This window comes from Haliotis rufescens, unplaced genomic scaffold (assembly GCF_023055435.1).
Source record: "Haliotis rufescens isolate VD_foot unplaced genomic scaffold, xgHalRufe1.0.p SCAF_9, whole genome shotgun sequence".
NCBI classification, from domain to species: Eukaryota; Metazoa; Mollusca; class Gastropoda; order Lepetellida; family Haliotidae; genus Haliotis; species Haliotis rufescens.
Window position 1 is genome coordinate 17971367 of NW_025964383.1, and position 265123 is coordinate 18236489.

Consider the following 265123-nt stretch of genomic DNA (forward strand, 5'->3'; position numbering starts at 1 on the left):
GGTTGTGTGGGAAGTAACAATGTGCGACCTGCCCGGTTGTGTGGGAGGTGACAATGTGCGACCTGCCTAGTTGTTTCTGAGGTTACAATGTGCGACCTGCCTGGTTTTTTTTTCCAATCATTTTTATTCCAATTTCAGTGGTTACATACACAGTGATATATATATATATATATATATTGTAGTTGTATTGTAGTTTTTCTTTAGCAATAGAGTCAAAGTGATTGGAAATAATCAATAATAACACACAGTCAGCAATCTATGTAAGATTCAAGGCATCATGCAAACCAAAATACGATTTCCACTTTTTGTTATAAGTACAAAGCTTATTATTAGTTTTTGCTGATAGATTTTCTAAATAAAAATGTGTCTCTTAGCTAACATAATAATATGATTATTTGCAGATTTTGCACTTTTTTCACCAAAACATACATTAAATCTTGTAAAAAGTATATGACAAGTTCCAACAGAATTAAAAAAAGACTCCAAGTTCTGCCAGAATTCAAACATATATTCACAGTCATAAAATACATGCATCAAGTTTTCTTTCTCTATCTTGCAAAATTCACATAAATCATCATCGACAAGTTTCATTTTATACAGTTCTTTTTTTGTATATATCATTCTATGCAGGAATCTGAATTGAAAAGCTATCAACTTTACATCTCTAATGTCTTTTCTAAAAAAGACAAAAGTTTTAGCCCATTCTAAGCATTCACCAAATTCAACCTCCCATTTCTTGCATATTTTGGGTTGTGAGTCAGAAAAAATAAGTTTATCATAAAAAAGTCTTGAACCTTTTTTACAAATCAATAAGTCCTGATAGCATGGAAGAATATACATATCAAAACATAAATCTACATCAAATTGTTTTTTAATTGCTATTTTCAATGTTTGAGGAATAATTGAAATAAGTTGAACATAATGCAAAAAGTCCCTTTAATATTGTACCTTGTTTTTAGGATTTCAAATGGAGTAAATCTATTTCCCTGACATATGTGTTTTAGGGACCAAATACCCTTATTATACCAATCTTTTAAGAACAAAATTGGGGAGTTTAAGTACTGGTTTAACCATAATGTATGATTCATAATGTTTTCAATAAGAGAAAGGTCTAATTCATATTTTCTAAAATATTCACACCAAGCTTTAATAACATCATTCCAATAAGGGTTAGAAGCTTTTGTGTAGATAAAAGCATTTGAACCTAATCTTAGTAAATCTTTTACTGGAATGTCATATTGCTGACATTTCTGATGTTTAATACATTTACTTAAAAAGAGATTTTTAGAGATTTCACAAAAGTTTTAATATCAGGCATTCTTAGTCCTCTATTTTTATATTCTCTCTTAATATTTTCTCTTTTTATTTTATCTGTTTTTCCGTTCCAAAGAAAATCAAAAAATATTTTATCTAATTTTTTAATAATAGCATCAGGAGTGAGTGAGTGAGTATGGTTTTACGCCGCTTTTAGCAATATTCCAGCAATATCACGGCGGGGGACACCAGAAATGGGCTTCACACATTGTACCCATGTCGGGAATCGAACCTGGGTCTTCGGCGTGACGAGCCAACGCTTTAACCACTAGGCTACCCGACCGCCCCAATAGCATCAGGAGGATTTGGGAGTGCAGAGAATATGTGAACTAGCTGTGGTAAAGAAAGTGTTTTAATAACTGTAATTCTCCCAATTAATGTTAAATGCCTTTTTCTCCAGTTTGCTAAAAGTTTAGTGATATTTTCTAATCTTTTACGAGTATTGATTACCCATAAATCCTTTAATTCCGGGTTAAGAATAATAATAAGTCCCCATTGTGCCACTCCAAGTTGGGCTGATCACATATTTTTTATCTGCTCCCAGCGAGGGCGCCTATCCATATAGCCTTTGTTTTATCCATATTTATTTTTAGCCCTGACATTTGGTAGAAATCATTAAGTGTTTTAATTGCAACATTAAGACATTCCGGAGTACCATCTAAGAATAATTCAGTGTCGTCTGCATATTGACCAAGTTTATGTTTTTTTCCATGCATCTCTATACCTCTAATGTTTGTATTCTCTCTAATAAGTATGCTTAGAATTTCGGCTACTAGAATAAAAAGATATGGGGAAATGGGATCACCTTGTCTACATCCTCTTTCATTTTCAAAGAAAGAAGAAAGATGGCCATTTTGTATGACACAGGAAGAACTATTGTTTATAAGCATATTTACCAAATAAACAATTAAGGATCCAAAACCAAATTTTTTAAGAACGTCTATTATGAATGATTTGCAAATTGTGTCAAAGGCTTTCTCAAAATCTATAAGAAGAAGAAGAAGACCTGTTTTATTTTGTTCTTTTAGATGGAATATGATATCATATAATAATCTTGTATTTTCTGCAATGCATCTTCCTGGTATAAAGCCAGTTTGGTTTTCATCAATTAGAGAAGGGAGAGTTTTCTTTATTCTATTTGCAATACATGCACTCATTATTTTGTATAATACATTAAGGAGAGTTATAGGTCGCCAGTTTTTTAGTAAAGTTCATCCTTTATACCTTTGGGAGGGGCGGTCGGGTAGCCTAGTGGTTAAAGCGTTCGCTCGTCACGCCGAAGACCCGGATTCGATTCCCGACATGGGTACAATGTGTGAAGCCCATTTCTGGTGTCCCCCGCCTAGATATTGCTGTAATATTTCTAAAAGCGGCGTAAAACCATACTCACTCACTCACTCACTTACCTTTGGGAATACAGGTGATGATACCTCTGTTAACGGTTATTGTTAATTTCTTATTCACTAATGTATCTGAAGATCCAAGGGCCTAATTCCTTCCCAAAAAAACCAAAAACAATTCTATGCTGAAACCATCACGACCTGGACTCATGTTATTTTTCATATCCATGACAACTCTATTAATTTCCTCTTGAGTGATTTTTTGTTCCATACTATCTCTTAAATTCAAGTTTAGGAGTTTTGATATCTTTTAAAAAACTATTTAAGTTATCGTTTTCGAAATTTGGATTAGTATATAATTTTTGATAGAAGTGTTTTTGTTGCTCTAGTATCTGGTTTTCCATCTGTAATCGTATTACCTGAATCATCTACTAGTTTATGTATCAATTTATCTGTAAAATTTCTTTTCTCTAAATGGCAAAAAAACCTGGTTGGTTTCTCTCCATCATCATACCATCTTAGTCTGCTTCTAATTTCTTGAGCTCTTACTTCTTCCTCTTTTATTTGTTCTAAGCTTGGAAATTTGGGCGAATTTATTTCGTTAACATGTTGAAAATCATTTCTTCTTTGATCTTCTACCTCATTTATATCTTTTTCAAGTAACTGTATTTTATTCTTTTTTTTCTCTTCAAATAAGATGATATTGAAATTGAATTTCCTCTAACTTTCATCAAGAAGGTTTCGAATACAATTGTTGCTGGGTATTTTAATTTCAAAAGCTCTACAGGAACATTATCCTGGTCATTACAGGCATATTCAAGTTTAACTTCAAGTGTTGCGACCTGCCTGGTTGTTTCTGAGGTTACATTTGTCCGACCTACCCGGTTGTTTCTAGGTGACAATGTGCGACCTGCCTGGTTGTGTGGGAGGTGACAATGTGCGACCTGCCTGGTTGTGTGGGAGGTGACAATGTGCGACCTGCCTGGTTGTGTGGGAGGTGACAATGTGCGGCCTGCCTGGTTGTGTGGGAGGTGACAATGTGCGGCCTGCCTGGTTGTGTGGGAGGTGACAATGTGCGGCCTGCCTGGTTGTGTGGGAGGTGACAATGTGCGGCCTGCCTGGTTGTGTGGGAGGTTACATTGTGCGACCTGCCTGGTTGTGTGGGAGGTGAGAATGTGCGACCTGCCTGGTTGTTTCTAAGGTTACAATGTGCGACCTGCCTGGTTGTGTGGGAGGTGAGAATGTGCGACCTGCCCGGTTGTTTCTGAGGTTACAATTTGCGACCTGCCTAGTTGTTTCTGAGGTTACATTGTGCGACCTGCCTGGTTGTGTGGGAGGTGACAATGTGCGACCTGCCTGGTTGTGTGGGAGGTGACAATGTGCGACCTGCCTGGTTGTTTCTGAGGTTACAATGGGCGACCTGCCTGGTTGTGTGGGAGGTGACAATGTGCGACCTGCCTGGTTGTTTCTAAGGTTACAATGTGCGACCTGCCTGGTTGTGTGGGAGGTGAGAATGTGCGACCTGCCCGGTTGTTTCTGAGGTTACAATTTGCGACCTGCCTAGTTGTTTCTGAGGTTACATTGTGCGACCTGCCTGGTTGTGTGGGAGGTGACAATGTGCGACCTGCCTGGTTCTGTGGGTGGTGACAATGTGCGACCTGCCTGGTTGTTTCTGAGGTTACAATTTCCGACCTGCCTGGTTGTTTCTGAGGTGACATTGTGCGACCTGCCTGGTTGTGTGGGAGGTGACAATGTGCGACCTGCCTGGTTGTGTGGGTGGTGACAATGTGCGACCTGCCTGGTTGTTTCTGAGGTGACAATGTGCGACCTGCCTGGTTGTTTCTGAGGTTACATTGTGCGACCTGCCTGGTTGTGTGGGAGGTGACAATGTGCGACCTGCCTGGTTGTGTGGGAGGTGACAATGTGCGACCTGCCTGGTTGTGTGGGAGGTGACAATGTGCGACCTGCCCGGTTGTTTCTGAGGTTACAAAGTGCGACCTGCCTGGTTGTGTGGGAGGTTACATTGTGCGACCTGCCTGGTTGTGTGGGAGGTGACAATGTGCGACCTGCCTGGTTGTGTGGGAGGTGAGAATGTGCGACCTGCCCGGTTGTTTCTGAGGTTACAATGTGCGACCTGCCTGGTTGTTTCTGAGGTTACATTGTGCGACCTGCCTGGTTGTGTGGGAGGTGAGAATATGCGACCTGCCCTGTTGTTTCTGAGGTAACAATGTGCGACCTGCCTGGTTGTTTCTGAGGTTACATTGTGCGACCTGCCTGGTTGTGTGGGTGGTGACAATGTGCGACCTGCCTGTTTGTTTCTGAGGTTACATTGTGCGACCTGCCTGGTTGTTTCTGAGGTTACATTGTGCGACCTGCCTGGTTGTGTGGGAGGTGACAATGTGCGACCTGCCTGGTTGTGTGGGAGGTGACAATGTGCGACCTGCCTGGTTGTGTGGGAGGTGACAATGTGCGACCTGCCCGGTTGTTTCTGAGGTTACATTGTGCGACCTGCCTGGTTGTGTGGGAGGTGACAATGTGCGACCTGCCCGGTTGTGTGGGAGGTGACAATGTGCGACCTGCCTGGTTGTGTGGAAGGTGACAATGTGCGACCTGCCTGGTTGTGTGGAAGGTGACAATTTGCGACCTGCCCGGTTGTTTCTGAGGTTACAAAGTGCGACCTGCCTGGTTGTGTTGGAGGTTACATTGTGCGACCTGCCTGGTTGTGTGGGAGGTGACAATGTGCGACCTGCCTGGTTGTGTGGGAGGTGACAATGTGCGACCAACCTGGTTGTGTGGGAGGTGACAATGTGCGACCTGCCTGGTTGTTTCTGAGATGACAATGTGCGACCTGCCTGGTTGTTTCTGAGGTGACAATGTGCGACCTGCCTGGTTGTTTCTGAGGTTACATTGTGCGACCTGCCTGGTTGTGTGGGAGGTGACAATGTGCGACCTGCCTGGTTGTGTGGGAGGTTACATTGTGCGGCCTGCCTGGTTGTGTGGGAGGTGACAATGTGCGACCTGCCTGGTTGTGTGGGAGGTGAGAATGTGCGACCTTCCCGGTTGTTTCTGAGGTAACAATGTGCGACCTGCCTGGTTGTGTGGGAGGTGACAATGTGCGACCTGCCTGGTTGTTTCTGAGGTTACAATGTGCGACCTGCCTGGTTGTGTGGGAGGTGACAATGTGCGACCTGCCTGGTTGTTTCTAAGGTTACAATGTGCGACCTGCCTGGTTGTGTGGGAGGTGAGAATGTGCGACCTGCCCGGTTGTTTCTGAGGTTACAATTTGCGACCTGCCCGGATGTTTCTGAGGTTACATTGTGCGACCTGCCTGGTTGTGTGGGAGGTGACAATGTGCGACCTGCCTGGTTGTGTGGGAGGTGACAATGTGCGACCTGCCTGGTTGTTTCTGAGGTTACAATGTGCGACCTGCCTGGTTGTGTGGGAGGTGACAATGTGCGACCTGCCTGGTTGTTTCTAAGGTTACAATGTGCGACCTGCCTGGTTGTGTGGGAGGTGAGAATGTGCGACCTGCCCGGTTGTTTCTGAGGTTACAATTTGCGACCTGCCTAGTTGTTTCTGAGGTTACATTGTGCGACCTGCCTGGTTGTGTGGGAGGTGACAATGTGCGACCTGCCTGGTTGTGTGGGAGGTGACAATGTGCGACCTGCCTGGTTGTTTCTGAGGTTACAATTTGCGACCTGCCTGGTTGTTTCTGAGGTTACATTGTGCGACCTGCCTGGTTGTGTGGGAGGTGACAATGTGCGACCTGCCTGGTTGTTTCTGAGGTTACATTGTGCGACCTGCCTGGTTGTGTGGGAGGTGACAATGTGCGACCTGCCTGGTTGTGTGGGAGGTGACAATGTGCGACCTGCCTGGTTGTTTCTGAGGTTACATTGTGCGACCTGCCTGGTTGTTTCTGAGGTTACATTGTGCGACCTGCCTGGTTGTGTGGGAGGTGACAATGTGCGACCTGCCTGGTTGTTTCTGAGGTTACAATGTGCGACCTGCCTGGTTGTTTCTGAGGTTACAATGTGCGACCTGCCTGGTTGTGTGGGTGGTGACAATGTGCGACCCGCCTGGTTGTGTTGGAGGATACAATGTTCGGCCTGCCTGGTTTGGGATTGGGTGGTCAGGCTTTCTGACTTGGTTTGATGCATACCATCGTATCCAAATTGCGTTAATCGATGCTCATGGTATCAATCACTGGATTGTCTGGGCCAGATTCGATTATTTACAGACTGCTGTGATAAAGCTGGAATATTGCTGAGTGCGGCGTTAAATATCAAACAAACAAACAAAACATAAGGAAACGTTGGTAAGAATAGCCCACCACATGCTGAACAGCGGTCGATGTTCCCAATAAAGGATCCTCCCGCTTTTTTTATCTTGAACTGTCAACGACCTTGATTAGCCGTCACCTGGAGCTCTATTTTGTAACAGGAACATGCACGTCATACTTATGAATGTTGGCATATGACACTAGCATTTCGATACTAAATGATCGGGTATGGTTTTACGAAAATATCTTATTACTGTCAAATTATGTGTCATCGTGATTTTTTTGTCATGCTAGCATAGCCTAACTAGATTATTTACAGTTTGTGCCACAAACAGCATCAAATGTAGTACATGACAGGAAGTTTTATTACATACAAATATTTACATACAAACATTTGGCATAATGTTGGGGCTGCCTCTGTTGCCTTGTGACACCCTGGGTCGTGGTGACCCTGGTAAGATGACTGATAACTTGTGTAGCTGTGGGAGGGATATGCCGGTCCTGGGGTCCTGATAAATGACTATGGAATGCATGCCAATACATAGTACAAGCGAATCCAAAAAAGAAAACCACATATATGATACACATGATACATGAAGCAATGAAATACAGGAGGAGCTAAGGGGTGGCTGGAGGGTAACACGGTTGAGTGGCATGCAACAATGGAGAAAGTAACCGCGTGCGGGGCTGATGGGTTGATAAAGGAATATAACTGTGACGTCATGTCCGGCTTACTGGGCATGCACAGCCTGTTTGGAAGTTCATTGTGGGAAGTAATTACTGTAACATGATCCAGACGGAATGAAACAAATTTAGATGACAGAGGTTTTTAGAAATCGTGTTGTTGTTGCACAAACTAAACTATTAAATTACCATTTTGTGCAACAAACAACATCAAATGTAGTACATGACAGGAAGTTTTATTACATACAAATATTTACATACAAACATTTGGCATAATGTTGGGGCTGCCTCGGTTGCCTTGTGAGACCCTGGGGTCGAGGTGACCCGGGTTGACACCCTGGGGTTGTGACGACCCGAGTAAGATGACTGAATGTCCTGGGTTCTTAGGGACCCGGACTTGGGTATCTGTGGGAGGGATATGCAGGTCCTGGGGTCCGAAGACCCGGACGATCCCTAGAGATAAGCTGGTCCTGGTCGTGCTGACCGGACGGTGCCGAAATAGCGTATTGTTCTTTGGGGACCACAAGCCTTCAATGCTCTGAGTATGGAGTGGCTTATGACGCCCAAACGAGGTTAGTAACCGAGAGCCCCCACAGAATTAAGAATATAAGTGAAATAGATAACATGAATATCGTACTTAGTTATTAGCGACACATAGCCTTGTGGGCTTGCACTAAGGTGGCTTCGGACGTTCTGATATCTGGCATAACAGTCCGAAGTCCACCTGCCCATAGTCTGAATGAGGTGATCCTCGATGTGAACAGTGGCTGCCGTAATGGCTGCTCCAATCCAGAAGGAGTGCCCCGAGTAGTCTGCGGAGTTATAGCCAGCTAGTGTAATGACCCTATCTAACCAAGACAAGAACACAGTCCTGGATATTGGTAGATAGTCCCGACTGACAAACTGTGAATCCTGGTTTGCAGCCCTGCACTGCGTTCTTATGGGAAACAGTTTGGACAAGGCCTAGTAGGGACATGTCATGGATGATGGTGTCAGAAGCGAATAAAGCAATGCGAACCCCTTGCCGGAAGGGATCAATCTTTGACACTTTTAGGGTTATAGCACATGTTCTTTTAAGATGTCCAAAATTAATGTCACTCATAGTTATGTTCCTATTGGGATCAAAGTTGGCCGAACATGTGAATTCTCCGCATCGCAGGAATCCGAAGCTCCTTAGTAGGGGTTAAATCCTATTCAGGGCACCGGTTGAGACATCGTCAAACAGTGTCCTAATGCCCGCTTGCAGATAAGTGAATCGGATTCCCGCCAGATAAGTCTTCACGGTGTCATGTGAGAGTTTTAGGGAGCCGAAGCAATGGGCAAGAAAGTACTGATCGTAGGCTTCATTAACTGGTGGCAGGACACTGCTAACACCCAGTGTGTTGAACAAACTGAACTTTAACATGAACTTGAGGTAGCACTGGAAACCTGTAGAATAGGCTGTTCTTGTTTGTCGACTGATCGCAGGTGACCACAGGGTGTCCAGGTGACGATTCAGGTCCACATCACTTGTGAGCTGGGTGGGCAAGGCGTTGGATGGAGTTCTGCGTGTGGCGCCAGGGCTCGGAATTTCCTGAACTGCAAACGGGAAAGTGCATCTGCAATGTTATTTTGCACACCTGGAATATGTTCGGCGAACACGATTAAGTTATTTATAGCTGCTGGCCATGAACGGGTCCGCATCCGAGCCACAATGTTCATACATTTTGATCTTCCCTTTTTGATAAAACACACAGCAGCTATATTGTCACAATGAAACAGTACTCTCTTCTGTGTCCAATGTCGTCCCCAGAGAATGGCCGACAACACAATAGGATAAACGGTTCCAAGAAAGCAATTGATTGTGCCAAATCTGGAATGTTTGTCACGTCCTGAGGCCACGTCTGGGCAAACCATGCCCCCTCAAAAAGTCCCCCGTGCCCTACACTTCCGGCTGCATCCGTATACAGATTGAAATTCCGAGCTGACGTGAAATGGTCGTCATGGAAAATCGAGATGCGATTCCACTGGTTCAGAAATTTCTTCCACATGTGCATCTATCCGACATTGCCTGGATAGTCTGATATGGTGGTGCAACTTGGCAACAGTTGCCGACAGTAGAATCAGATAAGATAGGAAGGATCTGCCTGGTACTACCACTCGACAAGCGTAGTTTAAATGTTCTAACAAAGACAGCAACTCTCTTTTCGCGCACTTAGTCCGGGTAGAGTATCGAATATCTTTGGACTAGATCTGCACCCGAAAGCCAATCTAGTGTAGATGTAGTAACTATCATCCCATGAGAAACCAAAGAAAGGCCAGAAGCTGGGGTGCAGCGGAATCTGTTTGAACGCGTCAGTAATGTCCACCTTACACATCTGTGCACCATGTCCCAGCTGCTCAATAACTGCGCATTGTCTATGGTCACATAAGAGAGTGAAGCAGTTTCCTTACTAATGAGATCATTGATACTAGTGGTATGTTCTGAGTCATGTGGGGCTGACGGATCAAGGATTAACCTCTTCTTTCTCGAGTACTTCCCGTGGCAATTCCTAAGGGGTTAATTCTGTACACAGGGTATGGTGCCTGCTGGAATGGTCCTATAACATACCTTTTTGCGACTTCTGCCAGCAATGCCTTTGTCGCTACTATTGGGTCCAATGAAACACTACGATTGTTTTTACATTCTGTTGTGGACGGTGGAACATCCGACTTTAAGGCGTTGAAGCCATGTTGCAATCCGAGATATGTTGCAAATAGAGAATGGGGATGGGAAGCAAGTTCTGCCTGTATAGTCTGAACATTGATGGGAGTGAGTGGGACTGTTAAAGTGCCTACATCCTCTTCTCCGGTTATATCCGGGAAAGTTAGTCAAGCTTGGTTATCCCGTCTAGACTTAGGAGGCTTCGCACAATTTACCTGCCCGTGATTTGGGGCATGGCAATTGAGACACACATGAAGGTACGCACAGTTCACTCTCACACAGCCCTGATGATTGAAATTATTACAGACCTCACGTCCGTTTGACTTAACTCGAGGTCGTCTCCTGGTGTCGTTTCTGTCTGTCGCCCCCTGCCTGTCGGAGATGACACTTCGGTCCGAGAACAGGTTAGGCCAAACTTTATCAGTACGTCACTCGGGACACAAGTCTGTACCATGGGGGATGTTGTGGCATATGGTACACGATCTGGAACGTTGACCCGAAGAACACAACCCGTACAAATGTGTGTCCCTCATATCCCATCGAATGCTGCATCCTTGTTCCGCATAAGACGCCACTCTGGCAGCAAATAACTTATGAAAGTCATAGTGCGTGGAGCCCCCATATAATGTACCTAGTTCAATGACAGTTTGCTCGTGTACGTCCAATTGTTTACGTCTTGCATTATTTGTGTCGTAGAAAATATCCTTATAAATGCCAAAGGCCTGGATGAATTCTGCTAGAGTCAGTGTACGATTAAACCTAACATCCTCTTTCAATTGGTAGACATTGCCACCATATTCTGCCATTCTTGCGTCTAAAGTGTCTTGGTTAGATAACAATAGCAAAGCAAGGGTGCAATACTTGCCGTCTTTGATCTTCTTCTTGAGCGCAGAGTGAATGTGGGGCAGAGAATCCGACGGCACTTATTTGCTGTGGTGATCCAGTAAGCCCGTAATCGGTTGGCACTGTGTGATGATAGTTCACAAATCCCAAAAAACTCCAGTCAGCCCTGGACGGAGTTGATCAATGGTGCAATAAATGTGGATTCAACCTTTCAAGTAAAACAAATACAGGGGGAATGATGCTATTATACCCTGTCTCTCCCAAAAAGGAAAACCAATCAAATTTTAAAATCCTGGGGGTGATTCCAGATTAACACCTCACTTGGAGTAAACATTTAGAAGATGTAGAAAACAGATGTCATAAAGGCCAGAACGAATTGCGATCAATTTCACGCACATTTTGGTGTACCTCGGGGGACACTCAGCTGGACCTCTACAAATCACTTATCAGATCAAAATGACTATGCCTGTGACGCCTTTCACTCAGCATCAAATACTGTCTTGAGCAGCCTCAGTGCAATTTCGATACGATGACATGCATCAACCAAGTCAGCAAGCCTGACCACCTGATCCCGTTTGTCGCCTCTTTGGTCTATCTGTGTTAGTTGAGTCTAACCATGCAAATCTGTTAGGCAATTGACCTCTGTTCTCTCGATCTTCTCAATAAATGTCTCCTCTATGTTCTTTTCATCAACAATATTTTCCAACTCAAGAGAGCCATACTTCGTCACAAGCGTCTTTACAATCACAACAAGAGACACAAAACACACGAAGGCCAAAACGGCCTCGATGAAAGTGATGTAGATGTACCATTTGAAGGATACTGTCTGGAAGAGGTAACCTAGCAACAAAGGGTTCAGAATTCCTTGCAAATTCTGTGCCACCCAGATTACTGACGTCACCATACCAGACACCTTCATCACGTCATTTTTAATATACACAATTGCAGTTGGGAATATAGCTGACATTCCTATTGCTGCAAGGACCATGCAGATCCATATCCCTGGGTCGGATTTATAAATTATGCTCAGCCACAGACCAGCTAAAGACAACACGCTGAGACCATTAGAAATAAACAAAAGCTGACGAGGGTTAAGGATTCGATAAAGTAGCACACACAGCAAGCGAGAGGCGGTATAACCCGCCCAATAGACTGATGTTAAATTGGCAGTCTTTTCTTTGCTCCATCCAAGGTCATTTACAAAATATGCCATCATGTAGTCAACGATGACACTGATGGAAGAAGAGGTGAAGAAATTCAAGCCTCCAACAGTTCCAAGGATAAGCACACGCAACCATCTGGGAATCACCCGGGGATTTTGGTGATTCTCATTTCTTGTTTTACGTTTTGTGTTTGGAGGACTGAAAAAGCATTCTGCAGTTATCATGATCCCCGACAGAAGACAGAGTGCACCTGCTATCATGTATGCGTACTGGATATTACTTTCGGAAGGGAGACAAATCTCCGGAATAAGGACGGTTGTTTCATTCGAGCTGTCAGCTGCATGTCCCTCGCTGTAGTTATAAGACTGTCGTACGTTATGTATGTCACAGAAGGTCGCGTTGTATGTTTTTTTCTCAGCTAGGAACGGTTCCACCATGAGTGGTGCTATGATGGTACCGACAGCAAAGACAAAGTGTAGAATCTGTATAAACATCTTGCCTTCCACACTTGACGTGCTCATCATGTCAAAGTTTCCACCTGAAAAACACCATACCAACTATTGATATTTTATTTATCTTTTTTTTGGAATATACATATATATTCTTCTAAATATATAAGCATTCCGTGTTTTGCTTACTTTAAATTAATGTTATTGCTAAAACAGATAATACAAATAATACTGTAAATGAAATCGTAATTATTTATGAAATTGAAAATCGAATAGTTGCCATTTAACTCATTGTTAATTTGATTACATCGGTTTCTCGTTGTAATAACGAGACGTAGCCACAGTGTCCTGTTATTTGAGACCATAGTTGCTATGTTTATGGATGATTTCTATTTCAACAAATGAACATTGATTTACCTGCATCAAAAGCCGTTGTTAATATCCCATTAACAAAAAATATAGAAATGGTCAAGAAGTAGGTCTTGCTCCATGGTATAGCGCTGGTGCTGACAGCGTTCATTAGAACAGAACTGGCTAGAATGGCTTGCCTGTGCTTGGCCACTTTCTCAATGAGGACACCCATGATGACTGATCCCACGAGTCCCCCTGTCGCAAGGGATGTATAGAAGATTGATGCTTCCTCTACATTGCTACCAGTGATCTGGGCCAGGTCCAAGAACGCTGGGCCGTGCTGGCCACGGCAGACACCCTGTAAACAATATTTGGTGAATTATAAGGTGAATTGGTAAATTTATAATGAGTGAGTGAATGAAAATATTTTTACAATAAAATCCTTTGAGGTTTGGAGAATCCACATGGTATAGATTCCTCCTATATGAAGAATATAATGAAAGTCCTTCCTCGATGGTATTTAGGATTGTTGTAAAAAACAGGGATTTTTGATTTGGTGGTACATTTGCTGGACAAGGCAATATATCTTTCTATTTGTACGGATTTTTTTAGCTTTGGAATCAAGTATGTAAGAGCAATGGACATGTTTTCAGGTTTTAGAGTCGAAAGTTGATGGATGGTTTAATAGTTAATATACTGGAATTATATGTGGTATTATTTAATATGTCACTTATATCAGGTCCTTTGATCAGACAATAAATAAAGTGATGCTAACATATAACTGTTATGTTATTTGAGGCCTTGTCTGTGCGAAGAAAAGTTTCACGTAGGGCAGGCAGACAATGGATGACAGCTGGCAGGGACAGAATGGGTTTATTCCAATTGTGTTTCCTCTTTTTCTGTTCGTGCATTCAAGCAATGACAACGTTAACATCACGCAATGTCACCACTCTTAAAGACCACGCACTGACTTATACCTATTCCTAGAGACCTGCAACATGTTCCGCTTTTCTTTGGCCATTTTTTTGGCATATGCTTCAAAAGCATCCATAATGACTTGAAATAGTGTGGGACATTTAGGAAAACGGATTTTTCTCTGACAACGTTACTTAAATTTAAAGCATTAAATCCCAGTTTGCAAATTTGAAAGTCAGGAACATGCGGTCTTTGTCTGATTTAGTGGCTGATTAGATGCCCATCGTTCGATATAACCAGGGTAAAATATGCAATGCATCTGATTACAACTCCGCTTATGATTGTTTTTCAATATCTGAGTGTAATAATTCACCAAAAGCGTTCAACCATAGTGGAGGTTTTAAAGTAAATTGAAACAAATGGACACAGACGAAACTTACCAGGACCAGAAACGCAAAGTACAGTATCAAGGTGTGGATGAACTTCCGTCGGAACTCGGGATCCTGTAGTTGCTGCCGGAAGTGAACTGTTCCCGGCGTTGATCTGACAGATTCCATGGCAAACTGAGGCAATATGACCAAAGATAAGTTGTATGTAATCAGGAACATCCCAATTGTTCATCTGACGTGGAGAGAGGGAGTTAGGAGATAAGCATTCATGCGTTTTCATTGTAGATATAAGTTTCCACATTTACCAGACATTACCATTGTGATTCAGGCTCACCTTTTTGCATGTAGCTTCACTATTTTATATTGATTCGAAAACACATGCTCACCCTTCATATATGTAACTACATGTATGCCTTTGTAACTGACTAGTAGCAATTCGGATTACCGCCAACCCGTTACGGCCTGGATTACTGAGTTTCATATCTAGGCTCCTGCTAATTGACGGTGGGGTGGACTGACTGTTGATGACATGGATGGGTAGCTATCGGCTCCCCGGTAGTGTTGGTGGTGTCATTGGAAAAGTGATTTTTTTAATTGTTTTATTGGCTGTCCAAATATGGTAAAATGAACACCATTGTGTTGCGCATGCGCGTGTGGTAATCCCCACAGAGAGGCCCCTGACACCCAGTCTAGACACCTTTAAACGGTTGTATTTCCCTAACCACCCCTTATAGGTATGTCCACCCCTATAATTTTGTATTTGTTAGATATGCCAGAACTTTCCAACGAGCCATCATGCGTCAAATTCGGTGAAATATTTAGACAAGTGTGTTTGTTCACCTCACCACCAAACTACTCGTAACAATATAGCTTACATAATGCCGATGTGACGTTAAATATTAACTCACTCACTCACTACCAAACTGAATTTTATAGCTCCATCAGAAATGTTGTTGCTGTCATTGGAAAAGTGCTAATTTTCGATTTTAACGTCAATACATAGAAATCCTTTGCAGAAACCAAATCACTTGAAATTTTGCATTACCATCAGAGGCTGAACATTCCCTGTAAAAAAATGTTGAAATGAACACCTTTGTGCTGCGCATGCGCGTATGGTAATCGTCCCAAAGAGCCACTGGTACCCCGTTCAGGCACTTTTCAATGGTGGTTGTATTTCCCTAACCACCAACTATTAGCATGTCGGATTTTGTATCAGAAGTCTTAGAATGTCGCGAAATTTCCAACCAGCCATCATATATCAAAATCGTGTACCTGAAGATAAACGTACAGTGTTTGAAAATTAGATTAATGTTAGAGACTATCAATTCGGCCCAACATTAATCTAATTTTCGATTATTGTACATTATCTCCATCATCTCATGACAGATTTATAATCGAACTACTTCGTCCTGCGGACGACAGTGCGTAATCCGGCATGGCACAAGAGGCGAATTGAACTCGTCTGTGAAAGCGGTGGTAGGTGTCTTTCTTTGTGTAACGTAAAAAAGATATTCGTCAAAAGAAAACAAACAACTATTTGTTCAAGGCAACAATGTTTTACGTTGTAAATAAGTAACAGCTTGGTTACATAAACCCTCCAAACACGACAGAAACCATCTGACTGTTTGGTTTGCCGCTGTACTGTACGTACCCCCTACCAACACTACATGGAATGGCCTGACCTACTTATTTCCTCAACAATTTAAAATTTGGAAAGAGGCGGATGTGCCACTTTTCATACTTTGTGCGAGATTGAAATTTGAATTGATAGTGGAAAATACTTGACTGACTGTCGAATTTGAACCCTTCAGAATAGAATAATAGTTATTTTTCTGATCTGCCGAAGAGTCAATGTTTTAACTCATCAAGGACTGTTGATTTTTGTGACCAGGAGTTGGACGACTTCATGTGCCTCTACCCCGGCAGGCGACAAAGGAGTGTCGGCGGTGACCCTAACGCAAATGCGACTGACTTGGGATTTGGAAATTGTTTTCATCATTTGGGACAGGGGATTGAGGCCAAGTGGTTTTAAAGAGTACAAACATGGATCCCCAGCAGTGACAGTTTTGCCGGGAAGCTGGTTGAAAACAGGATTCTTGTGGTTAACATTGTCATGTTTTTTTTATAGTAAATGCAACCGGGCACGAGGGAATATGAGTGGCCTAAATTCGGGGTTTTGCCTGACCCTTATCTTGCATGGCCCCTGGATGATTTTTGGTGGGGTTTGGTAGCTCTATCCCAACATCGTCTGATTCGATGACAAATGATTTGTATAAGTGCACAGTGAGGCGGTCATAAAATCATAGGTTTTTTTCAATCCAAATTGATTTTGGCTTATTTTATTGATTGTTGAATCAAATTCGAGTATTTCATGACAACATCTGCGTTAACAGGATTCCATATGCATTGTTTAGCATCGTACTGACAAGAACCACTCAGAAAAACAAAAAATGCCACGCCTGTTCGAAAATGAGCGTCTGCGAGCCATTGGTATGCTTGAAGCAGGACCGAGTCAATGGGTTGTTGCAAGACAATTTAACGTCCACAGAAACACCATTTGGTGTTTATGGCAACGTTGGCAACAGACGAATGCAGTCAGAGACCATTCTCAGAGTGGCAAGGCACACGTAACCAATAATTAACAAGACAACTGGATTCGAACAACACACCTACGAAATCGATTCCAGCCAGCAACAGTGACTACGCTGTCGGCCTGTTGTTCGACCGTTTTTGCGTCGTCATGGCTCAGCCATTACCTTTCAACATGGTCATATTGCTCTACTTGTTCAGGATTCTCCTTAACAAAACAACGTAAATGTCATCCCCTGGCCCGCTCGCTCCCCTGATCTCTCACCAATCGAGCACATGCGAGATGAGATGGATCGGCACCTTCGACGTCAACAACGTGTTCCACAGACACTCCAGGAACTTCGAAACATGCTCCAGCAGATATGGACAGATATCCAACAGGATCTTGTGCGACGCCTGGTCCATTCAATGAGACAAAGATGTGTTGCTTGCATCGCATCACACACGCTATTGATTTGTAAATTGACATTTTGGCATGTTGATTTTTTTATTTTTATGAAATCACGCATTTTCTGAAGTCAGTATGACAAATTAACCATTTGATCACTTACAGGAGTCTTTTATCTATTGCAAACCGAAATTGTTTCAGATTTGGTAAAAAACATAAATTTGCATCAAATCTTATTCAGTGCCACAGGAGATTGTGTTGTTCAGTATACAGAATGTAATGACACTGTACAATGACGACCGCTGGACTTTGCTGAGCGGTGTTGGAAATAAAGCCAGGGAGCGGAAAGGTCACTTGACCTCGACACAAGCAAAATACACTCCGGTGACACTAGTCAGTTTTGATCTGTTCTCCACTTATGCATTAAACAATATTTGAAAAAGATTAATGGTCCAAGATAATTCTTGAGAGAAATTGAATATTTTAGGAAACATGTGGGAATCTGTTGGTGCCAGATCTGGCGAGTATGGAGGGTGAGGGAGCTCTTCAAACCCACATTGTCGCACAGCAGCCTTTGCAAGTCGGGAGGTGTGAGAAGAGGCATGGCCATGAAGTAGTACAACTCCAGCAGTCAGCATTCCTCACCACTTTTCTTTGATAGAATCTCTCAGGCGAAGAAGCAAATCAGCATAGTAAGGACCAGTAATCGTCTTTTGATTTTCTAAGTAATCAACAAGGATCACACTCTTTGGATCCCAGAATACAGTGGCCATAACTTCCTTCACTGATCTTGAAGACTTGAATTTCTTTGGTGCCGGAGAAGTGGAATGGTGCCAGTCAATGGATTGATGGCTTGACTCGGGATCACAGAGATAGATCCATGTTTCATCACCCATTACCAATCTCTTTTTGAATTGGACGAAATCCTAATATGAAATCCTAATGTATAAGTTCCGAATTTTCTCTGGCAATGTCAGTTCTTTTTTCCTTCAGGTCCGAATTTAGAAACTGTGGCACCCAACGAGAAGATATCTTATTCATCTGTAAATGTTCATGAATAGTAGTTTTAATGGATCCATGGCTTAGACCTGGTAATACGTCTATCTGACAGTATAAGTTTGATTGAATCTTCATTGATGGAAGTTGAGGGACGTGCCTGACCTAGGGTCATCATCAAGGCTTGTTCTCCTAGCTTTTGTTCTTTTTACCCTATTATCCTGACACGTTAACATATCAGCAGCCTGCAAGCAGTCGTGTGATATATATTAAAGGCCGTGATAGTGACATTGTGCAATATGTGTATGGTTTTTATTGTTACGCTTTTGCCATTAATATTCATTGAATGTATTGTTAGTTTAAAACTGTAAGCGTTTTACTTGAAGCATCATTAACCATAAGTTATGACAAATGGTGTATACACTCTTCAAAAAAAGAAACGCACAGGTAGTATGTAGTTCATTGAACCTGACTACACAAAAAATCCGATATAAATTGGATATATGTTATTGGAAAATGTTGGTGGCCTGATATTCGACAAACGGTGCGTGAAAACGCAGCCATTGTCGATTTGCAATATCTTAAACAGCATTGTTTTCACACTTGTTCAAAAATGTCATGGAGGAAAACCGTTTAGCAAAATGCACGTGCAAGTTATGACATTCGTATCTCGTGGTAGTGGCTATAAAAAGGCAAGCATAAGCCAATAATTTGTCATTCAGTTGTCAACATTTTTCAAGTGTGAAAATGCCGAGACTCAGCGCTGCCGATCTGAACATCGCCATAGAACGTATCCAAAGAGGGGAATCGCAGTCTTCTGTTGTTCGCCATTTCAACGTCCACCATAGCACCATTTGCCGCCTTTGTGACTGATACACACAGTTCAATTCCACTGCAGACCGTCCGAGAACCAGCCGACATCGCTACATTTTACTGTTCAGCCTACGTCATCCCAATACCACAGCTACGGTGACGGCAGGACGCATGCCTGGTTTGAGGAGGATATCGGACCAGACTGTCAGGAACCATCTTCGCGAGGTTGGAATCTGACCCAGTGATCATCCCTGTTTTGCAACAGATCCATCGACAGGGATGCTTACGTTGGTGCCATACCTTAGGACCTTGGAATTTGAGAAATTGTGGCTGCAGATCAATCACCCCCATATGAACTGTAAAGCATATCAATATTTTCTCTATTAGACGCTGCTGCACACCGAGTCAAGAACTCTCGCGAAATTAATACACGGCCTAGCGTCTAATTGAGGAAATACGGTAGTTTGATATCAGATGTTTTTGGCACTCTAGGCTGCATCCCTGACTGCTAACGTTGATGACATTACAAGATTTAACGAAGGCATATATTTTCCATACAAATTAAAAGTTTATGAAACTGTTAGGGACATTCTATGGCGACCAGAATCACTGATGTCAAAGCACACTTATCAAACTTATAAACTTATCAAACTTGATGAGATTAATTTCAGAAGACGCACGATTAAGTAAATTATACACGAACCACTGTTTTGGGCCACAACTGTCACAATGATTTTCTTTCACACGCTTGCGTTCAATCCGTGAAAACTTCAAATTTAACAGGTCAAATCATGCAGATTCCTCATGTCAAAATAGCCGGCTTCTCTGCAGCCTAAAAAGCGGCTGTTCAGTCATTCTCCAGTTCCACGGTAATCACACCGTACCAGCAGGCTCATTGCCAGTGAATCTACCACATCATAGATCGGGGTTGTCATCTTGCTTCGTTACCTGTCTGCTGAGGCAAGGAAAATGTAAACATAGGCAGCCATAATGACAGTTTTGAAGTGTGATTTATCGTGATGTAGGTCAAGTTCTGCCACATCCAAGTTCAGGGTGGAGAGTCGTTTATTTTTATTTTTTTATTATTTACTTGGTGTAATTGCTAACTAACTAAACAAACTTACACATGCAAAATATATAGTAGAATGTTAATTAATAAAGTTTGTTGTAGAAATATATTCGTTTAGCATTTTAAAATCTATTTCTACGACCTGTCACCCATACAATGGAAATGGCATGTTCGATTTCCAAGAAATGACCTCCAAGAAATGGTTTCCAAGAAATGACTGGGCCAAGCCAAACAGTGCACAGGAGGTTGGTAGAAATTAAACATCTGTCGTTGGACTAGGTTTGGAGGGTTATTTGTCAACTTCTTTTTGAAAAACTATGTGTTTTGAACACTTATTTTGAGCTACTCAAGACTTTGGTATTTTTAATGTTGAACTTTAGTAGTATTTGTTACACATATAATTACCTGTGACCACTTGTCGGAATGTTCTAAGATTGCGGACTTTTGTACCCTGTGTTGTTACACGTTTCAAGAGAGCACCGATTTCAAAGCGTTTTTGCTGTCATGGTAGAATGGAGATAAACATAGTGAGGTGAGGTGAGGTGAAATTGGGTTTAACGTCGCGTCCAAAATTATTGCACTTATATAGCGACGTGCATGCACGTGTAAGTGTGTGTGTGGCTGCTTGTACTAGTCCGGACTGATGCCGATTTATAGTGCTAGCTCACTGAGATACCATGCCGCAGTTTAACATGAATACCCCACTCAGACACAGTATACTGACTCCGAGCCGACCAGTCCTTGTTTTAGCCCCTTAATGCCAAGCGCCAGACAGGGTAACAACAAGTACAATCTTTTAACGTCTTTTTGTATGACACGGCCCGGGATCGAACCCTGGACCTTCCGCTCTCCGGGCGGACGCTCTACCACAAGACCACGGAGGCGGTCGATAAACATAGTGTGTTTGAAAATTTGATGTAGTCCCACTACAGAGCACTCGGTTCCAAATTAAAATAAGAGGTTTCTGCTCTACAGTCGGACTACATCAAATTTCAAAACACAGTAGGTTTACCTCCTAATGAGGGTGTTGTTTTAGCTGCTCTCATTTTATTGGTGTAATACAGTAACTGCTCAGCTGAGCCACTTGTGTGTTTGCTCTGTTATTAATCAGTGATCTTTATCAGCCCAGATCTTTTATTGTGATCTGTTCGTACAATTAGCTATTATTAATAAACCTGTGAGCACAGCTCGTGACATTAGTTATTAGTTGTACCAGGGCTAACCTGCTAGATTCACTGCTCACCTTGACAACGTCTAATTACTGGTTTTCATACTGCCAGTAGACTAAGATGAGTCGTTTCGGGCTCCCTGCCTACTGGAGAGGATGTCAGATCTCTTGCCTGATAGCCTTCCGCGTTCAGGAGCATGACCTAGCGCTCAGTCTTTGCTGACTGGCGGTAGGCCGGCCGACAGTATTGACGTGGATCGGTTCCTGTTGATCGAGTGTACACAATAAAGCAGCGTGTCGCTGGAAATCGCGTGAACGCACAAGCTATACAGCTGCTTGGTCGTTTAGTATTCAGGCACCATGGTAGAACCGGCTTTATCGTATTGTGTCTGTTGTACATTGAATTATACTGTGGTTAAAAGTCATTCTGGTTTAGTAGTCGGCTTCGAGTGGCATCAATATTCAAATACTCCCGTTGATGTTCATATTTACTTCTTGTTTTTGTAACTGAACGAAAATAGTACAATATGTCATCTCCCGATGGAATGTGCGGTCAAGATGTATAGGTGAGATCTGAGGTTAATAGGCAAGTTGCTAATGAAACGAAGAAGAGGCAATTCAAACCCTTTCTACGAGAGGACACTGAAGTCTGTTTACTGATGATAGCAATCACTATTTTGACTATCGTTAATGCAGTTATTTTTTCCAATTGGAAAAGAAACAATTCACAGGAAATGGATAGTGAAGTATTTTTTGACGACCATCTTATTGAACCAACCTTCAGTCTACAGTCTATCAACGCTTCTTCACAGTGCCCGAACACACAGTTTGTCTTATCCTATTTTACACGAGCTGTCGTTTGTTGTAGCGAAAATCGCACCGTAGTTGACGTGAGGCAGTTTCTGAATGAGAAACCAACAATGAAAGGTATAACGCTTACTCAGGGCAAATGGAAGAAAATGGTTACGCCTGAAACCTTTCATCGTGCACAAATCAGGTCAATGAATGAACGGACAATGAATATATTGTCACTCCCTGAATGACCTCAGTGAAGAATGTAAATTTTATATTTAGTTTTTGGCTATCAACAATCGACTAAAAGACGATGAAAAGAAGAAAAAAGAAAGTTTAGAAAAGAGGGTAGAGTTGAATGCCCGTTTGAACATTGTCCCAGTTGTATGTTGTAGGAAAGCCATGACGCATGTTGAAGATGATATTTGGCGAAACCTACAAACACAGGTATGGTTGGTTCTATCAAACTTTTGATCATAAACAAGTCCTGGCTTAGAGCCACCCAGTCTTATACCTGAATTACTGTTCAAACGGACGTCATAAAAACACACCCAGTCACTTTTTGTACTAGTATATATAAGTTCAAATGTCTTACCTTTACAAATAAACCTGAGTAGCTCCGTCTTTCACCTGTGCGATCGTTCTGTGGCGATTGTCGAATGTTGAATTTAGGTCACTTACACGTCGGCAATACACTGTCGCTTCACGACTTCTGAATGCACCCACAAATCATTGCAGGATCTATTTGTGTATATATGGGTTTGTTCGTTGCCTGTTGCTTATCGCCGCACTCAACAATATTGTGCGGGAAGTGAAATGTGTGACCTGCCTTTTTGTGTGGGAAGTGACAATGTGCGACCTGCCTGGTTGTGGTGGAGGTTCCAATGTGCGACCTGCTTGTTGTGTGGGAGAATACAATGTTCAGCCTGCCTGGTTGTGTGGGTGGTGATAGTGTACGACCTGCCTGGTTGTGTGGGTGGTGACAGTGTGCGACCTGCCTGGTTGTGTGGGTGGTGACAGTGTGCGAACTGCCTGGTTGTGTGGGTGGTGACAATGTGCGACCTGCCTGGTTGTGTGGGTGGTGACAATGTACGATCTGCTTGTTGTGTGGGAGGATACAATGTTCGGCCTGCCTGGTTTGGGATTGGATGGTCAGGCTCCCTGACTTGGTTGATGCATACCATCGTATCCCAATTGCGTTGATCGATGCACATGGTATCAATCACTGGATTGTCTTGGCCAGATTCGATTATTTACAGACTGCTGTCATATAGCTGGAATATTGCTGAGTGCGGCGTTAAATATCAAACAGACAAACAAAAGTTGGTAAGAATAGCCCACCACATGCTGAACAGCGGTCGATGTTCCCAATAAAGGATCCTCCCGCTTTTTTATCTTGAACTGTCAACGACCTCAAATAGTCGTCACCTGGAGCTCTATTTTGTAACAGTTACATGCAAGTCTTACTTATGAATGTTGGCGTATGACACTAGCATTTCGATACTAAATGATCGTGTATTGTTTTACGAAAATATCTTATTACTGTCAATTTATGTGTCATCGTGATTTTTTTATCATGCTAGCATAGCCTAACTAGATTATTTACAGTTTGAGGCGCAAATGAATATTCACTCACTAACTGTGTATAAAGTAGAAGTAGGAGTGAGTGAGTATGGTTTTATGCCGCTTTTAGCAATATTCAAGCCATATCACGGCGGAGGACACCAGAAATGGGCTTCCAATATTGTACCCATGTTGGGAATCGAACCTGGGTCTTCGGCGTGACGAGCGAACGATTAGGCTACCCGACCGCCCCTAGTAGAAGTAGGAAGTTGCATACAAACATTGTAGGTCATATTTGTGAATGTTGGTATAAAAGTTGACACTAGCAGTTGAATATTAAATGAATGGGTATGTTTTTACGACACTTTCAGCAGTATCACAGCTGCTGGCACAGATTATGGGAGCTAACTTGGGTATCTGGAAGCTGAGACAAGAGTAAAATATTTTGTAATATTGATGAAATGACATCCAGAGTGTCTAAATCAATATTGTCTCGGAAACGAACAATATTTATCATAAAACATACACGTAACTATGGTTGTCAATCATTATCATATGACAAGAACGACTTAAAAGATTTATCGCAGCATGGCTCACCCTACGCAATTGCATGCCCCTCATGGAGGCCGCGGGTAGGAAGAAGAGTCAAGTACAAACGTATTGAACTCAATTTCAATGCGTAATTTCTCAAATTTATTGACACCAACATAAAAGTACCAATAGAAATGAAGACAGGCGGCTCCTTTTTGTCACAGGATATTGTTCACAGATGGAATTTGTTAGTGAATTCAAAAGTGCAGCATCACTTAAACTCATTAATCTTGCGATGTCTGATCATTAAAAAGAAAATGTTATTTCATTTGCTAAATCTTAAGACATATTTAAATTAAAATATAGTATATGCTCCCGGGTTCTTGTATCAATTGATCGAAGTGAAATGCTATTGTTCTTGGTTCACATTGAACAGGTGTCAACTGATCCGTTTCTGACCATCTCATAAATACCCTTCGTTTAGTTTGCTTCAATGTCTCTGCTCTAATCAAAGGACACTGTGTTTGTAGAAACGAGTGCACTAAAACACATTCATGCTAACACATCTAAGTGTATTTACATTTTTATGATGGTAGGAAACATCTCTATGAGCACAAGTGTTAGCCAGCTGTACTGTCGGTATTTAACTACAATATACATTGTCTGCAGACAATTGATTCGAGGGAATATATCGTTGTAACGACGGGACATTTAGATATATTGATCAGATATGATATTATTTCTCACATTATTTATCAGTTGTGTAATGTGTTGCTTGCCGTGTCTCGTGTATAAGAAACTGTTATCTTACAAATAACTCCATTATATTGGCACAGCCGCTCACTGCCGTGGCTCGTAAAGGCTATTCGTGTTTTCCCCATGTTACACATGAAACACACCTTGACCAAGCGCCCCAGGCTATTTTATTCCCTAGCTGTCCAGGAGAGATTGTTCTCTCCAAGGGCCACGGGCAGCAAAATATATACTTCTTTCAGGATCTTGTGTCTTCTAATACAGGAGACTAAACACTAAACTCACCGAAAGAGCCAAATTCACACTTATACCCAATATAAAAAAAAGACAGAAAAAGACTTATGCCCGGTAACAAGGGAGGAGGACTTATCACCCTTGTTTACGACAACTGTACCTCCAAAAATATCAAAACAAATGTAGGAAACCTTGAAACACAAGTAATCTCCTTCAAACTGACAAATGGCAATGAGTTACGCAAAGCTAACGTATACCACATGGTTACCTATGAAACAAACACGCAAGAGCTAACGAGACTAGCTCAAATACTAGACAGAAATAGGATAATCCTTGGTGACCTTAATGCTCACAGTCTTTTATGGGAAGACAGGGGCAATTCTTGAAAATACGACAAAATCATAGAGAAATGGGTTGATAATGACAATCTCATAACTCTAAAAACGGCAGTCACACACGTTATGACCATGTACGCAACACATTGACCTCACAACTGCAACCAGCAATCTCGCCTCACATTGCCAAAGGCAAGCACATAATGACACTTGGGGAAGCGACCACCTTCCTATGTTCACCTACATAGGCAGCCCACCAGAATAAGAGGAACAACCCAATCCTCAACCCACAGTGGACTGTGCAAAGGCTGATTGTCCCAAAGTCAGGAAGGAATATACACCATTCAAATCCTCAGAAATGGCCTCTGGTAATCCTGATCTTTTTTTGTCAAAATTTCATTTCAGCAATTATTGTTGCAGTTGAAAAATCGATTCCAAATAAAGCCCACAAAACCGTCAAAACTCCGTTAACATGGTGGAACAGGAAAATAGCAAACGCTAGAATAGTGAGAAAGAAAGCCCTTAATAGGTCAAAAAGGGATAAATCATCATTCGCCCAAGTTCGAGAAGCCAGGATAAAAGTAAGATATCTCATAGACGATTCTAAGAAAGAGTCATAGCAGACCTGCAAATCTCTAATTGAAAAATCAAATGCTCAAACAATGTGGAGCAAAATCCACAAAATCACAGATAAGCGTAAACCTACCAAAAATCCCAAGTTAGCCAACGCCTATACAGTCAAAGAAAAGGCCAACATTCTAGCTGAGCACTTCTCATCTGTCAGCAGCAACAAAAATTGCAGCAAAGAATTCACACAGGAAAAAATGCCTTTGCCTAAGATATCACAAAGCAAGCATCTGGTATACAATATACCATTTACTGTGACAGAGTTTGATGATGCTGCACAACATAGAAATGGCACTCCACCTGGTCTTGACACAACCAGTTACGAGATATTGAAGAACTCTGATCAAACCAAAAGCGCTCACTAACTGAGTTGTACAACACGTATTTTTGTACCTCACACAACTAACACAAAATGGAGAAGAAGGGAACATGGCAAACTTCATAGACAGCTTCCTGCAAGACAGGTCGTTGTCAGTTAAAACAGGGAACAATCAATCTGATCCTCTGTCACTGACAATGGCACACCACAAGGCAGCATTATAAGTCCAACCCTGTTTAAAATCATGACCAGCGACCTAGTTAATCATGTCAACTCTCCTACCCTAACTTCTAAATTTGCTGATGACAAGTGAAACAAATGCAGGGGGAATGATGCTATGATACCCTGTCTCTCCAAAAAAGGAAAAACCGATCAAATTTAAAAATCCTCAAGGGTGATTCCAGATTAACACCTCACTTGGAGTACACATATAGCAGATGTAGAAAACAGATGTCATTAAGACCAGAACGAATTGCCGTCAATTTCACGCACATCTTGGGGTACCTCGAGGGACGCTCAGCTGGACCTCTACAAATCACTTATCAGATCAAAAGACTATGGTTGTGAGGCCTTTCACTCAGCATCTGATACTGTCTTGAGCCGCCTCAGTGCAATTTGGATACGATGACATGCATCAACCAAGTCAGCAAGCCTGACCACCTGATCCCGTTTGTCGCCTCTTTAGTCTATCTGTGTTAGTTGAGTCTAACCATGCAAACCTGTTAGGCCATTGATCTCTGTTCTCTCGATCTTCTCAATAAATGTCTCCTCTATGTTCTTTTCATCAACAATATTTTCCAACTCAAGAGAGCCATACTTCGTCACAAGCGTTTTTATGATCAGAACAAGAGACACAAAACACACGAAGGCCAAAACTGCCTCGATGAAAGTGATGTAGATGTACCATTTGAAGGATACTGTCTGGAAGAGGTAACCTAGCAACAAAGGGTTCAGAATTCCTTGCAAATTCACTGCCACCCAGATGACAGACGTCACCATACCAGACACCTTCATCACGTCATTTTCAATATACACAATTGCAGTTGGGAATATAGCTGACATTCCTATTGCTGCAAGGACCATGCAGATCCATATCCCTGGGTCGGATTTATAAATTATGCTGAGCCACAGACCTGCTAAAGACAACACGCTGAGACCATTAGAAATAAACAAAAGCTGAAGAGGGTTAAGGATTCGATCAAGTAGCACACACAGCAAGCGAGAGGCGGCATAACCCGCCCAATAGACTGATGTTAAATTGGCAGTCTTTTCCTTGCTCCATCCAAGGTCATTTACAAAATATGCCATTATGTAGCCAACGATGACACTGATGGAAGAAGAGCTGAAGAAATACATGCCTCCAACAGTTCCAAGGATAAGCACACGCAACCATCTGGGAATCACACGGGGATTTCGATGATTCTCAATTCTTGTTTTACGTTTTGTGTTTGGAGGACTGAAAAAGCATTCTGCAGTTATCATGATCCCCGACAGAAGACAGAGTGCACCTGCTATCATGTATGCGTACTGGATACTACTTTCGGAAGGGAGACAACTCTCCGGAATAAGGACGGTTGTTTCATTCGAGTTGTCAGCTGAATGTCCGTCGCTGTAGTTATAAGACTGTCGTACGTTATGTATGTCACAGAAGGTCGCGTTGTATGTTTTTTTCTCAGCTAGGAAGGGTTCCACCGTGAGTGGTGCTATGATGGTACCGACAGCAAAGACAAAGTGTAGAATCTGTATAAACATCTTGCCTCCCACACTTGACGTGCTCATCATGTCAAAGTTTCCACCTGAAAAACACCATACCAACAGTTGATATTTTATTTATCTTTATTTGGAATATACATATATATTCTTCTAAATATATAAGCATCCCGTGTTATACTGACTATAAATTAATGTTTTTGCCAAAACAGATAATACAAATGATACTGCAAAGGAAATCGTAATTATTTATGAAATTGAAAATCAAGTAGTTGTCTATTCAACCTATTGTTAATTTGATTACATCGGTTTCTCGTTGTAATAAAGAGACATGGCCATAGTGTCCTGTTGTTTGAGACCATAGTTGCTATGTTTATGGCCGATTTCTATTTCAACAAATGAACATTGATTTACCTGCATCAAAAGCCGTTGTTAACATCCCATTAACAAAAAATATAGAAATGGTCAAGAAGTAGTTCTTGCTCCATGGTATAGCACTGGTGCTGACAACGTTCAGTAGAACAGAACTGGCCAGAATGGCTTGCCTGTGCTTGGCTACTTTCTCAATGAGGACACCCATGAAGACTGATCCCACGAGTCCTCCTGCCGCGAGGGACGTGTAGAAGATTGATGCTTCCTCTACATTGCTCCCAGTGATCTGGGCCAGGTCCAAGAACGCTGGGCCGTGCTGGCCACGGCAGACACCCTGTAAACAATATTTGGTGAATTATAAGGTGAATTGGTAAATTTATAATGAGTGAGTGAATAAAAATATTTTTACAATACAATCCTTTGAGGTTTTGAGAATCCACATGGTATAGATTCCTCCTATATGAAGAATATAATGAAAGCCCTTCCTTGATGGTATTTAGGATTGTTGTAAAAAACAGGGATTTGGGATTTGGTGGTACATTTGCTGGACAAGGCAATATCTCTTTCTATTTATACGCATTTTTTTTAGCTTTGGAATCAAGTACATAAGAGCAATGGACATGTTTTCAGGTTTTAGAGTCGAAAGTTGATGGATGGTTTTGACAGATTTCTTCCTCAGTTAATATACTGGAATTATATGTGGTATTATTTAATATGTCACTTATATAAGGTCCTTTGATCAGACAATCAATAAAGTGATGCTAACATATAACTGTTATGTTATTTGAGGCCTTGTCTGTGCGAAGAAAAGTTTCACGTAGGGCAGGCAGACAATGATGACAGCTGGCAGGGACAGAATGGGTTTATTCCAATTGTGTTTCCTCTTTTTCTGTTCGTGCATTCCAGCAATGACAACATCACGCAATGTCTCCACTCTGAAAGACCACGTACTGACTTATACCCATTCCTAAAGACCTGCAACATGTTCCGCTTTTCTTTGGCCATTCTTTTGGCATATGCTTCAATAGCATCCATAATGACTTGAAATAGTGTGGGACATTTAGGAAAACTGATTTTTCTCTGATAACGTTACTTAAATTTAAAGCATTAAATCCCAGTTTGCAAATTTGAAAGTCAGGAACATGCGGTCTTTGTCTGATTTAGTGGCTGATTAGATGCCCGTCTTTCGATATAACCAGGGTAAAATATGCCATGCATCTGATAACAACTCTGCTTATGATTGTTTTTCAATATTTGAGTGTAATAATTCACCAAAAGCGTTCAACCATAGTGGAGGTTTAAAGTAAATTGAAACAAATGGACACAGATGAAACTTACCAGGACCAGAAACGCAAAGTAAAGTATCAAGGTGTGGATGAACTTCCGTCGGAACTCGGGATCCTGTAGTTGCTGCCGGAAGTGAACTGTTTCTGGCGTTGATCTGACAGATTCAGGCCCCATGGCAAACTGAAGCAATATGACCAAAGATAAGTTGTATGTAATCAGGAACATCCGAATTGTTCATCTGACGCGGAGAGAGGGAGTTAGGAGATAAGCATTCTGCGTTTTCATTGTAGATATTAGTTTCCTCATTTACCAGACGTTACCATTGGGATTAAGGCTCACCTTTTTGCCTGGATCTTCACTATTTTATATTGATTCGTAAACACATGCTCACCCTACATATATGTAACTACATGTATGCCTATGTAACTGACTAGTAGCAATTCGGATTACCACCTACCGTTACGGCCTGGATTACTGAGTTTTATATCTAGGCTCCTGCTAATTGACGGTGGGGTGGACTGACTGTTGATGACATGGATGGGTAGCTATCGGCTCCCCGGTAGTGTTGGTGGTGTCATTGGAAAAGGATTTTTTTTTAAAAATTCGTGAATACATAGGCCTGGTGAAACTTTTGTAAGAACCAAATGGCTTGAAGTTTTGTATTATAATTGATGGGGGAATATTGCCTGTCCAAATATGGTGAAATGAACACCATTGTGTTGCACATGTGCGTGTGGTAATCCCCACAGAGAGGCCCCTGACACCCAGTTTAGACACTTTTAAACGGTTGTATTTCCCTAAGCACCCCTTATAATTTTGTTTTTGTTAGATATGCCAGAAGTTTCCAACGAGCCATCATGCGTCAAAATCGGTGAATATTTAGTGAAGTGTGTTTCTTCACCGCACTACAGGGGCGGTCGGTTAGCCTAGTGGTTAAAGCGTTCGCTCGTCACGCCTGAGACCCGGGTTCGATTACCGACGTGCGTACAATGTGTGAAGCCCATTTCTGGTGTTCCCCGCCGTGATATTGCTGGAATATTGCTAAAAGCGGTGTAAAACCATACTCAGTCAGTCAGTCACCTCACTACCAAACTACTCGTCACAATATGGCTTAAATAATGCCGATGTGACGTTTAATATTAACTCACTCACTCACTAACAAACTGAATTTTATAGCTCTATCAGAAATTTTGTTGCTGTCATTGGAAAAGTGCTAATTTTCGATTTTAACGTAAATGCATTGGTCATTTGAAACCCTTTGCAGTAACCAAATCGCTTGAAATTTTGCATTACCATCAGAGGCGGAACTTTAACTGTACAAATATGTTGAAATGAAGGCCCTTGCGCTGCGCATGCGCGTATGGTAATCCTCTCAAAGAGCCTATGATACCCGTTCAGGCACCTCTGAATGGTGGTTGTATTTCCCTAACCACCCACTATAACCATGACGGACTTTGTATCAGAAGTCTTAGAATTTCGAGAAATTTCCAATGAGCCATCATATATCAAAATCGGGTAATTGAAGATAAACGTTCTGTGTTTGAAAATTAGATTAATTTTAGAGACTATCAATTCGGCCTAACATTAATCTAATTTTCAAACATTGTACGTTTATCTCCATTATACCATGACCTGCGGACGACAGTGCGTAATCCGGCATGGCACAAGACGCGAATTGAACTCGTCTGTGTAAGGGGTGGCAGGCGTCTTTCTGTGTGTTTTTCTAACATTGTAACGTAAAAAAGATTTTCGTCAAAAGAAAACAAACAACTATTTGTTCAAGGAAACAGTGTTTTACGTTGTAAATAAGTAACAGCTTGGTCACATAAACCCTCCAAACACGACAGAAACCATCTTACTGTTTGGTTTGCCGCTGTACTGTACGTACCCCCTGCCAACACTACATGGAATGGCCTGACCTACTTATTTCCTCAACAATTTAACATTTGGAAAGAGGCGGACGTGCCACTTTTCACATTTTGTGCAAGATTGAAATTTGAATTGATAGTGGAAAATACTTGACTGACTGTCGAATCTGAACCCTTCAGAATAGAATAATAGTTATTTTTCTGATCTGCCGAAGAGTCAATGTTGTAACTCATCAAGGACTGTTGATTTTGTGACCAGGAGTTTGACGACTTCGTGTGCCTCTACCACGGCAGGCGACAAAGGAATGTCGGCGGTGACCCTAACGCAAATGCGACTAACTTGGGATCTTTTGAAAATGTTTTCATCATTTGGGACAGAGGCTGGAGGCCAAGTGGTTTTAAAGAGTACAAACATGGATCCCCAGCAGTGACAGTTTTGCCGGGAAGCTGGTAGAAAGCAGGATTCTTGTGGTTTACTGTTGTCATGTTTTTTTGACATGTAGATGCAACCAGGCACGAGGGAATATGAGTGGCCTAAATTCGGGGTTTTGCCTGACCCTTTTCTTGCAAGGCTCCTGGATGATTTTTGGTGGGTTTTGGTCGCTCTATCCCAAGATCGTCTGATTCGATGTCAAATGATTTGAATAAGTGCACAGTGAAGCGGTCATCAAATCAGACGTTTTTTTCAATCCAAATTGATTTTGGCTATTTTTATTGATTGTTGAATCAAATTCGAGTATTCCACGTAGTCATTGTACAATTTGTATTCAAGTGTGTTGTTTCAAATCGTCACCAAACCGAATCTGATAGCTCCATCAGTGCTAATTTTCGATTTTAACGTTAATACATAGGCCATTTGAAACCCTTTGCAGAAACCAAATCGCTTGAAATTTTGTATTTCCAACTAAGAGGGAACATTAGCTGTTAAAAAATACTGAAATATACACTCTTGTGTTGCGCATGCGCGTGTGCTAATCCTCCCATGCCCCGGTATCAGCTGACGTCAGAGTCTCTGCCTGATAGCGTGCCCTTTAACGACTAGCAGACTTGTTTACTGCGTCTTTGAAAAGGACCATTTGATTGCGCCCATTGTTTCGTAAGTGTCGCTGGATCGTATGCTGGTGTTGTTGTGGGTGAGTTATTGTCTGTCAGGTATCGTTGGGTGTAGGGGTACATGTTTGACAGCGTCTCGAACGTGTTCCGAGCTGGACTAACTTACTATCCCCGAAACAAGCTATGTGTAGGGTTGAATAAAAACAGTTCTAAAAACGAGCCGTCGAGTGTGGTAGACAGACATATTTATTCGATATAAGGCTGTAAAGAAGTTGGCAGCAGAGTTAACGCATGGCAGAGAAAGCCTTGAATACGACCCCATCTTGTGACGTCATGCAGCACCAGAAATGCTCCAGTGGACTCACAATGTGGTGATGACCGACCGGCGAATGACTGACAGTTGGCAAATGTGTAAATTCCGTTATCGCAGAAACATTTGTAGAAGTTTCTTACATTTGATCAAACATGCACCAGGGGAACATGTCTCGTGATAATCTAGCTCTGTTTGAGTGAGTGAGTGAGTGAGTGAGTGAGTGAGTGAGTATGGTTTTACGCCGCTTTTAGCACTATTCCAGCAATATCACGGCGGGGGACACCAGAAATGGGCTTCACACATTGTGCCCATGTCGGGAATCGAACCCGGGTCTTCGGCGTGACGAGCGAACGCTTTAACCACTAGGCTACCCGACCGCCCCAGCTCTGTTTGAAGCAGGGCCAGAAAGGTTCTTGCAAAGATTTGTGACTATGGATGAAACCTTGGTTTGCCACTTGCAAACAACAATCAAAACTGTGGAAGCATATGACATCGCCACCACCAAAGAGGGTGAAATGGGGTTTCATGTTGCACTTATAAAGAGACCTGCATGCACGTGTGTGTGTCTGTGTGTGTGTGTGTGTGTGTGTGTGTGTGTGTGTGTGTGTGTGTGTGTGTGTGGCTGCTTGTACTAGTGCGGACTGATGCCGATTTATAGTGCCAGCCCTCTGAGATACTATGCCGCAGGTTTAACATGAATAGTTCACACAGACACAGTAAACTGAGCCGAACATTCCTTGTTTCAGCCCCTTAATGCCGAGCGCCAGGTAGGGTAACAACAAGTACCATCTTTTACCGTCTTTTGGTATGATGCGGCCGGGGATTGAACCCCGGACCTTCGGCTCTCCGGGCAGACGCTCTGCTACTAGACCACAGAGGCGGTCGCCACCACCAAAAAAGGCACAGACTGTCCCATCAGCTCGGAAGCTTATGGCCTGAGGGATGGCTAAGGATATCATCATGGTGGACTATCTTCCAAAAGGCCAGGCAAAGAACAGAGCATATTAATTTGAGGCAATTACGGGAGGTAGTTAGACTATGAGACATGGGAAGCCATAGTAAGGCGTGCTCTTCCATCAGGACAATTCGCCAGTGCACAAAGCAGTTATTGCTATAGCAACTCCTTCAGCACCTACCTTATTCTCCTGATGTAGATCAGGGGTAACTTTGGATGGATATTTCATAAGAAGCTACGCCTTGACACATATGATGATGAAACGTTTATTACCGTATGCACAAGCACCATTGTCACGAATGCTTTGACCGGATTTGCAGAAATTTCTAAGCTTGAATTCAGATAAAAATACTTGACCATATCCTGTTTTAAATGCATTTTGCTTGATGTAGGGCCAATAAATACCTGTTATATTTAATATTTCACTGAAGCATTTATTCCTGACATAAATGTCATGCCCCAATGACATTAGATATGAAAATACATAACCGGAAGTTGGACTATTTTCGCCGGTGCAGGTGTTTACAAACAACACGGATTCCGGTGATGTTGGAGACAGTGTTTTAAAAGATCAAATGGATAGTGCTACAGTGATATCAGAGTTACCAAATGGATATTACAGGCTACAGGTTGATGGTACCGAATTTGGTTGATATTTTCCATATATTAAAAAAAACACTATGTATGTTTTCACCTTGTGAAATATTGGGTTTCATATTGCTGTTAAACACATTCCGCTATCTTTGCCTCCAATGTTCACATGACCTCGTTAACCTTTTAGCACTGTGCAAGTGTCACGAGTTTAATCACTTCCCCGACCTTCTTTAAACAAGAGCATATGGGAGAGAGTCCATTAAGATCATACCGGCAGATCATGCGAAATATCAATAGGTTAACAGTTTGTACATGTCTACTCCTTCTCGTCTCTCTACCATGGGTTATTGGAAAATACTATGACCAATGTGAAAAGCATATTACACAAATACACATGCACTCGCACACCTGTTCAGACACGCGTTACGGTTGAGTATTATGCTGACATATGAGAACAAAAAGCTTCATCTCTAGTCATATATCATACATACAATTTGATCACTTTACAATACAAAATTCGAACATTTAACAATGCTTAGATAAGTCGATAAAGGTATGTAACCTAACAAGTCACCAATAAGAACAATTTGCAAGATAAAGAGACACCTGTATGTACTGAAGGGACGTTTGTGTTTCTCGGCTAGATGTGAGTCATACTTCTTTGAAACAACCATATTTAATTTTGTAACATTTACTGCACATTTCAAATATAACATGTAAGCACGTTATGGGTTTTGCTGGGTTGTTTAAGTACTGCACACTAAAGCAAAAGAAGCATGTAATATGACGTGATGTGTTCGTTGTGAATTCCGTTGCACGCCCGATTTATAGTCTCCTTCATCGCTTGACATGAATTTGGCCTTTGTTGAAAATTCATCATGAAATCCACTATTAATACCAGATGTCACAGAAAGTTAGTCACACGTGTGGATAGTTCCAGGGAAAGTTACACGCTTCATGTCATCGTCTAATTGTGTAATTGTTATTCCACAACAATTAGAACGATCTTTTTTATTTATGCCAGAACATGTAATGATGCAGACATGATTATTAATGGATCAGATAACATGTTGGCTGAAACATACACTGGAATATCGTATATCGAAGTGCGAATATTATTTCTTGTGTGGCACTACTCTTGACTTACATATGCATTTGTGTTGACGTATTCCTTTTGCTACTTCAGAGGTAGACAGAAATGTATCGATTAATACATCTTTACTTCGCGCCACTACACGCGTTCGCTTTTGTTTATTCCAATTTTTGTTTGAACCGACCCTTCCGGTTTTTCTGTCGATGTTATGGTTGCAGAATAAACTGAATTGAGTTGAGACTGCAGTGTTGACTCATCCTTGGCATGGTGGCAGTGGCTTTGAATTCACGTTGGAATGTCATTCCAACACACAGGAGTGACTTTTCAACCGCACACCTTCAAATTATCTCAATCAGTGAGCACTTGATACATCACACGAACTGTCAGTTCGTTATATTACATGCGAGTGAAGGAACCCGCATTGCGTTAGCATCATGGCCCAGCAACGTGCACCAAAGCAGTGGCAGTTAACGAAACGAGAGACTATCAATTCCTTTGAGAATTGGCACCAGAATTTGATATACACTTTATCCATTGATGAATACTTTGCCCCATTTCTCAGTAACGAATTTACTTGGGAGAAAAAGACAGCTACCAATCTTAGGTCGTAGGTCTTACGAATGACGGTGAAAATGTCCTTGCCGCTCGTAGAAAAACAGAGATCCAGAAAAATGTTCAACTAGACTTGATGCGAGGCCAGATTCCTAATTTCTGTCCTGTTATTTCAAGAAATTCTATAATAAAAAACTGAACATCAGGATATTTGGCAGAAAAAAGGCAACATTAAGGTTTCCAGTCTACTGGTTCCCATTTCTTGGACATTGCTGATATTATGCTACAAACGGATGAGCCTCCTGAGGACCTGTATCAGAGAATCATGGCATTTTTCGAGGATAACCTCCTGACAACTACCTGTGGCATCAGACACCATGGTCAAGAAATAACTGTTGATGAAGATCTCACACTTACCATGGAAAACATGACAGTGACTTTGTGGTTGCAGTAAGTCCATCCAGGCCTCCCTTCCCTTGTGAAACAGAAATCTGGAGCTGAACTCTGCAGCCAGACATTGGTTTCCCTTTTTTACGCAGAGGAAACCAAGACTTTACGAGCGTACACCACATGTGGCCAAAATACCCAATCTCGTGGAGGAAAGCCTGCATCCTCGAGTAAGACGCGGCAATGAATCCTCTGTAGGACGGCAGGGCGTCCTTCTTATAACACACAAGCTCTGAAATATTGTCGGTTCCTTCCAGAATCTGACAGAGATGTATCGTATAGCAGGTGAGGAAGAGACTCACGATGAAACAAACTTGCTCATTGACCACCATAGTATCAAGCATGTCAATGTAGAGCCTTCACCCTGTACCTGAATGCATTCTTTGGAAGTCATCCTGTTCGTCTTACTTTGAATACTGGCGCTACCACGAATATGGTTCGGGCCTCCTTTGCATCCGCCATCAACCTCCCGATCACTAAGGCATCTCAACGAGCCCGTCAGGCCGATGGTGTCACCCCATTAGAAGTTGTACTCTCGGTCGTGGGGACTTAGAGTTCCAACTGGACGCCCTTGTGAAACAGATGGATGTAGATGTTCTTGCAGGAAATCCATTCCTCAAGCTTTACGATATAGCAGCTAGACCAGCCAAAAACCAAATCGTCATTGGAGGATCCAAGGTCGTCTTCTATGGCCAGCAATCGGACACAAGTGCTTCTTGCGATGTACTCATGCCTTTGTACTGAGAGCCCCATCCAGAAAGACAATCATACTCTCTGGGGAGTATATTGATGTGAATATTCCACACGATACACTTCTAGGTTTGTCAGCACCATACCCATGCTCATGGGTTTCACCGAAGTGGTAAACGTCTGAGACCTGCATCACTTCGGGCTTTCCTCCCACATTAAGCTGACACGCCGTGATATAACTGGAATAATGTTAAAAGCGGTGTTAAACCCAACTCACTCACTCACTCACTCACACGATACCCCATCTGACTTACATTGGGCTCTGGAACCTAGACTGGACAGTCCTAGCAACGTGGGTGTTCCCATCTCAAAAACATGGCCCCCTTGTCAGGATGTGATGTCTATTGGTCACGTGATTAAAATTACAAACACAACTGACAATGAAATCACACTTAAGAATCATTAGAACTTTTGTCAAGTGAGACCAATTACAAGTCCAACTCCCACGAGGATTCACATCCTGTGATGAACGAGCCAAAACCCTCCACCAACTGCAGGTACCACCAAGCCTTTTTCCAAGTGTGTATCAATAGACCCAGATTCCATCCTTCCTGATGACATGTGTCAAAGGTTTACCTCCCTCCATGAAGAGTTTTATGATGTCTTCAACCCTTCAATCTCCAAGTGCGAGTATGGAGCGAGCGGAGATATAAAGGCTGCGGTTAACATGGGACCGACACTTCCACCTCAACGGAAAGGCTGTTTACCACAGTATAATAATAAAATGATGGACATGTTACAAGCATTGTTTGATGAACTTGAGACACAAGGGGTATTCGCCAAACCGGAACAGGTCAACGTCACAATTGAATACCTAAACATGTCCTTTCTCGTTAAGAAACCTGGAGGCAGAAGTCGGTTGATCACATCGTTAGGAGAGTTTGGCCAATACTGTAAACCCCAACCTACACTGATGCCACATGTGGATAAAGTCATTCAGGAGATTGGGAAATGGAGGTTTATTGTCAAACCAGACTTGCTCAAGTCTTCCTACCAGATAGCCCTATCTCACAGTTTGATGAAGTATTGTGGTATTGTGAATCCCAACAAGGGCCTACCTGTCTATACCCGCTGTGCTAAGGGTATGCCAGGATCAGAGGCGTACCTGGAAGAGCTAATGTGTCGAGTTTGGGGGCATTTTGTCCAGATGGTAGAGTGATCTTTTGGAAGAAACCCTCTCCAATTTGCGCATGGTCTTGTCTGCCTTGAAACACAACAACCTCCACCTGAGTGCAACCAAGACCGTTGTAAGCCCGAAATCTACCAATGTTCTTGGATGGATTTTGTCTGATGGAATCTTAAAGGCGAGTGCTCACAAGATATCTACCCTTGTTGTTCAACCACCTCCTACAGTACGGGGGTTGCACAGCTTCATCGGGGCATACAAGGCTCTGAGAAATGTTCTGCCCGGATATGCATCCTTGATGAAACCCCTTGACAATGCTGTGGCTGGTAAACAATCCTCTGACAAACTAGTGTGGACTGATGATCTCAGGAAATCCTTTGAAAGTGCCCTGTCTGGGCTGGCCTCCTGCCAAACTATTACCATACCTCGTCCATCTTACCACCTGTGTATTGTTACTGATGCCTGTATCAAATCACAAAGAATTGCAGCAACTTTGTAAGTCAGCAGCGATGGCAGCACTAGACTTGCAGGCTTCTTCAGTGCGAAGTTGAAGAAACACCAGTTACAGTGGCTACCATGCGAAGTGGAGGCACTTGCAATCGCTTCCTCGGTCAGACTTTTTTCACCCTTTTAAAAGCCTCTCAAAAGAAAACTCAGGTTTTGACAGACAGTCGTCCCTGTGTTCAGGCGCACAACAAACTATTGCGAGGTGCCTTCTCTACTAGTTCGAGAGAGACTACATTTCTCTCTATCCTAAGCAGATATCAGATCTCACTGATTGTTACCCTGTGAGACCCACATGGTGGGCTATATAGCTTAATTATCGTAATATGTTATCTCACTTTGCACTGGTCAAAGTGTTGTTTCATTTCTGGGCAAACATGGCATGGCGTCAGGCAACAAGCAAACACTTACGTTTTTATGCAAATTGTGCGAGTGGCGGGTGCTGCTTGTCATTTCATTGATGCAGCGCCTGTCGTAGTCGCTGGTTTTCAGTGGTCCTTTTGTATGGTTTTCACCGCTCTTTTGCCTTTTGCGCTGTGTGGAGTCTGCTTCGCATGATGATCGAGACTTGTTGTTCTCTTGCGTTGATGTACTGTATATCCATCACCTAGCAATGGTTGTTCTGATCACAGCTGGTGACTTGTTCATCTCTGTGGTTAGCTCTGTTTGCAAACTAGCGCTTGTTTCGCAGATAGGTTTCAATAATATTTTTTCTTGCTTGTTTCAACAATACTGTCATCCGCACCAGACGTTCATCTTTATTGACACTGAGTTGCCATCTCCTTGCCTTCTTCCTCACAAATCAATGGGCTTGAATCCCATTGTCCATTGAATGGACGGTTGGCTCAACATATCTAGTGATTGTGGACCCAACAGAGATACATGTAACCTCCATGGTAACCTGTAAAGCCTCAGATAGATCTATCCTTGACTAAACTGAAGAAATCAGACACTAATCGACTGAATAATCAGAAAGAATATTAACAATTAACAAACACTTTCAATACTTACAAGTCTATATTTACCTATGGATCTAAAAATGGCGACACAGTTGCTAGGGCCAATATCATTGGATCCAGAAGCATATCATCAAGATTACCAAATGACAGTTCAATGTTTACAGCAGAATCATTGGCAATATTAACAGTTCTCAAATATATAAATACTCAGTCAAAACATAAACAGTTCATCACATTTTCTGATTCCCTTTCCTGTCTTCAGGCAATTAAGAATATTTCATATGAGCATCCACTTTTACGATTACATAACATCTTGCTACTGGCCAGTATGACATCGTCTTTTATTGGTTACCCAGTCATGTTGGACTCATTGGTAACGCAATGGCCGATGCTGCTGCTAAAGCAGCACTCAACAAATCTGTGACTCCACCTCTAATTCCGTACAGTGATTATAAATCTGTAATTAGATTTTACATCAGAAGTCTGATACAAAAGAAGTGGGACACCCAAGAAGGTATTAACAAATAACATGTAATAAAACCAACTATCGCTTACACGTGCACCTACTTAGTTATTAGTCCAGATTTGAAGAGGTCATTATACGACGATGTCGTGTTGGCTATTCAAGATATAAACATGAATATTTATTGAAAGGTGAGGATCATCCATTTTGTTACCTTTGTGATGAAAGTATCACCATCAAGCATGTCCTGCTTGACTGTGTTGATTTTTTACATCACAAGGAATAACTATTTCAAATCATCATCTATTAAAGATGTTTTAAATAATATTAATTCTCGTTAATCATTGCATTTTAAAGGAAACAGAGTTGTTTGACCATTTTTGATTGATATGTTTTGTAAAATATAAGTGTTTTTAATTGGTAGATTAAATTAGCAACTGAGATTTTTAGCGGCTGTATCCTCCAAAGGGGTTAAAGTAATTATAAAATAACATGTAAAATTATACTGTGTTGTTTCCTGATAATTTATTCTTTTAAATGTTCTCAACTAGTTTTACATCGAATCTGTGATATTCTAGTTATTGCACTGTCCATCGATGACAGGTTTTTATTTAGTCTAAAATATATGTATTATTAATGTATAATTTTGTCTCATCACGACATGGCTGAAATATTGCCGATGTGACGTTAAGTTTTAGTTCACTCACTACACTGCACTGGTGACCTGTTCGAACTGTGTCAACTTGCATAATCGTGTTTCGCTTAGTCAGAAGTTCATGAGGTCATACGTGACATGATGGCATGGGTATCAGTAAATGTGAAAATATAGCAATGTGAACCTAATATTTCACACAGTGGAAACATTTATGATCCTCTTAGTTTAGTACCGGTAGTAGAAAGCATAAAGCTATTCAAACACACTTTCATTTCCGAAATGATACATTACATTCTAAGGCAAGTAATCCTTTGAAAATTTCCTCTTCTAAGAAAATGTCCATATTTCCAACCCATTTAGTGTAGACAGACAATTTCGGACTTACGACAATCAAACAAAATGCATAAACTGAAGTATCAACTTTGGAACTCATGCTTGGAATTTTTTGCCAATCATAGCATTGGTGGCAATGGTGTTTATGCTATTGGACATAAGGGATGATCATATATTTCAATACTTTCACTGATATGTTTTATGTACATTTGTGTCCCATAAGCCACATGGACACGAGGCTGGACTTGCCATTTTTAAACGTTACTATCGTGCTTTTAACCACTGTAAATGCAATGTGTGACACATTTATATATATATAATCATTTTCTTCTTCTTCTTGCACTGAATAATGAATACATAATGGAGCCGATGTTGAATACATAATGGAGCGATAATGAATACAAAATGGAGCCGATAATGCATACATCCCAGTCAATCCTCTCCACTCCGCTCTGTGCTCCTCTCCACTCCACACTACTCACCACTCCTCATTCTCCAAGCTGCTCGGCTAATTTCCTGTCCGCTACGCTCTGCTAATGTCCACTCCTTTCCACTCCACACTCCTATCCATGTCGCTACGCTAATCTCAGCGCCTCTTTGCTCCGCGCTCCAATCCATGTTGCTACGCTAATCTCCGCGCTTCTTTTATCCGCACTCCTCTCCAAGTCGCTCCTTTAATCTATGCGCCTCTCTGCTCCAAACTCCGCTCCAAGTCACTCCATTAATCTCCGCGCCTCTCCACTGAGCACTCCTATCCATGTCGCTACACTAATCTCTGTTCCGCGCTCCTCTCCAGGTGGCTCCGGTAATTTCTACTCCTCTCCTATACAAGTCACTCCGCTAATCTCCATTCCTCTCCGCTATGCACTCCTCTCCGCTCTGCACTCCTTACCGCTCCGCACTCCTCTCCGCTCTGCTCTCCTTGTGGGTTCCGCGCTCCTCGTTGGTTCTAATAACACATGTAGCCTTAGTATGATCTTCAGTTTGTCAGAACCATTCCCGTTATAGTGGTCTTAAATCCAAGACCTGCTTTCTCTTTGGAGTCCCTTTAATTATTATGTACACATGCTGGGATATGGCTGAAACGCGACTTTATAAGGTTTTAAATCTTCACTCTCTCAAATGTTGACATCATATAATTATATTCAGGGATGATTAAAGAGGGAATTAAACACTCTTCGGGTCTGCTTGCCCATGTAGCACTCTCTACCTTCTTGCATTATATTCTATTTGTATAAATTGAGTCTAAACATTCAATCGTGTTTCGCCATTGCTTCCCACGTTATTCTCAATAAATGTCTCCTCTGTGTCCTTCTCATCAACTGTATGTTCCAACTCAATAGAGCCATACTTCGTCACAAGCGTCTTTACAATCACAACAAGGGACGCAAAACACACGAAGGCCAAAACGGCCTCGATTAAAGCGAGGTAGATGTACCATTTGTAGGAGACCATCTGAAAGAGGTAACCGAGCAACAAAGGGTTCAGAATTCCTTGCGAGTTCCCAGCTATCCAGATGACTGTCGTCACTACCCCTGATACCTTCATCACGTCATTTTCAATATATACAATTCCAGTTGGGAATATACCTGACAATCCTATTGCTGCAAGGGCCATGCAGATCCATATCCCTGGGTCGGATTTATAAAAAATACTGAGCCGGAGACCAGCTAAAGACAATACGCTTAGACTATTAGAAATATACAAAAGCTGACGAGGGTTGAAGATTCGATCCAAAAGCACACATAGCAAACGAGAGGCGGCAAAACCCGCCCAAAAGAGCGATGTCAAATTTGCAGTCTTTTCCTTGCTCCATCCAAGGTCCTTTACAAAATACGCCATCATGTAGCCAACGATGACACTGGTGGAAGAAGTGTTGAAGAAATAAAGGCCTCCCACACTCCCAAGGACAAGCACACGCAACCATCTGGGAAGCACCCGAGGATTTCGATGATTCTCATTTCTTGTTTTCCGTTTCGAGTTTGGAGGACTGAAAAAGCATTCTGCAGTAATCATGATTCCTGACAGAAAACTGATCGCTCCTGCTATCATGTATGCATACTGAATACGACTTTCGGAAGGGTGGCAACTCTCCGGAATAGGGAATCTTGTTTCATTCAAGTTGTCAACTGCATGTCCCTCGCTGTAGTTATAAGACTGTGGTACGTTATTTATGTCACAGAGGGTCGCGTTGTGGTCTTTTTTCTCAGCAAGGAACGGTTCCACGGTGAGTGGTGCTAGGATCGTACCGACGGCAAAAAGTAAGTGTAGAATCTGCATAAACATCTTGCCTCCTACACCCCACGTGCTCATCATGTCAAAGTTTCCACCTGAAATCATCAAACCTACATTTAGCATTTTACATAAACATATTTGGAATATATTATTATATTCTACTGAATATATATGCAACCAAATACATCAATATAAGTTAAGGCTATCGCTATCGCCTATTCAGATAACAAATACAAATAACAACCTGAGTAAATTAGTGAGTGAGTCAGTATGGTTTTACGCCGCTTTAAGCAATATTCCAGCAATATCACGGCGGGGGGACACCAGAATAACAACCTGAATGATATCCTGATAATTTATATATTGAACCGCAAAAGAAACGTCACCATGGATGGATATATGAGAAACCTTATATGTCCAAACACTGAAAACATACTTTGAGACATATTAAAAAGATGAAACTTGGCAAAACTGATCATCAAGGTTTAAATTAAAGTGTCAAATGTTCTTAAAGGGAAACACAACACTAGTCTCTGAGAAAATGGCATTGCAAGTCAGTATCTCGTGTGTCCGCCATGTGCATTGATGACTTCCGTGCAGCGTCGATACATGGAATGGATGAGGCGGTTGATGAAGGACATAGGCACTTGAGCCAACACTCTGAGGAACGCCTGACGCAGTTCAGTTGCAGTTGTCGGCCTTGGTCGGACGTCATTCAACCGTCTTTGAATCTCGTCCCACAGGTGCTCAATGGGATTGAAATCGGGACTGAGGGCAGACCACTGCATGGTTCTGATGCCATTCTGCTGGAGGAAGTCTCTTGCCGCTCTCGCAATGTAGGCACGGGCGTTATCATGCTGAAACTCGTGGTTGCGGCGACGTGCCAGATGAAGTAGGGCATGTGGTCTCAAGACTTGATCAACGTACCGAGCTGCTGTAACACCATTGCCTCTCCCTGGACCAATGTTCTGGAAGACCACAGGGCCGACCCTCTGTGCAAGACCAATTCCACCCCACACCATGATGCCCGGACCACCCCACGAGTCTCTCTCAACAACACAAGTATCCGAATAACGTTCCCCACTGCGTCGCCAGACTCTCTCTCTCTCTCTCTCTCTCTGCCATCTGCTGTTGAGATACAGTAACGGCTCTCGTCTGAGAAGAGGACTCGTCTCCACTGCTGGTGGCGCCAATGCTGGTGCTGTTTTGCCCACTGATGACGTGGTGTCAGAATGGGTCCTCGGTGTGGTCTGTGACATTGGAGGTGTCTGCTCGTCAATCGTCAACGCACTGTGTCCGCACTGATGTGTCGCTGGTGTGTCCCCATGATCTGTCGAGCAGTTTCCGCAGCAGTAACCAAGCGATCTTGACGATGGTGTCGCACAATCTGACGATCCTGACGTCGGGTTGTGACCCTTGGTCTTCCACTGCGTGGTCAGTCACCTGCAGGGTTGGTGGTCTAGCCGTTGCTGGTCCTGACGTGGACTTAAAATGCATTGGTTACTTGCCGGGCGGTTTGTTCAGCTTGCAATCGTCCAAGGGCTTGGTGTCGCTGATGTCTTGTCAATCTTGGAATGTGGTAGTAATTCAATAACGAATGTATGTTATCCGACTTGGATGGATTTTTATAGGGCAAGAAATGGGGGAACGCATGTGCATTTAAATTTGCACGGAACTCACGTGCATCGGGTTACCATGGCCGTTGCCGTGATGTGTTTTGGTAATCGGTTTTATGGTGATCTGCTTTGGGTTTTTTTATCATCAAATTTCATTTTTTAGAAACTTTGACAAAAATTACCCAGATATTTAAATGACAACTTTTCATGCAATGTTACTTCGGGTGACATTTCTTTTGCGGTTGAGTATACAATATGTTATCAGATAGTGGTCAAATCAACTTATTGTTACTTTGATCGAATCAATTTCTGGTTGTAATGACGAGAAATGTTCATCGTTGTTCGTTAGTGAGACCATTGCGATATATTGTCATAAAATATACTAACAGGAAAAAGTAACTTTGCTTCATATAAGGCTCAATATAAATCAATCCATTCTGCAATTAAATAATGCATCCTCCAATACATATTCATAAAGACATCTCCACGACTTTATAGTCGTGATTCTCATTTTGCACATGCAAGTTCATGCACGGCGCATAAATTGGATGTTTGCATGTTTGTTGGGAGCATGACACTCATGCACGTGTTTTAATGTGAACAGCACACAATAACTGTGAAGATATCATGAGGTAAGAAAAACACCATTGTTTAACCGTAATTAACTGTTACGCAATTCCACGACTAGCTGAAAATTAGCGTGTATGCGTCGTGGATATGCTGAAATGCCAAAAGTTGCCAGACATTTTAATGTCCATCGAAACACGGGGCGGTCGGGTAGCCTAGTGGTTAAAGCGTTCGCTCGTCACGCCGAAGACCCGGGTTCGATTCCCGACATGGGTACAATGTGTGAAGCCCATTTCTGGTGTCCCCCGCCGTGAAATTGCTGGAATATTGCTTAAAGCGGCGTAAAACCATACTCACTCACTCACTCACTCACTCCATCGAAACACAACATCATCTCTTTGGGGACGTTATTAACAGCAAGGGCATCACTCATGACTTGCCACGGGTCGGTCGTCCACATGTGACATCAGGACAACAAAACAACCATATTCGGTTGGTGCATCTACCGAATCGACACCAAATTGCCACATTAACGGTTAGGGCGATTCCTGGGTTCAGATCAATGAGCGCCAGAACCGCACGCAACCGGTTGAGGGAACACAACATCCAACCCCAAGTCACTGTTTAGCTTGGTGTAGACAACATTTGAGGTTCAGAAGACAAGACTGGGCTAGTACACTTCATCTTGACAGCACTGACGATCGTGCAAGGGTTTACATGCATCCAAGAGAATGTTTTAGCGACGGTTGCGTTACTCAACGTGGTCTGTTTAGGGGTGGAAGTGTAATGGTATGGGGTGTCATCATTGACAACACAACTCGTCAATTTGAATGCTCACCAATGCAAAAGCAATAGAGGTCACACCCGATACTGACATTGTTAATTGAATTGATTACCACGGCTCTTTTAGTGTGTGGTAATCTGTCTGCTGTTACCGTGTATGGGGTTTGTCTATGAATTTGTTGATTAAAAACATTGATCAGACGAATAACCAAATATTAGACATTGTTCTTGTTTTCAATAACAACATTTACACCACTTTATATGGAGCACAGTTACTTTCTTCCGCAAGTATATATGTTTATTGCTGCTATGTATTTCCAACAAATGAGTAGAGTTTACCTGAATCAAAAGCTGCTGTTAATGTCCCATTGAGAAAAAATAGACAAATGGTCAAGATGTAGTTGTTGCTCCATGGTATGACGCTGTAACTGACAGAGCTCAGTAGGACAAAAAGAGCCACCAGGCCTTGCCTGTGCTTGGCCACTTTCTCAATGAGGACTCCCATGATGACTGATCCCACGAGTCCCCCTGCCGCGAGGGACGTGTAGAAGACGGATGCTTCCTTTACATTGCTCCCAGTGATCTGGGCCAGGTCCAAGAACGCTGGGCCATGCTGGGCACGGCATACACCCTGTAATAATATATGTGTAAATTCACAGTGTAGCGTAAATGTATAGTGAATTAGCGAATTTAAGCCGACTTCAATATTATCAAGGGTAATTTGTAACGATATTCGAGTTGTGTATGCAAGAAACTTCATCTGATTACATCTTTCCTTATGAGTGTTTCTGTAAAATATCTGACGTATATTGAAATTCGTGGACATAAACAAGACTTACTAGGGCTGTGAATGCAAAGTAAAGTATCAAGGTGTGGATAAACTTCCGGCGGAACTCGGGATCCTGTAGTTGCTGCCGGAAGTGAACTGTTCCCGGCGTTGATCTGACAGATTCAGGCCCCATGGCAAACTGAATGGATGTAAACAAACATATTTGATATATACTGAGTCAAATTAAAAACTTCACATTTTAAAAAGTAATCCCATATATGATATACAAAGGACAATGTATCAGAGAAGGTAATTTTTAATCATTAATGTCCAAAGAAGGATTTTAAATAACGGTGGTAACCATAATTTGTTCCAAGCACCTACGGTATTCGGTAATAACATCAACAGTTTAAATCATAAGTCCCAAGCACGAGAATCTGATGGCACACAATTTCAGTACCATGTGCGTTGACAACTGCCACACAACGCAGGAGATAAGCTACAAGACTTTTGTTTCCTAGTTTACCTGGTTTACGTCGACCTGGTATCATCACCATTTGATAGTGATTCAAAAACACATGCTCATGATATAGATGGAATCGTATTACGTACTCGCAGAGATTTCGTTTGATTTTCAAAGGAGTTTTTCATTGTTTTTGAGCAGAAAAATATTTTAAATTTGCTAAGTTGCGGAGGGTATGCCTGTTGTTGTCCATCAGCAATCGTTAGGTGTAGGACATTTCTCAACAAGAATCATCGCCCCAAAAGACAATTGGCCTCACACTGACATGTCCTACATGGACTTTTACCTACACTGAATATATAAATAATTTATTTTACAGTTTTATTTACAATTTGACAAGTTATGACAATATGAATATCACAATTCATCATCATCATCATCATCATCATCATCATCTGACAGCGAATCGGTCCCTGTTAACGTATTCCAGGCTAGACAAACATAATATTTACTAACACCAAAACAAATACATATTCGTGTTTTATTTAGCAGGTTATTCAACACATTGAACAGACGTGTGATTTGATGATAACAGTCTCTGTCACAGTCCACGGTTTTCTGCAAGTTTACACAGAACACTAGCATCTAAATATAGCAACCTCCTCAAAACTGCTTATATCACACGGGACTACATTCCTGAGAACTAATCACTGTCCAAATACAATGCAATGAGCTTTTACCGATCGCGAGTCTTTACTGAAGCAATGTAATACAGTTGCAATAAATACACTGCCATATAACTCTAACATAGACATGAATTGTTTTAATCAACCATAAACCATACATATGTTGCACAATGTCACTATCAAGACCTTTCATATATCTCACGACTGCATGCAGGCTGTTTATATGTTAACGTGTCAGGGTAATAGCATAAAAAGAACACACATTTAAATGTGAAAGTGAGATGCATCCATGTGTAGCGTAGGTTAGTTAGAGAGGATGAAACAAACTCAACACGCAGTGCAGTACGACACATAGCATTTTCCTAAAACATGATGGTTACAGCTGGCTTCATCTAGCTTCTGATGTCATGTAGATTAATTTATACAATTATCAAGTTACAACGTAGGGCTGGTAAAAAAGTTCAAAGCCTGTTCTTTTAACTATGGGCCATAACAAAGTGAACTAGTCAATGCAGTACATTGTTTGAGTAGTTCGTTGCAAATGTATTCGGTCTGTTGAGGCCGTTTGTGACAGACAGTTTAACGTGATAGGGGTCCAAATGGGCACAGAAATGGAAAAGAACGAGTACTGAGCAGTCATCAAGCTTTCGACTTTAGAGAAAAGTACTCCTCATGACCGCATGTCACAAGTGTATGGGGATAAGTGCCCTAGCTATTCCACTGTTAGACGTGTGGCAGTTATGTTTACAGCTGGGAGAACAAGCCTTGATGATGACCCTAGGTCAGGGACGTCCCTCAACATCCATCAATGAAGATTCAATCAAGGACATAGAAACATTTATACTGTCAGATAGACGTATTACCATTGCTGAACTTGTGGAGAGACAGGTCTAAGCTATGGATCCATTGAAACTATTCATGAACATTTTCAGATGAAAAAGATATCTTCTCGTTGGGTGACACAGTTTCTAAATTGACCTTAAGGAAAAAAGAACTGACCGGAGAATATGTTGAGCTCATAGATGAGGATTTCGTTCAATTAAAAAAAGAGATTAGTAACGGGTGATGAAACATGGGTCTATCACTGTGATCCCGAGTCAAAACGTCAATCAAGGGAAGGGCACCATTCCACTTCTCCGGCACCAAAGAAATTCAAGTCATCAAGATCAGTGAAGGAAGTTATGGCTACTGTATACTGGGATGCAAAGGTTGTGATCCTTGTTGATTACTTAGAAAATCAAAAGATGATTACCGGTGCTTACTATGCTGATTTGGATCTTCACCTGAGAGATTCTATCAAAGAAAAGCGTCGAGGAATACTGACTGCTGGATTTATACTACTTCATGGCAATGCCTGTTCTAACACCTCTCGACTTTCAACGGCTGCTGTGCGACACTTTGGTTTGAAAGTGCTTCCTCTACCCCCAACCTCGCCAGACCTGGCACCAAGAGATTTCCACATGTTTCCTAAAATATTATTTTTCTTTCAAGAATTGTTTTGGACAATTATTTTTTTCCGACACCACTCGGCAAAGTCCGACAGTCGTCATTGTACAGTGTCATTACATTCTGTGTTTGGTAATTAGTGGACAACTATTTCATTTTCTTGGGATCTAATGGCACTCTCATACCTTGTATTGACTGGATGTATGTTATCGCCTACATGTCGCTACCTTATACTTGGTAAAAATGTTTTTTGTGACTATGATTTTCAAACATTAGGGAATTTATTGTACACTCAGACATACTCATGCACAAAAGTTAAGCGCCACAATATTTATAGTCTCTTGATTTCACGGAATCAGAAATACGAAATATGATGATGTATGACTGAATTAGGCTTCCATAGTTTCATGAACCCAAATTTGTCCAGATACCACAAGGAAAGCGTGCTTTACGTGTTGCTGCAGTTCCCCTACCCTATAAATAGTGAATTCAAGTTTCAGACACGTGGTTGCATTTTGCTCCTGTGTGAGATTCCCCTTCCAATAGAGGTTGAAAATCAGCCATGGTGAGGAGAAAGTTAACGAACGCTGAAAGATAGCAAGTGATAGGCATGAAAAATGCTGGCATGTCATGCAGGGCCATTGCAAGACAAATGGGTTGTCATCACAGTGTTATCACTCGTTTAATTGTCAAACATGGTCAAACCAATGATGTCAATGACAGGCATAGGTCTGGTTGGCCAAGAAAGACCTCTAACAGAGAGAATAGACGTCTTTTCAGGAGAGTCAGACGAAATCCATTTGCCACTTCCAACAGATTTAGGACTGCAGTGGATTACCCATCAGAGACCCTCGACGATGACCGTAAGGCGTCACCTCAGAGCGGCTGGTTATAACGCCAGAAGACCAGTAAAACGTCTTCAACTGACTGAGAGGCACATGCGGAATCGTCCGATATGGTGTCGTTCCCGTAGTCGATGGAACTTGGCCAACTGGAGAAGGATCCATTGGTCTGACGAGTGTCGAATTCTGCTACGAACTGTTGATGGTCGAATACGTGTTTGGAGGCAACGTAACACTCGTTTTGCACCAAGGAACATCCAGAAGACCTTAGCATGTGGTTGGGGGTCATTCATGATATGGGGCTGTGTCTCCTTCGGCTGCAAACGTCCGCTGGCGACAATTCGTGGAAACCTGAATGGCCAACAATACCAAGATGCCGTTCTTCGTCCAGTGGTAGTCCCTCATTTTGACAACCATCCTCTTCAGACAAGACCTGTTTACATGGACGACAATGCTAGACCACACAGATCTCGGGCAGTTTTGGCTTATTTGCGTCAAGAAGCTATTGCCACTCTTCCTTGGCCGGCCTGAAGTCCGGATCTTAATTCCGATTGAGCATCTCTGAGACATTATTGGCCGGAAAATCAGACATCGTGATCCCCCAGTTCAAAATCTCGCTGGAATTGAAGCCGCCCTTCATGAAGAATGGATCCTTTTGTCTCAGAGAAGCATTCAACGACTTGTAATGAGTATGAGGCGTAGGGTTGAAGCTGTGGTCAATGTCCGTGGATCATACACACGTTACTGACGTTTCTGTCTTGCAATAGACTCTGCACTCCCTAGGGTGTCTATGTGACACCTGATATGGTCTGCTGATATCATGACAGTTACATGACAAAAAAGGTTTTTCAATGTTTTCTAATCCTTCAATTTCTTGTCTTCGGTAAAATTCGAATTCTGCTCATATTCTTTTGGAACACAAGAAAAACTTGCTTCGGGACAACTTTTGCATCACATGAGGTTTACATATACGGCTCATAACAATCGTACATCTCGTTATAATAGTCATCATTAAGTGCCAAAAGTAACAGCTCACAAATATGGTGGGTGGCGCTTAACTTTTGTGTATGTGTATAGCTTATGTTCAGCGCTTTATTTTGATACTAACATCTTCAGTTTGGATATAACAGTTTGATTGCGCCTCAGACTATTGTATTCCGCGGTGGTCTCTGAGGTCCGCTCTCAGTATGTTTATATTTCTGTCTGGAGCTTGCGTCTTTATCCCCTCCCCAACACAGGTCGTCGTTGTGCTATGGTGTAGTCTCGTTCGAAACTCAGGTTTCGATAGTAAGTGGTTTCGGGACACTCTTTGATCTTCTACTGACTTACTCTGGTTGCATTGACCTAAACTAAGTAGCTAGGGTGTGTAAAGTCCGTTTTCCTAGTAATCCATGGATAAACAACCTTCCCGTGATTGTCTAGCTATTTTGGAATTTTAGTAATTCCTTGGTCAGTCAAAGTGACTGAATCTTACTTACTTACTTAAATTAGAGATTTAATGTGCATTTTCCGACTGTAAGCGTATGTTCCACACTGGCCCGCCAGACCATCTAGTGTAGTTCTGAAATGGGAAAGTGGGGGGGGGGGGGGGGTTAGGTTGCTTATATTATTATTTTGAAATTTCTGAGATTTGGAATAGGTGCCAAGGTGGGGAGGGGATGTGTGGTGTGTGATTGCTGGCTTATGTAGTAATGTTTTTTAGGTTTACTGTGTGGTTTTAGATACGATTGATTAGACCTGTTTTGATTAGGTATCAGCCCAGGGCTTTGAAGTTTTGTGAGTTATTTTGGGGTTTAGGATTGATTCTAGAGTGAGTCCCTTGTTTAAGTTTAGAGTGGTTTGTAGTGTTGATCTGTGTGTCTGGTAGTGTGTGCAGTATATGAGAGCGTGTTCTGGGGTTTCTTGGTGGGTTCAGTGTGGGCATTTTCCTGTTGGGTGACATTTAGCTAATTTTAGTTGATTGTTTAGTTTGATATGGCCTGTCTGTAGCTTAGTTATGATTTTGTCGATTTTTTGGATGGGTGTAACACTTTTGGCTTGGTTAGGGGCTTTTTTAGAATTTTCCTAATTTGACAATTTGAGTTTTGGAAGTTGATTTCCCATTTTTTGGAGATTTTTTGTTTAGTGATACTTTTGAATTCTGACATAGAGATTGGAAGATTTAGGCTTATGTCAGGTAGTTTTAGAGATAATGTGGCTGCTTTCTCTGTGTTTTCATTGCCGAAGATTTCTAAATGAGCGGGTATCAAAAGAAATTCTATGTTTTTTCCTGCTTCAGTTAGGTCGTTTGAGCTTTTTTGAGATTTTTGTGATGGGATGTTTGTTTGTTTGTTGGTTGGTTTGTTGGTTGTGTAGGGCTGAGGCCATGCCCATAAGTTCGGCCGTAAATATGGATTGGTTGTTTGGGAGTCGGTTTGATTGGGTTTGTCTAGTTGGTTGTGCGATGTGGACTCCGAAAACAGTGTGTTTAGAGATCGGGTCTGAAGATCCGTCTGTGTATATGTGGCACCAATTTGGCCATATCTCGTGTATGTATGCCATTGTGGTGGTTTTGGCTATGTTGGGGTCTGTTTGTTTGTTTAGTGTGTCTGCTGGTGATGTGTCTATTTTAGGTATTTGTAGTTTAGGGGTGAAGATATTGGATGGTTTTGTATTTTGTATGTGATTGTTTAGCTTGTGTTCCTTTAAGTAGTTTGTTATTCTTTGTGAGATTGGGGCGAGTAGAGGATTTTTTCCGGCTAACGCTTGGTTTTGGGGGCTAATGTTGTTTTTTAAGATGTTTTGGATTAGAGGGTTTGATTGGGACGCGGCCCAGAAGTTTAGGGTTAGTTGCTCCCTACGTAATTCTAGTGGGATTTCTCCCGTTAAAGCCTGGAGTGAGGTGCTGGAAGTACCATGTTGAGTTCGGGTGATTAGTTTAAGGGCCTGATACTGGATGGAGTTTAGTTTTTTATTTATTTAGAGAGTTATTTAAGGTGTTGTATATGCCGCTGCCGTCTAATTTTGATCTAATCAGCGATATGTATAGTGATGGTAGGGTGTTTTTTTAGGCTCCCCAGTTGGAGCCCGTGAGACATCCAAGCGTATTTAGATCCTGGCTGCATCTGGTTACGAGGTCTTTAATATGAGCATCCCAGGTGAGATGTTCATCGAAGATTAGTCCTAAGAATTTGGTTTGTTTCTGGAATTTGATTTGGTTGTTATTTAGTTGGAGCTTTGGGGAGGCGGGTTGCATATTTTTGTTTTTAGATACTATTCCTGTTGTTTTTTCTGAGTTTAGGGAGAAGCCCCATTCGTCGGCCCATTGTTGGATTTTATTTAGTGAGTTTTGTGGTAAGTTTTCGGCCATTTTTATGCTTTTAGTGCGGATCCAGAGGGCTCCATCATCCGCGAATTTTTAGGTGTTTACTTTGGGGGATAGTCCCTCGAATAGATCGTTAATCATAATATTGAAGAGTGTGGGGCTTAGGATGCTGCCCTGGGGAGTGCCATTTTCAAGGGGACATTGGTCCGATAGCGTTTGGTCTATACCCACGGTAATTTTACGGTTTGTTAGGCAATCTTGGATGTAGTTTATTATTTGCCTTTTAAGTCCTATTTTTCGTAGTTTTTGTATTAGCCCATTATGCCAGACAATATCGAATGCTTTGGAGAAGTCTATAAAGATGCCTGTTGTGTATTGTTTATTGAGTTGGCCTGTTTTAATGTCCTGCTCTAATCGGGCGAGGTTATCTATGGTTGACCGGCCCGGAGTGAAACCACTTTGGTCTGGGTTAATTATGTTTTTGTTTTTTTTTATGTTAAGTAGTGTTGTAGTCTGTTTTTAGCCATATATTCCATTGCCTTGCATCAGTTGGAAGTTGGGGAAATGAGTTTGCTTGATCTGCTGGTTTATTTGGTTTACGGATTGGGATGATTAGAGCTTGTTTCCAAGGTGAAGGGAATTGACCGTTTAGATAGATGAGGTTATACAGTTTTAATAGAGCATGGAGTAGTTTAGGGGGGAGTTGTTTGATTAATTCGTATGAGGTTATGTCCAAGCCTGGGGCTGTGCCCTTTTCATATTTTGGATGACAAAGAGTAGTTCCTACATTGTGTAAAGGAGATTTATTTCTAAATTATCATTTTTGGGTTCTTTGGTGAATTTGGTTTCTGTTTTTAGTGGTTCTTGGAATTTTAGGTTGAAGTTGCTGTTGCTACTGACGGCCGAGTGGTTGGCTAGGTTGTTTGCTATTTGGGAGAAGTTTGTTGAGTTGTTTATGTTAGGAGGTTTTTTAATGGCGTTATAGGCCCCTAATGGCATGGATTTTGCGCCAGACCGTTCTGGCATCTGTGTGGTGATTGATTTCTTCGCAAAAAAAATTCCAATTTCTTGTTTTAGCTGATTTGACTAGGCTTTGAACTTAGTGGTTAAATTCGTGTGCTATCTTTAGATGTTTGGAGTCACGTTTGACTTTATTAAATGCGGATTTGCGTTTTCGTCTGGTTTGTTCTATTTCTTCGTTCCACCATGGGACCGAAGGTTTGCCTATTTTGGTTGTTTTGAATGGGATGGAGTTTTTGGCTGCGTTAATTATATAGTCTGTTAGGTTTTGGCAGTAGGTTTCGGGGTCGTTATTTTCTAGAACAGCAAGGTTAGCCTGGTTGCAGATTTCCTGAAATTTGCCCCAGTTGGCTTTGTTATAATGAAATACACAATACACGTATTTTCAGCATTGCCCGCCATAATACGATGTGCCAGTGAAGTGACACTTTTGACACAATCTCGTGCAATTTATGTTTGTCTTACAGACAAGATTAGTCCAGTTACAGGTAAGATAAGCATAAAGCAAGTTCAACAAGTTTGAGTCGTCACTGCTGATTGTGTTGATTCGCAGCTGATTGCGTACAGCCAATTGTCAGTGACACTTGACACTGAGTGGGATTTCCAGTTCGCTACACGTCACTAGTTAGTGGTATTTGGTCTTGTCGGGGATCAGATATCAGTTCGCTGTATATGTTAGTTCGCTGTAGATAGTTGCCATTTCACATTTCATATGATAATATACAGGAGATAAATCGGGGATTTTGTAATAGATGCTGTATCTATTTGTTCGCTCTATCCGTTTTCGTTATTTACGTGTTCTACTCTAGTTTCTTATTCAAACGTACTCGTCTATTTAAGTCTAAGTGATTAATGTTGGGGATAAGTCCTCTGTGTTTATTTCCCGTTATTTAACCCAGCCACGGTTGTTCACTCATTAGAATGTTGTTTAAACTACTCGCCACTTGTGTATTTGTTCTGATTTAATTAATCAGTTATCTTTGTCTCCCTTTTCTCATAGCATTCCAGGTTCAGACAAATGACCTAGCGCTCAATCTTTGCTGACTTGCGGTGGATCGGGCTGACAGTATTGACATGGATCGGTTCCTGTCAACCGAGTGTTGGCTAACATGTTACAGATTGCTGGACTGCATGCGTATTTACCATCAGTATTTGTTAGCGATCGGGTGCATGTAATTGTCGGTGGTCGAACTGACAATGTTGACGTAGATAGGCTGCTTAGTGGTAGAAAATCTATGAAATGATAACATTGAAAGGAATCACTGCAATTGTATTGCATCAACAAGGAAACGCATGTTGACAACAATGTTACCGTGAAATGTTAGGTACCCTCAACCAGGGTTGATGGAATGTCGCGCACGGTGAACAAATGCAGGCACTTTCATATAGGGTTGAATCACCGCTTATATTGATTAGGCGATATTTAAAAGCAGGTTATTCAGTCATTAGACACTGGTTCGTGGTTGGGAGAGAGTGAGTTTGATTTTACGCCGCATTTAGCAATATTCCAGCAATGTCACGGCGGGGGACACCAGGAATGGGCTTCACACATTGTACCCAGGTCGGGAATCGAACCCAGATCCTTGGCATGATGAGCCAACGCTTTAACCACTAGGCTACCCGACCGCCCCTTCGCGGTTGGGAGAAGAAGCAATATTATCGGCCCCATCTTTTGGTTATTTATTTTTCCTGACACAGTGTGCTTGTACACAATTTTATCAGAAAGCAGCGTGAAAGACCCTGGAAGTCGCCATTGTGACCAACTCGTGTTATTCCGGGACAAGCCGAATAGCGACTCGTGCCCCTCTCGTGGTCATGTTTGCGACCGGGTTCCGTCTTAGTGCAACCGGACATACCTAAAACTATTGTCAACTCGTTGCGTAATCGTTCACACATTTTCCCAATATATTATATATATTTCAGATGCAATTTAAAGCACATCGGGACGTGCGGAATTATACAGTATGATTGAACACATTTAACTGTGTCTTTGGTATATTTTAGATGCAAGATATATGTAAAATCAAAAATTATTTCTGAGGGATTCTTTGACGAAGAACTTGAAATCATACGCGCATTCTGATTGGTTTGTCGTATTTTCGCATATAACATTCATCGATAGGGGGACGAGTCTTCTTGCAGGTTACGGAAAGGGGCGAGTGGTGACGAATGTGAAAGTCGCGTGAACGTACACGCTATACAGCTGCTTGGTCGTTTAGTATTCAGTCACCATGGTAGAAACGGCTTTATCGTCTCGTTTTGAAGCGAACAAATGGCAGAGTCTGTTGTACATTGAAATATACTATGTTTAAATATTAACACCGGTCAGTCTTTCCAGTTTGGTTCTCGGCTTAGGGTGGAAGCAATATTCAAATTCTCCCGTTGATGTTCATGTTTATTTCCATTGTGTTTTTGTCATCTCCCGATGGAATGTGAGGTCAGGATTTATTGGTGATATCTGAGGTTAATCGTCGAGTTGCTAATGAACGCAAAGAGGCAATTGTATCAAATCTTTTCATCGGGAGGACGCTGTAGTCGGTTTACTGATGATGATAGCAATCACTATTTTGACTATCGTTAATGCAGTTACTATTTCCAATTTGAGAAATAAAACTTCACAGGAAATAGGTATATAGTGAAGTATTTTTGACGACCATCCTATTGCACCAACCCTCAGTCTACAGTCTATCAACGCTTCTTCACAGTGCTCGAACACACAGTTGGGATTAAGTTCATTGTTCCGAAAGGAAATCGCTAAAATGCATGAGTTATAACCTTATGACAACTGTATGAGAAATTTCAAGAAATTACAAGATTTTTTGGGGGGATAAACGCCAACTGCACAAACAAGAATCTCTTGCATCGCTATTCAATCAACACCACGATCGAAGTTTCTGTAATGAAATAGGACAATTGGGCATGGGAAATGTGAGAAACAACTATACCCCTATTGAAGTCATTGATTACGATGGAAATGTGAAAAGAGATATTTAAGAAGTACTGTCATAAAGGAAGAAAATCATAAGAAGCTATATGATCCAGGAGAAAGTGATATATATATATATAAATATATATATATAAATATATATATATATATATATATATATATATATATATATATTTATATATATATATTAGACTCCACACACTTACAACATATTAAAAGGAACGGAAACAGAAAACTTTAACGTAACATCCCAGCAGAATCACTGAAGAATGAAAACTGTATATTGCTACAGAAATTGTTAAATGTTTGTTTTCAACGTGAAAATCCAACAGGATGCTGGAAACAAGGCTTAGTCAACCAAATAACTAAAGCTGGAAGCACAGCTATGCGGAAACCATCAACGTTAAGGGGCATTACCTTAGTATCTGTGTCATGCAAGATTTTCGGTGAAATTCTGAACCAAATACTAACCGAATGACTAGAGAATAACGGACTGTCAGTGGATGAGCAGAATTGTTTCAGAAAAGGACGCTGCTGCCTGGTACATAGTTATACACTTAACTCTATTGTGAAATGTAGGAAAATCGAAAGGCAAAGTACCCTTTCCTGCTTTATAGAGCTAAGAAAGCTTTTGATAATGTGAATAATGACTGACTATGGTTTAAACTGAGAAGGCCCGGATCTTCTGGCAACATATATTCAATGATCAAGGTTCTGAATGAGGACGTACGCCCAGTGTTCAATTTAAGTCAACAACAACATGGCCTCGCCTTTCAATAGCGGTGTAAGACTGGGATGCCCTATCTCGCCAACTTTGTTCTCCTTATGCATTAACGATCCAGCAGATGACATTAACTCTGTGGTATGTTGATAATATGCCCTTTCATTGCTATTGTTCGCAGGTGATAATGTTCTCCAAGCCAAAAAGGAACAATCATTACAATGTTGGATACTGTATACTGATGGAGATTACAAGATACAAGTGGAAAAATAAAATGCATTTTAGAAAACATTGTTCAGCAGATACATTTAGGTATAAGTACCTTGACTTTTGGACCGGCTTCGTGGTCTAGTGGTAGAGCGTCTGCCACGAGAGCGGAAGGTCGGGGGTTCGATCCCCGGACGCGTTATACCAAAAGACGTTTCAAGATGGTACTTGTTGTTACCCTGCCTGGCGCTCGGCATTCAGGGGCTAAAACAAGGACTCGTCGGTTCGGAGTCAGTATACTGTGTCTGAGTCGCGCATTCGTTTTAAACTGAGGCATTGTATCTCAGTAGGCTGGCACTATAAAATCGGCGTTATTGCGGACTAGTACAAGCAGCCACACACACGTCGCTACATAAGTGCAATAGCCTTGAACGCGACGCTAAACCTGACCTTACCTGAACTCACCTCACCTCACCTCAACCTCACCTCACCTTGGTTTTAGGATAAATGAAAACTTCGACACAAACGAAATCGCGAAAGCAGTCAGCAAAGCCTTGTCAAACGTTCAGGAGACGTGAATTGAAGGAGGGGAATGGCTCATGAAAATTTCTCAAAACTTTATGAAGTATGTGTGCAACTATTATGCTCTGTGTCGCAGATGTCGGGGGTCTGAGGGAATACAATGCATCAATGCCACAAAAACAGAGCCTGTTGATTCTTCTTTCTAGGAGTATATCGACTTCAGATTGCGCTCTGAGAGGTGAAATGGGTTGGAAGAGTTGCTTGATAAAACAACGGGTTGAAATATTAAGATTTTACTCAAATCTGTTAATACAGAATAGAAGTCTCCTTGACATTGTTTTAGAATGGCCCAAGCGCAGATGGAAATTCTTGGATTTTAAAAGTTATATATATCCCTTGCTTCCAAACGTGATTTGAAAGTGGATTTTATGAACGCTTCATACTCAAAACATATTTCTCATATCAAAGAAAGGTGTTCTGTGAGAGACAGCCAGGTGTGGTTTCAAGAACTGTGGAATGATAGGAATTGAACACATGGCAATAAACCCAGAACGTACAGAACCCAGGCAAGACAGAATGGCAGAGAAGTATTTTCAGTGTACTACATTGTGTATGTCCAGACATAAGAGAAAGATACTTGCAAAATGTCGCTGCATCTCATAACCATTAGGAATGGAAAAAGGTCGTAATGCAAGGCAGTTCACGCCTTTAGATGCTCGACTTGGCTACACTTGTAAGGCGAAACTCACTGCTTAACATATTGTTCAACATATGACTGTATTAGATATCAACTGTTTAGATATCGGTGTGTACCGATTAACTTTACAGACCTCATCGCAACAGACAAACTCAAGTTTATTTTCTGTGTGATATTTAAAATACTCTCGCAGACACTTTATTAAACACAAAATTACCTAATTCAATAGCAAGATGTTAGTGCGAAATTATTTATATGTTCACAACAAGTTATATGCTGGTATTTGAACGCTGTATATCATGTATATATGTAGGCATTATATATATATATATATATATATATATATATATATATAATATATATATATATATATATCACTAGGTATGTTGTGGGTAGGAGTGTTGGGGGAACAGAAGGGTGTTTATGTGAGGGTATTTGAATATTTAAGGTGTTGTAGTGTGTGTGTGTGTGTGTGTGTGTGTGTGTGTGTGTGTGTGTGTGTGTGTGTGTGTGTGTGTGTGTGTGTGTGTGTGTGTGTGTGTGTGCGTGCGCGCGTGCGTGTGCGTGTGTGTGTATGGGTTGGTGTATGGGTGGGTGGGATGGAGGGTTTGGGGTGATGGGGTGGTGGTAGTATGAGAGCGGGGGGGGGGGGGGGGGGGGTTAAATGTTTGGTACGTATTAATGAATACAAGTGTATGGACGTGTCACTTGGGTAGGTAGGGGTGGGGTGAGGTATGGGTAAATATTAAATATGTCGGTGTAATGGTAACGGGGGGTAAGATGAACGGTGGGGAGTTGTGGGAGTGGATGTGTGTCACTTAGTAAATATACAATATGTCAATATTAATGTTGGAAACGGTGATTTATTTTACCTTTTATTATGCGTAAATCCTTGATTTGTTCACCATGTCTTATGTACAAGTATTTAGGTATTTATCACTGTCTGTACGAAGGGCGAGAAAAAAACTAATATTTTTTTATATATCTATCTCTTCTCTTTCCAATGCCTGGGACGCTCGAGACCACAATTGCTCATGCTTCTATCTTAAAAGTACAAGGAATACAAAATCCTCAAACGATTCATTGCATTTAAACAGTTTGAAAACAGTATACTCAATATGGTTAATACCCACTGATAATACCTAACGCCACAATTGGGAATATTCCACTTGAAATGATACTTATAATGCCTTTTTAATTTGAATGACCAAATCAACTGCATTAAAGTTGAATATTATATTTCAATAATAACCGATTGAGGAGATGGAATGATCAGTTGTGTTGTACAAGCTTGTGATGTTGTGGGCGGTATATATTCTGGTTATATACTGGTAAAATACTGACATGGCGCGGCATGACTACTTCATGACACTTTGATCATTTCATTTTTGTGCTTCCATTGATCCGGGGGTTGATTTTACTGTACACCTGGAGAAACGTTAAACACCCATGAGATAATGAGTTACAACGTCCACATTAGTTAAAAATGATAGATTATAGATATGATTTTATATAATCTCTGGCTCAATTAATACTGACCGATTTGTTTGACCTTCAACCTTGACATGTCTTGATTGAGATAGTATCCAAACATTCACTGAAATGTGACAAAGTTACCGACTAAAAACTGACACCAGGCCAAGTGTGGACTGCTCATGGGCTATTTGACCTTTTAGATAGTTTCTGATTGGCTCTGATTTCCTTACTTTACCTTCCATTTATAAAGGATTTTTAAACAATAGATCCTAATTCAAACACTTTTAATATTTGTTGAGGATAACATCCACGAACCCAAACGTGAGTGTTGGGCAGTTGTTGCAGTTGATTCTGAAGCCGGAATTCACTGGCTATTCTGAAATGTATTTTGCGTAAGTAAAACAGACGGAAATATAGATCATTATGCAAAATCGTAGTAAAAAAAAATTATATATCAACCAAAACATGGTTCAAGTCGGAGAGGTCACTCGAATCTGTTGATTCTCGTGATTTCTCCTGACGGTTATGTTTAAGAGGTAGAACGTGATAATGAAAGCGAGAATCACTCAAACTATAAAAAGAAATATGATATCATAAACTTATACTCGTCATTGTCATCATCATATGAAGCACTTAAAGTACAACTCCGAATTTATTTCTGTTTTTATTTCAGTGCTGATTGTTTGAGGATTTGAACTGATCTCAATATGTTGTTAAGATACGGAAAACGCCAAATGACAATAAACGCCCAACATGCTCCAAAACATTAAAAAAAATAAAGAATAATTAAGTAATCGCCTTTATCTAAAAAATCAATGTGTGAATAAACTACAACCTCTTTAGACAATATCACTGTCTGAGTACCGATACGCCCGATTATAATATAGTTTACGTGAAAGAAAATATCTTATAGATATAATTAACCGAGTCCAAACTGCACATCAAACAATATCACCAGCAGTGATTCAGCAAATGATGAGGACCGCCTCCGTGGTCTAGTGGTAGAGCGTCCGCCCGGAGAGCGGAAGGTCCGGGGTTCGATCCCCGACCGCGTCATACCAAAAGACGTTACTAGATGGTACTTGTTGTTACCCTGTCTGGCGCTCGGCATTAAGGGTCTAAAACAAGGACTGGTCGGCTCGGAGTCAGTATACTGTGTCTGAGTGGGGTATTCATGTTAAAACTGCGGCATGGTATCTCAGTGAGCTAGCACTATAAATCGGCATCAGTCCGGACTAGTACAAGCAGCCACACAAACACACACACGTACATGCACGTCGCTATATAAGTGCAATAATCTTGGACGCGACGTTAAACCCCATTTCACCTCACCTCACCTCAAATGATGAATACATAACAAAGATGCTCCGTACAACTCAAGATTTAGTGCAATAGTCACTGCCTGTCAACGTCCTGAGACAAGGTAGACTAACATCTAGTCTCTGAAATGAACATATCGTACAGAAAAAAACAGTTGTCCAGTTATCTTAATAAAAATATAATAAAAGGGAGCCCAGTGACTCTCTTCCTTTTCAGATACTGCAGTAATCTAGACTTGCCAAATATCATAGACTTGCATGGGCTGTATTCGATATATATTTGTATCAGGGTCTGTAAGACAGACCAAACACAAGGATCAAGGTTCTGTTTTGTAGTTTTCTCCTTGACCGTGAAACAGAAGGTGAGAGGTTCTGGGCGCGATATCATAATTGGTTCACACTCCAACTTTCTTCAATGGTAACGTCAATTAACGCCGTAGACGTCTCTTACTGACGGTAACACATCCTTTGATTACTACATGCTGTTGATGACGTCAGAGACGCAAAGTGCTGCAAACAGTCTCAGTCACACACTGCGTCGGTACATTGTTGCCATGGTAACCCTTTGGTTCCCGACAAAGAACAGAATACGCAGAACTAGTAATTAGCCTGACCATCATGTCCGCCAGAGTTGTCATGTACAATCATGGCTCAACAAATCATATGGTTGCACCTGTACAATTTTGGAATAGTCTCACAATCCATGAGGGGGCACGGGTGGCCCAGTCGTCTAAGGCGCTGCGATTCGCTGTGCAGAGTTGCGTCCCTTGGGCACGCCAGAAACCTATGATTGTGGGTTCGAATCCCGGTTCGCCCCAATTATGTTTCTAGGTTTGTCAGCACCATACCGTGCTGGTGGGTTTCACCGAAGTGGTAAACGTCTGAGACCTGCATCACTTTGGGCTTTCCTCCCACATTAAGCTGACACGCCGTGATATAACTGTAATAATGTTAAAAGCGGCGTTAAACCCAACTCACTCACTCACAATCCATGATTGCAAAAAAAGCTTGTAAGATTTATTCGCCCCTATATATGCCTTTGTAAGTCACTGTTAGTCAGTCGGTCGGACAATAGTTAAGCCGTTAAGGCCTTGCTAACTGCCTTTCTAACGGTCGTTTTAGCTTGCTTTCATAGCTAGGTTACTGTTGATTGACCGGCGTGTCAGGTACAAAGGCAGTTTCCACCCTTGCCGAACTAGGCTGGTATTATGGAGTTACTTTTTGGCTGGACTAACGAGTTTATGCATAGTCCAATCAAAATCTCGCAACGAAATCGAAATCCGGTTCGTAAACTGTCGTGCAGATTACGGTCGATTGAAGGATTTTCAAAGCATGTGCACCGCCAAATCGTTGTCAACAGATATTTTCCAAACCTTTTCATGTTTTTAATCAAGGTGCTCGCGTGATTTGATGCACTTCGCGATGTAAGACCCGTTTTATCACAATATAGATCTTGATTAACGATCAGATCGTCTTGACTGGGCGCCGCCATTTTGTCTTCAGTGCAAATGATGGCATCGGATTGGTCCATAGGAGAGGCTCAGAAGGGACATAACTCATTCAAACCACTGGTGTTGCTACGATCGAGCCCATTAATTCCAGCCAAGTTCGGCAAGGGTGGAAACTGGACTTTTGAAGTCAGTTAACTCTCTTGCCTCGGGAGGATGCAGGCACGTTTTAGTGAATTTTGTAAACGTGTCAATTTTAAAACTGTTCTACGTCACAGCGCCAAATATAATTTCAGAACTGAAACTGACTTGCTTGGTTCCCCATCGATTCAACAGCAAGGGAACAGACAGGGCGACAGGCAGAGGTACCCAAGTCGACACTCAAACTGCTCAACTTCAGCCATCAACAGCCACATCCTATCAAACACACCGAAAGTCTTCATGTCTCAGAAATAAATATGTCAAGCATGTATGGTGTTGCCAGGTAATGTCCGTGGGTAGGGGTACTCATTACTGTGAAACAAGGACAATTGCTGATATTGTTTGCGTCCTTTACATATATTCAGATCAATTTACTAATAATGATTAAAATTGCAGTTAATTAACATGGGATGTTTTACAGCTGTGGATAGTTGAACACATATTACGTAGCGAATCATGACGTGAATTTCACACACACACACACTCTCTTTCTCTCTCTCTTTCACACACATACACACTCTCTCTGTCATACACACACTCTCTCTCTGTCACACACACATACTCTCTCTGTCACACACACATACACACACACTCTCTGTCACACACACATACTCTCTCTGTGTCACACACACACACTCTCTGTCACACACACATACTCTCTCTGTGTGTCACACACACACATACTCTCTCTGTGTCACACACACACACACACACTCTCTCTGTGTCACACACACATACTCTCTCTGTGTCACACACACATACAAACACACTCTCTGTCACATACACACACTTTCTCTCTGTCACAGGCACACATACTCTCTCTCTCTGTCACACACACATACTCTCTCTCTGTCACACACACATACTCTCTGTGTGTCACACACACATACTCTCTCTGTGTCACACACACATACTTTCTCTGTGTCACACACACATACTCTCTCTCTCTGTCACACACACATACTCTCTCTCTGTCACACACACATACACACTCTCTGTCACACACACATACACACACACTCTCTGTCACACACACATACTATCTCTCTGTCACACACACATACTCTCTCTGTGTCACACACTCATACTCTCTCTCTGTCACACACACATACTCTCTCTCTGTGTCACACACACATACTCTCTCTCTGTCACACAAACACACTCTCTCTCTGTCACACACACATACTCTCTCTCTGTCACACACACATACACACACACTCTCTGTCACACACATACTCTCTCTCTCTGTCACACACACATACTCTCTGTGTGTCAACACACAAACTATCTCTCTGTCACACACACATACACACACACTGTCTGTCACACACACATACTCTCTCTGTCACACACACATACTCTCTCTGTGTCACACACACATACTCTCTCTCTGTCACACACACATACACACTCTCTGTCACACACACATACTCTCTCTCTGTCACACATACACACTCTCTGTCACACACACATACACACACACTCTCTGTCACACACACATACACACACACTCTCTGTCACACACACATACTCTCTCTCTGTCACACACACATACTCTCTTTCTGTCACACACACATACTCTCTCTCTGTCACACACACATACACTCTCTCTGTCTGTCACACACACATACACACACACTGTCTGTCACACACACATACTCTCTCTGTCACACACACATACTCTCTCTCTGTCACACACACATACACTCTCTCTGTCTGTCACACACATACACACACACTCTCTGTCACACACACATACTCTCTATCTGTCACACACACATATCTCTTCTTATCAATATTAGCATCGACTGGTTGTCTAAGGTCAAGAATAAAATCAACAGCTTGAGATTCGCTTGTAAGTCTTATCATATATTCGATTTACTTATATGTGTTTTGTGGAATGTTACAGCACGAACATCATGAGACGATTAAGTGTAATCCTTCAGGATGGACGGAAACACTCTCGTGGACAAAAACACACACATACACACTCCCGTAAAATGGTACAAAAGAACCCTTGTAAATTAATGGCACAAAAGCTCCTTTGAATATTAAACCAACTTTCAGCAGATAAGTTCGAGTAAACATGGAATACTGTAAGGGACATTCTCGCGATCTCGCCTTCTCGCGATCTCGACCTTTGGAAACGAGCTAAATATGCCCAAAACACGAGAATGCGAGATCGCGAGAATATCCCTTACAGTATTCCATAAGTAACAGGTACTAACTCGTTGAACTTCTAAATATATTATTAGAGTATACTTACTTCCCACAAATTACTACAACATGCCCTAGTATTTCAGTCAGTTACCTGTATATCGCGTTGTGTCCGCACCTGTCCTTACTGGATACAGAATATTGACTTGCAAGAACTTTCGCTTCCATTTATAGCTCAGGAACTCAAGTTTATTGCACCACCCTATCTTTGACTGACGCAACTGCGATTAGACTCATTGCACCTGCTGACCCTGTAAGCATCTGGCCTGATTATGTGACACGTTGACATTCCACTCCACCTCACCCACTTACTCACTCTCTCCCACACCCGCGAATACCTGGGTTAGAATAGATCATCAGCAACCCATGCTTGTCGTAAGAGGCGACTATGCTTATCGTAAGAGGCGACTAACGGGATCGGGTTGATGCATGTCTTCGTATCGCAATTGAGTAAATCGATGCTCATGATATCAATCATAAGACTGCCTGGCCCAGACTCGATTATTTACAGACCGCCGTCATTATAACTGGAATATTGCTGAGTGCGGCGTGAAACACCAAACAAACAAAATAACACGCACGCACGCACGCACGCACGCACGCACGCACGCACGCACGCACGCACGCACCCACCCACCCATCCACGCACTCACTCACTCAGTTCAAGGGGACAACTTGTTCTTATCAACACAGTCACTGGAATGCCTTAGTCATGTTTTTCAAGTAGGTCACTGCCCTCACTGTGTGTATGTATGTTCAACACATTCAACTTCTACGTGCGGTTACAGATCTTTGAAAACCATTTAGAACAATTTCCAATTCCCTAAATTGCCAGTGAAAGAGTTGGGTTGAACGCCCCTTCGCACATTGTTTCAGTTTCACCCCAGTATGTAGTAGGGAAACCCAAAGTGACGCAGGTCCAAAACGATATTTGGCGAAACCCATGAACACATGTATAGTTCTGTCAAACGATTGATCATGATCAAATCTTGGCTTAGTGCTACCCAGTCTTATAACTGAATTGCTGTTCAAATGGACTTCATAAAAACACACCCAGTCACTTTCTGTACTGGTACATATAAGTTCAAACGTCCTACCTTTACAAATAAACCTGGGGAGCTCTGTCTTTCTGTGGCGATTGTCGAATGTTGAGATAAGGTCATCTTATCAGGGGTTAGATAAGTATGGCTTAACGATTTGAAACTATATATGTTTGACCATGGTGTAGTTAGAGATTTACACGTTGACAATACACGTCGACTTAACAACTTCAACAGTGAATAAACACACTGTTGCTTCACGACTTCGTAATACAAATGAATGCACAAAAAATCATTGCAGGATCTATTTGTGTATATATGTGTTTGTTGCTTGTTTTTTAACACCGCACTCAGCAATATTCCTGCTATATAACGGCGGTCTATAGATAAAGGAGGCTGGACCAGACAATCCAGTGATTGGTTTATATACTCAAATAACAAAGTTAGGCAATACACCTGTAAGGTCAACTATTTTCTTTTTCTATTGAACATAACATAATTGATATCTGAACGAGACGGTCACCTTCCAGTGCCTCACAGGCAGCTCGGGTTGTATATTCCCCAAGGAGCTGAGAATGAAAATTAACTGCATACTGATCCATTAAACGGGGTAATATTGAAGCGCGTTGTGCATGTTGTAGGGCAGTAGTAGTAGTGATAGTTGTAATTGTAGATGTAGTATCATTATTATCATCCTCCGCCGCGAAGTGGCAAGGGGATATAGGAAGAGGTGCTGTCCTTTCGTCCATCCATCTTTTCGTCCGCCACGTTTCGTTTCAGGAGCAGAACTAAACCAAATGTAATATATCTTAACCAAACTTGGAACATAGATAGGTCTAGTGCTGAACTGGTGCCTTTTGATAGTTCGGGATTTTCAGAAACGACTTTGTCTTAGACCGCACATGTCATATTGGCGGGGGATATGGGTATTTCATGCTTGTAAGTAGCAGTAGTAGTAGTAGTAGTAGTAGTTGTAGTAGTGGTAGTAGTAGTAGTAGTTGTAGTAGTAGTAGTAGTTGTAGTAGTAGTAGTAGTAGTAGTAGTAGTAGTTGTAGTAGTAGTAGTAGTAGTAGTAGTTGTAGTAGTTGTAGTAGTAGTAGTAGTAGTAGTTGTAGTAGTAGTAGTAGTAGTAGTAGTAGTAGTAGTAGTAGTAGTAGTAGTAGTAGTAGTAGTAGTTGTAGTAGTAGTAGTAGTAGTAGTAGTTGTTGTAGTAGTAGTAGTAGTAGTAGTAGTAGTTGTAGTAGTAGTAGTAGTAGTAGTAGTAGTAGTAGTAGTAGTAGTAGTAGTAGTAGTAGTTGTAGTAGTAGTAGTAGTAACATTTAACGTTGCCTATATATTTAGAAGAATATAATATTTTTTTCAAATAAAGTATCAAATGTAGGTATGATGTGTTTTCAGGTGGAAACTTTGACATGATGAGCACGTGGGATGTGGGCGGCAAGATGTTTATACAGATTCTACACTAAGTCTTTGTCTTTGCTGTCGGTACCATCATAGAACCACTCACGGTGGAACCGTTCAGGGCTGACAAAAAAACATACAACGCGACCTTGTGACATACATAACGTTCCGCAGTCTTATAACTAGAGCAACGGACCACAGACCCTTGTGTCGTTGTTTAAATATTTCTAGATCAAATAATATCACGAGTGTCAGAAAAGCACTATCCTGTTCAACCTTTACACAAGTATCACTTGTTGAAGATCAGTATATTCTGTAGGACTTTTGAGCTTTGTTTTTGCATGATTTCCACCATATAAACATAGATGGCAACTTTAGCGTTCTTCGGATATTTTTTTCACGCTTGCTCTACCTAACATTACAGAAGAGACTAGGCAGATCATGAAGTGAGTGAGTATTGTTTTACGCCGCTTTTAGCAATATTCCAGCAATATCACGGCGGGGGACACCAGAAATGGGCTTCACACATTGTACCCATGTCGGGAATCGAACTCGGGTCTTCGGCGTGACGAGCGAACGCTTTAACTACAAGGCTACCCGACAGCCATCTGCTACAGTAGCGGCGAGGTATGATTCTAGGTATTCACAATGCATCCATCATACGTAGGAATTTAGGGGACATATAAATGTATGTGTTAATGTTGGTCATTCAAGCGGCAAGGTCTTTGATAACTCGTGGATATAGGGCTGCATAACAGCATACTATAACTGGGTGAGCAGGCTGTGACAAAACTGCAACTGGACATTCAACATGTTTGATGTTTTCAAACTTAAACCCATGCTTCATTTCACCGAGGAATCTTATGAAATTAGTGTATCCCAACTTGCACAAGTTCGGGTTATCAAAACACGCTTACCCAAGCGCATTTCTGGTGTTTCCCCGCCTTGAGAGAGAGAGAGAGAGAGAGAGAGAGAGAGAGAGAGAGAGAGAGAGAGAGAGAGAGAGAGAGAGAGAGAGAGAGAGAGAGAGAGAGAGAGAGAGAGAGAGAGAGAGAGAAAGACAGAGAGAGAAAGACAGAGAGAGACAGAGAGAGAGTGAAAGACAGAGAGAGACACAGAGTGAGTGGGAGATTTATGTGTCACGGGTTATTATAATTTATAAATTAAATAAATTAAGCTCAGCCATATATAAGGCTTATGAGACACAAGAAAACAGTAAACACACAAAAGTTCCTGTGACATTGAATAAGATTTGATGCAAAGTTATATTTTTTAACAAATCTGAAACCATTTCGGTTTGCAACAGATAATCCAACATGTGCTTGATTTGTGAGAGATCAGGGGAGCGAGCCGGCCAGGGGATGACATTCACGTTGTTTTGTTGAAAAGAATCATGACCAAGTCGAGCAATATGAGGCCGGGCGTTGTCATGTTGAAAGGTAATGCCTGGGCCATGACGACGCAAAAACGGAAGAACACCAGGGCCGATGGTCTCGTCGCGGTAGCGCTGTCCATTGAGATTTCCCTCTACCACTATCAAACTGGTCCTCTGTCTTGCTGTAATCCCACCCCATACCATAACGCTGCCGCCTCCGAACCGATTATTGGTTACGCGTGGACTGCCACTCCGAGGATGGTCTCTGACTGCATTCGTCTGTTGCCAAAGTTGCCATAAAAACAAAATGGTGTTTCTGTGGACGTTAAATTGTCTTGCAACATCCCGTTGACTCGAACCTGCTTCAAGCATAGAAATGGCTCGCAGACGCTCATTTTCGGACAGGCGTGGCATTTTGTAATGTTGAATAATTGCGTAATTTTGTTGTTTTTCTGAGTGGTTGTTGTCAGCACGATGCTAAACAATGCATATGGAATCCCGTTAACGCACATGTTTTTATATCCATTCTTGGGTAGTGACATGCATGGGGCTTGCAAACTTTTGCATGGAATGCACGCTTTTCTGTAGCAGTTGCGTTTTTGTGACTTGATTCCATACATGTACTACAATATTGAAAACCAAACTTTACTTGTTTGAAAAATACACTTAAATATTAGTGTCACAGGAACTTTTGTTGTTGAGTATATATTCTATCTGGAAGAGGGGTTGGTGGTTTGTTAAAACGTCCATTTTCAATGGCAAGAGGTAAAGCTCCACATCTGAACAAAGCTAAAATTGGTGGTTCCTATATTTTGCATATAGAATATACGACTCCACAACATTTTGCGTCCTAAATTGCCAGTACGTTCTGAAGCTTAATGTCATTTACATTATTTCGGCCATTACACAATTTTCGGCTCCATCTTTTCTTATCACCTTTAATGAGAATATCTTTCTTGTTTGGGGCGAGGTTAAAATGTCATTAAGGTTATTATTTCAGGCAATCTTTACAATTCTATTTCTCCACGATTTAAAATTTCTTTTTGACATATTTAATATTTTCTTATTCAAATTGTAACGGGTATCAGTATCATCACGAAGCTTTATACAGCATCTAAAATCGTGTATATGTTGTTTAACTACTGGCGTTAGGAGTCTGTAATATTCATTCTATGTCAGGGCGACCTGACGATTATCGAGTCTGGGTCAGTCAAATCAGTCACAGATTGATATTATTGGCATCGTCACACGATTTCGGGGTAGACTGACACACAAGAGTCCATGTCAACGTGCCATTTCCGCCTGATCCTCTGAACCGATTGCCTTATCTCACAGCAAGCCACAGTTGGGGATCTTTTCTAACCTTGGTACCCACGGAGTAGCAAAACACGTGATATGACAGTTATGTTTTAGATGTCTAGACAAATAATTATCTTTGCATCGATTAACGATTGACTGATATAAATAATTTCCTGTGTATCTTATTTCAACATAATACACGTAGCGCGGACATGGTGTCCGTTGCACCAAACGTTATATAGTTAGTTGTGTCGCCCTTCATAACGTAGTGAATTAATAACACATACATTGGGCATAGTTTCCAGTTATATACGTGTATTAAAATGGTCTCTCCAGACTTGAGTAGAGTCTTATTCTAAATGCATCATTATACAGTTAATGAATCGTGTAATTCTATTTATCTTAAAAATAAATAAGTGAATTGATTGCAAAAGTTTAGATAGTTTTTTGTGTGAGTTTCTTTTTCATTTCCCCATGGTTCCGTATTTAAATCTTATCTTTACCATAAACGAGTATTTCACTATTGGAAACATTATATACACTATGCAAAAATGTAGGGGATATTTTGTTTTGAGGTGAAACTGGAGGAAAATACACCAATGTCTGGCAAAGAACATTCCCGAAGAAATCAAGCTCCCAAACACAACTTTGTGACAGTCATGACAGCACTTGAAAGGGGTGGTATGTCAGGTTTATCACTCAGACTCGGTTGCGAGCACATATTTTCTTTAAGGTGAGGTGAGGTGAAATGGGGTTTAACGTCGCGTCCAAGATTATTGCACTTATATAGCGACGTGCATGCACGTGTGTGTGTGTGTGTGGCTGCTTGTACTAGTCCGGACTGATGCCGATTTATAGTGCTAGCTCACTGAGATACCATGCCGCAGTTTAACATGAATACCCCACTCAGACACAGTATACTGACTCCGAGCCGACCAGTCCTTGTTTTAGCCCTTTAATTCCGAGCGCCAGACAGGGTAACAACAAGTACAATCTTTGAACGTCTTTTGGTATGACGCGGTCAAGGATCGAACCCCGAACCTTCCGCTCTCCGGGCGGACGCTCTACCATTAGACCACTGAGGCGGTCATTTTCATTAAGGAATAAACAGCATTGATCTGGCGACGTTGGCAACGTGCTGGATGTTTACATGCCAAAGGCATGTTGCAGGTGGGCACACGTCAGAATATTCTTGCCCTAACGCTGCATGCTTCTGAATCTGTCATCAGCAGCATTGTGGACCCGATACCAACAAACACATAACGTCGATGATCGAAGGCGCTCTGGACGCCTAATGGCAACATCACCAGCCAAGGACATATTCGTCAAAACGTTGGCATTAAGGAATCGGTTGCATACTGGCACGATGCGAAGGGACCGGTTGCAACAGGCAGCTGGTGTAGGAGTACATGCTCACACGGTGCGAAGGGACCGGTTGCAACAGGCAGCTGGTGTAAGAGTACATGCTCACACGGTGCGAAGGGACCGGTTGCAACAGGCAGCTGGTGTAGGAGTACATGCTCACACGGTGCGAAGGGACCGGTTGCAACAAGCAGCTGGTGTAAGAGTACATACTCGCACGGTGCGAAGGGACCAGTTGCAACAGGCAGCTGGTGTAAGAGAACATGCTCACACGGTGCGAAGGGACCGGTTGCAACAGGCAGCTGGTGTAAGAGTACATGCTCGCACGGTGCGAAGGGACCGGTTGCAACAGGCAGCTGGTGTAAGAGTACATGCTCGCACGGTGCGAAGGGACCGGTTGCAACAGGCAGCTGGTGTAAGAGAACATGCTTACACCCGTGCGAAGGGACCGGTTGCAACAAGCAGCTGGTGTAAGAGTACATGCTCGCACGGTGCGAAGGGACCGGTTGCAACAGGCAGCTGGTGTAAGAGAACATGCTTACACCCGTGCGAAGGGACCGGTTGCAACAAGCAGCTGGTGTAAGAGTACATGCTCGCACGGTGCGAAGGGACCGGTTGCAACAGGCAGCTGGTGTAAGAGAACATGCTTACACCCGTGCGAAGGGACCGGTTGCAACAGGCAGCTGGTGTAAGAGAACATGCTCACACGGTGCGAAGGGACCGGTTGCAAAAGGCAGCTGGTGTAAGAGTACATGCTCGCACGGTGCGAAGGGACCGGTTGCAACAGGCAGCTGGTGTAAGAGAACATGCTCACACGGTGCGAAGGGACCGGTTGCAACAGGCAGCTGGTGTAGGAGTACATGCTCACACAGTGCGAAGTCGTCGACACAGATACTTGCGTGCATGACGTCCATGTGTCATTACACAACTTACTGCACGTCATATGAAGCAGAGGCGTCAGTGGTGTTCGGAACGTCAGCACTGGGATAATCGACGTCGGGATGATGTCATGTTTTCCAGGGGCGGTCTGGTAGCCTAGTGGTTAAAGCGTTCGCTCTTCACGCCGAAGACCCGGGTTCGATTCCCGACATGGGTACAATGTGTGAAGCCCATTTCTGGTGTCCCCGCCGTGATATTGCTGGAATATTGCTAAAAGCGGCGTAAAATCATACTCAGTCAGTCAGTCAGTCATGTTTTCTGACGAATCGAAGTTCACTCTCGACTTCCATGGCTGTAGTCATCAAGTTTGGAGACGTCCTAATGAACGTTATATTGAAGTCTACGTCGTACAGCATGGTCGTTTTGGGGGGTGAGTCCAAAACTGTATGGGGTGTTATACAATGGCTGGCCGACCTGGGCTCCACATTGTCCATGGCAGAGTCACAGATCAATACAATCGGGCAACGATTTGCAAAACGTGTTATAATTACTTGGGAACGTTTAATCTTTTAAGATGATAATTCACGTGTACATCATGACAGAATTGTGACCCAATTCCTCCAACAGCAACACATCAACGTCATGCCATGACCAACACTCTGTCCCCAACTGAACACGTCTGGAACGTCATTGGCACACGTGTACGTCAACGTCAAATTCCACCTACCATTCTCAATGAACTCGGTGTTGTTCTCACTGGAACCACGTGAGTCATTCTCCTGTTGGAGGAGTAACCATATACTCGGAACCATTGTGTTCCTCAAAATATGAACATCCATAAAATCTCTCTCTGTATGTGTATCACTTCTAAATACCATTCAAAGACTTAACATGAGTCAAGCTAAAATTGGTCGTCTCATCAGAAGCATGATTCGAAGAATTCGTAAATGTCTGGGCCACTGAGGTACCTTTACCCGATATTGGAGACGTTTGCTGAACAATGTAAATTTCGAATTTGATCCCAGACCTGTTTAGCAATCTCACCATCTCATCGTCTACTCCCCAGAGGATTATGATCATATAATTTCCAATTTCCAGTACCACATCGATCAGAAGATATATATTGATGATTTCCACAGTCCCCTACTTTTTTGGCATGGTATATTTGGATATTATAAAGGATAATGTGCAACTACAAGAATAACTACAAGAATAAGATACATTCGTATACTCAATACATTTCACTCAGTGAATCTTTGTTTGCTCTCCAATATACTAATTAAACATTCCGTATGTTCTAGTTCGGTATATACTGTGTAAGATGTTTAACCCGAATAACCCTTGCATGTTGGTGTATGTTAGGCACTTGTCTGACAGAAAGAAGTACGGTGTTAGATATATATAAAATGCAATATTTCAATTATGTATATTTCTATGTCAAACCAATAAGTATCTTGCATAAAGACATATATCATATGAAATCATAAGTCTTCAATTATGAAATTTAGATATTTTTCTTAAGTACGAGACGTGATTTAAGAGAAGCAACACAATCCTCTCATCTACAACATGGGTGGTCGGGTAGCCTAGTGGTTAAAGCGTTCGCTCGTCACGGCGATGACCCGGTGTCGATTCCCGATACGGTACAATGTGTGAACCCGTTTCTGGTGTCCCCCTGCCGTGATGTTGCCGGAACATTGCCAAAAGCGACGTAAAACGATACTCACTCACTCATTTACAACATGTAGGACATCCCTAATTCAGATATCAGTTAATAGTAAAATCAATAAAATTTGTATAAGCTGTCTGTCTGATACTGGACATAGCGATGTAGTAGTATGCAATACCAGTGAATTCGGGACCTGGAGCGCATTACAATTGTGCATGTTTCAATTCAAACTGCAGCATAACAGGCTGAGTTTGCACTTTAGACTTAAGTAGGTAATATATGGACTTGATATGAACACATTTATACACGGTTTATTGTTTTATGTATGTGACATTCAGGTAGACGCATCAACATTTCACAAGTGAGATTGTTTAACTGCACAAGATGTATGTGCGATGTCGAAAGGGTCTCTTATGATCTGATGAGACACGTCCAAAGGGCTTTAATAATAAACATTTGTGTGTATGTGTGTGTGTGCGTGTGCGTGTGCGTGTGTGCGTGTGTGTGTGTGTGTGTGTGTGTGTGTGTGTGTGTGTGTGTGTGTGTGTGTGTGTGTGTGCGTGCGTGCGTGCGTGCGTGCGTGCGTGTTTGTGTGTGTGTATATTTTTATATATAATACCTGTATTGTGGTGCATAAAAAATGTCAAGGGATGGTTTAGGGCGTTTGAAGGTCCACGTTATACTTCATCTTGTTACAGGGGCGGTCGGGTAGCCTAGTGGTTAAAGCGTTCGCTCGTCACGCCGAAGACCCGGGTTCGATACCCCACGTGGGTACAATGTGTGAAGCCCATTTCTAGTGTCCACGCGGTGTTATGGCACGAATATATTTTAAAAGCGGCGTAAAACCATACTCACTCACTCATCCTGATGCAAGAGTCTCCCGCATTCATCTTTTTCTATTTAGTATGCCAATAACTTCAGTCATGTTAACGTGAAAGTTTTGATCGATATTTCAGCGAACACTCTCACGAGAGTCAGTATTTTTTAACATGCTCGTCATTCATATCCATTGGATAATATCGCATCATAAACATTACGATGGAGGTCATAAATCTGAAAAAGTTATCTGTCATCCCTGTTTCGTCAAAGAGATAGATTACTGCACACTACTATTTAAGTGCCTTTACTACCCTACCCATGAAGATCCGGGGTAGAAAACATCTTCAGATCCATGGCCATGCTTGTCGTAAGAGACGACTAACGGCAACGGGTGGTCAGGCTTGCTAACTTGATTGATGCATGTCATCGTTTCCCAATTGTGTGGATCGATGCTCATGATAGCAATCACTGGATTGTCTGGTCCAGACTCGATTATTTACAGACCGCCGTCATATAGCTGTAATATTGGTGAGTGCGGCGATAAACAACAAACAAACAAACAAAACTTTACTACCCATGGCTGGATACTGTTATAATATATACTTTGTATGAGAGTAAAATGCTTTACCTAAATAGCGGGATGAACATAACTGTAACGAATGTGCATTTTGACAGCAGTGATAACAATGTAGTAGATGTTTTAACCAATGTGGACCTCTTGTGGAACAAAAATTAGGGCAGCGTCAGAAAAGAAACGACAAGTGCTTTGCTAATCACTTTTATGTCTGTACACGCATAGAAATTATTACAATCCTGAATGTTGAAGCCAAAAGGAAAAATGAGGGTTGCATTTAGCAAAACAAAGTGAAGGGGTGATAAATATGTTTACACCATAATTACAAAACTATCTTCGTCACCTTTCAAAATCTTTCCCAAATTTCCCATCATATCCAAACATTTCCAAAATTTCCAAACATGTCCATGCCTGAAGACATAATTTTTCCAAACTTTGAAATGTGTTTTTTCAAAGAGTGGAAAGTTTGGAAAGTTCATAAAAGAGCTACTAGTATTTTTTCAGGGATATTTCCAGGTTTGTCAGCACCATGTCTGCGCTCGTATGGACCTGCGTCACTCCCGGTGTTCTTCCTAGAGAAGCTGACACGTCGTGATGTATCTCAAGTAATATCAAAGGCTGTTATATCCAACTCGCTCCCTGAGGAATTACTTTCGGTACAGACGCCAAGCATGTGTCCATCATTATGTGACAGAAGACGGGAGGTCAGGGGATCTATATTTGGGTACAAGTATCGAAACATGTGAGTGACGCTGAAAGCATTAAATATCAAACATGAGATAGGTTAATGATCCCTTGAGCATTCGCAGACATCCATAGGACCGACGTCACCAGTCAAAATATGTCTGTGTCATACTTGTCCATGGAGGTGATTGATGTGGGGAATATTACATAGAATCCCATGTGGGACCATGTGAGAAGCACACTGGTCCAAACAGGTCAGTGCACAGGTGAACGGCAGACCACCTTGTCATGGTAGAGTTGACCAGCCACTCAACTTCGCCGTAATATAACTGATATTTCCAACAATGTGACCAGCCACTCAACCACGCCGTAATATAACTGATGTGTCCAACAATGTGACCAGCCACTAAACAACGCCGTAATATAACTGATGTGTCCAACAATGTGACCAGCCACTCAACCACGCCGTAATATAACTGATATGACCAACTACGTGACCAGCCACTCAACACTCAACCACGCCGTAATATAACTGATATGTCCAACTATCTGACCATCCACGCAACACTCAACCATGCCGTAATATAACTGATATGTCCAACTATTTGACCAGCCACTCAACCACGCCGTAATATAACTGATGTGTCCCACAATGTGACCAGCCACTCAACACTCAACAACGCCGTAATATAACTGATGTGTCCAACAATGTGACCAGCCACTCAACAACGCCGTAATATAACTGATATGTACTAAATGTGACCAGCCACGCAACCACTCCGTCATATAACTGATATGTCCAACAATGTGACCAGCCACTCAAACACGCCGTATTATAACTGATATGTCCAACAATGTGAACAGCCACTCAACCACGCCGTAATATAACTGATGTGTCCAACAATGTGACAAACACTCAACAATGCCGTAATATAACTGAAATCTCCAACAATGTGACCAGCCACTCAACTTCGCCGTAATATAACTGATGTGTCCAACTATGTGACCAGCCACTCAACTTCGCCGTAATATAACTGATGTGACCAACTATGTGACAAGCCACTCAACTTCGCCGTAATATAACTGATGTGTCCAATTATTTGACCAGCCACTCAACCACGCCGTAATATAACTGATGTGTCCCACTATATGTCCAGCCACTCAACTTCGCCGTAATATAACTGATGTGTCCAACTATGTGACCAGCCACTCAAATTCGCCGTAATATAACTGATATGACCAACTACGTGACCAGCCACTCAACACTCAACCACGCCGTAATATAACTGATATGTCCAACTATCTGACCATCCACGCAACACTCAACCATGCCGTAATATAACTGATATGTCCAACTATGTGACCAGCCACTCAACTTCGCCGTAATATAACTGATGTGACCAAGTATGTGACCAGCCACTCAACTTCGCCGTAATATAACTGATGTGTCCAACTATTTGACCAGCCACTCAACTTCGCCGTAATATAACTGATGTGTCCAACTATATGACCAGCCACTCAACTTCGCCGTAATATAACTGATATGACCAACTACGTGACCAGCCACTCAACACTCAACCACGCCGTAATATAACTGATATGTCCAACTATCTGACCATCCACGCAACACTCAACCATGCCGTAATATAACTGATATGTCCAACAATGTGACCAGCCACTCAACAACGCCGTAATATAACTGATATGTCCAACAATGTGACCAGCCACTCAACAACGCCGTAATATAACTGATATGTCCAACAATGTGACCAGCCACTCAACCACGCCGTAATATAACTGATATGTCCAACAATGTGACCAGCCACTCAACAACGCCGTAATATAACTGATGTGTCCAACAATGTGACCAGCCACTCACTGTGACAACGCCGTAATATAACCGATATGTCCAACAATGTGACCAGCCACTGAACAACGCCGTAATATAACTGATATGTCCAACAATGTGACCAGCCACTCAACAACGCCGTAATATAACTGATATGTCCAACAATGTGACCAGTCACTCAACAACGCCGTAATAACCGATATGTCCAACTATGTAACCAGCCACTCAACAACGCCGTAATATAACCGATATGTCCAACAATGTGACCAGTCACTCAACAACGCCTTAATAACTGATATGTCCAACAATGTAACCAGCCACTCAACAACGCCATAATATAACTTATTTGTCCAACTATGTAACCAGCCACTCAACAACGCCGTAATATAACTGATATGTCCAACAATGCTTACAGGTAAGACACCGTTATAATCCGTTCACGAAGACATATGACCCGCATGTAACGAAACAATTCCATAGCATATATTCTATTGTGTTCACCTGTATGTGCCTGACAACCTTTCCAAAACAACCTGATGTTACAGTTGAAGTTATGTGATGTTGATGTTATGTGTTATAACCGATACACACGCTGGCAAATGCACGTGGGATGCGACCGGTTCATACAATCGACATAGTTTAATAAACTTTAAAAATGGGTTGATATGCAGCTTCTTAGGGAATGCATCGTCACCGCCCTGGCTTTCAGACTGTTAAGTTGGAAGTGGGACACGGATATGCTATCTGGAAAAACGTGGCCAGTTCCGGTTTAACTGGAGCAGGACGTATGGATTTCTGGTTGAGCATGGCCTTGACATTGTATTGACGCCATGTTGGGAAATTATTGTTGTGAGGTCTCTCAGATAAAACTGCGATATGACGAACTCTGATTGGTCGACTGGAGGTGGTAAGGAACACTATTCTTAACCTTTCTTCGTGTGAATCAGGTAGCTCATATGTAATGTACCTATGCATCACGTTATGCTAACCCCTGTCCATGTGCGTGACTGTGCATGTCTCATTTGAACAAAGTTGTAATATCTAAGAAAAACATTTAGTATGCATTTCCCACATTGTCCTGGCAGCAAACCCGGGTACTCTCCAATTGTCAGTTATCATCATCATCATCATCATCATCATCATCATCATCATCATCATCATCATCATCATCATCATCATCAGCAGCATTATTATTATTATCATTATTATTTACAGATTAGAATAAAAAATGCAGCAAAGAGGGTTATTATTATTATTATTATTGTCATCATCACCATCATCATTATTATTATTATCATTATTATTTACAGATTAGAATAAAAAATGCAGCAAAGAGGGTTATTATTATTATTATTATTATTATTATTATTATTATTATTAATAAGCATTTCACAAAGCATCTGTCGCCAAAGAGCAACAGTAAAGCTGACAGATCTTTGGAGATTGTAGACAGCTGTACATTAAGTGTGAGATATAGGGGACACGTCGCTGCAAACACTGACAGAGTAATATTGCTCATGTGTCCCCAGTTGACAAATGGCTGGAATATTGCTGAGTGTGGCGTTAAACCACGAACAAACAAACAAACAAACAAACAAATAATACAAGTATTTGCCTTTTTTCCCACATTAAGCTGATGTAACAGCAATAAAATGCGGAATTTAAACCCAACTCACCCGCTCACTCACTCACTCTTAGTGTTTCAGGTGGAAACACGGACTTAATGAGCACCTGGGGTATTGAAGGCAAGACATTTATGCAATTTTTCTATTTTGCCTTTGCAATTGGAACTATTATATCTCCTCTGACTGTGGAACCCTTCTTGTCGGAGAAAGGAGCCTTAAATACCACATGCCAACATCCCACACTCTCAGACACGATACCACGGTCAAATAGCTCCCATCTGTACGTGCAGTTTTCAAACACATCCCATCAAACCATCAGTTCAAGTGACTGTTCACAACCAAAGACCCGTGTCCACTATGCCTATTTAATTGCTGGAATACTTTCCCTGATTTCTGGAATCCTTATTTTCTTGGAATCATGTTTTAATCGCGGAACGACGTCCCGTGGTGCCAAGGCCAAAGAGGATCACCGTAACCCCCGCGTCCTTCCCAGATGGCTGAACGGTCTGGTTCTTGCACTCTTAGCTTTCATCATCTTCTTCCACTGTGCATCTGGTATGGTCATCATCGGCTACCTGATGGTGTTCTGTGTCTCTGAGCGAGGCTGGAGCAAGGACAGCACTGCGCAGCTTGCTTCCGTGTTCTGGGCGAGTGTAGCTGTAGCCAGGTTGCTGGGCGTTGTCATCATCCGATTCCTGGCTCCGACAAACCTCCTCTTCATCTGTAACGCTGTGGTGACAGTGACCTTGGCAGCATTGTGGCTCAGTGTGGCCATGGAAAGTGATGCTGGTTTCACTGCCTGTGTCATTGTTGCAGCTGTTGGATTTGGGATGATCTTACCAACCGGTATCACGTTTGTGGAGAATGACATTATGAAGGTGGCGGGTGTCGTGACATCTGTTATCATGATGCTGAACAGATGCTGAACCCCCTGTTGCTGGGCTACCTGATGCAGGAGGTGTCCATGAGGTGGTATGTGTACTTGTCGTTTATTGATCAAATCATCTGCTTCTCGGCCTTCCTCGCGCTGGTGGTCGTGGTGAAGGTTCTGGTGTCCAGACATGACATGGACCAGGAAACACGGGTGGAAGGTGAGGGATTGCGGGGGAAGGATTCAGATAAGACTGGCGAAGGCATAACAGAGAACGTATAGCACCTTGTAAAAAAACAGAGTGGCCCTCCCCAGTCGCTTTACACACACATCAGAAGTGATTGTGACCCGTGAAAGTCCGGGGTAGAATAGGTCTTCAGCAACCCATGCTTGCCGTAAAGGTGACTATGCTTGTCGTAAGAGGCGACTAACGGGATCGGATGGTCAGGCTCGCTGACTTGGTTGATGCATGTCACGTTGTCCCAATTGTGTGTATCGATGCTCATGATGACAATCACTGGATTGTCTGGTCCAGACTATTTACAGACCGACATCATACAGCTGCAATACTGCTGAGTGCGGCGTTAAACAACAAACAAACCAAACCAAAAGAGATTGTCTTCATTCAATGCATTTTGAGGATAATCCAAACTTTCGAATTCGTTGTGGAAAGGACGGTGCTGATAAGTCTGATGAAGAAACAACGTTCCAGATGACTTGTGAAATACGCCTACAACCGTGATGTGGCGACTGATGATGGTTAGAATCGCAAGCTCTCTTCAGGGATATCTGTACTGATCCTAACGCCTACGAAGGTAGTATGCGCTGCAAGTGAGTTTGCGGAGAAGTCAAGTTTATTTATTTGGGGAAACAGTCCACATTTTCAAATCTTTCTTTAACTGCTCACATCTTTTTAAAATTATTTTGAAGCATTCCCGAAATAAGATCAGTTTATTATTGATGTGATTAAGGTCCATGACATCTCAGTGAAAGGCTCCATAATTTAGACACGAAGTAACACGACTGTGTGACAGGGCGCAGACTTGCAGTGAACGGCAACTATATCCCAGTGCAGCTCATGTACCTGACCCCTTGCCTGCGCATTTTTATCAACGAAGGGACGACTTACTTTGTAATAATACGCTGCGTGATTTTATACAACTTGTGACTGGAATATCATGATCCGGATTAACGGGATCCGGAATATCATGATCCGGATTAATGGGATCCGGAATATCATGATCCGGTTTAATGGGATCCGGAATATCATGATCCGGATTAATGGGATCCGGAATATCATGATCCGGATTAATGGGATCCGGAATATCATGATCCGGTTTAATGGGATCCGGAATATCATGATCCGGATTAATGGGATCCGGAATATCATGACCAGTATTAACGGGATCCGGAATATCATGATCCGGATTAATGGGATCCGGAATATCATGATCCGGACTAATGGGATCAGGGATAACAGGATCCGCACTAACGGATCCGATATAATAGAATCCGGACGAACGGGATGCGGTATAACAGGATCCTTACGAACGGGATCCGGTATAACAGAGCGCACACTAACGGAATCCGGAATAACAGGATCCGCACTAACGGGTTCCGGAATAACTTACATAAACATAAACAAGTCAATTGTTTTCATTCTACTTTGGTCCCCATGAGAGGGTATCGTAAGACCATGTCATTCAAAGTATATTATTCCTACCATAGGTTTAATCGAAGGATAGGTTTTCTTATAAATTTCGGATAAATTTGTCAATAATCGCCAACAGCTGAAGGGATGATGTAAATCCTGCTGGGGTCCACGCAGGTAGCAAAGGTACTGTAAGTCCCCATGGTCCCTAGTGTGGTGATCTACCTTTAGTTGCTGGCGATCTATAACCAGTTTTTATCATGTTTTGTTATGAATAGTGATATATTTTTATAGTTATATACATGTTTTATTTTTAAATAAGATTTTTCATCAGTCTAGCTACAGTAGACTACGGTTATAACGAACTCGAGGTGATAACCGTAGTTCGTTATAAGCATACATATAGATTATATACAACAAATGCTCAGGACTAAAATAAGTTCATTATATCCGTCAGTTCGTTATAAGCGTGTTCGTTATAAACGAAGTTTACTGTATTTTGTCCTTTTTTGATAGCTTTTTATATAAACATAGTCTCAATGTATAACATGTTATAGTCACGATATGGTTGAAATACTGCCAATATGCATTAAATTTTCACTCACTCACTCACGCTTTCTGCTTTGTTACGTGGTCTCAGATAATGACGACAGCCCTATTATTTGAAGATTGTTTCAAGCGTTCATAAAATCACAACAGTACTCTGACAAACAACCCATCAGCAATTTAAACATGATTTGAATAACTTCTGTGTGAGTAGTTTAAGATAATCTACCGGTATCAAAATTCAAATACACACACTCCACACAGGAACTACACACGAAGCACTTGAAGGGCGTCCCAACGGGGCGCATCTGCCGGTACGCGTTTTACATTTTACATACATAATATCGATCTTTTCGACATTTACAGACTATTAACATTGATTTCTAAAAGAATGAAACACACAAAGAAGAAAAAGAAAATACATGGCACACAATTGTTGAATTATTTACGAAATAAACGACGTGTGGGAGTTGTTTATTGCATAATAAAACACTGCTGGGAGAATAAACCACGAGGGAGTTTTATAGTACGATAAACAAGGACAACAAATCGTATATTTCTTATTATGATATATCAACATTATATACATCATCTTTAAAGATACTGATAAAATGTACTAGCTTTAAACATATTTACCCTAACTGTAATAACGATGACTCCCTAATTAGAATCCGACCTCGGAAATGTTGGGCAAGTCCATTTTACGAACAGTTGGGTTTGATAATTCCCGCATATTTTCACAATCCTCACGTCGATTATCTGCACCTTTCCTCCAAATACCGATTGTCATATCTCTCCCACTTTTGGATGCGATCGTGTGGCCACTGCGCTTATCTGCGTACCCCAGCTACTTCAATGGGGACAAAATTACTAGGCACTTCCCTCTCAAAAATAACGTCGTCCAATATAAGACGTCATCAAGTTGCGAGCGCATATTCGAAACTTTTCAGAAATGACAGAATCTACAGAACAGTGTTTTATCGTGAAAAAAACCCAACGCTTCGTTCTTCTTTGTTCGTTGCTATTTATTGCGTAGCTATCTTATATACAAACAGAAAACACGCTTACAATTAATACTCGTCTCCCGGGCACGCCAGAAACCCATGATTGTTGGTTTCTATCGCGGTCCGCTCTGATAATATTTCTAGGCGTGCCAGTACCATACCTCTTGGTTTCATCAAAGCCGTAAACGTCTGAGACCTGCATCACTTCGAGCTTTCCTACCACATTAAGCTGACACGCCGTGGAATACTGTTCAAAGCGGCGTAAAATTCAACTCACTCATTCCTTACAATGAGGTGAGGTGAAATGGGGTTTAACGTCGCGTCCAAGATTATTCCACTTATATAGCGAGATGCATGTACGGGTGTGTGTGTGGCTGCTTGTACTAGTCCGGACTGATGCCGATTTATAGTGCTAGCCAACTGAGATACCATGGCGCAATTTAACATGAATACCCAACTCAGACACAGTATACTGACTCCGAGCCGACCAGTCCTTGTTTTGGCCCCTTAATTCCGAGCGCCAGACAGGGTAACAACAAGTACCATCTTTTAACGTCTTTTGGTATGACGCGGCCTGGGATCGAACCCAGGACCTTCCGCTCTCCGGGCGGACGCTCTACCACTAGACCACGGAGGTGGTCCTCCTTACAATGAACACAACATGAACATTTAATTTTCACTTTTCTTGAATGACAAACAAAATGTACATGTAACACGTTACCCATATACTACTGAAGAGAAGTTAACTATAGTCAGATTAACTATAGCATATGAAAAAGTCGTGGTTCCTTCACTTCTTTTGAATAGTATATTCAATTCAATTCTTTGTTTCGGGGCGCACAGGTGGCCCAGTCGTCTAAGGCGTCGCGTTTCGCTGTCCAGAGTTGCGTCCCTTGGGCACGCCAGAAACCTATGATTGTGGGTTCGAATCCCGGTTCGCCTAGATAAGGTTTCTAGGTTTGTCAGCACCGTGGGTTTCGCCGAAGTGGTAAACGTCTGAGACCTGCATCACTTCGGGCTTTCCTCCCACATTAAGCTGACTCGCCGCGATATAACTGGAATACTGTTAAACCCAACTCACTCACTCACTTTATTTCGGTATGTGAGTTCAGATCTCATATACAAGAATGGTATAGTATAACAGCAATGCGATATCATGCTTGTTTTGTTTATTTGTTGTTTAACGCCACTATTCCAACTACACAACGGCGGTCTGTATATAACGAGGCAAAACACTGACTGACATCATGAGAGGCATCTTTCTACGGATTTGGGAAACGATGACATGCATCAACCAAGTCAACGAGCCTGACCTCCCGCATGGATTGCTGAAGACCAATTCAAACCCGGATCTTCAAAGGCGATCAGGTTGGTACATGTATGTGTAGGATATGGTCCGAAAAGTCACGATTATTTTTGCACGTGGGGTCAGTTCGAGGCCGTCAGGCCGAGAACTTGCCCCACGTGCAAAAATAATCGTGACTTTGAGGACTATATCCAACTTAAAACAAAGACTCATTCAAAATACATGTTAAACTAATGTCCACCCAATATGCACGTGCATATATAATGGAGGGTCGTTCTTGTTTATGCTGAATCGATTGAAACTGCGCGCATGAACGCGCTAAAGTTCGAGCAAAACTATTGGAGGTCTCGTCTAATATGAGCGCGGAAAAGCACGTGCGATTTCTCATTTAGCTTTCAGTCTTTGTACGTGATGAAATTCATTACACGAGCTCGAACCAGGCAGCAATTAACTCAGATTTTGAAAGACTCATTAATGCTCATATTGAAATACTTGACGTGGCTGTACCAGATTTTGATGTGGGTAAAAGTGATATCTTGGAATCAGATGAGTTGTCTGGAAATGATACAGATTTGGTGGAACTCTCTCAACACGTAGAAGCAAGTATTCCCCAGGCCATACAAATTCCCGTTACAACTCATAACATTGATGACGCAGATAGTATTTGGAATTCCTAACCTTTTAGCAAGCCTGTGTCAGAGCAAGATCTTCAAAGTCTAAATTGTAATTCGGCTTTTTCTCAGAACACAGAAAACAAGAGTAGCTAGGCCGTCGACGTCTTCCAAGCGCGGGTCAAGGAAAGACAATCCCATGGGTTACGTGATGACGTCGTGTTAAACCCCGACAGTATTGCTCTTTCGCATCGTGAAACAGATATTAATAAAAAATCTCATGCGTTTCTTGGTGGAAGTACGAAACCTAAAGGGCGAAAAATATCGGGGAAATACGTTATATGAACTGATCGCGATCGCCTCATCGCAATACTATCGCCGAAGATATCCAGATTAACGTTAACGAGTCTCCTTATTTCAAGGGGATGAGAAACGTCTTGGATGCTCGCATGAAGTCATTAGCTAAGCAGGGTATTGGCATTTAGAAAAGACAGGCAAATGTTGTTTCTGTCAGAAATCATGGTAGTTTTATAGTGTTAACACAAATACAGGACGGTTCCTGTATTTGGGGTTTAGTGCCCTTTTGGGATCTGCCGCCTCTGGTTCTGCTATCTCAACTTCGAAAACGTTGACATCCACTGCCTCTACATCGGCTGAGGCAATGTTGACAGCTACAGCGGTGACCTGTGAAGATCCGGGGTAGTATAGGTCTTCAGCAACCCATGCTTGCTGTAAAAGGCGACTATGCTTGTCGTAAGAGGCGGCTAACGGGATCGAGTTGTCAGGATATCAATCACTGGATCGTCTGGTCCAGACTCGATTATTTTCAGACCGCCGTCATATAGCTGGAATATTGCTGAGTGCGGCGTAAAACAACAAACCAACCAACCAACCTACAGCGGTTCTGGATGAAACGTCAACTCTCGCAGTAACTGAAACAACTACAGCCGAGAGTGCAGCAAAAAAATCCATGAAACTCGTATTACCAGATGGGGCAACTTTGTCGTTGTCTTTCTGAAATAAATTTAATTTCTAATGTGTCTCCGTTTCATTTACCTCAGAGGACAGACATCATGGTAGTTTTATAGTGTTAACACAAATACAGGACGGTTCGTGTATTTGGGATTTAGCGCCTTTATTACAAACAGAATTTCAGTTATATCACGGCAGCATGTTCATTGCAGAAGAAAAGCCTGCCAAACTATTGTGGTTATGTGTTGCAGTGAAACGTGCGAACGTCGACTGGCATATGCAAACCAATGGTGAGCGTAGTTCCTTAACTAATTGGGAGGGTGCGTTTCTACGTTTTGTCTATCAAAGTTCACAAACACGGTTCGACTGACATGATCGGGTAATGGAGTTTAAACTATTGGAGGGTGCACATTAATTGATAACTATTGGAGGGTGAACATTAGTTGTTAACTATTGGAGGGTTTATCTGCAATACACCGACTACTGGAGGATTACAGCATGAATGCGCACGACCCAATTCACACGAACATTCATGTGACTTTGTTTTAAAGGATATTAATAATCATTTTAGATCACTTTCACTATAGAAAACGCGTGTTCTATGACATTATGTATTCAAATACCCTGTTAATGCAGGCGCGTGTTGCCTCTCATTTAGGCCTCTGTGGACAAATAATTGTAGTTGTTAAATTATAGGCTTCTATTGTGATGACATGCTATTAAAAAAAGACTTTGAAAAACATTATACTTTACATATGCGAGTAGGCGTATTCCGTGAACGGAAATAGATAATCACCAGGAGTATCTCAGGGGTGTCAGGATGTGCTCAGGACGCTATGGCGTCGAGAATGTTCTCACGGCATATCTATCAAATATTCATCATTTTCTCATTCTATCACGACCGGCTCGTTAAAATATCCACTTCGAAAAGAACGGACATCTCAATCCATGTGGTAACACGATCTTAGTCATGTATTAGTGATGTTAGTATTGCATAATAACTTTTTAAATTTAACACAATCCAATTTGTATTCCGTGGTAAAATTATAGCTTCTGCTGCTGGGAATCCGGGTTAGCGAAAGTCCCAAGTAACGTCATGCTTCCCATAATGTGTATCGGGTGTCAGGTTCTGGGGTTGATATTCTGGCTTATGTTGTTCATGATGTCAACCAGTGGTGTACCTGGTCCGGGGTAGAATAGGTCTTCAGCAATCCATGCTTGTCGTAAGAGGCGACTAGACCAGTGAAGATCCGGGGTAGAATAGGTCTTCAGCAACCCATGCTTGACGTAAAAGGCGACTTTCCCTGTCGTAAGAGGCGACTAACGAGATCGGGTGGTCAGACTCGCTGACTCGGTAGATGCTTGTCATCATGTCCCAATTGCGTGGATTGATGCTCATGATATCAATCACTGGATTGTCGATTATTTACAGACGGCCGTCATATAGCTGGAATTCTGTTGAGTGCGGCGTTAAACAGACGAACAATAACATGTAACAGCTTCGAGTAGGTTGCACGTTGCCGTGGACTAGAAGGATGGGCGATGGAGTATTCCAGTGGATGAGGCTTGCGTTCGTCACTCATTAGATCGGGTTCCATTCCCAACATGGGTAATGTGTGAAGCCCATTTCGTTGTGTCCCCCGCATTGATATTGCTGGGCTATTACCGAAAGCGGTGTAAAACCCAACTCACTCACTTACTCCAATATATAAGCATGCACCTTATAACGTGTGCCACACTGAAGGTCACGCAACATGGCCACTATCAGAACAGAACTGAAGCACGCGAAGATTTATGTCAGCCATCAAAATCAAGAGTAAAGACTTTGTCGTAACTTGACTTGGATGATCAATCAGTGTGTGCCCTGTGAAGGTTACAGCGCCTGACATGACAGGATCTCCTCAGTGTCGACTCTGATAAATCACCAAGATACCGGCAGCAACGTACACAGGACTTTTGTCTCCAGGCCAACGCAGCACCTGGATAAACGTTAAATTGCCCTTGTTTCGAATCGTCAATTAGTTTTCAGACGATAAGGTTTGTTTTCCTTTACTAAATGGCATACTCTGAATATGTAAAGACTTGTTTTGTGACAGTTCCATAACAACAGGTGTTTCGACTCACGCTTGTGTTGTTTCCTCTGCTTCTTCATGTTACTGGGAACCTATTATACCAAGGCATAGGGTACTAGGAACATGTTATACCAAGACATGGGGTACAAGGAACATGGCATACCAAGACATGGGGTACTAGGAACATGTTATACCAAGGCATAGGGTACTAGGAACCTGGCATACCAAGACATGGGGTACTAGGAACCTGTCATACCAAGACATGGGGTACTAGGAACCTGTTATACCAAGACATGGGGTACTAGGAACCTGTTATACCAAGACATGGGGTACTAGGAACCTGTTATATCAAGACATGGGGTACTAGGAACCTGTTATATCAAGACATGGGATACTAGGAACCTGTTATACCAAGACATTGGGTAAAAGGAGCCTGTTATACCAAGACATGGGGTACTAGGAACCTGTCATACCAAGACATGGGGTACTAGGAACCTATTATACCAAGACATGGGGTACTAGGAACCTATTATACCAAGACATGGGGTACTAGGAACCTATTATACCAAGACATGGGGTACTAGGAACCTGTTATACCAAGACATGGGGTACAAGGAACATGTTATACCAACACATAGGGTACAGGGAACCTGTTATACCAAGACATTGGGTACAAGGAACCTGTTACACCAAGCACGGGGTACAAGGAACATGTTATACCAAGACATGGGGTACTAGGAACATGTTATACCAAGACATGGGGTACTAGGAACCTATTATACCAAGACATGGGGTACTAGGAACCTGTTATACCAAGACTTGGGGTACTAGGAACCTGTTTTACCAAGACATGGGGTACTAGGAACTTGTCATAACAAGACATGGGGTACTAGGAACATGTTAGACCAAGACATTGGGTACAAGGAACATGTTATACCAAGACATGGGGTACTAGGAACCTTTTATACCAAGACATGGGCTACAAGGAACATGTTATACCAAGACATGAGGTACTAGGAACATGTTATACCAAGACATGGGGTACAAGGAACATGTTATACCAAGACATTGGGTACAAGGAACATGTTATACCAAGACATGGGGTACTAGGAACCTGCCATACCAAGACATGGGGTACAAGGAACATGTTATACCAAGACATGGGGTACTAGGAACCTGTCATACCAAGACATTGGATAAAAGGAACCTGGCATACCAAGACATGGGGTACAGGGAGCCTGTCATACCAAGACGTGGGGTACAAGGAACCTGTTATACCAAGACATGGGGTAAAGGGAGCCTGTTATACCAAGACATCGGGTACAGGGAACCTTTTATACCAAGACATGGGGTACAAGGAACATGTTAGACCAAGACATTGGGTACTAGGAACCTGTTATACCAAGACATTGGGTACAAGGAACCTGTTATACCAAGACACGGGGTACTAGGAACCTGTTATACCAAGACATTTGGTACAAGGAACATGTTATACCAAGACATGGGGTACAGGGAGCCTGTTATACCAAGACATGGGGTAAAGGGAGCCTGTTATACCAAGACATGGGGTACAGGGAGCCTGTTATACCAAGACATGGGGTACAGGGAATCTTTTATACCAAGACATGGGGTACTAGGAACCTGTTATACAAAGACATGGGGTACAGGGAGCCTGTTATACAAAGACATGGGGTACAGGGAACCTGTTATACAAAGACATGGGGTACAGGGAGCCTGTTATACCAAGACATGGGGTACTAGGAACCTGTCATACCAAGACATGAGGTACTAGGAACCTGTTATACCAAGACATGGGGTACTAGGAACCTGTTATACCAAGACATGGGGTACTTGGAACCTATTATACCAAGACATGGGGTACTAGGAACCTATTATACCAAGACATGGGGTACTAGGAACCTATTATACCAAGACATGGGGTACTAGGAACCTATTATACCAAGACATGGGGTACAAGGAACATGTTATACCAAGACATGGGGTAAAAGGAGCCTGTTATACCAAGACATGGGGTACTAGGAACCTGTCATACCAAGACATGGGGTACTAGGAACCTATTATACCAAGACATGGGGTACTAGGAACCTATTATACCAAGACATGGGGTACAAGGAACCTATTTTACCAAGACATGGGGTACTAGGAACATGTTATACCAAGACATGGGGTACAAGGAACATGTTATACCAAGACATGGGGTACAGGGAACCTGTTATACCAAGACATTGGGTACAAGGAACCTGTTATACCAAGCACGGGGTACAAGGAACATGTTATACCAAGACATGGGCTACAAGGAACCTGTTATACCAAGACATTGGGTACTAGGAACCTGTTATACCAAGACATGGGCTACAAAGAACATGTTATACCAAGACATGGGGTACTAGGAACATGTTATACCAAGACATGGAGTACAAGGAACATGTTATACCAAGACATGGGCTACAAAGAACATGTCATACCAAGACATGGGGTACAAGGAACATGTTATACCAAGACATTGGGTACAAGGAACATGTTATACCAAGACATGGGGTACTAGGAACCTGCCATACCAAGACATGGGGTACAAGGAACATGTTATACCAAGACATGGGGTCCTAGGAACCTGTCATACCAAGACATTGGATAAAAGGAACATGTTATACCAAGACATGGGGTACTAGGAACATGTTATACCAAGACATGGGGTACTTGGAACCTGTTATACCAAGACGTGGAGTACTAGGAACCTGTTATACCAAGACATGGGGTACTAGGAACAAGTTATACCAGGACATGGGGTACAAGGAAAATAATATACCAAGACATGGGGTACTAGGAACATGTTATACCAAGACATGGGGTACTAGGAACCTGTCATACCAAGACATGGGCTACAAGGAACATGTTATACCAAGACATGGGGTACTAGGAACATGTTATACCAAGACATGGAGTACAGGGAACATGTTATACCCAGACATGGGGTACTAGGAACATGTTATACCCAGACATGGGGTACTAGGAACATGTTATACCAAGACATGGGGTACTAGGAACCTGTCATACGAAGACATGGGTTACTAGGAACCTGTAGACAGGGTCCTTCTCCATCGCCATGCACAATCTTAACAAGTAAAGTGTCGAACCTGAGTATTTTACGAGATGAAAAACACCAAACCAAGTTGGCTACCCCCACGTGAGAGAAATGGCAGTAGTGGTATTGTTTAATGACGACATTCGCAAAATCGATCACAAACTACGACGTCAATCATATGACGTCAACCATCGCCTCAGTTCCCAGTTCGTCTGATGACAATAAATTCACACGTAAGAAAGGTATTGGTGGCAATTTCATTATAACACACATAGTTTGAATGAGTGAGTGATTGAGTGAGTATAGTTTTACGCCGCCTTTAGCAGTATTCCGGCAATACCACGGCGGTAATGGTCTTCACACATTTTACACATTTTGGGAATCGAACCCTGGTTTTCGGCGTGACGAGCGAACGCTTTAACCACTAGGCTACCCCACCGCCCCACAGGTTGACTTTGGCAGTCTCGTTTAACGCTGCATTTAGAAAATACACCATCAATTTCATGGGACGGATCATGGTCCGCACTATACCCATTATGGGAATCGAACTCGGGTCACTGGCGTAACGAACAAACTCTTTAAAGACTAGGTTACCCCACCTCCACTCATAGTGAGTGAGTTTCATTTTACGGCGCTTTTAACAAAAAATTCAGCAATATCACGGCGGGGGACACAAGAAATGGGCTTCACACATTGTAACCATGTCGGGATTCGAACCCAGGTCTTCGGTGTGACGAGCGAACGCTTTAACCACTAGGCTACCCGACCGCCCCTCCACTCATAGACGAAAAGGACACCATGCGTTTCAGCTGTAATCATTCCGTCATTCAATCATTCTGTCTCTCAATCATTCTGTCTCTCAATCATTCGTCTCTGACGGTTTTGTTGTCCAAGACTGCTGAATACTGAAAAGTGTTACGAATTTAGTGAGTGAGTATGGTTTTACGCCACTTTTAGCAATATTCCATCAATATCACGGCGGGGGACACCAGAAATGGGCTTCACACATTGTACCCACGTCGGGATTCGAACCCAGGTCTTCGGCGTGACGAGCGAACGGTTTAACCACTGGGCTACCCGACCGCCCATGTTACGTTGTTAAGAGAAGATATGTGCATCGAAGGTCTCAAAACAACTCGAATCTCAAATGATCAAATTATTTCATTTTTTCTCGTTGTTGTGTTCTATATACTCCCCAATACTGAATACGAGGACAAAGATGAATCATGATTGCATTTATTAGGAAGGCTTTCAGAATCAGTAATAATAGGGCATCAAATGTTACAAGACGAGAAAATGTGGCCGTGCTGGTTTGAATACCCCTCCTCCCTCCCCCCCCCCCCCCCCCCTCCCTCCCGACCACATTAAGAAACTACGGAAATAGTTCAGATACATTAGTAGTCCTTATCCCTTCATCGTAAATTATTATATTAACTGAGGCAACGTCTTTGTAAGACTAATCATGAGCTGTCTGACGGAACCGGTAATTCCAACAGTACCGACATACTCCAACTAAATGTACCACTTGTATTTCTAAACATTGATAGAGATATTCTGAATGTCATGATCAAGACGGGAATATTTCTGACTGGTTGTTTCGAGATGTTGCGGCTAATGCATGTTAAGCTTTATTTCACGTAAATATTGATGCATGCTAAGCTTAATTTCAAGTAAATATTGATGCATGCTAAGCTTTATTTCACGTAAATATTGATGCATGCTTAGCTTTATTTCAAGTAAATATTGATGCATGCTAAGCTTTATTTCAAGTAAATATTGATGCATGTTAAGCTTTATTTCACGTAAATATTGATGCATGCTAAGCTTTATTTCAAGTAAATATTGATGCATGTTAAGCTTTATCTCAAGTAAATATTGATGCATGCTAAGCTTTCTTTCAAGTAAATATTGATGCATGTTAAGCTTTATTTCACGTACATATTGATGCATGTTAAGTTTTCTTTCAAGTAAATATTGATGCATGTTAAGTTTTCTTTCAAGAAATAATTATGCATGTTAAGTTTTATTTCATGTAAATATTTACAGACGTAGTCATGGGAGCTTCCATGGTTGTTTTAGAAGATTTCCGCTTTATCTCAAGTAAATATTGATGCATGCTAAGCTTTATTTCAAGTAAATATTGATGCATGTTAAGCTTTATCTCAAGTAAATATTGATGCATGCTAAGCTTTATTTCAAGTAAATATTGATGCATGTTAAGCTTTATTTCACGTAAATATTGATGCATGTTAAGCTTTATCTCAAGTAAATACTGATGCATGCTAAGCTTTATCTCAAGTAAATATTGATGCATGCTAAGTTTTCTTTCAAGTAAATATTGATGCATGTTAAGTTTTCTTTCAAGAAATAATTATGCATGTTAAGTTTTATTTCATGTGAATATTTACAGACGTAGTCATGGGAGCTTTCATGGTTGTTTTAGAAGATTTCCGCAAAAGGTATTGCAATGTTTAAACACCGGGTGTTTGTGGTCATTACATAATAAGACTGTGGTGAATTAGAAGAAGGTAATTTACGTTACATACAGGTTTAATCTATCGCCCAAAAAGACGATACAACGGGTCCTGAGTGTATTTAGCTGTGGAGGACTGAACAATACCACTCAATTCCTGATAGGGATACTGCGCAAGAAAACGCCCTAGCGAAAGTCCGGAGACAACAACGTGTATATGTTTACTTTTTGTTTATTATAAAAATAAGCCCAAATCGCATCCGATTCGTACATCTCCAAACAACCAGTCAGAATTATCTCCACAGCTCGAGATAAGCTGCGTATTTGCGTAAAATACGCATTGAATACACTGAAATACGCAGACAAATCAAATCCTAGCGTATCAAATATGAAGCAAAAACTATATATACGCTTTTCAAAAAAAATTAATGCATATATTACAACTATTAGACAAAACGATTGCGTACATTACAATTTAGATAAAATAATTGTGTGTATCAGCCGAACGCCAAATTCACATACCGACAGTAACATTCGGAAAAGCTTCTGCGACAAACATTCTGATAGGTGCTACATTGAAAAGAATATCGTGCCAAGTCAATGTACATGCTGCACCTTAATTAATTGCTGATTGGTAATTAAAACAATATCACCTTTCTGACAATGCTAGGTTTTGTAAACAAAAAATGGCTTCCCGGAGAGGGAGCTGAAGCAGACACAGACGGGTATACCACTATTCACTTAGTTTTAAGTGATTTACAGGGATGGTTACGAAACAGGTTTTAAATCAAATGCCCAAATGTCAAGAAACAGGTGGGGGAAAAATTGAATACCCTCTTAAATGTGTGGGTATTTGGGGATTAAATACCCAAAATATCCAAAAGGTTATCTATAGCTCTGACTCGAATCTGGAAACACTGATAACCCCTGTAGTAATGTAGTATATCTGGAACTCGGTCATGTTAGGTGGTATGTGAAGTGGTCCTTTCCTGGCATCTAGTCACTCCAGGCCATCGCTTCCAGGAACTCTGTCGACATGATGTCACCAGCGTATGCTTGCCTCATGTGGCTCAGGTAGACACATCGTGGTACACAGAGCCACATCGTGGTACACAGAGCCACATCGTGGTACACAGAGCCACATCGTGGTACATAGAGCCACATCGTGGTACATAGAGCCACACCGTGGTACATAGAGCCACATCGTGGTACATAGAGCCACATCGTGGTACATAGAGCCATATCGTGGTACATAGAGCCACATCGTGGTACATAGAGCCATATCGTGGTACATAGAGCCACATCGTGGTACATAGAGCCACATCGTGGTACATAGAGCCACACCGTGGTACATAGAGCCACATCGTGGTACATAGAGCCACACCGTGGTACATAGAGCCACATCGTGGTACATAGAGCCACACCGTGGTACATAGAGCCACATCGTGGTACATAGAGCCACACCGTGGTACATAGAGCCACATCGTGATACATAGAGCCACACCGTGGTACATAGAGCCACATCGTGGTACATAGAGCCACACCGTGGTACATAGAGCCACATCGTGGTACATAGAGCCACACCGTGGTACATAGAGCCACATCGTGGTACATAGAGCCACACCGTGGTACATAGAGCCACATCGTGGCACACAGAGCCACATCGTGGTACACAGAGCCACATCGTGGTACATAGAGCCACATCGTGGTACATAGAGCCACACCGTGGTACATAGAGCCACATCGTGGTACATAGAGCCACACCGTGGTACATAGAGCCACATCGGGGTACATAGAGCCACACCGTGGTACATAGAGCCACATCGTGGTACATAGAGCCACATCGTGGTACATAGAGCCACACCGTGGTACATAGAGCCACACCGTGGTACATAGAGCCACATCGTGGTACACAGAGCCACATCGTGGTACATAGAGCCACATCGTGGTACATAGAATGTCTAAGTGTCTATATGCGGCTAGTCGTGACCAAGAGGACACGGGTATTAATGATTTCACCGCGTGATCTCGATGAGGCTTTGTTATGGTAATGTAATTATCCTTGATTTGAATACTCTGAGCATACTCAGCGGTAACTGAATAGAAAATCCGTAGTGAATCTGTTCACGATCACTAACCACGAAACCCGTGAACATCCGGATTAGAATAGGTCTTCAGCAACCCATGCTTGTCGTTAGAGGCGACTAACGGTATCGGGTGGTCAGGCTCGCTGACTTGGTTGATGCATGTCATCGTCTCCCAAATGCGTAGATCGATGCTCATGATGTCAAACACTGGATTGTCTGGTCCAGACTTGATTATTTACATACCACCGTCGTATAGCAAAAATATTGCTGAGTACGGCGTTAAACAACAAACAAACAAACAAACAAACAACAAACAAATCATTAAGCATGTTCATGCGAACAAGCACCCTCCTGGGTGAACGGTTGGTTGGTTGGTTTGTTGTTTTACGCCGCACTCAGCAATATTCCAGCTATATGACGGCGGTCTGTAAATAATCGAGTCTTGACCAGACAATCCAGTGATTAATGTCATAAGCATCGATCCACGCCATTGGGATCGATGACATGCATCAACCAAGTCAGCGAGCCTGACCACCCGATCCCGTTAGTCGCCTTTTACAACAAGCATAGTCACCTTTTACGGCTAGCATGGGTTGCTGAAGACCTATTCTACCCCGGAATCTTCACGGGTCCCTGGGTGAACGGGTATGTGTTTGTCCTCCATCATTTACACGTGTGTGCGTACATTAGTTCTGTCTTCTTTGTTTCACAGTGAAACACCTTTAGTGCGGACCTTCTTAATCCGGACATTCTGACATATGGACATTGCTTACTGCACATGATTCGTTAATCCGGACATTTGTTAAAGTGGAGAGAGTTCACCGGGTACTTACACTGAAACAGTGTATCGTTTTTGTAGGTCAAGAGAGAAATTTTAGGCAAAGAATTCCATGTGAAAGTTCATATCTCCTCCTATATTAGCGGGGTCGTCGGGTAGCCTTGTTGTTAAAGCGTTCATTCGTCACGCCGAATTCACGGGTTCGATTCCCGACATGGGTACAAAGCTTTAAGCCTATTTCTGGTGTCCCCCGCCGTGATTTTGCGGGAATATTGCTAAAAGCGGCGTAAAACCATACCCACTCACTCACTCCTATATTAGCGCAAGGGTCTTGTAACGAAAGGTCACAGCCAACAACGCCCATCACGTAAGCGGATGAAATCATCATGTGCGTACTTCATCATTTTGTACTTCATCATTATGTCCAGTACAGAAAGCTACCAGGGATAAGGACAACATGGTCGACTTCCCTGCATTTGGGAAAGCAGGGATAAAGCTGGAATGGACGATTTTGCCAAGGGAAGAAAACTTTTTAAGAATTCAATCAGTGTGTCTCAAAGATACCATCTCACTGGGTGTGGAATACAAGGAATGACAGATAGGTTTTGAGCCTCGCATCAACTGTCGGGCAAATGATACACCCAAGTTTGATGATCGCCGAAATGAAACAAACAAGAAATGGTTAATCGTTGGTGATGTATTTGATACCGGAAACACAGTGGTGTTTTGGCCCTTTCGGCGACTGATTTCAGTCTGGTAACGTGTGTGTACGTTTGTAATTGTTTAGTCAAATTCAATTTTCTAGTTTATACTGTCTTTTGCCCGGAACTGTTATTTTGTTTAAGCAAACAAAGGTAATGCACTGTGTCACCCTGCCTTATCCCATCAGTGGGACCGCCTCCGTGGTCTAGTGGTAGAGCGTCCGCCCGGAGAGCGGAAGGTCCGGGGTTCGATCCCCGGCCGCGTCATACCAAAAGAGGTTAAAAATTGGTACTTGTTGTTACCCTGTCTGGCGCTCGGCATTAAGGGGCTAAAACAAGGACTGGTCGACTCGGTGTCAGTACACTGTGTCTGAGTGGGATATTCATGTTAAACTGCGGCTCTCAGTGAGCTAGCACTATAAATCGGCATCAGTCCGAACTAGTACAAGCAGCCACACACACACGTACATGCACGTCGCTATACAAGTGCAATAATCTTGGACGCGTTAAACCCCATTTCACCTCACCCATCAGTGGAGAAGGAATTACGCTGGTCAGGAACGTTTAGAAAATGGACAAACCTGATGAACGTGATCAAGAACTTGCAGACTGGCTAAACATTCTTGTGGGCAATCTTGTGGAAACCTTGCTTTGTTGACAACCCTGAGTAAACCTCTTTATACGTGCAATTATCAGGAAACTCCGCTTTACGTACAACATTGTGGCCCACACAGTATTGCCATAGCTACACGGAAGTCAAACATACAATGTATTGTGTCCCCATGGTGTACCTGCATGTGCCCACAAACATCGAGTTCCAAAAATTAAAGAATATTGTTATCAGGTTGCATGTGAGACAACACGATATAGTTTAATACTTCTGCAGATAATCAATTATTATAATCAGTATTATCTTGGTTCGTCTTTATGATCAGGGTTTGTCAGCACCATCCCCGTGGGTTTCATCCTCACCCGCATCACTTCGGGCTTTCCTCCAACATTGAGCTCACGCTACATAACATTTGTATTCAATGTCTGTCCTCCCGTCCGCCTGTCTGTCTGTCTGTCTGTCTGTTATCAAGTATATCGACACTCTCACCGGGGGCACGGGTGGCCCACTCGTCTAAGGCGCCGCGATTCGCTGTGCAGATTTGCGTCCCTTGGGCACGCCAGAAACCTATGATTGTGGGTTCGCCCCAATTATGTTTCTAGGTTTGTCAGCACCATACCCGTGCTCGTTGGTTTCACCGAAGTGGTAAACGTCTGAGACCTGCATCACTTCGGGCTTTCCTCCCACAATAAGCTGACACGCGATATAACTGGAATACTGTTAAAAGCGGTGTTAACCCAACTCACTCACTCACTCACTCACTCACTCACTCATACGATACCCCACCTGACTTACATTGGGCTCTGGAACATAGACTGGACAGTCCTAGCAACGTGGGTGCAACGAATACTGTAAAAAGAGGCGTTAAACCCAACTCACTCACTCACTCACTCATGACACTCTCACCAGCAATGACCATGATGTGTTCGTAATGGAAAACGTAACTATCACATTATACGTGCATTAGCGATACACGCCGGGATCAATTCCAACGTGAACACCCATTACAAAATGTTATCATCTTCATTTGGAACACAACCAAACCAAGTTATATAGTGATGCATTCATTATATATAAATGTCAGCCTCGGGGAAACGGTAAATAACACTGAAATATCCACATATATTAGCATCACGAATCATGTATAAACGTATCCAAAGATCGAATCTATCTACTCTGCCCACACGCTAAGTCTGATGTAATAACTCCATCACGACCAAACAGCATATAAAAATGACTAAAAGGGTTTTAAAATATTCATAAAACGGGTAGATGCGTTATCGGGGTATCTTCTCTAGTAACCTTGCCTTCCACCCGGCACGAAACTGCGCAAGTCATCATAAAATCTCGAGCTTCCGCGTGTCTCCATAGCAACAGAATCAATACAGCACGCGACGGTATAGCTTGGCATCACGGCGTTGGCTTGTGGGGCTGACATCATGTGTAGATCGATAGTCGGTGCTGGATTTAAGCTGCGAGCTGGGTTGCCCGCCATTGCCTACTGCCTGCCTTCCTGCCAGCACGGCAGCTTTACCGTCAGGGACTTAACACATTGGGATACCTTGCTACCTGGTAGGTTTTGACCATTTCTAATATATCCCTCTGTAGGGTGCATGGCTTCCTTTAGCATCATGTTTGGCAGTCGAGATGTATGTCTCTGTTGTCAAGTTGACATTCAGCAGACACATCTTGTTGATGAGGCCCGATGGGGTCCGAGGAAGCACTGCAGGATTATTCCGTCATGTGCTCGGGTGGCCATCATATATTTGTCAGATTGGTGTGTTCAAATTGACATGGCATTGACATTTGTTCTAAAATGCGTGTATTAAATATAATTGTTGCATATTTATGAATGTTATAAGACTTGATACATGATGCCTTGCAATGTGTATTTACTAAGGTGTTTTATATGTGATTCGTGTCTGTTAAAAGTTCTGATAGTCTGAGAAACAAATGACTGTTTGAACGTTCACTTTTTATGTGGTGGATTTTATTTCATGGAACTGAAAATAGGATGTATCTCGTCCGAATGTACATGTTCGATACAGGCGTAGACACGAGTTCGACTAAAGAGGAATCAAGCAAGGTTATATTAAAGAGGGATTCCGGCAGAACATGAAGTTTATCGTCTTCAGTGATATGCCGACTGAGCTCGACTGAAAGGGTTTTTATTGTGAATTGTGTAACCTGCCCATTCTAACAGTATACAATGCTGTATCTGATGATAAAATAGTCTAAATCCAATAACTCGTACAAAATGATGGAAGAGTCCTTATGTAAGAGATCGCTACTATGGTCTAACATCGACCCAAGGCTTGTTTCGGACTTTGGTTAACACGATTGTCCAAAAGTCACCTACGATGTTACATTACACACACACACACACACACACACACACACACACGCACACACACACACACGCACACGCACACACACACACATATATAGAGAGAGAGAAAGAGAGAGAGAGAGAGAGAGAGAGAGAAATCATTTTATGCCAACTGAACACGTTTAATTTCAATGTGTCTATTTCTGCCTAGTATTGACACTGAACTAGCAGATCGTGTATTGTGTCTTCAACACGGGTTAATGTGGCGTCTGTGCATTCAGTCATCATGATTAAACGAATCAAAGATGTATTTCCAATCCTGAAAGGAACTATCCAACTCGAATGTAAGCGATTAGCGGAATTAGCTGCTAATCCGGAGCAAGGTGCTACCAGTAATACCGCTATTCTCATCTTGGTGTTGCTATGTGCCACTACCGCCGTCTTGCGTCCTTGTCTTTCGTTAACCTCGAACCCCGTTAATCCGGACACTGAATGTCCAGATTAACGAGTGTCCTGACTGACAAAGTTTCACTGTATATGTAGTAGCTGTTACCGATTGCACACTGACGGCAATTCATATATCGTATTACTTCCTTATTATCCCACGTTGTGTTTAATTATACAAACGATATTAGTCAGTTGAAGGTCTCGATTAATTACCAACTACGGTCATGTTTCAGAGAATTTTCATATATAGAATTTTCAAAAGAAAACATTGTGTGACACAAAACCTTTCACTATACATCTATTAAAATTTAATATGTACAAACATTTTACACTTGGTTCGCGTATTTTAGAAGTTGGCTGAAATAGGGTTTAACGTCGCGTTTAAGATCATTGCACTGTGGCTGCTTGTACTAGTCCAGACTGATGCCTGTTTGTTTGTGCTAGTACTAAGCAGTACCAAGATACTGCAGTTTAACATGGATACCCTACTCAGACCAGGTCCGAGCCGACCAGTCCTTCATTTATCCGGGAGTAAGAATGTTAGTCATACTTGCCCTTGCTCAAGTAACATTTTTCAATGACATAAGTATTCAACACTTTAATGCCAAGCGCCAGACAGGGTAACAACAAGTGCCATCTTTTAACGTGTTTTCGCTCACTGGGATGACGCTCCATCCATTAGTGACCGTCGCATATTAAAGAGTTAATATATGTACCGTTATGGTCTCGATGAATTTGCAATATGTTCTAATGCAGATACTCCGCTTGTCTCGAACTTTGGATAACTCGGTAGATTTCCGATGGCAACAGCCTCTTCTTATAACGGACAACCAATTGCCTCATCATACCTGGTAACTCGTACAGTGTATTATATAATTACCACGCCAGCACGAGTATTGTGATGTTTGGAAAAGCACTCAGATACTTTTTTCAAACGACAAATTCATCTTTTTTGCCTTCTATTACAAACACGTTTAGGCACTGAAAAGGCTGTGTACGTGGCCATGGAGTATGTCATATGTTTGATTTTTAATTAAAAATATCCTAAGTTAGCGATACTATATCCAAAACATGAATTGTGCTGGCGTTTAGTCAGAATTCAAAGACTACTTCTACGTCGTTAAATTAAAGAAAATCGCATAATACACATTGCTGATAGGTATGTATCTTATTAATCTTAGCTTTGAAAATTTATAACTTTACTAAATTTCAAACATTACAGGGGTCGTGTGGTGTCAAATACATTTCTTACCCCAGTCTTCATTGAACCAATTTATGTTTACACGAAATTACCCAGCCACGAATGACTTTTTAGAAACTGTTGCAGGAATGAGTGATGGTCAAACAGACATAATCAAATTTAACAACAGTTCTTTCAATTTTCAATTACATAAAAAACAAACTTGGTATACTTTCCTTTGTACCCCAGTTTAGATACAGATGTTGCAGTGGTACAATGATAGCTTCGTAAGTACCTGTACTACAGTAAACTACGGTTATAACGAACTCAAAGGGACCACTAATTTTAGTTCGTTATAACCGTAGTTCGTTATAAGCATATATACAGAATAATACAGCAGTTAGTCGGGACAAAAAAGTAAGTTCGTTATATCCGTCAGTTCGTTATAAGCGTGTTCGTTATAAACGTAGCTTACTGTACCATAAAACGTAGGTTTCAGCTGATTACTTGGGACGTAGGCATATTTAATTAATTAATGGTACAAAAATAGGCTACAAAATGCAAAAATGCGCTTACTGCTGAAAACCATATACAGTGTATCACCGTTGTATGGACAATTTGCACAACTTGTTTCAAGTCATGCTATTTTATCTGAATCTTGGAGAACAGGCATATATTTTGCTTATTTTTTTAAATGTGTAACTTATAATGTGTAACTTATTATAATTATTATCATTATCATCATCATCATCATCATCACCACCAGCATCATCATCATCATCATCATCATCATCATTATCACCATCATTATTATTATTATTATTATTGAAAATGCCTGAGGGTCGTCATCCAAAACAATGTTTTTTACTGATGAAAAAGTTAGACGCGGCAGAAAGCCATAACTGGTCATTATTTAAAGCATTCATTTGTTATGTTTAGATTGTTTTGGGGATGTCAGGTTTAATCAAGACGGAGGTAATGTTAAACACTTTATTTTCATTTTTTGAGTCTAGTGGGTTGTAATAATCAACACGTGTTTGGAAAGGTTAGGAATTCACCACATTTCGTGCATCATATACATATTAAGTGACTTTTAGATATTAACTATTAATGGCTAACATTCATATAAAAGATATCAGAAGATATACAGTTAACTACGGTTGTAACGACCTCAAAGGGACCACCAAGTTTAGATCGTAATAACCGCAGTTCGTTATAAGCATATATTCAGCAAGTGGCCGGGAATAAAAAATAAGTTGGCTATATCGGTCAGTTCGTAATGCGCGTGTTCGTTGTAAACGTAGTTTACTGTAAAGTCTATAAGCTCTACCATTGCGATGTAATAAATGTAAGCAGAGATTTTGTACGACCAAATGATGTATGTAAAAACAAATACATCGAGGATGAACATTTTATTTTTAAATGTAAAGGATATATTCATAACGTGTTATTGTATCTGCCCATCTTTGGAAATGGCTCAAATATTGTTAAATATTCAAAGCTATTAAACTGTAAACTCAATTTGTAAATCACGATTAAACAAATGTGTAAGCCTCGGCTATGGGCATTCATTATCATCACTTGTCACTGCTTAATAATGTAAGCTATTTATTTTGAATGTGCACTACTCTCATGTATAAATGATTATGATATACTTTATTGTGCGCCGTCCGATTGCCTAAGCACCGAAATAAACAGGATTTGATAGACAATTTAGCAAAACTATTTAGCACTGTTGTTTGCAGCAATAAATGCTATCTAACAATATCTCCCTTTATCTGTAACTAGAAATGCTATCTCGCCATATCGTCCTTTGTAACTAGTAATGCTATCGAGCTATATTGTCCTTTGCAGCTAGAAATGCTATCTCGTCATATCGTCCTTGGTAACTAGTAATGCTCTCTAGCCATACTGTCCTTTGTAACTAGAAATACTATCTAGCCATATTGTCATTTGTAACTAGAAATGCTATCTAGTCATATTGTCCTTTGTAACTAGAAATACGATCTAGCCATATCATCCTTTGTAACTAGAAATGCTATCTAGCCATATTGTCCTTTGTAACTAGAAATGCTATCTAGCCATATCGTCCTTTGTAACTAGAATGCTATCTAGCCATACTGCCCTTTGTAACTAGAAATGCTTTCTAGCCATATTGTCCTTTGTAACTAGAAATGCTATCTCGTCATATCGTCCTTGGTAACTAGTAATGCTCTCTAGCCATACTGTCCTTTGTAACTAGAAATACTATCTAGCCATATTGTCATTTGTAACTAGAAATGCTATCTAGTCATATTGTCCTTTGTAACTAGAAATACGATCTAGCCATATCATCCTTTGTAACTAGAAATGCTATCTAGCCATATTGTCCTTTGTAACTAGAAATGCTATCTAGCCATATCGTCCTTTGTAACTAGAATGTTATCTAGCCATATCGTCCTTTGTAACTAGAAATGCTGTCTAGCCATATCGTCCTTTGTAACTAGAAATGCTATCCAGCCATATCGTCCTTTGTAACAAGAAATGCCATCTTAATATAGACAAGCAGAATGTCGACACTGACTGGACGTTGGGGTAGTGTAATCGATAGTCGTCTTATTCGCGTGATATAAATCGGTCCAGATTCAATTTTTGTGTGGTATGGTTTGCTAAATGAACACGATCCCATTAACCAATTCGCCAACTCCAGTAAACGCGGAATTAATCGACAACGGAAATGACAGTCATCTACTCTCAATTCCAGAAGCCTCACATAGCACTGAAAAGCCTGTATATCAATAAATGTAAATTGACTTCAAGACATTCGTTTGTAATTACTGTCGTGGTAGTGACGAGTTCCGAAGTTACGTCACCTTAAACTTCCAATTAAACACACGTCTGAATTCTACAGTTACATACCCTTTTACAATCGCAAGTGCATTTTGAAACTTTCACGTGAAATAATGGGATTTGTAAGAATCAATGGTCAATTAAAATACTTGAATCCATTAACCTAATTCTATTCAGTTATACGTGTACAGGAACATGTATATGTAGTGACACAGGCGATGGCAACCAGTTCGTCGTACCATGTCTCCTGTCGTGTGTTATTTCCCCAGTTAAGGTCGGACTTTATCGAATATCAATAGACATCCATGCATATCTGTTGTCCAGAGCCCCCCGGAGGAGACGCACTTCATATAATTTGCCCCTCGCCTCCAGCGCCAGACATCGACTACGCTTCCATGAAAGAAAAGCATTAACTCGAAGCAGAGACAATAAGACACGATGCAAAGACATTTATATGAAGCAAAGGCTTTATCAAGTGATAAATCAGTTGTAATAATCCGCACATGAAACCCAAACGCCCGGAAACACTGTGTTTATGATCCAATATCAATAGTTTATCATTGTGGACAATGTTGGCCTATTGGAGGACACCATTGTGCTCCCGGTCAGCGACGCTAACCGTCCATGCTTCGTAATGGATGATTGTTTTTGTGGCACACGTCCAAAAGTAATATGGCAAAACATATATTTATGTTTTGATGTAATTAAATCTGTAACTAAACTTAGTAATGGTTGTCTGATTTGTACAAAAAATAACATAATTGCATCTGCGAAACACGAGAAAAAGTAATTTGGTAAAAACATTATTATGTTTTGATGTATATAAATGCCTAACTGTACTTAGTAATGGCTGTTTGATCTGAAAACATGACATAAACAGTCTGGTAAACATACATTGTTCCTTGGTATATTTTTATGTCTAACTATTTTTAACATCGAGGCAAGGTCACCTGTTTAACGTTTTGTACCGCCATAACTGAATCTTGCAGAAAGCTGAATCTAAATTTGAACTCAAATTAACCCAACACCGTTTGAAGTTTGAGGTTTCGGAGCGATGAATCAACGTACCTACGTGAGTGAGTGAGTGAGTTGGGTTTAACGCCGCTTTTAACAGTATTCCAGTTATATCACGTCGTGTCAGCTTAATGTGGGAGGAAAGCCCGAAGTGATGCAGGTCTCAGACGTTTACCACTTCGGTGAAACCCACGAGCACGGGTATGGTGCTGACAAACATAGAAACATAATCGGGGCGAACCGGGATTCGAACCCACAATCATAGGTTTCTGGCGTGCCCAAGGGACGCAACTCTGCACAGCGAATCGCCGCGCCTTAGACGACTGGGTCTCCCGTGCCCCAACGTACGTACGTGTTTCAAGAGGCAAGATGTTATTGAATTTATGCATTTGGCGCATCGAAGGTCAAGAAAAGGTCAACCAGCTGAGCTATATAGGACGTTCACAAAAGGGACTGTTAGATACATGTGCGCCATCTAGAGACATGATAATGTATTCAATTATGCACTTTTACAAGTAGTTCGTGTGTGATGCTCTGTGGTAGGTCCATATGTAAATTGTGCAGCTAACAGAATAGTGACAGATTGCAAAACACGAATAATTAAACTGATTAGAAAGAGTAGTCATTTAACTCATCCTCATCACTTATCAATTGTTATTAACCACATTTATGTTTGTTTGTTTGTTGTTTAACGCCACACTCCAGCAGTATGAGGGTGGTCTGTAATCGAGTCTGGGCCAGACAATCCAGTGACTGACATGCATCACCCAAGTTAGCGATACCGTTAGTTGCCTCTTACGACAAGCATTGGCTGCTGAAGACAGATTGTAACAGATACCTACCGGTTAAGCATGTATCTACATTAAACATGCAATGGAAACTTTCGGAGGGCTTGGGTGAATTTTGTAAATCTTGTTTCTGTCTAGAGAAGCCTTCACACACGTGGGTTGTTCATGCGAGAGTTTCATATCAATACTTGAATACTCGTTGTCTTGGTGTTGTGGCCATAGCTGTCATGCTGGTATTGTTATGTAAGTTACGAAAGTGTATCACTGTTATAACTACTATCATGTATTAATCTGAAAGAAAACAATAATCACGGTTACCATGGTTACATAAGCCTTACGATTGAAGCTGATATCGGGATGTGGCATGGTCCAATGAGTGATTACCTTCCGCCACGACGCCAAACATGAGGTTCGGTTGCTGGATTTCAGAAAGCGTGCGAATTAATTTCTTGCTGAGATAAAGCTGGAAACGGCGCAAAACTATTTTCGTTCGTTTGTTGTTTAACGCCGAATTCAGCAATATTTCCAGCTGTATGACGGCGGTATGTAAATAATCGAGTCTGGACCAGACAATCCAGTGATTGACATCATGACCATCGATCCACGCAATTGGGATACGATGACATGCATCCACTAAATTATTTCCCGCCCCGATGTTCCTCCGGGATTCCTGCGCACTGGTAAAACAATTACATTTCGATCGTCACCAATCTGTCTCGGACCTTTCTGACAGGCTGCGATCATTATTTACCCCGCTCTTGTACTCCACACAGCGTTAATCCGCCGCCCACTGCAGGCCAGTTTAGAAATATGTTTGTCAATGTGAGCGAGGACGTCATTATAGAGTTCACCGTTCCTTCCCCCCAGCAATTATCGTGACCCCGAGGAAAGCTGCTCCGTAGAGCAGTAAGAGCCCTTAGCATCCCCTAAGTCCCCCAAAGTCTCCTCCTTCTGTTGGAAATAAGTTAATTTACCTGTTTTTATACAAGCCCGTCTGTTCCAGCTTCCTGGTGTACGTCAGCGAGCTCACGACATGGCCGGGGGGCACGTGAGTCAACCAAGGCTAAAAAACATGCATGTTATTCGCTCTCAAGGATGAAACTAATTTAACATCGACGGATGTATAGACAGATACAAAATTAGCTCTTGGTTTGATGAAATTTACATTTTATCACTGCATTAGCTAAATTGTCCCACGCGTATCATTCCATCGTACCATATACAGTAAACTACGGTTAAAATGAACTCGAAGGGACTACTTATTTTAGTTCGTTATAACCGTAGTTCGTTATAAGCACATATACAGCTTAACTACAGCAAATAGTCGGGACCAAAAAGTAAGTTCGTTATATCCGTCAGTTCCTTATAAGCGTGTTCATTTTAACCGTAGTCTACTGTACCTGATGCAGTGGTTAAATATAAATTTCATCCAACCGAGCCGTCATTCGACATCTGTTTATCGAAGTTTCTTTATGTCGATTTAACCATCACACAAACTTAAGCGCCATAAAGAAAAAGCATATTATTTTATATCACTGTCTCGTGACACCAGGCGATAAGAGTGAAGATATCAATTCTTGCTGTGCATTGGTCAATATTATTCCGTTAAAATACGCGCATCTATTCTACATTCTGGCTCACAATTCACTGCAAACTGAAAGAACTATTTTACTGTGGGTTCGCGTCACAGGAATGTAGTCCAGTAACCTGTATCAGAGAACACAGACAACGTACGTTTAAACCGAGTTATCTCTGACGCGACATTGCCCTAACTGCGCTATGTACCTGCGCCCCATTCCACAAAGCGATCTTAGCGCTACGACTGGCGTAATCCTGTGTTAAAGTATGGGAGTTACGATCATCTTAGCGCTAAGATCGCTTTGTGGAACGGGGCCCTGGAACTTACATAACTGTACAGTGAACTACGTTTATAACGAACAGGCTTATAACGAACTGACGGATATAACGAACTGTTCGTTTGGTCCCGGCCATTTGCGGTATACTTTATCCTATAACGATGTACTTTTAAAATGTCCGTGTATCCCAGCAACAGTTACAACACGGTAGTTTCTGTATCTGAGAGAGTGAGTGAGTGAGTTGGGTTTATAATTAACACCTCCTTAAACAGTATATCTGTTATATCACGGCGTGTCAGCTTAATGTGGGATGAAAGCCCGAAGTAATGCAGGTCTGAGACGTTTGCTTTGTTCGTTTGTTAGTTTGTTGTTTAACGCCGCACTATTCCAGATATATGACGGCGGTATGTAAATAATAGATTCTGGACCATACAATCCAGTGGTTGATATCATGAGCATCGATCTACGCTATAGGGATACGATGGTATGCATCAACCAAGTCAGCGAGCCTGACCACCCGACCCCGTTAGTCGCCCTTTACGGCAAACACAGTCGCCTTTTACGGCAAGCATGGGTTGCTGAAGACTTATTCTACCCCGGATCTTCACGGGACCGCAGATATTTGCATCATTGGGCAAACTAGGACGGGCATTGTTCTGACAGGTCGGCGAATCTGGGATTCAAAATAAATGTCCAGCTAGGGTCCTCCATTGAGGCTAGATGGTACGACATGGCTCAGACATTATAGACAACACCAGCAGTTGGCCCATCCAACATTACCCTGATCAGCGACATCTGCAGCAGACAGAGCAATTGCCTGTCTCTGTGGTGTCGAGGAAATCGGTTACTTGATCGGCACTCTCTTCTTGTCGTACACTGCCTTCTTCATTGATTTTCAAGCATTGATTTATGGTGCCTTTGTCATGACTTACAGACTACTTGTTTGAATGCAATTGGTACAGTATGACATATACAATATGTATGACTAGATTGAGTGATAGAGTGAGTGAGTGAGTGAATAAATTAGAGAAGTGTGTGTGTGTGAAAGTGATCTAGTGAGCGAATGAGTGGGTGACTGAGTTTTGGTTTAGCGCCGCTTTGAACAGTATTATAAGATATATCAAGACGATTCAGCTAAGCGTGATACCCCAAAAAGAGATACAGATCTTAACCGTTAACATTTCGAGCACAGACCAAGGATCATAGTCAGGGCGACATTGACAGTCGAGTCCACAATCATCGGAGCCTGGCTACCCAAAGGGACGCAACTCTGCGTAACGATTTTCGGTACTTCACGCTACTTGACCTCCGAAACTCCCAACTAGCAGACTGATTTAAAAAAGGGTGGTGATCATTTTCAAAAACAGCTGTGCGGTCTCTACATTGGCAAAAGTTCCGAACATATTGATATTATTTACAACAATTATAATTTTAGCGTTGAGAAAATAATTCATCTCTTATACAGAGTTTAACCTTCACCGACAGCGCACGCTTCATTCATGCACAGTTCGTATTCATTGTGTAAATTGCCATGCAATGTACACCGGGTCAAGAACGTGCCCGTGCATTGATACACGTTGAGGATGTCTGATTCAGTGAAATAAACACCGGACCTTGATTGACATGTCTGTGATATGTTTGTCTACGCCACTTCAGCAAATGTCATAGATCGATACTCCGCGGTCTGCGTAATTAACAATCAACCGAACACGTCAGCGTAATAAATACATGTTTCCTTGCAACCAAGCAATTGATTGCAATATACTACTCAAAAGAAGTAACGAACACCCGATTCTTCAATATTGCTGTAGTTAATCTGTCATGCCATGACACTAACAGATATATTAATCATAGCAGTGTGAAAGAATCGAGCGTTCTTTAATGTCTTCTCGTGGCGTGACTGATTAACTATGGTAATATGAAAGAATCAGATGTTCTTTAACTTCTTTTGAGTGGTATACAAAAATCGTGTATTTCGTTTTTTATTCCTTTGATTTGTATGATTGATTTTAGTTGATTCTTTTGTTAATCATTGATCTAAAATCTCATTATGTGTTTTGACGTCGAAAACAGGATAAGCATAACGAGTATTGTTGCTTGTGGGTTTAAACGAAGTCACCAACGCTTCTGTCCATTTGCCTTCTTAATAATCCACTGGAATTTGGGTTCAAATAACATTAGACCATGGGTGATGGGATTTTAATTTCGCAGTAGACTCTTTTAAGATTTTAAGAACTAGTGAGTGAGTTGAGTTTAACGCCGCTTTTAAAAGTATTCCAGTTTTATGTGGGAGGAAATGTAGGTCTCAGACGTTTACCACTTCGGTGAAACCCACGAGCACGGACAAACCTAGAAACATAATCGGGGCGAATCGGGATTCGAACCCACAATCATAGGTGCCCAAGGGACGCAACTCTGCACAGCGAATCGCGACGCCTTAGACGACTGGGTCACCCGTGCCCCCGATTCCAGTACGAATTTCGGAGACAAATGTTGTTCCCGTCAATCAAATAAGCACACTGCTACAACAAATACAACTTTTAAAAAAATGTAAAGCTTTTTATGTGACACAATCAGCAAAGAGAGAAATTTTGGTTATTTCAATTCATTATTTAAATTCATTTTAAAACAATACAGTAAGGAATGCCTCCAGTCAAAGTGTTTCCAACTGGGTTTATCTGTCCTTGGTGCACAGGTTTGTTTGTTTGTTTGTTTATTTTTTAGGCCGATATTCAAGCTATATGACAGTGGTCTGTTAATAATCGCGTCTGGACCAGATAATCCAGTGACTGACATCATGAGTATCGATCTGCGCAGTTGGGATACGATGACTTGCATCAACCACGTCACCGGGCATGACCACCATCAATTCTAACCCGGACGTGCACGGGTATACCTGCATAGCTACTTAATTATTGGGGTGGTCTGGGTAGCCTAGTGGTTAAAGCGGTTGCTCGTCACGCCGAAACCAGGGTTCGATTCCCGACATGGGTACAATGTGTGAAGCCCATTTCTGGTGTCCACCGCCGTGATATTACTGGAATATTGCTAAAAGCGGCGTAAAATCAAACTCACTCACTTACTTAACTACCTATTGTGTTAATGTCCTATCTCATGGTTTCCACTGACACAAACTTTATTATCGACATTTCTCTACCCGAGGTAAACACAATGAATAATGACAAGAAAGCCCGCAGTAAACAAGCCCCACTCTGCACACGATAATGTGCGAGTAGTGCACTAGCTCCCGAAAGCAATGTTAGTCCACCCTCATGGGTTTCACTGAAACCATTACCACTATTGCCAGATGTAAACCACGTGCATGTGGTCCTGTGCACTGCACACAGGTCACAAGTTAATCAACGATGGTTGCGGAGAGAAGGTGGATGGGTGACCGTGTTCGACATCTTGAATCCAGAGGGTGGTGCCTCCATAGGCAAGAGATATCGAAATATGCCTATGTTTACTTAGTTGTAAATTGTTACCCGGTAGGATGAGATGGTAATACATTGTATGTGACTGACCGTAAACTTTCTAGAGCTTTATACGGCGCTTTATGGTTTGTATACTCCCCAGGGAGCTGACGATAAAATTTGATGCACGTTGTTCCAAAGTCCGGGTTAATAGCATTGTTGTTGTACCATGAGCGTTCACTTGGTGAAAAGAATCTGACGAATTATTATTATTATTATTATTATTTACAGATTAAAATAAAAAATGCAGCAAAGAAGGTTTAGGTAATCCTGGTACAGTCAGACTGGTTAGGCTATCATCAGCTCAGGGTCCTTGCCCCCTCTACACGCAGCCCAGACAGCGAACGGGACTTCTCCCAGGAAGCGCTGCCTTGTCAAACCCGCACAGAACCTTTCGGAGAATGTGAAGACTCCCCAACACTGCAGCCATCTGCATAACCCAGATTGTCAGAAGGGTTGTATTCCTGGTAGCAAACCCGGGTACTCTCCCAATGTCATTCAATAGATTGGGAGGTACCAAACCTAAGGCACCAAGAACAATTAGGAGTTGGACAACTTGGTATTTGGGATGCAAGCGTGACATTTCGAAAGCGAGGTCTGCATATTTGCCATGTTTTTCCTCAAGCTTGTCAATCGCATTAGTGTCAAGAGGGACAGAAAATTCAATAATATAAATGATTTGGATTTATCAAAAAGGACAAGATCAGGTTTGTTGCCTGGATAGGTCTGAGGCTGTAAACGGGCCTATTCCAAAGGATGTTATTTTTACCATTTTCCATGACGCCCTCTACATATTCCGGGTCGTACATGGATGGACCTCTGTGTCAAAACCACAAGCTTGGCGAATAGAATGATCGAGTTAAACCATCATGTCGCTTCCAATACTTAAGATTATTCGTCTACTTCGTCCTTTTTAATGTTGTAATTGTTATTATTGTTATTCTTAACCGCGTAGATGCTCTGTAAACAGTTATTGGCCACATGGGACTACCAATTTTTATCTTCAAGGCACCTGGGATTTTCTTTACAGACGAACTATAATTGTCTTCAATCTATCCACACAAGCAATTTCTTTAGCCAGCCAGGCTAGCCAGACAATTAAATACAATACATTTGTCACGGCACATTATTGTATTTCAAGGTAATAAAACAAAATATATGTTTATCTTTTTCCTTTGCTTCCTTGTGTGTTAGCAATATTAGAATATTCAAACACAGAACACGGACACCTTATCACTGGTATATTTTATTCATCCGAGCAAAGGTTGGCTTAGCGGGTTGAAATTGATTAAATCAACATTGGATCAGATCGTTTTTGTCGTTACGCACTTAATTCGATGTAAAAAATGCGGTCGTATTTCCGAAATTGCACCGAATGACGATAAACAGAAGGACGTCTTCGTGCCAGACCGCAACATAAGGCTTTATTAATCCATCAAACGCCGTTCCGTCGTGTTTCCTGACCTTCGGCTCACTTGAAATATACATGTGTCCGATCAGCTGATTGCTATCGACATGCAATATACATCGAGGTGAGCATGGCATGGTGCCATTCAGAGTGGAGCGTCTTGAAAAGTTAAGAGGCTGGCTTAGACACTACAAGACAATAAAGGGCGAATTGCTTCATCAGGGAGGCTGACAGGTGAACCCATCTCGTGGTCAAGTACTAGAGTACCCTTTGAATCAGATCGGCGCGAGGATTGTGTATGGCCTCGAATCTTGCTGATGTCACGTGGGCTGACAGGCCTCGACTGACCACCAACTAAGCGATCTTGAATAAAGACTAGGGCCCCGTTTCACAAAGTGATCGTTGCGCTACGACTGTCGTAAGTCTACGTTAAAGTATTGGAGTTACGTAATCCTGTAGGGGTAAGATAGCTTTGAGGAACTGACCCCTGAATTCTAGAGATGGGCAGATGTATGGTATTACATTGATACTTTCGCTTTCGCTCGTCAGATACCATAACTATTCACACGTTTTCTATATTTAAAGTATGGAAGTTACGATCGTCTAAGCGCTAAGATCGCTTTGTTGAACGGGGCCCTGGAATCTGAGGCTACAGTTGGCAGTATAGACAGCAACTGTTCTAAGGAGTAACCCTTATTGACTGCACATATAATAATGTTTACTAGTTTGCTTTTCTTTGCTTTTGGCAATATATGGCAGATTTTCTTGATCGCGCAATGGCTAAAGTATCTTATGGTGATTCTTGTGATTTATAAAGATTATTTTTTGATTATGTCACTTTTGACATTTATTGTATCTATGAGCTAGTTTGTTAACATGTACGTCGGTATATCGATATGAGTGAAATAATCTTGAAACCACCTTTCACCTCACCTCACCTCACCTCACCTCACCTCACAATAATGGGAACGAGGCGTTATGCTACAAACCAGGGTTCCAACATCTTCCCGAGGCAAGTGAGTTAACTGACTATAAAAGTCCATTTTCCACCCTTGCCGAAATAGGCTGATATTATGGAGTTACATTTTGGCTGGACTAACGAGTCTATGCATAGTCCAATCAAAATCGCGCAACGAAATCGAAATCCGGTTCGTAAACTCTCATGCAAATTTCGGTCGATTGCAGGATTTGCAAAGCATGTGTACCGCCAACTCGTTGTCGACAGACATTTTCTAAATATTTTCTTGTTTTTATTCAAGGTGCTCACGTGATTTGATGCACTTCGCGATGTAAGACTCGTTTTATCACAATATATAGATCTTGATTGTCGATCAGATCGTCTTGACTGGGCGCCGCCGTTTTGTTTGAAGCAAATGCAAGTGATACGAGAGGTGGAATCTGATTGGTCCACAGGAGAGGCATAGAAGGGACATAACTCGTAATAGCCACTGGTGGCGCTACGATCGAGCCCAGGAATTCCAGCCTAGTTCGGCAAGGGTGGAAACTGGACTTTTAAAGTCAGTTAACTCTCTTGCCTCACGAAGATGGGGTTCCAATAACTGTATCAATGTAACGCTCAGTGGACAGAAAGGTGTCCTTCATTGTTCATTGTATCTGAATCCTTGCTTTGTGAATTGCGTTGCTTGATGTATCTGAGAGTGATACAGTAAGAGGGTGAGCTGGATTTAACGCCATTTATTTTCTAAGATACAGTAACATCACAGTTGGGGACAAAGAAATGACTTCATTAATTGACTTGCCATTGCATTTGTTTTTGACGATGCCACAGGTAGGGCAGGATACGTTCACCTTTTCCGCAAACACCCGTTATCGTAAATCGACTCTGCTTTAGCAGAGAATTCTTATGAATATGGAAAAAGTATCATCGCTGTTATTTACATTTAAAGAAAATACCTAAATAAATCTGATATAGATATGAATCTGATGAACATATCCCCATAAGTTACCGTTGCGTAGGTCCCTTTTTATCTGTTCCGGTTGTTTGTGTAAAGGAATGTAACATTTATTTAGAAGTATTAGTTGCACTCACAATCAGAGACGATTAGGTAATATGCATCCATCGTCAAACTTCCTACGACAAGGACAACATCCTTCCGCCCTGGCAGCTCATCAATTTCTGAATGCGACCTTGACCTTCGCTAATAATGCGGACATGAGTGTTCTTGACAAGATCATCTATTTTGAGAGAATCAGTAGGCAGGACATTAAAACTTCGGGATGACCTGTGCTCGAGTGTAAGGGCCACATCGCTAGTTGCTGGTGAGCAGGTCCTTTGTAAACTGCATTCTCATTACGTCGATGTATCGGAGGCAATTTTATGGGCATGCGGCTTGTCTCGATTGCAAACTACTTGTACCTCGATATATTGTCATGAATTTAACTAAAAATAAACTGGTCATATTACTTTTCTGGATTCTGCAGTAGTCTGTCGTGAACATATCCCAGGAGTATTAAGTATGTTGATAAAATACTACTTTGAAGCTTTCAAAAAAAAATAAAGGAATTGATACATACGGGAGATCGATATGGATGTTTGTCTGATTGTCAAACCCAGTTTCAGTGAGTGAGTGAGTGAGTGAGTGAGTGAGTTTGATATTACGCCGCTTTAAGCAATATTCCAGCAATATCACAGCGGGGGACACAAGAAATGGGCTTCACACATTGTACCCATGTCGGGAATCGAACCCTGGTCTTCGGCGTGACGAGCGAACGCTTTAACCACAAGGCTACCCGACCGCCCCAAAACCCAGTTTCAATATTAGTGAATACATTCATGATATATTTGATCTCTTCGATAAAACTCGAAGTGGACGACGAAGAGGCGGCCAACGGGATCGGGTGGTCAGGCTCGCTGACTTGGTTGATGCATGTAATCGCATTCCAATTGCGTGGATCGATGCTCATGATGTCGATCTCTGGATTGTCTGGTTCAGACTCGATTATTTACAGACAGCCATCATATAAACTTTGTGTATTGCTGAGTGCGATAGTAAACAAACAAACAAACAAACAGTCCTGACCACCCGATCAATTTGGTCACCTCTTACGACCAGCTTATTTGAGGACAAATTCTAGCTCGGGGTCCCCGAGAGGTCATAGTGTCTTGGAACTGCCTACCGTGAGGCTTTCTCTGTGGTGTGTCCCATGTCGCTCCCACTCAAGACAAATTTACAGACTTTCCGCTAAATCTGTTACTAAATTTAAAGTTTTGAATAGATTTTAAAAATATTACTTTCTTTTGATTCCACTGACGCTATTCATTTAATATGTTTACGCAGATGTTTAACGAAGTTCAGATGTGGTATACTTACCCTTAAGATACATTTATACACGCATCCCAACGAAAATGATATTCTAACATCGACGTGGCCTTATTGCAAATATTACCAACTATATGAATACCATGAGTTATTAATATGTTCAGTATGTCGAGATTTGAGCATAAATACTTACCTGACTATTATTATTCCTATCCACGTAAAATTTAATTTAAAATTTATTTAACAGCAAAAATAGCCACATTCGCGTCAGAATTGCAGTTTGATTCAATAATATATTTGAAAGAAGGTGAATATTAATAAAGCTGAAATGTAAAACTTGTGCACCGCGACGAATTTTTCTTCAGCAAAATGTCATTGTACTATGAAACCCGTGAAGATCCGGGTAGAATAGGTCTTCAGCAACCCATGCTTGCCGTAAAAGGCGACTATGCTTGTCGTAAGAGGCGAATAACGGGATCGGTTGGTCATGCTCGCTGACTTGGTTGATGTATGTCATCGTATCCCAATTGTGTGGATCGATACTCATGATGTCAATCACTGGATTGTCTGGTCCCGACTCGATTATTTACAGACCGGAATATGCGTGCGTGCGGCGTTAAACAACAAACATACAAAAGCATTGTACTATGTTCCTCATGACGACACATAGAAAATACATGTGTTTGTCATTTAAATGATATGCCCAGCTTTCGACTGTATGACACAAAGTTGTATGCTCCCTTTATTTAGAGCGTCCGCCCGGAGATCGGAAGGTCCGGGGTTCGATCCCCGGCCGCGTCATACCAAAAGACGTTAAAAGATGGTACTTGTTATTACCCTGTCTGGCGCTCGGCATTAAGGGGCTAAAACAAGGACTGGTCGGCTCGGAGTCAGTATACTGTGTCTGAGTGGGGTATTCATGTTAAACTGCGGCATGGTATCTCAGTGAGCTAGCACTATAAATCGGCATCAGTCCGGACTAGTACAAGCAGCCACACAAACACATACACGTACATGCACGTCGCTATATAAGTGCAATAATCTTGGACGCGACGTTAAACTTAATTTCACCTCACCTCACCATTTATTTAGTCCAAGCTGATGATACCAGGAACCATTCACTAATACTCCACGTAGAGTACATATTAGCGATAGTTTCCTGGCAAACGTCAGAGGCCGTTGCCATGAAGATATAAGTGAACTTTCAATCAACCCTTCCTGTGCCCTTGTCACGCCCTTAAGATGGTAAAGACTTGGTAATAGGCGTTGCTATAGGGATGCAGAATGAAATAATTAGAAGACGACGATAACAGCATTAGCGGCATTATTCAACACCTAGGACGGCACGAGAAGAGGGCCAAGCCACCTAAATGGAATTGTCCAAAACAATGGTTATCACCCTGCACCAATACGGTTTTGTCGAGATTGAAGTCAGCTGGTGGTGTTGACGTAAAATGAATATGGAATTTGAGATTAGCTGATTTGGAAACAGGATTGTTGGGTGAAAATCTTTGAAAAATCAATAGTGATGACAATCTTAAAACTGACAAGTATTGTCAAGCTGAGAAGTGTCAGTTTAAAAATGATGTTAAGAGTTGTGAATCCTTTCGCGATTTTATCTTGAAATTCACGCTCACGAAAAAACCTCACCAACTTATCACCTCACTCACGGGGTAATACATTCTGTCAGCCTTAGCAAGTTATATTTATTGTCAGCGTATTGTTATTAGCTCATAATGGTCCATTAAGTCTATGGCAAGGTGCGTTGTCCACCTGTCGATCTTCTTATTTGCCGAAACGGATGAAAGATAATCCAGAAACTGCTCAATCGCCCCAGGAACCATAAGAACCGAGAGCTGAAACTTTATGAAGATGTCTGGACCAAAACATGACTTAAATTCAAAAAATATTTATTCTTCAATTTTTGCAGCATCGTATTTTCAGAAACCAAAACGAGAAACCAGAGAGCTAATATCAGGATGCAGTGTCTGCGAGATTGTTCAAAGAAATTATAAAAAGAATTAAACTTTATGGAATGAAGAAAGAATTTAAGAAGACACAGTGATCAATCTGACATTGCTAACTGAAATCGTATGATGCGTATCTGTTTGATACAGTTGATAAAATCCCAACACAAAGGTAATTTTCAGTTTCCTATAGAAAACTGAAAAAGCCTACAGACCATGACGTATATTCTTAATGCGATGATAAAATAAGTCTCCGAGTTCTGAGAATGCGCGTTGCCAAAAACATAGCATCCGTTGCTGTTAACCAGCGTGGAATCAGCCTTACAACCAACTCTCATTCCATTACCAATATCGATGCTCTGGAATTGACTCTCAAATGAATGATTTCCGTAGTTTGGTGAAGCATCTGCTTCAAGATTCTGTAGGCCAGGCTCCAATGACCAGCTGCTCGGCCATTTAGATGCTGGCCTTGCATCTCTGTACTTCAACCCTCACGAAAGTATTGTGGCGGAGTCGTAAATTCAATGAAACCACACATATTGTTTTTTTCCAAAGACATGGGGATCGTTGCATGTTTCAATCAGTGCTCTGAAGAGTTTGCTAGGATGCTGCAAGTGTGTTTTTGTTAAAAGCCGCTGGTGTTTTTGACATGCTGGTGCCTAGTTCTGTAGTCACCTGAGCTCTGTGGCGAGCCAAGATGCATTCTTGACACGACGTTTGTCTGTAAGATAGATTACAGAAAAAAACATAAGTTCAGAGATAGTTAGTGAGTTGGTTTTTACCCCGCTTTGAACAATATTCCAGTTATTTCACGGCGTGTCAGTATAATGTGGAAGGAAAGCCCGAAATGATGCAGGTCTCTTTGATGAAATCCACGAGCAGGGGTATGGTGCTGACAAACCTAGAAACATAATCGGGGCAAACCAGGATTCGAACCCACAATCATAGGTTTCTGGCATACCCAAGGGACGCAACTTTGCACAGCGAATTAACTGGGACAACGATCACCCCGAACGCGAAAAGGGTAAATATGTCCTAAGACATCCTACCCTAAGACATCAGGGCTCCGATAAAAAACCCACGACAATCCAGGAACACAACGATCTATCAGAAAGCTATGAACACCATCCTTTACTTCAAATGAATACCATGTCGTAACCAGCAGCTACACTGGGCATTAAACCGCCAATCAGCCCAACTAGCGAAGATAACGCGCTGTTGTTGTGGTCCAAAGACACTAATCTTCCCTAATAAAACCTTAATAAAAGCGGATGTAATGCCACCAAAAGCCGTTTCTACAGCGATGCTAATCGTTCAGACCAGGGAGTTATGTCTCCTTCAACATACACACTCTGAACTCTGGATTGGATGAAGTCCTGGATTTCTTACTGCTTTGAGGATGGCGGTATTGACAATCTAACGGTATCAGCACTTCGGTCGATACGGTTTGGAAATGACATGTATTCAAGTCACCTCAGCTGTCAATAAGTCACGTGGTATGACGTCATTCGGCGGGTGTGTATGACAGTTATCGGCTAAAGAAGCCTGCTTCGAGTTTTGTAGGATTCGACCAGGAAATGAAAGCATCTGGTTTCGACATCGGACATAATCAGTAAACCCGATTGTAGCAGTTCTAAGGAAAATGAAACACTTTTACGGTGATACCTTTTTTTAAGGAGACACCTAAAAGTAGAAAGCCGATCAGTGCTATTTCTTCTCTAAGCCGTACAACTTCCTAGCGTCTTTTCTTGGAGATTGTGATTGTTTCAGATTGTGTACTTTCATATTTTTAAAGTGAGGTTGAGAACCAGAGCCGGTCAAAACAGGTTTTGCTCGTCATGAGATATATCCCCGTACGCCAAGGATTGGTGGGTGGGTAGGTTGGTAGGTACGCCACATATTCCAGCTATATGACGGCGGTCTGTAAAAAGTCGAGTCTGGACCAGATAATCCAGTGATCGGCATCATGAGCATCGATCTACGCAAATGTCTTAGGACAAGCATGGGTTGCTGTTCATAGACTTATTCCAATCCGAATCTTTACGGGTGGTAGTTAGGTAGTATATGTAGGAACATGTACATAGGTAGGAGGGTAGGTTGGTAGATGTACGTATGTACGTACGTATAGATAGGTAATGCATGAATGTGACTCCCAGTATATATTTACAAGAATATACACATGTACATATCGTATAACTCCCTGCACCGTAATACGTTTTGAGGAGGTGCGTTGTACTCAAATCTGCGATCAGCCAATTCAGAATAGACCCATTAGGGTCAGAAAGGCATCTTCAGCTTGGAAAAGACCATCTTCCCGATGCAAGGGAGGTAACTGTCCTTAAAAGTCCAGTTTCCATCATTGCCGAACTAGGCTGCAATTATGAAGTTACATTTTGGCTGGACTAACGAGTCTATGCATAGTCCAATCAAAATCGCGTTACGAAATCGACATCCGGTTCGTAAATTGCGGTGCAGGTTTCGGTCGATTGCAGGATTTGCAAAGCATGTGTACCGTCAGCTTGGCGTCAACAGATATTTTCCAAATCTCTCCATTTTGCTAATGAAGGTGCTCACGTGATTTGGTGTAAGACCCTTTTAATTACAATATAGATTTTGAGTATCGATCAGATCGTTTTGACTGGGCGCCGCCATTTTGTTTGAAACAAATGCAAGTGATATGAGAGGTGGAATCTGATTGGTCAAGAGGCGGGACATAGAAGGGACATAACTCGTAATATCCCCTGGTGGCGCTGCAATCGTGCCCAGAAAAATTCCAGCCTACTAGTATTTAACTTCCTTGCCTCGGGAAGATGGTAATAGACGCTTTGGGGTCAGAATTAACACATGTAGGTCAGAATAGGCGCCTTGGGGTCAGAATAGTCGTGGGGCATTTTATTCTTAATCACAAATCGCAAAAAAGGCTGAGATTTCAATTATTCGCATACGCATATTTTTTTTCTGATTCCGACCGACCCCAAAGCCAGCAAGGACGACTGTTGTACTTCTTTTCCCGTCATGTGTATCTGATTAGGTCATACGCCGTCCCGTTTTGCTCAGTAATTTCATTGGACAATGTCCGTTGGATGATTGATAGCATGAGATTAAAGTACCAGCTGACTTGTGTGATTGCGCCAGACGAGTTTGGCCTGGCGATATTATTTTGCGAGCCGGCTTGATTCTCTCAAGAAGGGATTTGATTGACGTAATTTGCCACACTCATTCCACGGTTCGGGGGACATTGAATCAGCAAAAATAACCGCAATTCTACTCCGAGGAAATAAAGATATAAATTAGGGATAAATTGAGGATTGATTCACTGGACAACAATTGTCCCTCTTTTCACAGCTCTATTGTGGTGAGGTAATCTGATTGTAACAGACAGACAGATAATTTATTTAAGTCTCACCTCACAAGTACAGTGTAAAAATATGCTATACAAAATACAATAAAAAGTGAACCACCCTTTAAGGGTTACGAGAGACTATATAAGAACTAAAAATACACAAAAAATAAAACTATATACACATAAAAGGTTATCACTACAAAACTAAGAACATAGAAAATATACCATTGAAATATCATAAAATATACACAAAATAAAACCATTACCGATTACAGTATAAAACTTGTTTCCGCTTCTGTATTAAAAGTTTGCAGGTTTTGGTGGAATAAAAAACAACATCCGGATGGGCTAAGATGACACTAACTTTCTGTACATCTGTAAAATCATTAAAAGTACAACATTTATCCGCACATTTACTTAAGAGAGTAAAACGTATATCATTATACAGGGGACAGTGTAGTAAAACAATGATTTCATCCTCAGCTTCATCCTTACAGTAAAAACACGTTCTCTCCTCCACCGGTGTATTTGTGTATCGTATTGGGGCTACTCCGCTTCTGAATTTGGCTAAGGCACTTCTATTACTCCTGGGAATCGAGTTCAAAATATATGGTTCAACATGTATGTAGCTGCGTTTTGGTTCTGAAGGCTGCATGAGAATAACGGTAAACCTACGAAGTTGCCTATACAAGAATCTTAGGCTACATCCATATAGATGGAGATAGAGTCAACGTGTATGTAAGTCCAAACAAGCGTTAACACCACAGGTTCATGTGTAAACCTAACTTGACATTTTCCTATACATTTTGGCTTGGCTAGTTGGGTTGGATGTAACATTGTGTTTAGGATTGTATTACTCGTAAGAACATTGAGGGAACGAGTTGGGTTAGTTTTAAGTTTTAAACTGTTATTTTTAGATAATGATTTGGTGATGTCTGGTTCTTTCAAACATGTGGTAATAAAACCGTATTTTTAAATATGTTACGTCAACGGTTAAAAGACAACTTTTTTCATGTTTGGCATAGTGATTTATCTGAAAGCTCCCAAATGGCTTATCATGCACAGTTTAAACATCCATTTTATGTGAGAACTATTTGAGTAGTATTACAGTGAATAAATTCAGAACCCCCTTGACTCGTTTTCGGCTCAGTTCTCACAATTTAGAAATTGAACGTGGACGACATTATAATATTCCTCATGAATTTAGAAAAGATAAAGTTTGTAACTTAAACAATATCGAAAATGAATATCACTTTTTGTTAATCTGTCCAGTTTATCGCCATCTTAGACAAAGTTACATAAAATCTAAATTTTACATCTTTCCAAATATTCTGAAGTTTGATACACTACTGTCATCGCAAGACCATATTATCAATGTGAATACAGCAAAGTACTTGTTTTATGTGCAATTATGTTAAAACTGCTTTTGTTAAAAAGCAAAGAAATGTATTATATTTTATACTGTTTGCACCTTAATTGTATTTCGTCTGTACAAAAAGGCCCGTGGCCTACAAGTACTGACATAAAGTGAAGTGAGTTGGGTTAAAGGCCGCTTTTAACAGTTAACAATATTCCAGTTATATACCGGCGTGTCAGCTTAAAGCCCGAAGTGATGCAGGTCTTAGACGTTTACAAGTTTGATGAAATCCACGGGCATAGTGCTGACAAACTTAGGAACATGATCGGGGCGAACTTGGATTCGAAACCACAAATGATAGGTTTCTGGCCTGCCCAAGGGACGCAACTCTCTTTTAACGTAGTTTGGTAGGATGCAGCTGGGGATTGAATCACCGACCACCAAAAGGACCCAGATTTTAGACGCTTACCACTTCGGTGAAACCCGCGAGCATGGGTATGGTGCTGACGACAAAGGTTAAAAAAGGGCGTATCATGGAGTTAAATTGCAATTCCGGCACGGCTAAGGCAATATGACCTTGGTTAGATACGGTCACGACCTTCAAGAGACGACCTTCTCTTCAAATCAAAATATCATATCTTTTGCCCTTCGTCAGCGATTTTGTCTTCGTGCGTGACGTCATTTGGGAAATTTGCTGTACAAAGAACAGATCAATGGCCTTGTGAAATGAACAATTAACTGCCGTTGACGGATTGATTTTGACCTATCAAACAACAGTTGTACTTAATCTACCCATAGATACTTTTTAAACATTTTTTTTCACCTATAGATACTTGACATTTATATGCGAATTGAAAGTTAGCGTTCTCATATCCATGTGATTATGTGAGTGAGTGTTGTTTTACGCCACTTTTCTCAATATTCCAGCAATATCACGACTTTACACATTCTACCCATTTGTGGACAGGAACCAAGGTCCTTTGGCAGGACGAGCGAACCACTAGGCTAGCCCACTGTCCCCGTGGATATGTACTGCAAAATTTACTATTTGTTGATAAATACTCATAAAAAACATAAACGTGAGTTTTGGCAGAGTAAATGTGAAACTCTTTTTCGATGTCGCATACTGACCAATTGGTTAAAAGGTCCTAGGTTCGAACCCCAGACCAGAATCGATCTCATTAAGATACATGGTCAGTCAGCACCGTATCCGTAGCTTATTGTATATATGCGGCTGACATATCACACAAAACGCCATTCGTCTGAGGCGCCGCAATTCGCTGTGCAGAGTTGCGTCCCTTGTGTACGCCAGAAACCTATGATTGTGGGTTTGAATCCCGGTTCATCCCGATTATGTTTCTAGGTTTGTCAGCACCATACCCGTGCTCGTGGGTTTCACCGAAGTGGTAAACGTCCGAGACCTGCATCACTTTGGGCTTTCCTCCCACATTAAGCTGACACGCCGTGATATAACTGGAATGGTTTTAAAAGCGGCGTTAAACCCACTCACTCACTCACTCAAAACGCCTTTAAGCCTTGTTCTTGATAACGTATTAGGCACGACTAGCCCAGTCATCCAACGCGCCGATGTACGTAAAGTAAAAGGTGACTATTCTTGTCATAAGAGGCGACTAACGGGATCGGACGGTCATGCTCGCTGACTTGGTTGATGCATGTCATCGTATCCCAATTGCGTAGATCAATACTCATGATGTCAGTCAATCACTGGATTGTCTGGTCCGCCGTCATAGAGCTGGAAATATTGCTGAGTGCGGCGTCAGACAACAAACGAACGAACGAATGAAGCGCGCCGTAAAATGTAGGTTCGAATCCCGCTTCGCTCTGCAATGATTCTAAGCTTGGTAGCTCCATACCCGTGCTCGTGGATTTCACGAAGTAGGTAACGGCCTCAGACCTTTATCACGTCGGGTTCCCCCCCCCCCCCCCCCCCCCCCCCCATCTAGCTGACGCGTCGTGACTGAAACACTGTTCAAACGACGTACAAACTCCCTCACTCACTCACTGGACCTTCATGACGTCTTGGTGCAGCATTAACGATCCGCCAGTCAAACGAACATCCCCATTTATGACTGGAAGCAAATTGACAATACATATTCGATCTGTTCACCTCATTGTCTGACCGGACACACGACTCTTGATGATGGCAGTTGATTGCACACTCTGTTAATCAACTCCAAAACTAAATCTTGTTCCATTTGTGACGAGGGGCCTTTAGATAATGAATTTGACATTGTCATGTGTCCGCTGCGACGGGTAAGTTGACGCCTTGAGGGGAATATGATGCATCAGAATTGGTTCACTTGCACTGCCATAGTTTAGGTTCAAAATAAATATCAACTCTCTCTGTGTGTACTGGATTAGGGTGTTGTGTACGTGACAGTGGTGGTGGTGTGTACTGGATTAGGGTGTTGTGTACGTGACAGGGGTAGTGTGTACTGGATAAGGGCGTTGTGTACGTGACAGTGGTGGTGGTGTGTACTGGATTAGGGCGTTGTGTACGTGACAGTGGTGGTGTGTACTGGATTAGGGTGTTGTGTACGTGACAGTGGCGGTGTGTATTGGATTAGGATGTTGTCTACGAGACGATGGACCTGGTTTCTATTATTATGATGATTGAGTGTGCTCTCTCTCTCTATCTCGCCCGCTCTCCCCCCGCTAAGCCCTCTTCACATTCTACTTCATTATAAAAATTAAATATTCACTTAAATATTCATTTTGACACTCTCTGTTGTAATACGATTATTTGTTTAGAGATATTTATTCGTTAAATGGATGAAAAAGGTACTAAAGCTATTCCGGCGCTATAGTAACCAGTAATTAGTCCCGTGTGAAATTGATGCTGGAGATAAATCTCACCAGCTTTTAGCAAAACCAATCCCATTTGCTGAAAGGCAATAGTGCTTAATCATAGTTTTGGAATGAGCTTTCGGAAACAAAGCGAATACTTTCAAATTCATATGAAACAAAACAATGTTACGATGCTAATCTTGTGTCGCGGTGGAAAGTACACCTCTGCATTTTATTACAAAGTCTCCCTAACTTTACACTTTCACCAGTCGTGGTAATGTTCTTTTTTCACCAAGGATATTCCAAAAGCACTTAGCGGCGTTTACAAAGTGTGTGTTATAGTCCCGCGTGAGGCCACACATGTTGATATAGGTTCGACGCCACCCCATCAGTGTCACATACAGGCGTCGGTAGATGATCAGGCCACAGGCGTGAAGGTCACGTTGCCATGGACGGTGATGTATCTCATACAATCAGATTTCCAGCGTTCCCGTTTCTGCACTGAGATACATTAACACTCCGAAAAACCATTAGATGCTCATCATGATCACGCTTGGGTATACTGGATTTGGGTGTCGTGACAGTGGCGGCGGTGTGTACCGGATTAGGGTGTTTTGTACGTGACAGTGGTGGTGGTTTGTACTGGGTAAGGGTGTTGTGTACGTGACAGTGGTGGTGGTTTGTACTGGATTAGGGTGCTGTGTACGTGACAGTTGTGGCGGAGTGTACTGGATTAGGGTGTTGTGTACGTGACAGTGGTGGCGGTGTGTACTGGATTGGGGTGTTGTGACAGTGGTGGCGGAGTGTACTGGATTGGGGTGTTGTGTACGTGACGGTGTGTGTGTGTACTGGATTAGGGTGTTGCTTACGTGAAAGTGGTGGTTGTGTGTACTGGATTAGGCTGTTTTGTACTTGACAGTGGTGGCGGTGTGTACTGGGTTAGGGTGTTGTGTACGTGACAGTGGTGGTTGTGTGTACTGGGTTAGGGTGTTGTGTACGTGACAGTGGTGATGGTGTGTACTGGATTAGGGTGTTGTGTACGTGACGGTGGTGGTGGTGTGTACTGGATTAGGGTGTTGTGACAGTCGGTGTGTGTACTTGATTAGGGTGTTGTGTACGTGAAAGTGGTGGTTGTGTGTACTGGATTAGGCTGTTTTGTACTTGACAGTGGTGGCGGGGTGTACTGGGTTAGGGTGTTGTGTACGTGACAGTGGTGGTTGTGTGTACTGAATTAGAGTGTTGTGTACGTGACAGTGGTGATGGTGTGTACTGGATTAGGGTGTTGTGTACGTGACAGTGGTGATGGTGTGTACTGAATTAGGGTGTTGTCTACGAGACGATGGACCTGATTTGTATTCTTATCATGATTGAGTGTGTGTTGTTGCGTGACGAATATTACAGTCCAACTTGTTGCAGTATACCACAGTATTTGCAACGGGTCAGTTGGCGCCTGGTGGGCGTATAATACGTCAAAATTGGTTCTCTTCCACAGCCATTGTTTATGTTAAAAATAGATATCATCTGTCTCTCTGTCTCTCTGTCTCTCTCTCACTGCCTTACGTCAGTAAACCGTTCGACATGCAGTGAGGTTACGATGCCGTGTTTTAGCGGCGTTAGATCCAGTAGCCGTCGGTGTACGTGTGAATAGAATCAGATTGACGGCCCTTAATTGCTATGGCCATGGGATCAAAGGCCTAATTAATATTTGATTATATCGTACCGCGCTCCGCCTCGAGGTATCACCTGGTGGACTAAGAACGGTAGAGCGGGGGCCCACGCGAAATTGATGAAGGAGAGGTTCGATCTTATACCATGAAATCACATCTGGAGAGGTGGGTGGCAAAACAAAACCATCATTCAGAGGGTGGGCGAGTGAAAATCAAACATGTCCTCCGCATGTCCAAGTTTCTATGAACCCTTATTGAAAAGTGACGTGTTGCAGTGAATGTATGGAATCGATCACCAACACGATAATCTATTTGCACGCTCATCTGCCCACCACTTGACAGTTATGTTGTGTTTCACACTAAGACACGCTACGTGCCTATTCTCATTTGACGGTGAGTCATGCGGTGTGTTTAATAATAAACGCATAATAATATAACATCTTACATAGCGCTAAGCTTCACCCCTAAGCGTGCTCAAAGCGCTTACAAATGTCAATATATATAAATATGTTATTAATAACTATTAATACTATCAGGATTGTTCGAGTACGGCAATATATATTAGGATAAAACATTTAATCTAAAAAATATCCCGAAAATTCCACATTCCGGGTTTAAGCGTTTTGATCAAGTTTATGACACCTTCATTTATCCGCCAATTAGCATCTACATACAAACCATATGATCCGGATAACCGAGGCTTTATCTGGTACCAATAGAACACGGATTAAAGGCAGAAAGAGAATTGTGTATACCAATAATATATTTTTAACAGAAACGAACAATGATTCAAAGTTGATCTATAGGGAATTCTATGTTCCGGACTGTCCGATTACGATCGATATCATCCACATATCGATCTGATGGGTATGGAGTACAATGTGATCAATTTCAGATATTACCCATACAATGACATCTCGTCAATAGAACACCATCATATATTGTCTAAGACGATCTCTGTGGTCCCTCAGGAATCCTTCTCTGTATACTGGCCTCGTGTTTGCAGCTCCATCGTCTCGAAATACGGATAAATCGATGTGATTTGATAATCCCGGAAGATTCGTGTTAACGATGTTTCTTCGTGTGTCCAGACTGCCGTCTCGGTAATCTGAAACTGTGTCTACAAACTGGCATTACGTTTTACATTTGATTATCAATAATTGTTTTAAGAACATCACTTCGGGCTTTCCTCCCACATTAAGCTGACACGCCGTGATATAACTGGAATACTGTTAAAAGCGGCGTTACACCCAACTCACTCAGTCTTTTAAGAACTAAACTGTCGGGTCAAAGAACGTATACACCCATGTTTGATGGTAGATAAAAATGGAACAAACAAGAAATGGTTATTCGATTGTTTGTTTGTTTGTTGTTTAACGCCACACCCACCAATATTCCAGCTATATGACGGCGGTCTGTTAATAATCGAGTCGGGACCAGACAATCCAGTGATTGACATCATGACCATCGATTCACGCAATTGGGATACGATGACATGCATCAACCAAGTCAGCGAGTATGACCATCGATCCCGTTAGTCGCCTCTTACAGCAAGCATGGGTTGCTGAAGACTGCCGATGTGACGTTAAATTTCACTCACCGACTCACTCTACCCCGTTTCTTCGCGGGTCTGGTTATTCGAGTGTTTGTATTTCATGACTACAACCCTGATCGTCTGATGTTGATAGCGGGTATCCCGTTGTGTTTTGGACCTTAAGTTTGCAGCGTTTCTGCGACCGTTTTCAACCTAGTAACGTTTTGATAACGTATGTAACTTTTTGGCCAAATCCAATTTTCAAGTGTATACTATCTTTTCCCCGGTAGTTTATCTTCTTCAAGGTCAAACCGTACGTGAGAAGAGTGTAGAAGTGAATGATCTCATCAGTCTTCTGTCCACCTGCCCTCGGCGAATCGCAGACCAGCTGCCATTGATTATCTGCTTCTTGGATTCACGGCGCACTTTTGTGGGGGTGGCTGAAAATGGCACAAACATGCCTTCACAGTGTCGCACTTAAAACAACTAATGCGATTGCTTGTTGATCTGAACACATACAAAGGACTAATAGCCTTTGCTTAAGTACCGCCATGCTTCGAGTTTTCCACAAATAGGATCGAGTTTCAGAATCCATGAAGTGGGTTTCATACCTAAGTCGTGATATTCCGACATTTGATGTGGACATGCCATCATACGTCGATCCGCCTCAAGAGGATTATGTCATGGACAAGGATATTATGTCGGGGATTTAAAAAAAAAGATTTGTTAAAAATGTACATCACGATTTGGCCCTGTTCATTGATCTGGGATGAGGCACATTGAGTGGGATCAGTGCCGTAGCCCCCCCCCCCCCCCCCCCCCCCGGATTTTTTTTATAGAAAACATTTTTTCTTGTGAAAGTTAACTTGAATAAGAAGTGAATAATCTTATTTGCCCCCCTGTCAATAAAAGTTAACTACGGCCTTGGGGATGTAGCTGTGTTAACGAACAGCGCATGTTATAGCGTCCCGAGATATTTTAAGAATACAGAAAAGATTCAGAGCGGGAATTAAGGTGATAATAGAAGCTGACAGGACAGAGGAAATAGGAAACGCTGTTACAGGTGCCCCAGGGTCAGGCTTCTAGTTGTCCCAGACAAGTATTCGAAGGCGGAGTTTCGTCAAAATGTATTTATTTGCCTGTAAGAAGAAACGTCAACATCAGAGAGGTGTTGATCGCTGTCGGCCATCCTACCAGGCTGACAGGTGACAGTTGACTGTACATTCAAATTGTCGTGACGTCACAGATAGAAGCCCTTGAATCCATTCGTGACCAACTCGTGTTATTCCGGGAAAAGCCGAATACCGACCCATCCCCCTCTCGTGGCCATTTTTTTGCAACTGGGTTCCGTTTCAGCGCAAACTGGCATAGCGAAAAGAATTGTCAACTCGTTGCGTAATGATTCACGTATATTTTCTCCATATATATATATATATTCCAGACGATATTTAAACACATCGTGACTGACTAACGGTATTATACAGCATGTTTGAACACATTTAACTGTTTGTTGGGGATATTTTTAGATGTTAGACATATGTAAACTTTGTAAAGTCAAAAATTATCCTGAGGGATTCTTTGACCGATGTACTTGAAGTCATACCCGCAGTCGGATTGATTAGTCGTATTTTTGCACATTACATTCATCGATAGGTGGACGAGTCTTCTTGCAGGTTACGGAAAGGGCCGAGTGGTTAATTAGCGTTCGCTCGTCACGCCGAAGACGCGGGTTCGATTCTTGACATGGGTACAATGTGTGAAACCCATTTGTGGTATCCGCCGCCGTGATATTGCTGGAATATTGCTAAAAGCGGCGTAAAACCATATTGTCAGTACTAATTTAATTCTTGAGATCCAGTATTAACTTATAAGTAAAAACGTTTGAGAGTTGAGAGCCAGTATAAATTTACGAGACCCAGTATTAACGTCTTGTCAGTACTAACTCCATCAAAGCCATTATTATCTCGTACTATGTGTAAGTTCGTGACCCTTGCAACTTCCCCTTTCATTCCATCACATCTCTTGCTGTAAGAGGTGACTATGCTTGTCAAAAGAGGCGACCAACTGGATCGGGTGGTCAGGCTCGCTGACTTGGTTGATGCATGTAATCGTATTCCAATGGAGTTGATCGATGCTCATGAATTACTGGATTGTCTGGTCCAAACTCGATTATTTTACAGGCTGCCGTCATATAGCTGGAATATTGCTGAGTGCGGCGTTAAAAACAAACAAACAAACAAGCAAACAAAACAAAAACATCTCTTGATAGGTGCTCCGCTTTCGCAGACGCTGAACAACTCCAGGAGTGAGGCCATCAATGACACAGCATCCATTCCAAACAAGCAAAAACCATGTCTGTGTGTCAGCACCAGGCACCTACCTGGACTCCCCGGAAAAAAGTGTGTTTTTTATTTCAAAAATGTAATTCGAAATTAAGCCCAGGGCTCAATTTCGGAAGTTAACGCTTTCTTACCTAAAACAAGGATACCCTTTGCTGTAAAAAATCAGAAACTTTAAAGTTGTTTTAATAGAGAAAATATGAAACATGAATTTCAACTTTGAACAGGAGTTACTATTGAATTCACATTGGGATTTGCCCCGTGTAGTGCATCGCAACGTATTAACTTTGGAAAGGAGTAAGTTATTAAGTTAAGGAAGGTCACTTCAAGATAAATATACGAATTTAAGTCCAGTGGCCTAAATGGGGAATTATTTCCGTGTTTAGGCCCATGAGTGTAATTACGCTTGGGCCTTAATACGGGAAGTCCCGGTAGTCTCGTCCAGACGGTAATTGTATCTATGAATCATATACCCCCAGGGAGTAGGGTGAGACGACAATTTGCTGGCTTTGGCCACACTCCCGTCACGAAGCCGAGTTGGCCAGTATTACGAGGACACCGCTAATCAACAAACGGCTAGTGTTTTTCGCAACCCAATGCGCAGATGACGTTCATATGTGCAATGTGTATCTTATCATTAATTGATATAATCCAAATGTGACATTTATTTCTCTGTCACTTTGGGATTTGGGGAGCGCAGACCGTTGGGCAGTCCTGGCCAGTTTGGTTCAAGTTGGGTGATTTGCAAGTCATCGTAACCATGTTGCGTTGATCGAAGCTCATTACTTCAATCACCGGGTTGTCTGGTCTAGACTCAATTATTTACAGGAAGCCGTCATATAGCTGGAATACTGCTGAGTGCGACGTTAAACAACAAACAAAAAGCATAGTTACGTGTTTCATATTGACGATTTCCCCACACTGAAATGCTATTATAGTATAATTATCATATTTCGACGATACATTATCTTCAGCATTATGTTCTTTTGATAGTATCAGCTATGTAAAAGCTTTTAGTGTGTAGATAGATAGACATATTTCTTTTATCTTATTCAGGATGTACATGTATGTAAGATTATCGTTCCATATATATTTTCCTTAATTCATTATATTTCCAACAAACTAACAAAAAATATATAGAGGATATTCCATGTGTCGAGTGAAATATTTTTCTCTCAACGCGTGACGAGTGGAAAGGAGATATTTTCACGAATAACAAACGGCAAGAAGCGATATTAACTCCATAAATGACCATCTGTCATTATTTTGCCTTGTTGATGTACGTTACTAGACTAACGTTAAACGAGCGTCAACGTCGTGTACGGGTTGGATACTTACGATAAAGGGGGACAATGTGAGGGGAGGTAACTCTTGTATGACAATAATTCCGTCAAAGTGTTATGTTCACTGCAGCGAAATATCAAGTGTTAAGTTCACTTCAATGAAAATATTACTTTTCTCAACTTCAGAAAACTCAGTCTTTCACACTGAAGTATATAATAAATTCGTCTTCAATTTCTTTCAAAGAATATTGAATTAATAATCTTCAGCCTTTATTTTTGAGTAAATAAATTGCACGTAAGTCCAATGCATTTGATTGGCTAAACAATCATGAACGAAAAAGGGGGCCACGCCCACCAGCACAGACTACTGTCACTCATTGGGCTGATGAAAGAGTGGGCGGGGCTAGTGTTGCATTTTTAAGCTTAACGATGTCGCTGATTTCGTATATATGTCAACGGTTTTTGTGTTAATGTATAAATAAGCAGTCTGTAATTTTTTAGTGTTTACTTTGATATTTATAAGAACTGACTTCAATTTTGTGCACTCCATACATAAACCCGCTATGCACACCTGGTTTTCGTTTAACTCAATTCTTAAATGTTTGACTTCTAAGACAAATTGGATTGTTTATTCATTTAGAAGTTACTGAATGCTAATTCTACCATGAGGTTGGAAATTACTCGATTCTGATTGGTCAATCAGAGGTTGTCAAATCACAATAAACTCCTCGTGATTGAAACAGCCGAATTGACGGCCGCATCGCCGCGGAACTAATATTCTTGGAATAGTACTTTCGGTCATTGTCGGTAGGCATATTTAAATAGCTATATCTACAATTATAGGTTACAATATTCAAAGGATGTGTGGCAATACATTTCGCGCAGAAAACACGATAGAAATCTACAAAGAGAATGTATTTCAATTTTGGGGACAACAGAGAGCTTGGAGTTTGGCGCTGTTCTATATAATATTACGTATATTTAGATAGAAGACACTTAATGCTAATTAAACGTCTCGACTGTACACACTGCATGTATTACGTCGTGTAGACCCAGGCTGTAAATTGACAGTTTACAGCTGAGAACAGAATTCCTCAAAGTCAAAGCTCATCACAAGGTCGAGCTGCACAAGCCCCTGCCTCTGTCTTCTCGCCTCTGTAAATTGTGTCCATTTCAGCATTGTTGTCCTCGCTCTGTTGTAAAGGTTAGGCTATGATTAAACTAAAAAAGAAGGATGTCCTTTTGAGAAGGCAATTTAAAGTTTCAATTTACTATTTTCTTGTATTATTACGACGCCTTACACTGTCAGAATTGTGTCGCGGAAAAGTCGTTTAGAATGTTTTCAGTTTTCGATTTGGATTTGATTGCAATTTCGATAAAAATGGCTTGACGACCGATTCTTAGGTGATGTAGCGCTGTTTTGCGCACAGTCGGACATATTCCAGCTATATGACGCCCACTTGGTCGAGTCTGGACCAGACCAACCAGTGTTTGATAGTATGAGCAACAATGCATACCACACGCCGTACCGAAATGCTGAAACTTTTAATAATTTGCCCATGTCATAATTCCATGATAATGACATATATACCAAGTTTGTTTCTTGATATAATTCAGGAATCAAATGCTTTAAAAAATCAACAACAATATAGAAAGCCTTTTAAAAATTTCGCAGTTGTGCCTGTATATTCTTTCATAATAATAGCCTTAAAATATACATATTATCTGGGGTTGAATACCTTTGTCTTAACCGTTCTTGTCCGCGACAAATTTGGCAAGTGAAAATGACCAAAATACCGGATGCTTTTTAACTATTGAAACAAAGATTACAATCCTGACTATACTTATAAGTGTAATTATTAACATCACTTAAAGATAGTTTGAGTAGCAGGACTTGCAATTTTTTGTTCACCCTACTCGAGAAGACCTGGTGGCATCACTGATTTTCAGTGATCAATTCATGTAACTTTCACAGCTATTTGGGCTTTTATGCCCAAAGGAATCTGTTTCTGCCGATAATCGAGACAGGTTACTCTCTGGCGTTGACGTTTTATGTTGTGAAGAGAGACAATGATTCAAACATCTATCTATCTTTTTATCAGTATATATTCCCAGTCAGACTATGGTCTACTCACTTCAAGATTGTTGATGCGGCGTTAAGCGTTGTTCTTTTTCTCAGCTTAAGTAAATGTTTCAATAAAAATCGTACACTGTAATTAATATTCGTAACGCAACATCAATAACTCATTGCACAAGAAGTGCCTAATTCTTAGGGTTGTTTATACCGAACAATGGGAAGCCAAGACCCTCAGTGCATAACCTGATAGAATTAGAACCAATAGAGTTTTAATCAAGGTTCGGTCACGAAAACATATGCCTGAAGAGCGAAAAAGTACGATATCTGCCCGAGCTGTAGCCAATTGAAAACAAGGCAGATAATCCAATTGATCCGGTAGATATAAGGATTCCTTCTTCTCGGCACCGTGTCTGAGGTAGTGTGGCTTCTTGACGTAACGTTTGCGTCCTGATATAGCTAATGTATAAATACGACTTTCAGAGGCTTTGAAAGCTTTTTCGTCTTTAGCATTCTGATCAGTCATTCAAAGTGACTGGTAGCAGATAACAACGGTTTGAACTCGTTCTGTGGTTTTGTTTGTGGTTGATTTACCAACTAAAACACATTTATGACCTCATTCTTTTGTTTAAACGCGCGATTGTTATTTTTCAGGGATGGACTCATAGACTCAATTATTCATATCTTGAAGCACCTATTTCATTTAATTTACATTTTAGCCGCGAAGATCCAGATTAGAATATGTTTTCAGCAGCCCCTGTTGCGTAAGAGGTGACTAATGAGATCGGGTGGTCAGGCTCGCTGACTTGGTTGATGCATGTCATCGTATCCCAATTGCGCTGATCGATGCTCATGATATGAATTACTGGATTGTCTGGTCCAGACTCGGTATTGAATTTTGCTCAGTGTGGCGTTGAGCAACAAACGAACAAGCAAATAAATTATTTACATTTTGCATAGCCGGAACTATTTCTTTTTTATTTAGACATTCAAGTGAAGTGATTTTGTCAGAGAACGTGTGTCACCAGCGGGTCTTGGAGCCGCACCGTATGATTTGAGGACTTGTAACAGTGAACCTAGTCTACGGCGGCACATGATGTAAAGTATTTGTATAATTCTTAGAAGCTTAGGCAATAATATGTATAATGTTGTGTTTCATCCTGTAACATGTTACGACGTTAATGATGAAGTAGGGGCGGTCGGGTAGCCTAGTGGTTAAAGCGTTCACTCCGAAGATCCGGGTTCGATTCCCGACATAGGTGCAAAGTTTGATGAAGTAGGGGCGGTCAGGTAGCCTAGTGGTTAAAGCGTTCACTCGAAGATTCGGGTTCGATTCCCGACATAAGTACAAAGTGTGAAGCCCATTTCTGGTGTCCCCCGCCGTAATATTGCAGGAATATTGCTAAAAGCGGCGTAATATCATACTCACTCACTCACTCACTCACTCACTCACTGAAACTGGGTTTGACAATCAGACAAACATCCTTATCGATCTCCCGTATGTATCAATTCCATTAAAAAAATTTGAAAGCTTCAAAGTAGTATTTTATCAACAAACTTAATACTCCTGGGATGTGTTCACGACAGACTACTGCAGAATCCAGAAAAGTAACATGACACAGGCGGCGTAAAACCATACTCACTCACTCATGTTGAAGTAATCACGAGAAAAAAACGTGAAAAAAAAAGAAAATACTCGTTTAGGAGCCCACGAAATTGTAAACAGCCCTGTACCATGCATTGCGAAAATCAGCTCGCGATGGTTTTCTTTTCGCAGGCGCGTCAGAGAGCACATTCCACTCGCAAATGCAGAAAACAGGTCAGAAAGGAAACAGGTCCGGTTAATTTCGCAAATATTTTCCACATGAGAATGTCTTGTCATAGTGTAAAAGTCAGGATGTTTTTAAAGTAAGGGAGTACATTCCTTGTTCTTGTCAAAGCCAAGTTTTATTGTGCTAGCGCAGTGAGATACCATGCCGTAGTGTAACATTGATACCCCACTCAGACAGAGTATGCTGACTCCGAGCCAACCAGTCCTTGTTTCAGCCCCTTAATACCAGGCTCCTGACTGGTAACACGTACATGTACCACCTTTTCAACGTTTTTTTTTATAAATCACGCGGCCACTTCTAGGAACAAATACTGTGTTGATGCAACTACAAAAAATTAACTCATTCTGATATCTTCGTGATGTTTATCCCCAAATTGAGTGAGTGAGTGAGTTGGGTTTAACGCCGCTTTTAACAATATTCCAGTTATATCGCGGCGTGTCAGCTTAATGTGGGAGGAAAGCCCGAAGTGATGCAGGTGAAACCCACGAGCACGGGTATGGTGCTGACAAACCTAGAAACATAATCGGGGCGAACCGGGATTCGAACCCACAATCATAGGTTTCTGGCGTGCCCAAGGGACGCAACTCTGCACAGCGAATCGTGGCGCTTTAGCCGACTGGGCCACCCGTGCCCCCTATCCCCAAAATGAATACAAACTCGAATAAAAATATTTCAAACAATGAGGCATAGATCCCCTTTCATTACACAAAGATCTCATCATTAAGTTCGACCCTGATGATACATGACAGCAAACTCACCTTGGATAATTGTCGCTGCTATTCATGCAGTGGTCGATGGGTCGATATTACGACTGATGGATTATAGAAAATCTCAGCATGGGGTTAGTTAGTTGCTGAATATGAGTCACAGCGACAGCTTATCGCGTTACTTATCAACTCTACTCCATCATACTGCTAATTACGATCGATATGTCGGCAACATCTATATAATCATTTATCTGCACTGGTTGAACGCGTGTTTTGATGATGGGAAACTCGACACTTATCGACTGAGTTCGTTGTGTAACAGCCTCTCGCCCCGGCTTCTTTTCTAAATCACGTTGTAATGGAATCATAACTCAGAGAGGGCTTGACAGATTACAATGGCTGAAACATGATTAAATCCCGAAACTCTATAATAATAAATGTAATTATTATCATGATTATTGTCCTTAGTTTTGCATCATGTAGCAACGCAAATGAAGCATAATTATTAAAAGCACGAATTTGAGGTGCACTGATGTAACTGATTTTAATAATATTCATTCATTCATTCATTCATTCATTCATTCATTTATTTATCTATTTATGTATTTATTTATTTATGAAGTAGCAACGCAAATGTAGCAAATCTAAAATCACAAGATGATATATTAGTATGCACCGAAACATGATTTCCTTGCTTATTAAGCTTACAGTGTAAATCAGCATTGTGCAAAGATGCAGATTCCACTGCATTCTGTAGGCGCAGACAGTCATCACAAAACTAAATACTACTACACCGAGTAAAGCACTGAGACAAAATGAACGTGTGTGCGCTCTGGTATTCTTAAACACTCATACCTTTGCGAAGAAAGAATATTTTAACATGACTCAAATAGTTGTTGCCAACAGAACTATTTGATGTAATTGTAAGGCCTAAATGTCGCTTGAGGGGCGGGCGGGTAGCCTAGTGGTTAAAGCGTTCGCCCGCCACACCGAAGACCCGGGTTCGATCCCCCACATGGGTACAATAGCTGAAGCCCATTTCTGGTGTCCCGCGCCGTGATATTGCTAGAATATTGCTAAAAGCAGCGTAAAAGCATTCTCAATCGCTCACTCACGACCCTTGCAAAAACGTAGATCGATTGTTCATTAAAAACTGTATTATAGTATCTGAATACAAGTGGTTTGATGATAGATTTGTTTCTAAATGAACTGATTATTTCAATTGCTTCGTGAGTGGAGAGGGGGTAATAGGTATGGGTGTTAAATCGTCCTCCCGAAATAATCTACTTTTAGTTGAAATCCTGTCTGAGTATCTCTGCCGTGTTCACTCGTGACCAACTCGTGTCATTCCGGGACAAGCCGAATGACAGGCTACGACAACTGGTAGAAGTAATAATGCGTGTTTATAAATTACTGGAATATTTCCTCAAGCGATGTTAGACCACAACGTCTGTCAGTGGAAAGATTTGTACCGGGTGGTTTAAATGTGGCATATCAAACTGGAAATGCTTTTCCACTCAGTTTTCTTAAATAGAACGAAGCTGGGATGTCATTTCGATCAGGTGATTCAGTTTATTCCTGCGTGTTGCTTTATCGTGACGGAGTGTCTACGGCCACATTACAAGAGACACTGCAACATATTAATCACGATTGCGCCAGACAGATTTTAACCTTCTATAAAGACTCTGTGTATTTGGTTAGTTTTATCCCCGCGGAGCAAAACATCAGTGTAAAATATCATGTGTGGTTTGCTTAACGTCACGTTTCACACCGGCGTCCGACTGCATTCCCCTTGAGACGTCGTCTGTAACGTTGATACGGGCACTCAAGCACCTGGCCCCTGGCAGAAGACGTGGTGTACAATATAGATATTTCTCGGGTTAAAATTTATTCGCATATATTTCCATACAATGTATACGAAACTCATAGAATTCATGTGCATTGACATTTGATGCAACTGGATTAAATTGAAATATCTGCGTCATAGAATCTTGAGCTCTACGATTAATTACTTTTTTTTCAACACGCGATCGGAATCTTCAGCCTGTTTATTTATCGTTATCCGTTCTTTGTCTTCATATTTCTCCTCGTTGTATTACCTCGACTTCTGTGCTACCAGCGCTGTCCTGAAGTCAAAGCGTCAACTCGCTAGCTCGCACCGTTCCGTGACGTCAGTGATCTGACCGATCGGCCGTGAGTCTATATGCCCGGTCCACGTGACCGCCGCTTCACCTGTGCCCATTAAGGGCGCCGCGTGATGGCTTCAGTCACATAAGGATACCTGAAGGGCGTTGCATGACGTCATATGTCATTGACCGATGATAATTCGGCTTTGAAAAACGCAAATGATAGATTTGTGCAAGACAGTTAATATTTCATTTAGGTTGGAGGTTTGTAGTGTCGGTACCAGACATAATATGAGGGGAGATAGCGTTTGGTTAGCTATCACCTTACACAAATAGGTGAAACGGAATAAATTCAGTCTACTAGGTTATTTCAATGTGCATACATAATTTACAGGCAAGGGTATTTCACAGAGTTAGGAGATGAGCATTAACGCCGTTAGATTCAAGTGGATGAAGAATCTCGAATAAAGTGAAGTCAAGCTGGCGGCGGAGGGTAGGAGGATGGGTGACCGAGTTTGTAGATTATGCTTGACAGTGTGTTTCAAAGGCCCGATCCGGCCTTACACTGACCGACATGCTGTGTCTGTACGTATACCAGACAGGTGTCTGTGTTTGACTTATGCCACAGTTCCTCAAATAGTGATAGCTGGTCGGATGAAATCGTAATTTAAACCTATAGGGCAGTAGCAACTTGGGTTCTATACTCCCCAAGGAGCTGAGAATGCAATATGAATGCAAACTGACCTGGGTTATAATGTCATGCTCTCTGATCATGTTTAATCTTCCTCATTTCTGCATCCGATTTCAAACGACGCAAATGTACTCATGCACGACACCATAATGGAAATATAACGCCATGTCCCCGAACAATACCCTCAGCTAAATTAATACATAAACACTCGAGGCTAGCAGTGTATAGCCCAAGGCAAACAGTTATTCCAATGTTGCATGCGTTCTATATGGAAAGAAAGATGGCATGATGTGAATACATTATATCCCCAATGGCTGCTTTTGTGAATGTGGTCTGCTCTGTGGCCAGATCCCGGGCGCACGACATCGATGTATGAGGGTAATGGATTAACAGTATGTAATTAAAATAGGAGGTAGTTCGGGTATTATCGGTACTTTGTTCCGATTGATGGAATGCATGACCAGTAGGAGTGAGTGAGTGAGTTGGGTTTAACGCCGCTTTTAACAGTATTCTAGTTTTATCGCGTGTCAGTTTAATGTGGGAGGAAAGCCCGAAGTGATGAAAGTCTCAGACGTTTACTATTTGGTGAAACCTACGAGCACGGGTATGGTGCTGACAAACCTAGAAACATAATCGGGGCGAACAGGGATTCGAAGCCACAATCATAGGTTTCTGGCGTGCCCAAGGGACGCAACTCTGCACAGCACATCGTGGCGCCTTAGACGACTGGGCCACCCGTACCCCCTGACCAGGAGGAAGTCTTCCATGTATGATTATTAAACAGTGTACATTGTACCTGTGGTTTATATGCCAGAGAGCAAAATATGTGCTTGTCCGTAGCCCGTGGCTACCATATTTTCTCTCTGGCTAGTGAAAATAAAATCAAGTTTGCCCGACTGATTATTTAAAATTTATTTTCTAGTGAGCTTTTCACCGAAGTGGTAAACGTGAACACATGGCACTTTTTTATGGAGAGCAACTTCTTTTATTCTTTGTACGACGTTTCAGAGCGACATCTTGAGGGCACGGGTGGCCTAGTCGTCTCAAGCTCCGCGATTCGCTGTGCAGAGTTGCGTCCCTTGGGCACGCCAGAAACCTATGATTGTGGGTTCGCCCCGATTATGTTTCTAGGTTTGTCAGCACCATACCCGTGCTCGTGGGTTTCACCGAAGTGGTAAACGTCTGAGACCTGCACCACCTCGGGCTTTCCACCCACATTAAGCTGACACGCCGTGATATAACTGGAATACTGTTAAAAGCGGCGTAAAACCCAACTCACTCACTCACTTCTGGCTCCTTCATCAAGTGAATGAAACGCCTAAGGCCTGCATCACCTACAAACCGACAAACCGTGATGGAATACTGTTGAAAACAACCTTAACGCAGCTCACTCACTCCTAGCTAGCTATAATATTTTATTATTCAGCTGTCAAATATGAATGTTCGAAACGGGAATATCCTGCCACGATGGTCAGAAGCTAAATGTTAAGTGTCTGAGTTCTCATGTCTGGTATGTACTGTAACGTTTGTCGTTATAAGGCCTAGTCCTGCAAGTGGCAGAATCTTTTTTCACATTATGATGACTTTCAAACATTTTGGAAACTTAAGTACCGTATTTTCCCTCGTAGATGATAGTGTACACAAACCTTGATATTATCATCTAAAGTATTCTAGTAAAATAGTATCTAGCTATTACGGAAGCCTTTTAGGGGCATTTGTTTTTGTCTTGAAATTTCAAGATACTTTGTTAAAATTTCAAGATACTAAATTGAAATTTCAAGATACATCCGCGGAAATTTCATGTTAAAATCTTAAAATTTCAACTTTGTATATATCTTGAAATTTCAACTTAGTATCTTGAAATTTCAATACAGCATCCTGAAATTTCAAAAAAGCATCTTGTAAATTCAACTAAGTATTAATTTCAACTTAGCATATTGAAATTAAACTTAGTATCTTGAAATTTCAAGATCATTATCTTGACATTTCAACTTAGTATGTATCTTGAAAAGTTAACTTAGTACCTTGAAATTTCAACACAGCATCTTGAAATTTCAACTAAGTATCTTGAAATTTCAAGAAAAAAACCCAAATGGCCCTAAGAGGCTTCCGTAACCAACCCCGCCTGGCTACGACTGTAAGCAAAAGTATTTCACACATTGCTCTCGTATTAAACCTGAGCTGTCATCACGAATGTGCCATTTCCACGTAGACTGGGTGTCAGGGATCTCTGATTCGATACCCAAATAATGTCCGATGCAATTCCCTATTTCGACTTGTGCCATTTTTACGGTGAACAGTTGACTTGCCTTTGCATGTATTTATGACGGGCGCCACCGATGGGGCAGGATACGCTCACATTTTCGCGAACACCTGGTATCACCACTATTTGATAGTGAGTCATAAGCACATGCTTCTAATATAGTCGGAATCGTAGAATGAACTCTGCTTTGAGCAGTGATTTATTAGGAATAAAGAAATGATTTTGTTGTTTTTATTCCTTGTGGTGTATTTGTTTACCGATTCTGTTTTTTTGTAAAATAACAATATGTTTAGCGTCATGATGAAGCTACATCTAGAGGGTTCATATCCTCGATTATTCAGGGCAGTGTATCGTTCTATCTCGATATTAAATACTCTGGGACCATTCGCCATTATAACTTTGTCCGAATCGAACCACACGATGCTGAAAATAAACGTTCAATCAAATTACACTGTTTTCAGTATTGAAACCAGTGGCTGTAACATCGGTACTCGACTCGACGTTTCAAATACACGGAACTTAAAGCAACACCCCTTTACTTAAAACAGTACTTTAACAGATATCCAAATTAAAAAGAAAGTGTACACCCATGTTTGATGGTGGCTAAAGTAAACGAACAAGAAGTTATTCGATGGTGATGTATTTCATTCGGGTATCAAAGTTGTGTTATTAAGCTTACGTCTGCAATGATTCGGCGACTGTGTTCACCCTTGCATCGTTTCGATAGCTTTGTAATTGTTTGGTCAAATCATATTATAGGTGTATTCTTTCTTTGCCTGGCTGTTTATAACAGATATCTGATTCGATTTAATAGATCGGTTTGATGTTGGTTCTCACAGTGGGTACGCCGTGTTAATCAACTTTCTTGCGATATTTCGGGGATATTGCTAAATAGCAGCGTAAAATGATACCACGCACTTAGAATCATCCTAATTCAACACCTCAACCAAGACAAATGCACGTGGCACCTAGCAACCTGGCGAATCCTCTACACTAATGGCAGATACGACAGGTCAATAAAATAAAAGCGACAAGACCGTCTTAATAGTCATACGACAAATCTTCCCGAAGCAGAGTCAGACTACCGTTCCGACTATATCATGAGCATGTGTTATGGCCAACAAGTTGACTCCGAGCTTTGGGAAACCATGTCATTTCTTACAGTTGATCTTAACGTAATTGCCGTTCTTCAGCCTTTGATCAAAACCAAGCACGTCAAACAGCGGCTCTTTCTGAAGAAAGAATTCCCCAGTTAAGTGTATTGCTGACGCAAACGCCATATCGGTCTGCGACAGTGCGGCTGCCAAAGTGATGCTCATGAAGAATTTATTCCGCGTCTTCATCAACGCGTCTTGCTGATGTCACCTGAAGAATCTTCCTCGAAGGCGCTATCGTTAGGGCAGCATGGAACAAAAGGGTAGCTTTGCGGGGGATTTAGTGTGCCGAAACAGGTTTAAATATTCATGTCTTCTTTACAAGTGTGTAATGGTAGTTAGCTCGAGCGTTAAGCTGCTGAGATTGTCATCTCTAGCCATTGATTCTGTCGTTGATGCAGTAAACATGATATAGTGGTATATACAAGGTGCCGAGTTTATATATAGATGCTATTCATAATTCATTGTTTCTGGGGAGATCGAGTACGTCTTTCACAAAGTTTGCAAGCGTTCTGTATAATCATCCAGTACTAGTACACCGGCCTGGGACGCTGGGCCTGGTGATTACTGAGTATACTAATTAGTATATTCACCTGGTATAGCATCGTGGGATGCTGGCCTTGTTGGTGTCGGCCTGGAGTGCCACATTTGATATTTAGGAGGGAAAATCCTTTTGGCTTTCCCGAAACCAGTAAGGGATCACACACGGTTCGTTGACACGGGATTTGGCTCTCCCGGTACCATAAATAACACGAGAACAGAGGAATACCGCTCGTCAACTTCATTACCGTATTTATAAATTAAAGTTAATGAGTGTTTCTTAGGTCTGCAGGGCTTAGGCAATCGTCTCCAGTCGGTCTTCTTCACGGGTTGAAAGGCGTGCAGTACATTGGACGACAGCACATCACCAATACCTTGTTTCATTATGTACGCTTTTGCAACGAAATCTATACCCGCCATAGAACTAGCTGTCCGCCTCTCGCACTCTCAGTGCTACAGTCACAACGAACTCAAAGTGACTACCTACTTTAGTTCATTATAACCGTTATTCGTTATAAACATCTATACAGCATATATACAGCAAATGTTCGTTTTATCAGTCAGTTCGTTATAAGCGTGTTCGTTATAAACGTAGTTTACTGTATTTTGGATATTCACCTAGTAGAGAATCATGGGGTGTGAGTTTTGTACTGTTAGTAATTGTTCTATATATTCAGCCAGCAAGAGTTCTTGAAAGGTTAGGTGTGGTATGTAATGCGATTATTGCACAGGATGAGGAATTGGTTCACATGTAGTCTTTGCATGAAAGAATATTTAGGTTTTGTTACTGCAAGTAAACTCGCGTTTTATGAACAGTCTAAATTTAAATAAATGGTTGGAATTTAACATCCCCCACACAGAGGTTGGTTGGTTTGTTGTTTAACGCCGCACTCAGCAATATTCCAGCTATATGACGGCGGTCTGTAAATAATCGAGTCTGGACCAGACAATCCAGTGATTGACATCACGAGCATCGATCCACGCAATTGGGATACGATGACATGCATCAACCAAGTCAGCGAGCCTGACAACCCGATCCCGTTAGTCGCCTCTTACGACACGCATAGTCACCTTTTACGGCAAGCATGGGTTGCTGTAGACCTATTCTACCCCGGAATCTTCACGGGTCCCAACACAGAGGGATTTCGAAGAATGTGCAGTCTAGTGTCGTGCAAGATGAGTTCTATTTAGTGCTGTTTTGTCATGCGTCAACTATGTTTATACTTTCCTTTTGAATATGACTGTTACCTTTTCCTGTGCTTAATATGATTCATGTACGTGCTTGATGTATTCACAACAATCATGTAATTAGATGGAATTTGGGGGGCTGGTTCATAGACAACCGACCATCAACGTGGCTTAGTGGACAGAGCGTCTGATCGGAGAGCGGAAGGTCAGTGACTTGATCCCCGGTCACGCCATACCAAAAGACGGTATGTGTCGTTACCATGCCTGGCGCACGGCATTGAGGGGCTAAAACAAGGACTGGGCCCACTTGCACAAAGCGATCTTAGCGCTAAGATGATCGTAACTCCCATACTTTAACATAGGCCTACAATAGTCTTAGCGCTAAGATCGCTTTGTGCAAGTGGACCCTGGTCGTCTAAGAGTCTATGTACTGTGTCTGAGTTGGGTATTCATGTTAAAATCTGGCAAGGTATCTCAGTGGGCAAGCACTAACCCCCCCCCCCCCCCCCCCCCCTCTCTCTCTCTCTCTCTCTCTCACACACACACACACACTAACACTAACACTAACACTTACACACACACGCACTAACACACACACACACACGTGTGCATGCACGTCGCTATATAAGTGCAATAATATTGAATGCGACGTTAAACCCCATGTCACCTCGTCACCTCATCTACAACCAAATTACCTGTATTTTTAGTAACACGATATAATTATTTGGCTACTGTTTATTTGGTCTCCTGTGATATTCCCAAATGAATGTCCTCATCATTGGTTCATTATTTGGGAGACCGTGCGAGAATATTTCTGATGAGGAATTGTCTCTTGAAGCAGTACCTATCGAAACTGATTTGTCGGCGGGATATTACACTGTACGACCCAAGGAATATACGACGGCTGTCTATACGGGATGTTCAGGCATCAATGCGTAGGGACTATGCAAGAGGGTGGAGGGGGTGGGGGATGGATGTGGAGATGTGGAGGGTGGGGGGTGGATGGTAGGAGGTGGGTGTACAGGGGGGACAAATGGATGTTTGTGTGTGTGTGTGTGTTGGTGGGGGGTGGGGGTAGCACAAACCAGGTCACTATTACAAGAACTCATGATAGGGTGACTGACACAGGTAAATACTCAAAGTCCACCCTACGCATGGCATTTGTTCCATGTTGTGAAGTATCAAGCCTATTTCTTCCTGTGTAAAAATTGAGAAATATATGATGTGGTTCGGGTCCATGTCCAGGTCCAGGACCAGATAAATGGTTCAGGTCCGACAATGAATGTCAAACAACCACGACAAACTCTCCTCCATCATCTGAACGTAGACATAACATTTTACTTTACATCACAGCATATTTCTTCACAGTCCACTTACACATTTTAGAATGTAGAGAAAGATTATATTACGTCCTAATGCACACAGGCACTTACCACAACGTATGACTTCTGTCAACGGTATCAGTGACAGTGGATGTGGAAAAGACTGGTGGTACTATATGCATCTAGATATTGACATATATAAATGCGACATGTTTGGCATGGTCTTCACACGTGTCTTCATGTTTCAGGATATTTGGCAGGGGCTTCACACGCGGGTTTCACGTTTAGGGATGTTTGGCAGGGGCTTCACACGTGGTTTCACGTTTAGGGATGTTTGGCAGAGGCTTCACACGTGGTTTCACGTTTAGGGATGTTTGGCAGTGACTTCACACGTGGTTTCACGTTTAGGGATGTTTGGCAGGGGCTTCACACGTGGTTTCACGTTTAGGGATGTTTGGCAGGGGCTTCACACGTGGTTTCATGTTTAGGGATGTTTGGCAGTGGCTTCACACGTGGTTTCACGTTTAGGGTTGTTTGGCAGGGACTTCACACGTGTCTCAAGTTTCAGGATATTTGGCAGGGGCTTCACACGCGTGATTTCACGTTTAGGGATGTTTGGCAGGGACTTCACACGTGGTTTCACGTTTAGGGATGTTTGGCAGTGGCTTCACACGTGGTTTCACGTTTAGGGATGTTTGGCAGGGGCTTCACACGCGGGTTTCACGTTTAGGGATGTTTGGCATGGAGTTCACACGTGTCTTCAAGTTTCAGGATATTTGGCAGGGGCTTCACAGGTTTCTTCATATTTCAGGATGTTTGGCATGGACTTCACACGTGGCTTCATATTTCAGGATGTTTAGCAGGGGCTTCACACCTTTCTTCATATTTCAGGATGTTTAGCATGGACTTCACACGTGGCTTCATGTTTCAGGATGTTTAGCAGGGGCTTCACAGGTTTCTTAATATTTCAGGATGTTTAGCATGGACTTCACACGTGTCTTCATGTTTCAGGATGTTTAGCATGGACTTCACACCTTTCTTCATATTTCAGGATGTTTAGCATGGACTTCACACGTGGCTTCATATTTCAGGATGTTTGGCAGGGGCTTCACACGTGGTTTCACGTTTAGGGATGTTTGGCAGTGGCTTCACACGTGGTTTCACGTTTAGGGATGTTTGGCAGGGGCTTCACACGCGGGTTTCACGTTTAGGGATGTTTGGCATGGAGTTCACACGTGTCTTCAAGTTTCAGGATATTTGGCAGGGGCTTCACAGGTTTCTTCATATTTCAGGATGTTTGGCATGGACTTCACACGTGGCTTCATATTTCAGGATGTTTAGCAGGGGCTTCACACCTTTCTTCATATTTCAGGATGTTTAGCATGGACTTCACACGTGGCTTCATGTTTCAGGATGTTTAGCAGGGGCTTCACAGGTTTCTTAATATTTCAGGATGTTTAGCATGGACTTCACACGTGTCTTCATGTTTCAGGATGTTTAGCATGGACTTCACACCTTTCTTCATATTTCAGGATGTTTAGCATGGACTTCACACGTGGCTTCATATTTCAGGATGTTTGGCAGGGGCTTCACAGGTTTCTTCATATTTCAGGATGTTTAGCATGGACTTCACACGTGTCTTCATGTTTCAGGATGTTTGGCAGGGGCTTCACAGGTTTCTTCATATTTCAGGATGTTTAGCATGGACTTCACACGTGGCTTCATATTTCAGGATGTTTAGCATGAACTTCACACGTGGCTTCATGTTTCAGGATGTTTAGCAGGGGCTTCACACCTTTCTTCATATTTCAGGATGTTAAGCATGAACTTCACACGTGGCTTCATGTTTCAGGATGTTTAGCAGGGGCTTCACAGGTTTCTTCATATTTCAGGATGTTTAGCATGAACTTCACACGTGGCTTCATGTTTCAGGATGTTTGGCAGGGGCTTCACAGGTTTCTTCATATTTCAGGATGTTTAGCATGGACTTCACACCTTTCTTCATATTTCAGGATGTTTGGCATGGACTTCACACGTGTCTTATGTTTCAGGATGTTTAGCATGGACTTCACACGTGTCTTATGTTTCAGGATGTTGTAGCAGTGATGCAGTCCCACAGTTCCATGGTCGTGGTTCTCTGGCTGGCGGTACTGTGCTGTGACGTCAGTGGCTTCTCCATCAGGCGTCGCGAGTCGCCCAGCACGGATCTCTCCGAGGCCTTCCGAGTTTTGGAGCGTCAGCGGCGGCGGATCCGAGAGGAGGACTATCTGGCTGCCTCACGGCTGCCCGAGCCCCGAGTACAGCTCTCACCCTCAGATCTTGAAGACTGGGGTCAGGGGGTACCTAGCAGGTAAATTGAGTATTACGAGTGAGTGAATGATTGTTGTTTTACACCGCAGACAGTTATATCCCAGCCATATCACAGCGGCATGTATATAATCCAGACTGGAGCAGGCTAATCAGTGCCTGTTATCATAGCAACCATCTACGCCTTTTGGGAACGATGTCATGAAAACAGCTAGTACTAATTTTCTGCCTCACTTGTTTGCTTTCACGACTATTGAACACGCAGCTGGTTCAACTCTTGTACTTTCTTTTTCAGGGAGGAGGAGGAGGAGTGGTTGCAAAATGCTTATGGTTTGTCGCCTTATGATGAGGGTTCATATGCAGTTCCCGAGCTTGTAGATGAATCAAGTGAGTCAAATGAAGACCGTGTACCCGAGACAGTGGAAACATCAAAAGAAGAATTACAAAGCATATTTGGAGACTCAGAGAATGGTGTAAAAAGCCAGGATGCTGTTGAAGAACATTCAGAGGATGAAGTACAAGATACCGGAAAAGAGGTTACAGAAAAAAATGAAACTGAAGAAACTGGAAACGAATTAGAAAATCTTACTGAAGACGAATTCAAAGCGTTAATGAGCGCGGTAGAAAAAATACAGAAAAGAGCTTTAAGTAAAAAAGACACCCAAAATAGTGCTATTAAAGTCCCGACAACGGACCCAGTGCCTGTTAGTAAAGAGGAGTTGAGTGAAGTGTTTGATGACTCAGAGGATGGCACTGAACCTGACTCGGAGGCTGTTGTAGATGAAGTTGCAGATGTTGCCATCGGGGGACCGGCCCCTCCCAGGGGAGAAGAGCTTCAGGAAGTCAACGACCAAGTAGCGAACGAAGATCGTTTGGGCGAAAAGGATCCGTTATCGTCCATAGAGAATTATTGGTTGCTAAAGGATTACTTTAACGGTGATGAGAAACGAAAGAAGAGGTTTACGAAACGGGCACCTGTTGCCCAACCCCCAAACTCAGTGCCTCTGGAGGAAACCTACATGCAAGAGATCCAAACGCTCCGAGATGAGATCCAGCAGCTGAAGATGGTTTCAGAACTTGAGGATCTGGAAAACGATGCTCTGACCCAGACGTTGAATGAAGCCACGCTGTCTCAGATGGAAGGCACGGTGTCAGAAAAGGAGTTCGGCTCTCTGGAGCAGGCCATTAAACTTGAGGAAGCTCTGCAGGATCTTAAGAACGGCAAGGTTGATCCTCTCATCGTGGAACTGATCGCTGCCAATGCTCTTGGTGGCGGTGGCGGGATGAAACGCGGAGAGCCGGTTTGGAAGAAGGAGAAGAGGATGGATGAAGCGGATCTGGAACAGAGCTATCCAATGTTTCCCAGTGACAAGCGAGCGGCCAAGAGGATGTTGATGCTGCCTAGCAACAAGAGGTCCCCCAAGCGGGTGCAGGAGGAGGAAGTGAATCACTGGTATGACCGACCCCTCAGAGAGGACGCGGAGCGGGAGGAGGAACAGAAGTACCTTGATGCCCAGGATGGTGAGTGACATACACTTGATTGGTTAACCCGAACCCTGATATACCGAGTACCGCAGACATTCGCTTTTGTCTGTATCACTCGCAACACTGCGGCACACCCATGTCCAGCAGCACACCCATTCACTCACCATCGGCTTCACCAAGTACCACACCCACACCTTGACTCACAACAAACACCCACCACATCCACCCACACCACACCCACACTCACACCCACACCACACCACACCCACAAAACACCACACCCACACCCACACCCACACCCACACCCACACCACACCACACCCACAAAACACCACATCCACACCGACACCCACAACAAACCACATCTACAAAACACCACACCCACACCACACCACACCCACACTCACACCCACACCACACCACACCCACAAAACACCACACCCACACTCACACCCAAACCACACCCACAAAACACCACACCCACACTCACACCCCACCACACCCACACTCACACCCACACTAACACCCACACCACACCACACCCACAAAACACCACACCCACATCGCACCCACAAAAGACCATACCCACTTACACCCCACCCACATTACACCAACACCACAACAAACACCCACCATACCCACACCCATTAAGCACCACACCACACCCACACCCATACTCACACCCACACCACACCACACCACACCCACACCCACGCCCACACCCACACCACACCACACCCACACCACACCACACCACACCACACCACACCACACCCACAAAACACCACACCACACCACACCACACCACACCACACTCACACCTACACCACACCACACCACACCACACCACACCACACCCACACCCACACCACACCACACCCACACCACACCACACCACACCCACACCACACCACACCACACCACACCACACCAAACCCACACCCACACCACACCCACACCTTCACTCACAACAAACACCCACCATACCCACACCCACACTCACACCCACACCACACCACACCACACCCACACCACACCACACCACACCCACACCTTCACTAACAACAAACACCCACAAAACACCACACCCACACTCACACCAAGCCCCACACCACACCCACACCCACACCCACACCACACCCACACCCACACCCACACCCAAACCACACCACACCACACCACACCACACCCATACCACACCACACCCACACCCACACTCACACCCACACCACACCACACCACACCACACCACCCCACACCCACACCCACACCCACACCCACACCCACACCCACACCACATCACACCACACCACACCCACACCCACACCACACCACACCCACACCTTCACTAACAACAAACACCCACAAAACACCACACCCACACTCACACCAAGCACCACACCACACCCACACCCACACCCACACCCACACCACACCCACACCACACCCACACCCACACCCACACCACACCCACACCCACACCCACACCACACCACACCACACCACACCACACCACACCCACACCCACACCCACACCACACCACACCACACCTAACCCACACTCACACCCCCACCTCACCCACACCCACACCCACACCCACACCACACCACACCACACCCACACCTTCACTCACAACAAACACCCACAAACACAACACCCACACCACACCACACCACACCCACACCCACACCCACACCACACCCACACCTTCACTCACAACAAACACCCACAAAACACCACACCCACACTCACACCAAGCACCACACCACACCCACAAAACACCACACCCACATTACACCAACACCAACACCACAACACACCACCACCAAATCGTACTCACACCCACACACACCCACACACACACACACCCACACACACACACACACACACCCACACACACACCCACACCCGCACACCCACACCCACATCCAAGCCCACACCCAAGCCCACAACAACACCCCCACCCCCACACACACCCACACCCGCACCCACACACCCACACCCCCACACCCACACCCACACCCACACCCACACCCACACCCACTCCCACACCCACACCCACACCCACACCAACGCCCACGCCCACACCCACACTTCACACCACACCCACCAGTTCTAAATATATGCATGGAAGACAAAACAGCTATGTAAACAATATCCCTACAAGAAAATGGCATAATGCTTACACAACAACCCGTGATCCAGATGAAATGCTGTGATATGCTTGCTGGGTTTTCTTTGCATTAAACCTTTTAAGGGTTCTATGCGTTATAGATGTGTTGTGGTGACATCATCAGCACGAAACGGGTGATAATAACGTGTGCGGTTATCTAAGTACTCTGGCAGTGCATGCATCGCGTATAGATTTAACATAAAGCCCTTCGGGAGCTATTATTATGCTCACACGTATTGCCTCTTTTGTTTGTCATTTAGCCCACAGCGTGTTCAGTGTTGACAAGGCACTTACCCGGGAAACTAAAACAAAAGGTGCATTATTCCCCATAACTCTCGCCTTTCATGTAACGGAATACCTGACATGGATCAACATCACCAACTCGCTTTCATTCATCACATTGCGCTGGGGAGAAGTGGCCCTTTGTGTCAAATAAGTGTCGAATAAAATCGCCCACAGCATGCTCATCGTTTAGAGTAGGAGTGATGCATTTTGCAGCAGAGTCCCCACGAGCTTGACTGCCGAGATATCGTCCCATATGTAAATTGTGAATGATAATGAGCGCCGAATGCTGCACTTGAGTAGACTCGCTTCACCAGACGTGTCCACAATTAGTATGGATAAACAGGGCCTTGGGGACAATTTGTGAGACGTATTTGGTCACTAATGAGGATTGTTCCGAGGCCCGATTTCGCTTCCCAGATTATCGACAGCCTTAGGTGAGAGTTATTTGGGCATCAGTGTACTTCTAGAAGCCTGGCAGTGGAATAGTTCCACGGTTTACAATGGATTGTTCTACTAATGGGCAGATATAGCCTAGCAGGCAGTTGCAATAGCGCAACTGGTTAGACGTAAAATTTACATACGTCATGAATCTGTTTTTGATACATTTACGTTCAATCAAGTTAATAGGAGTTCATGTAGAACCCGCGTATGTGCGGGTTCATAGTGAGTGAGCGAGCGAGCGAGCAGGCATATTGCGGGTTTATAGGGAATGAGCGAGCAGGCGTATGTGCGGGCTTATAGTGAGTGAGTGAGCGAGCGAGCAGGCGTATGTGCGGGCTTATAGTGAGTGAGAGAGTGAGCGAGCGAGCGAGCAGGCGTATGTGCGGGCTTATAGTGAGTGAGTGAGCGAGCAGGCATATGTGCGGGTTTATAGAGAGAGAGCGAGCGAGCAGGCGTATATGTGGGTTTATAGTGAGAGAGTGAGTGAGCGAGCGAGTAGGCTTATGTGCGGGTTTATAGTGAGTGAGCGAGCGAGTAGGCTTATGTGCGGGTTTATAGTGAGTGAGCGAGCGAGCGAGCGAGTGTAGTTTTAAGACGCGTTAACAGTCCAGCAATATAACGACGGGGGACACCATAAATTAGCTTCAGACATTGTAATTATATAGGGAATCCAACCCGAACCATCGGTCTAACGAGCAAACGCTTTAACCACGAGGCTAAACCAACTATTCCTGTTATTATGCAGGGGTGTCCAATAGCAACAGAAACAAAAGTCCGTCAACAAAACCTAATATATTTCTAAAGCTACTGTATTAAGTCATAATCTCATGAGGGGCGGTGGGGTAGCCGAGTGGTTTAAGCGTCGGCTCGTCACGCCGAAGTCCCGGGTTCGATTCCCCACCTGGGTACAATGTGTGAAGCCCATTTCTGGCGTACCCCGCCGGGATATTGCTGGAATATTGCTAAAAGCGGCTTAAAACCATACTCACTCATTCACTCACTCATAATCTGATAATAAACAGCCGGGAAGAATGTGTTGACGGTGTCTGAAACTGAAACAAGAAAGTAATGATCAGTCGATGGTGATGTTTTTTATACGGGCATCATTGTGTTTTAGACCTCACGTTTGCAGTGTTTCGACGACTGTTTTCAGCCTAGTAACGTTTGGAGTGAGTGCGTATGATGTTACGCCGCTTTTAGCAATATTCCAGCAATATCACGGCGGGGGACACCAGAAATCGGCTTCACACATTGTTCCCATGTCGGGAATCGAACCCGGGTCTTCGACGTGACGAGCGAACGCTTTAACCACTAGGCTACCCGACTGCCCCAGTAACGTTTGGAGAATGTTTGTCATTGTTTGGTCAAATCCAAACTTCAAGCATTACTTTCTTTTGCCCGTCAGTTCCACCATATCAATTCCGCCATACCAAAAAGCAATGGTTATGATCCCTGATGAGGGTTAGTTCTGAAATGGATATGATCTATTAATCACCCTGCCTGCAGATCAATAAACAGGATGTGTGTTGAACATGTACTATCGTATCAATAAAGGCACCATATCTATAACACTGTCGTACTCGTATGGTATTGGGCTGGCTAAGCTTAGTATTGAGCGCCGTGTAATGGGGCGCGATGGTTATCGTTGAGCGGTTACGTTAACCACGGAACACGATATTATCTCTTTACAAGACGAACTCTTGTATTACACCCGTTTTCTATATAATGTTAATCAATGCGGTCCCGAAGAGAACAGAGTTTTATATGGCATACCGTAAAGTCTTAATTCGAGGCCCGTTCTACAAAATGTTCTTTTGATTACGATTGTCAAAATACCTCAACTATCTGCGTTCTAGTCGAGGCCGTTTTTTTTATTGCAACCTGGAAACGTATTGATCCGACTATCGCATTTTCATTTTTTAGAATGAGTGAGTGAGTATGGTTTTACGCCGCTTTTAGCAATATTCCAGCAATATCACGGCGGGGGAGGGACACAAGAAATGGGCTTCACACATTGTACCCATGTCGGGAATCGAACCCGGGTCTTCGGCGTGACGGGCGAACGCTTTAACCACTAGCGTTAGTCGCAACTTACGATAGTCGCAACGTTAAGGTAGCTTGGCACGTTGCCGACATCTTCTCGAGGCAAGCGTGACCATTAGCCCATATCAAAGCCTAGTTTCTACCCCGGCCATTTTACTTGGCCCGACCCTGGCGCCACCTCGCGTAGGTCACGAGTTGTGCCCCTTGTAATGAAAACGCGTTATCCAATCAGATCGCTGTTCATATATTTGGCTAGCTCCACACAAATGGCGATTACCATAGGCGACGACTTCGTCGAACAGATAACGAAAACATTCGCGACTTTTTTCTTTTTCTTTTTTTTCTTTTTCTTTTTTTTTGGGGGGGGGGGGGGGGGGGGGGCAGGGAGATCATATTCTTGTAAACAAAGACAAGCAGCGGTAAACCTTTTTCATACGAAGGTGTACCAGTCATTGGTGTTGATTTTGTGAAACGTTCTCCGATTGGAATATCGGTATGTGGGCTTGATGTGGCAAGGAAAGTGGGTTTGATGTGGCAAGGGTGGCAACAAGACTTTGATAAAAAAAAGGCCAGTGGACGCTCTTGCCTCGGGAAGTTAATAGCACTAAAAATTTCGTAAATCCATAAATTGACATGGACCTTCGGTAGTCATCGAGCTAAGTACGTGTTGCGGAAAATTGACGTTGTTCAGGAAGAGAGTGAGTTGGGTTTAACGCCGCTTTGAACAGTATTACAATTATATAACGGCGTGTCAGCTAAACTAGGGAGGAAAGCCCGAAGTGATGCAGGTCTTAGACGTTTACCATTTTGGTGATACCCACGAGCACGGGTATTGTGCTGACAAACCTTGAAACATAATCGGGGCGAAACGATTCGAACCTACGATCATAGGTTTCTGGGGGCGGTCGGGTAGCCTAGTGGTTAAAGCGTTCGCTCGTCACGCCAAAGACCCGGGTTCGATTCCCGACATGGGTACAATGTGTGAAGCCCATTTCTGGTGTCCCCCGCCGTGATATTGCTGGAATATTGCTAAAAGCGGCGTAAAACCATACTCACTCACTTATAGGTTTCTGACTTTCCCAATGGACCCAACTCTATACAGCAAACTGCGGCGCATAAAGACGACTGGCCCACCCATGCTCCCTGTTCACGAAGAGATCTTAGCTTTACGACTATCGTGTGTCAATGCTTAAGTATGGGGAGTAGGACAGTTTTAGGCCTGAGATGCATCGGGGATCGAGGCGGGTGCGGTTTCCATAAAAGTCGGTCCAAAATATCATCAGTTTCTCAAATTCAGATCATATCAAAATTATCAAAGCTTTACGGAAAAAATCTCATTTTCAATCATTTTGTCTTAAAAAGAGCAGAAATGAACAAAGAGCACAGCTGAAAAATAGACGCACGCGCCTCTATAGCTGGAATTACGGAAAATGGTTGTAAAAGTTTAAGTACGGTGTCGTAGCACTGAAAGCAAACCGGTTTGGATTGAACGATAAACGCAATTACACAAAGGATTATTTCATTTTGGGTATTGACACAGCTGGATCAATGCAGTTTCTCTACAGAGGGGATGGAGACGGCAGACACGGGGTTATGGGACAAACATGATGGTATCAGATGTGCTAATGGCTGTTTGTTTGGTTGCAGCGATCGATGCCATGGTAGGACGGCTGGCAGAGTCAGAACAGAGCGACATCACCGACGATGACATTGAGAATCAAGGTTGGTCTTGATGGAGATACACGGGATAAAGTATTGAAATGATTAATTGATTATTAACGATAATGAATTTATTGCTTTTGGTCGGGGATGTGGGTTTATTGATTAACCGATGATTGAAAGGATGAAGTAGAGATTGTTGAATTTATTATGACGCAATAAAGTTGATGTGACTATTTGTAATAAGCTATTAACGTGTAAATGGTTGCGGGTAGATATACATAATGTATAAAACTACAGGTGATAAGTCCATGTTTTTAAATATATTTCCTGCGTGGGCTAAGCTATCACGTTACTGCTGAAATGACCAGAATGTAAAGGAATACCATTATGGTTAGAAAATTATTGAAGAAAAGTAATGCACCAATTTTTAATGAATACCAATTTGTTGAAACTTTGGATCCTCGCACGACAAGTGACGCAACTCAGTGGACTACGACGTCTGAGTCGTTGTTTACACACACACATGTCATTTGTTATGTCAATAGGGGCGGTCGGGTAGCCCAGTGGTTAAAGCGTTCGCTCGTCACGCCGAAGACCCGGGTTCGATTCCCGACATGGGCACAATGTGTGAAGCCCATTTCTGGTGTCCCCCGCCGTGATATTGCTGGAATATTGCTAAAAGCGGCGTAAAACCATACTCACTCACTGTTATGTCAATAACATGGTAAAGGTAGAGTAGCAGGGGAACACTCGTTGACATTAGAAACATGTTCAGTTCCAGCATATATGAGCTCAGAGATACAATAACAATCATTCGAGAAACGGCCTCACCTGGTTACATAAGTACATTGTTTCCTATTGTTCTGTCATAGACGCTGGACACCGTGGGGGTTCCAGGTGAGATTAGCATAGGTCCCCAGCAACCAATTTTGGCCGGAAGAGGCGACGAAATCGATTGGGTGGTCATACTCGGTGACTTGGTTGAATACACCGACGGCGTGCCTCTTTGCTCACGATATCAATCTGTCCGGTAGCCTAGTGGTTAAAGCGTTCGCTCGTCACGCCGAAGACCCGGGTTCGATTCCCGACATGGGTACAATGTGTGAAGCCCATTTCTGGTGCCCCCCGCCGTGATATTGGTGGAATATTGCTAAAATCGGCGTAAAAAACCATACTCACTCACTCACAATATCAATCACAATATCACTAACGGGATCGGGTGATCAAGTTCGCTGACTTGGTTGATGCATTTCATCGATCCCAATTGCGTCGATTGATGCTCATGATATTAAGCACTGGAGAGTCTGGTCCAGACTAGATTGTTTACAGGCCGCCATCATAAGCTGGAATATAGCTGAGTGCTACGTTAAATAACAAACAAACAAACACATATTATATTAACTTTTCGCATTACATAAATTAGTCCCCTGAAGTAGAAATGGAGAAACAATATTTTTATACATATACAATCTCACCCGAGTGGAAATAAGATTGTTTGTTTGCTTATTGTTTAACAACAAACAAACAAACAAAAACTCAATGAATTGTCTGGGCCAGACTGTATTATTTCCAGGCTGCCATCATATAGCTAGAATGTTGGTGGGTGCGGCGTCAAACAAGCAAAACATTAACGATGTGAGGTGAGGTGAAATTGGGTTTAACGTCGCGTCCAAGATTATTGCACTTATATAGCGACGTGCATGCACGTGTTTGTGTGTGTGTGTGTGGCTGCTTGTACTAGTCCGGACTGATGCCGATTTATAGTGCTAGCTCACTGAGATACCATGCCGCAGTTTAACATGAATACCCCACTCAGACACAGTATACTGACTCCGAGCCGACCAGTTCTTGTTTTAGCCCCTTAATGCCGAGCGCCAGACAGGGTAACAACAAGTACCATCTTTAAACGTCTTTTTGTATGACGCGGCCCGGGATCGAACCCTGGACCTTCCGCTCTCCGAGCGGACGCTCTACCACAAGACCACGGAGGCGGTTCATTAACGATGTGTCTAAATGTGACGGTATTGGTGTTGAACAGGTATATACAACAGGATGTCAGCGATGCCGGCTTACTTCAAGAACACGGACAAGAGAGTAGCAACCTACCAAGACAGCACTCCGCCCGAAGCAGGTACGAACACGTCGACTACCATATCTTGAGTGAGTGGGTGAGTTGGGTTTAACGCCGCTTTTAACAGTATTCCAGTTATATCAAGGCGTGCCAGCTTTATGTGGGAGGAAAGCCCGAAGTGATGCAGGTCTCAGACGTTTACCACTTCGGTGAAACCCACGAGCACGGGTATGGTGCTGACAAACCTAGAAACATAATCGGGGCGAACCGGGATTCGAACCCACAATCATATGTTTCTGGCGTGCCCAAGGGACGCAACTCTGCACAGCGAATCGCGGCGCCTTCGACGACTGGGCCACCCGTGCCCCCTCATATCTGGATATTTTCTGAACTAAAAAACTCCCAGAAATAATCATGAGCGCTAACCTTTTTGGTTCAGTATAATTACCTGCGCGTGGCAGCCAGTGATAAAACACGGGACTATAAGTCCTCAGATGCTGTCATTTCATGAAGGATATTCATGACCAATTCAATACCAAATTATGTTATTTATAAACCTAGTAGTATGGAATATCAGGCCACTGCCATTCGCTTTCTCCTGGAACCCCAGATGAATCCCCCCTCGCAAAGTTACCACACACACAACTTCCCATCATTTTTAATCATTAAAAAACCCTTACATTATGTTTTTTTTATATTGTCGGTTCAAATTATCTCATGTATTATTTTCCCTTCAAGGTGAACTGTTGGCATTTTGTGTTCTTAAGATATTTTAGACTAGAAGGAACGCTTTTAATCATTCAAACTAATACCTTCTGACACAAAACAAACTGTTCAATACGTCCATCGAGTTACTTCTAACATCTTGATTCTGTACGAGGTGGCAAGGACATCACTGTTATACCGTTAACAGCCTCTTTATGACGGAACTTCAAAGACGCTGCCATTGGGTGCAATTATTGATTATTGGTTGGAGTGTTTGTTCAAAGCCCTCATTCTGGAGGCATTGACTGGACCAGTGCGTCACGTTGAATACACCAGTGCGTCACGCCTGGAGTCATCTCATACAATGTATGGCCACAATCAACCGTGCACATAAATAGAAGACGGCCACTTTTATCGATTGAATCGACCACCTTGGTTAATTGAATAAACAAATAATAACAAATAATTACATTTTCGTTATGTTCATTGAAATTCCTGTATTCTGATTAGCTGAATTGGTCACGTGTTATTGCATTAATTTCCCAATGAATGTAAAAAATTAAGCCACGCCCACCGAGGCGCACTACTTTTATTACTTCGGAATGTCGGGGAATCCCAATATTACAGTCGAGGGAATTCCCTTTCTGCTCACGTGTATTGTCATGCACAGGGCATTTAGCGACTTCTATGCATATTCATTGTCCAAACAAACCTTTGAAACCGAAGGCCGAGAATGAATGAAATGTGCAGGCTCGCTCGCCTGTTTTTTTTTCTGCTCGCCCCGGTTCAACTTTCATGTCTTCGGGTTTCCTTTCTAACTAGCATTTTTCCAACTGTATTTTACCGTACTCAGGGAAGTAATGTTTGAATCTGGCGGTAACTGACCATGTAATTTGAAACATCCGCCTTCTCCCGGACATATTTCTTCCAGTTCGTTACAGTCTGACTGTTGCAGTTCTTTTCGCCTCTTGTCTTAACTGACAGGTCCAATGAACATTGTTTTAATCCTGCTCTCCGTTGATTGGCTACTGACAGTGTAGGCGTGTCAATTTATGTGCATAAATTAAACAATCACCTGATTCATGTCACGCCACAGTATGTATTCCTACACCTGGAATGTTTATCAATCTCGTCATTTTTGTCTGTTTTGATATATACAACTGTTTTTGGTTAAACTATTGTAGATAAAACATGTTTTATGCTGCCGAATTTAATTATAAGCATTGACTTTGTATTGTTTTCGTTTCATTGAGGTATGAATCGAAAAACCAATGTGCAAACTGTATGAATCCGTATTCTTACAAAAGTTCGCACAATGAACCGAAAAAAATACACAGTCAATCCTTAATTAAATCTTGACCAGGGGACAACAAAAATATAAACTGCCGGGGAAAACCTCTAGTTTTAAAGTATCAAGGAGTGAAAACCCGATAATAAAACTGTTGGGTCAAAGAAAGTATACACCCATGTTTGATGGTGGCGTGAAATGAAACATGCAGAAAATGGTTATCCGTTGGGGATGGATTTGATACGGGTATCATTGTTGTGTTTTGGAAGTTAGGTGCGCAGTGTGTCGGCGACTGATTTTAGCTCAGTTACGTTTTGATAATGTGTGTAATTCTTTTCAAGACCAGTAACATGGGGACCAGGCAGGCCTCGAAAAAGTGAATCTGGTCACTCAAACACCAACTTGTTTGTGCTAACATATAGTGTACAAAATAAAACAATCTAATCGTCCAGGATTATAGTTTTGGCACAGAGATAATCACTCGGCCTCACACATGATAGTAATCATTTTATAGCAATTATCCGTGATTCGGTAATCCAGACATTTGTTAATATATTTACATGAAAGGAAACGTCTGGATTTACGGGGTTACACTTGAACTTGAAAGGAACATCAGAAGAGCTGGTATCAATATTTATACTCGCTCTTCCATAGGAGATATCGCCATTTAATATATGCATAGTGTAAAAGACAGTGGGGTTTCTGAAGATTTGAAACGTAATATTTTCATTGCAGTGAACAGAACACGTGATATTTCACTGTAGTGAACATAACACTTTGGCGGAACTATTGTCTTACAAGAGTTACCTCCCAGCCAATTATCTCCCTTTATCATAGGTGTTTGGCCCGTACACTGTTTACTTTCAATTTACGTTAGTTCCACATTGAAATTGCAAAGTAATGACAAATGGTCATTTATGGAGTCAATATAGCTTCTTGTCGTGTGTTATTCTCTTGAAAATGTTTCGTTTTAAACTGTAATTTGTCATTTGTCGCAAAACGACATATTTGTTGACCAGCGTGTATTCCTTCGCCTCCAACAATGGTCTCGTAGATATCAAGAATATTTTTTGTTGATGTTGACTTTGTATATAATCATATCCAAAAGTATGCTAAAGACTAATTTTTGTGTGTCACTTTTGTTTATATTTTTTTCAACAAGGGTTGCGGAAACGTCCCTGAGTGTTACGTAGGGAGAATGTATGTTTCAAGGTTATACATTTGTAATGAAATAATTCAATTTTCAGTGGACAACTACACAAAAGTATATAACAAATAGGATATCTCATGTGGCGAGTGAAATATCTCTCATCGAGTGACAGGGTGAAAGGAGATATTTTCACGAGTGGCTATGCTCACTGAATATCCACTGTTTATTTAATGAACTTGCATCACAATGCTTTGGAAACCATTGTGACGTCATCGGCTTCCATGACGTCACAAACAAATGACATCACTAATTTCTCTGACACTGAAGCCTGTTAGCTCTACGTTTTTACACTGAGACAGGTAATTACTGATTACAAAACAGGAAAATTTTGCAAATAGTCATTGGACGATAAATAAAATCTCACCTTTGTGTCTTCCAAGTTTAGTTATATCAAGACTCGTTGATAACAGAAAAATATTCTCGGCAAGCCGAGGATATTTGAAACTTTTATTAAAATAGTCTTGATATATCTGATCTTGGAAGACACTCCGGTGAGACTCTACAGAGATGCATGTTTTTAAAATGGTGAGATAATTAAAATATACTGAACAATATAAGATTTATTTATGAAATTGTGTCTTCACTACAAAATAATATTACTCCAAAATTCACGATCCTTAACTTTCTGTTAAGTATATTTAGTAAGAAAGAAAACATATGCCATGTTCGTCAGAAATGTATTAATGTTAGACCGTCGATTCAACAAAAGTTGACTTACTACATTCAGAGTGATGTAAAAATTCTCAATCACAATAAATAATAACACAGGCAGTTGGAAATACGTATTCTGCAGAACCGTTAAACTGCGCATTAATATTGAAATGATAATATACATTAGTTCTATGTCAAACCAAAATAAAAACTGGCCCAGAGTCCAAAGTGAGTGAGTGAGTTGGGTTAACGCCGCTTTTAACAGTATTCCAGTTATATCGCGGCGTGTCAGCTTAATGGTGGGAGAAAAGCCCGAAGTGATGCAGGTCTCAGACGTTTTCCGCTTCGTTCAAACCCACGAGCACGGGTATGGTGCTGACAAACCTAGAAACATAATCGTGGATAACCGGGATTCGAACCCACAATCATAGGTTTCCTGGTGCGCCCAAGGGACGCAACTCTGTACAGTGAATCGTGGCGCCTTAGACTCCCCAGAGTCCAAAGATTACATGATGAAAATAATAAAACTGCCGCGGAAGCAATTTCCGTACCCTCCTGTAGCATAGCGAACTGTTATTCATCAAGAGCACAGTCCCACTGCGAGTTGTATTACCACAGCTGTAACTTATACAGACCACAATCAGCTCAATAAAGTAAATTATTGCTTTAGCGGAGTGGCATTGAAACCATTCGTGTTATAATTATCCAAAGTTCGATCCCATGGGAATATAACCAACACAAAAATTAAATTTACGGTTCTGATGGGTAAGAATCCTTATTAACGACGAATGGGGGGCAGAATTAGATACTTTGTTATTTTTCAAATATCCCCTTATGATTTGATGGGATTTTAAACAATTATAATAATTTGTTTCAGAAAAAGATTAGGCCTCAGGTTTTAAATTCCCCATTTCCCAAAAAACAAAATGCGGTTTGAAGTCGTAAGTGACAAAATACCTTAATAATAACTAAAGTGAGTGAGTATGGTTTTACGCCGCTTTAGCAATATCCCAGCAATATCACGGCGGGGGACACAGGAAGCGGGTTTCACACATTGTACCCATGTCGGAAATCGAACCCGTGTCTTCGGCGTGACGAGCGAATGCTTTAACCACAAGGCTATCCGACCGCCCCCTTTGAGCCTATAAGAATAGCCGTCCAATCCAACTATTGTCATGGGCTAGAGCAATGTTGTGTTACTTTAGTGATACTGAATGCGTGAGTATGGTTTTACGCCGCTTTAGCAATATTTCAGCAATAACTGAAGCCTCGGAACATTACATGGTGGTTCCGTAACCTATGTTTGACATTCCAGGTGTGTGTCCCTCTGAAGAGCTGCTGACTGACTGCAAGTTCGCCGACCTACAGGGTTTACCTATCGATGATGAGGCCAGAGAGCTGTGTAACAGACATGAGATGTGTTATACTTGTGTAAGTAGAATCCCGTTATCTTTTCGCAGTGCACCTGGCTCTCGTTCCACAACGCGATCATAGCGCTACGACTATCATAAGCCTTTGTTAAAGTATCACCTTAGGGCTAAGATCGCTTTGTGGAACGGGGCCCTGAACCGCAGAGCGGCAAGCCTCAGCGAGATGATTTCGACATCGAGAACGAGAAATTAACTTTTAAATTTTAATTTCAGTCTGGGGAGAAATGAGGGCTATACTCGTTATATGATTAAATATTTATTTGTAATTGAACCGTTCTATAAAAGTTCTTGTTCTGACATCGTGAATACTGCAGATGCTAGCGTCGTGATATTTAGTCGATTTGGTATCTTTATGTGCATATATTTGTGACTAGGACGGTATCTAGGTCGAAGAGTGAATGAGTGAGTGAGTATGGTTTTACGCCGCTTTTAGCAATATTCCAGCAATATCACGGCGGGGGACACCAGAAATGGGCTTCACACATTGTACGCATGTCGGGAATCGAACCCGGGTCTTCGGCGTGACGAGCGAACGCTTTAACTACTAGGCTACCCGACCGCCCCCCTAGGTCGAAGAATATACACCAGTCTATTGTGCGATTGCTTTACACTGATAGTATTAGTAGAAGTATTGGCAATATAAGTATTTGTAGTATTCTGAACCGCAAAAGAAACGACACTTCACGAAAATGAGCATGACAGTTTCCCATTAAAGTATCAATGCATTTATGGGAAGTATCTCGTTTTTGGCTTTAGTCTGTATCCAAATGTAATGTAACGGCAAAACGTGACGAATATGGATATAATGGGCGCCAAAACGCAGCTTAACAATTATAGAAGAAGTAGTAGCATCAGTAATAATAGTAGCAGTAGTACGAGTAGCAGCAACAGCAGTAGGAGTAGTAGCAGCAGCGGTAGTAGTAATGGTGGTAGTAGTAGTAGTAGAAGTAGTAGTAGCAGCAGTAGTAATAGTATAAGTAGTAGTAGTAGTAGTAGTAGTGGCAGTAGTAGCAGTAATAGTAGTAGTAGTAGTAGCAGCAGTAGTAGAAGTAATAGTAGAAGTAGTACCAATAGCACTAGAAGTGGTAGTAGTAGTAATAATAGTAGTAGTTGTAGTACTAGAAAAAGTTGCTGTATTAGTAATAGTAGAATGGTAGTAGTAGTAGTAGTAGTAGTAGCAGCAGTAGTAGAAGTAGTAGAAGTAGTACCAATAGCACTAGAAGTGGTAGTAGTAGTAATAATAGTAGTAGTTGTAGTACTAGAAAAAGTTGCTGTATTAGTAATAGTAGAATGGTAGTAGTAGTAGTAGTAGTAGTAGCAGCAGTAGTAGAAGTAGTACCAATAGCACTAGAAGTGGTAGTAGTAGTAATAATAGTAGTAGTTGTAGTACTAGAAAAAGTTGCTGTATTAGTAATAGTAGAATAGTAGTTGTAGTAGTAGTAGTAGTAGTAGTAGTAGTAGTAGTAGTAGTAGTAGTAGTAGTGACCCGCGAAGATCCGGGTTAGAATAGGTCTTCAGCAACCCATTCTTGTCGTAAGAGGCGACTAACGGATCGGGTGGTCAGGCTCGCTGACTTGGTTGATGCATGTCATCGTATCCCAAATGTGTGGTAGTTGTAGAGGTAGTAGAAGTAGAACGAAGACATCAAATTGTTGCAGCAATTGTTAGGTACAAGTATGTGAAGGAGAAAGAGCTGCAAAGTGGGAGATGTTTGGACTTGTATACTTATCATGCTTGATTATCTCCCCTTAGGGCGCTACTTCCCGTGTGAAGCAGGGCGAGTGCGACAGCCTCTACCGTGCCGATGCTGATGCGCTGTGTGATGATGATGGCGACTGTGTGATAGAAGCCGAACTCTTCCTCCGGGAACTCAAGCTGAAGCACCGTTACAGCACGTACTACGAGCCAGCCTGCGATAACTCCTGCACAGAGGAATATATTGGTCTCTAGAGGGCTCTGCAGAGTTAATTCCCCTGTCTCCCAGAGACGGGAGTGTTTACGACTGATTGACCGAAACAAACGTTTGTCCGACCAACCGGTGACGTGAAGCAATTTGCGGATAGCATTGGCTACGACTGATTGTTGAAAGGATTGTATAGCAGGACAGGCTTGAGAAGGCGATGAAGGAATAAGAATTTAACCCATGAGATTGGACTTCCCACCGTGTGGAAACAATAGACGGAGTGATATTCACGTATTAGCCGTAGTTTTGTCAAACACGGATGGTTCAAAATCATTTACATCAAGACAACCAGAAACCACTCATTGGTGTATTCGTTTTAATCATTAGGTGTCTTTCTAAAGCAAAGTATAGACGGTACTGGTTTGCGTTCTGCTTGAGTTTGTTGGTAGACTGTTTGGTGCTAGATACTACGTTGGGTTAAGAGAGTACTTAAAGATATATTTATTTTAACAGAGATGATTTTGCAAGCTAAATGGTTTCATTATATTGTTAATAGACAATTCTCACCTTAGATGTCGTTCTGTGGTCTTGTTTATGTTGGTTTCAGATGTCGTTCGTGCTAAAATAATCATATTCACTTTAATTGTGCCAGGTGTGTCGTAACATGGAGTTTAATAAGTTACATAAGTGGTTGTTACATTGTCACCGTTACTCTGCGTTTAATTACCAAGAACATTATTTCCGAACGCTCGAGCTTATAGTAATGTTCACGTTGACAATCAACTGTTTTTCATATACATATCTGCTCTATGGTCAAGTATCAGTAAGATGCTGAGAGTGTTGTAACATTTGCAACGTAAAACTAATCGCGCCAAGAACTCCTTCAAGAAATTAATTCCAAGGTCAGTGACCGGTTACAAATTTAGTCCCAAACCGTCCGTGACATACGGATAACATACAAAAATGTATGTCGCAGTCATGTCGTATTTTAGATTTGAAGATCAGTCGCAAATCCTTTTTGAAATAGTTATTAGATGTTCTGATAAACTGATGTCATAACTTTATCATAGAAACTATGTTATATATTCATGTAATCACAGTCACAACTTGTTGATGGCAACCTTCAACCACTTTGGTTCTGAGATGTTTACAGACATGATATTTCATTATGTTTACAAACAGAAATATTTCTGTCATCTAAACCCACCGAGGAAACACAGCATACAGATGTTTCATTGAGAACCTCATCTTTCTAGCTATCCACAATATATTGTGATGAATGATTTCTACGGGAGTAATGTGCCCTCCAACGGACAGGTTGAACTGTCTTTGGTCATTAAGATACCGAAACATGTTCAATTGATGTACAACATGTAAAGACCTGTGAAGATCCGGCGTAGAATAAATCGCCAGCAACCCATACTTGCCGTAACAGGCGACTATGCTTGCCGTAAAAGGCGACTATACTTGTCGTAAGAGACGACTAACGGGATCGGGTAGTCAGACTCGCTGACTTGGTGCATGTCATCGTATCCCAGTTGCATGGGTCGATGCTTATGATGTCAATCACTGGACTGTCTGGTCCAGACTCGATTATTTACATATCCCCGTCATATAGCTAGACTATTACTGAGTGTGGGGTTAAAATAACAAACAAAATGTAAAGCTGTAAAAACCAGTCAAAACCAGATTTCTTCCGACACAGAAACAAGTATAATGCTGAAATTTGTAAGAAACGCGACAAAACCCTAATTAAAATTATCACCACTGGGGACATGGGGTTTATCATGTATTTGACACCTCTGTTCCAACGTATGACAAATTAACCGTCTAACCGTCGATTGTGCATATATAACATCCAATAACATGTTGATAGAAGCATACTTGTAAGTACCATTTTTTCTGTTTTCAAACTCCGGCGAATCGTCAGTCGACTGAGAAATTGAACAACCATCTCTCCACAGCTGACGAAACACTGGTTAGAACATATGATAAAAACAATGAGATAAATAAGACATAGAACACGCCCAAATATTTTTTACTTTACTGCATCAGTTATTTCAGGATTCTGTTTCAAATAAAACCCTCTGATCTGTACCACGTGATCGCACCATCGATAATAAACAATATAGGGCTGTATTCGTACACGTGTTTCCATGGTTACCATGCTAACGTTTTTTTTGCGAATATTTTTGTTATTTTAGAAAATTGTTATATTTATCTAGACAGGGTAGGGTTACTGTATCGCTTGTAACATTGTCTCAGTAAGCCTGCTTTTCTACTCGAGCACTCCTGATACTGTTTCATGTTGATTGTTGACCCTGTTATTTCTGCCAAGTTTGCTGTCTATCAATCAAAATCCATCTGTAAATTATTGTTGAAAATAAATGACTGTGATAAATGGCTTTGTGTTTGTGTACTTTACAGGATGTAATTCACGGAGTGAGTGAGCATAGTTTTACGCCGCGTTTAGCAATATTCCAGCAATATCACGGCGAGGGACACCAGAAATGGGCTTCACACATTGTACCCATGTCGGGAATCGAACCCGGGTCTTCGGCGTGACGAGCGAATGATTTAACCACTAGGCTACCCGACCGCCCCTCGGAACAAAAGAAGTTTTGTGTAGTGAATATGCCCAATAATATTCATCATTCACATTTCATGAATGAACTTTTCAGGTTCATGATCAGTGTATGTTTATTTAGCGTTGAATGTTTCGAAGACAATTAAAGTGCCATGCTACGCCGCTTTCAGGGTTGTTCCAGCAACAACAATGCGTGGACTATAGAAGAGGGCTTAGAACACGGTACCTATGTGAGGAAAGGAACCCGGGCCTTGGGCGTGACGTGTGAACGTTTTACCCCATCCAGATCCCAGTCCACCCAGGGTGGATTGGACAAGAATGGTTTTACGCTGTTTTAAGCAATATTCCAGAGAGGGGTCGAAAGAGTGGAGTTTTCACAATGTGTTGTTTGTTTGTTGTTTAACGCCGCACTACTCCAGCTATATGACGGGGGTCTGTAAATAATCGAGTCTGGGTCGTGAGCATCGATCCACGCAATTGGGATACGATGACATGCATCAACCAAGTCAGCAAGGCTGACCACCCGATCCCGTTAGTCGCCTTTTACGACAAGGATGGTTGCTTGACACCTGTTCTTATACCCGGACCTTCACGGGTCTTTTCACAATGGATCTATGTGGGAATCTAGCCGGGGACAGGTGTAACGAGCAAGAGCTTTTGCCGCTGAGCTGCCACACTCACCTTCAGTATGTTTATAGACATGTACGCAGAATGTCGGGATGAATAGTCGTTGGCTAAAGTAGAACAATCACCTCATCTGGGACTTGCATCACACAAGACACAGAGTGGACGGTATATATTATATTTACGCTCACCAGTGGGGAATCCTGGTCCGACTAGGTACCAAACACCACATGTTTGTCTACAAGGCAACTAAATATCTGGTGGTCAGGCTATTGCATATTGCGTTGTCATCTCATGTGACAAAGTGCATATTGCGTTGTCATCCCATGTGACAAAGTGCATATTGCGTTGTCATCCCATGTGACAAAGTGCATAATACGTTGTCATCTCATGTGACAAAGTGCATATTGCGTTGTCATCTCATGTGACAAAGTGCATATTGCGAAGTCATCTCATGTGACAAAGTGCATATTGCGTTGTCATCTCATGTGACAAAGTGCATATTGCGAAGTCATCTCATGTGACAAAGTGCATATTGCGTTGTCATCTCATGTGACAAAGTGTATATTGCGTTGTCATCTCATGTGACAAAGTGCATATTGCGTTGTCATCTCATGTGACAAAGTGCATATTACGTTTTCATCTCATGTGGCAAAGTGCATATATGGATATCAACTTCTTTATTATGAGGAACACAACGTTTCGGAGTATATGCTTGCTCCTTCATCGGGTGAATGAATGCCATGAGGCAGAGAGCATATATATGTACATGTAAGGACATCAAAATTAATAAGATAACAAAAGGTGGAAAATAACAATGGGTAGAAACTAACAAGGGAGAATTCAACAGATTATTGGCGCTGATAGGTGATTAGCAATAGACAATGGAAGCCAACACTTTACAGTAATTAGCGCTGATGGTATGGAAGCCAGTACTTAAGTTATCATAGATAAGTAATAGGTAATGGACACTGGGAAAACAAAAAGGCCGGGGTAATTTGCACTGATAGGTGGAAGAATAGAACATAACTGATATTTTCTGTTTAATCCTATAGCATTGACATTTTCTCTGCTTAATCTTACATAACTGATAGTTATATATTTAATCCTATATAACTGATATTTTCTGTTTAATCCTATAGCATTGACATTTTCTCTGCTTAATCTTACATAACTGATAGTTATATATTTAATCCTATATAACTGATATTTTCTGTTTAATCCTATATAATTGACATTTTCTCTGTTTAATCTTACATAACTGATAGTAAAATATTTAATACTATATAATTGATATTTTCTCTGTTTAATCTTACATAACTGATAGTAAAATATTTAATACTATATAATTGATATTTTCTCTGTTTAATCCTACACAACTGATAGTTCATGTTTAATCCTAAATAATTGATATTTTCTGTTTAATCTTACATAAATGATAGTAATATATTTAATCCTATATAACTAATATTTGCTGTGTTTAATACTATATAACTGATATGATGCATGTTGATTGACTTGGTTGATGCATGTCATCGTATCCCAATTGCGTGGATCGATGGTGATGATGTCAATCACAGGTGAGGTGAGGTGAAATGGGGTTTAACGTCGCGTCCAAGATTATTGCACTTATATGGCGACGTGCATGTACGTGTGTGTGTTTATGTGGCTGCTTGTACTTGTCCGGACTGATGCCGATTTATAGTGCCAGCACACTGAGATACAATGCCACAGTTTAACATGAATACCCCACTCAGACACAGTATACTGACTCCGAACAGACCAGTCCTTGTTTTAGCCCCCTAATGCCGAGCGCCAGACAGGGTAACAACAAGTACCATCTTTTAACGTCTTTTGGTATGACGCGGTCGGGGATCGAACCCCGGACCTTCCGCTCTCTGGGCGGACGCTCTACCACTAGACCACGGAGGCGGCCGTGACATCAGTAAATCACAGGATAACATGGATGTGGTCCAGAGTCGATTATTTTCAGACCGCCCTCATATAACTGGAATATTGCGGAGTGCGGCAAACAAACAAACAAACAAACAAACAAACAAAAACAACTGCTACATGCACGCACTTGAGTCGCCTGTAGAGTTATGTTATTGTGCTGAAAACTCTGACTTGTCAACTCACCCAATTTCTGCACCCACAGCAGTTTCCTATTAAACATACATTTGGACCTAAAGTTTTGTGTAGAACACTTTACTGATGGTATTTCGGATCATTCCCGAAGTATTGAATTAAACGTTGACATCCAAGCACGGATGGAGCGGGGTCATGTTTTCAGATGGGACCCGGGGGATGGCAAACAGGAAATCAAGTCTGATGGTTGATGAACCGCCTCCTTTCCGAGTACAAGAGACCTTTCTCATGGGAGAATCAATCGACACCAATTTCCGATGAATCCCGAGTGATTCCGATTTTAACCACAGAGTTACACAAAGGATATTGTGAAATCGCATTTGCACGTGGGCGACTGATGGACGGGGTGACGTGGCTATCGATAACATCGCCGACGACGTCATGGCCGACCAGATATGTGGGAAGGACGTTTTGAGTCAGTGGATCAGAGCTGTATACTGATAATGCTGGGCCTTGTGGTTAAATCGTTCGCCCGTCATGGGTTCGATTCCCGACATGGGTGCAATGTGTCAAGCCCATTTCTGGTGTCCCCCGCCGTGATATTGCCTGAATATTGGTAAAAGTGGCGTAATACCATACTCAATCACTGTAAATGTTTAATTTGTTTTGATGTTTTAAATACCTGGAAAATAAGTAAACACCACAGAAATCAAAATGACACAGAATGATAAGTTTGGAAAATGAGTAAGATCTATCCATATGTCAGATATTATGGCCCTTTTCCCGCACCATACCAGTGCAAAACCACCACCAACGCGCTTGATTTTGCACACACTGCTGGTGTCCCCCGCCGTGATATTGCTGGAATATTCCTAAAAGTAGCGCAACACCATACTCAATCACTGTAAATGTTTAATTTGTTTTGATGTTTGAAATACCTGGAAAATAAGTAAACACCACAGAAATCAAAATGACACAGAATGATAAGTTTGGAAAATGAGTAAGATCTATCCATATGTCAGATATTATGGCCCTTTTCCCGCACCATACTAGTGCCAAAACCACCACCAACGCGCTTGGTTTTGCACACACTGCACCTGAAGCACAACAAAACCAGTGAAATGTCCCAAAACACTGCAGGTACGCATTTCTCAACAAAGTCTGCATGCTCTTTACAAAGCATTATCCTGGCACGTCTTAGATGGTCTGAAGTGGTAAGATGGCAGATAACTAAATTGAAAAACGCAGGAATGTCTTGAAGTGAATGTGGGCGTCACCATACTGCAATTCTAAGATAAGTGCAGAAATACCGAACAACAAATGACGTTAAGTACAGGCCACGCCAAGGCCAGCCTCGCACGACATCCAGGAGAGACGACCATCGTATATAAGGCTTTTACATCGACGTCCATTTGAAAATAATACGGTTTTAAAAGCACAGGCAGAGCGATTTCTACCAGAACCATCAGAAATCTATTCAGAACAGTTGGATACAGAGCCACAGGACCAATCAAACGTCCAGTGTTAAATAGAGTGGCTCGTTTCGTATGATTTTCTCATCAACGCCTAAACTGGAATATTGCATCATGGCGGAGTGTCCATTTCTCTGATGAAAGCCAGTTCCTGTTATATATGGTAGATAGTCATACACGTGTCTGGAGGCAGGCAACTACAGTCATGACTGCATACAGCATTCTAAAGACCCACCCATGTGGTGGGGGATCGGTAATGTGAGTAAGTGAGTGAGTGAGTTGGGTTTAACGCCACTTTTAACATTATTCCAGTTATATCGCGGCGTGTGAGCTTAATGTGGGAGGAAAGCCCGAAGTGATTCAGGTCTCAGACGTTTACCACTTCGGTGAAACCCACGAGCACGGGTATGGTGCTGACAAACCTAGAAACATAATCGGGGCGAACCGGGATTCGAACCAACAATCATAGGATTCTGGTGCGCCCAAGGGTCGCAACTCTGCACAGCGAATCGCGGCGCCTTAGACGACTGGGCCACCCGTGCCCCCGTATGGGGATGTGTTTCATTCGGTAGTGTAAGGTAATCCGAACGGATCTCCATACCGGCAAACGGCAGTTGTTCCCATTTTAATAACCATCAGCACTTGACATGTCCAATAGGTCACCAGCAACTCATACTTGCCATAAAAGGCGACTTTGCTTGTCATAAGAGGCGACTGACGGGATCGGGTGGTCAGGCTCGCTGATTTGTTTGATGCATGTCATCGTATCCCAATTGCGTGGATCGATGCTCATGATGTCAATCACTGGATTGTCTGGTCCAGACTCGATTATTTACAGACCACCGTCATATAGCTGGAATATTGATGAGAGCGGAGTTAAACAACAAACAAACAAAATCATAGATGTTAATGCTAGATCTCACATATCACATGCTGTCCTGGAATGCTTATGTCAGAATGCCATCGAGACACCTCTTTGGCAAGCAAGTATTGACGAAAACATCAAATCGCAGCATCACAACATCAAATCGCAGCAACACAACGCCAAATCGCAGCATCACATCAAATCGCAGCATTACACCAAATCGCAGCATCACATCAAATCGCAGCAACACAACGCAAAATCGCAGCATCACAACACCAAATCGCAGCATCACAACATCACATCGCAGCACCACAACATCAAATCGCAGCATCACAACACCAAATCGCCGCAATACAACATCCAATCGCAGCATCACATCCATAGTTTTACAGATTGCTGTTTTTTGGGTTGGAGATTAGATATTTTGATAATTGTTTATTAATTAACATGGTTACAATTAATCAAAACATATTTAGACACTGAACGTGTCATTAGAACGCTAGCGATAGAAAACCTGTAATCGTCAAATTAGCAGTGCAACATAGGATGCAGAGAAACCTGACCACGCTTCCAGCAACGGAGTCAGCTGCCCTCCACGACCAACACAGAATGTAAGTGAGACATGCTGGTCTACTCGACTGTTATAGATGTGCAGGAATAGAACAGGTCACGCAAACATAGCCGGTATATACGTCACGCTAACTGTCTCATGTTTCTCAATGTATCCGCACAGTGACTCAAGGTTGAGATAAATGAGGTCCATGCAAGACATACATGTATATGAAATGTATGAACCGAATAGACCACACACACACACACACACACACACACACACACACACACACACACACACACTCACACTCACACACACACACACACACACACACAGATATATGAAGGATCTTGAATATTTTGGGGATATTTGTTTGTAGTCAAGACTGGTGAGGTGAGGTGGGGTGAAATTGGGTTTTAACGTCGCGTCCAAGATTATTGCACTTTTATAGCGACGTGTGTGTGTGTGTGTGTGTGTGTGTGTGTGTGTGTGTCTGTGTGTGTGTGTGTGTGTGTGTGTGTGTGTGTGTGTGTGTGTGTGTGTGTGTGTGTGTGTGTGTGTGTGTGGCTGCTTGTACTAGTCCGGACTTATGCCGATTTATAGTGCTAGCCCACTGAGATACCATGCCGCAGTTTAACATGAATACCCCACTCAGACACAGTATACTGACTCCGAGGCGACCAGTCCTTGTTTTAGCCCCTTAATGCCGAGCGCCAGACAGGGTAAAAACAACTACCATCTTTTAACGTCTTTTAACGTCTTTTGGTATGACGCGGTCGGGGATCGAACCCCGGACCTTCCGCTCTCCGGGCGGACGCTCTACCACTAGACCACGGAGGCGGTCTAGTCAAGACTGAGCTCACAATTTCATAAAAAACATTCCCCCAAATATTCATGGTCTCTAACCTTTTTGCGCCTAGGTATAGAAAATCATATGTCCATTAGCATAAATGAGTTATATAAATCTATTCATACAGTAATACTATCAAAAAATACTCTTCGTTGCAAACTATCCCTTTAAATCGATTTCTAATAAATCAATTGTTAATCCACATCAGCTCAGTCCTTTACAGTAAAGATCTCTGAGGATTCCACCAGCTGGTTCTCCAGAGATAATGGTGCCCGACGCTAATACACCGAGAGATAACCGGCTGATGTTCATTGTGCAGTGTACATTCATATCGCCAGCCTCCGCCGGGAGGAGCCTTGACTCCAGTATCATCACAGATTTGACTAAGTACGAGAAATACTTGCCAGAGTTGCTGTGAGTGATTGAGAGCTGAACCGCAGCTGAGCATTGTAGACAGGTTTTGAACACATGGGAAAAGAAGACGTGGTCTTAAATAAGAGTAGGTATTGATTTGAGTGCACGCACAGTGAAATGATGCGCAGCATGTGCTGAACAACTAGAACGCCGGCCTGTCTTTCAGCATGTACTGAACACCCTCTACAGTGAGATGACGTGAAGCATATACCAGACATCCTGTACAGTGAGATGACGTGAAGCATATACTAGACACCCTGTACAGTGAGATGACGTGAAGCATATACTGAACACCCTGTACAGTGAGATAACGTGGAGCATATACTAGACACCCTGTACAGTGAGATGACATGAAGCATATACTAGATAGCCTTTACAGTGAGATGACGTGAAGCATATACTAGACACCCTATACGATGAGATGACGTGAAGCATATACTAGACACCCTGTACAGTGAGATGACGTGAAGCATATACTAGACACTCTGTACAGTGAGATGACGTAAAGCATATACTAGACATCCTGTACAGTGAGATGACGTGAAGCACATACTGAACACCCTGTACAGTGAGATGACGTGAAGCATATACTAGACACCCTATACGATGAGATGACGTGAAGCATATACTGAACACCCTCTACAGTGAGATGACGTGAAGCATATACTGAACACCCTGTACAGTGAGATGACGTGAAGCATATACTGAACACCCTGTACAGTGAGATGACGTGAAGCACATACTGAACACTCTCTACAGTGAGATGACGTGAAGCATATACTAAACACCCTGTACGATGAGATGACGTGAAGCATATACTAGACACCCTGTACAGTGAGATGACATGAAGCATATACTAGATACCCTTTACAGTGAGATGACGTGAAGCATATACTAGACACCCTATACGATGAGATGACGTGAAGCATATACTGAACACCCTCTACAGTGAGATGACGTGAAGCACATACTGAACACCCTGTACAGTGAGATGACGGGAAGCATATACTAGACACCCTGTACAGTGAGATGACGTGAAGCATATACTAGACACCCTGTACAGTGAGATGACGTGAAGCATATACTGAACACCCTGTATAGTGAGATGACGTGAAGCACATACTGAACACTCTCTACAGTGAGATGACGAGAAGCATATACTAAACACCCTGTACAGTGAGATGACGTGAAGCATATACTAGACACCCTGTACAGTGAGATGACGTGAGGCATATACTGAACACCCTGTACAGTGAGATGACGTGAAGCATATACTGAACACCCTGTACAGTGAGATGACGTGAAGCATATACTGAACACCCTTTACAGTGAGATGACGTGAAGCATATACTGAACACCCTCTACAGTGAGATGACGTGAAGCATATACTTAACACCCTGTACAGTGAGATCACGTGAAGCACATACTGAACACTCTCTACAGTGAGATGACGAGAAGCATATACTAAACACCCTGTACAGTGAGATGACGTGAAGCATATACTGAACACCCTGTACAGTGAGATGACGTGAAGCATATACTGAACACCCTGTATAGTGAGATGACGTGAGGCATATACTGAACACCCTGTACAGTGAGCTGAAGTGAAGCATATTATAGACACCCTGTACAGTGAGATAACGAGAAGCATATACTAGACACCCTGTACAGTGAGATAACGTGAAGCATATACTGAACACCCTCTACAGTGAGATGACGCGAAGCATATACTGAACATTGTGTACAGCGGACTTTGCTACAACATATACTGAACACCCTCTACAGTGAGATGACGTGAAGCACATACTGAACACCCTGTACAGTGAGATGACGTGAAGCATATACTAGACACCCTGTACAGTGAGATTACGTGAAGCATATACTAGACACCCTGTACAGTGAGATGACGTGAAGCATATACTGAACACCCTGTACAGTGAGATGACGTGAAGCACATACTGAACACTCTCTACAGTGAGATGACGAGAAGCATATACTAAACACCCTGTACAGTGAGATGACGTGAAGCATATACTAGACACCCTGTACAGTGAGATGACGTGAGGCATATACTGAACACCCTGTACAGTGAGATGACGTGAAGCATATACTGAACACCCTTTACAGTGAGATGACGAGAAGCATATACTGAACACCCTGTACAGTGAGATGACGTGAAGCATATACTGAACACCCTTTACAGTGAGATGACGAGAAGCATATACTAAACACCCTGTACAGTGAGATGACGTGAAGCATATACTAGACACCCTGTACAGTGAGATGACGTGAGGCGTATACTGAACACCCTGTACAGTGAGATGACGTGAAGCATATACTGAACACCCTCTACAGTGAGATGACGTGAAGCATATACTGAACACCCTTTACAGTGAGATGACGAGAAGCATATACTGAACACCCTGTACAGTGAGATGACGTGAAGCATATACTGAACACCCTGTACAGTGAGATGAGGTGAAGCCCATACTGAACACTCTCTACAGTGAGATGACGAGAAGCATATACTAAACACCCTGTACAGTGAGATGACGTGAAGCATATACTGAACACCCTTTACAGTGAGATGACGTGAAGCATATACTGAACACCCTGTACAGTGAGATGACGAGAAGCATATACTAAACACCCTGTACAGTGAGATGACGTGAAGCATATACTAGACACCCTGTATAGTGAGATGACGTGAGGCATATACTGAACACCCTGTACAGTGAGATGAAGTGAAGCATATAATAGACACCCTGTACAGTGAGATAACGTGAAGCATATACTAGACACCCTGTACAGTGAGATAACGTGAAGCATATACTGAACACCCTCTACAGTGAGATGACGTGAAGCATATACTAAAAACTCTCTACAATGAGATGTCGTGAAGCATATACTGAAAACCCTGTACATTGAGATGACGTGAAGCATATACTGAAAACCCTGTAGAGTGAGATGACGTGAAGCACATACTGAACACCCTGTACAGTGAGATGTCGTGAAGCATATACTGAAAACCCTGTACAGTGAGATGACGTGAAGCATATACTGAACACCCTGTAGAGTGAGATGACGTGAAGCACATACTGAAAACCCTGTACAGTGAGATGACGAGAAGCATATACTGAACACCCTGTACAGTGAGATGAGGTGAAGCCCATACTGAACACTCTCTACAGTGAGATGACGAGAAGCATATACTAGACACCCTGTATAGTGAGATGACGTGAGGCATATACTGAACACCCTGTACAGTGAGATGACGTGAGGCATATACTGAACACCCTGTACAGTGAGATGAAGTGAAGCATATAATAGACACCCTGTACAGTGAGATAACGTGAAGCATATACTAGACACCCTGTACAGTGAGATAACGTGAAGCATATACTGAACACCCTCTACAGTGAGATGACGTGAAGCATATACTAAAAACTCTCTACAATGAGATGTCGTGAAGCATATACTGAAAACCCTGTACATTGAGATGACGTGAAGCATATACTGAAAACCCTGTAGAGTGAGATGACGTGAAGCACATACTGAACACCCTGTACAGTGAGATGTCGTGAGGCATAAACTGAAAACCCTGTACGATGATATGTCGTGAGGCATATACTGAAAACCCTATACAGTGAGATGTCGTGAAGCATATACTGAAAACCCTGTACAGTGAGATGTCGTGAGGCATATACTGAACACCCTGTACAGTGAGATGTCGTGAGGCATATACTGAACACCCTGTACAGTGAGATGTCGTGAGGCATATACTGAAAACCCTGTACAGTGAGATGTCGTGAGGCATAAACTGAACACCCTGTACGATGATATGTCGTGAAGCATATACTGAAAACCCTGTACAGTGAGATGTCGTGAGGCATAAACTGAAAACCCTGTACGATGATATGTCGTGAGGCATATACTGAAAACCCTATACAGTGAGATGTCATGAAGCATATACTGAAAACCCTGTACAGTGAGATGTCGTGAGGCATATACTGAACACCCTGTACAGTGAGATGTCGTGAGGCATATACTGAAAACCCTGTACAGTGAGATGTCGTGAGGCATAAACTGAACACCCTGTACGATGATATGTCGTGAAGCATATACTGAAAACCCTGTACAGTGAGATGTCGTGAGGCATAAACTGAAAACCCTGTACGATGATATGTCGTGAGGCATATACTGAAAACCCTATACAGTGAGATGTCGTGAAGCATATACTGAACACCCTGTACAGTGAGATGTCGTGAGGCATATACTGAACACCCTGTACAGTGAGATGTCGTGATGCATATACTGAACACCCTGTACGATGATATGTCGTGAAGCATATACTGAAAACCCTGTACAGTGAGATGTCGTGAGGCATAAACTGAAAACCCTGTACGATGATATGTCGTGAGGCATATACTGAAAACCCTATACAGTGAGATGTCGTGAAGCATATACTGAACACCCTGTACAGTGAGATGTCGTGAGGCATATACTGAACACCCTGTACAGTGAGATGTCGTGATGCATATACTGAACACCCTGTACAGTGAGATGTCGTGAGGCATATACTGAAAACCCTGTACAGTGAGATGTCGTGAGGCATATACTGAAAACCCTGTACAGTGAGATGTCGTGAGGCATATACTGAACACCCTGTACAGTGAGATGTCGTGAGGCATATACTGAAAACCCTGTACAGTGAGATGTCGTGAGGCATAAACTGAAAACCCTGTACGATGATATGTCGTGAGGCATATACTGAAAACCCTGTACAGTGAGATGTCGTGAGGCATATACTGAAAACCCTTTACAGTGAAATGTCGTGCAGCATATACTGAACACTGTGTACAGCGGACTGTGCTACATCATATACTGAACACTATGTACAGCGGACTGTGCTTCATCATATACTGTACACTGTGTACAGCGGACTGTGCTACATCATATACTGAACACTGTGTACAGCGGACTGTGCTACATCATATACTGAACACTGTGTACAGCGGACTGTGCTACATCATAGACTGAACACTGTGTACAGCGGACTGTGATAAATCATATACTGAACATTGTGTACAGCGGACTGTGCTACATCATAGACTGAACACTGTGTACAGCGAACTGTGATATATCATATACTGAACACTGTGTACAGCGGACTGTGCTACATCATATACTGAACACTGTGTACAGCGGACTGTGCTTCATCATATACTGTACACTGTGTACAGCGGACTGTGCTACATCATATACTGAACACTATGTGCAGCGGACTGTGCTTCATCATATACTGTACACTGTGTACAGCGGACTGTGCTACATCATATACTGAACACTGTGTACAGCGAACTGTGATACATCATATACTGAACACTGTGTACAGCGGACTGTGCTACATCATATACTGAACACTATGTACAGCGGACTTTGATACATCATATAGTGAACACTGTGTACAGCCGACTGTGCTACATCATATACTGAACACTATGTACAGCGGACTTTGATACATCATATAGTGAACACTGTGTACAGTGGACTGTGCTACATCATATACTGAACACTGTGTACAGCAATAGTTTATAAGCACATATAGAATTCTAGTATTTCCTCCAATAAATTGGCCTTTCATAAATCCAGTGTAAGTTTCACAAATATTTTTAAGGAATACTTGTTTCATTCTATGCAACGTTTAACAAACTTACTGGACGCTGTATTTTTATATGTCTGCCGTCCCGACCCTCTTTAGGCAGGCATGTAATGATACCATGGCATTGAAAGTCCGAAAGACTATTGTTTTCATCCGCATATTTAACAGGTGTCCATAGGACAGTACCAATATCATTTTTCAAACGTATTTATAAAATTAAACAAAGAAACAACACGATCGCGGATCTTTTCTTTTTTTCATATTTTGTATTGCCTAGTACATTTTTCACATGAACCATAATCTTCTTCCGTAGGTTTTACGTCTATATTCGCATCCCACCCATTCATGTGTTGCCTCTTATATAATTTTACTTAAAAAATGGTATGTCTTATCTGTTTCCTAGTTCCTATATCTCGTCTTTAATAATTTCCGTCATGATTATTTTTATAGTTTCTTTTCTCTGAATTAAGAAAATATTCAGTGATTTGTTCACCATCTGCATACCACTTAGCTTGGCTTCTAAATATAAACCTTTTAATTGTTTTGTTCTGATATTGTCAAGATTTTCCCTTGAATGTTTAAGGTTACTCAATTCAACATCATCCAAAGAATTTCATTAATTTATCTTTTCTAATCTCTTTTCTTCTTTGTCAGTTGTATTCTTTTTTTATTTTTAATAACTTCAAACAAGTTTTGATAATTTACTTAATATTTGGCATTTTCTATAACTCTATTAATTCTAAATTAACTGAGATTGTTTTCTTAGCCAACTGTGTGTATTTAATATCATTCAGAAGTGATGCATTAAATTCCCAGTACCCAGGACCTCGCTCAATCAGCTATAATTTTAGCTCCAGAGATATAAAAGAGTGATCTGATTTGTAACTAATTCCTATGGAGCAAGTTTAACTGATGAGATTATGGCTTCTGAAGAAATAGCCCACACGTCATTGTTTAACTGGGCTCTTTTGTCGCCATGATTATTAGTTCTATCCGGATTAAATTTTCTCCATGGGGCGACTAATTTTAGTTTCTTTTTAATTTTACCATTTTGTATGTTCGCTAATGGATTATTTGTATGGTTATAATTGGACGTATACGTTAAATAAGCCTGCAGTTAATTCCAGCCACCAGCCCCAATTATTGCACAAGGTAGTTACTCTAGCATCTCTGCTAAGTCACGAAAACATCATGAATCAAGGTTGAATCTTTTTATTAGTATTATAGTTCCAGCACTGTTGCTAGCACTGAGTGAATAATAACATCGATGTCCCCATTCTACAGTCTCATTTTGTTCGTCTTTAACAACGCTATTGGTTTCGTGTCGAAAAGCAATTGATAACTTCTTTTTTTGCAAGAAATTAAAGATATCTCTTCGTTTTGTTACATTCGATTAGAGACCTCTTACGTTCCTAGGACAAACGGAGAAATCAGCCTTGGTTGATATTTAGAAGTTTCATAATCTAAATATCATGTAAAGTTGTTTCTTGGTCGGGTGTCAAGTCACCAAACTATGAATCTGAACTGATACTATAGCAAAAGAAATTATACCTCTCAGTTGATTTTATTATATGTTTGATTTTATCACCAAACTATGATCTAAACTGATTCTATAGCAAAAGAAATTATACCTCTCAGTTGATTTTATTGTATGTTTGATTTCCAAATGAAAATATCTTAAGTTATAATAAAGTAAATATGAACTATACATGAACTATACTTGCGCTTCCGCAGCAATCAAAAATACTTCTATATGGTTTTATTGATAAAATGTGATTCGATTTACAACTATAAATCTCGCATAATACACAGCTACTGATAGGTATCTTAGATTATCTTATCTTTGAAAAACAATAAATGTACATTCATCGGCAAACATTTACAACATATCAAACATGGTACGGGTAATGTGGTTGCAAGTTCATTTCTTACTCCAGTCGACCCGTGAAGATCTATGGTAGTATAGGTCTTCAGGAACCCATGTTTGCCGTAAAAGGCGACTATGCTTGTCGTAAGAGGCGACTAACGGGATCCGGTGGTCAGGCTCGCTGACTTGGTTGATGCATGTCATCGTATCCCAATTGCGTCGATCGATGCTCATGATATCAATCACTGGATTGTCTGGTCCAGACTCGATTATTTACAGACCGTCGTCATATAGCTGGAATATTCCTGAGTGTGGCGTTAACAACTAAAAAACAAACAAACAAACTTACTCCAGTCGTCATTAAACCAATATGTTTTTACACAAAATATCCAGTCACAGATTACTTTTTACAAACTGTTGCCGGAATGAATGATGGTTAGATAGACGTAACCAAATTTAGCAACAGTTCCTTCAATTTTCAGTTACATAAGAAACCAACTCGATGTACATTTCTTTGTCCCTCAGTTTAGATTCAAATACAGTTGCTGTAATGTACTTCTTCTGGCGTGCGTGAGTATTACAGTATAACGTCGTATTGCAAATAGGGATTCATGACCTAAAGCGCTGTATAAAATGTACTGAACAATATAATCTAGGGATCATTAATATGTTGAGGGCTATTTTTGTAGTGAAGACTGAAAACTAAATTTTATAAAATATTTCACAATCCCACAATATACAATTTTCAATCCGTATATATGAAAATAGGTATTGTCACGGAAACAGTTATGAAAAAAATTCTATGTAGCGAAAGGCACTCTTGTCAATGATGTTATATAACATGTTTCTGGCTGACTATTACCGTCGGAGATTTTGTTCGACATGTGTTATTGATGAAACGGTCAGGCAGCAGTATCGTGATAACACCCACACAATCATACTGATCTGTGTCTTCATCGTGAAGTCAAGTACAAGTTGGCCAAGGACATTGCAGACCCATAATTCCCCATCTATTCTGGCACCCCAATTGATCGGTGCTGGTTAATTATAATGCAGCGCTCAATGCTACAGCTCTATTGCCGCTGGCTGTAGACAGCTGTAACGACATGGCGGTTATAGTAATGAACGTCCACGACGGAGTATACGATGACGCATTCCACCACGTCACAGAGCAAAGCCATCCAATCCACAATATTCGTGTGATCTCCACAAAATGATGCCTTCACGTACTAGGCTCGCTGACTTTGTTGCATGTCATCGTATCCCAACTGCGTGGGTCGATGCTCATGATATCAATCACTGGATTGTCTGGTTCAGACTCGATTATTTGCTGGAATATTGCTGTGTGTGGCGTTAACCGACCAACTAACAAACAAATTATGCTTTGTTATGAACGAGGCAGAGGCAGTTTGATTCTAGATGAAAACAGCAACAAAAAGAATTAGTATTGAAAGTCTTCAAAGACGTCCAAGAGGGTCTGGACGGCGATGCAGCCGAGTGAATGATTATGGATAGGACGTCTGTCGATACAAACACACTGACAACAAACAGCCAATCAGTAGGCAGAACACATTTGAGTAGTCTTCCACAAAGAGATTGTTAATGGTCGTCAGATTAGTCGGTTTATCTTCCTTAACAAGGGGGATACAGATTAACAAGGGGGATACAGATTAACAAGGGGGATACAGATTAACGAGGGGGATACAGATTAACGAGGGGGGTACAGGTTAACGAGGGGGATACAGATTAACAAGGGGGATACAGATTAACGAGGGAGATACAGATTAACGAGGGGGATACAGATTAACGAGGGGGATACAGATTAACGAGGGGGGTACAGATTAACAAGGGGATACAGATTAACGAGGGGGATACAGATTAACGAGGGGGATACAGATTAACAAGGGGGATACAGATTAACAAGGGGATACAGATTAACGAGGGGGATACAGATTAACGAGGGGGATACAGATTAACGAGGGGAATACAGATTAACAAGGGGGATACAGATTAACGAGGGGGATACAGATTAACAAGGGGGATACAGATTAACGAGGGGGGTACAGATTAACAAGGGGATACAGATTAACGAGGGGATACAGATTAACGAGGGGGATACAGATTATCAAGGGGGATACAGATTAACGAGGGGATACAGATTAACGAGGGGATACAGATTAACGAGGGGGATACAGATTAACAAGGGGATACAGATTAACGAGGGGATACAGATTAACGAGGGGGATACAGATTAACAAGGGGGATACAGATTAACAAGGGGATACAGATTAACAAGGGATACAGATTAACGAGGGGGATACAGATTAACGAGGGGATACAGATTAACAAGGGGATACAGATTAACAAGGGGGATACAGATTAACGAGGGGATACAGATTAACAAGGGGGATACAGATTAACAAGGGGGATACAGATTAACAAGGGGATACAGATTAACAAGGGGATACAGATTAACAAGGGGGATACAGATTAACGAGGGGGATACAGATTAACAAGGGGGATACAGATTAACAAGGGGATACAGATTAACGAGGGGGATACAGATTAACAAGGGGGATACAGATTAACGAGGGGATACAGATTAACGAGGGGATACAGATTAACGAGGGGATACAGATTAACAAGGGGTATACAGATTAACAAGGGGGATACATATTAACAAGGGGGATACAGATTAACGAGGGGATACAGATTAACAAGGGGGATACAGATTAACAAGGGGATACATATTAACAAGGGGGATACATATTAACAAGGGGGATACAGATTAACGAGGGGAATACAGATTAACAAGGGGGATACAGATTAACGAGGGGGATACAGATTAACAAGGGGGATACAGATTAACGAGGGGGGTACAGATTAACAAGGGGATACAGATTAACGAGGGGATACAGATTAACGAGGGGGATACAGATTATCAAGGGGGATACAGATTAACGAGGGGATACAGATTAACGAGGGGATACAGATTAACGAGGGGGATACAGATTAACAAGGGGATACAGATTAACGAGGGGATACAGATTAACGAGGGGGATACAGATTAACAAGGGGGATACAGATTAACAAGGGGATACAGATTAACAAGGGATACAGATTAACGAGGGGGATACAGATTAACGAGGGGATACAGATTAACAAGGGGATACAGATTAACAAGGGGGATACAGATTAACGAGGGGATACAGATTAACAAGGGGGATACAGATTAACAAGGGGGATACAGATTAACAAGGGGATACAGATTAACAAGGGGATACAGATTAACAAGGGGGATACAGATTAACGAGGGGGATACAGATTAACAAGGGGGATACAGATTAACAAGGGGATACAGATTAACGAGGGGGATACAGATTAACAAGGGGGATACAGATTAACGAGGGGATACAGATTAACGAGGGGATACAGATTAACGAGGGGATACAGATTAACAAGGGGTATACAGATTAACAAGGGGGATACATATTAACAAGGGGGATACAGATTAACGAGGGGATACAGATTAACAAGGGGGATACAGATTAACAAGGGGATACATATTAACAAGGGGGATACATATTAACAAGGGGGATACAGATTAACAAGGGGGATACATATTAACAAGGGGGATACATATTAACAAGGGGGATACAGATTAACAAGGGGGATACATATTAACAAGGGGGATACATATTAACAAGGGGGATACATATTAACAAGGCGGATACATATTAACAAGGGGGATACATATTAACAAGGGGGATACAGATTAACGAGGGGATACAGATTAACGAGGGGATACAGATTAACAAGGGGGATACAGATTAACAAGGGGGATACATATTAACAAGGGGGATACATATTAACAAGGGGGATACAGATTAACAAGGGGGATACATATTAACAAGGGGGATACATATTAACAAGGGGGATACAGATTAACAAGGGGGATACATATTAACAAGGGGGATACATATTAACAAGGGGGATACATATTAACAAGGGGGATACATATTAACAAGGGGGATACATATTAACAAGGGGGATACATATTAACAAGGGGGATACATATTAACGAGGGGATACAGATTAACAAGGGGATACAGATTAACGAGGGGATACAGATTAACGAGGGGGATACAGATTAACGAGGGGGATACAGATTAACGAGGGGATACAGATTAACGAGGGGGATACAGAATAACGAGGGGGATACAGATTAACAAGGGGGATACATATTAACGAGGGGATACAGATTAACAAGGGGATACAGATTATCAAGGGGATACAGATTAACAAGGGGGATACAGATTAACGAGGGGGATACAGATTAACAAGGGGATACAGATTAACGAGGGGGATACAGATTAACAAGGGGATACATATTAACGAGGGGGATACAGATTAACAAGGGGATATAGATTAACAAGGGGGATACAGATTAACAAGGGGGATACAGATAAACCAGGATAATCCACTGTAATATACTTCAATTTATTCTTCGAGATTGTTCACGTCCAGACAGTGTGCATAATAGCATATCCCTATCAAGCTTAGAATTGGTCTTCAGCAATTCATGCTTGCAGTAAGAAGCGACAAACGGGATCGGGTTGTCAGGATCGCTGACATAACTGGTGCATGTCAGCGTATATTGATGCCATTATGTAGATCGTTCTTTATGCTGTCTATCACTAGATTTTCTGACCCAGACTCGCTTTATTTACAGACCGCCTCTTGGAGCTGGAATGTTTCAGAGAGAGTGCGGCGTTGAACAACAAATTTGAAACAATCAATCAAGCTTCGTATCATATGAACGTGTCTGTGTGGACGAAATGCTTAATAAGAGCGAGGGTAATGATGAATTTCTGCTATCATCTTCCACAAGCATTGATCTACTTGATGATGATGATGATGATGATGATGATGTGTGGACGAAATGCTTAATAAGAGCGAGGGTAATGATGAATTTCTGCTATCATCTTCCACAAACATTGATCTACTTGATGATGATGATGATGATGATGATGATGATGACGACGACGACAATAATAATAATCATTAGCGTAATAATATGCTTGTTGCTCACTGGCGTTTGAACATATGATAAAGTTTAAAGGGTTTCGTCGGATATAGGGATAAAATGCACAGATGCTTTAACGATATGGACTATTCCATGTACAGGCAATATCGACCGCAGCCTGTATCTGTGTCTGTATCGTGATTGGGGACCGCTGTAGCCACTCATTTCTGACTGACTGACTGGCGTAGCCTAGTGGTTCAAGCGTTCGCTCGTCACGTCGAAGGCCCGGGTTCGATTCCCCACATGATACAATGTATGAAGCCCATTTTTGGTGTCCCCCGCCGTGATTTTGTTCGAATATTGCTAATCGCGGCGTACAACCATACTCAATCAATAAATAAATCACTTAGGCATGTTTGTTGGAATCTTGGGAACACAACAATACAATTCTACAGCTTCAATTTATATGTATTACAGAGAAACATGACATCAAACATTCAACTCAATTTTCCCATTTTCAGACTCATATAACCGGTAACGTAATAATTGTAGTTATTAGATAAAATATCTGTTCAATTGAACGGAGACATGTAGATTTATGCTAAAATGTTTGCAATAATGTTTTCATTACATTAGGAAGTAACGAGAAAAAATAAAATATGTTTGTACAGTACACATGGCGATTTTTAAGGAAGTAAATTGACGTCAAACGTCTTTCTTCATGACGTCACAGCACAGTTGTATCCTAGCACCCAAAAAGGCCCTGTTCTCCTGGTGAGACGAATACATATTTAAATAAGGTGTGCAAATCAGATTCACGTGCACTTGCATAACACATATACCACCAGGACTTACAAAAACTTAGCACAATATCAACATAAAGGTTGACAATAAACAAAGCCAAATAAATGGTGGATAGAAAAATTGAATTTTGTGAAAACAACAGGTGGAAGCGGGGCGAACAACAAACCAAATAGATTGGAGGCTCATATCTCGCCTGTTTTTTGTGTGTGTTTTTTTCTTTTTTAAAAGTGTTGTGAAAGATCCGGGGTAGAATAGATCTTCAGCAACCCATGCTTGCCGTAAAATGCGACTAACGGGATCGGGTGGTCAGGCTCGCTGACTTGGTTGATGCATGTCATCGATCCAAATTGCGTGGATCGATGCTCATGATATCAATCACTGGACTGTCTGGTCCAGACTCGGTTATTTACAGACCGCCGTCATATAGCTGGAATATTGCAGAGCGCGGCGTTAAACAACAAAGCAACCAATTAAAGTGTTGTGTTAAATGTGTTGGAATAGAATTTGTCATACAGGAAAGCTGATAATGAAAATATATCTGAGTACCGGGGTAGAATATTATGCTGAACCAAACATCTGGAAAACGATACTTGTGTTGTTCTAAAACAATGAAAAATCACTTTCCGTTTGTGTGCATTTTCCGTTTCATAAACCTGTGCGGTTTTATATGTATTCAGTTGGCTCTGTAGGAAATCAATAATTCAGTCACAGGGTTGTGTGATTTCTTTCATTTTGTTCACGAACACAACACGACATATTTTGGATCTAAACATATTTTTTACAGTGTAGGGTGTATGAATAGCCTTGCTCTAAGGCTTTTCTGAACGATAAGTCCATGGATGTGTAGTAGTTCTATCCTTATAATAAGCAAGTCTAGATATGTGGACAGTACAAGGACGCCAGTCTCTTAAAGGGACAACTTGTTCTTATTATTTATATAAACAAGAAATTATGATTTAAACTAAAAAATATTGCCTTTGAGACTTGCGCAAGTCAAGATGTGTGACGTGACAGGGACCCTGACTAACAACCGCCTTATAATGTTCAACCGAAATGCGCTTCATGTATTTAGTCGTACAATGTGTTCAATAAAACCTCAGAATAGAGATAAGGCGGTCGGGTAGCCTAGTGTTTAAAGCGTTCGCTCGTCACGCCGAAGATCCGGGGTGTGAAGCCCATTTTCGGTGTCCCCCGCAGTGATATTGCTGGAATATTGCTACAAGCGGCGTAAAAACATACTCACTAAGAATGGCGATACTGATTCAACGTATCCCCACAAACACAGAGTAAGGTAAGGACACAATTAAACCAACAAGTTCAAGGACACCGTTGCGTTGATGTGATGATGACGTCTCACCGACGCACATGCTGACCCCAACACTGACAGGTTTACGTTGTGGTCCCTCAATAGTCCCGTTCTAACACGACAGCCTTTTGATGATTAATTGAATTGTTTTCCCCGTTCGTGTCACATCCTCGCCGCCATCTGGACCCGATGCTAACATCCACACACTCAATAGCCAATCCCATAATAGCCTTTTCCGCCATTTAGACCTGTTACCGTGGATAAATCTCTTGTTTTACGGCCAATGATCTACAATGTAATACAATACGGCCTTACAAACACTAGCCATCAGCCATGAGCCATCACGTTAGCGAGCTTGGCATGTGACCTTGACCTTGACTGTTCGGAACTGAGGAAGGTAAATACAATTATTCCGTCAATTCGAATGTGTAGGTTGTGTTGGTATTTCTGTCATTGTGCGTCACTCTGTCGGAGGCTGTGATCGATACAGCGCTAGATCCATTCATCATGTCGGAAATGGCGAGGTTGGGGGTAATCAACACATCAGCGATTAATGGCTTCAAAACACGATGTTAATCTTTCATATTGCATAAGTCAATAAACAACTGCAAACAGCGTTTCACGGTTGGGGAGAGGCTTATTCTTCAGTATGGGGCGGTGGGATAGCCTACTGGTTAATTATAATGCGTTCGCTGATCATGCCGAAAACCAAGGTTCTATCCCCCATAGGTATAATGTGTGAAGCCCATTTCTGGTGTCCCCCGTCGTGATATTGCCGGCATATTGCTAAAAGCGATATAAAAACATACTCACTCATTCTCGCTTCAGCCAATAACCCCAATAGGATGCAATGAAGTATTCATGCAAATGTAGCTATTGGTCCTACGTAGCAACAGGTGGGTTTATGCATTTCTATAACGACAAGTGGATTATGAATATTTATTTTCAGTACTTGCTTCCTCAGGGACTACATTTTGAACACTTCAAAGCAAGTCCAAATTTTGAACTTTATCTTCTTCTCTACAAAAATACTTCCATCCCTATTCTAAAATTGCGTACATCTACTCATTACTTACCCACTGAGGCTATCCAATGGCGTCGTGTACCTGGAGGAGATCGCCATTGCCAGTGATGTAATTCTACTGCAGTTGGAGGCGAGTTTCGTTATCTCTCAAAATGTGAAGCTCCCCTCCAACGAATTCGAAGAATCGACTTAATTCCTAATAAATGTATAATGCGGCTAAATTTGTTTAAAATTGGTAAATTATTCAACTATTGTATCATTATGAAATCAAGAAATTCATTTGCAACTTAAAACTGAAATATTAAATAGAATAATTAGCATATATATATGCCGTCTTTGATATCATTCTTGCATAATTATATATGCATATACTCATGGACCTGCGTTGGCAGTTTGGAGAATAAACTTGATTGTTCGCTTGAAATGGTTCTAATAAATGAAGGAACAAAATGTACGAAATTAGTTCGCATTTTAGACAAGTTATCATATTTATTTTATTAACATTGAAATGTAGACAGTTAGATAAGGTATTCAAAATTGAAATCGACACCGATGCAATTCCCTATTTTGACTTGTACTATATGTTCTCGTGTTTTCGCAGGTGAGCAATTGACTTGCCTTGGCATGTGTTTGTGGCGGATGCCACCGATGGGGGAGGATACGCTCACAATTTCGCGAACACCTGGTATCATCACTGTTTGAAAGTGATTCATAAACACATATTCATGGTATGGTCGGAATCGTACAATCAACTCTTCTTTTAGCAGAGATCTTATGAATATGAAAGTGGTTTTGAAGGACACGGAAAAGGCTAAACTTTCACTTACATGTGGGAATGTTGCTGAGACAGGGATAAAACTAGGGTGTCACTCATGTCTCAGATGAGAATATTTCTGAGGGATAACGTACTTGGACATGAATTATTCTTAATGAATTGAAGCATGGAAAGGTGAGTGAGTGAGTTGGGTTTAACTCCGCTTTTAACAGTATTCTAGTTATATCACGGCGTGTCAGTTTCATGTGGGAGGAAAGCCCGAAGTGATGCAGGTCTCAGACGTTTACTACTTCGGTGAAACCCACGAGCCCGGGTATGGTGCTGACAAACCTAGAAACATAATTGGGGCGAACCGGGATTCGAACCCACAATCATAGGTTTCTGGCGTGTCCAAGGGCCGCAACTCTGCACAGCGAATCGCGGCGCCTTAGACGACTGGGCCACCCATGCCCCCAGCATTGAAAGGCATAGATGTAGCACCAAATGATATTAACATGACCAGATCATGACGCTTATGTTATCACGTTCAAGCGACGTCATCATTTTGCGCATGCGTGTGAAGGAAGACATTTACTTCTTATGGCAAATGTCACAGAAATTGCTTGCAATGCACGAACAACTCGACCTCCCAACAGATGTTCTAAATCAGTGTGAGGAGGTCAATCTGCACTGGCGTTGACTTCCGGTGAACAATCGATACATAAATACACCACAGCATCGATTAGTTTGGATGCATGCACATGTAACGTGACATTACAGCACGGTGGTGTTCGATGACGACAGCCCGGAAAATTAGTGTTCAGAGCCGAGAGTGATCTAATGATATATTTATGCTTAAAAACAGTGCGACGACAACGCCGACAATACGTGATCGCGGCTACTTTGGTGGTGATGAGCATTAACGAGGGTGAAGCTGCTAGTTTCAATTATAGTGTTGAGCGGACGACAGGCACTGTCATCAATCACTCGTCATTTCTGTAAGTCCGGGACAGGAAAAAAATTGTACAATTGTGACATAAACATTCTGGAACACGCTGCCGGTATTCTTTCTGTCTATTTAGTTTCGTTACAGACCGTCATCTCCTAATTCACTATCATTTAAAGGAACACCTCCGTGGTCTTGTGGTTAGAGCGTTTCTCCGGAGAGCGGAAGGTCGTAGGTTTGATCCCCTGGCCGTGTCATACCAAAATACATTAAAGATGGTACTTGTTGTTACCCTGCCTGGGGCTCGGCATTAAGAGGCTAAAACAAGGACTGGCCGGCTCGGAGTACACTGTGTCTGAGTGGGGTATTCGTGTTAAACTGTAACATTGTTACTCAGTGAGCTATGAAACTCAGCACTATGAAACTCAGCACTATGAAACCAGCACCATGAACTCAGCACTATGAAACTCAGCACTATGAAACCAGCACTATGAAACCCAGCACTATGAAACCAGCACTATGAACTCAGCACTATGAAACTCAGCACTATGAAACTCAGCACTATGAAACTCAGCACTATGAAACTCAGCACTATGAAACCAGCACCATGAACTCAGCACTATGAAACTCAGCACTATGAAACTCAGCACTATGAAACCAGCACCATGAACTCAGCACTATGAAACTCAGCACTATGAAACTCAGCACTATTTGCGTTCCACCTACCTAAAGCTTGACGTACGAGTAAGTAAGTGAGTACGGTTGCACGCCGCTTCTAGCAATATTCCGGCAACGTCACATTTTGGGACACCAGAAATTGGCTTCACACATTTTACCCATGTGGGGAACGAACCCGGGCCTTTGGTGTGAGGAACGATCGCTCTAACCAGTAAGCTACCTCACGCCCCTCTCGTCGTAAGAGACGATTACAACGGGGATCCGAAAAATCAGGCTCTAGTACGTGATGTTTTTGTGTCACCGTGTCACGAAGGGCATAGATCGCTGTTCTTGCATCCAGTTACTGGTTTACTTTGTCCAGACTCGATTATTCACCGATATGATATAGCTGGACTATTCTGCCTGCGGCGTTTGGCAACATTCACTCACTCACATGCCATCTTTGTCGACGTCGAATTTGCAAAGTTAAAGCAATTGCATCTGGCATGCCGCCCTGTTGTATAACACGACCGACCTGCAGATCAGATTGTCTGAAGCACTCGATCAATGGCAATTGTCGGGGTATTGATCCCGGTGTGTGGGCATATCAACATAGCCTGCCATGATTGACGAGCGGACTCTGGTTTACAGAGGAACAGGGTTGCAAACGTAGACGAAAACAATCTTCAGTCACGCCGAAGTGGAAGTGCTTGTTTTGACCGCATGTACCTGCTCGGGAATGTCAGGCTAATGTGCCAGGTTCACGATGGGGCGATTCACCTCAATTGGCGTTAAGAGCTGGGATTTGGAAAACGGAATTAACACTGATGTCGTCCTATTTTTAACGTTGATGGGAAGTATTTAACGGTTTATTGGGTGTATGTGAGTTGATGCTAGTCCTTACTGAATTGATGCGTGGTGGGATGTGAATAATAAGTTAGTTATTTGGGTTCACCGCCGGTTAAAAGTGTTTGAGTTCAAATGTACTTGACAGCTCGAGCTCGATATGAAGGTGTGTATTAATAAACAATAATTCAATGTCAAGGATACGCGATTACGGATCTTTAATTGGATGGGAGACCGGTCACATGACCGCGAAACTGACGTTCATAAGCGTATGACCGACACACTTTGACGTTCTTACGTTTATCCCGAAACTATATTCTTGAAATGACGTAAACACGGACTGACTACTTTCGTGAGAAACCCCGGGGAGCCCCTAGCACGAACAAATACAAAAGCGTTGTTTCTGAAACTTATACGAGGGGTGTTCATTAAAGATTTCCCCTGATCCACTTCCGATGGACCTAGTGGAATGAAACTTGGCATAGGTATTAGTCTTTCTCCACATACTTTCGTACTCTTAAATCTTGAATTTGACGTGTTATGATAAATCAGAAGGAGTCAAAGTGTTTGACAGAATGCCTGTAATTGACTATCCTTGCTACGATCCACCCTAGTATACAAAACGAAGGAATGAACATCCAAACTATGGTTGGTTGGTTGGTTTGTTGTTAAACGTCGCCCTCAGCAATATTGCAGCTTTATGACGGCGGACTGTAAATAATCGAGTCTGGACCAGACAATCCAGTGATTGATATCATGAGCATCGACCCATGCAATTTGGATCGATGACATTCATCAACCAAGTCAGCGAGCCTGACCACCAGATCCCGTTAGTCGCCTTTTACGACAAGCATAGTCACCTTTTACGGCAAGCATGGGTTGCTGAAGACCTATTCTACCCCGGATCTTCACGGGTACCAAACTATGGACTCGATCCATGTCTACACTGACAGTGACAGTCTACAGCAATCGGCAACAATCGATGAAACAGCTTCAGTATCTATTCAACACAGACTTTTTATCACCACCGAATGATCGTCCAATTGATCAATGGTGACCAACACATAATCGCCACAGATTCATGGACAACGAAGAAAACCACTCCCGTCACATTGATCGTGTCTGCAATTTTGGCGTCTTGTATGTGTCATGTATTATGTATTAGTGTGTACTGTGGTACTTCTTAACAAACGTTTCTCATCTATAATTATGATATTATTTAATTCTGTTTGTTGTAACCATACTACAAATTATAGAACAATTTAAGCACACCTAGGTTGATATCATCACAACTTTTTATACTAGGTATATTTTCCCCGCGATATAGATTGCTGATCTATTGATATCAGTATAAACATAAAGTCACATATACTATAAGAATTGACATTTCCATAGCATGACGGATTCACCATAGAAATATGAACGAATAGGGTGGTCCTAAACTTCTTTTGAGTAGTATATATCCCTCATAGCAGTGTTTAGTAATAGTCTTGCCGTGACGCACCGACACATACCAACCTTTGGGCCTGTAAATTGTACCAGCTAATGGACGCTTTAACAATAATGCTAACCCACAGCTCCTTACATTAAGGCACCCGTGAAGATCCGGGGTAGAATAGGTCTTCAGCAACCCATGCCTGCCGTAAAAGACGACTATGCATGTCGTAAGAGGCGACTAACGGGATCGGTGGCTCGCCGACTTGGTTGATGCATGTCATCGTATCCCAATTGCGTTGACCGATGCTCATGATATCAATCACTGGATTGTCTAGTCCAGACTCGATTATTTACAGACCGCCGTCATATAGCTTGATTATTGCTGAGTGCGACGTTAAACAACAAACAAACCAACCTTACATTAATGCAAATATTGCAGTCATGTCGACCTTTTGTGTTATGTGAATGTCATCCTTGTACACGTGCTATCATTGTATAATGTTTGTTTTGTTTGTTTGTTGTATAACGCCACAGTCAGCAATATTCCAGCTACATGACGGCGGTCTGTGAATAATCAAGTCTGAACTAGACAATCCAGTGATTCACATCATGAGCAACGGCCCCCGCGATTGGGATACGATGACATGCATCAACCAAGTCAGCGAGCCTGACCAACCGATCCCGATTGTTGCCTAGGCCTCTTACGACAAGCATAGTCGCCTTTTACGACAAGCATGGGTTGCTGTATAATGTGACAGTAATCCTCGTCTACATGCTCTTAACGTAGTATGTGAATATAATCCTCGTATACAAGCTCTCAATATATTATGTGAATGTAATCCTGGTACACATGCTCTCAATATATTATGTGAATGTAATCCTGGTATACATGCTCTCAATAAATTATGTGAATGTAATCCTCGTATACATGCTCTCACTATATTATGTGAATGTAATCCTCGTATACATGCTCTCACTATATTATGTGAATGTAATCCTCGTCTACATGCTCTCAATATATTATGTGAATGTAATCCTCGTCTACATGCTCTCAATGTATTATGTGAATGTAATCATGGTATACATGCTCTCAATGTATTATGTGGCTGCATCCTCGTCAACATGCTCTCAATGTATGATGTGACTGTAATCCTGGTATACATGCTCTCAATATATTATATGAATGTAATCCTCGTACACATGCTATCTTGGAGACAAGGGGTAGGTTTAGTGAGTTAGTGAGATTTGTTTAAACGCGCTTTGACCATGACAGACCATGGAGTTGCCTCATTTGCGTATCACTCCAGCCAGTTAACGGTGTAAGAAGCTACATCGAAACGTCGCTATGTGCAATAAACAAAAAGTTGTTATACATAAAGTTGCATTCTTGTTTAAGTTTTTATTTGGTCTGTTGACCCTAAAAATCAACTGAAAAAAAATCCTGTTGAAGACTTTTGTATTGACCGCCGATCCCGAAACAAACACTTACAGAATACAATCACAAATTATTGCTCTGTCAGACTCATGTAAGTGACGCACAATATTTGCAAAAACAAATGTCTGGTTTACGTGCACTCAGCAATATTCAAGGACCAGACCAGACCAGTTATTGACATCATGCGCATCGATCTACGCAATTGAGACATCGTTCGATATATGACAAGAATGGCTTCCTAGCGACCAATTCTAACCGGGTCTTGACGGGGAACATTTGCTGAGAGTACGACATGAAGCCATGGTGGATACAGTTTATGTAACCTTGCCAATACTACTATTAGTGTGGGACTTTGTTTCCATGGAAACCTATAATATACAAAAATCACAATACTGTCACCAAAGAGACAAATGAAATTGTATTATAGAGAAATTGTATCCCTTTCTCCTACCCTTTCTTTGCAGACCAATAGGATTGAAGAGTCCAAAATTGATTTTATTTCGACCAACGCGTCAAAGTTGAGAACAATAGTCGTAAATCAACTAATTTGAATTGAAACAGGCCTAAGATAATACTTTAGCACCATATCCTCTTGAGTATTATCTGGGAGTGATGAACGTAATAGCATGTAATGATTTGATACAAATAGACAGATAAAAGATAATACACTTTGTCATTTTTCACAAGCGATTCTGTTGTACAGTGGTCATCAAATCGCCGCCTTTTCAAAACTGGAATATTGCTGAATGCGGCTTTAAACAACACACACAAACACGCATAGGTACGCATCAAGCACACACACGCACGAACACGCATAATCATTTTTCATGTAAGTCTTTGTCGTTATGTGGATAGCAATCGGTGTTTGTAGTTTGAGAAAGTTTCAACATTTTAGGTGGTGAGGTGAAATGGGGTTTAACGTCGCGTCCAAGATTATTGCACTTATATAGCGACGTGCATGCACGTGTGTGTTTGTGGCTGCTTGTACTAGACCGGACTGATGCCGATTTATAGTGCTAGCTCACTGAGATACCATGCCGCAGTTTAACATGAATACCCCACTCAGACACAGTATACTGACTTCGAGCCGACCAGTCCTTGTTTTAGCCCCTTAATGCCGAGCGCCAGACAGGGTAACAACAAGTACCATCTTTTAACGTCTTTTGGTATGACGCGGCCGGGGATCGAACTCCGGACCTTCCGCTCTCCGAGCGGACGCTCTACCACTAGACCACGGAGGCGGTCTTCAACATTTTAAATTAGTAGTGATACGTAAAATTATTTCGCTGTTTAGACGGATCCGTTATCTGGATCTTCAGGTTCCCTGGCAGATATTCCTAACGCGTTCCCGCTTTCAGTTGGGTCTCGTGTGGGCACATAGTCCGAGTTTTTTTAAAATGTTCAATATCTCTTTCAAAAATAGAGAGTGAGCAAGTGGAAGTGTACCCCCGATTTAACAATATTCAAGTCACATCACAGCAAAGGGGAAATCTTAATATAATCCTGTAAAGTGTGCTTTTAACCAACTTGTTAGTCTTAGAGGTTAAATGTTTAAAAGTCGAATGATCTACATGTTTATGCATAGTAACAACGTTAGTAATGAGTGAGTGAGTGAGTGAGTTGGGTTTAACGCCGCTTTTAACAGTATTCAAGTTATATCACGGCGTGTCAGCTTAATGTGGGAGGAAAGCCCGAAGTGATGCAGGTCTCAGACGTTTACCTATTTGGTGAAACCCACGAGCACGGGTATGGTGCTGACAAACCTAGAAACATAATCGGGGCGAACCAGGATTCGAACCCACAATCATAGGTTTGTGACATGCCTAAGGGCCGCAACTCTGTACAGCGATTCGCGGCGCCTTAGACGACTGGGCCCCCCGTTAGTAATGAACTCTGTTAAGTTGCGTTGATACGTACACATTATGTCAACATGGAAACGCACTCAATCCATCTTCAACATTACATTAATATGAATCTGTTAACAAGCCATTTTATCCTCAGCATCATCACATCTCTGATCATCATTAATACATCCCGCACACAAATCACCGCTACCTTGTCAACTGCCATGTCGGGCATTGTACGTATGTAATTCCATCATCGTCACCATCATCAGCATCCCCATCAGCATCACTCCGACAACCTCATCCATCACCAACCCCGTCACATCGGCTCCACAGTCATCCCTGCGCCAGCATCAAACGCCGCCGCTCTCGATTCCGACTTCGAAATTGCAGTTACGCCACGTAAGCCGCCATGACAGTCATTAATCACGTGACTCGGTGTGTGACTGGTTCCGCCCTGAAGATCGTGTTGAAATATCCGGCAGATCTTGCTGGGGCACTTGCCTTCGTACCATGTGATGAAGAATCAAAGTCCACCCTCGGGGCACGTGCAAAGGGGAGTGGAGTCTCGGGCCTGTTACACAACCGGAGTGACAACGTGCTCGTCTCGGACAACGTGCTCATCTCGCGATACCCACAGCGCCATCTACAGGGTAAAGGGAGCTTATAGCGTTGCACCAAGGGTGGATTAAGTACACGGGGTGAAGATCTGGTGAACACTTTCAATTCTGCCGTCATATATACGGGAGATTTGAACCCGGATAGAGGTCGGATGGTTATTCTATCACGGATGGAATAGGGATGTGACGAAGTGGATTGATTTCATATATTTTCCTGAAACAATTTGTGTGTGATACGTGTTATTGACTTCGGTAGAGATGAAGTCAGACAAGCCGCTATGGGTCCAGCACATGGAGGGAACGGTGACCCGACCCGGCAGCGACTACTGGAAGACGACGGGGTCGACGGTAATATGTGTTTTATTCTTGTGGGTGTCTTGTACTTTTGTCCATCTGTAAGTTCACTACTGCGGGTAATGCCAGTTTCATTAGAATTTAGTTGGCCGTTTTTGGTTGCATTCGCAATAACGTACAAGTGAGTTGAGATTACATATCTGTAGTTTTAACAGAAACAATTATAACAATTTAAGAATCAAAGCGACCGTATCACTACGACTGTCGCAAGGCTATGCTAGTAATGGTAGTGGCAGTATGCTCACTGTTTGGAGATTTGTTGGGGAGAGGGTTTGGAGTAGAGTTGTTGGGGGGTTTGGGTAGAGTTTTTGGTGGGTTTGGAGTAGAGTTGATGGGGGGTTTGATTAGAGTTGTTGGGGGGTTAGGAGTAGAGTTGTTGAGGGTTTGGGTAGAGTTGTTGGGGGGTTTGGAGTAGAGTTGTTGAGGGTTTGGAGTAGAGTTGTTGAGGGTTTGGAGTAGAGTTGTTGAGGGTTTGGAGTAGAGTTGTTGGGGGTTTGGGTAGAGTTGTTGAGGGTTTGGGTAGAGTTGTTGAGGGTTTGGAGTAGAGTTGTTGAGGGTTTGGAGTAGAGTTGTTGAGGGTTTGGGTAGAGTTGTTGAGGGTTTGGAGTAGAGTTGTTGAGGGGTTTGGAGTAGAGTTGTTGAGGGTTTGGGTAGAGTTGTTGAGGGTTTGGAGAAGAGTTGTTGAGGGTTTGGAGTAGAGTTGTTGAGGGTTTGGGTAGAGTTGTTGAGGGTTTGGGTAGAGTAGTTGAGGGTTTGGAGTAGAGTTGTTGGGGGTTTGGAGTAGAGTTGTTGAGGGTTTGGGTAGAGTTGTTGGGGGTCTCGGTAGAGTTGTTGAGGTTTTGGCTAGAGTTGTTGAGGGGTTTGGAGTAGAGTTGTTGAGGGTTTGGAGTAGAGTTGTTGAGGGGTTTGGAGTAGAGTTGTTGAGGGTTTGGAGTAGAGTTGTTGAGGGTTTGGAGTAGAGTTGTTGAGGGTTTGGAGTAGAGTTGTTGAGGGTTTGGGTAGAGTTGTTGAGGGTTTGGAGTAGAGTTGTTGAGGGGTTTGGAGTAGAGTTGTTGAGGGTTTGGAGTAGAGTTGTTGAGGGTTTGGAGAAGAGTTGTTGGGGGGTTTGGAGTAGAGTTGTTGAGGGTTTGGAGTAGAGTTGTTGAGGGTTTGGAGTAGAGTTGTTGAGGGTTTGGAGTAGAGTTGTTGGGGGTTTGGGTAGAGTTGTTGAGGGTTTGGGTAGAGTTGTTGAGGGGTTTGGAGTAGAGTTGTTGAGGGTTTGGAGTAGAGTTGTTGAGGGTTTGGGTAGAGTTGTTGAGGGTTTGGAGTAGAGTTGTTGAGGGGTTTGGAGTAGAGTTGTTGAGGGTTTGGGTAGAGTTGTTGAGGGTTTGGAGAAGAGTTGTTGAGGGTTTGGAGTAGAGTTGTTGAGGGTTTGGGTAGAGTTGTTGAGGGTTTGGGTAGAGTAGTTGAGGGTTTGGAGTAGAGTTGTTGGGGGTTTGGAGTAGAGTTGTTGAGGGTTTGGGTAGAGTTGTTGGGGGTTTGGGTAGAGTTGTTGAGGGTTTGGCTAGAGTTGTTGAGGGGTTTGGAGTAGAGTTGTTGAGGGGTTTGGAGTAGAGTTGTTGAGGGTTTGGAGTAGAGTTGTTGAGGGTTTGGAGTAGAGTTGTTGAGGGTTTGGAGTAGAGTTGTTGAGGGTTTGGAGTAGAGTTGTTGAGGGTTTGGGTAGAGTTGTTGAGGGTTTGGAGTAGAGTTGTTGAGGGGTTTGGAGTAGAGTTGTTGAGGGTTTGGAGTAGAGTTGTTGAGGGGTTTGGAGTAGAGGTGTTGAGGGTTTGGAGTAGAGTTGTTGAGGGTTTGGAGTAGAGTTGTTGAGGGTTTGGGTAGAGTTGTTGAGGGTTTTGAGTAGAGTTGTTGAGGGGTTTGGAGTAGAGTTGTTGAGGGTTTGGAGTAGAGTTGTTGAGGGTTTGGAGTAGAGTTGTTGAGGGTTTGGAGTAGAGTTGTTGGGGGGTTAGGAGTAGAGTTGTTGAGGGTTTGGGTAGAGTTGTTGAGGGTTTGGAGTAGAGTTGTTGGGGGGTTAGGAGTAGAGTTGTTGAGGGTTTGGGTAGAGTTGTTGGGAGTTTGGGTAGAGTTGTTGGGGGGTTTGGAGTAGAGTTGTTGAGGGTTTGGGTAGAGTTGTTGGGGGTTTGGGTAGAGTTGTTGAGGGTTTGGGTAGAGTTGTTGAGGGTTTGGAGTAGAGTTGTTGAGGGTTTGGCTAGAGTTGTTGAGGGTTTGGAGTAGAGTTGTTGAGGGTTTGGAGTAGAGTTGTTGAGGGTTTGGGTAGAGTTGTTTGGGGGTTTGGAGTAGAGTTGTTGAGGGTTTGGGTAGAGTTGTTGAGGGGTTTGGAGTAGAGTTGTTGAGGGTTTGGAGTAGAGTTGTTGAGGGTTTGGATAGAGTTGTTGAGGGTTTGGAGTAGAGTTGTTGGGGGTTTGGAGTAGAGTTGTTGAGGGTTTGGAGTAGAGTTGTTGAGGGTTTGGGTAGAGTTGTTGAGGGTTTGGGTAGAGTTGTTGAGGGTTTGGAGTAGAGTTGTTGGGGGGTTTGGAGTAGAGTTGTTGAGGGTTTGGAGTAGAGTTGTTGAGGGTTTGGGTAGAGTTGTTTAGGGTTTGGGTAGAGTTGTTGGGGGTGGGGGGTGGAGAAGAGTTTGGGTTTTTGGGTAGAGTTGTTGGAGGGTTTGGAGGAGCTTTGCTGCGGAGAGGGTTTGGGTAGAGTGTTTTGTTTTTTGTTGTTTTTTTTTTTTTGGGGGGGGGGGGGGGGGGGGTGGGTAGAGTGGTTTGGGGGTTTGGGTAGAGAGGTAGGGACAAAATATTGGGTGGGGTGGTTCGGGAGAGCGATGTAGTGATCAAGAAGAGACTTCTTGACGTCCACACAGAGGGATATATTTATTAACACATGGCGGTCGGGTAATCGAGTTTGAACCAAGCAAACACGTGGCGTTCGCAGTAACCATCCACTCCCCATGTTAGTACAGCATCGTTTTAATGGTAGTTAATCAGTGCAGGTGAGTCAGATGGAAGGAACGAATGGGTACGGGTTACAGGCTTTCACTTGTCACGTCAAAAGCACAGATTCAAGTCCCAGCACTGGCATAATCTAACAAACCATTCTTGGTGAGATACTACTCACTCACTCACTCACTCGTGGATCGGTTCAATACAAAAAGCAATATACTACTCAATAGAAGTTAAGGAACAATCGATTTTTTCATATGAATGGTTAATCTGTAACGTCATGAGAGATTAACTATAGTCATATGAAAACATCGAGTGTTGTTTAACTTCTTTTGAGTAGTGTATAAATGAAACCATATTCAAAACGACCAATAAACATTAAAATTATCTGATAAATACTTTGTTAAAAACTGTTGTAATTGATATTGACAAATGAGAATAATTACAAATAACAGTGCATATATTCCAGGAAAGACGGTAAAGTCAATATGTGGTAAAAGTAATAAAGTACTTTTGTTTCTCTTTCAAACTGAGAAAAAAGTGACATTAAGAGTTTCATAATAGCAACAATAATAATCATTACAGCCCAACCGTTAGAATTCAGGATGTAAAATTAATTTGCGTTGATCGTAATAAGCCTGATGGCAACTGAAATATAAGTGAGTATAGTTTTATGCCGTTTTGAGTAATAGTCAAGCAATATGAGTTTAAAACGTTGTATCCATGTGGGGAATCGAACCCGGGTGTATGGTGTGATGAGTAAACGCCTTAACCACTAAGCTAACATACCGCCTCTCTAAAGTAATAGTGTGTGGTTATAGGACGAATTATTTATTACAAGTTTGTTTCTTGCGCATGGAGCAAATTAAAACTTGAATATTCAGTAATAATTTTATCAATAATGTTCTTATGTTTTCATGAATTCATCTCCAATCAATGAACGCTTTAACATACTTTTTAAAATAATCTAACAAGGACTCGCGTTTACGTTTTTGGGGCGTATGTCTAAATGAAAGAATTACGTTTTTAACTGTCGGTAATACAAGGAGACTTCGGGTTTTTTTCTAAAAAGGTTTGTTTCGGATAAAGGGACTGATTTTGAAATCTTTCATTCAGTCATCATAAAACTGACAAGAATCAGCTTCAATCCGTTTACCTAAACCTAACCGCCCAAACCACGCTAACCCTAACCCTCTAACCTTAACCAAGGCATGCATTATAAAAGATGATATATGTCTTTAATAATCATCAATACATGTCTCACGCTGCGTTAGAAAACATGTGCAGTGAAACCCTCACAAGTAGGAAGTGACGTGACCTGGAATATTCTCTACTTTCCAATCAACCAGCAACGACTTGTGTCCCGTTATTGTTACACATCCGAACATTGATCTGAGACGCAAATACATTAAACTACGTTTATAACGAACTCAAAGGGACCTCTAACTTTAGTTTGTTATAACCGTAGTTCGTTATAAGCATATGTACAGTATAACAATAGCAAATAGTCGGGACAAAAAAATCAGTTCGTTATATCCGTCAGTTCGTCATAAGCGTGTTCGTTATAAACGTACTTTACTGTACTTACTATAATAGAAGTCATAGGGTTGAATATCTTTACTTATTGTTTAACTTTGATGTAGACTCCCCTTGCTCTTCGTCATTAACCTCATGATTGTCCCCCAAAGTCAATATCTTTATTATGTACCTGGTTTTGTTTGCTAAGGCAGTTCAGTACAACTTTTATATAGCATCACTCGCATATTCTCTGGACGTTCCCCACTCACTGTCCCTGTTTAACAGACCGCATCCGTGGTCAGTAGGTAGAGCGTCCGCCCGGAGAGCGGAAGGTCCGGGGTTCGATCCCCGACCGCGTCATACTAAAAGACGTTAAAAGATGGTACTTGTTGTTATCTTGTCTGGCGCTCCGCATTAAGGGGCTAAGGTCGGCTCGGAGTCAGTATACTGTGTCTGAGTGGGGTATTTATGTTAAACTGCGGCATGGTATCTCAGTGAGCCAGCACTATAAATCGGCAACAGTCCGGACTAGTACAAGCAGCCACACAAACGCAAACTCGTACATGCAGGTCGCTATATAAGTGCAATAATCTTGGACGCGACGTTAAACCCCACTTCACCTCACCTCGCCTGTTTAACATACACAACACACGTTCCTCTGTAGGATGGTTGGGGAAAACAAACAAACTCCTGGTAAAAATACTGAACAATAAATGTCAGGGGTCATGAATAATTTGGGGGATATGTTTTTGTAGTGAAGATTGAGCACACTGTTTCATAAAGATATCATTATCCCTAACTTTTTGTTCAGTATGTTGAAGGCTATTATATATGATTTTGTTTGTTTGTTGTTTAACGCCGCACTCAACAATATTCCAGCTATATGACTGTGGTCTGTAAAAAATCGAGTCTTGGCCAGAAAATCCGGTGATTGACAACATGAGCATTGATCTACGTAATTGGGATACGATGACATGCAACCAAGTCAGCGAGCCTGACCACCTGATCCTGTCAGTCGCATAGTAATAGACGCATCTTAATGTGTTTTGATTTGTTTGATTCTGTGATGTTGCGGTTGATAGACAAACGGGGAAAAAGCACACGATCACTGCGTCTTATTACGCACAAGCTGTTTATCAGTCTGTACTCGTTACAACATAAACTGCCTGGCCAAAAACAATATGCACCCATTTTTTATGGTGGCTGAAAACTAAACAAACACCAAATGTTATTAGATGGTCATGTACTTCATACGGGTGTCATAGCTGTTTTGGACCTCATATTTCCAGTCTTTCGACGACTGTTTTCAGCCTAGTAACGTTCTGATAATTGGTTAAATCCAATTTTCAAATGTTTTCTTTATTTTGCCCCGTAGTTAATAATACAATAACAGTTAAAACAGCTTAATGCACACAATATTCAACTCACAGAGAAATATAATGATTTAAAGGCTTCCAGAAAATGTGTAAAGGGATTAAAATTATAAAAGAAGACGAGCTTTAAAATAGTGGCGCTATAGCCAGCCGTACCCCAAAACATGACCACCCATGAAGAAGTAAATTTTCTTATTGGTTCTTCTCATCGGTAGAAAATATTATTGCTTGTGGTGTATTCTTATATTTGTGGACAATGTTATGAAAATGAGGTTAAATGTTTACGACGTTGTTGTAAACACCGCGAATCATCAATCGTCTCCCGACCCTTTAACAGCCATCCAGTTTTTTTACTCACTGACAAGATCAAAGGGATGTCCTTCCAGCAAACAGGCTGGACTGGTTTTTGAGTTTTATGCTACTTATTGCGAGGAAGTCTGTTCGTCAACCTAGATTACATATCTTGATAAATTACTCACGTTCAAAATGAATTACCTTTAATCGGGCTGTGAGAAGGTTTATCCACTTAATATTAAGTTCAAAGTTTAGGATTTCGCTTTCATCTGAGAGGTTAGTAGGTTGCCAACGTGTACCGGTGTGTGTGTGTGTGTGTGTGTGTGTGTGTGTGTGTGTGTGTGTGTGTGTGTGTGTGTGTGTGTGTGTGTGTGTGTGGCGTAGCTTATTGGGATCAGCGTTAGCTCGTGCGGCTAAAGCCCCGAGTTCGACTCCCGATATGACAAAATATTGCTGAAAAACTTAAAACGTAACATGAACCATCACATATAATTTCCATGACCAGCATCTATTTTTCTGAAATGAAAATAGTTTCCAGAAAAAAAATAATGTTGAATTATCTTAACAAAATGTCTAAAAAAGACTACAGAGGCCCCCTTGATTCCTGAACCTGCAAAAATCTAGACTTTCATGAGCTGTATTGGATATATGTTTGAGGGTCTGTATAACAGACTAATAATTCCCAACCTTCAGCTACGCGAATTTATTTTAGGGCGTTGCCATTTTAAATTGAAACATTAAACTTTTCAGATGTATAGAAATTCAGATAGTCTGCATAAGTTGCGATTGTGTGTTAATTTCTAACATTTGAAACTAAAACATCAAATGCTGCAGACGATTAAGTAGATCGTCACATTTAACTTACCTTTCAGGCTTTGACATTTGAAAAATACCTTGTAAATGTGTAACGTTACACCTAGAAACTTGGCCACAACACGGTCACCTTCAACAGAACGTGAACTTATTGATAACATAACACATTAACATTTGTAGTTAACTTTACGTAAAACTTCATATATAACGCTCTACCCACCAGCGACCGCCACCGTGGTCTGGGGTTCGATCCCATGGCCGCGTCATACCAAAAGACGTTGAAAGATGGTACTTGTTGTTACCCTGCCTGGAGCCTGGCATTAAGGGGCTAAAACAAGGAGAGGTCGGCAGGGGGTCAGCATACTGTGTCTGAGTGGGTATTCATGTTTAACTCCGGCATGGTATCTCACTGGGCTGGTAATATAACATCGGCATAAATCTAGACAAGTGCCATCAGCCACACATACACGCATGCACGTCGCTATTTAAGTGCAATAATCTTGAAAGCGACGTTAAACCCAACCTCACCTCACCTCACCTCAACTCACCTCACCTACAATGTACAACGTATCAAGTGAAGGGGCAAGAATGCTGGAGTCAAAGACGAGTAATCAGTGCTAATTTCACTCATGACTTACATGCGTATGTTGCTAATCACCCACCCAGCGCTGATTAAATGTTGGCTTCGCCTTGTTAAGTTTCCACGTTCGTTATGTTATAAGGTTTTTTTATTTAAATATATATATATATATTTTCTGTATCCTAGCATTCATTCACCCGATGAAGGAGTAAGCATATATACTCCGAAACGTTGTTCCTCATAAAAAAAGAAGTTGAAATCCATCCATATTATGAATCATATACATGGTTATGGTACATATCCCTGTTTGGCTCTTTAAGGAAATGCTAAATAAAAGCGACAAACCCCTTTCCATATTCGTCAGAAATCTCTGCCAAAACAGAGTCTGTTGTTCAATTCTGCCAATACAATTAGCATGTGTTTATGAATCACTATCAAATAGTCATAATACCAGGTGTTCTCGAAAATTCAAGCGTATCCTGACCCTCAGTTGGCACCCGTAACAAACACATGCAAAGGCACGTCAACTGTTCACCTGAAAAACACGGGAGCATGTGGTACAAGTTAAAACTACTCCAAATAGGCACCTTGTCAAAATATAACTTCCTAAAAGACAAGGAGTAGCGATATCACCCGACCAGTTCACGTAAACAAATATCCATTGCAGTTGACCAAGTGTTACAATTCAGTACATCTGACACACAACTGGCATTTGTTTCGGGTCTGCACTTCTCATGAGCAAGAGGATGTTGACACCAGACCCTAGACTCCTTCACTTTGATCCAAAGTCCTCATTCCAGCAGTGGAAGCATTTGGCTTCACTCCCACCGAAGACGTACAAGCGGCTAGCGTCTCTTGGCTTCTGTACCTTGGACAATTAAGGCCATACTCATGACTGTCAATGGAATAATAGTACGCCTTAAAACTATGTCAGCTGGATTGTCTGGTCCAGATTAAAATAATTTAAGACCTCCGTCATACAGGTGTAATATTGCTGAGTGCAGCGTTACAACAAACAACAAACAATAGTGAGTGACTGAGTGAGTTGGGTTTAACGCCGCTTTTAACAGTATTCCAGTTATATCACGACGTGTCAGCTGAATGTGGGGGGAAAGCTTGTCTCAGACGTTTACCACTTTGGTGAAACCCACGAGCACGGGTATGGTGCTGACAAACCTAGAAACATAATCGGGGTGAACAGGGATTCGAAGCCACAATAATAGGTTTCTGGCGTGGCCAAGGGACGCAACTCTGCACAGCGAATCGCGGCGCCTTAGACGACTGGGCCACCCGTGCCCCCACAACAACAACAAAAAACTATAACTAATTTCAGCAAAACTAATCAAATGTTTTAACAGTTTTCTTCCTATTTTCTATTTTTAGCTACCTCTCCGTTACACAGGAGGTAAACCAGGATACGATAACTTCAGTCTTCCGAGGGCCAAGGACACCGGAAGTGGTAAAACAGCAACCGGAAAAGGAACTCATTCTGATACTGCAAGTCTGTTGTCTCGTAGTTCGAGAGCATCCGCCAAGTCCGAGCGTAAGGCGGCCAAAAGACTCGGATTGATCTTGCTGCTGTTAGTGCTAGCTCTTCTTTTAGCGGCTGGACTTGGGGTGTTAATATATTACCTCCTCCTCAGCGGTAAGCGCCCAAAACATACATAGATAGGGTTATGTTGGTAATCAACAATGTGTCTTGGTGAACTTCAAATCCATTATCTCAAGACGACGAAACTTAATGGACTCGGCAGAATACTTATCGATAAAACGGTGAGTGAGTTGGGTTTACGCCGCTTTGAACATTATTCCTGTTATATCACGGCGTGTCAGCTTGATGTGGGAGGAAAGCCCGAAGTGGTGCAGTTCTTTACGCTTACCACTTACTTACTAACGGGATCCGGTAGTCAGGCTCGCTGACTTGCTTTGATGCCCCGTGAAGATCCGGAATAGAATTGGTCTTCAGCACCAGATGCTTGTCATGAGAGGCGACTAACGGGATCCCGTGTTCAGGCTCGCTGACTTGATTGATGCATGACATCGTATCACAATTGTGTAGATTGATGCTCATGTCAGTCACTGGAATGTCTGGTCTAGACCCGATTATTCACAGACCGCCGTCATGTAGCTGGAATATTTCTGCGAACGGCTTAAAACAACAATCAAATTTGAATGAAAATTGGGATGTGTAGGTATTATATTAAGGTTGACATAATTACTTCGTGTGTTATCATGTAGGTAAACAGGTATATTACAAATTAACCAACTGATTTCTGTCCTTTTAGATGCTCCCGACACTTGGCGCCGTGAGTATTATCCGCGTTGTCCATATTAGTATTGACAATGTTTCAAATGATTCACATTTAAGTTGAAATCTTTGCGCAAAACCCCATGTCAATCTCATCATTGATATCGGAATCTCAGTAACAATATAACCGTCATGCGTTTACGCAATATATCCATCGAAACCTGTTCATCTATCCTGTCCCTCATCCATCATTGCCAAAGTAAACCAACTGCCCAGAGATCACCTCGGGTGCTACCAATCGCCCAGTGTTCGAATGTGCCGATTTAACTCGAAGGATCCTTGGTTCGAAAACAGGATTTTCCCGATTTGCACACATTTTACCTATTCCTCCTTCACCTCAACACATTTTACCTATTCCTCCTTCACCTCAACACATTTAACCTATTCCTCCTTCACCTCAACACATTTTACCTATTCCTCCTTCACCTCAGCACATTTTACCTATTCCTCCCTCACCTCAACACATTTTACCTATTCCTCCTCGACCTCAACACATTTTACCTATTCCTCCTTCACCTCAACACATTTTACCTATTCCTCCTTCACCTCAACACATTTAACCTATTCCTCCTTCACCTCAACACATTTTACCTATTCCTCCCTCACCTCAACACATTTAACCTATTCCTCCTTCACCTCAACACATTTTGCCTATTCCTCCCTCACCTCAACACATTTTACCTATTCCTCCCTCACCTCAACACATTTTACCTATTCCTCCCTCACCTCAACACATTTTACCTATTCCCCCTTCACCGCAACACATTTTACCTATTCCTCCTTCACCTCAACACATTTAACCTATTCCTCCCTCACCTCAACACCATTTTACCTATTCCTCCTTCACCTCAACACATTTTACCTATTCCTCCTTCACTTCAACACATTTTACCTATTCCTCCTTCACCTCAACACATTTTACCTATTCCTCCTTCACCTCAACACATTTTACCTATTCCTCCTTCACCTCAACACATTTTACCTATTCCTCCTTCACCTCAACACATTTTACCTATTCCTCCTTCACCTCAACACATTTTACTTATTCCTCCTTCACCTCAACACATTTAACCTATTCCTCCTTCACCTCAACACTTTTACCTATTCCTCCCTCACCTCAACACATTTTACCTATTCCTCCCTCACCTCAACACATTTTACCTATTCCTCCTTCACCTCAACACATTTTACCTATTCCTCCCTCACCTCAACACATTTTACCTATTCCTCCTTCACCTCAACACATTTTACCTATTCCTCCTTCACCTCAACACATTTTACCTATTCCTCCCTCACCTCAACACATTTCACCTATTCTTCCTTCACCTCAACACATTTTACCTATTCCTCCTTCACCTCAACACATTTTACCTATTCCTCCTTCACCTCAACACATTTTACCTATTCCTCCTTCACCTGAACACATTTTACCTATTCCTCCCTCACCTGAACACATTTAACCTATTGCTCCCTCACCTCAACACATTTAACCTGTTGCTCCCTCACCTCAACACATTTTACCTATTCCTCCTTCACCTCAACACATTTTACCTATTCCTCCTTCACCTCAACACATTTAACCTATTCCTCCTTCACCTCAACACTTTTACCTATTCCTCCCTCACCTCAACACATGTTACCTATTCCTCCTTCACCTCAACACATTTTACCTATTCCTCCTTCACCTCAACACATGTACTCAGGCCCCGTGAGACATTCAATCATTTGTGTACACCTTCAGATCGAACCCTAGCAGACGCTTCCGTCCGCATCCTGAACGAGACCTACTCCCCCACCATGTCCAACAACACATCCCCGGCATTCAGACGGATAGCGGAACCGTTCTGCGAGGAGGTATGTCATGTTACTTATATAAGTGATGACCTTGTGGATGTATACTCTTGAGATGAGGATGGCAGTGATGGCTGTTGTTATCATAGGTAATAACACTACTACGATGCCATTGCACTAACGGTACACAAAGTGTTACATTATAATGATGGTTAATAGATCAAGTGTGATACGGTACACTTAGTGTAATATTATTATGATAGTTAATAGCTCTTTGCGATACGGTTTACATGTTGTAACATTATTATGATAGTCAACAGCTCTAGTGCGATACGGTACACATGTTGTAACATTATCATGATAGTCAATAGCAGTACTAGTGCGTTACGGAACACATATTGTAACATTATCATGATAGTCAACAGCTCTAGTGCGATACGGTACACATGTTGTAACATTATCATGATAGTCAATAGCTCTAGTGCGATACGGTACACATGTAACATTATCTTGATAGTCAATAGCTCTAGTGCGATACGGTACACATGTAACATTATCTTGATAGTTAATAGCTCTTGTGCGATACGGTACACATGTTGTAACATTATCATGATGGTTAATAGCTCTAGTGCGATACGGTACACATGTTGTAACATTATCATGATAGTCAATAGCTCTAGTGCGATACGGTACACATGTAACATTATCTTGATAGTTAATAGCTCTTGTGCGATACGGTACACATGTTGTAACATTATCATGATGGTTAATAGCTCTAGTGCGATACGGTACACATGTTGTAACATTATCATGATAGTCAATAGCTCTAGTGCGATACGGTACACATGTTGTAACATTATCATGATAGTCAATAGCTCTAGTGCGATACGGTACACATGTAACATTAGCATGATAGTTAATAGCTCTTGTGCGATACGGTACACATGTTGTAACATTATCATTATACTTAGTTAATAGCTCTAGTGCGATACGGTACACATGTTGTAACATTATCATGATAGTTAATAGCTCTAGTTCGATACGGTACACATATTGTAACAGTATTACGATAGTTAATAGCTCTAGTGCGATACGGTACACATATTGTAACATTATTATGATAGTTAATAGCTCTAGTTCGATACGGTACACATATTGTAACAGTATTACGATAGTTAATAGCTCTAGTGCGATACGGTACAACTGTTGCAACATTATTACGATAGATGAACGTGTCATGATAGCCCGAAGGAGTAGATTGCTGCTCTTGTCATCAACAGCTTGTTTGGAAAACAGTCAAGGGCGGTGGGGTAGACTAAAGGTTAAAGCATTCGTCGTCACGCCGAAGACCCGGGTTCGATTCCACAAATGGGTACAAAGTGTGGCGCTCATTTCTTGTGTCACCCGCCGTCATATTGCTGGACTATTGCTAAATCAATACTCACTCACTGGAAAACAGTCTTATTTCCTAACCGCGGGAAACAAGAAAAGTCATTCCCTTCACTCATTTGCGCAAAACACGACGTAGTTAACTTTACCAATAAACAACACTAACCCTGGAACAGCACGCATATTAGACGTCCAAATATAGAGGCAAGGGAAGCGTATGCCGCCATGCAGGCCAACGTGTATACCAGCATTAGCGTCAAGCCGTGAAGCTAGGACAACCAGAGACAGCTAATTATTAAACACCCTCAGGTGCTGGTATGTTACGTGAATTTCCTGTGAGGCGAGTTCCCCACCTGCTGACAATACCATGCATTCGGTGTACACAAGTCCACGACTCTAACACGCCTGTGGGTGTGCACGTAATTGTGTATAGAAGATATGGCAACATATATCCCCAAAATACATCACAACCTATTCTAGTGCTGTCATCACTACATTGGGTTAACTTGTTTCTGAAAGTGAAACTTATTTCGATCTGTGTATGGATTTTATAGATAATTAGTCTTTTATGGACCTAACGAAAGAATTGCAATTGATCTGAATTGTATCTTTTTATATATTTTTGAATGTTTTAATGAATGTGTCACTTCCTTCATTGACCTTCTAAGAAATGTTTTAAATCACTGGATTTAGTCGATGAGAACAAAACACGATATGCTATCAAAATTTTCATTCCATTATAAGGTATTTTGTGGGTTAGCGTATCTGAAACAAAGTAAAAAGTAAAACGTCATGAATAAAATATTAAAACTTGTACTTATCTCACTTCCGACAAGAAATAGGAGCTAGCTTTTTTTCCCCAGAGGGAACAAATTAAACAGTTAAGTAATTGCAAACGAGTGCGGTAGATGACGTCATGTATTCGTCATGGTTTACGAATGTCCTCGGCTAAAAGTACTAATACTTTTTGAAGCAGCTAACTACCCATTACTTAACGGCTAAAAGTACTACATGTAATACTTTGTAAATCAACTAACTACCCATTACTTAACGGCTAAAAGTACTAATACTTTGTGAGTCAGCTAACTGCCCATTACCTAACGGCTAAAAGTACAAATACTTTGTGAATCAGCTAACCACCCATTACTTAACGGCTAAAAGTACTAAAACTTTGTGGGTCAGCTAAATGACCATTACTTACCGGCTTAAAGTACTAATACTTTGTGATTATTATTATTATTATTATTATGATTATTATTATTATTATTATTATTGTTATTATTATTATTATCGCCGACGCATAATATTTTCCATAATCTGGTCTCTCTCACGTGTATTTCCTTCTTCAGATGGATGGCTATTTTCTTGACACGGAGTATGAGAAGCGCTACAACGGCTGTCGTGTAGTGGAGTTGAGGTAAGGGTTTGAAATTTGACACTGAGGTTTCATACTGTAAGGGAATGTAACATAAGAAATATATTCTAGAGGGGAGCAGAGACGCGAGCTGTGGGGCTGTTATGGGTGTTATGTTATGTTCGGGATGTGTGTGTTTCGGGGGGGGGGGGGGAGAGGAGGTCACCTCTTTGTGTTTTCGTTGTGATACTGTAAAACACACATCATGATCACCAACAGCCATCAATGACCATCTATTTTAACCAGGACGTTGCTGTTTTTCAGGGACGTCGGAGCCAATCCAGACTGTTCGTGTTTCGCAGGAGGGTGAGTTTATCATTTTAAATAGAAACTGTAAATCAACTTCCCATTCGGACATTCTCGGCTTTTCCCGCTACCTACATAATACCTGTAATATTGCTGAGTACGGCGTTAAACAACAAACAAACAAACAAACATAACATAATACCTCGGGCACTAATGCCGAAGCAATTTTACATGCTTTCATAAATTTATGACTGGGAGCCACCGGTGGGGCCTGACCACCCGATCCCGTGAGTCGCCTTTAAGGACAAGCATAGTCGCCTTTAACGGCAAGCATGGGTTGCTGAAGGCCTATTCTACACCGGATCTTCACGGGTTTTATGTAAACCGAGCAACAAGTTACCTTCTTGTCTCCACCGTCTCCGTGGTCTAGTGCATAGAGCGTCTACCCGAAGAGCGGAAGGTCGGTGGTTCGATCCCCAGGCATCAAGGGGCTAAAACAAGGCCTGGTCGGCTCGGGGACAGTATACTATGTCTGAGTGGGGTATTCATGTTAAACTGCAGTTTGATATCTCAGTGAGCTAGCACTATTAAAGAAGCTAGTGCCGCTAGTGCCGCTAGTGCCGCTAGTGCCGCAAGTGCCGCAAGTGCCGCTAAATCTATAGCTTTATACATTTACCAAGTTTGATGTTATGTTTTATAATGGCAACGCCCGAATGGAAGCTAAATGTGAAGATATATTTACTCGACTGCAAAAATTATGTAAGATTATCAAATGTTTTAACTTATGTAATATTTGCAAGTAAATACATCATTATATATGATCACCTCACCTCACCTCACCTCACCTCACCTCACCTCACCTCACCTCACCTCATTTCACCTCAACTCAACTCTGTCATTTACTTGCGGAACACTAGAAGCATGCATACACAGACTGTACGAATTAAAACGGAAATTACGATATTCCCCGACAGGAAATGGCATCGCCATTCAGACACTAGCGGAGCAGATCGCACCATCATTTATATAATTAATGAGCGTCACGTGATCGTATCTGATCTCTCAGGATCACGCGTGTGACTCGGGAGTTCTCCTTTGGACGCCATAATGGCACGTTGCCATTTGAAGAAACGTGCTGTGATAGTTAGAGTCTTAGGTAGAGGAGAAATTAAATAATATACTCTTTGATAAAGCATGTTGAGAGGAGACAAGAAATAATCCTTTACTACAGGAAGTTGATGAGAAAACCATCCTGCCGAATTTAAAGGAAAGTAGATCATTGATACGGTCAGTTTCCCCGATAACGTAAATCAATCGTTTATAACTTTCTCTTATTAAGACTCCATTGACACAGCACGTAAAAGCCAAAGGCGCTCCGATTTCAGTTTCGATACTGGTATGTAAGTTGTTAACATTCACAGACAGTCGGTACAAATCACGTAAGTTGTTAACATTCACAGACAGTCGGTACAAATCACGTAAGTTGTTAACATTCACAGACAGTCGGTACAAATCACGTCAATTGTTAACATTCACAGACAGTCGGTACAAATGACGTAAGTTGTTAACATTCACAGACAGTTGGTACAAATCACGTATATTGTTAACATTCACAGACAGTCGGTACAAATCACGTTAATTGTTAACATTCACAGACAGTCGGTACAAATCACGTTAATTGTTAACATTCACAGACAGTCGATACAAATCACGTTAATTGTTAACATTCACAGACAGTCGGTACAAATCACGTAAGTTGTTAACATTCACAGACAGTCGGTACAAATCACGTAAATTGTTAACATTCACAGACAGTCGGTACAAATCACGTATATTGTTAACATTCACAGACAGTCGGTACAAATCACGTTAATTGTTAACATTCACAGACAGTCGGTACAAATCACGTTAATTGTTAACATTCACAGACAGTCGGTACAAATCACGTTAATTGTTAACATTCACAGACAGTCGGTACAAATCACGTTAATTGTTAACATTCACAGACAGTTGGTACAAATCACGTTAATTGTTAACATTCACAGACAGTCGGTACAAATCACGTTAATTGTTAACATTCACAGACAGTCGGTACAAATCACGTTAATTGTTAACATTCACAGACAGTCGGTACAAATCACGTAAGTTGTTAACATTCACAGACAGTCGGTACAAATCACGTAAGTTGTTAACATTCACAGACAGTTGGTACAAATCACGTTAATTGTTAACATTCACAGACAGTCGGTACAAATCACGTAAGTTGTTAACATTCACAGACAGTCGGTACAAATCACGTTAATTGTTAACATTCACAGAAAGTTGGTACAAATCACGTAAGTTGTTAAAGTTCACAGACAGTCGATACAAATCACGTAAGTTGTTAACATTCACAGACAGTCGGTACAAATCACGTATATTGTTAACATTCACAGACAGTTGGTACAAATCACGTATATTGTTAACATTCACAGACAGTCGGTACAAATCACGTTAATTGTTAACATTCACAGACAGTCGGTACAAATAACGTAAGTTGTTAACATTCATAGACAGTCGGTACAAATCACGTAAATTGTTAACATTCAGAGACAATAGGTGCAAATAACGTAAGTTGTTAACATTCACAGACAGTCGGTACAAATAACGTAAGTTGTTAACATTCACAGACAGTAAGTACAAATAACGTAAGTTGTTAACATTCACAGACAGTCAGTGCAAATAAAGTAAATTGTTAACATTCACAGACAGTCTGTAGAAATAACGTAAGTTGTTAACATTCACAGACAATAGGTACAAATAACGTAAGTTGTTAACATTCACAGACAGTCGGTACGAATGCATAAGTTGCTGACATTCACAGACACTGTACAAATGCGTACAAATAGTGTTTGGGGCAGTCTAGTGTAACGTTGTCAGTAAACTAACGGAAGCATCCTCTTGTTACCATTGAGAAATCATTCCACGTTCATCGTTCACTGAAGATCAAAGGCCAATGTTCTCTCTAATAAATACCGGTAGTCTGGACACGCTTCCCTCGGGGCGACTGCTTGTCGAACCGCGCATGTAATTAAACATGTTCTACCTACGAACGCAAGATTTGTTAATAAGGACGATTTCATTAGGGCACGGTAGATCAAAGGTCTTACTCATGGCGAATTTAAATTTGGTATTTGAACCTCCGATCAGCGGATCTTGGTGCGGCTTAGGGATGCATCTCTGCAGATCAAGATGTTGTTAACATATTGTTATGCGTTATCCCCCATTTTGCCTCCCTGCGTCGGTCAGTCTAATTTTTGGTCATCTTATAGAGTTTGTTGGGTTTAACGGCGCTTTTAACAGTATTTCAGTCATATCACGGCGTGTCAGCTTAAAATGTGAGGAAAGCCCGAAGTGATACAGGTCTCAGACGTTTACCTCTTCGGTGAAACCCACGAGCACGGGTATGGTGCTGACAAACCTAGAAACATAATCATAGGTTTCTGGTGTGTCCAGGGGACGCAACCTTGCACAGCGAATCGTTTGTCAACATCAACCCGTTCTTGAGGGGTTCACCAAAGTGGTAAACGCCTGAGACACGCATCACTTCGGGCTTTCCTCCCACATTAAGCTGACACGCTGTGATATAACTGGAATACAGTTAAAAGCGGCGTTAAACCAAACCACTTTCACTCACTCACAAACTCACTCAGCCACCCACCCACCCACCCACTCACTCACTCACTCACTCACTCACTCACTCACTCACTCACTCACTCACAATCGCCTTCAAATATTCCTGCGAAAGGTTATAAATAAATAAAAGTACTTAACAATGTCTCGTACTTTAAAGCCCACGTTGTCAATCGAACGCCGTTACTGGGAGAGTATTTTTCACGTAACGCCTACATTCACACGACATCACACTGTGAAATCTCTGGTTGCTAGGCTACATGTCCTACCCCTGACTCAATCCCCACAGCTCTGCCCGACACAAAACTGAGATATTGGGGTGCAAGACACATGTGACACAACCGTACTGCAGACAGTTTCATTCGGACTTAATCGGAAACACACGTCAATGTGTGGGGCTTCTTTATAGCTAATTAGGACCTGCTCCCCGTTAACCTGACGCGAATTCTTATTACAGGAAGCCCCTGTCCAACAGGGAAATTAGTAGCTAGATACGTTTATGTACATACGTAGACTGGATTTATATCATTTTGTTTCTAAAATATATCTCCTGAAGAAAATTCCGAGGTATATTTAATGTCCCGTCTTTGGTGCGTTCCGAATGAATTGACATTAAAATAACGTTTCTAAATAAGAGACAAAAGCATTTCAATAATCATTAGAAATCTCTGCTAAAAGCAGAGTCTACTGAACGATTCCGACTTAATCATGAGCATGTGTTTATGAATCACTATCGGTAAATGATAGTTCCAGATGTTTGCGAAAATGTGTCTCATAAACACATGCAAATGCAAGTCAATTGTTCACCTGAAAAACAAATGTTTCAATTCAACACTATACGTTTTTTGGTTCATTGTTAAGTCCTGTCAGCCATTTATAACAATAATTGTACTAGAGACTGAGCATGTCTATATTAAATGTTGTAAACAAAAACAAATTGCTTTTATTGATTTTATGTTCTGCCGAATCCGCTCAAGTTTTGACAAAAAAATGATTTCTTATAGATCATGAGGTTATTATTTGTTTATATAAGGAAAAGTCCAAGTAATGCAAAATAGAATAAGTTCAGTGTTCAATTTACACCAACATTGCTCAATAATGTCTAACAAGAAATACTGTGAGGGTATTTTGGTATCCTAAGCGAACCTAGCAGAAGGATGTCTTTAAGTTTTAATTAATCTAATAGATCATTAAAAAAATATTCAATATCTCCTATAAGTCAGGAAAGTATTAAATAAATCTCATAAATAATATACAGTAATTCAGTTAGAAGATGAGAACTAGGTGAAATCGTCGTCGTACACATTTCAAGATTAGCTGTTGTTACGAATGTATTTTGTGTATGTTTGGCGAGACGTTCCATAATCTATTTATTATAGCGGGGTCCCCGGACTAACGGGGTTTCGCTGTATGCTGTCAGAAGTACATTCTCAGTACTCGTACGGTGATGTCATTCAAGGATGTTCTTTGTTTAAAGCAAACTCTTCCTCCCTCCCCTCTGAACCCCCAACATATCCCCCCCCTCCCGTCCGATCCAGCGCAAGCCCTGGGGCTTGGGGATAATTGATTAATGACGCTTCAGATTGCATTTGTTCCGGGCCAGAGATGAGGATATTTCTGGTCGTTCATCACGGTTAAATTGTTCTACACGGAGCCTCTAATCATCGCCTCCATCATCCCGGCTAATCCACGGTCGAGTCTCTGTAACTACGTACATAAACCTATTTTATCTAAAACATAATTACACTTACATAGTGACCATGACAGTATGACGTCAGAGGTGTTAAACGTCACTCGACCACGTTTGTCAATATACTTTTATTGGGAATGTAAAATTAAAGATAAACAACACATTTCACGCAGCCTTTAAGACTTCTGGTTTAATGACATGCACGTATGGCATGTCTGTAACGTGATTTGGTAGGCAGAAATGTGGTGTTTTAAAACACAGACCCGTTTGTTTATAGGCCACCGTGACATGATCATTTCTGGGTCATAATGGGATTGTGTGACACTGTGACATTTACAGAGAGAGATCAGTGTGGTCGCTTCAGCTAGAACTAAATTATGTTATCGACAACACAGACAACGGCGTATTCATCTGACGTGGTCAGTCAAGTTATCCCTGTAATAAATATATTGATCTATTTGTGGGGTTATACGAAAAATAAGATTACTACACCTTTCTCACTGAAGCAATGTCTTGAGTACTTGTAGTTTGCAGGAATTCCAATGCTTTCGCGCAAGACATGCATTTCTTGATGACGTCGATGCCGTTATCGTGATTATGGTGAGGTGAGGTGAGGTGGTGGGGGTTTACACGCTGAAGATTATTTCACTTATATAGCGACGTGCATGTACGTGTGTGTGTGGCTGCTTGAACTATTTCGGACTAACCCTAGCTTTATAGTGCAAGTCCTCTTCGATACCACTTCGATAACATGGATACCAGGTATAATGTTTGTTTGTTTGTTGTTGAACGCCACACTAAGCAACATTCCACCTATATGACGGCGGCCTGTAAATAATCGAGTCTGGACCAGACAATCCAGTGATTGACATCATGAGCATCGACCAACGCAGTTGGGATACGATGACATGCATCAACCAAGACAGCGAGCCTGACCACCCGATCCCGTTAGTCACCTCTTATGACAAGCATTGTCGCCTTTTACGACAAGCATTGTCGCCTTTTACGACAAGAATAGTCGCCTTTGCGGCATTGCTGAATTATGGGTTGTTTAAGACCTATATACCACGCAGACCTTCACGGAGATATTTTTTGAGTAATCTTCGATTTAGTCTTGGTTGAAATACAGCTGTAACACACCGAAGGAAGCGGGTGATCTCGCCTTACAAAGTGCTGCCCCTTGACTGACAGAGGGTCTTAGGTTCGAATCATACCATGATCTCGGGCTTCTTAGGACCATACCCATTGCTTCAGCATTCCGCAACTCAGGCTTGTCTCACACATTGAGCATTCATCCCTCAATGAATACTATAGTGAACCATATATTCAACACACTCACATACAGAATATCGGAACCAAATGATCAGTCGCTTCTGATTGACAATTCTTATGTTTATATGTTCATATTATTAAATTGGATAATTCATTTAAGCGGTGACAATATTTGATCAGAATTATTTTTCATTCCGGGTCAATGAATCCTACCTTCCCAAATTTCACAAGTTTAACTTTTTTAAAGTGTTTAATTTCAATTTCAATAATTACATAACACAAACGGCCAATTTGAGAAAGACATTTGAAAAAACGTTCCAAAATAATGCTTTGCTTTATGTAATTATTTCCCCATTATGCTCCTTTGATAATGCGTATTAAAAATTACTTTTAGGGAGGGGAGGTCGGATAGCCTAGTGGTTAAAGCGTTCGCTCGTCACGCCTAAGACGCGGGTTCGATTCCCGACATGGGTACAATGTGTGAAGCCCATTCCTGGTGTCCCCTGTCGTGATATTGCTGGAATATTGCTACAAACGGCGTAAAACCATACTCACACACTCACTCACTTTTAAAAGGTTTGCTTTGATCGGTTATTGCTTCTGTTGTTCCTCTGATAATGGGTTAAAGTTTCTAGTAGGTGGATAGGTGTATTTCTATGATCAAGTTAATGAGGAAGCGACCGCTTTTTTGTCTTGAACTGAGCGGGTTTTGGTAAAGATCAGATCGTTCTCTAAACCAGTACGCAGAATTAAGTTTAGACATATTTTACGGGAACTTTCACAATCTCGTTTTATCATTTGGTTCCAGCGCGGGGTCCGTTGAAGTGATATATGAGCTAGCATTTCTTGGGAAGCTGGGGGACACTCTGTCCGACCGGATACCCGCCATCATTGAGGACCGAAGCACGAAGAAACAGAGGGATGACTCCGTGCACGTGCTTATCAAGAACTTCCTGGTTGACGTCCGGGTACATTGGAAGCAACCGTACAGTAAGTCGGAACCGACGTCTTTTGGACCCGTATGTAGATAACCATTTTTTTAATATTTCTTTTTATTCTTGCGACACTTATATTTAGAAATTGTTGACCCCGTTTAGTATGCAGATAAACAGTTGAACAATGTTTGTCCGGATAACCGCAATCCGTTTGATCGTTGTTCGAAATGTCAACAGACACACTTCTCCCACAGGGCATGCCATTTAGATAAACAGTTGAACCATGTTTGACCGGAGAACCGCAATCCGTTTGATCATTGTTCGTAACGTCAACAGACACACTTCTCCGTCAGGGCATGCCATTTAGATAAACAGTTGAACCATGTTTGTCCGGAGAACCGCAATCCGTTTGATCATTGTTCGTAACGTCAACAGACACACTTCTCCGTCAGGGCATGCCATTTAGATAAACAGTTGAACCATGTTTGTCCGGAGAACCGCAATCCGTTTGATCATTGTTCGTAACGTCAACAGACACACTTCTCCGTCAGGGCATGCCATTTAGATAAACAGTTGAACCATGTTTGTCCGGAAAAGCGCAATCCGTTTGATCGTTGTTCGTAACGTCAACAGACACACTTCTCCGTCAGGGCATGCCATTTAGATAAACAGTTGAACCATGTTTGTCCGGATAACCGCAATCCGTTTGATCGTTGTTCGAAACGTCAACAGACACACTTCTCCGTCAGGGCATGCCATTTAGATAAACAGTTGAACCATGTTTGACCGGAGAACCGCAATCCGTTTGATCATTGTTCGTAACGTCAACAGACACACTTCTCCGTCAGGGCATGCCATTTAGATAAACAGTTGAACCATGTTTGACCGGTGAACCGCAATCCGTTTGATCATTGTTCGTAACGTCAACAGACACACTTCTCCGTCAGGGCATGCCATTTAGATAAACAGTTGAACCATGTTTGTCCGGAGAACCGCAATCCGTTTGATCGTTGTTTGTAACGTCAACAGACACACTTCTCCCTCACGGCATGCCATTTAGATAAACAGTTGAACCATGTTTGTCCGGAGAACCGCAATCCGTTTGATCGTTGTTTGTAATGTCAACAGACACACTTCTCCGTCAGGGCATGCCATTTAGATAAACAGTTGAACCATGTTTGTCCGGATAACCGCAATCCGTTTGATCGTTGTTCGAAATGTCAACAGACACACTTCTCCCACAGGGCATGCCATTTAGATAAACAGTTGAACCATGTTTGACCAGAGAACCGCAATCCGTTTGATCATTGTTCGTAACGTCAACAGACACACTTCTCCGTCAGGGCATGCCATTTAGATAAACAGTTGAACCATGTTTGTCCGGAGAACCGCAATCCGTTTGATCATTGTTCGTAACGTCAACAGACACACTTCTCCGTCAGGGCATGCCATTTAGATAAACAGTTGAACCATGTTTGTCCGGAGAACCGCAATCCGTTTGATCATTGTTCGTAACGTCAACAGACACACTTCTCCGTCAGGGCATGCCATTTAGATAAACAGTTGAACCATGTTTGTCCGGAAAAGCGCAATCCGTTCGATCGTTGTTCGTAACGTCAACAGACACACTTCTCCGTCAGGGCATGCCATTTAGATAAACAGTTGAACCATGTTTGTCCGGATAACCGCAATCCGTTTGATCGTTGTTCGAAATGTCAACAGACACACTTCTCCGTCAGGGCATGCCATTTAGATAAACAGTTGAACAATGTTTGACCGGAGAACCGCAATCCGTTTGATCATTGTTCGTAACGTCAACAGACACACTTCTCCGTCAGGGCATGCCATTTAGATAAACAGTTGAACCATGTTTGACCGGTGAACCGCAATCCGTTTGATCATTGTTCGTAACGTCAACAGACACACTTCTCCGTCAGGGCATGCCATTTAGATAAACAGTTGAACCATGTTTGTCCGGAGAACCGCAATCCGTTTGATCGTTGTTCGTAACGTCAACAGACACACTTCTCCGTCAGGGCATGCCATTTAGATAAACAGTTGAACCATGTTTGTCCGGAGAACCGCAATCCGTTTGATCGTTGTTTGTAATGTCAACAGACACACTTCTCCGTCAGGGCATGCCATTTAGATAAACAGTTGAACCATGTTTGTCCGGAGAACCGCAATCCGTTTGATCGTTGTTCGAAATGTCAACAGACACACTTCTCCCACAGGGCATGCCATTTAGATAAACAGTTGAACCATGTTTGACCGGAGAACCGCAATCCGTTTGATCGTTGTTCGTAACGTCAACAGACACACTTCTCCGTCAGGGCATGCCATTTAGATAAACAGTTGAACCATGTTTGTCCGGAGAACCGCAATCCGTTTGATCGTTGTTTGTAATGTCAACAGACACACTTCTCCGTCAGGGCATGCCATTTAGATAAACAGTTGAACCATGTTTGTCCGGAGAACCGCAATCCGTTTGATCGTTGTTTGTAATGTCAACAGACACACTTCTCCCCCAGGGCATGCCATTTAGATATTAAACAGTTGAACCATGTTTGACCGGAGAACCGCAATCCGTTTGATCGTTGTTCGTAATGTCAACAGACACACTTCTCCCACAGGGCATGCCATTTAGATAAACAGTTGAACCATGTTTGTCCGGAGAACCGCAATCCGTTTGATCGTTGTTCGTAACGTCAACAGACACACTTCTCCGTCAGGACATGCCATTTAGATAAACAGTTGAACCATGTTTGTCCGGAGAACCGCAATCCGTTTGATCGTTGTTTGTAATGTCAACAGACACACTTCTCCCCCAGGGCATGCCATTTAGATAAACAGTTGAACCATGTTTGTCCGGAGAACCGCAATCCGTTTGATCGTTGTTTGTAATGTCAACAGACACACTTCTCCCCCAGGGCATGCTATTTAGATATTAAACAGTTGAACCATGTTTGTCCGGAGAACCGCAATCCGTTTGATCGTTGTTCGTAATGTCAACAGACACACTTCTCCCCCAGGGCATGCCATTTAGATAAACAGTTGAACCATGTTTGTCCGGAGAACCGCAATCCGTTTGATCGTTGTTCGTAACGTCAACAGCGAACTTCTCCGTCAGGGCATGCCATTTAGATAAACAGTTGAACCATGTTTGTCCGGATAACCGCAATCCATTTGATCGTTGTTTGTAATGTCAACAGACACACTTCTCCCCCAGGGCATGCCATTTAGATAAACAGTTGAACCATGTTTGTCCGGAGAACCGCAATCCGTTTGATCATTGTTCGTAATGTCAACAGACACACTTCTCCCTCTGGGCATGCCATTTAGATAAACAGTTGAACCATGTTTGTCCGGAGAACCGCAACCCGTTTGATCGTTGTTCGTAACGTCAACAGACACACTTCTCCGTCAGGGCATGCCATTTAGATAAACAGTTGAACCATGTTTGTCCGGAGAACCGCAATCCGTTTGATCGTTGTTCGTAACGTCAACAGACACACTTCTCCCACAGGGCATGCCATTTAGATAAACAGTTGAACCATGTTTGTCCGGAGAACCGCAATCCGTTTGATCGTTGTTCGTAACGTCAACAGACACACTTCTCCGTCAGGGCAAGCTATTTAGCATTGTGCATCTACAGTTGGTTTAATAGAAGCATCCACCAAGAGATACAAACACCAATAACGATGTATCTGAAACAAGACGCCTACGACTACTCTACCGGACAAACGAAAGTATACCCCATGTTTGACGGTGGCTTAAAATGAAACAAACAAGAAAATTGAAGTTATTCGATGGTGATGTATTTGATACTGGTATCACAATTGTGTTTTGGACCTTACGTTGACAGTGTTTTGGGAACTCTTTTTGTTTCGACTGTCTATTAACCTTTTGATAGTATTTCTATTTTTTTGGTCAAATCCAAAATTCAAGTGTACTTTCTTGTGCCTGCCAGTTTAGTTTGCAGAGGCTGAGAAACGATGTTTCTCGTTCAGTGGGGTCTGCGGTTTTCGCATGGAATGGTCTCACCCAATGGTCCGAAAGAGTAGAAGAGTAATGACAGTGATTATGATTCCTCCAATAGATGGGTGGCGGTGGGGTAGCTTAGTGGTTAAAGAATACGCACGTCACGCCGAAGGTCCGGGTTCGATTCCCCACATAGGGACAATGTTTGACGCCCATTTCTGGTATCCCCCTCCGTGATATTGTTGGATTTATTGCTAAAAACGACGTTTAACCTTAACGATTTACAAAATATTACTATATTAATGAATTTAATGCACGAAAGGATGACCACAAAGATGTCGTCACGTTTTGAAAGTGGTTAATGAACACATGTTTATCATGTAGCCGGAATCGCACAATTGACTCTGCTTTTAGTGTTTTTAATGAGATTTCTTCTGATTATGGAAATGGTTTTGTTGCTTTTATTTTCAGACGCCATCATGGCTGGTGTGACAGTACCGGTGTACAACCTCACCTACAGCAACAGCCTCGCCTACCACAACTCCACCGCCTACCAGGCACATGCCGTCCCTTTCTGTGCCGATGTGAGTCCCTTTGTCTGTCTATCCCTCCACCAATGTCGGTCTTCATGTAGCATCGTCTGTCTATCCCTTCACCCATGTCGGTCTTCATGTAGCACCGTCTGTCTATCCCTTCACCCATGTCGGTCTTCATGTGCACCGTCTGTCTATCTGTTCACCAATGTCGGTCTTCATGTAGCACCGTCTGTCTATCCCTCCACCAATGTCGGTCTTCATGTAGCACCGTCTATCTATCCCTTCACCCATGTCGGTCTTCATGTAGCACCGTCTGTCTATCCGTTCACCCATGTCGGTCTTAATGTAGCACCGTCTATCTATCCCTTCACCAATGTCGGTCTTCATGTAGCACCGTCTATCTATACCTTCACCCATGTCGGTCTTCATGTAGCACCGTCTGTCTATCCGTTCACCCATGTCGGTCTTCATGTAGCACCGTCTATCTATCCATTCACCAATGTCGGTCTTTGGATTATTTCATAAACTGATATGTCGACACGTAACTGAAACACCGCCATTCTTCATCTTTTATTACCATGATCTGTGCTACACAATCTCTCGACCTTGGTGTGAGACAAGAAAAGCGATCCCTCGCTCAAAATAACGAATTATTTTTGTGCTGATGCACTTTCAAAGCAAAAGTGTACACATATAAAACGCGGACCAACGTCATCGCCACATTCAAACACAAAGAGGAACAAATTCGTCACACATTGACTACACACGTGGGACCGAACCAATCAGAACCCCAGTAAATCTTAAAAAGTGTTTTAACTGTGAAAATTAACTGACGCCCAAACCCCGTAAACGTGATGCCACACAGAGCTGACAACACGACAAAGTCACAATATATCTCTTCTCATCCCATACTTCTCCCTGTGTAATGCGCCCCCCCCCCCCCCTCGCCCCCTCCCCCCTCCCCCGTCTCTGAACTTAAAGAATATACCCTCACAAATGTTTTTCGCTTGATCTCGTCCAGCTAGTGTGATGTATTCTAATCTTGTTATATATGCATCTATTGACGTCTCAATTAGTTTCGCTATATTCAGACAGTCTCATTAAACCAATAAGCAAAAACATTCTTCGATTACCTCACATTTCGTAAAAAGTCCTTTTACAGATTTACGTGGTTGTCATGCAGTGACGTAGCTAGTCTGCTTATAGCGTGTATAATCAGTTCTGGGGGCGGGTGCTGTATGTGTTTGTTAATGGGGCTGTAGATCAAGTGTTTAATCATTCAGATGAGCCAAGATTAAACACTTAAAGGCTTAATGATCATATATAAATTTATATATTCCAAACTTCTTTGGTGTGTACGTAATACATAAATAACACAAAGTAAGTTACTTTGATGTCGAAATAGTCTTTATATGCGAAGTATTTTCTATTCTTTCAGGAGTTTATCAGTGTATAGTGACTGTTCTATTGTGGTTATATTGTTTTGTTTGTGTGTTTGTTTGTTGTTTAACGCGCACTCAGCAATATTCTATCTATATGACGGCGGTCTGTAAATAATCGCGTCCGGACCAGACGATCTAGTGATTGAAATCATGAGCATCGATTTAAGCATTTGGGATACGATGACATGCATGAGCCAAGTCATCACCCGATCCCGTTACTCGTAATGTTATAAGAGGTCATTTTAGCTGCTATAGTTGATTACAGTTGAATGCAGTTGATAACAGCTTACACCCGAGGTGGTCAGCGAGTTATGGAGGGGGCTGTGTGTGTACAGTCAAATCAATTTTGAAGACAGTTATCAGGTCGATCATGTTCTAACCTAGGCAAGGGCGTCAACTGACTATAAAAGTCCAGTTTCCCTGCCTCGGGAAGATGGTCGATCATATTCCGATAGTGTGTGTGAGTGAGTGAGTGTTGGTCAGTCGGTCAGTCAATGCAGATAACACTGGTCCCCTGTGAATATGTAATGCAAAACAGATCTCGATGCTTCTGACCTCTGATAATATTTGAAGAACAAAATTAATGCCACAACTCGTTGTATCAGTTTCACCTTTCAGATGAGTGAGTGAGTTTGGTTTAACGCCGCTTTTAACAATAGTCCAGTTATATCGCGACGTGTCAGTTTAATGTGGGAGGAAAGCCCGAAGTGATGCAGGTCTCAGACGTTTACCACATCGATGAAACCCACGAGCACGGGTATGGTGCTGACAAACCTAGAAACATATTTGGGGCGAACTGGGATTCGAAGCCACAATCATAGGTTTCTGGCGTACCCAAGGGACGCAACTCTGCACAACGAATTGCGGCCCCAGAGACAACTGCTCGAATCCACAACAAACAATAATGCCTCGTCCACTGGATCACTCGTCTCCTGTAGCACAACCCTACTCTAGATAGTGATATTCCAACAATTCCATAGCACATAACTTATGGGTAATCGCACATCGAATCGCGGCGCCTTAGACGACTGGGCCACCCGTGCCCCTCTTTCAGATGAACTTTGAGCACTCAATTTATGACATATTGCGCCAGTCTGCACACGTTGATCACTCATTTATCCTGAATAACGAGGTTTAACTGTTTAGGATCTCACGTTGCACATCCCTATGTGATCACAGCAAAACAGACCCGCGAACATCCGGGTTACAATAGGTCTTCAACAACTCATGCTGGCCGTAAAAGGCGACTATGCCTGTCGTACGCGGCGACTAACGGGATCTGACTTGGTTGATGCATGTCACCGTATCCCAATTTCGTAGATCGATGCTCATGATGTCAATCACTGGATTGTAAGGTCCAGCCTCGATTATTTACAGACCGTCGTCATATCGCTGGAATATTGCTGAGTGCGGCGTTAAACAACAGGCAAACACGTGTCAGTTTGATGTTGGAGGATAGCCCGAAGTGATGTCTGTCTCAAGCATCTCGCATCTTGAACGCATGGAATATAGCGGCGTTTAACAACAAACAAACAAACACAACATTATGCTCTCTGGAGAAAACATAATCATTATTAAACGAATGGGGTCACGATTAAATTTCATTATTTTTTTCAGATTGACGAGTTTCTTCAAAACAGCTGGATGAGCTCGCGATATTTATCTTGTGAGGTAACAAACTTTGGGTAAGTACGAAATGGCAAAAAAGGGCGGTGGGGTAGCCCAGTGGTTAAAGCGTTCACTCGACACGCCGATTGTCCGGACTCGATTCTCTATATGGGTACACTGTGTGAAGCCTGGTGTTCCCCGCCGTGATACTGCTGGAATATTGCTAAAGATTGCGTAAAATCACACTCCCTCACTCCACATACTATAGAATCATTATACATACGCAGTTACGCCAAACCAGCCGAGATCCATAGATTAAGTATGGAATCCTAGGAGGGACATTTTCGCGTTGTCACGTTGTCGCCCTTACAAAAACAGGCAAAAGTGTCAAAAATAAAAAAAGCGCGACAACGTGACAATGCGACAAATGTCCAATATGTCACGTCGCATTGTCGCGTTTTGGTTCATGTTGACCCTTTTGGCTTGTTTTTTTTGTATGGACGACAATGCGACAACGTACATTGTCCCTTATAGGATTCCATACATACATGTAAGTGCATAGGTGCAGAGCATTGTAATACAGTATGAAGGTATATAATACTTGTTCCTCTTGCGAAATTACCGAAAGTGCTCGTTAAATTTTCAAAATCTACAGTTGTCCATCTACTCTCACCCTCAACATTTCAGCGTACTGTGAAACCCCTTTAATCCAGACGATAAACATTCCAGTAAAATCGTCCTAAGAGTCAAATTTCGAGATTTTCTAAATTACTTGCATTTTATTATATTGTTCTAAACAAACGTCGGGAAGTTGAGATGGCCGAACCGCCGAGGTCAGGACACGAGAATTCAGTGCAAATAGATTCCATTTTGTTGTGACAGAAATCCGTCACATACAGTAAACCTCGGTTATAACGAACACGCTTATAACGAACTGACGGATATAACGAACTTGCTTTTTTGGTCCCGACTATTTGCTGTAGTTATGCGGTATATATGCTTATAACGAACTACGGTTATAACGAACTAAAATTAGAAGTCCCTTTGAGTTCGTTATAACCGTAGTTTACTGTAGTTCGTTACCAAGAGACTGCTCGCATGTGAGTGGAAATACTGGACTTAAATTGATGCTTGGAGACGTAAAGATATCCCAACATATAAGCGTAATTGCAACAACATATGTGACGTTCATCATTATATTCTATTTGTCCTATTTTCGATCACGATCTATACCTATGTTATGACATTGTTCAGAAACAACCCAACATCGGTCTCAGTTGATCTCAAATTCCGTGGTGAAGACATCCGGGACATTCAGACTGGCCTCATATACGTCATCATGACGTCAGCTCCTAACGTCACCGTCGGGTACCAGACACTGAAGATGATTGGGAACTTGTTGGTGGTGCCCTACAACGTTGACCTATCATTGGAGGGGATACAGCTGGTGACGACCACGACAACGACAACGACCCCGACAACGACCCCGACAACGACCACGACCACGACCACGCCGGTTACCACGTGGCCAGGTACGTAAACTGAGAGGCACAATAAACTATACCGAGTTTATTTTATGAACTGAAAATTAGAGGACTGTTGTTACTTTTGATTTTGTCTATATAATTCCTTGTAACAAGTAATTTGTGACTGGGTTATTTTGTGTAAATATAAAATGGTTTAGTGAAGACTGGGGTAAGAAAGGATTTGCAACCACAAGACCCATAACCGTTTATAAATGTACGTTTGTGCCGAAAACAACAAATTTATTGATTTTCAAAGATAAGATGTCTAAGATACCCATCAACGGTTATGTATTATGCTAAATTTGTTGATATTTGTTTTAATTTTAAAAGATTTAAATCAAATTATCGTTTAAAAAATAAAACCACGTAGACGTATTCTTTTTGTGCTGACTAAGCGCCTGTTTTTTTTCATAATATCACTTCAGATACTTTTTAATTGAAAATCGAACATATAAAATCAACTGTGTGGTAGAGTTTCTTTTTCTCCTCGGTATATTTCACGAAACAGTCATCTGTGTAGACGCTTTATCGAATTCAGATAGTCGACTTGGTGCTACCTGTAGCCTTTTCGCGAACACCTGGTGTCATCACTGATTTTAAAAGATCCAGTAATATCATTTCCACCGCTTTTTCGCCTTTTACGACCCATGGCATCTGTTTCGGCGGATAGTCGAGACTGGTTATTTTCTGGCGTTGGCGTCTTATTTTTGCAAAGTCAATGATGTACGCTGACGAATATCATGAATCACAAGTTACACAGTCTGCACGGAAAAAGTGGCAAAAGAAACTGTTAGAATTTGAATACATTAATGCAAAACTAAAACAAACACTTCAATTGTTCCATTGCCCTGAAATCGCATTCTGAGTGATTCATAATACCAAGAGACGTGTTTTTTTAGAGATGAAACAGGTATAATGGTTTGGTTTTTTAAAGTTTTAAGTAAAATCGGCTTCATGAAAGTTCTTCTACGTCACCAGGAGACGGCGTCTACGTGAGGAAGACGCTCCGGGTGCTCAACTTGACCTACACTGACCCCCTCAATGACCCCACATCCCCCGACTTCCGGGACCTGTCAGGGCCGTTCTGTGATGACGTAAGGTCACATTCTACTCTGCGTGTTTTGTTATATATTCCATACTTCTTTGGTGGGTACGTAATACATAGAAAACACAAAGTAACTTACTTTGATGTCGAAATAGTCTTTATATGCGAAGTATTTTCACTCCTTTCAGGAGTTCATCAGTGTATAGTGACTGTTATTTTGTGGTTATATTGTTTTGTTTGTTTGTTCGTTCGTTCGTTCGTTCGTTCGTTCGTTCGTTCGTTCGTTTGTTTGTTTGTTTGTTTGTTTGTTGTTTAACGCCTCACTCAGCAATATTCAAGCTTTTTGACGGTGGTCTGTAAATAATCGTGTCTGGACCAGACAGTCCAGTGATTGACATCATGAGCATCGATCCACGCAATTGGGAAACGATGACATGCATCAACCTGACAACCCGATCCCGTCAGTCACCTCCTACGTCAAGCATAGTCGCCTTTTACGGCAAGCATGGGTTGCTGAAGACCTGTTCTACCCCGGATCCACGGGTCCTGCGTGTTCTGAAGCATATTTCTGTCATTACAATTTTCAGTGTTTCCTAAATATCACACAGGTTTGCAAACACTATTTCCCATTCACCCAATAATACCGACATGTAGCGCCGCTGAGCGATAAATTGAAAGCTCTGACCAATGACATCTGACCAATGAGGGCAAAGATTATGCAATGGGTCTAGCTTGGCGGCCTGTTGTGAAAACCTTGCGAGCGTCGGCTCTACGCAATCCTTCAATAGAATAGGTTCGCACAAGTTCACGTACGGAGTAAAGGCTTAGATTTAAAGCCCGTGAGTAATACACGGCCTTATTCATCAGTTTGAAAATAGACAGACGTCACTACCACCCCGCACTGAGGCAGTATGTATTCACGGGTGGCCGAGGATGTTCTGTATACAAGACAGTGAAACCGTAACGATGTTTCCACCGCAACATAACGGTGAACATCTTGGCATTTATTGTGTCATGGGCGGTGGGGTAGCCAAGTGGTTAAAGCCTTCGCTCGTCACGTCGCAGGTCCGGGTTCGATTCCCCACATGGGTACAGTATGTGAGGCCTGTGATATCGCTGGAACATTGCAATCAGCGGCATAACACAATGCTCACTCACTCATGATGATGATTGACCAGATCCTCTTTTCCTTTCTACACCTAAACCCCAGGTCCCACCCCAATATTATCCCTACTCTATGCTACATAACGAGATATATGACCCGTGAAGATCCGGGGTAGAATAGGTATTCAGCAACCCATGATTGCCGTAAAAGGCGACTGTGCACGTCGTAAGAGGCAACTAACGGGGCCGGGTGGTCAGACTCGCTGACTTCGTTGATACATGTCATTGTATCCCAATTGCGTGGATCGATGCTCATGATGTTAATCACTGGATTGTCTGGTCTAGACTCGATTATTTACACTCAGCAATATAGCTGGAATATTGTTGAGGGCGGCGGTAAACAACAAACAAACAATAACGAGATAAATGTCTTTAGTCTATGAAAAAACGGCCATCATACATGATTGTATGGTTTGGTTCCGAATTCCACGATATCAGTGATTGCGTAGGTTAGGAATATGTATGCTTTATTGATCATATCTTATGTGCACATTAACACAATATTTATATCGAAATATTATATGAAACGTATGCATTGTAATGATATACAGTCAAACACCGTTGTGTCGAACTTTGATGAGTCGAACTTACGGTTGTAAGTAAAAGTCTGGTCCTGCGTATTCCTATTCATCATGTTTCGGTTATGTCGAACCTCGGATAGCTCGAAGTGTTTACGTAGGCCCCTTAACTTCGACACAACAGTGTTTGATTGTATATAGAAATTATGTATATTGTTTTTCCTCCTCAGCTCGGCCGCCTGTACGGCCTGTCTCCGTACGGAGGCCGGTACCACAGCTGTAGGGTGTATACCTTCAAGTGAGTAGATTGAACGCTTCTACTCGTAGACAATACTGATTTGTTTATTACCTGGATTATGTGTTTTGTTAATATTGTTTTGTATGTGTTTTGTTGGATATTTAAATCAGTAAGTGTTCTTTACAAAATAGTGTCAGTATGTTTCTGAACCTACATTGATAATAATCTGGAAACGCTTCTGGAGGGTCACTGGATCAATATTGTAGGGATATTACTACATATCATGATTTGTTAATCCCAAACCTTGTTAATCCGGATAGGTACAATCTGTGAAGTTATGGTGTCCCCTGCTCTATATCCGGGCGATGACTGTTTTGTGAGGGGGGTCACGATTCCCCGCATGGGTACTATGTGTGAAGCGCATTTCTGGTATCCCCCGCTGTGATATTGCTAGGATATTGCTAACAGCGGCGTAAAACCATACTCACTCACACACTGCTTATCTGGTAATACAATCGGATCAACGGGGTTTCATCATGCCTGGATCAGTGTTATAATACCCCTGGCATCCAATGCAAGTCGTTGTGCAGAGTTAGGTCCCTTAGCCGCACCAGGATACTATGATCGTCTCGGTTGAGATCCTTCCTTTGGTAGTACCATAAACGTGAAAGTCTCACTCACTCACTTACTCACTCACTCACTCACTCACTCACTCACTCACTCACTCACTCACTCACTCACTCCGTGTATGATTTCAACATATTCATCTTCCCAGAGACCGGCCCACGTCTGTTGTCTTCACCGTGCTGTTCCGGGGCAAGGAATGGCGGGGGATGGATAACTCGGTTGTCAGAGTGATACGAACGCTGGCCCCCCGCGTCGATGTCAAGGGTAAGGAGGCGTATCGGGTGGGTTCTCTGCTGGTGCTGCTGGGCGAGGGGGATCAGACGCTGGGCCCCACCACCCTCCCATCTCTCTTCAGTACGGTCACGCCCACAGCCTCCGTCATCATTATCCACGGTAAGTACAACTGGAGTGTATCACTGTTTGTTGTTTTACGCCGTACCAACAATAGTCCAGCTACATCACGGCCATCTGTAATTTCGCTTGTTTCTTTTTTAACGCCGCACTCAGCATTATTCCAGCTATATGATGTAACGTCACATTCCACTCTGCGTGTTCTGTGTGTTTTTTGTTTAACGCCGCACTCAGCAATATTCCAACTATATGACGGCGGCCTGTATAAATTCGACTTGACCAGACAATCCAGTGATCGATATTAAGAGCAAGAGATCCACAATGTCAGGGCACGATGACACGCTTAAAATCAACACAGCCGACGTAACAAGCGGGTCTATTTAGTTGCCTCTTCCGACCAGCATAGGTTACAGCGGACATATTCTGACCCGGAATCCCTAAGAGGGGCGGGTTTGAACCAGATAAACTAGTGGTTGACAGTATGAGCAGCGTGCCATGCCACCGAGTTACGATGACACTGAATTATTGACCTTGACCATCCGATGTATGTTGCATTTGTGCGCATCGTAAACGATGCCAGTGGGTCAAAGTTAAGCAGGGTAAGGAATGGGGGCGGGATGCGCTCGACTAGCCTTGGCCCTGCTCGCATTGAAGTACAGTTGGAAAGAGACGGTGAATAATCGTTCGAAGTCGGCACCCAACAGTGGGTACCCGGCAGAATAGGCTACACACAGAATTGTGCAGTATACTCCCCAGTGAGTTGAGAACGAAAATTGATTAAATATCCATTGATGAAGTGATCCAGGATCCATTGATGATAATGCGTCTGTGCCATTATTAGTAGCATAGCCAGTAGCAGTGTTACTGGCTGTAGTAGTAGTAGTAGTAGAAGTAGTAGTAGTAGTGGTGGTGGTGGTGGTGGTAGTAGTAGTAGGGGTAGTAGTAGGAGTAGTAGTAGTAGTAGTAGTAGTAGTAGTAGCAGCAGCAGCAGTAGTAGTAGTAGTAGCAGCAGCAGTAGTAGTAGTAGTAGTGGTAGTAGTAGTAGTAGTAGTAGCAGCAGCAGTAGTAGTAGTAGTAGTAGTAGTAGTAGTAGTAGTGTTGTTGTTGTTTTTGTTATTGTTCTCACCTGTTTTGTTAGAGATATTACCACAGTAGGCCATCAGTATAAACCAGTAGGACTTACTATACACTGCCGGACAAAATAAGGTATACACCCTCGTTTGATGGTGGCTAAAAATGAAACAAACAAGAAATGGTTATTCGATGGTGATGCAGTTGATACGGGTATTATACACGTGTTTTGGGCCCAAAGTTTCCAGTGTCTCGTTGACAGTTTTTGGCCTAGTAACGTTTTGAAAACTTTCGTAACTTGTTGTCAAATCCAATTTTCAAGTGAATACTTTGTTCTGCTCGGCAGTTGAGACCGCTTCGCCATTGTTTGTGTGTGAAATATGACGAACGGTTTTCTCCCGATATGGAGTTGAACATGGTGTACGTGTGTGTTATGTAGTTTGCAGATTTGAAAGCGAGGGTAACTTATCAGCCAAACCATAATCACTAGTCATCACCCGTGTAACTAATGTACATGTGAAACTTATTTATCTTAAAGAATACTCTTCCACATTTAGATGGTGTTCGTCTAGATACCTATCTCAAGCTCTACAACTTGACCTACACTGATGACCTTGGCGACCCGTCGACCTTGACCTTTAAGAGACACGCTTCGCTTTTCTGTGACGACGTGAGTTGCGGGGAAATCCTGTCGAATGTCACTTTTTATTAAGTATTGTGTTATGTCTTTTGTCATTATTGTCGACTCAGATGCTATTTTGGACACAATAATGAAGTTATCACGAGAGTACAGAGTTCCCGCGAGAGTTGAGAGTAGTGTAACCTTGACTATTTTTGTGTTGCAGCTTCGACGGTTTTACAGTCTTAGCGAGTTTTCAACACGGTATGACGATTGTGACGTCACGGCTATCAGGTAATCAAAACGGTGAACTCTTAATGTCAAGGACAAATCGACTGCAGCAACCTCAATACGTTTTTTTACAGGAAACAGCATTGATTTTGAGTATTCTATTTGACGTGTTTCGCTCACAGCCATTTATCGTAGCACACCATAAAGTACATGTACATAACATATTCGTTATAACTTTATCTCTCACCTATTTTTGTAATCGAATTTTGTATTTCATATTATGGCATATCGATGCAATAAAAAATAATATAACAAAGATGGGTCGGTATATAAGAGCATCACGAAAGGTTCATTAGCATCAGCTGTGATAAACTTGCTTGTTCGGGTGTTCAGCTCCTGCTCATGCTGAGATTATCTTCTGTAGTTCGAAAATTAGGCATGTTTCACCAATGTCAGCATTGCACGTTGAGACAGAATGTGTCTAATTTGCCAACCATTTGAACATTTCTCGTAATATTCATAGGTAGTTCATTTAAATTTGATATTTCCACTGGACCTTATATGGTTCCTTGGGGGTATTTGCCTCGTTGGCCAGCTGCTGAACGCGATTTATGAAAGTGATGCACATGTAGAATGTAGTTGTGCGAAGTATTAGGTTGCTTCATGAATGCGTAATCAGTTTGGCAATTCTCCCTTCCAGCCCCAGCACGATGCTGTACTTCAATCTGGTGTTCAGGGGATCAGATTTCAAGGGGCTACAGGACTCGGTCAACACCGTTATCAGGAGGCACGCCAGGGTCGTGCAAATAGGAAGGAAACTCTTCTACAGGGTCGGTGATCTCCTGGTGCTGCCTGGTGATATATACGTCACACTGGTGCCGACAAACATCACCATGGCAACCAGTTCAGTAGAGTGGGCAACGACGTCATCATTCGAAATGACGTCATCATCAGGTAGAAGTTTGTTTTGCTTTTTTCAGATAACACGTGTACGTTAACTATGAATATCAATGAATGTTTAAAAAGGTTCGACTATGCTTTTTAAAGATTGGTCAAATGTAACGCATGCTGTATTTGGGACTGTATTTGGGATTACACTTTCGTAGTTCTTGTACATTTGGGGCGGTTGAGTCCCATCCGGGATTCGAACCCACACTAATCGCCGGTACACAAAGGCAGCGATCTAACCCACTCAACCACCGGGGCGTCCACTGTGCCATGAGTTATCATGAGTTTTTATGTATCCTGTCTGGCGGTGCGTCATTGAATGCCGGCTTATAACGATGCTCATGTAATCAACCTCTGGTTTGTCTGCCCCAGACTCGATAACTTAATGACTGCTGTAAAATGTCTGACTGTATATGTCACACTTTGCTTCTTTAATTTCAGTGGAATCTTCTTACGTATACGATGGTCGTAAGTATAAACAATAGCCTGAGTGTACGTAGTTATATGACCTGTACTGACGTAGTTCCATGACCCGTACTGGGGTAGTTATTTGACCTGTACCGACGTAGTTATATGACCTATACTGACGTAGATGCATGACCTCTACTCATGTAGTTATATGACCTGTACTGACGTAGTTCCATGACCTGTACTGGCGTAGTTATATGACCTGTACTGACGTAGTTATATGACCTATACTGACGTAGATGCATGACCTGAACTGACGTAGTTGCATGACCTGAACTGACGTAGATGCATGACCTGTACTGACGTAGATTCATGACCTGTACTGACGTAGTTATATGACCTGTACTGACGTAGTTATATGACCTGTACTGACGTAGATGCATGACCTGTACTGGGGTAGTTATATGACCTGTACCGACGTAGTTATATGACCTATACTGACGTAGATGCATGACCTGAACTGACGTAGTTGCATGACCTGTACTGACGTAGATTCATGACCTGTACTGACATAGTTATATGACCTGTACTGACGTAGATGCATGACCTGTACTGACGTAGTTATATGACCTGTACTGACGTAGTAAGATGACCTGTACTGACGTAGTTACGTGACCTGTACTGACGTAGTTGCATGACCTGTATTGACGTAGTTATATGACCTGTACTGACATAGTTATATGACCTGTACTAGCGTAGTTACAAGACCTCTACTCATGTAGTTATATGACCTGTACTGACGTAGTTACAAGACCTCTACTAATGTAGTTATATGACCTGTACTGACGTAGTTACATGACCTGTACTGGCGTACTTACATGACCTGTATTCACGAAGTTACACGGATTAATGTGTCGATTGCTTCTAAACGTTGCCTTATGTCATTAATTGGGATACCGCTGGTTAGATACACTATTCTTCATATTCCTTATGCACCATTTAAAGCCATTTTAAGAGGATTAATACAAGCTTTCCCCAAATATACTTAAGTCGGACATCGGTATATATTTCTCTTGAAAGAACTGCATTAAATTGCGCGATATGGAATTATCCTTGAGGCTTTTTCCTGTTATTACGTCATTAATCGGGGACATTTCCTGGATCACTGTGGACCCTGTCCTTTGTTGGGACCTGGCTAGCTCTACTATGCTAAACTCAAAAGCATCCTAGAAACCGAACGCAGCAGCCGTATTGTTCACCTCGATTTCCTACACAGATCAAACATAGTCGTCATTTCTCCTTACGTATTCCTACCCGTAATTGTGCCTGTAGTACGACTTCCCCAGCCACTAGTCATGGATTGATATGTATCTTCATAGTCCTCACATGTACACCTGCATGGTCATTTGAAAATAATCATGAAGGCGGCTAATGTTGTATGTTTTCACTTTTTGAACACATTTCCCTTCGTAACCATGAAGATCCGGGTCAGAATAGCTCTTCATCAACCCATGCTTACCCTAAAAGGCGACAAACGGGATCGGGTGGTCAAGCTTGCTGACTTGGTTGATGCATGTCATCATTTCCCAATTGCGTGGATCGATGCTCATGATGTCAATGACTGGATTGTCTGGTCCAGAGTCGATTATTTACAGACCGCCGCCAGATAGATTGAATATTGCTGAGTCTGGCGTTTAACAAACAAACAAACAAACAAACAGTTCCCTTAGTTTTGTCTCTACCATTATTGCTCTTGCTGTGTTTGTTCAGCTCTGGCCACCGTGCCCTTGACCTACAGGCTACACCGCTTCACCCAGACACCCAGCCTCAGCGACCCAGGCTCAGACCTCTTCCGGAGTTACCAGGCTGCCCTCTGCCGGGAGGTAGGTCTTGTAGGGGGAGAGAACTCTTAATAACTTTCTCTAGGGGGAGATAACTCAAAACACCAAGACACCCAGCCTCAGCGACCCAGGCTCAGACCTCTTCCGGAGTTACCAGGCTGCCCTCTGTCGGGAGGTAGGTCATGTAGGGGGAGAGAACTCTTAATAACTTTCTGTAGGGGGAGATAACTCAAAACGAAGTTTCAGCCACCCAAGCTTAAATCTCTTCCGGAGTTACCAGACTGCCCTCTGTCGGGAGGTAGGTTTTGTAGGGGGAGAGAACTCTTAAAAACTGGTGGATTATTAACGATTTCTTGTAAGATCTTACTTTCTGTTCCAGAGATGTCCTTTTATTGCGGAGTATATTCATAGCTCACTTTATATTTAGTTGCATGCAAAATGTTTGAGGACTTTCTTTTGTGTGTAAATCAGTTTTTCAATGTTGAATTTCTCGCAAACGCTATCTCAATCAAAAGGACTGGGCGCCATGTCGTTGATGTCGCCAACCAAACATTGAGGCTGGTTTGTAAATCGCATTCTGATTGGTCCGTTAGACTGAGTAGATTAGCAAATCGAATTGGGTAAGGAAAATCAAGGGCGGGTAATCTGAGATCGCGAGAACCACGGGAAGGGATCCAGGTTTACCGCAATGCGAGCCCTGGAGATAGAGAGGATGAAAGGGAGATGGATTCCTGTGTCTATGCTCTCAATTATTTGTGATATCATCATGGAGATACAGAGGATGCCTCCCTTTGATCACGTACACATAATTAGTTGGATAGGCATTTCCTTGAAGTTGAGGGATTACAAAGTAAACAACATGTTTATAGATAATAAAGAAGTAGTTATAAAAAACATGTTGTCTACTTTCACATGCATTAAGCCGTTTTACAAATTATACAGACGAAAAAAGTAAGGGAACGCTCATGCGGGGAAAGGTGACATTTTGATGTGAAAATCGACGTTTACTCCGCAGAAAAATAGACATTATTCGTCAATGTGGCGAACACTCCGAATACTAAAAATTACACTGAAGTAAATCTTTGTGATCGATATGAGTTACCTGATGTTTTAGTCAACATGTTTCACTGACATATTTTACCGTGTTCTTCAGCTCACCCGTGTGTACAGCAGAACCCCTGTGTTGGAGAGCCTGTACTTTAACTGCGAGATCAATGTCTTCAGGTACAGGTCTGGTTTCATTTGTTTCCGTAATCGGTGAATTCATGTGAACTGCTATATCTCTTTGTATTGTGCGTTTCTGTGTTGTTTCTCAGTGATATTAATCTCAATCAAGTGAACAATCACCACTGTCCAAACTAATGAACAATCACCATAGTCGAAACACGTAAGCAGTCATTCACCATTGTCCAAACTAATGAACAATAACCATTAGCCAAACTAATAAACAATCACCATCTTCCAAACTAATGAACAATCACCATTGTCCAAACTAATGAACAACCACCTTTGTCCAAACTAATGAACAATCACCATTGTCCAAACTAATGAACAATCACCATTGTCCAAACTAATGAACAATCACCATTGTCCAAACTAATGAACAATCACCTTTGTCCAAACTAATGAACAATCACCATTGTCCAAACTAATGAACAACCACCTTTGTCCAAACTAATGAACAATCACCATTGTCCAAACTAATGAACAACCACCTTTGTCCAAACTAATGAACAATCACCATTGTCCAAACTAATGAACAATCACCTTTGTCCAAACTAATGAACAATCACCATTGTCCAAACTAATGAACAATCACCATTGTCCAAACTAATGAACAATCACCATTGTCCAAACTAACGAACAACCATCATTGTCCAAACTAATGATCAATCACCATTTTCAAAACTAATGAACAACCACCATTCTCTCGCCATTGTTCAAATTACTGAGCAATCACCATTGTCCAAACTTCTGAACAATCACCATTGTTCAAACAAGTAAACAATCACTCACCATTGTCCAAACAAGTGAAAAATCCCCTTTGTCAAAACAAGTGAAAAATCTTCTTTGTCCAAACTAGTAAACATTCACTCACCATTGTCCAAACTACTGAACAGTCACAATTGTCCAAACAAGTAAACAATAACTCACCATTGTCCAGACAAGTGAAAAATCAACATCGTCCAAACAAGTAAACAATGACGTTAGTCTGTTTGAGGCTGACGATGCAGACAACTGAAAGGGACAATCAATTCATTACATCCAAACTAAGTTCTTCCTATGAATAAACACGTTTGTTGTGACTGCTCTTGGATCTCAATCCCCAGAGAGTTATCATGATAGATTTACCATGTCAAAACTGTTTCTATTTCCCAGCACCGATCCCTCCAGTATAACATTCAGCGTTGTCTTCAAGACACGCGATTCCCCGACACTGCGAGAAGTGACGAAACGCTCCCTGGAGTCTCAGCTCCCTCGTTATAACGTGACTGGAGCGAGGAACACACTATATGAGGTCATGCCGGCTGGTGGAATGCTCTTCCTGCTACGAAACATGACCCTTCCACCGGAAGTAAAAACTGTTACGGTAGTGCCACCTGCACAGACAGTCACTCACGTGGTGAAACCATCACTGACATCGTCATATATGTCAATTTCTCCAGGTATGAGAATTCGAAAGGTCAATGAGTAAATTTTGTTTTAACATGATAATTATCGGGGCGTATATAATTTCTGCATTTAAATTATTTTTTACATTTTAACTGTATTTTAATGTGGCACTCCTTGATAAAATTGGTTCCATGTGTCAAGTACTTTTATTCCATATGTCGAACTCGCTTGTCTCGAATGTTCTGTGAAGATCCGGTGTAGAATAGGTCTTCAGCAAACCATGCTTGCCCTAAAAGGCAACTATGCTTGTCGTAAGAGGCGACTAACGGGATCGGGTGGTCAGGCACGCTGACTTAATTTATGCATGTCATCGTATCCAAGTTGCGTGTATCGATGCTCATGATGTCAGTCACTGGATCGTCTGGCCCAGACTCGATTATTTACAGACCGCCGTCATATAGCTGGAATATTGCTGAGTGCTGCGTTAAACAGCAAATAAACAAACAAACAAAATGAATGTACCAGTTTTTCTAGTGCATTGCTTGGTCCAGCTTTATATTCAACTATCAAGAGTGAGTGAGTTCCAACGCCACTTAACGTAAAACCACGGGTATTGTGCTAACAAACCTACGTGCAGACTCATGAATGTTTTTGGCGTACCCAAGGGACATAACTCTGCACAGCGAATTTCAGCGCCGTCGTCGACGGGGCCACACACGCACATAGGTGTCACGATAGCCACTCATGACGTTCCTCATACGTCAGAACACGCTGTCGTATAACTGAAACAATGTGTAAACTCACATTTACTCTTGTCACTTCGCTGTCATCTGTCCTACTACCAATGCTTGCCTGCGAGGGACAAGTGTCCCGAAACACAGGTATCCGTGACTAGTGAGAGTGTTCTCCCTTTTCCAGGTCACATGACCATTCAAATGACGTACTTCCTGTATGACTTTCTGTATTCGCCGTCGTTGGCATTCCCTACATCCGGGGACTTCAGAAACATCCAAGCCAAGTTGTGTGAGACGGTAATTATATTCAGATATTCTTTATCAAGACTTTAAACATATACTTTAATTATGTTTAATTGTGTCAAATCGGAGATATTCCAACATATTTAACTAGTAGACCATTTAAATTCATGAATATATATCATACAATTATATTCAAGCAAATTAAATGATGCTTTATGATAGACATATGGAGGACATTTCCAAAGTTGACGCATCAATGATGTCCGATGCAATTACTTATTTTGACTTGTACCATAAATATTATGTTCCCGAGCTTGTTAAGCTAAACACTTGACTTGCGTTTGCATGTGTTTGTGACGGGTGCATCCTGTTTGCCAGGATACGCTGAACGTTTGCCCACACCTGGTATCATCACTAATTAATAGTCTGAACACATCATAATGTCGGAATCCCAGATATTTCTTATGATCATGGAACTGCTTTTGTCTCTTTTATTCGCTTTGGAATCACCAACCTTACAGTGTGTTCACGTATTTATTCAAATCCAATCTTGTCCTGAAATGAACCGGTAATCGAGTTCTAAAAAACGTGTGTCATAAGGGACAGCTGTCAAAATGTGTTGTTTAATCCCAGGGAATAATTTTCAAACATGAGACGAGAGTGTTCAGCGCCAGTATCACGTAATGCAATTCCGTCAGTCAAAGCCAGTGAAAACAATTTGTTTGACGCCGTTGGTTTTAAGCTAGGAAATCGTTGTTTGAATCAAACCACGAAAAAACACAATATGCCTGTGTTGAACTCGCTAAAGAAAAATTCCTGGCGTCTGGCATTGTGTTCTGGAGTCCATCTTTCCCTTCTGCCGGCACAACTAATTTCAATCACGGTTTAATCAAACGCATCTAACAACTCGGTAAACACGCCATAAGTCTTTGATCTGACCTTATTTATTTCGGATCAAGGTCACCGGTAGAAGGCGCTATGCAATCTGAACTCTGACCTCTACTTTCAGCTCAGGATGATTTATCGTCGCACTGCGGTCCTTGGTCACGTGTTCGAGTCATGTGCAGTAAACGAGTTTGGGTAAAATAAGGCTTTGATGTTAACAGTTGCCATATTTTTTGTTTTAATCATATCATTGGATCATGGAGCCATAATTAAACAATTTAACGACGGTCATCTTAAAATTGATGAGATAATTTTAAAACCGATTAGATAAAGATGAATAGCCTCCCTCAGCCGTTAACCTAATATAAGCTAATGGTATTCAACGGCCCAATAAAGAAGAAATTTAATCGAAAATATGACATTTTGTAATCCTAACATTTAGGCTGAAACAAACTCCCGTCCAGGGTCGTGAAAATCGACCAAAATATTTACTTGTCCCTCTGGCAAGTTAACCGCACACAAGACCATTCGATTTGATATAACATTTGTTCATACCCTTCACCCTCAAAATACATTTTTTTAATTACATAATTCTATCATTGTTTTACGTTTGTCCAGGTCAAATCCAGATTCGATAACCTTCCACGTGGACTTCACAAGTCAGTACCCGGATGTACTTCGACAAGTTGCCATAGATACGCTTCACAAATCTGAGCCTCACGTGATTCTCTCCGATTTCGAGTTGCTTCCTGTGTCCGATCTATTTTTCATACTAAAAAACTACGACGTTGTTAGCACGTCCTATATTATGCCGTCTACGTCATCAATACACTACAGTACACCAGAAATGATGACGTCATCTGCTGAATACACCACGACGCCAATATCCCCAAGTAAGATTCCTATGAGCGAGACTGAGTGAGTGAGTGAGTGAGAGAGTGGGTGAGTGAGTGGGTGTGAGTGAGTGAGTGAGTGTGTGAGTGTGTGAGTGAGTGAGTGAGTGAGTGAGTGAGTGAGTGAGACGGTAGGTGCCGAGAATAGTCTTCACATACTGTACGTGTGTTCATGAAGGGAATCGAACACGGAATTTCGACGGCAAACATTTAAAACTCAAGGTTACCTGATCGACGTCACGAAGCGTCCAGTTATTCTGGCATAATGGGAGATTTGTAGATATTCGAATTGTCTGTCATAAAACGTAAATATATATTACCGCGCTGAGAAAAAGCATGTGCGAAGATTATTAATTATGTAATGTAATCTTTCTTTCAGCTTTAGTACCATCAGTGCACGTATACAGTCTCTTCAACCTGACCTTCACCCCTGACCTCTTCGACCCGACCTCGGATCTTTACATCTATTATCAGACCCGATTCTGTGAGGAGGTGAGTCATCGTAAACATTACAGAAGAACGATGGTTCAAAATGGATCTTCGTGATGTTTTATAATCTCAATGAGATCAAGTTAGCAATAAGTAGGTATTGTAAGTAGGACCTGTATGGTAACTGGTTTGTTGTGATCAGGTAAATCATATCAACTGAATATCTGCGTAACATGCTTAAAATAAAAGACGTAATAAATACTGTTGAAGGTTGATATCGTGGTTCAAGACGTATTACCTGCGTGAACTGCAAGGAATGGTATATATTAGAATATTGATTTACTGCCAAGTCAGCTTTATTCCACGGCGGCCTGCAAATGCGGTCGTTAGGCTACCATTGGCTGGTATTTTTGATCAACGTTTCACGATTTGACACACAGTCTGGACACCCGCTCCCAATGTAAGTCGGCATACAGTCAGGGCACAGAACAAGACCACCCGATCCCCATTTAAGTGGACATACAGTCAGAGACTTGACCCACGATTTCCATACAAGTCCACACACAGTCAGGGCACAGAGCAAGACCACTCGATCCCAATTGAAGTCCACACACAGTCAGGGCACAGAGGAAGACCACTCGATCCCCATTTAAGTCCACACACAGTCAGGGCACAGAGCGAGACCACCCGATCCCCATTTAAGTCCACACACAGTCAGGGCACAGAGCCTTGACCGACGATCCCCATTTAAGTCCACACACAGTCAGGGCACAGAGCAAGACCACCCGATCCCCATTAATGTCCACACACAGTCAGGGCACAGAGCAAGACCCCCGATCCCCATTTAAGTCCACACACAGTCAGGGCACAGAGCAAGACCACCCGATCCCCATTTAAGTCCACACACAGTCAGGGCACAGAGCAAGACCCCCGATCCCCATTAATGTCCACACACAGTCAGGGCACAGAGCAAGACCCCCGATCCCCATTTAAGTCCACACACAGTCAGGGCACAGAGCAAGACCACTCGATCCCCATTAATGTCCACACACAGTCAGGGCACAGAGCAAGACCCCCGATCCCCATTTAAGTCCACACACAGTCAGGGCACAGAGCAAGACCACCCGATCCCCATTTAAGTCCACACACAGTCAGGGCACAGAGCCTTGACCCACGATTATCATTAAGTCAACTTTAATGACACACATGATATACTGGGGAACGTTTTTGGACTGGACACCCAGGGGAATTACCCTGGGTTATCTGTTCGATGTGGGCGTGGTGTTGGGAAGGTGTGGAGTAGAGGATTTTCCGTGTGTCGGGAGGGGGAGGGAGGGGGAACTGCAAATAATCTATTGAATGCATGAGCATGAATGTACGCTGCTATTAGGCAATACTCCAGATATATCAGAGCGACATACAAAAAATGTGCTTCACACATTGTACCCATCTGAGGAATCGAACCCGGCCTTTGGCGTGGACAGCGAACGCTTTAACCACAAGGGCTATATCACCACCCAACAGATGTCCTATTGCATCGGTACATCTTGTAAAAAGTACTGCCACGTTTGGAAAAAAAATCTTTCTCATGGATTATATTTTTGGATTTATTTTGCAGTTAGAAAGGCTCTACTCGGTTAGCTACATCTCCAGCGCCTACAGACACTGCGTCATCAACAACATCACGTGGGTGGTAACACAAATACAACATGTCGTTTCAGTTATATATATTTTAGTTCAACGACATTTTCACAGCATGCTTTAGCCTCTAATCAATATAACTTATATGCAACTTATCTGCGAGTACTGATTCAACTTTCCGGACCGTAGTGCGATCATTATCAAAGAGTTACATCAAAACATTCGTTGACGTCATAGCTGTTCACTGGCAGCCATTCTGATACTTTTATCACTGGCGCTAACGCCATGACATAACCGAAGTACTATTTTTTAAAAGCGACCTTAACCCTAACTCTCCCATTCATTCACAGCAATGTCGATCTCACCGACCCGACGAACAATACCGTGGCCTTCACCTTGTATTTCGATACGCCAGTGTTCCCTCAACTCCAAGGGGACATTATCTACGTCATTGAGAACCAGTCCCCGCGTAGGAATATATCGGGGTACACCGTCACAAGAATCGGCGACCTTGACCTTATTCTGGGAAGGTTTAACGCAGTCCTGGTTAACCCATTTGATAATTCCACGTATATCTGGGTCCCCTCGTCGACTTACTTCGACATCAGGCAGTCCACGATATCAGTCACTTTGACGTCATCACATATTGTGACGTCATCCATACCACCAACGACAACCCAAGATCCAAGAGAAAGTAAGATCATCCAAAATACGATATAATAAAACCAGGAAAGGATTTTAGAAGAGTGTAATTATGATGTAAAGGACATGTTTCTTTGTTTGTTTGTTGTTTAACGCCGCACTCAGCAATATTCCAGCTACATGACGGCGATCTGTAAATAATCGAGTCTGGACCAGACAATCCAGTGATTGACACCATGAGCATCAATCCACGCTATTGGGATCGATGACTTGCATCAACCAAGTCAGCGAGCCTGACCACCCGATCCCGTTAGTCGCCTCTTACGACAAGAAGCTTCGAGAAAAGCAATTTGTCAAATTGATGAGTCGAATCGAGCGTTCCAGATTAAAAAGTATATGGACCGTCTGCCTGGTCTAGTGTATAGAACGTTTGCACTGGAAGCGGAAGGTCCGTGGATCTATCCCTGTACCCTTCCATGGATCCGAGTTAATTTTTGTTTACAGCTGTATACAGTATAACATGGATATAACGAACTACAAGGGACATCAGTTCGTTATAAACGTTTTCGCTCGGAAACGTCCGCCAAATGTTATATGATAATATATAGGAGATAAGTCGGCTAGTTTTTAACAGTTCGTGGTATCCTTTTGTTCTCTCTATCCGTGTTCGTTACATCCGAGTTCTACTGTATGTGATAACACCGTTTCTTCTTGCAGATTATGTTCTCTCGCTGTTCGACTACGGACTCGTCAATTTCCGTTACTATCCGGAATTAGCTTACCCCGAATCGGATTTATACAAAATGTATCAGAGAAGATTTTGTGAAGATGTAAGTCAACTTTTATGAATTCAAGTTTAAACATTGTCTGTTTATTACGTTTCTCGATGAAAGATTGTTCTTGAGGTTTTCAATATTTAGTTCCCCGGAATAGTTTACAAACGTGTGGATGTTCCAGAGTGAGTGAGTGAGTTGGGTTTAACGCCGCGTTTAACAGTATTCCAGTTAAATCGCGGCGTGTCAGCTTAATGTGGGAGGAACGCCCGAAGTGATGCAGGTCTCCGATGTTTACCACTTCGGTGAAACCCACGAGCACGGGTATGGTGCTGACAAACCTAGAAACATAATCGGGGCGAACCGGGATTTGAACCAACAATCATAGGTTTCTGGCGTGCCCAAGGGACGCAACTCTGCACAGCAAATCGCGACCCCTCAGACGACTGGGCTACCCGTGACCCCTGTAGATGTTACAGAATTGTGATACAAGGTTTCACTTTGGATGGATCTTGGGATTAATATATATATTCAGCACTGAAAGAAACGGACGTTTTCTCACAATGTACACAGTGGTTGGAGTCCCGTAACTCGTAGGGTTGCGTACCCTTAGCTGCCAGGATACGCTTCTCGTAACTTTCAACCCGAGATTTTGCCCAGACTTTAATCCCAAGTGACCACCATAGCCGTACTCGTGGGTTTCACAAAAATAATTCCACACATTAAGCTGACTTGCTTTTATGTACTTGACAGTTTTATAAAATAACATTATGCTTTGCATTAAACTTCTGATGATGCAGATAGAGAAGTTCTACCGGAACAGCGTCTTAGCCGCAGCCTATAGAGATTGTCGCATTACAGAATTCAGGTATTATTATTATCATTATCATTTATATTTTTATTATTATTATTATTGTTGTTGTTGTTGTTGTTGTTGTTGCTGCTGTCGCTGTTACTGTGTCAAAAACAATGACAAATATTATACTATTCCATTAGATAGTTGTTTATACTGAAGTTGGTATTTTTTTCGTTGTCCAAAGGGTGTAGTGAGGCTCTCATGTCAACGGTCAATTTTGAGACATAAATATGCAAAGTTGAATTAAAACGAGAAAAGACCACTCGCATTCTTTAATTTCACTCTCGCTTGAAGTTCAAGATTTACAGTATATTATTTTTAATTTGAAAACCAAGTTATGCTCTTTCCGACTTAAATCCGCTGTTGTTTTTACGTTTTCAGCCCAGACTCCCAGAACGTTTCTTTCCGGTTTTGGTTCGAGACCCCCTTGTTCCCACAACTGCAGAGTTACGTTCTTAACATTCTCGAAAGCCAGGCGCCAAAACTCAACATCTCAACCGACACCGTACTGGACGTGGGTGACCTTTACCTTCGCTACAAGAACTTCACCAACAAGGTCGTGACCCCTGACCCCCGAGTTACGACCATCGTGTGGGTTCACCCTTCAACGACGGCGGTCAAAGTGGAGCCGTCATCAACGTCAGAAATAACAATGTCATCGATACCAACTACAACCCCGCCCCCTCCAGGTGAGAACAGGTGGCAAGGTCCCTGTAGATGTGAGTGAGTGAGGGAGGTAGCGGGATGTAGTGAGAGAGTGAGTGAGTTGGGTTCAACGCCGCTTTTAACAGTATTCCAGTTATATCACGGCGTGTCAGCTTAATGTGGGAGGGAAGCCCGAAGTGATGCAGGTCTCAGACGTTTACCACTTCGATGAAACCCACGAGCACGGGTATGGTGCTGACAAACCTAGAAACATAATCGGGGCGAACCGGGATTTGAACCCACAATCATAGGTTTCTGGCGTGCCCAGGGGACGCAACTCTGCACAGCGAATCGCGACGCCTTAAACGACTGGGCCACCCGTGCCCCCCGCGAGAAACAGTGAGGGGGGAGCACGATATAGGGAGTAAGAGGAGGAGGGAGCGAGCGACATATAGTGAGTGAGGGAGGGAGCAAGATGTAGTGAGGGAGGGAAGGGAGTGACATTCAGTAGGTGGGAAAGGAAGGGAGAGTGCGAGATAAAGTGAAAGAGAGAAGGAAGGAGCGAGACATATAGTGAGTGAGGGAAGAGAGGGAGAGAGAGAGATAGTGAGGGAATGGAGGGAAAGAGCGAGAGAAAGTAAAAAAGGGCAAGTAGGAGCGAGCGAGCTGCTTAAGACCGGAGAAAGGAGGGAGGGAGATAGTGAGGGAATGGAGGAAGCGAGAGAGTAAGGAAGGAGGGAGCAAGAAGTGAGGGAGGAGGGAGCGAGATAGTGAGGAAGGAGGGAGCGAGATAGTGAGGAAGGAGGAAGCGAGATAGTGAGGAAAGAGGGAGCGAGATAGTGAGGAAGGAGGGAGCGAGATAGTGAGGAAGGAGGGAGCGAGATAGTGAGGAAGGAGGGAGCGAGATAGTGAGGAAGGAGGGAGCGAGATAGTGAGGAAGGAGGGAGCGAGATAGTGAGGAAGGAGGGAGCGAGATATCGAGGAAGGAGGGAGCGAGATAGTGAGGAAGGAGGGAGCGAGATAGTGAGGAAGGGGGGAGGGGCGAGATAGTGAGGAAGGGGGGAGCGAGCGAGATAGAGTGAGTGAACGAGCAAGCGTGTGGGCGAGTGAACGATTGTGTGAATAGGTCAGTAGGGGTGAATATTTGCTTGACGTGGCTTTTAAGATATACATCACGGCGTGATGACTTAATATGGCCAGAATTCTCGGAAGAGAATGAGGTCTGAGAAGTTTGGTGAAACCCACGAGCACGGATATGGTGCTGATATACCAAGTTTTACAATCACGGCAAATTTGGGATTCGAACCCGCGATCATCGGATCCTGTGAATCCACATTTTGTTGGGTAAATATGGCAGTGGAAGGGAAATAATCCCTCATTCCTCTAACATCAAACACACATTTATATCCAAGTCGTTGATGTTACTGATGATTTTAATATAGTCATGTTTCTCATGGCCAACCGACCTAAAAATGGACATGATCCAAAAATGATATTTTTTAAATTCATGCTCAATCCGGTTCCGGCTTCTCATTTTTTATTTTCCATTCCGAAATATTTATTGTCTTATTAACTCCTTCACTGGAAGCAACTATTTTATTTTCGAATAAAGCTACATACACACGTTCTAGTTTTCCGTGTAAACTGCTGGGCAAAAAAAAGGATACACTTGAAAACTGGATTTGACCATACAATACGAACGCTATCAAAACGTTACTTGTCTAAAAATTGTTGATAAACCTAAGGTCCAAAACATTACTATGGTATCTGTATCAAATACATCACCATCGAATAACCATTTCTTGTTTGTTTTATTTTAAGCCACCATCAAACATGATGCCCGGCAGTTTATATTTAGTTCAGTCGTGAAGCTGAGGTGGAATAGGGGCGGTTTTGTAGCCTAGTGGTTAAAGCGTTCACTCGTCACGCCGAAGACCCAGGCTCGATTCCCGACATGGGTACAATGTGTGAAGCCCATTTCTGGTGTCCCCCGCCGTGATATTGCCGGAATATTGCTAAAAGCGGCGTAAACCCATATTCACTCACTCACTCACTGCGGTGGATTGGAAATCTAAATCTAAAGTTGACCTGCCAACCGGTTTCAGTTTTGCAAATTATGAGAAATATTATTATTTTTTTGTTCATGTGGGTTTACATATGTATGCTAAAGGACAACCATGTTTTTCAATTCCTAGATTGGATTAAAGCAGTCTTTAACTACGGACTACACAACTTCGACTTCTACCCCGAGCTGAAAAATCCTGATTCTATGCTGTATCAAATCTACCAGAGGAAGTTTTGCGAAGATGTAAGTTATGTAACCATTTGGTACCATATATGAACCATATATATCTCCCGAATAGAGCATTTATGTCATCAACATTTTGGCGCGTTGGTGTAGCCAGGTGGGTAGAGCGTTCGGGTTCGATCCCCCACATTTGGACAATGTTAGAAGTCAAATGTCTAGTTTCAACCCCCCGCGATAGCGTTAGCACGTTACAATCGCAACCCGGGTTCGATTCGCAACATTGTGAGAAGCCAATTTCTGGTGTCACCCGCCGTGATATGGTCCCTTCCGAACCTGGGCTCGATTCCTAACATTGTGAGAAGCCAATATCTGCTGTCACCCGCCGTGATATGGTCCCTTCCGAACCCGGGTTCGATTCCCAACATTGTGAGAAGCCAATTTCCGGTGTCACCCGCCGTGATATGGTCCCTTCCGAACCCGGGTTCGATTCGCAACATTGTGAGAAGCCAATTTCCGGTGTCACCAGTCGTGATATGGTCCCTTCTGAACCCGGGTTCGATTCGCAACATAGTGAGAAGCCAATTTCTGGTGTTACTCGCCGTGATATGGTCCCTTCCCAACCCGGGTTAAATTCGCAACATAGTGAGAAGCCAATTTCTGGTGTCACTCGCCGTGATATGGTCCCTTCCGAACCCGGGTTCGATTCGCAACATAGTGAGAAGCAGATTTTCTGGTGTCACTCGCCGTGATATGGCCCCTTCCGAACCCGGGCTCGATTCCCAACATTGTTAGACATTTTTGAAACCATATTTGGTTTTCCCCGCAACGATAAAATCGATGGAAAGCGACTGAATCATAGTTTTTATTGTCCTTTGTTGTTTGTTTCAGATCGCTAACTTTTATCGGAACAGTTACCTGGCCGCCGCTTTCAGAGAATGCCAAATAAGGAGCTTCAGGTATGGTGTGACGCTGCAGTGTCATATATAGATCTTATAGATAAGGCCTTGACTTTTCGGATGATTCATGCCCTAAAGATCTACTCAGCGTCTGCAGTAATCGCGATTTTGAAAAACATCTTAAAACTATTGATTTGTCCTTTGGATTAACCATTATAAAACCACAAGCAATGGGTCTAATACATACGCGTCAGTTCATTTATTGTTTTGTGATTTGTTTGTTTGTTGTTTAACGCCGCACTCAGCAATATTCCAGCTATATGACGGCGGTCTGTAAATAATCCAGTCTGGGTCAGACAATCCAGTAATTGACATCATGAGCATTGATCTACGCAATTGGGATACGATGACAAAATCAGCGAGCCTGACCCACCGATCCCGTCACAAGCATAGTCGCCTCTTACGGCAAACAAAGGTTATCGAAGACCTATATATTCTCTACCCGGATCTTCACGGCTCTATTATTTTGTGTGGGGCGGTCGGGTAGCCTAGTGGTTAAAGCGTTCGCTCGTCACGCCGAAGACCCGGGTTCGATTCCCGACATGGGTACAATGTGTGAAGCCCATTTCTGGTGTCCCCCGCCGTGATATTGCTGGAATATTGCTAAAAGCGGCGTAAAACCATACTCACTCACTCACTCTCTATTATTTTGTGAAACAGTATTGAACATGTAAGACGAACGAAGGATCAAGTACATGGAAACAGCATTCGTGACCAACTCGTGTTATCCCGGAACAGGCCGAATAGCGACTCGAGCCCCTCTCATGGCCATTTTTGCGACCGGGTTCTGTCTTAGCGCAAACGGACATACCTAAAACAACTGTCAACTCGTTGCGTAATGGTTAACATGTATTTCCCCATATATTATAAAAAAATTATATATATTTCAGATGCAATTTAAAGCACATCGGGACATGCGGAATTATACAGTATGATTCAATACATTTAACTGTGTCTTGGGTATATTTTTACATGCAAGACATATGTAAAATCAAAAATTATTTCTGAGGGATTCTTTGACGAAGAACTTGAAATCATGCGCGCATTCTGATTGGTTTGTCGTATTTTCGCACATAACATTCATCGATAGGGGGACGAGTCTTCTTGCAGGTTACGGAAAGGGGCGAGTGGTGACGAATATGGAAACAGATGCAAAAGTTGCGGACCTTGTTTGTTCTGTTAAAAGCCGCACTCAGCAAGATTTCAGTTTTTTTACGGCGATTTTTCGATTGTAGCTCTTGGTGGGGTTGTCTAGTGTTAAAAGTGTTTTCTAGCCTTACCGAAGACCAGAGTTAGATTTTTAACATTTTGTACAATGTGTAATCCCATTTTTTGTGTGCCCCGCCGTGATATTGCGGGAATATTGCCAAAAGCGACGTTAAACCACACCCACTCACTCTGGATCTGTAACTATTTTACTTTCATTGCGTGGTGGGGTAGTCTTGTGGTTAAAGCATTCGTTCGTCACTCCGATGGAAGACCCGGGTTCGAATCCCCGCATTGATACAACGTGTGACGCCCATCGTTGATGTCTTGTGGTATTGCTGGAACATTGCTAAAAGTGGCGTAAATCATACTCACTCACTCTACATGCTATGATGTCATGACGAATGAGCAACGGCGCCCTCCTCTTCGAGTTCCAGCAATATTTATTGTATAACACGTATACCATAAGTGTATTACAGAGTCGTGTCGTTACTGCCACCGCATCTGATAATATACAGCTTCTGATTCTTGTTCGTCTTATTGTCCTTCGAACTAAAGAAATCGAATTCAGTAATTATGACTTGTCTATTCATGTCAGTCTCAAGCTGACATTTAAGTTTATTTGTTGTTTGAATTGGTAAAATGAGGAGTTCAAAGACAATTTTATTTATCTAAGAACGAAACTTTAAAAAGTAGACTGAAATATACTGAGGGCAAAAAATAAGGGAACAAGTACAAAAATGCATGTGGAATAAAATAGTTTGTTTCCACTGTTCGATACTGTTACTCATACCAACAATGTATTCCTCCAGCTGTCTAAAGTAAAGGGACGCTACTCTGTTCTCATGACTGAAAATTTGATAACCCGGGCGATATCAGTCCGGAAGTCCAACTTCATGTTTTGTATTTATTTCATTGTAGTTACAGTTTTGTGCGTGTTAGTAACTAGATAAGCAGTCTATGAAGTTATTTGTTTTAACGTATTTATTTACAAGAATTGACCTCAATATGTATTCGCGTTTATGGACTTTAAACGTTAAAACTGGTGTGGAAATTGTGGAAATGCGTGTCGCGGAATTATGCGGAAGCCTTTTAGGGCCATTTGGTTTTATATTTTTTTTCGATACTATCAAGAAATTTCAAGATACGAAGTTGAAATTTCAAGATTCTAAGTTGAAATTTCAAGATACTAAGTTGAAATTTCAAGATACTAAGTTGAGTTTTCAAGATAGTATCTTGTATTCCAAGATAGTATCTTGAAATTTCAAGATACTAAGTTGAGTTTTCAAGGTAGTATCTTGTATTCCAAGATAGTATCTTGAAATTTCAACTTAGTATCTTGAAATTTCAACTTAGTATCTTGAAATTTCAACTTATTATCTTGAAATTTCAACTTCTGTATCTTGAAATTTCATCTTATTATCTTGAAATTTCAAGATAAATTTAGCATCGAAAAAAATTAAAAAACACGTGGCCCTCAAAGGCTTCCGTAGAATTACGTGACGTATGCACACCGGTTTCTACGTTTATAACTCAATAAACTCAAATGCATGTTGAAGTCAATTCTTATAAATGAATACGTCAATACAAATAACTTCATAGACTGCTTATTTAATAACTAACACGCACAAAAGGGTAGGCAACAGTACGAAATCATTGATCCAGCGTAAACATGAAACACAAGCCCCGCCCCTTTTATTATCAGCCCATCGAGATAAAACTGAACACTGTAAAAAGCGGAGTTACAACTCACTCACTCACTCACTCACTTTGTATGCGTTGCAGCCCCGACGGCCGCGACATCACTTTCGACTTCGCCTTCGACACGCCGATGTTCCCACAGCTGCAATCCTACATCCTGGAGATCCTAGAGTCTGGCCCCCGCCTCAACGTCTCGGGGAAGACCGTGCTGGACGTGGGCGACCTCTACCTCATCCTCCGCAACCACTCCTACATCCTCATCACACCCGACCCCGACGTCACCACCCTGTCTTGGATCCCGCCATCGACCACTGCCGTACCTTCGTCTACCGTCACCCCGACGCCGTCGTCTACAATACAGGAAATATCGTCAACGACACCATTGCCCGACAGTATGTACATTCTTTTGCAGTTTGTTGAAGAATTTTGTTATAATCAGTGAACCCTCGTGTGCACAAATAATCGGCTCTTTTCTCGATTTTCATTATGTTCTTGAATATGTCTAAAGCAAAACACCAGGGGCTGTTCCCAACGCCAGATTTGAAGCATGAGAGTCACAATCGTCTTAGCGCAACCATTCATCTTTAAAGCGAACAAGGACGGCCATAGTATCCCTCGCTTCGACCTTCAATTCGTTATGAAGAATGAGTGAGTGAATATAGTTTTACGTTTCGCTTAGCAATATTACGGCGGCGGACATCGGGAGTTGGTTTCACACATTGTACAAAGTGGGGAATCGAACACGGGCCTTCTGCGGGATTAGCGAACACTTTAACCACTAGGCTACCCTACCGCCCCCATTTTAAAGAGCCGGTCTCAGGATGTAACAATACCCATCATGACAAATACCCTTATTTCCCTTTCAAATAGAATAAGAGCAGTCAGTAAATGAAGCAGATTTACTTTTAATAAGTTAAACGTAAATTAATATTTAACAATGAAATTCAACAGTGAAAATTATATAATAACCTGTTTCCTAATAAAACTTTGACCTCTTTCCAAAAAACAATTTTGGGTTAGGAATGCTGTACCGAGTAGCGTTATTCTAACTTAGGCTATAGCTCTTTGTTCAAGCGCAAATAAAAGTATAATGCCCTATCCCCATACAGTAGCTGGGGCGGTCGGGTAGCCTAGTGGTTAAAGCGTTCGCTCGTCACGCCGAAGACCCGGGTTCGATTCCCGACATGGGTACAATGTGTGAAGCCCATTTCTGGTGTCTCCCGCCGTGATATTGGTGGAATATTGCTAAAAGCGGCGTAAAACCATACTCACTCACTCACTCACTCATACAGTAGCTCATAGGGGTGTGTGTTCCCGTGTTATTACAACGGCCGTACCGAAATTTGTGCCTGTAAAAGCATATGGTTAGTGTGTATGACTAAAGACAAAACCCGTTACAAAGTAATGTCACAGTACCTTATATGGATGTCGCCTTGGATGCTGTCAACTGCACCGCTAAGATCAGTCACTCCCCACTAAATTTTAAGATTCCTCAGTCACAGAATATTTCGCAGAATTGTTATCTTGATGCAGAAGTGTACCTATCTTGCAGAAATTACTTTTGTGCAGAAATGACGCAGAATGTTCATTTTTAAGCTGCGGAATCGGCCAACTACACTGCTGAAATTTACACTGCGATTCAGAAGATAGTCTTCAATTCTGTAAATGTTGAAATTAACGCGAGCGTAAATTAAATGCGAAAAATGCGAGTGGTCTTTGCTCGCATTTTTAAACATCGCATATATATCAACAATGAGACATTTTAAATAGAAGAAATATCAACTACAATATACAAGTTACAGTTCAACATGTGCATTAATGGTGTTTGTATGTCTCTGCTAGTGGAACAATTTCAAATAATTAAATTGAAGTATTTGTGTAATTTTAGTATAATTAAAGAACCTTCAACTGTTGTATTTTGATTACAGGAGGCACATGACTTACGGTTTCATGAGTGAGTTGGGTTTAACGCCGCTTTTAACAGTATTCCAGTTATATCACGGCGTGTCAGCTAAATGTGCGAGGAAAGCCCGAAGTGATGCAGGTCTCAGACGTTTACCACTTCGGTGAAACCCACGAGCACGGGTACGGTGCTGACAAACCTAATAACACAATCGGGGCGAACCGGGATTCGAACCCACAGTCATAGGTTTCTGGCGTGCCCAAGGGACGCAACTCTGCACAGCGAATCGCGGTGCCTTATTATGTTGATAATTCGTTTATGAAACATATTCTTAGCATTCAGCCTTGCCTAAATCCAATCGGACGATCAAAAAATGAGTACATTTGTTGGTACCTTTTTACACATGCGTTTACTGATGAATATATATATACTATTAGGTGCCTTTAACATGTCTCCCTTTAAACCCTCTTCCCGAGACAATGGCGTTTAAAGATATAAAAGTGGAAACTGGACTTTTATAGTCAGTTAACTCCCTTGCCTCGGGAAGATGCGTTAAACCAGTTGAATACAAACAATGTCAAAGGAATATGAGATTCACAGAATTAAATGTTGTTTTTCAAAATTAACGAAAGTAATATCAAGTTTCTTTTTTTCCTTTTTGATAGACATATCTGCTGATTGCGTATAAAGTAAAAATATTATCTACAGCAGAATAGCCCTGTCTAAAACCAGCTTAAGTCTCTGGTATCATTTCCCGTATTCGTACAAAGGTTGAAAGTCGGTTACTGGTGTAAAAGTTTCCAATTACTGAAAGCAGAGAAATTCACCTATAATTATTGGAATTATTTCGCGATCTTTTGTATAAATTGGGGTTATAATGGCTTTTGTCCACGAAACTGTAAATACAACAGAGTCGAATAACTTATGAAACAGCTTTACAAGAAAGGGCACAGTAATATTTACAGAATGCTTCAACATCCCAGTCTTGCCATTTTTTTAAGTGATACAATTTCTGTCAGGTATATAAGGGTTTGTTTGTTTGTTGGTTTACACCGCACTCAGCAATATTCCAGCTTTATGACCTCTGTCTGTAAATAATCGAGTCTAGACCAGACAATCCAGTGATTGACATCTTGATCATCGATCCACGCAATTGGGATCGATTACGTGCATCAACCAAGTCAGCGAGGCTGACCACCCGATCCTGTTAGTCGCCTTTTACGACAAGCATAGTCGCCTTTACGACAAGCATGGGTTGCTGAAGACCTATTCTACCCCGGATATTCAGGGTTTACACAGATCAACATCATCAAATGGCAAAATGATCATGGACAATGTCGTCATTAATATTTACATAAGTCTCAACATTGGTAGATGAATTCTTAACGATTAAACCGGGAACCATTGTCGATATGGGATTGATTATCAGATCGTTCTGATCATCTTCCCGAGGCAAGGGAGTTAACTGACTTTAAAAGTCCAGTTACCACCCTTGCCGAGCTAGACTGGAATTGATGTTAGTTATGTGCCTTCTATGTTCCCCACTACTGACCAATCCGATTCCACCTCTCATATCGCTTGACTTTGCTTCAAACAAAATGGCGGCGCCCAGTCAAGACGATCTCATCGATGATAAAGATCTTTATTGTAATACAACGGGTTTTACCTCGAGAAGTGCATCATATCACTTGAGCACCATGACTGACCCCCAATTGACGATATACATGCTCTGCAAATTCTGCAGTCGAACGATTTCGGCACTACAGTTGCCATGTTGTTAATGAACCGGATATCGATTTAGTTACGGGATGTTGATTGGACTATGCATAGACTCGTGAGTCCAACCAAAATGTAACTCCATAATACCAGCCTAGTTCGGCAAGAGTTGAAACTGGACTTTTAAAGTCAGTTTACTCCCTTGCCTCGGGAAGATCCGCTCTGATATACTTCAGAAATCTTATTTCTTTCCAAAATCTAGCTGAGCCTTTAACTGATAGGTGATGATTTGTTCCTTTTATACTCGTTTGGCTTTAAGCTACAATTTCGCTTTGGTTGGCTGCAGTCCGCTTGGCTCCATATGAGAACGACGAATTGTAAAATAACTAAAAATATTCTATTAAATGTCATTACGGTACACGACTATGAATACCCTGTACCCAACAATATATGCTGTTTATGTTTATACCCTATCACTGGAAAAAGATGTTAAAGAAACTATCATGTTGTTATGTGTACAAGTTGACATCTTAACGGAGGGGACACAACGGAAGAAGGAACAGCGCAAACACGCACGTGCTACACAACGGTACAGAGAATGAAAGGATTAGAGGGGTCGTCTCATAACAATTGTAATCACAATCTGACTTGCTCATGTCACAACCCTCGTCGTCGGATTGCGTGTGTCACTGCTGACGGTCACAACTATAGGTGGGACTGTTGCTTGCTGACGTCAACCACGTGACCAGTATATTGACTCTCTGTCACAAAACACAGCCGATTGGGTTTCATGCCATTTATAACAAAGTGTATTTTTCTGCTAACATTCTGTAGTCCTTTCTTTAAAGGTTTTGCTTGGAAAACGAGCAGGTATATGTTTAAGTTGCACTCTATTTTCTATGAAAAAAGTGATGTACAATTATATATATACACGTCTAGTGATGCAATAAAATAGTCTACCACACTACATCCCGGTTCGACCCGAGGTAGAGGTCTTCAGCAACCTATACTTGCCGTAAAAGGCGAATGTTCCTCGGGCGGGGCGATCTGGTAGCCTAGTGGTTAAAGCGTTCGCTCGTAACGCCGAAGACCCAGGTTCGATTCCCGACATGGGTACAATGTGTGAAGCCCATTTCTGGTGTCCCCCGCCGTGATATTGATGGAACATTGCTAAAAGCGGCGTAAAATCAGACTCACTCACTCACTCACTGTTCCTCGGGCAACGCTGCTAAGGAGATGCTTGTAGCTTGTTCACGTGGCGGGTTGTTGTCTCCGCCAACACGTGCGTTCAAGTCACCGCGAGTTATGACGTCACAGTCCCTATTACTCTGCTCAATAAGCCACTCGGAAAGTTTTTTTTACCATCTGCAATATAAAACGATGAACCAAAGTCTCATCAGATAAATATGGCCCAAACAGGCGCCAATTCATAAAAATATAGCTTAAAAGATTGCAGATCTCGGAGGAGAAATCATGAAAATTGGTTGCAGAATATATCAAAATGAACCGCGAAATGTTGGAGTTTTGGCCGCGGAATTCAGCATCAGCTGACAATTGTGTGTGGAATAAGGCCGAGTCTGGTGACGTACACTGTTACACATGGTCAGAGGTTGGGGAACAGTACACTTATTCCCCTATTGTCTGCTGTAGACTGGCTGAAGGCGGTGTTCAAGTA

General features: G+C 42.1%; 5 protein-coding genes, 2 long non-coding RNA genes and 1 pseudogene across 9 annotated transcripts; 3 read left to right on the forward strand and 5 right to left on the reverse strand.

The window, feature by feature from the left end:
* Positions 1-7335: 7335 nt before the first annotated feature.
* LOC125377324 (sodium-dependent glucose transporter 1A-like) lies at positions 7336-14578 on the reverse strand. The gene is made up of 3 exons (XM_048390353.1): positions 14462-14578; positions 13173-13464; positions 7336-12844 (listed from the first exon to the last, which is right to left on the reverse strand). The coding sequence occupies exons 1-3, from the start codon at positions 14576-14578 to the stop codon at positions 11754-11756; spliced, it is 1500 nt and encodes a 499-aa protein (XP_048246310.1). The 3' UTR covers positions 7336-11753.
* Positions 14579-27292: 12714 nt separating this feature from the next.
* On the reverse strand, positions 27293-30130 carry LOC124145934 (sodium-dependent glucose transporter 1A-like). The gene is made up of 3 exons (XM_046515922.2): positions 30008-30130; positions 28712-29003; positions 27293-28383 (listed from the first exon to the last, which is right to left on the reverse strand). The coding sequence occupies exons 1-3, from the start codon at positions 30128-30130 to the stop codon at positions 27293-27295; spliced, it is 1506 nt and encodes a 501-aa protein (XP_046371878.2).
* A 12686-nt stretch (positions 30131-42816) lies between these two features.
* LOC124145935 (sodium-dependent glucose transporter 1A-like) lies at positions 42817-47784 on the reverse strand. Its single transcript, XM_046515923.2, has 3 exons — positions 47662-47784; positions 47162-47453; positions 42817-43951 (listed from the first exon to the last, which is right to left on the reverse strand). Exons 1-3 carry the CDS (start codon positions 47782-47784, stop codon positions 42867-42869), a joined length of 1500 nt encoding a protein of 499 aa, XP_046371879.2. The 3' UTR covers positions 42817-42866.
* A 14354-nt stretch (positions 47785-62138) lies between these two features.
* Positions 62139-67237, reverse strand: LOC125377403. The gene is made up of 3 exons (XR_007219555.1): positions 67202-67237; positions 64999-65106; positions 62139-62298 (listed from the first exon to the last, which is right to left on the reverse strand). It is a non-coding gene; the product is annotated as an uncharacterized LOC125377403 (long non-coding RNA).
* A 14525-nt stretch (positions 67238-81762) lies between these two features.
* LOC124145949 lies at positions 81763-82958 on the forward strand (annotated as a pseudogene).
* Positions 82959-101893: 18935 nt separating this feature from the next.
* On the forward strand, positions 101894-170423 carry LOC124145953. 3 transcript variants are annotated; one of them, XM_046515942.2, is made up of 8 exons: positions 101914-102040; positions 110059-110103; positions 151359-151618; positions 151877-153096; positions 159651-159725; positions 161704-161796; positions 166906-167021; positions 168773-170423. In XM_046515942.2, the coding sequence occupies exons 2-8, from the start codon at positions 110089-110091 to the stop codon at positions 168968-168970; spliced, it is 1977 nt and encodes a 658-aa protein (XP_046371898.2). In that variant the 5' UTR covers positions 101914-102040; positions 110059-110088; the 3' UTR covers positions 168971-170423. The 3 variants fall into 3 exon arrangements, with proteins under 3 accessions (XP_046371897.2, XP_046371898.2, XP_048246747.1); XM_048390790.1 differs by having other exon boundaries at positions 101915-102040; positions 151871-153096; XM_046515941.2 differs by lacking the exon at positions 110059-110103 and having other exon boundaries at positions 101894-102040; positions 151871-153096.
* Positions 170424-203302: 32879 nt separating this feature from the next.
* Positions 203303-209982, reverse strand: LOC125377325 (mucin-2-like). The gene is made up of 2 exons (XM_048390354.1): positions 209966-209982; positions 203303-205652 (listed from the first exon to the last, which is right to left on the reverse strand). The coding sequence occupies exons 1-2, from the start codon at positions 209980-209982 to the stop codon at positions 203303-203305; spliced, it is 2367 nt and encodes a 788-aa protein (XP_048246311.1).
* A 19728-nt stretch (positions 209983-229710) lies between these two features.
* LOC124145950 lies at positions 229711-234109 on the forward strand. Its single transcript, XR_006862621.1, has 3 exons — positions 229711-229775; positions 232787-232854; positions 234032-234109. It is a non-coding gene; the product is annotated as an uncharacterized LOC124145950 (long non-coding RNA).
* Positions 234110-265123: the final 31014 nt, after the last annotated feature.

Excerpts from the sequence above, each read along its gene's own strand:
- LOC125377324 (XM_048390353.1), bottom strand. The coding sequence starts at position 14,578 with ATGGAATCTGTCAGATCAACGCCGGGAACAGTTCACTTCCGGCAGCAA. Across the intron at positions 13,465-14,461 it reads ACTTTGCGTTTCTGGTCCTG|GGTGTCTGCCGTGGCCAGCA; the intron begins GTAAGTTTCGTC and ends TATTGTTTACAG. Across the intron at positions 12,845-13,172 it reads AACAACGGCTTTTGATGCAG|GTGGAAACTTTGACATGATG; the intron begins GTAAATCAATGT and ends GGTGTTTTTCAG.
- LOC124145934 (XM_046515922.2), bottom strand. The coding sequence starts at position 30,130 with ATGGGGCCTGAATCTGTCAGATCAACGCCAGAAACAGTTCACTTCCGG. Across the intron at positions 29,004-30,007 it reads ACTTTGCGTTTCTGGTCCTG|GGTGTCTGCCGTGGCCAGCA; the intron begins GTAAGTTTCATC and ends TATTGTTTACAG. Across the intron at positions 28,384-28,711 it reads AACAACGGCTTTTGATGCAG|GTGGAAACTTTGACATGATG; the intron begins GTAAATCAATGT and ends GGTGTTTTTCAG.
- LOC124145935 (XM_046515923.2), bottom strand. The coding sequence starts at position 47,784 with ATGGGGCCTGAATCTGTCAGATCAACGCCGGGAACAGTTCACTTCCGG. Across the intron at positions 47,454-47,661 it reads ACTTTGCATTCACAGCCCTA|GGTGTATGCCGTGCCCAGCA; the intron begins GTAAGTCTTGTT and ends ATATTATTACAG. Across the intron at positions 43,952-47,161 it reads AACAGCAGCTTTTGATTCAG|GTGGAAACTTTGACATGATG; the intron begins GTAAACTCTACT and ends TGATGATTTCAG.
- LOC124145953 (XM_048390790.1), top strand. Across the intron at positions 151,619-151,870 it reads GGTCAGGGGGTACCTAGCAG|GGAGGAGGAGGAGGAGTGGT; the intron begins GTAAATTGAGTA and ends TTTCTTTTTCAG. Across the intron at positions 159,726-161,703 it reads CGATGACATTGAGAATCAAG|GTATATACAACAGGATGTCA; the intron begins GTTGGTCTTGAT and ends GGTGTTGAACAG.